Source organism: Lepidochelys olivacea (assembly GCF_965140295.1).
Source record: "Lepidochelys olivacea isolate rLepOli2 genome assembly, chromosome: 7".
NCBI lineage: Eukaryota > Metazoa > Chordata > Testudines > Cheloniidae > Lepidochelys > Lepidochelys olivacea.
Window position 1 is genome coordinate 85729608 of NC_140417.1, and position 281516 is coordinate 86011123.

The 281516-nt window shown below is 41.1% G+C and overlaps 1 protein-coding gene across 2 annotated transcripts; it reads right to left on the bottom strand.

Annotated features, from left to right (window-relative positions):
- Window positions 1–25586: 25586 nt before the first annotated feature.
- MICU1 (mitochondrial calcium uptake 1) lies at window positions 25587–239622 on the bottom strand. 2 transcript variants are annotated; one of them, XM_084634526.1, is made up of 13 exons: window positions 239332–239622; window positions 202284–202445; window positions 180729–180909; window positions 173331–173493; window positions 164060–164103; window positions 143582–143599; window positions 142335–142449; window positions 120078–120160; window positions 110758–110955; window positions 68197–68334; window positions 61982–62090; window positions 34001–34090; window positions 25587–26868 (listed from the first exon to the last, which is right to left on the bottom strand). In XM_084634526.1, exons 1-13 carry the CDS (start codon window positions 239601–239603, stop codon window positions 26708–26710), a joined length of 1734 nt encoding a protein of 577 aa, XP_084490652.1. In that variant the 5' UTR covers window positions 239604–239622; the 3' UTR covers window positions 25587–26707. The 2 variants fall into 2 exon arrangements, with proteins under 2 accessions (XP_084490652.1, XP_084490653.1); XM_084634527.1 differs by lacking the exon at window positions 143582–143599 and having other exon boundaries at window positions 25588–26868.
- Between the last annotated feature and the right edge of the window lie 41894 nt (window positions 239623–281516).

Sequence of the window (281516 nt, forward strand, 5' to 3'; positions counted from 1 at the left end):
GAGAATTAAATGGGTAATTATAGATCATGGGTACTTGTAATTCAGAAGTTAAATCATTATTCATCTTGGAGAAGTTCCCCATTTTTCTCTTCTACATTCAGTGAAGTCCTTCAAAGGGAATCACTGCTTTAAAAGTCTCTTGCAGATACTGAAAGTCTCTCTCTGCGGGTGGAGGGAGGGAAGTGAGAGCCCACTGTATTGGACCTTGTCCAATCTGCTGGATTTTGGTTCAACAGTTATTGTTGCTGCTCTTCAGACAGGAGGGGATGAGAAGTTAGAAAAGAAAGAGAAACTTCTGTCACCCAGATGTTTGCTTCATTCCCATGCTGCAGACAGGATATTGAATTGTACAGACAGCTGCAGTTTAGAATCTAGATTCCAGCTCACGTCTCTGGTGTAGGATGACATCCCCTCCCATCAGTTCTCCTTGACTCATGGTCAAGGGTGCTTAGGCTGTCAGCCTGTTGTGCTAATTATGGTAATTATATCATAGAATTAAATTAATTTCAAAGCTGATCAAGCTTGGAATGTATTTGACAAAAGAAAAAAGGGGTAGGAAACAGGAAAAAAAAAGGTATGGTGAAGTGACAAGCAAGGACGGGGATGTAGCAGGAATCTTAAATCTTATTATCTACTCCTGGGGGAATTCTGCGCTATTTCATGCGCATAATTAGTGAGCTGCACATACTTTTAAATTTTTGCGCAGAAAAAAGCTTCTGTCGAAATAATGTTGCAGTTTCACCTTTTGCCTCCCAGAAGGTGCTGTGGCAATAGAACACAACAGCAGCTCTCGGCCAGCGGGGAAAGAGAAAGAGCCCGCGGAACCTTCTTCACAGTGGGCCAGGTCAGGAGACAGGGACTATGGGGAGACAGACAGCATGGGGTGCTGGGGGGGTCAGACAGGAACTCATAAGGTCTAGTGGGAGAGGACAGACTAGGGCAGGGACTGAATAGGAGTGGAGGTACAGGGCCTCACAGGGGAGGAAGGTGAAGGGACACATAGGGACAGGGAGTGTATGGGTGGGGGCACAGAGACACATGGGACAGGGGGAGGGGTACAGGGACACATAGGGATGGAGGAGTTGCTGGGGGGCACAGAGACACGGGGATGGGGAAGGGGGTACAGAGCCGGATGGGGAGGGGTGCAAGGCCACATGGGGATGGGGGGGAGTGGGTGTCTGAGTGGGGGGTGAATCTTTTTTGTTGCCTGTATTGTTACAGACATACTTGGTATTTTGAAATAAATTACCAAAATAATTGAAATGGATATGATTATAGTGTGTTGTTTTGACAAATAAAATATGCAGAATTTTAAAATACTGCGCAGAATGTTTAATTTTATGGTGCCGAATTTTTTAATTTTTTGGAGCAGAATTCCCCCAGGAATATATTATCCTAGGAATTGCTTAGAATCCAATAAATCTGATGGTTTGTGGCCTGGACGTATCAGAGAATTTCTCCCAGAATTGTCCCACAGGCAAAGGGGGTCTCTTCAGTAAGAGCCTGAATCTGAGGATCTTGAGGCCCCCTTCATTGTGCCTACATATTTATCTCAGAAAAATGTCCAGCATGGTCATCCTTCACTGTCTCATCAACATGTACAATCAAGACCACATCTAGTGCTCCCCAACAGTTCCCTATCTATCCTGGAATTTCTGGTCTATGGCAACTTGTGACCTGATAAGAGTTCCTGGAGGTCACTTTTTAGGCTAAACAGAAATTCAGTCATTTCTTTTGAATCCATTTTGTGCTTATTTTTGGCAACAATTTTACGACATGTTTGCAGATTGAGAGGGTCCTTTGGTGCCTTTTTTGGCCACTTTTGGCTCAGCAAAACTCCTTAAAATCCAGCAGATCTAAAATCCCCAAGATATAGGTTTCCACACAAGAGTTATTTCTGACTTACCTTGATATCACCTACCAGAACTCATCTCTATCACTGGATCAGTTATCAGTAGTCAACATCTCAGTGTTGGCTTAAGAGTAAGTTTTGATCCATTCAGAAATATCAGGAACTGGAATATTGTCTAGGAATAGACCCAGATAATTAGCAATTGTTGCAAGGCAAACACAGAATCCCTAATTCACATTCTGGCAGGTCACCAAAGGACGAACTGATTTTCAGATATTTTGTTGTGAAATATGGTTGGATTTGTAATGTTTAATTCTGTACATATATTTGGCTAATAACTTAGAATCAATTTTTTTTGTTATAACTAAGTTTTGCAATTCACTTTCAGTGATGCTGTGTGTTTTAATGTGTTATCCCCCCATCAATTATTGTTGCAGTTGTCAATTTTTTTTAATTTAAATTAATTTAAATTTAATTTAATTTAAATTATTACTATCTCATTCACTTCACATAAGCCACTGCAGGTGATGCTCACTGTGAATGAAATTCATCTTTGTGCCAAGGGCGTAAGTGGGAGTTGGGTGCTGCATAGGCCTTGGGCTGGCCTTCTGCACAGTGGGGCATTTCACCCTGTATGAATGAGACCTACTAATTCAGTCAGGTGCCTTCTTTGGTGCTTTGCGTTTAAATCTGTAAAAGATTTTGATCTGCAAGAGAAGTGTGGTTAACTAGCAGGAGAGTGGGATGAACTTGTGTGTGTATTTGTTCTAATGCTCTTGTATGAGATAGGACAGCTACTATAAGAGCCTTGCAAACATCTATTCATTCTGGGCAAGTAACTCAGTGAGTCAGTAAAATGTTATTTTCATTAACTTCATAATCATGGTAAAAGGCAAGTGTGCAGATTTGATTCCTGGGAGTTGCCAAATTTTCATGATGACTATGTAATGCTGATATAGAGTTTTCTCTCCTGGATGAACTAGTCAGGCTACTGCTTTAGTTCACGGCATAGAGTTGGTGCACATCTTGAGTTCAGATTGTATTGATAATTGTTCAAAATGCTTAAGAGGTCTGGAATTTGTGTGAGTAATGAGTAAGCGAGTAATGATTGGGTAATTCTAAGGTCAGATTAAATTACCTAGACACTGAAGATTGTTGACATTATGAACACCGACTATGTTGGGAGATTTCAAGGGCATGGGTAGGGTTGCCAGAGAAGAACAGTTTTGTGAAACAGAAAGTGGATGCAGCAATATCGCTGAAGACCAGGTGGGGAACAACTCAGCCTCCTACCTCCACCCCTCTGGGAGACAGTGTTGCAGAGATGGATAGTGCTCCTCCAGTCATACTGGGCAGGCAGTCGCCTGCAGCCTTCCAGTACCACTTCATAGTCAGCCGCAGCAGGTCACTTCCAAGAGCACAGCAAAGTAAGAGGAAATTGTTGACAGAGGCAGGAGCACTTAGCAGCAGATTTTAAGCACTGATGGATCCATAATGTCTATCATCTGTAATTAGAAAGTAATGACTGCACCTGGCACCTTGGCCAGTGCAAACCCAGCTCCTAATGCCCTTTACCAAGGGCTTTGTTAGAAAGGCATCTCTAGCACAAAGCCAATTTTTATTGCCTACTAGCGTTCCATATGTGGCAAGGGTTCTACTCATCTGCCCTCTTTAAAGCATTGACCTCTAGAGCGGGTGACTCGAAGATGCAGAGCTAGCGCATTATATAATGATAGTAATGTGCAAAACGTTAATGCCTTCCTACCCAATCCACACTCCAGCAGCGTTTCTTCACAGTACCACTGGTCTTTTGGAATGTCAGCAATCTGTCAGTGAAGAATTTGGGACACAAATAGGACTGAAGCTGCATTCTCCCAGATATGTGAGGCAACAAAGAACTGGTTAAATGGTCTTGGTGCCTCTTTACAACAAATAGAAAATCATGAGATGGTAGCAGCATAAATCAGGCCATCTTCTCCTGGGGTCTGTAGTGTTGGAATGTGCAGTGCCACAGAAATTTTATTTTCCTCTCAGATCAGTTATTCTTTTATTAGTGAGATTATTTGAACTCCTCATTAGTTTAACAGTTTTCTTCCTCGCAGGTCACTATATTTGTAGATGTACTCCACACAAATGTCTCCCTTTCCTACTCTGACCTGTGCAATTCATAGGGTGACCCTTTGTTGTAATGAGCAGTTATTCTGAAATACAAGTCATCCTTGCCCTCAGTCTGGTGACTCTGGAAAAGAGGTAACTGACAGAAGACAGGATCAAAGGAGAAGAGCTTTTACGATTCAGTTCTGGTTTTACTACAGTGCTAGTATACAGCAGTTAAAAGTAATGGGAGTAGGTGAAAGGAATCCAAAGCACAGAGAGAGAGGGGGTCCTCCCTCTTCCTTCTAAACTCAAAACCAGCGTTCTGTGTACACAAACAGACGCACACGCTCTCTTTCTCTCATTATAGGTAGGGCTGGTAGCACTGCCTGTTAATGGCACTCAACACTTCCCATAAAGACCCTGTGTTTAGTTGCTTACAAAACTTTGCTAGACATGAACTGTCTAGGCTGAAGTTTTCCATACTGGATGTCGGCTGTAGGCTAATTTTTTTCTGGAAAATTTCAGCCATTTCAAAAAACAAGGATGGGGGAAAAAAAGTGGTTTTGCCCAGAGTTAAGCGATCTTTCTTCTGAAAAGCCCTAGCACCCCTATACTTTGAAGCAGAGACTTGAAATTTGGCTGTGGGACGGAGTGGCCTTTGTATCAGGGATGCGCCTTTCTCCCTCCATGTAAAAATCCACCTAAATTAGGCCAAATTATAAGCCTTTGAAAAATTGCAGTTTGCATATATGCTCAGTGTGGACTACTTAGCTTTTTAACAACTAAATTCCCCAAAGACTTTGTCCCCACTGAGCATGCTCCATGCCCTCACAGTTTCTAGAGCTGACCAAATTGTGGATGCTCCCCACAGTGCATCTGAGCATGCTCCCTGTTCTGACAGTTCCGACCTGTAACTGGGCTGTGCGTTCTCCAGCCCAGGGCTATGGGGCAAAGCTGGACTTTCCTTGTAGTTGCTGTTCCCAGCTGCTGCAGGCCAGGGTAGGGCCAGGCACTATAACAGAGCAGGAAGTCTGTCTTTCCTAGGTTATGTCTATATTGCAATTAAAAACCCGTAGCTGGCCTGTTCCAGCTGACTGGGGCTCAGGCTAAGGGGCTGTTTAATTGTTTTGTAGATGTTTGAGCTTGCGTTGGAGTCTGGGCTCTAGGACCCTGCAAGGTGGGAGGGTCCCAGCCTTGGGTTTTTAATTGCAGTGTAGACATACCCTCAGTGACAACCTCTCCTCCCACCTCACAGGGCCCAGGCAGTATGGAGGAGGAAGCTGTCTGATTTGAATGCAGAAGGGACAAAAGCCAAACAAGGGAAAGGGAAAGGAGTAGATTAGGAGAAGTTGGAAACTGGGACTGGAGTTGCAGGGGTTGGGGTGAGAGAAACAGACTGGGAGATTGAGTGGGAGAGGGAAGGCTGCAACTGGGAAACGGGGAGAGGGAGGCTGAGACTCGGAGCTGGTGAGAGAAATGGGAGTCGGGGGGAGAATAGAGCCTGTTGGTTGAGCAGGTTAGAAATGAAATCAGATGAGGAGCTGTGGGGCGAGACGGGGACTAGGAATCAGTGTGGGAAGGAATGGGAGCAGGGGAGACAGATCTGATGAGCTAGGTTCAGGGTGAAAATGGGGACTGGCTGGGCAAAGAGACTGGGAGAAGGACCCAGGGAGTGGAGAGACTGGGACAAGGAGCTGGGGAGCAGATGGGGAGAGACAGACTGGATGAGGAGCCTAGGGAGGGAGACAGACTGGGAGCCAGTGAGGCAAGGAGGAGAGAGAGATTGGATTAGGATCCAGGAGTGGGGAACTGGATAGGCTAGACAAAGAGACAGGGGATGAGGAATTGGGATGGGAGAAGAGAGTCTGGCTGGGCAAGGAAATTGACTACCCCCACTGCAAATTAGATCAATAGTCATACAGGAAATTCTAACAACTCAATATACAATAATGGCTCCTCACTGACCAAATCACATACAGCATTGATAAAATTATGGCATCCCATTATACTTAAATAGCAGTCCTATGTCCAGCACAGTCTCATCCTCCTCTAGGGCTGGTCCATCTAGAAGGTGACATCCTATTATTGCTGTCTATTACTCTGTTAGCTCAAGTGGTAGGGGTCTGCACAGTGGATCTTGAGGTTCTACCCCTGCTGATGACACATGAGTGTCAATATGATAGAATTTCTGTTTTTTCAGTTTGCTTTTTTAAAAATGTAGGAAATTATATAGAAAATCTGTATTAAAAGAACATTATTAAGATTGCAAGTTAAACACTCAAAAGTTAGGAAATGCCAGAATTAAGGTTGCTTGTGCCACCTGAATTCAGCCCCCTTAATGCATATGGATTATGATATTGTCTTCAATTAAATGATCACATACTTTTATTTTCACTGGACCCCTGCCTCATTCAGGGTACAGGCTGGGCCTCCTCGGTTGATGAATCAGGGCTGTGTACTGAAAAGGCTGTCATTGGATCTGTTGTATGGAATTGCTCTCAAAGGCCCAAAGGGTTAAAAATGTTCATAGATTCTTTTACTGTCCAACATTAAACAGTGATAGGTAGGTTTGGGGTTATTTTAAGGACAGGCCTTTGTTTTACTTGGCAAACACTCAAAAGCATTTAGTCAAATTAAAAGTTTATTGATTAAACACAAGAAAGAACAAGAAATTAAATCAGGCATTTATAATGAAATTGGTTGAGTGATTATATAAAACAACCAGTCAAAACTTTTAAAGCCTCTCTCTTTTTGGAGGCAAAACATCAGACTCATTTTCAGAACTTTTCTTTGATGAAAGGGAAAGGATTAATTTTACTCCCAGTCCTGACATGTAGACAGCTGTTACTTATCCTTGTCTTAATTAGACACAAACAAGGTGGAAGAGAGCGAGGATAGAAAAGATGGGTGAAACATGGCTTTGGTTGAGGATTTTGGAACCATTGGTTAGTTACGAGTGGATGCTTTTGGCTGGCAAGTCAGCGATGACATCTGCTGCTTTGATCCCGGTTTACAATCTGGTCAGGGACATCATTCTTCTTAGACAAGGCAGGCATGGCTGAATACAGCATAGTTGACTTCAGGATTCAGGGAAAAGCCAAGGGAGTGAACGGATAGAAGGAAAGAAAAGGGAGGGGGCAGAAAATAACACAAGTGATGGGACAATGATGCAGGATCTTTGGTGGCTCTGCAGTGCTGACAATTACTTATTCCCACCGACGGACTGTGGATTGTTTGCCACTGTGATAACTTTTATACTGTGATAACTTTTATATAAAGTTATACTGTAATAACTTTCAGTGCTCACGGGTGAAAACAAAATTCCTTGAGCAAGGTTAAGGCCAGCTGGCCTTCCTCTCAGGAAGAAAGTCCTTTAGATGAATTGAGATGAGTTGTGGTGCTGGCTGTTCAGGGATTGAGCTGGGATGCAAGGTGGGACAGGAGATGAGAAGCACAGCTGAACTGAACTATCTGAACAGGTCTCTTTAAGAAACCTAAGAAGGGGAAAAATGAATGTTAGAGGTGGCGTGGGGGGGGCATGTGGGGTCATATGTCCCCCCAGATTGAGTGGCTGGGCCCCCTCCCTGCTGGGCAACTGAGCCAGTGAGCTGCTAGGTGGCGAGGAAGAGACAGGAGGAACAGATAGAAGCTGCAGGGAGAGGCTGCTGCTTTCCGGGATGGCAGCGCTGCTTTCCAGAGGGAGAGAGGGAATTAGTGGGGGTGGGAGGGGGGCTGACTCGAACTGTACTGGGGTTGTGCCCCCCCACTATCAGCAGGTGCGGATTGTCTATGATCTTAGTTCAGCTCCTGCATTATTTTGTCCGCCAATTAGGCCTAATAGCTATCACAGCAATTTTGGTCTATTAACTTCTGGTTCCAAATCATCTGTTTTTACCAAGCATAATTTCAACTGTCTGTGGATTATATCAATGTGGCCTTTTTCATTTAGACTGATTCTTTTGTATTTGTTGCAACATTCAGTGCTGTAAATGACGTGACCTATTTTTCATGTACATTTTATTGTAACATCTTATGAATATGGGCATATTTTTTACATTTGAGCTCACAATAGGGATATGCTTTGTAAGTCCAATCGTCACAGGAGACTCCTGCCTCATTTGTTGCAGAAGTTGGAAGGTGGGTGGTGAATAAGCCATGAGGTTGCAGAAAAAGAATGGATGATCTTATGGAAAAGGCAGTTGAATGCTGCCCTGAAGAATTTTATTCCAACCCTTCCTCTGTTACAGAGTTCCTGTGAGATACAAGTCAAGTCACTTAAATGAGACATTTCACAAGTGATCACTAATAGCATGTTCCCCATTTTCTAGCTGTCTGACTTGAGACTTTGGGGTCTGATTTGCAGAAGTGCTAAGCACTCCCAGCTGCAACTGAAGTCAGTGGCAGCTCAACTTCACTATATAAAGTGCTGTAGAACACTAAATTTGCTGAAAAATCCAGTCCCATGTATCAAGGCTGATTCCCTACTCTGGCACTTTGAGTGCAGAAGGTGGGGGCCCACAAGGATTCTAAAAATGAATACTGGCCACTCCTGGCTGGTATTAAACTCCCAAGGTCACAGCTTCTCTCTGACCTTGGATGGGTAGACGCTGCCACCACCCAAGTGCAAAGCCCCACGCCCCTTTTGAGAACCCAAGAAGGAGCACTTGGAAATTCCTTCTTGTGGGGTACCCACAAGCCCTATCAACACCCCGACCCCCACCCCCCCGGGGAAGAGCTGAGAAAGAAAACAAAGGAAATCAGCTGTTGCCACCAGCTAATTAAACAACATATGCACAAACCTCTTAGGACACCAAAACAACAACACCACCCACAACCCAATCCTGTTCTTAAAAAGGGTAAATTTTATGAAAAACAAAAAGAAAGAAAATACATCTGGAACTTAGGCTATTGCTAGAATTAAAAAGAGCAAATATAATAATAAAGCATCAAGAATGGTTTTCTTGAGGTCCAACTTGAAGGTTACAAGCAAAACAAAAGCATTTGGGGGTTAGCACAGCAGTGTCCACAAGCCAATAAGAAATAAAAGAAATAACCGTAATCGCATCTTCCTAGACATTTCCTGATTTACTTATATATCTGAGGTTCAAATAAGTAGTTCTAGGTATGATCTGATGATTTTCTATACCTGGCTTAAAACTTCTTATAGCATTTCTGCTATGTGTTTCCTCTCTCCGAAGAGCAACAAACAGACAGACAAAGGGAAAGTTTTTTTCCAATTTTAAAAAGTTCTAGCCCTCCCATTGGCTCTTTTGGTCAGGTGCCCACTCACTTCCTTTTACCTATGCATGCAGTCAAACTTTTTAACCGTTTACAGGTAAAGCAAGTGGAGAACAGCTACCAAGAGGAATGCTGTAGCTAACTGGCTGTTCACAAAAGGGAGCTAGTCCCCCTCTCATTTATCACACTATGTATCGCAATTTGGGTTCCCAAAATTAGTGGAAATTTTTACCTTAATCGCTCACTGCTTCAAGTTCCCTATCAGTAAAATGGGGATAGTGCCATTGCCTCACCTTATAAGGATGTTGTCAAGATAACTAATGTTTGTGAAGAACTGGGAATATATTGATGAGTGTGATAGAAAATCACATGAGGAAATTAATAATTCTGTATTCCGAGTGGGTTTTGAATAGTGGGCAATAAAGTAGGCCTAGGGGCACACACTGAACAATGAAGGTAAAACAAAATACTGAGTAGTTGGTCATTAACTGAGCACTGTCCATCCACCCTGTGCACTGAATGAAGCAGATGTCCTATGAAAAAATAATATGTAATCTGGTAATTAAAGACTATCATAATGCATATGTACAGTGGACCAAAATTAAGGTTGCACAGGCAGGCTTAATTTTGGCATTTCCTAACTTTTGTGTGCTTGACTTTGCAACTTTAATGATGTTCTTTTAATGTCATTTTTTTTGTGTAATACATATGTTCACACACAATTAAACTCAGTGAAATCTTTTCTGCAGGAGTTGGCAGGAATGGAATGAATTGCTTGACCATTATGCTGTCCATATCAACCCAGAGGGCTAGAATGGGCAATTGCTTATCCTCCCTTCACACACAGTTTCCTGTTCAGTATGTACAGATATATGCAACCATAAGGAAAGAGTGTGGGATGTTTTGAGCTGCAAATAATGAATTGAAGGAGGTGGAAGGAACTTTGCTCTACATCACTTTCTCATTGAGGCTGGATTCTGGACGATTGCCTTGCTTTCCCAGTTGCTGGCTGAGTTACAATCCTCCGTTAAATTATCTGATTAGTCTCAGTCCAAAAAAGACAGAAGCTCCTGGGTCAGGAGAATGATCTTGAGGAACTTTTGGGTGGATGATTGCTCCCTCTCTGGAAGGGGGTTAATCTCACCCTTGATTTAAATTAGCAAAGGGGACTTTTATGTGTGTGTGTATATATATATATGTGTGTCACATAAATTAAATGAATTGACACACTTGACTCAGTTCTGGAGTAAATCCAATGTGGTCAGTAGAGTTACACCATGGATGAATCTGCACTAACGCCAGCAAAAAAAGAAGTCTCTCCAACCACATCTCTGCTTTGAAAAGAAAACTCAGCCCTCTTCCTTCCCAAGAGCTCCTCCAGAGACAAATAAATCCTGAACTGAAGCAAAAACCTGTGCAAACTGATACTATGGGCTTGATTGTCCACATCATCTCAGCAGAGCTCAGACAACTGAGAAAGGGTAGAACTCCCTGATTCAGAGCATCTCAACTTCAGCCCAAGTTAGGGACCTCCACTCTGCCATGCCCTTCCGATTCTACTCATGCCCTGCTCCCAGAATGCCCCAATATGCTTCCTCCTTCTTATGCCAGTTGGCACAAGGGGCAGCAGAGCTGCCTCCACCAGATACCTTCTGGTGGAGAGTCCCCCTTTACAGTGGAGTGAATTCTCCACTCGCCATCTCCAGCTGTTTTAAGGCCACTTTTATTGCATAACAGACCAAAGACTCCATCTTTTTGTCACAGTGGTTTGTATTCTTTGAGTCTTATTGGATCCAGCTCTGCTCCTGGATTCCCAGAAAGCAGCAGGGGCCTGGAATACCTTTTGCCTCCTTCAGCTGGCCCAGATATTGTGCTCTTTCCTTTGCTATGCCAAACTCACCATGATTCTCCATACCTATGCACTGTCCTTTCTGGATTCCTGTAATGTGCTGTGCCTAGGCTCACTCAGACTTCAGCTAGTGCAGAATGTGGCTGCTCACCTTGTTATGCTGGCCAGCAGAGCAACACTTAGATGCAGAGATTCCAAGGCCAGATGGGATCACTGTGATCATCTAGTGTGACCTCCTGTATAACATGGGCCACAGAAGTTCCCCCCCAAACCCTTGAACGTATCTTTTAGAAAAACATCCCATCTTGATTTAAAAATTGTCAGTGATTGAGAATCCACCATGACCCTTGGTAAACTGTTCCAATGGCTAATTATCCTCGCACAATTCCCGTCTGAATTTGTCTAGCTTCAACTTAAAGCCTTGGTTCATGTTTTACCTTTCTTTGCTTGATTGAAGAGCCAGTATTAAATATTTGTTCCCAATGTAGATACTTACAGACTTTAATCATTCCACCGCTTAACCTTCTCTTTGTTAAGCTAACAGATAGAGCTCTTTGAATCTATCACTATAAGGCATGTTTTTTAATCCTTTCATCATTCTTGTGGCTCCTCTCTGAACCCTCTCCCATTTATCAACATCCTGAATTGTGGGCACCAGAAGTTCCAGCCACGGTCGCACCAGTGCCAAATACAGAGATAAAATAACTTCTCTGCTCCTACTCAGTATTCCCCGTTTTTGCATCCAAGGATCACATTAGTACCTTTGGCCACAGGGTTGCACTGGGAGCTCATGTGGAGCTGATTATCCACCACGAGCCCCAAATCTTTTTCAGAAAGTCACTACTTCCCAGGATAGACTGCCCCATCTTGTAAGTATGGCCTATGTTATTTGTTCCTACATGTATACATTTACATTGAGTTGTATTAAAACACATTGCTTGCACCCAGTTTACCATTAAGTATCAGTAATATGATCTCTTCATTATTTTACACTTCCCCAATTTGTGTGTCATCTGCAAACATTAGTGATTATTTTATGGGATTTTTTTTTCAGATAAAAATGTTAAATAGCATAGGACCAAGAACTGATCCCTGTGGGACCCCACTAGAAACACACCTGCTCAATGACTATTCCCAGTTCACATTTTGAGACCTATCAGTTAGCCAGTTTTTAATCCAGTTAATGTGTGCTATGTTAATTTTATATCATTCTAGTTTTTTAATCAAAATGTCATGCAGTACCAAGTCATATGTTCCATACCTTCTGTCCAGGGCCCCAGTCCTCTTTCATTTGTGCTGCAAAGCGTTTATTCTCATTGATAGCCCTGGATAACCTGGAACCAGACTTTTGCAGAGACCTCCTCTTTCTCTAGGGCTCATCTCAACAGGTGCATTCTGTCAGAACACTCCTGCAGTCTGCCCCAGTCCTTGGCTCTGGAATTCACTTCCTCTTGATTTGCCTAAGCCAGCATTTGGCGATTTGTAGGACAAGGGATAAGACATTTAGTCACTCTAGTTTTTCGTAAACGGGGCCTGTAATAGAGTAGTCATCTGACCTATGGGTGGAGATGGAAAAGAGTGAGGGGACGTTGATTTGTGTCAGCTGCTGGCAGCAGCTCATTTTAATTTCTGTAGTATACACAGATGATCTGGTGGCCACAATAAAATAAATGTGCTTTAATTAAGCACGCAATCAAACAATACACAACAAGGCAGGTAGTAAATGTTCTGCATTGCAGGAAAAAATAGATGCTATTTGTATTCATAACATAACATAAAATAGAAACTATATAAACAGACCTAGCCAGCAAGTTATATGGACTCAAGATCTGAAACTATTACTAACGCAAAAATAAAACAACCCACCACTTTAAAAGGAGTGCTCTTTTCCTCCCTTTTTGAAAGGATTGTTTGTGAAGATGATTCAATCAGTGTTTAAAATTCATCTGATCTCCGTGGGGCCAGCATGAGGCCCATAGGATTTCAGGAGACCACCAGGATATGTGAACTGCACTCCTTTTAAAAAAGTAGTGGTGTGCTGGACATTTTTCTTCTAGCTCTGATAACGCCATTTGAGTTTGAATGGGTTCAGAACAAGTGATATAGGCTATGCTAGAGGACAGCCAACCTACGTTCAAATGACTTTGCCCTTTTTTTTTTTTTTTTACAATTAAATCTGTATCAGCCTCAAATACGCATGCATCATTTTCACTGGCAAAGGCTCTTTATTTATATTCTGAAAAGATTAAACACTCCGTCAGTTGGAATGATGCATGCATTGCCATACATTATCTATCTAAAGCACTCATCATCATGGTAAGTGCTGATATTATTGGTACTAAATTGCTTTCTCTTTCCATATCAAGGAATACCTTCTGCTAGTTTATTTACTGATAATAAGCATCTGAATTGACACAACGAAGACATCGCTCAAAATCCAGGAAAATCACAGCACCCTATCTGTATCTTTTGTTAAAACTACCATCTATATCTCAGTAGCAGTGGCTTAGGGGTAGCTTTCAAAGTGAGTGTCCCATTGTTGGGCCTGAGGGGGTCATTTTCAGTTTTAGTTCCATTTATTATTTGTAGTGTTTGTGGCGACTAAAAGTGATAATACTAATCAAGTGGTGCACTTGTATAGCTCCTTTTGAGGATCTCAAAAGTGCTGCATAAACGGTTAATTGAATCTAATAACAGCTCTGAGAGGCAGTTTACAGACGGTGAAGTGACTTGCTGAAGGCTGCAGAGGGAATGGCTGAGTGAGGGAACAGGATTCTGGAATCATGACACACATTCGTTACCAGCAGCAACCCTGCCTCTCTGGAACAAGACCAGGGAGAGTGAGAACAGGGATGGAGAGAGAGTTTTGTTTAAATGTCAAAGCATTCAGATTAGATCTCAAAGGAAAGGCTTTGGCTGAGGAGAGGAACTAAAGAGAAGAGAAGATACAATTGAAGGAAATCAAAACAAGGTTATAACTTACATTTTAATTACAACTCCCAAAACCTAGAGAGACTAATAGGGACGCAGAGAATAATAATAGTGGGACATGGCTCAGACTGGGGGGACATGACACACTGACACTGCTCTCAAGCTGCTGTCTCATTTTCCAAAATCTCAGCTTTCATTTTAAAAGAACCCCCTACGCCTCTATAGTTATAATGATGATGAAAACCTCAGAAACGTGACCTGAGTGTAACTGATGCAGAAATTAGTCTTCAGAGAGTCTGGAACAATAGCTCTGAGAAGTGGGAGCAGCTCCATACGTCTCAGTGTGGGTGCTAGCTCAGATGCCCAGTGACGATAATTTAAACATCAATATTGTTAACTATTTCATTGCTCAGGTAAGACAGGAGAGGAAGGGTCACAAATTAGTACAATGTACTATAAATTGCATCTAATTTTGGTGTCACAACTGGGTGACAATAGGGGGATACCACTAATTTCTCTCCACCCCCATTCAAGGAGCGAACCAAACCAGCCTAGCAGTAACTATGGGCACATTCAAGTCCCACAAGGGGGAGCTGAGCCCAGTGGCATGTGTGATCAATATGTTGAAAATCTCCATGAGCCATATTTCATTATGCCAACTGACATGGCCAGAGCTTATTTTGTGGGTGGAATTTAGAAAACTACCACCACTTTCCCCTCTCCCAGTTCCACCTGTGGTGTGATTTGTGGGTGACTATAGCTTCATCTGACTGAGCAGATAACACAGCTCGCATGGGTTTTTCCTTGGGGGAGTGGGGCCATCTTCATGCAAATCAACCCTGGCTCTGACTAGCCTCTAAATCAGGGGGTGGCCAACCTGTGGCTCCGGAGCCGCATGCGGCTCTTCAGAGGTTAATATGCGGCTCCTTGTATAGGCACCGACTCCGGGGCTGGAGCTACAGACGCCAACTTTCCAATGTGCCGGGGGGTGCTCACTGCTCAACCCCTGGCTCTGCCACAGGCCCTGCCCCCCCTCTACTCCTTCCCGCCCCCTCCCTTGAGCCTGCTGTGCCCTTGCTCCTCTCCCCTCCCCCCACTGAGCCTCTTGCACTCCATGAAACAGCAGATCAGGAGGTGTGGGGAAGGGGGGGCACTAATTGGTGGGGCTGCCAGTGGGTGGGAGGAGCTGGGGGTGGAGCTGATGGGGGGCTGCTGGCTCTTTGGCAACGTACATTGGTACATTCTGGCTCCTCCTCAGGCTCAGGAAAGCCACCCCTGGCCTAAATGAACAATGGAGACATTTTAAGGTTTAAAAATGGAGATTGAATTTTACTATTTCTACTGGAAAGGACTGGCCTCAGCATTTTATACTAAAGTTGCCTTAATTTTGCAACAAAGAATATACAATTAAGGAATAGAGCGACTGCAGAGACATACTATGATCAGACAACATAAAAAGCAGCGCCTCTCAGGATAAATGCACTCAGTCTATTTCATTTAACTATTTTTAAAACTGCCTTGGCAGTCAGACACTTTTTTGCTTCTGAAAGAAAAACAGAGGAATGAAGAATGGACTACCCAAGTATATTCCTATCCCCTTGCTTCAAACAGAGCAGCGTAAATGACTGTTGTTTCTGATCCTTCTTTGGGAATAGCTCACAAGAAAATATGTAAACTGAGCTTTATTGGAGAGTAGGGATGAAAGACAAGTAACCTCCCTGACCTAACTAGCATCACTCAGCATTCCTCTCAGTCCTGCCAATATTGGACACAAGCAATTGAATTGTATGACAAATAACCAAAATGCAAAACACCTGTGTTTTGTTGTGTGTCATGGTATGACCTGATAATTTTAAATGATAAAAGCTGTTTTTAAAGATGCTTTCTCACTGTGTGAATTAAATAAATTTAATTAAATTTAAAAGATTAAAAGAGGAAAATTGGAAAAACAAATTGGCTTACATGCCACTGTAAGCCTCCTCCCAGTAATGGGTTGTCAGGAGGGTTTGAATCCTGGATCTTCAGAGCCTCAGCACAAACCTCATCTATTTACACAGAAAGAGTAACAGTTATTTTTTCTGTGTGGACACACCACAGAGGGAGACTTGCCACATGCTTTGTCAGTGTTTTACACAACCATTTGCTGAACACCAATAAGCTATTGGAGATAGTCTGTGGTCTGCTCCTGGCTCTGCAGGGAGCGTTAGCAGGTGTGTATAACAGTAGTAGCAGACAGGACAGTTGAGCCCATAGATTTGGCACATTCATTCTGAAATGCAGTGCAGCTAACAGGGTAAGATTTGGATTGGTCACAAGAAAGACTTGGGTTTTATTCCCAGCTCGCTTTAAAGTGACCTGGAGTTGCCTCTTAGTTTATTTGTAAAACAGGGGGATGATACTTAATTGCTTTCCAGAATATAGGATGTGACCTTGCTCACTAAGGTGTGCACAAAGATACAGGCAGTAGATATGAGACCAGAACTCACTCTCTTGTGGCTCCCAGTCCAGTGCACCATCCCTTAGCGTAAGGGCATTTGGATGGGGAAGTCTTACTTGGTCTTCTGAGCAGTCTGATTAGACTGTCTCAGCAAAATCCAGGCTATGCAAGAACTCTGTCATTAATACAAATTTTCTACTGTTTGATCACTTCAAAATAACCCTTTCAACATGTGTACAAGGCAGACTGTGTTTGCTGGCTCCTTCTGAGACATTGCTCCAGGTGTGTAACAGGTATACCTAAGAATAATGGAATGAAAATGAGCTAAAGAAAATTTGGACTGCATAACAGGAAGTTGTTCCCAACTGAGCTCTATGTGGTTGTCCCATCATCAGGTTAGTGGTTCAGTGTTGAAGTTATTTACAGTCTGCTGAGCACACAGCTCAACTGCACCTTATCATACATGGTCAATAGCTGTACAGAGGAAAACTCAGGCTCTGTTTTAAGATGCCTGCATTGTTTGAAGGGTGAACTAAACAAGGAGCTTCAACTGCCCAAAGGCCCTCAGGCTGTTTCTAGTTCTGTTAGTTCAATCTCAGATTTAAATCAATATTGATGGTATCAAACAGCTTTATACTTGGCTAAAAAGTGTCCTGGAGGCATGTGACAATATGATTGCGTTAGCCCATGCACCGTATTTACAAATAACACAAGCCACTTAAAAAAATAATAAAGGGAGATCTATTAAACTGAAAGAAAAGATGCTTCAGGTTTAGACTCTCAAATGAGCATGTAAATACTCTTAAATCAATAAGGCGGGTGGGGGAAGACAGACAGCATGGTCCAATGAGTAAATACTTGACTGGAAATAAGTAAACATGGTTTCTATTCTAGATCTGTCACTAACTTGTTTTCTAACCTGGGGCAAGTCAGTTTGCCCTCTGTGCCTCAGTTTCCCTGTATATAAAATAGGGATAATAGTGCTTACCTTTGTAAAGTGCCTTGTGATCAACAGCCAAAGAGTGCTAAGTGCAAAAAATACAAACACCTTCATGCGCTCTCCCTTGCTGCCCCTCACATAAACACCCACAAAGCTATCTCACCCACCTTCACATCCGACCTCAAAACTATCCTTTGCCCTGATGGCTACATAAACTTTGACAACTGTTAGGCTGCTAGCGTGCAGAGACCACTGCCTATTGTACTGACCGATACTGTCTCACTGTTTACTTGTTCTCCCCCAGCTGTCTGTATCCATCTGTTGTCTCATCTTACACTTAGATTGTAAGCTATTTGGGGCAGGGACTGTCTTTGTTTTATGTTTGTACAGTGCTTAGCACAATGGGGTCCTGGTTCAAGATGAGGGTTCCTAGGCACCATGGTAATACAAACAATAAATACTAATAATTATGATAGCTTTAGACCAAAGATTACCTTCATCCAGCCCAAGTCTCCCTGCATTTGTGCTAAACAGAAGAAATAATGAAGGCTGAATCTAATTTTAGAAAATGTTATTTATGCTAAAAAAAGGTGGCCTTCAGAATTTCAAGATGCCATTTTTTCTTTGGATCTTTATCTCACCCTTATATGTTGGGCAGTACAGAACCAGGTACTCCTGACACCTAGAGAATGATTAGTGTATTTCTAGACTAGTATTTCCTTTTCTGGTTCTGCTGAGTGAATGAGGGCTTCTCTACACTTTTTATGTTTGGACCAATTTAATTACATGGATATAGAAACAGATCATAGAATCATAGAAGATTAGTGTTGGAAGAGACCTCAGGAGGTCATCTAGTCCAACCCCTTGCTCAAAGCAGGACCAATCCCCAACTAAATCATCCCAGCCCTGGCTTTGTCAAGCTGGGCCTTTAAAATCTGTAAGGATGGAGATTCCACCACCTCCCTAGGTAACCCATTCCAGCGCTTCACCACCCTTCTAGTGAAATAGTTTTTCCTAATTTCCAACCTTGATCTCCCCCACTGCAGCTTGAGACCATTGCTTCTTGTTCTGTCATCTGCCACCGCTGAGAATAGCCTAGCTCCATCCTCTTTGGAACCCCCTTTCAGGTAGTTGAAGGCTGCTATCAAATCCCCCCTCACTCTTCTCTTCTGCAGACTAAATAACACCAGTTCCCTCAGCCTCTCCTCATAAGTCCTGTGCCCCAGCCCCCTAATAATTTTCATTGCTCTCTGCGGGACTCTCTCCAATTTGTCCACATCATTTCTCTGTGTGTGTGTGGGGGGGGAGAGGGGGGCACAAAACTCGACGCAATACTCCAGATGTGGTCTCACCAGTGCTGAATAGAGGGGAATAATCACTTCCCTCGATCTGCTGGCAAGTATCCTACTAATGCAGCCCAATATGCCACTAGCCTTCTTGGCAACAAGAACACACTGTTGACTCATATCCAGCTTCTCGTCCACTGTAATCCCCAGGTCCTTTTCTGCAGAACTGCTGCTTAGCCAGTCGGTCCCCAGCCTATAGCAGTGCATTGGATTCTTCCGTCCTAAGTGCAGGACTCTGCACTTGTCCTTATTGAACCTCCTCAGATTTCTTTTGCCCCAATCCTCCAATTTGTTTAGGTCACTCTGGACCGTATCTTTAAAGTGGTACAACCTCTTATTGTGGACACAGTTATGGTGGAATAAAGGTGCGCATCATAGATTTTAAGGCTTGGCAGGACCGTTAGGCTCATCCATTTTGACCTCCTGCATTACACAGGTCATAGAAGCTTCCCCCGTAATTTCTACATCACGTCCAAAGCTTCCATTTGAACTGCAGCTTATCTTGTAGAAAGGCATCCAGTCTTGATTTAAAAGTTGGGGAATTGACTATGTCCATAGGTAAATTGCTCCAGTGGTTAGTTACCCTCATTGTTAAAAAAATTGCATCTCGTTTCTAGTCTGAATTTGTCTAGCTTTCACTTTCAACCACGGGATTTTGTCATGCCTTTTTCTGATAAATTAAAGCACTGTCTACTGTCAGAAATAAACTTCCCCACATAAATACGTCAATCCTGTAATCAAGTCACCTCTTAACCTTCTCTCAGATCAATTAAATAGATTGAACTTAAGTCTCTCTCTACAAGTCAAGTTTTCTAGACTTCAAATAATTCAGTATCAATATGGCTGATTCCCCTGAAAAGTCATTCTCGCCCCTTTTGGGCCTCAGGGTGGTGCCCACAGTATTCCAGAGTTCCTGCTAATCTGGAGCCTGATCCAAACCCCATTGCAATCAATGGAAAGATTCCCTTTTATTTCAGTGAACTTTGGCTCAGGCCCAGAAGAAAGTGGTGCATGAATTAGCAGGTCTCCAATCCCTTAAAATACTGTCCCAGGTGCTCTCCGCATGGCTTAGAACTCATTGTTTTAACCAGGTTCTACTTCATCCACCAACCATCCATACCTCCCGGCAAGAGGCCAGTTGTAGGCAGCAATAACATCCTGTTAGGAAAAGGGATGAAGCAAACTGGAAGGGGGTGTGGTTAGAAGGGCCTTAGATCATCTAGTCTGACGTCTTGTACATCATAGGTCCTGAAATTTCACCATTACCTCTGCATTAAGTCCAATAACTAATGTTTGACTAAATATCTTCTCAAAAGGCAGCTGGTCTGGCAGTTTGTTCCAATGGTTAATCGCTCGCACTTTAAGAACGTGTGTCTTATTTCTAATTGGAATTGGTCTGGCTTTAACTCCCAGCCATTAATCACCTCTCAGTCATCTTTTTGATAGGCTAAACAGATTGAGCTCTAGTCTCTCCTTGCAAGGCATTTTCTCCAGCCCTTGAATAATTTTTGTGGTTCTTTCCTAAATCCTCTCCAATTTTTCAACATTTTAAAAATGCAGACACCAAAACTGTACATAGTAGTCCAGGATTGGTGTTGCCAGTGCCATACAAGGAGTTAAAATCCTGTACACTACTTCCCTGTTTATACGTATAAGGATCGCATTAGCCCTTTTGGCCACAGTATGGGACTGGAAGTGAGGATCTTCCATTTTGCCAGTTAGAGAGACCTTTAAAGAATGCTAAAGTGGGTCATTGCCCTTATCTGATCAAGAAAATAGTAACAAAAGCATTTTGTCACTAGACAACTTGTCATTTATTTTATTCACTGTGTTTAAACTAAAGAGCATGGATCTCTTCCTAAGTATCTGCATAATCACACTTCTGTACCAACTGATAGATTACCTTCCTTATAGAAATGAGTGGGCACGAAGGCAAATCAACACTGGCCACCCTTTACTCTATTTAATTTACTTAATTAATATTACCAAAAATATATTGTCATGTCGTGTACACTATCCCTCAATGCACCACAGAACTGTACATGTTTCTTTTGTTTGGTCATGTTCTATGTGGTCAACTAAATAATTAAAGTGGTTTAATTAGGACTGTATGTATTGATTGGTTGCATGCAACGTCAATGGCAACTACAAGCATATTTGAAAGAAATGACAGTCTTGTGTTACTCTGAAATCTTTATCTCCTTATATAATAAAGACATCAGCTCCACACTATCAGACAAAGCATCAAACATTAAGCCACATCTAGGATTTCGCCTGGGGTGCAATCTGATTGAAAAGACAAAAAACTACGTATTTATCCCAACTAAATGTCTAGTTAGTTTTTGTTAACAGAACAAGCTCTTTCAGGCTGAATTATAGTGAGTAACAAGCATTAATCAGCCCTCATTACCTTTCTATTACGTAAATGCTCTATGAGGCAATTTTGTTTTGAACGCACAATACTAAAAACATTTATTACTACTCATGTCTCTGAATATATATTTTTAGAAGTGAGCAAACTGATTGCATTTGCTTCATTTAACTTGTTTGTAATATAACAAAGCTTTCCTGTTCTTTTACACTGATGTTTTGTAGAGTAGAAAATGCTCTATCGCACTGCATACTATGATTTATATTGTATTTTAATTGTTACGTCCAAGTTTTAGTTATGTTTTGGGGTTTTCTTTGTGTTTAGTCACTCCAATGAATATACTCATAGGAGAAAACTTTTCCCCTCGTAATTCCCATAATGTTTGTGCAGTAAAATAGCCTCTTTGTTTGTTCATAATTCCTACTTATATGCTTGGAACTTGTAAGTATACTCAGCAACTGTTTGAGACCCAGGCAGTTCAAGGGGGGCCTTGATTTAGCATTACCCCAAAATATCATTCATCTTATTTAATGTGAACTGTTTAACAAGTATAGAAGGATGTGTAGGGTTGGGATTTTTTTTGGATTGTGAAAATAATGAAATTAGTATTTTAGAAGGTGGGGGAGGGGGCGCTCAAAATATTTTTGCTTAGGGCTTCCAGTGAGTAGCACTGCCCTCTGCTGGTTATATATTTGCCTCTGGACTGAACATCTCTTGGCCAAAGGGTTATGGAATTCAGCCCTTTTCAAAAGTGATTGAAACCCCATTTCCTAAGTTCTAGGACACACTTTAAATGTATAACTGTTTTTGGGACACAAACATTCTGGCCGAGAGGTGTTAAATCATTTATTACTTTTCACTCTTATCTGTAACTCTGGCACGGATTTATGACATAGACAAGGTAATATGGGGCAAAAGGCAAAGGCTCCATGACTCACATTCAAAAGAAAATTGAACTGCAAGGACTAAAACAAGGTCTCCCAGATTCACTGTTCCTTCAAGTTGGAAATCAGTTTGGGCTGCTTTAACTCTCTTTGCACAGCAGATGGCAGAATTGTTCTTTTAGCTACAGGACTAGTTTTACCTTTAATGTCCTGACTGAAGAAAACCTTTAGCTGCTGTGGAGATTTGTTTTCTTTTCATACTTTTATCTTATGCAATCTGCACCTGGCACTGTAGAAGCCACTTGTGGCAATGGCTTTTTTAAAGCCATTTGCTAGTGAGGTCTCAAGCACCGAAACTGCCAGGCCTCCCTTCTGGGTCAACACCAAGCACCCAAGGTAGATGAGTTTTCACCCAATCCTTCACCCTGGGGTTGCCACTGATCCCTACTTTTCTTATTACTCCACTTTTCTCCCACATTTAGTCTTAGAATGTGAGTATCCTGCACTGTATGGTTATACTGTAATGCCTGTTTGCTTAATTGTTTTATATTAAATAAAATCTTCAATTGTGTCACTCATGTTGCTCACAGTCCTCCATTAAATTAAATGATCTATAACTACCCTGGAGGCTTGACCCTTAAAGAAGTCAGTTTGGTTTTATGCCTTATTTTAAGCATTTAATTGGGAACACGTAAATCGAAGGTTAGAGGCAGCTGAGCTCCAGAACTTCAGACAATTATTCTTCACTGCTCTAGCAAGTCACTGCTTCTTTTAGGAACCCAGCTTGCTTTCTTCATCCAGGCAGGGACTGCGAAAAAATGCATCTATCAAATTAAAAAAAAAAGTCCTAAAAGTCTCTCCTGCTCCATGTGTCATTCATTTAGTGGGTTTACGTCCAATTCAGTTCAAAAGGGGCACATACGAAACAAACGGCCGTATGGAATTTAGGAGAAATATGTGTGCTCTAGCCTTTAGGAATGAGTGGATCCCATACATGTTAACCATTTGGAGGACACATTGAAACAGTTCCACGAGTGAGCAGCGGTGGCTAGTGTCTGCACATTCTTTCCTCCCATCCCTATGCTTACTCTGAGTAGGAAGCATAACCGGAGATTCTGCTGCAATTTTTAGAAAACAATGCCCACCTCTATGGATTTTAGTTTTAGTCTTCTTACCTCAGCTCTCTCTTTATGCCTTCTTCTGCAGAGGATCTCATCCTACAAAAACTAGCCCTGGAGTGCTGAAGCATGGACAAGCGCATGGTATGACATAGAAAGGTAGCCCAATTTTGGGACCCTGTACTTTGTTTCCAGCCTCAATAAGGTCCATCCTATTATCTCCTGTCCCTCTTGGCTATTAAAACCTATGGCTCACACACAGGACCTATTATTAGCAGAAAGTGTCATTTCCTTTCTTCAGGACAGTAGGGTCACAGCATCTCTTAAACAAGCAACTGTTTGTTTCTTGATCAAGAGTCTATCTTGACACTGGGATTCCTGCTTACTATCACTCAGTTCACCAATCTCCCTTGTGAGAAGATTATAGAGAAGGTGGCATCAAAGCAACTCAGTACCTGGAGTCCTCAGGTTTTCTCAACTTCATCAGTCCAGCTTTACAGCTGGGTGCGGCAGAGACTGCACTGGTCTCAGTCAACGACCTTCTGACAGTGGATAAAAATAGAGTGCTCATACTTGTGTTTAGAACTTTCAGCTGCCTTTGTGACCACTGTGCAGCTTAAACAGCTGCAGGTGGCTCTGCTCTTTTGTCTCCGAGAGGAGCCAAACTAGTATTGGATGATTGTTTGGCTGTCCTGAAGTATCTTGCATGTAGTTCTTTCTTTTGCTTTAAATTCATCTGCTTTCGATTGCTCTACGCACCCAGGAATGTGTTTGTTGGAGCAGAAAATCCAAAATGGAGGACAGGATAACTACTGCAAATGATTAGGCTAGCTAACTTTCAGTAGAATCGGAGCTTTGCAATTCATACTTGTCATGCATTGTTCTTCATATTCACAATAGATGCTTTTTGATTAATTCAGTTCTGTAGCGGGCTTTAATATGCACTTAGTTTTGTTTAAAAAGGAAAAACAAAGGGACTGGTGAAGTTCTCAGAGTAGGTTTCACAGCTGTCAAAGATCGCTGGTTGATAAGTTTATACACAGAGTGGGTAGACCAGAGGCAGCATCAGCATCTTAAGTTCCCCTCCCCTCTCTGCTGGAAAGACTAGGAGTAAGCAAGTAGTTGTCTTCATGCCCATTCAGTCCTTGGTTTCTTGGTGGAAACTAGCAACTACGAAGCCAGTTATGATGTGGATTCCTTTTGATATCAACACCTTTCACAAAGACAACTGAATACCCATGAGAAGGTGGTGACTTTCAATAACAAAATTAGTAAAAATAAATTTAAAAGACTTTGAAAACTACTACCATTTTCACAGTAGAAGGCAGTGTAGGGCTGAGACAATGGACATGAAAATAGATGTCTGTGTGTTGTTGCCATGTTAGTCCCAAGATGTGAGGGACAAGATGGGGGAGGTAAAATCTTTTATTGTACCAACTTCTGTTAGTGAAAGAGAGAAGCTTTCAAGCTCCACAGAGCTCTTCTTCAGATCACCTGAGCTCTGTGGAGCTCTCTCTCTCATGAAAATAGATTACATTAATGCTCTAGAATTAGGATTTGTTAAGTGAATTAGGAGCACCGTAATACTCAGTCATGCAATGTGGTTGGGATTTGATGGTTTACAATCTATTGTTTCACATACTTGATGTGAGTGTAGAGAGGAGCTATATCTTTTTATCTGACAACAACTTGGACTTGTACATGCTAAGTTGCTAAATTATTTGCACCCATGACTCATTCAAAAAAAAAAATAAAAAAATGAAAAAACACCTTTCATGTGAAACTGTTGAAACCTGGTGGGAGTGGAAAAGTTTTCTTGTCAATCCAGACAAGATGCTAAATCTTGGTCCTGAGGTTCTAGGGCCTTTGGAAAAGGATGAAACGGTTTCTTCTGAGACCTTAACAGAACAACAAGCCCAGGAACTAATAAGAAGTTTTCATGATGTGTTTTCGTCAGTCTCAGGAAAAACTGTATTTCCCATCATACTTGTACTAACCCAGAGGTAAAGCCAGTAAGGAAGACTGACTGGGTGCCAGAAAAAATGCAGGAAGCAATTGCATGGGAAGTTTGAGAGATGCTCAAATTAGGTATTACAAAGGTGTCTCAAAGTGATTGGTACAGCCCTGTTGTACTGGTGCCCAAACCTGACGGGACAATCCATTTCTGTCTTGATTTCCATTGGGTGAAATAATGCTATTTCCCATCCGGATGCATACTTCATGCCACACATAGGCAAGTTATTAGATTAGCTAGGGAAGGGTAAATATTTAACAATGTCAGACTTAGAGTTGAAATGTGGAGGTGAAAGGGGGAAGGTAAGCTTTCTAATCAATGCACTTTAGGGTACACTGTGTGTTATCCGATTTTTTGCTAAACACTGGCCATGTAAAACTTCAGTCGACAGATCCTTTCAAAACAACAAGCACATTTACCAGTGAGTGAGGACAATACACAGAATTCCACTCTCCAGACATCTCTAAAACGGATGCTTTGTGTTTTCTCCTTTTACATTTAGTAGGAGTTTATTTTAGAGAGAGTTCAGATTTTTGTTGACTTTCTGCCAATAAAGTCAAATGTGACAAAGCCATGAGGCTTCCCATAAACACAGATGAAAGATGAGCATTTGCTTTTGTTGTGAACCAATGTAATTAAAGTAATATTTTACAATGTTGAAGCATTCAGTAAATAGCAGCTTTAAAGCCAGTACCCCATACAGAAGGACAATCTCACAGGGGGAGGAGCCCCCTATTAAAAAGAGAATTACAAAGAGCATATATGTTAGTTTGCTTATGCAAGGCAGGGTTCTTCTGAGGGAGGAGAAAGGTGGGAAAAAATTAAGCCATTTTAAAACTCCTTATATCCAAGGCAGTAACTAAGCCTCAGACAGCCCCCTGCTTGACCAGGCATATCCCTATTTCACACCACACCTGCAAGATAAGAAATCCAACTGGGAAAAACAAACAGTCCTATAGAAGAAAGTTCTGTGGCATTCTTCTCACCCTTGCTGGACCCTTCTGTCCTTAATCTTACGGGCAGCTTCTGTAATAAACAAAGGTTGCTATTGTTTTCTGTAAACCCAGCTCTTTTCAAAAGCTCATTCTAAACACACTTTTTTGTAAATAGTGCTTAAAATCTAAACTAAAAATCATTCAGGAGCAAAAGACTAGGATTTGCTACTAGTAGATTTGCTAGGCATTTCTGTCCCACTGCTTGACACATATGGGACTGTTCCGACCAATATTGTTCTCTGAAGCTATCCATATTCAATTCTACATAAAATCCTGGTTTTGTTGGACACCGGAGCATACTATGGAGATGAAGCTGGTGGCTGCAATACACAGAACTAATTATTTTTGTAATTTTCCTGAGAGATTAATATTAAACAGGCATCAGCAGTGGAAAAATTAAAGGAGAAGATACAGTAGGCTCCAATTTCTGTTCTGGTGTTTGGAAAAACTCCAGTTGTTAGTAGTCTGTGTCCTCTGGGTGGTTTTTTTCTAGTTCAGCGTAACAATCATTCAGTAGATTTCTGTGTGAAGAGTATTCATCTGCAGAGCATCTGACAATGGTACATTCTGCAGGAGCAGTACAGATTTATGGCCCCCAATAACATATGTTAACCAGGTTCTTCCATTTGCTGCAGTTATTGTTTGGGCATGGCAAAGTCCCAAGCTGTCTCCTGTGCACATTTCCACATTGCCCTCATGAGTCGTGTAAATCCCATGTCTTTGGGCTTCTCCAAACCTCTCATAAGTCGCTGCTTCATAATGGCAACAAACTCCTTGTTACTCAACTCTCCATTCCCTAAGGGAAGAGGGGAAAAATGTTCATTAACCTGAAAATACAGAAATAAAAGGCCCAGAAATCTTTGGAGGGCAGTACCAAAAGCTTGCTTTCCTTTAGAGAAGAAAGAGAGACTGGTTCATGTTTTGCTTTAGTCTCCTGACAGGTGAGGCCATGAAAAGTGCTGGTACAACGTACAAATTTTACATTATATTTGAAGTTAAAGTTTTTGATTAAAACGGACACTTCAGAGTTTCCTGCTGACAGCCACTGTATGGCTGGCGTCACAGTAGCACTGCTTTTCAGCACGATGGCATCTCCCTGCAGGAAGCTTGGAAATAGCAAATTGTAAATTAACTTCAATTTCATATGCAATTCACATTTTACGAAATGTGAAAAATGCTTCTCCCCATCAGATCATTTCAGGACAATCAGCTGAGCAAAATGATTGCAGATTTAATTTTGACAGTATTATTATATCACCAATTACAATTCTGCATCTTTTCCGGACAAGGCCCAATTACTAATTGAAACAATGACTGCTTTTATCAAAATGTTTACTTTGTGATTCACTGCAATCAGGAGCTCTGTGACACAATGGTCTTAAATCAAAATGTGTGACAGGTTCAACGACTTAGTTTCCAAAGACCCAAGTATTGTCATAGCAACGAGGAAAATTTCATATTTTGGTCAGATGTTTAATGTTGACATTGGTGAGATTCAGAGGCAGCAAAAGTCTTTGACATTGCAATGCAGCCCCATCTGTGATAATCTACAATTTGGCAGATTTTTTTTTTTCACCTATGTCAAGCAGCTGACTGTTTCTTAGAGCAGCTAGTCCTCGAACCCACAAGGGGAGAGGCAATTCTTGATATAGTCCTAACTGGCACACAGGATCTGGTCCAAGAGGTGAACCACTCAGTAACAGTGATGAGGATGTAATTAAATTTATCATTCTTGTAGGGAGGAAAATTCTAAAGAAACCCGCCACAGCAGCATTTAATGTCACAAGGAGAACTACGCAAAAATGAGGAAGCTAGTTAAACAGAAATTAAAAGGAACAGTCACAAGAGAGAAATGCCTGCAAGCGGCATGGAAACATTTTAAAATCACCATAATAAGAGGCTCAAATTAAATGTGTATCCCAAATAAGAAAAAAATCAGTAAGAGGACTAAACAAAATGCCACTATGGCTAAATAACAGAGTACAAGAGGGAATTAGAGACAAAAAGACATTCTTTAAAAATTGGAAGTCAAATCTGACCAAGGAATATAGAAAGGAGCATAAACTCTGCCAAGTATAATTAGGCAGTCCAAAAAAGAATGTGAAGAGCAACTAGCAAAAGACACAAACTAACAGCAAAAAAAAAATTTTTTTTACGTATATCAGAACCAGGATGCCTGCCAATCAGTGGGACCACTGGACTACTGAGGTACTACAGGAGCACTCAAGGAAGACCAGGCTGTTGTGGAGAAGCTAAAATGAATCATTTGCATGAGTCTTCACTGCAGAGGATGTGAGGAAGGTTCCCACCCCGGAGCCATTCTTTTTAGGTGACAAATCTGAGGAACTGTCCCAGACTGAGGTGTCAATAGATGAGGTTTTGGAACTAATTGATAAATTAAACAGCAATGAGTCATCAGGACTAGGTGGTGATCCAAGAGTTCTGAAGGAACTCAAATATGAAATTGCAGAACTACTAACTCTGCTATATAACCTATTGCTTAAATCAGCCTCCGTACCAAATGACTGGCAGATAGCTAATGTGATGCTGATTTTTAAACAAGGTTCCACAGATGATCCTGGCAATTACAGGCCGGTAAGCCTAACTTCAGTACCAGGCAAACTGGTTGAAACTATAGTAAACAACAGAATTATCAGACACATACATGAACATGATATGTTGGGGGAAAAGTCAACATGTTTTTTGTAAAGGGAAATCATGCCTTACCAATCTATTAGAATTATCTGAGGGTGTCAACAAACATGTGGACAAAGGTGATCCAGGGGATATAGTCCATTTGGACTTTCAGAAAGCCTCTGACAATGACCCTCAACAAAGGCTCCTAAGCAAATTAAGAAGTCGTGGGATAAGAGAGAAGTTCCTCTCATGGTTAAAAGACAGGAAATGGTCAGTTTTCACAGTGAGAGGGAGGTAAATAGTGGGATCTGTACTGGGACCTGTGCTGTTCAACATATTCTTAAATGAACTGGAAAAAGGGGTAAAACAATGAAGTGGCAAAGTTTGCAGACAATACAAAATTACTCAAAATAGTTAAGTCCAAAACTCACTGCGAAGAGTTACAAAGGGCTCTCTCTAAACTACTATGATAAGAGTTTTACTTAAACTGACTAACACAATGAAACCTTGAGTCCAATCTGCAACTCCAAACTCATCCTGCACTACCGAACCTAGGTATTGCACCATAGACAGAACTGGCATTTGGGATCTCAGACGGAAAAATTAACATGGAGAAATCTACCAAGATGAGAGACTATCAAGGGAAATACAGAAAATACTAAAAAAAAAAAAATCACAACAAAGCTGAATGTTTATAAAGTTAGAGGTGGAGCTGGGGGTATTGTGAACATGGAAATTCTTGAGGGGACTTTTTTGCACTGAAGTAATTTAGAAAGCATGCCAGGTTTTGAAACAGATATATTATGTTTTAAAAAACTTCCTAGACTTGGAGTCATTTTGGCAAGTTTTATTCCACAGCTAATTTTTATGGGTAATTTATAATCCCTGGGATTTTTAATGAAAATACTGACAGACTCTGAAGGGACTATTCCCAATCAGATTCAGAGACACAACATGATGAATTGCCTTTGTCTTCCAATGAATTGGAACGTATCCAGATCTCTGAAATCCCTTTCTAGTTTACTATCAATTTTGTAGGCATATGTTTGTTTCCCCAAGACCACTTGACAAGGAAAGAAGAAAGGATTCCTGACAGTTCTATGCCCAGTGCTTCTTCCTGTTTCGTGTCTGTCATTTAGACTCTTGCTTAGAGACAACCTGTCTCTTCCTAATTGTATCATTGCTACAGAGTTTGTCCCCTGCCCACTCTTCATGTAAATCAAGAAATACTCCAAGGAAGCAAAGCTTTGAGACCATCCTGATTTTAAAAGCCCTAGCAAACACTGTCTTCGTTTTAAATAATCTGGCCAGAGATATTTCAACCAATTTCCTGTGGCTTTATTGGTGCACTGGGCAGAGGGGCCCAATAAAATCCACTGTGCAGGATATTATTCATTCAGACTGGTTTTAAGAGGCTTGAAAACTGAAGGCTTTTTGGAAATATAACTCTCTGAACAAAGCCCTCCCATGTTCTTTCTGCACTTTGTGTACATACATAAAAGGAACTAGAAAACCCCCATAATTATTATTAAAAACAGGGTCTCATTGCTAACTTTATTTTCTGCTCTTTGTGCTGATTTAGAACAATCCTTTTCTCTATCTGCAGTCCAGTTCTTAATCCAGTATTGCCATCTTTAGCTTCTATGTTATCTGATAGAAAAGCAACCACATAACTACTTCCAATATGAAACTGTGGAGTCTCATTTAAGACCACATTTAAGGTTAAGTATCCTTTTCTAACCACTCCCTCCCCTCCTCCCTCAGCCACCCTCAGGACTTGCTACCATGTTAAAAAAAATGTCAGCAGTTTCATTCCTTAACCCATATTTAGAAAAGTCTGTATTCATGGGCTAAATGAAACTGAAGAGATCTGTGTCTGCTTTTATGCTATGTTCCTATATTTGAAGAGATTTCTCTAACAGAACAGTCTTTTCTTCTAAAGATTTGGTATCAAAACAGTCAACAGAATCTCCTCTGAGAGTATGCAAATTGAGACCATTTCAATTCACTCTAATTACAGATCAAAATATCTGGCTTGCAGATCCAACCAGGAATCGCTATTGAACTACTTAGGAAAAAAGTGATTCAAACTTCTTTCACCAAAAAGGGACAAGGAAGAATATGAAGCTGGAAGCAAGAGGGGAAATAAATGTACATAATTGCAAAGATGCATTTATCATTTAATCAACAGTGAACACAAAACTATGTGCATACACACAGTATCAGAGGATAGACCGCATATCAAAATGGGTGAGATGACAGCCCTGCTGGATATCTTTACATAGTGTCACGGGGCAAGGCCAGATGGCTATAGAAAAGTAGCGGGAGACAAATATATTAGCGCCAGGCTAAACAAATCCCTGTTACCAGGATAAGTAAATGGCAGCTGCTCCAGGTCAATTAAGACACCTGGGGCCAATTAAGATCTTTCCAGAAGGCAGGGAAGATAGCTAGGTTGATTGGGACACCTGAAGCCAATTAGGGGCTGGCTGAAACTAGTTAAAAGCCTCCCAGTTAGTCAGCTGGCCACATGTGTCAGGAGCTGTAGGAAGCTGTGCTGTTGGAGGAACTAAGCAGTACAAACCATATCAGGCGCAAGAAAGGAGGCCCCTGAGGTAACAGTGAAGGAGATATTGAGTGGGGGGCTGCTATGGGGAAGTGGCCCAGGGAATTGTACACGTCCTACTTCCAAAAAGTCAGCTACCACAGCTGCTGCTATTAGGGTCCCTGGGCAGGAGCCCGTAGCAAAGGGCGGGCCCGGGCTCCCCCTCCCCTCCCTGATTAATCACTGAAAATGGGAGACAACCGAGACTGTGCAAGGGAGAGTTACTTCTCCTCACCTTCCTTGCTGGCTTATAATTAAAATGGCTCAGTAGGCTGTGACCTTGCCTCTAGAGAGAGAAGGGCTATGCGGAGGGTCACAGTGAACCTCTGAGGCTAGCGAAATCCGCCAGAAAGCACGGGACCACTGAGACAAGGACAGAGCTTTGTCACAGTAGTGAGTACATTTACCCCTTTGAGGGCACAATGGACCTACTGTATATTAAAAGAAAACATAAGCAAAAAATGACGAGCCATTAGTCTACCAATATTTAAAACAGAAGGACCTGATTTACCACTGAATACACTAGATAACTAGAGATACAGTAAATTCTCCTAGGTTATGTTCTTGGCTCTGCCAATGATTTGCCCTGTTGATTTAGGCAAATACTTAACTCAGTTTCCTTGGATGTAAAATAAGGATAACAACTCATTTATTATTACGTACCTCAGAGAAATACTATGACAATTGGTGTTTACAAAGTACTCTGAAGATATAAAATGCCATTTAAGTGATAATTACAAGAGAAAGATATGTTTTGTGACAGTGCTGTCAAGAAGCTGGAGTGATGTTATGAGTTGGCTAATCAGCTTCTCCAGTTCAGCAGTGGCATTTCATAAGAACATAAAAATGGCCATACTGTGTCAGACCAATGGTCCATCTATCCCAATATCCTGTCTTCTGATAGGGGCCAAAGCCAGATGCTTCAGAGGGAATGAACAGAACAGGTAATCATCAAGTGATCCATCCCGTCACCTATTCCCAGCTTCTGGCATGATTTCCTGCCATGATGTCACAGAAAAGTGTAATGTCACAGGATGATAGGCTGGTTAAACAAAGTACCCAATATACTCACTCAAGGGCAGCTACTGAACTTCCATATTCAGAGTTACAGTGCTTGAAGTAGCCAATCTCACTAGTATCATTACAAAGTGCATTAAGTTCTGGCTTGTCGTACATTATGCAGACACAATCACTGTGACTCTGTAGTTAAGTATATTCACTTTCACAATGTAAGTGTGATTAACACTCATTGCTTACTCCACAAAATGCCATTGCACAGAGGATGCTCTTGGTTTGCCTGGTCCAATTATTACCAGAGTGTAATGTTTCACTTGAATGTCTGAACGCATGGCATGTATACTGCAGTTTTGAATGTTTCTGCTACTGTTCACAGAGGACATCATCCAGCCCTGAGTTTCTGTCCACAACGGAAAAATTAAACTAGTTAGTGGGATACTGAAAAATCACCACAGCTGGAATAAAATCCTTATATACGAGATCTGCAAAACCTAGTTTAGCATTAGAGATTATGGTTCTTAGTTTCTTTAACTGAACTTTGGTTCTGCTGTGTAGGGGACACAGTGCATCTACTCGTTGAGCTGGCCATTGAGTTAACCAAAAATTGTTAATTCAGCATCCCTGCTGGAGGAGTTTGGATCTCTTCAACTTCCATTTTTCAGCTCCCACTTTTGAGACCTGCACTGCAGTCATCATCCTATATGGCTGGAGACACTTCTGAGCTCAGTAATTTTCCTCCTTAATCAACCTGAGATTGCTTTTGAATGACAAGAGCAGGCCAGAAAGAGCAAACTACTGGGAATAAATTCCAGGCTTCTTGCATGGCAATGCACATTGCTACCATTAATTAGCAAGTGTTTGTACAGAGCTGTAAATATAAAGTACCGTGTTAGTGCTAAATATTCTTATTACCAACAATAGGCAGTGCTAAATATTCTTATTACCAACAATAGGCCATAATTGCTAATTATGTTAAACGTATAATGTTTCTGGGAGCAGAAGATAGTCTGCTTTCTCTCTGCAGTGAGCTATTCAGCCAGAAATCTGACCTACAAAACCCTCAAACTCTTAAGTTAGATAGATATATGAAAACTTTCAGAGAGCACTGAATGCCATTAACGAAACCCTCTGGAAAAGTATAAGCTTTTAATACAGACCACAACACAAACAGTGAACTATAACACAGTGTGAAGGGAACAGTGAATATCACCATGAAATGGATAATAATGCTATGGAAGGCCAAAGTCTAGTAGTATTTTCATGCTACTGATAAGCTGGAGAGCAGAAATGAAAACAATAGATAATTAAGCCAGTTGGGGCGAGGGGGTGGTGGTGGGGTGGAAGAAAGCAAGCCTCCAAATCTCATTCATTTTGACTGCCTCTGGTTATTGATCTTACTTTTAGTATCTCTCTACATTATAAATGGCAAAATGGGGAACAATAGGAGAGTGCTCTGATGCTGATAAAGGTTTGTCAGATACAACCAACTCATCCCTTGAAAAGAAAATATTATTGAAATGCACAAATATAACATATTTGGCTTTTATAGCTTGATTCTTTCAGGGTTTTTTTTTTTTTTTGGGAAATACAGATAAACTACACAACACATTGGGAACATGCTGGGACTATGAAAAGGTCAGACCAATTACAGTAGATTAAAGCCACTCACCGTCACAATCAAAAAGAGCAAACACCACATCACACACATGGTCTGAGAGCTCCACTTTTGCCACTGTCCTGGCTACCTGCTGCATGGTAACTGAAATAAAATAAGGATACGTTATTAATAGAATGCAGTAATCTTAAATCAGTGTTATCTTTCATCTTCCACAGGAAAAAACTGGTAACCCACCTTTTGTAACTGTGTTGCTCATGTTCATTCCATTCTAGGTGTGTGCATGCCCACGTGCATAGTTGTTGGAGACTTTTGCCTTAGTGGTATCCATAGGGTAGGCTCTGGCGCCCCCTTGAGTGCCATGCTCATGCGTCGGTATATTAGGCGCTGCCGACCCTACGCACTCTCAGTTCCTTCTTGCCGGCAATAGGGACGGGTAGAGGGATGAGTAATGGAATGGACATGAGCAACACATCCTGAAGACCAACAGTTACAAAAGGTTGGTAACTGTTTTTCCTTCTTTGAGTGCTTGCTCATGTCGATTCCATTCTAGGTGACTCAAAAGCAGTATTCTCGGAGGTGGGCTCGGAGTTCACAGTTTAGCAGCTTGTAGAACTGCCATACCGGGGAGGTGAGATAGCTCAGTGGTTTGAGCACTGGCCTGCTAAATCTAGGATTGTGAGTTCAATCCTTGAGGGGGCATTTAGGGATCTGGGGCAAATATTGGGGATTTTGGTCCTGCTTTGAGCAGGGGGTTGGACTAGATGACCTCCTGAGGTCCCTTCCAACCCTGATATTCTATGATTCTATGAAGCCAGCATTGTCCTGGGCCTGCTGGGTAAGTGCATAGTGGGCCGTGAATGTATGGACGGCCAGCCAGGTGGCCACCCTACAGATGTCCTGGATAGGCACCTCGGCCAGAAAAGCTGCCAAAGAGGCCTGCACCCTGGTCAAGTGAGCAGTTACAATCACCGGGGATGGCACTTTTCCCTGATCGTGGCAGCAGCAAATATAGGTGGTGATTCAAGAAGAAATTCTTTGAGCAGACACTGGGCGACCTTTCATCCCGTCAGCCACAGTGATGGACAGTTGTGTCAACTTGCAGAATGGCTTGGTTCTTTCAATGTAGAAGCTTAACACCCTCTGACATCTAGGGAATGCAGCCTATGCTCCTCCTCCTCCGACTTATGTGGCTTTGGAAAAAAAGACAGGAAAGTAAATGTCCTGGTCTGTATGAAACAGAGACCACCTTGGGCAGGAAAGCTGGGTTGGGCCTCAGCTGGACCCTGTCTTTGTAAAAGACCCTATAGGGTTGTTCCAAGGTGAGTGCCTTAATCTCAGAGACCCTGCAGGCAGATGTTACTGCAACCAGGAACACAACCTTCCAGGAAAGGAGGAGGAGAGAGCAGGAAGCCAGAGGCTCGAAGGGGGGGTCCTATGAGCCGAGACAGCACCAGATTGAGGTTCCATGGAGGAATGTGTGGGTAGAGGTGTTCAAGGCCCTCGAGGAACCTGGCAGTTATGTCCTGGGCAAAAAACAACCTTCCCTCAAGCGGCAGATGGAAGGCCAAGATAGCTGTCAAGTTGACCTTGACAGATGAAAGGGATAGGCTTTGGAGCTTGAGATGCAGAAGGTAGTCCAGGATTAACTGCAGAGAGGCTCGCTCAGTCTTAACGCCTTTGTCCAAGGTCCAGCAGGCAAACCGCTTCCATTTGGCCAGGTAGGTTGCTCTGGTGGAGGGCTTTCTACTGCCCAACAGGACCTCTTGGACATCAGCCAAGCACTGCTGCTCCTGTGCATTTAACTATGCAGTAGCCAAGCTGTAGGATGCAGTGCCGCCAGATTTGGATGCAGGAGACTGCCATGGTTCTGGGATAGTAGGTCCAGCCTGAGCAGTAACTGGAATGGAGTGGCCAAGAGGTTCAGGAGCATGCCGAACCAATGCTGGTGCGGCCAACCTGGCACTATGAATTGCAGGATGTAACCTGAGGATATTACTTCTAGCACCCAATGGTCCGAGGTTAGCTGAGACCAGGCTGACCGGAAGCGGGGGAGACGGTCGAGGAGAGAGAGGGAGGGTGGATCCAGTGAAGTGACTGGGCGTCATCCTTGAGTGCACCCTCAAAATGGACTGCTTCTGGCCTCCTGGGCAGATCAGGCTGAGCAGATGAGCGGGAAGATGAAGGGTGTCGCCACTTAGACCCCTTGTCTCTGTCCTTCCTCATGTAGGAACCCGATTGGGGAGTTCCCCAGGACCTAGACTGCGGGGGCAGAGGAGGTGGAGGATGGAATGGCTTCCTGAACTGCTAAGGAGGGTGAAGGCCCAAGGAGCAGAGGGTGGCCTGGGAATCTTTAAGGCCATGGAGCCTTGAGTCCGTGAGCTCGAAGAGCCCCGCCCCCTCAAACGGGAGGTCCTGAATAGTGGCCTGCATTTCCTGGGGCAACCTGGAGGACTGCAATCAGGAGCTGTGCCTCATGACCACCATACAAGCAACTATCCTGGCTGCTGAGTTAGTAGTGTTCCAGGCTATTTGGAGGGCCCTCCTGGGCTCGATCCTGTGAGAGGGCTCTTTGAATCTGTTAAAGGAGTCCCACAGGTTAAAATTGTACCTGCCTAACACACCCTGAATTGTAGGCTGGCTATTGAATAAATCTTTCTGCCAAATAAATCGAGTCTCTTGGCATCTTTGTTCTTTGGTGTGCCACTAACGTCACCTTGCCTGTCCCTTTCATTCACAGAGGACATGACCAGTGAAGCCGCTGGAGGGTGTGTGTAGGGATGTAATACTTCTTTTCCACCTTCTTAGAAGTCAGCAGAATGGAAGAGGGCATTTGTCACAATGACTTGACAATTTTAAGGACCCTGGGGGGACGGGCAGTGCGACCCAGGCCGGGGCGGAGGAGGATATAACGTTAAAGAGGTCATTGGACTCCTCCGCAACCTCCTCAATTAGTAGGTTCAAATTAGCAGCAACCCTTTTAGCAGCCTGGTGCTCCTTGAAGTCGTTGGGGGGACTGCCCGTTTTGGAGGGACCTGCCACCGCTTCATCCGGGGAAGACGACGATGACTGCACCACCTGTGGAGGAGCAGGTTCCCGCTCCCAATACAGGGACAGCTCCTTAGGTGCTGGGGTTTGGTGTGCTCTCCCTGCATTGGATTCGGTGTTCCGTTCGGACTCCAGTGCCGGTGGTGCTGGGGCCGTTTGTCCGAGGCAGCCAGGGAGGACTGGTGGGAACACACGTCCGGCATTACTGGCACGCTCATGGGTTCCAGTACGGCCATTGAGCAGACTGCTGCCACGTTGTCACTGCAGGTGCCGCACCAGTATCATGAGTCGGCAGCGAATTACCTCTCCTTGGTGACGGGCTGAACTCCTGGTCCGACTCGGACCACAGAATCATAGAATTGGAAGGGACCTCGAGAGGTCATCTAGTCCAGTCCCCTGCACGCATGGCAGGACTAATTACCGAGACCATTCCTGACAGGTGTTTGTCTAACCTGCTCTAAAAAATCTCCAACGATGGAGATTCCACAACCTCTCTAGGCAATTTATTTCAGTGCTTAGCCACCCTGACAGTTAGGAAGTTTTTCCTGATGTCCAACCTAAACCTCCCTTGCTGCAATTTAAGCCCACTGCTTCTTGTCCTATCCTCAGAGGTTAAGAAAAACATTTTTTCTTCCTCCTTCTTTTAACCACCTTTTACATACTTGAAAGTGGTTATCATGTCCCCTCTCCGTCTTCTCTGTTCCAGACTAAACAAATGCAATTTTTTCAATCTTCCCTCATAGGTCATGTTTTCTAGACCTTTAATAATTTTTGTTGCTCTTCTCTGGACTCTCTCCAGTTTGTCCACATCCTTTCAGAAATGTGACACCCAGAACTGGACACAATACTCCAGATGAGGCTAATCAGCGCGGAGTAGAGCAGAAGAATTAAGTCTCATGTCTTGTTTACAACACTCCTGCGAATACATCCCAGAATGATGTTTGCTTTTTTGCAACAGTGTTACACTGTTGACTCATATTTAGTTTGTGATCCACTATGACCCCCAAATCCCTTTCTGCAGTACTACTTCGTAGGCAGTCATTTCCCATTTTGTATGTGTGCAACTGATTGTTCCTTCCTAAGTGGAGTACTTTGCATTTGTCCTTATTGAATTTCATCCTATTTACTTCAGATCATTTTTCCAGTCTATCCAAATCATTTTGAATTTTAATCCTATCCTCCAAAGCACTTGCAACCCCTCCCAGCTTGGTATCATCCACAAACTTTATAAGTATACTCTGTATGCCAGTATACCATTGCCCTTCCGACGACCAGGGCAAAGCCATCGAGGCCTGAGTCTGTCGACTGACTCTGGTTGGCGACTGGCAAGGCGAGGGCGAGGAACGGTGCCTGCGCAGTGAACAGTACCGCGGAGAATGGGACCAATGCCGTGACAAGGAGCGGCCCCACCCGGGCAGGGACTAACGTTTGGGAGACTGTCTGGAGAAGGTGACCTGGGCCGTGTTGATCTCTGATGGGAAGCTTGCTGGTACCAGTGCCTCGACTCTGGTGTCCCATGTCTTGTAGAGGTAGAGCGTGTTGAGGACCTGGGCCTTCTGGTCGGAGACCTAGGATACAGTGCCTGGGTCCAAGGCTGTGGAGATGGAGATCTGCGCCTGAGGTCCAGTGACTGAGGGTGCTCCACTGCCCGATGAGGCGTCCCATGATCGGCTTGCCCTTAGATGTCAAGGTCTTAGTTGAGCCTTCTGCGGCATCTGCGGTGCCAGATGGCCTACTTGTTCTTTAGCTGCCAGGGCTGCTTCGGGCAATGAGAGCCCTGGGAGAGGCCGGGGTCCCCTGCCGCTCCCCAGAGTCAGAGGTGGATCCTGGCTGGACTGGGGAGTCCAACCTCCACGGTAGCCCCGTGAAGCCCCAGGGCAGGCACATGGCCTTTGCCCAAAGCCCCTTTCCCTTCTGGTGCTGGGGGGGGGCTCTTCTTTTTCCACTTTTTAGGCACCGGCAAGGGGGAATAGTGCTGGGAGGAGCCTGGTGCCAGCACTGCACTCCGCACTGAAATCGAATTGCTTGGTGTGGGGTCCGAGTGGGAAGGCTCCAATGCAGGACGAAGCGCAGCCTCCATGAGGAGGGCCCTCAGGTGGATATCCTGCTCCTTTTGTGTTCTACGTCGAAAGTTTTTACAGATTCGACACTTGTCCTTTCTATGGGACTCCCCCAAACACTTCAAACAGCTGTCATGGGGGTCACTACTAGGCATCGGCCTGCTGCATAATGAGCATGGTTTGAAGCTGGGAGAGCGGGGCATGCCCTGCTCTGAGGCGAAGTTCCAGCCGGGACTCTAACTATCAAACTAACCTAACGCTTAACTTAATGGCTAAGTACCTACAAACTATATACAAAGATAATAAACAGAGGTTGTAAAGAACTGCTAATGCTCTTGTGATTTGCAAGACAAGGTGCTCCAACCAACTGTCATGGGTAAGAAGGAAGTGAGAGGGTGTAGGGTAGGCAGGACCTAACATACCAACACATGAACATGGCATTCAAAGGGGTGCTGCAGCTGACCCTACAGATACCGCTAAGGCAAAAGTCTCCAACAACTGTACACACGGGTGCACACACCCCTAGAATGGAATTGACATGAGCAAGCACTCGAAGAAGAATAGTGTTTTACAAAAAGCTACCGTCCAAAGTATTTTTCTCAGGAAGTTTTAAATTAAATTTCTTCCCCACTCTGTTGAACTCCCTCCTTGAAATCAGTCTCCTCAAAAGACCTGTGTTCCTACATTATACACGCACAATGTTGTTGTTATTGTAGGGATGCTGATGAACCTTGACATGTTGCTATTATTTTTATTGAAGTAAAAGCATTAAGCACCAATTCTGGAAACAAAACAAAAGAAAACCACCCACCAGCCAAAACTACTGTTTCTTCTTGTTTGCGAAGTCTATATAACTTGAATTGTGGGTCTTTTAACTTTTTGCTCCTTGAAATGAGAGAAAAGCATCAGAATGAGAGTAAACCCTCCACATATAATTTCCCACCTCCCCTGCTCACAGACTCTCTATTCCTTGCATGGTTAGTAAGAAGGCTTTTTTCCTCCCGTGTTGAAAAAACACATGACTTGTCATCTTTGCAACTCTGGGTTCCTGCAGGCTGAGTATTGTTTTCCTGCTAAGCAGTCCAGAGCCAGTATAAAGGCAAGTTCCAGCATCTGTGAAAATAATACATCTTGAATCATCACTGTCATAAATATAAAGGGAAGGGTAAACACCTTTAAAATCCCTCCTGGCCAGAGGAAAAACCCTTTCACCTGTAAAGGGTTAAGAAGCTAGGATAACCTTGCTGGCACCTGACCAAAATGACCAATGAGGAGATAAGATACTTTCAAAGCTGGAGGTGGGGAGGGAGAAACAAAGGCTCTCTCTGGCTGTGTGATGCTTTTGCTGGGGACAGAACAGGAATGGAGTCTTAGAATTTAGTAAATAATCTAGCTAGAAATGTGTTAGATTATGATTTCTTTAAATGGCTGATAAAATAAGCTGTGCTTAATGGAATGTATATTCCTGCTTTTGTGTCTTTTTGTAACTTAAGGTTTTGCCTAGAGGGATTCTCTATGTTTTGAATCTGATTACCCTGTAAGGTATTTACCATCCTGATTTTACAGAGGTGGTTCTTTTACCTTTTCTTTAATTAAAATTCTTCTTTTAAGAACCTGATTGCTTTTTCATTGTTCTTAAGATCCAAGGGTTTGGGTCTGTGTTCACCTATGCAAATTGATGAGGATTTTTATTAAGCCTTCCCCAGGAAAGGGAGTGTAGGGTTTGGGGAGGATTTTGGGGGGAAAGACGTTTCCAAGCGAGCTCTTTCCCTGTTATATATTTGTTAGATGCTTGGTGGTGGCAGCAATAAAGTCCAAGGGCAAAAGGTAAAATAGTTTGTACCTTGGGGAAGTTTTAACCTAAGCTGGTAAAAATAAGCTTAGGGGGTTTTCATGCAGGTCCCCACATCTGTATCCTAGAGTTCAGAGTGGGGAAGGAACCTTGACAATCACTGACCAGGCTTTGTGGAGAGGTTTGTGATATTAAACTTGCAATACGCAGTAACAGAGTTCATGGCAAGGTTAGCGGCATCTCAGTCTAGAGAATGAATTCAGGCCACAAGGGAAAAGGCATCTGGTAGTTTCAGCAGAGTCCCTAGTGGCCAGCGACCCATGTCACAACACTCACACACAATTCAGCATGGTTACTATAGTAGTTCCGGCTGTACAGAAATCAATGGCTTAGCATTATATATAACCATTATCCATTCCCATTGGGAGCATTCAGCGACCTCCCTCTACTTTTTCTTTTGGGGCTGATAATTGGATTATAGAGGACAAGGTGGGGAGGGTTAACTGGTAGTCTCTGTACTAACATATGTTGATATTTATTATGATTTGTTTTCCAATTCTAACTTTAAAAAGTAATGATAGAAAAGAAGTGCATAAGTGGGGTAGGAGTGATGCAGGTTAGGAGTGAAGAGCACTGACATAGTTTTCATCTCTCTGTATTTTAAAAGGGTGGGTTTCATTATAATGATAGTATATAATTTTAATTTGTCCTTATTATGTCGTACAGAACCTCAAGTACCTGTGGCAAAAGGGTGCTTTATAAATTCATTTATTATTGTTAAAAAGCTTCAGGGAAGTTAAGTTCCTGCAAACAAATATACTATGCCACAATTTATTCTTAATATTTGTGTTCAGATAATGCCTTTATCCAGGCTACAAGTCTCGTTTTCATACAATCAATTTAAATAAAAAAAAATTACACCTCTTTACAATAGAGAGAGCACTTGCGACCCTACACTTTCCAATAATTCAACAGCTGTGCTGTGAAATCTGTTGTCATCTGGGAGAATTTTTGATCCTACACTCTGGGATTTTGCAATCTTCAACAGAACTGAGAACCCGGAAGGCTTTGCACTAGAAGAGGAACCATTGCACATTGCAAACATGTGGTCCAGGTTTTGCAAACAAATAGTGACATTTCCCCTCAAAAGACATTCCCTCCCTCTTCAAAACACAAAACAACTAAAACTTCGCTCCCCTCTCCCCCCATTCCAAATGCATCAAAAATAATTGTTTAAGAATTCTAGTCTGGGTGTCTACATGTTACTACCAAAAAAGATAAGACAATGTTCCTAAATGCAGTGTAAAATAAATCAGCTTCCTAAGTGCTTGAGGTCCACGAATAGGGATGTAAGAGCTGAGTGTTAATGTAAGTCATCTGCTTCATATAAAACAATATGTGAGTTTGGTGAAGGGTAGAAGTGGTGAAATCAACAAGTAATTTCTAGTTTAAGTGCTTCATTGATACCAATTGCATCAGATACAGCCTGACATTCTATTACAATCAATTTGATATAGTAGCAGAGGAATCTGAGAAGAGAGGAGTGTGCCTATCGGTGAAGTAACAAAATACAAGCTTAAGGAGAGTACCAATCGTGGGCTATGTTCTCAGATGAGCACATGTAACCCATACCTGCTGAGTGTGGTGCTCTGTCCCCCTGTAGTGGTACCTAGACCACCTAGAGATTGATGAGTCTGCTACAGCCTTGGCTCAGAGCCATGTGGCTTTTAGCTCATGCAGTAGAAGCTCATACACTAAGCCTCAGAAGTCCCAGGTTCTATCATGCCTGCCAACGACCAGAGTCTGTCAGTGTTACACAAGCACACTTCATGTGCTCAACCCCGATGTGCAAACACCCCAACTGGTGTGCACCCAGGTATGTACAACTGACTATTTGTGAGCCTACATTGGCACATATGCATCTGAAAACCTGTCCCTATAATTCTAGAAATGGGCATGGTGCAGACATGTCTCCTGGACGTTGAGAAAGGGAAGAGAAATCAAAAATTCAGTTCCTTAGCATGAGGCATTACCAATGACTGATACAAGGCAGCTTCCATTAAAAACATTCACTCAGTTTTCCAAGACACTCAGTCTAAGGTAGGGTGACCACACAGCAAATGTGAAAAATCGGGACATGGGGTGGGGGGTAATAGGAGCCTACATAAGAAAGACCCCAAAATTGTGACTGTCCCTATAAAATCGGGATATCTAGTCACCCTTGTCTAAGGCAATCCATTTCTTTTTTTACACTGACATAGAATTCTAATACTTGGCACCAGTTGAGTGAATTCCACAAGCACATGAGTCCTTATTAGGAAAAAAGTAAACAGTCAATGAGCTTCTCCATTTTGTTGTAACTTACTGACAACCACCATGAAATCACACCAAAACAGAAGCTATCCCTGAAGAGTAGATGAGAGCAGCAAATTGCATTTACAGTAATGACTGTGAATTTATTAGTATGCCTCCCACAGTGTGGATTTCCTTTATACAGCTTTCTTCAATGGAGCCAAGAAACCTCACATTAAATTGCACGGCACAGAATGTGTATGCGGGGGGAGGGGGGAGAGGAGAAGGAGAAGATGCTAGCAAAATGATTTTTAAATGCCTTTTTTTAATGTAGAAGACTCAATGAAAAACCATCCACATTTGTATGGTTTGTTAGCTGTAAGTCAAGAGTTTAAAAAGGGCTAATTTTTAAAAGAGAACCCAAAGAATTTAAGGGCAAACAGGGAAAATGTGCAATTCTAAAGAGATGAATCTGACTGAGAATCTTGTAGACCCCACTTGAGAGAAAAGCAAAATGGCAGAAAGACAAAACCATCAAGTGTCAACACAAATTAATTCCTCTGCCTCCCATCCCATGCCTAATTTCCTCTTCTTTATTCCCAATAATTAGGTGTCTTTTAGAAATAAGAAATATAACTATCAGAAATATTAATTACAGGAAGTAAAAAGAAAAAAGCACTGAGACATCCCTCAAATACTCAATTATAAAAGCAGTTTCTAGTAAAAGTTAAAGGTGGGTTGTTTTTTTTTTTTTTTGTTTTTAAATGAGTGTTAGGATATATGCTAAAGGGATGATTCTGTATAATGGCTGCTAGGTTCTTTTTACACAGATTCTCTTTTATTCCCAAATTCCCTTCTCTTTGTTTTTGCATCTGTATCTCTCATTATACACTGCATCTCTCATTCCACTTATACCTCTAGATGCCTGCTATGCCAGGCAGGCAGAAATACTGCATCACTGCAGGTTTCACTACAGTGAAAGCCCTGCAGGGCAGGCCGTTATCTGTTGTCTTTGATTCTAGTTCAGTGATGCAAAGTTGATGAACGCTTTCCCTGGGATTAACGATATGGAGAATAGCTCCCTTCCTTGGCACTGAGAACAGCCAACCTGTCATTTAACATGATGGAAGTTCCTGATCCGACTACCAGTACTAAAGATCAAAAAGCTGCCCCTGAAAATAAGTATGCTGCCTACAGGCCCACCACAGTGGAGTCCACAGCTTTATAACATTTCTGGTTTCTAGATAAGGCTAAGATGAACCTTACAGAACACTTTATTTCAGTGGTGATGAAACAATGGCACAGCAGGCATCCTGTTTGTGGCGCACCCACAATTTGTGTCTTGCAACCACTTTGTCTATCTCTCAAGGCATATATTCCCCCTCCCGCCCTGCAGTTTGTTATATTTTAGGAGAAAACTAAGAAATTAGATCATGTGCATGAACACTCTAGAGATAGTCACGCCTTTTTTAAAGCTATAATTATACCTTTCAAGCCCACCAAAGCCCCCTAATACCTTAGCACTAATTCTCTTCTGTGACTGTGCTTTGTATATCAGAAGTAGCCTGCATACCATGTGATGTGGCTGCTGTCTGCATAAGTGCTCTTTAATTCAGTTCAAACTGAAAGGAAGGATAAATAAAAATAAATCTGTGACGAGGGTTTTTGATTTCAAAAGGGCTGACTTTCAAAAATTAAGGAAATTAGTTAGGGAAGTGGATTGGACTGAAGAATTTATGGATCTGGGATTACTTTAAGTCAAAGTAGGAGGCCTGGGATTACTTTAAGTCAAAACTGCAGAAGCTATCGGAAGCTTGCATCCCAAGAAAGGGGAAAAAATTCATAGGCAGGAGTTGTAGACCAAGCTGGATGAGCAAGCATCTCAGAGAGGTGATTAAGAAAAAGCAGAAAGCATACAGGGAGTGGAAGATGGGAGGGATCAGCAAGAAAAGCTACCTTATTGAGGTCAGAACATGTAGGGATAAAGTGAGAGGCTAAAAGTCACGTAGAGTTGGACCTTGCAAAGGGAATTAAAACCAATAGTAAAAGCTTCTGTAGCCATATAAATAAGAAGAAAACAAAGAAAGAAGAAGTGGGACTGCTAAACACTGAGGATGGAGTGAAGGTTAAGGATAATCTAGGCATGGCCCAATATCTAAAATACTTTGCCTCAGTCTTTAATAAGGCTAATGAGGATCTTAGGGATAATGGCAGCATGACAAATGGGAATGAGGATATGGAGGTAGATATTACCATATCTGAGGCAGAAGTGAAACTCGAACAGCTTAATGGGACTAAATCGGGGGCCCCAGATAATCTTCATCCAAGAATATTAAAGCAATTGGCACATGAAATTGCAAGCCCATTAGCAAGAGTTTTTAATGAGCCTGTAAACTCAGGGGTTGTACCATATTATTGGAGAATTGCTAACATAGTTCCTATTTTTAAGAAAGGGAAAAAGTGATCCCGGTAACTACAGGCCTGTTAGATTGACATCTGTAGTATGTAAGGTCTTGGAAAAAATTTAGAAGGAGAAAGTAGTTAAGGACATTGAGGTCAATGGTAAATGGGACAAAATACAACATGGTTTTACAAAAGGTAGATCGTGCCAAACCAACCTGATCTCCTTCTTTGAGAAAGTAACAGATTTTTTAGACAAAGGAAACGCAGTGGATCTAATTTACCTAGATTTCAGTAAGGCGTTGGATACGGTGCCACATGGGGATTAGTTAAATTGGAAAAGATGGGGATCAATATGAAAATTGAACGGTGGATAAGGAATTGGTTAACAGGGAGACTACAGCGGGTCATACTGAAAGGTGAACTGTCAGGCTGGAGGGAGGTTACCAGTGGAGTTCCTCAGGGATCGGTTTTGGGACCAATCTTTTTATTACTGACCTTGGCACAAAAAGTGGAAGTGTGCTAAAAAAGTATGCGGATGATACAAAGCTGGGAGGTATTGCCAATTTAGAGAGAAACCGGGATATCATACAGGAAGATCTGGATGACCTTATAAACTGGAGTAATAGTAATAGGATGAAATTTAATAGTGAGAAGTGTAAGGTCATGCATTTAGGGATTAACAACAAGAATTTTAGTTATAAGCTGGGGACGCATCAATTAGAAGTAACAGAGGAGGAGAAGGACCTTGGAGTACTGGTTGATCACAGGATGACTATGAGCCGCCAATGTGATCTGGCCATGAAAAAAGCTAACGCGGTCTTGGGATGCATCAGACGAGGTAAAGAGGTGTTAGTACCATTATACAAGGCACTGGTGAGACCTCACCTGGAATACTATGTTCAGTTCTGGTCTCTCATGTTTAAGAAGGATGAATTCAAACTGGAACAGGTACAGAGAAGGGCTACTAGGATGATCTGAGGAATGGAAAACCTGTCTTATGAAAGGAGACTCAAGGAGCTTGGCTTGTTTAGCCTAACCAAAAGAAGGTTGAAGGGAGATATGATTGCTCTCTATAAATATATCAGAGGGATAAATACCGGAGCGGGAGAGGAATTATTTAAGCTCAGTACCAATGTGGACACAAGAACAAATGGATATAAACTGATCATCGGGAAGTTTAGACTTGAAATTAGACAAAGGTTTCTAACCATCAGAGGAGTGAAGTTTTGGAATAGCTTTCCAGTGGGGGCAAAAGACCTATCTGGCTTTAAGATTAAACTCGGTAAGTTTATGGAGGAGATGGTATGATGGGATAACATGGTTTTGGCAATTAATTGATCTTTAACTATTCATGGTAAATAGGCCTAATGGCCTGTGATGGGATGTTAGATGGGGTGGGATCTGAGTTACTACAGAGAATTCTCTCCTGGGTATCTGGCTGGTGAATCTTGCCCACATGCTCAGGGTTCAGCTGATCGCCATATTTGGGGTCAGGAAGGAATTTTCCTCCAGGGCAGATTGGAAGAGGCCCTGGAGGTTTTTCGCCTTCCTCTGTAGCATGGGGCACGGGTCACCTGCTGGAGGATTCTCTGCTCCTTGAAGTCTTTAAACCATGATTTGAGGACTTCAATTGCTCAGACGTAGGTGAGAGGTTTATCACAGGAGTGGGTGGGTGAGATTCTGTGGCCTGCATTGTGCAGGTCAGACTAGATGATCATAATGGTCCCTTCTGACCTTAATATCTATGAATCTATAATGGGTGCATCTGATGAAGGCAGTCTGTAGTCCTACAAGAAGTACTCTATAACCATCTTTATGATTTAATCCATTCACACTTGCATCTAACATCCATGAATCATAATTAAATGACAACAGCTGAGTTCATTTCCACCTCTTCCCCCCACACTTTGAGGGATAATCACTGACAGTTAATCCTAAGGTCCCTGCAAATATTACAAGTGTTCAGTGCTGCGGGGATAAGCAGGTTTCACTTTCCTATCTAGTTCAACACGGACAAGTTCAACGCATGTTAGCTCAAAAGATCAACAAGACCAGATAAAATCTGAATACCCCATATATTCTGACAGTCCTTCAAAATGCCTCTGCAGAGCCTGAAATAACTTTGTCGATTATTGTTCTGCAGCCTAATGAATCCTGGACCAAGCTGACACAAAACAGATGTCCGAGCATGCCCCTGTATAATGTTGTTGATGATCCTCTATTCATAGTTAACAACCTGGCACACATTTGCTCCCTTCCTCTCTGGATGGCTTCTGCAGAGTCTGGGCCAAGTAATTCAGGTCACTGGCAAGCTGCTTAATTAATCCTAGACCAAGCAACTACAGCCCATATAGAAAGCTGTGCCTCAAAGATGCCACTTATTTTCTGTGTGCAGAACACCTCTGTCTATACTACGCCAACACGTGGACTACAGGGGTGTATATTGCAGAGTGCACCCCTATAGTCTCCACTTTGGCATAGTGTAGACAAGCACTAACATTTTGTGAAGTCCATCAAAGGTGCTGTATTTATGAAGACAGATAAAATAACCAGTAGAGAAAATATTTAAATTTAAATATATAAATCCCCTGACCCACTTTGCAATACACTCTATTACATATATGCTCACATCAGCCAGGTCAGCAGGAAATGGGAAGGTTGGAACTGTGCTTTAATAATGCTTAATTATTGCAAGTGGAGTGTGCAAAAATTTACAGGCAGCACCATGCAAAGATGGTAAATCCTGCTTTCTGCACAGGCTGTGTCTTAATTTTGAGGTGTATCTTAACAGAGCCAGTCACCTTATAAAGACAGGACCATTTCAGGCACTCTTCTGCATAGGCTATTTAGAAAAAGGGGGAAAAAAAGGCAGCAACGGAATGAAATTTTGAAGTGGAGATGAGAGAAAGTGGCCCCTAGAGTATTTCTATGTAATTGCTTTTTATGCAAAATCCTTTTCCAGGCAGCTATGCCAATGGTGACAGATTCGAATCACCTGTCTTACTGCTGGAGAAGTGGTCAAAAAACTGAAAAAATTGTGGTCATCGTACAGCTGTAGCTGTTCAGTATTATGATTTTGGACTGCTGAGAACAGAGATCAAATTAATCCCTTTTATCTGCCAAGCAATCTTCAAGGTCAAAGGGGAAATTTTGAAGGCAACACTTAACTAAAAGTCTATTGCTGTTTTTATTTGGTTGTAAGTACAAACCTTGAATATATTGCGACAGGGTTGGGCCAGATGGCTACAGGAGAGGGATAGAAGGCAGATATATTAGCCCCAGGTTAAGTAGGTAACTTTTCCCTGGGAAAGATAACAGGGAAGGTTCCAGAACAATCAGGAACCTTCTGGAAACAATTAAGACAGACAGGTTGATTACAACACCTGCAGCCAATCAAGAAGCTCCTAGAATCAATTAAGGCAGGCTAATCAGGGCATCTGGGTTTAAAAGGGAGCTCAGTTCTGTTTGTGGTGCATATGCGAGAAGCTGGGAGCAAGAGGTGCAAGAAGCTGAGAGTGAGAAGGTGTACTACTGAAAGACTGAGAAGTACAAGCATTATCAGACATCAGGAGAAAGATCCTATGGTGAGGATAAAGAAGGTGTTGGGAGGAGGCCATGGGGAAGTAGCCCAGGGAGTTGTAGCTGTCGCACAGCTGTTCCAGGAGGCACTCTCAACAGTTGCATTCCACAGGGCCCTGGGTTAGAACCCGGAGTAGAGGGCGGGCCGGTTTCCCCCAAACCTCCCATCTCCTGGTCAGACACAGGAGAAGTTGATCTGGACTGTGGGTTCATGAGAACGGCCAAACTGAGGGCTGCTGTGAATCTCCGAGGCAAGCAAATCTGCCAATAAGCGCAAGACCTACCAAGGCAGAGGAGGAACGTGGTCACAATATACACAAAATGACAATTACAGACTTTCTCTCAGTTTTCCTGCACGCTCTTCTCTCAAAACATCATGGCTTTTAAAATAACTTCACTGTCTCTCAACACACACGTTAATGTACTATGAAGGAGATATATTATAAATATTGTGTGTATATGAGTGTGCCCAGAATTCATGTCCCCCGCAGATTTCTTTGCTTTCCCGCAGAAAAATGACTTTCAGACAGGGAAGCAAAGGGAAGCTGCAAGAGCAGTCATACACCACTCCCTAGCAGTGCAGGTACATCATTTCATGCACCTGGAGCAGCTGGCAGAGAGGTAAATCACCGCTGGGCTGGGGACACTCCAGCCAGTGGCTTCTACCCTGAGCCAGGATCAGATACTAGTCCCAACTAGGCTGGAAGCAGAAGAGAACAGAACTTCCTCTTCCCCTGAAACAAGTGTCTGGGGCTGTGTCAGACCCACCCCCAGAAACCTCCCCCAGCTGCAGGAAGCATCCTCCCCTGCCTACATCACTCCTCAACTGTGCAGGGAGGGGTCACTGTGCAGGGAGCTTCTCTCCCATCCACCCAACCCCTGTGCATTTGGACCTCCCATACCCAGACACCCCTGCCAAGCCTCACCATGTACATCCAGAACCCCCCCCATGTCCTCCATACCCAAACCCCACCCCACTAAACCTCAACCCCTGTATCTGGAGCCCCCCTGCCTCCGGACCCCCATCCCTGCATCCAGACCACCACCCACAGAGCTCCCTCCACTCAAACCCCGACCCTGATGTCCCACACCCTGCACCACCCTGAGTCCCCACATCCAGAACCCCAACTAACTGCACCCAGACCCCCCCACTCCACCAAGCCCCACTCCCTCAGCACCCAGACCCCCTGCCACTGAAACCCCCACACCCAGACCCCTCCACTGAGCCCCAACCACCTTCACCTGGAAGCCACCGCAGAGTCCAATTGCCCCTGCACCTGGAACCCCCACAATGAGCCTGCGTGCATACAGATCTCCTCACACTTAGACCCCCCACTGAGCTGCCTGCAGCCAGATTGTTCCACACAGAATCCTCTCACCCCACACCTGGATGCCCCTCCACACTTGGATTCTGCCTAGTTGAGCCTGCCTGCCCCACACCTGGTGCGCCTGGCGCAGAGCCCCAAGGTGTTTCTGGGGCAGGCCCAGGCCGTGTCTGCTGAGTCCGTGTCCTGGGAGTGGTAAGGAGCTGCTGGGTGATCTCACACCTTCATGAACCCAGTGGCCTGTTCTCCCTGCTGCCATGCTGGATCCTCTGCATTTATTTATTGACAAATAAAACTTGCAGAATTTTAAAATATTGTGCCCAGATTTTTTAATTTTTTGGCACAGAAAGCCCTCAGGAGTAATATATACACAAAAAACAGAGGCATCTGTAAGCTTTTCAGATCATGGACTGGATCTTCATATGTTTGTACAGTGTCTAGGCACTGTAGGGCTCCGATCCTGCCTGCAGCCTCTGGGTGCCAGTAAGTTGGATTATTGTGTTCAGCATTTCTACGGCCAACAGGGTGACGACAGCAAAACCTCCTTAGATCAACAGACAGGGAAATCATGTCTTCTTTTAACACTGTAAACCAATGACACTGCCTCGTAACCATTCAGAACACATAACTTGGACGACATGATGATAATTGCTTTGGTTGAGCTGTCCTAAAGTCTTATGCAATCAATTTGGAAATAGCAGCAACTACAAATGCCAAGATATTGATTATGTATTTGGCAATAATTTGTCTACGCCTCTTCGCTTTTGCTGTTCCCTGAATATTTATACAATATTCCGAAAAATCAAGTGGTTAAGGTATGGGAATTCAGATCCAATGAACAAGTATTACTGTGGCTCTGAATCGTAATTCACTTTAACAGCATTATTCTGTAATGATTAAAACACAATACAGGGAGTCAGGAGATGAGAGTTATATGCCTGTCTCTAATATTTAAATGATGTGACCTTGGAACAGTCACTTATCTTTGTATCTCAGATTTTAGCCCTTTGCAATGCTTACTTGTCATATAAAGTTGTTATGAGATATAGTTCATTAATGTATGGAAGACTTAAAAAATAGTTTTTGTGAACTTACTTCCCAGATAATTTGCATTTCAGTTTTATGCAAGTCTTCTATAAAACTGTCAGTGTACACATTTTAAAAAGTTACTTTGGGAAGGATATATATTTTAATTGCTATAATTTAATCTTTATGCAAGATCTTTAATTTCTGAGATCAAATGAGACCTACGTTTGCTGTAATAGCAGTATATAATTTAAGTCAAGTTCTTCAGGAATATGTATTTCCAAGTATTTAAACTCTGTCTAGGTCTTTTAAATTTAAAGAGTTCTCTAAATATGTCTGACCAAAGTTAGCTATTCCTATTAGCAATATTTCTGATATACTGCAATAGTTTTTCATACTCTATTTGCACACTTATGCAGAGGGAATTCAGAAACTCTATGTTTAGGGTCCACAGTAGCACCTGGCGTGCACGCCTGACCCCAGATACTGCTTGGTGAAAGTCAAGGCTAATAAGAGGCTGCACATGTGGACTGAATGAAGTAGGTATAAGAGCTGTGCTCTAACAAGGAACTGCATAAATAAGGTAGGGGAGGTCAAATAGACTAGATTTAAGCTCTATTTTCTGACAAGACTGCATGGAGAGTGTAGATACTTTGGATTTAGGGGCTTTCAGATACAGCCAAGAGTGGCTTGCCTAGTGAAGATTTAAGGGTTTCACTGATAGAGGGCTACCTGCTGTTTAACATCTGTTTTTTTGATAGTGACAGTTTGACTCTAAGGTATGTTTAAGGGGGCAAATATGCAAAATTTGGATACTACACAAGCCTGAGTTTGCTGACCTTCAGCCCATACAAGGAAGGCCTGCCTCTTTCCTCAGTCTTCTTGCCTGCAAAGAGTGATTGTGCGGTCAGTATGTTTAAGGAGTATTATTTTGGTCTTTTAGTTTTATATTTTTCAATATTATGATGGCGCCATCAGTTTTTGCCTAATTTAAAGACGTTTCCTGTCCTTTGTGGTTATAAAGAAAATCTTCTGAATTTGACAGGATACAGTGCAGTCTCTGCAGACAGACAAAATTAATAGCTCGGAGAGAGGTGAACTAGCTCATTCTTCTAAAGGGTGCGTTATCTCTGAAGCTTCCTAGACAATAACTTAAATGTCAACACTACTACATTACTTTGGGACTGCTGATGGAGTTCAGCAGATTAATTCACTAGGGAGGTATGCTTTAGATACGCAATCTATCAGTATTTCTGTGATCACTGGAAGTCCATCTTTCTGAATATTTCATGATTCGAATAAATACTCAAGCCATACAAATTAGCTATGATCCATTAATACAGGCATTACTTTGTAGACCAGCCAGCCAATGGCAACAATCCTGATAGAACCTGAAAGTGTTGCCATCAGGGTAAATTAAGCTGGGACAAGACAACTGAGTATTCACTCAGTGATAGCCAAAGCCTTCAGGAATATAACAACACTGAAGAGGCAGTGGATACAGAATGGTTTTTGTTTTTTGTTGTATGAATTATAGTATTTTAAACAGCTTATTGAGGAAAAATCTAATATTCTTTTGGTCATGGACTGCTCTATAGCATTCCAAATTTCTAAGTAAGTGTGGCACGTGCATGCGATATGATCTGAGGGACTGTTTGCTAATTTACTGTACAATAAGGTACTGTCTCAAGTGAAATATTTTTGCTCTTGCAAAACTTTAAAAATCAGGTTATCAGGGATATAAGGACAAGAGTTTTCCTGGCCACTTAAGGGCCCGACATTATTATTTTAAAAAACATTTATACCTTTGAGACATTATGGCATGTCACAATGTTAACCACCACAAGTCCCAAGCAGCGTCGTAATTCAGGATAACTTTTACATGCAATAGTGGCAAAATGATGGTACAGTGAAGTAATACTGGTGCATAATATACGACGTCAGCATTCTGAAAAAAAGGTCCGTAAAGTTGGGCTCCAAATTCCATAGTCAGGCATATAAATAAGCAGCCTGCTTATCATAAATGTTGAGCTCCCACTGAGTTCCATGGAAATAACATTTCAGAAGAAAAGAATTGACCCAAATTAAACCTGGGCAGGAAGGCCAGGAGCTGTTATCATCAGACCTCCCATTACAGAAGGGAAGTCAGTACATTGTTACCCAAGTCCCTGTAGCCATTACCACATCACATTTTTTTCAAGTTAATGTTCATCTTACTGACAAAATTATTTTCTACAGTGTAAAAAACAGTTACCAGAATATAATTTCTGTAATTATTCGCCAGGTTTGTTCTGAAAAATTTTCATTCTCTCTCTCTCTCTCCTTAAATAATACTGTATGTTATTTGACTTATTTTCAATGATACTGTACATGGGTTTATTTGCTTCACATGGTCATGGTTTTTATAGCTTTAATTTGCCCTTACCACAGTCAATTATTGCATCCTATCATATTAATCCAACACCACAAGCATTACCTCCATTTGCTCCAAATATTGATTGATGCATTGCTGTGCAAATGTTTTTACCTCTAGTCAGCAAGAGATCTTTGTGCTCTTCTAGGCTTTCTTCAATAAGATATTTTTGCCTATTTTCTTTCCCTCTCTTCTATTTATAAGTTTTGGCAATTTTATTTTCCTGACTGGCAATAATGAATGCTAGAGCAGCTTTACTTTCCCTTTTGGTGCACACACTCTAAATCACCACATATTCTTGATGGTTTGTGAATAAAAGTTGAAATCAACCTTCAAGACTCAGACTTTAAGATGTAAGAAATGAAAGCAGGTTCTTTCTGGAGGAAGCTTCCTCATAAAACAAACATTTCCAAATTCCTGCATCAGTCTTTCCAGACAAAAATTCAGCTCGTCTTAAGCCATTTCAAATGTGTTCTAACTTAGTATTAGAACTAGATCCCAAAATATATTCTCAAAACTGGTTTTTCTCATAACAATAATTTATCAGCTTGTTTAAGATATTCACAAGGCATATTGAAATCAAATAGTGTGTGGCACAGGTGCTGAGGTTTTCACTCAAATTCTCAGACTTACTTAATGATTAATATTTAATCATTAGGTAAGTCTGAGCATTTGAGTGCATGCAAATGGATCTCTTCACAAGTCATGGGAGCTTGCTGGATTCTAATCTGATGCTAAGATATATAAGAAGAAACTACAATGCAAATACAGCAGTTTCTTTACTCTCTGGAGTTTAATTAAGCATTTCATCAAAATATAACATTTTATCCTGGGAAGTTATTTCTACAGATTTTTATATCACATAGCGCGCGCAAACACACACACACTTTCCCAAGCTGACCTTCCCTCTAAAGCTCCGTATCATGGCAACTTTCATTCTGAGGAGTGCTGCAAGAGTTCGCCCTTCTGAAGTCAACCAGTGTCCCAAGGTCATTAGCTAGGTCACTTCAAATCACTTCAAGGCACTCCTTCTCATCTAAAGGAACACTGGTACAATGCCATGGCAGCCCTACCCACCTCCATTGGCCTAGTGAGAATGAGAAAAAAAAGACTCCGAACTGAACCCAGGTTCTTACATTTTAAAAAAGTATGATCTATAAAAAGCTACCTTCAGTACGGTAGCTCAACTTCTCTTAGCCATAATGACAAAAGAAGATGTTTCATTAATACACACACATAGCAGCTCATCAATATGTCACATACTAACTGTTCAAGATCCTACCTAAATAAACAATACACAGTTTTTAATGGAGGCTAGTTAAAAGTATAAAAAAACCTCTCCCAAAAATTGCTCTACATACCTCTGGTCACAAATCATGATACTCTCCATTAATGTTTAAAAAGCAATATGGTTCCCAAAAATAGACATTCAAAATAGCACTGAACAAATCCTTAATGTGAATGTTTCGTTTTCAACAGTAAGGAGGAAGTCGCCTAAGCGTTAGAATGAACAGAGACCATTTATTTCAGTTCTTGAGAATTGTCAGTCTAATGTTTTATCCATAGCATCCATGAGAAAAGGAAAATGTATATATAGCCTCCACAGTGCACCTCTGTATGCCAGGATACTGCATTGAAAAACTCGAGTTTATCAACCATAGGCTTGCTTTAGCAGTAATAAATGCCTTTTAAGGCTGAAACTAGGCAGGGCTGTAGCTCTGATGCAGTTATTTTATTAAATCTTGAAAAACAGTTGCACTTATAGGCCAGCTTCAGAACTGCAATTCTCACACTAAGAGCAGCCTGTTCCACCAGTATCATGCAGAAGTTGCTTTCCATCTATAAGATATGCTACCACACATCTCAGAGGAAGTTAAAGTGCCTTTTCAATCATTAGGCAAATATTTCAGAACTTGATGTGAACACCCCTCAAGAACCCTCACTTAGCAACAGCATCATGTTTGGTGCTGATGCTTCATGAAATCATCAACTTTTTTTTTCTTTAATGTTCCCAAATCTATCGTTTCTGAACCTAATACTCAGCATCTGTTCATAAACACTACATCAAGCCCAATGGTTTCAAACTTTTGTACTGAAGTTAGACACCTACATCCATATTCAGGCACCTAAATGAAAGTGGCTTAATTCTCAGAGGTGCTGAGTACTCACACATCTTATTGAAGTCAACAGGAGCTGTATGTGCTCAGCAGCTCACAAAATCAGGTGTTTTTTCAGGTTCTTAAGTTTGTATTTAGGTGTCTAAATCTGGGCACCCAAGTTTGAAATTTATGGCCCAATTATTTATGAACATATAACAATACAATTCCAAATTAATATATATATATATTTTTTTTTTGTGTGAAAACCAAATACTGATAAGAAGCCCGCTGCATAACACATCTAAAGCTTATATACCAATGTGTTTTACAGACACACAATTAACTGAATATTTAAGGAAGTACAGAAATTATGACATATGTAGAATTGTTTCTAAACTGAATAATAGTTTAAACCTTCCATGAGTTGTTAATCCTTGTTAATTCTCAAGGTCATTGTTTAGAGTTTTAAAAACTTTACAGAGTAATATCTTCTATGACAATGGAGTCTTGCTCCCATCAATTCATATCTCAAGATCCCTAGTGTTGCTTGGTTTCCTGAAGCTTTAATCCAAAACCTTACACCTTCCTGTCTAGGGAAGCCATAGTATCCTGCATTATGTCCAATTTTGCAATAATACCTGCGGCAGACTACTTAAAATATTCTGTCAATGCTTGATAAATTGTGTCTATAATTCTACATTTAGAGAAGCCAGACTGACAAGCTCCAGGTATCTCCTGCCAGCATTCTGAAAATGTGGCACAAAACCCCTTCATGGTACCATCTTCCTCAAGACAAAGGTACCTATTAGTGGCAACTGTGAGACTAACACTGATCAACTGGGACTGAGGCCAGTAATCAGATGGTAACAACATTTTATCACTATTCATATGCCATATTCCATTACGAATCTGACACATCCTGTCTTCCTAATCCTATAGTTTTGCTTAGATGATTTATGCTTTCTTATATTAAAAGGCAAAAAACTTAGTTAATACAGAGTTAAAATTGCCCAGTGACCGCTCGTGCCATTCCAGAATGATGAGTTCAGCAGAAGTCAAAAAAACAGGAAATACAGAGTTAAGGTAAATGCCCACACAACTTTTAACTCTGCCTTTTTTGAGCAATGCCGCAGAACACTTATGACACACATACTCGTACTTTGTCTTTTCAGTGTAATAGACAGGTGCTACCTGCATGTGGCCTATGCTCAAACGTCAGCAGCACAGCAGACTCAGAGCGGTATGAAGTATCCCATTCCTTTCAATGAGAAGTTCTGAGCAGAAAGAAAATATACAATGGAGATGAATATAGCCTGAAACAATAGCACTGAGATGTGTGAATTGTTCCATTCATCCCAGTGGGTGTTTCCATCCTGCCTCCCCAGTGCTGAAGAGTTTCTGATATGCATCAAGTATAACTATTCTCAGCTCAGCCCAGTGTCAGCAGTGTGTTCTTGGTGCATGTTCTCAGGATGCCAGTTCTAAGCTCCCTGCCCACAGAGGCAGGGGTTTGTTCTCCATATCCTGGCTCACAAGGGTGGGGTGGTAGGAAGATGGGCTCAGACCTGATGAAAGGGACAAGGCACTCAGATTCCAATTTACATAAGGAGGGCAAGAAGGGGAGGTGGGGCTCAGAGCCTCTATAATAGTGGTTCTCAACTGATTACACATTGTGTTACCATACCTGGGCCGCAGGGGCTGGGTGGCAGAGAAGCGGCAGCCCTGACCCCTGCTGTGCAGGGAGGCTGGCAGACCATGCAGACCTGGACCCCGGACCCCGCGGGGCTGGCTGGCTGCCCCGGACCCCTGCCGCACGGCTGCCCCGGACCTCGCAGGGCCAAGCAGATGCCCCAGACCACAGAGCTTGCGGGGCTGGGTGGTTGCCCCGGACCCAGACCCTGGAGCTTGCAGGTCTGGGTGGCTGTCCTGGACCCCGCCATATGGGACCAGCCTGCAGCCCCAACCTCAGCCACACGTGCTGGACCCTGACAGCTGCTCCAGACCCTGACCCCCGCAAAGCGGGCCGGCAACCCACACCCTGCTCCACTCCTGAGCTCATTTGTTAGGTACAATTTCTGCATAAGATTTTTCTTTATTTGCGATTTAAGAATTTGTTGCCATTGAATTTCTGGTAGCATAACAGTTATTTCTAGAAAATACAAGCTTGAATGAATAAAGTCATGCATTATTCCATGGTTCATTAAAGTACGTATCCCACCATTCTTTTTAAAACCAGGGTCTATCTTAAATTAAGGGTGAAAAACGTCAGTGAAGCAGGAACCCACTGTGTCTATTTTATGCTACTAATTTTTTCCCCTTTCAGTTTATAAGACATTTAGAATCATAAAAATGGGTCAGTCTGCTGCAGTAGATTAGGAACAATTTATTTAGCATATAAGGATTATGGTCACCTTTAACATTTTAATTTTAATAGTAAAAATAATCCCATTCTTTTGGCAGTCATGTGAGTGACTTTTTTGTGGTATATTAATAGAGATATAAGGAACTTTATGAGAATTCATCTATAGAAAAGGTGGAACAAATGTATCATTTACTCTCTGTGGACTTGACGCTCTGACTAGGAGAACACATTTATATGCTAGGAACCATGTAATGTGCAGATCATTTGAACGTAAATATCTCATTAACACACTATCCACTACTAACTCTCTCAAATTTCAGGCCACCTGCAATCCTGAGTGCAAAGAAAGAAAGATGAATTCCCTTTTCATTGCCGAAGCCTCATCCAACTTCTGAGTGCCAACACCCTCCCCACTTCCCCCGCTCCAACCTCTCTACATATCTGTCTGGATCAAACTTCAACAATGCGCTATCCAGCTGCCAAAATGTCCAGCTTTCCTCGAAGGTCTACATTAACTATTAATATAAAAACCTCTGCTACTCAAAATATTTGGGGGCAGCGTAAACATTTGTAGGTTAATACCAACATAAACAACACTGCAATGATTGCAACGATTGCTTTATTCATGTTCATATTTAATCTACCACAGTCCTCCAGATTTTAATCTACCTGAACCTGTGGCAGAATTTCCAGTTTGCTGTATCACGGTGCAGCAGAAACAAACAGTTCTTTGGCCTGTATAGCTTATACCAGTTCTCAGAATGATATTAGCCATACTGGCAAAAGGAATTTTTTTGTCAATATAACTGTCTACACTGGAGCTTTTGCCAGCATAGCCGTGTCTGTTAAAGGTGTGATTCTTTCTCACTCCTAACCAACATAGATATGCCAGCAAAACTTTTAAGTGTAGACCAGGCCACTATGGGGCATGCTACTTTCCAACCAGGGGATTTCCAGGAGGAATGTTGCAGAATTAACTCTCTAATTGGTTTCTAACCTCTATCGAGCTATACCGACAGTATACAGCTATACTACAGTTTGTGACTCCATTGCAAGTCATGTTAATTGTCAGTTAACTTGAGTTGGCTGAAATATGTGCTAATCTAGACACTCCACAAATATTAATTCCAGGACATAAATGTTTGTGGTTTACCCTAAGCAGAGTCCTAGATGGGGCACTGTCAAAACATAGGATTTCTCTGGACCATTATCAGATCAGAGTAGGTTGGTGGGTAACTAAAAGTTTTACCTGAAGTTAGTCTGTATTTCAATAACTGTACACTGCTATTTTACACACAATGTTCCAGTTAAAAGATCTTTCACTATGCTCATTCTCTTTATTTTTTTAATTCAAAGAAGATGTTTCCACCTGTTGGGTCCCATTTGACTTAAAATACCTAAAGTACATGATCTCAGCTATAAACTAAGGCTGATCTCAGTTAACAAGAGCATCTAAGAGCAGAGATACAAGTTGAATTAGAGCATGTAATAGTCTTTTAAAATCTTCCAGTATAAAGCCCCCCTTCACACTTTAATGCTCCAAGGGCAGTAATGGCTCAAAGTTATAATTTACTGGTAAAGAAGTTTCACCTTTTAGCTAATTAAATAATATATTGCTTTTATATACAGAATGGGAGTTTTCATTAGGATTTGAAAACTTTAAATTTGTTTGTGATGTGTTATGTTCCCAGTTTTACCAATGAGTTTTACAAAAATTACTAATCTGAAAAAAAAAATCTGACTCAAAACAAGTATGCAACTGTAACAGATTAAAAAAATTATGTTATTTATGGGCAATACAGAAACAAAGAACTTCAGTTTTACAGTGTAAATGTTCAGATAATTTGGTGGATTAGTTAAGCATTGGAAGAAGGTGAAAAAAGAAGGGGATGGTTATGCATGTTTAATAAATTATATTGTTATAATGGTTCTCCGCTAAATACTGTATTATTCATCTACTATTGCTGGTTCCTTCTGGAAGGTGTTTTCCATGTGATGATAGTGGGATATAAGGTAGACATTATTTGATTAGGAACTATACCACTGTGTGCCCCCTCTTATAGATAGTTTACACAAGAAGGACTGGACCTTATACTTGGTCACAAGTAAAAGTATGTTCTAGCTGGACTTCAAATGCTTTTTTGCTTTTTTAAAGAGAATCTGCACTGAAGTTATTTTAAATCTCTGACTCAGCTTTGAGGGATTCAGAAGTAGAAGGCAAAAGTCAGCATTGGGTCAAAGACAGGAGAAGAAACTAGATTTTTACATATATTTATGAAAATTCAGAGATCTATCCCAAACTGAAATTGAACTGTCAAATTTATTTCCTTCAATATGATGAACCCTGTGGGCCCCTTTCTAATGCTCACCAATAGCTCCCTCCTTGTCTTGGATGCTGGAGAAGAAATTATAAGTATTGTAAGAGTACATGGCAGCTCACAGCCCAATGCATACAGAGTTCCTGCCCAGTAGAGCTTATGATCTTTGTGGTTCAGATATTAAGGTTTCCAAAAATTGCCAGGGTAGCGTTATTTCTTCTTTTCCTCTCTCCACTTGTGGCTCCTAAGAGGGGGCTGCTTCTCATGTTTCACTAAGCCTCAGACCAATAAGACCAAGACGATCTCTGACTAAATCTGTACTGAGGACTCCATAAGAGCAGGAAATGACTAATGCCAAAAGGTTGAGAATTACTGATACTACAGTAAAAAGAAAAGGAGTACTTGTGGCACCTTAGAGACTAACCAATTTATTTGAGCATAAGCTTTCGTGAGCTACAGCTCACTTCATCGTATGCATCCGATGAAGTGAGCTGTAGCTCACGAAAGCTTATGCTCAAATAAATTGGTTAGTCTCTAAGGTGCCACAAGTACTCCTTTTCTTTTTGCGAATACAGACTAACACGGCTGTTACTCTGAAACCCGATACTACAGTGATCTTGGTTCTTCTGTTCCCATTGGAATGAGACTGTCTGCACATCCCTACTTTCAGCAACAATTTTCCTATCTGCTGTAAAATATACAAAAATATACAGCATCCCAAGTCCCAGCATCATGGCTAAAAGTCCTATCAAAGTGACCCCCCAAAGGTTGCAAGTCCATCCCTGTTGCAGGTCTGGAGGATAAAAAGATACTCACCCCAAACTTTGATTTCTGATCACTAAAAGCAGCATTTAGCAAATTGATAAGATTTTTATAACAAAGCATAAAAAGTTGAAAGCAACCATTTGCTGAATGCACCCAATCACGACATAAATTATGTAGAATACAATGTAGGAAATAAGTAAAGTAGAAGGGAACACACACATTAGATCTGAATGTTATCTTAGTCAATTAGTGATGTTCAGAGCCTGTGGATCTGTTAAAATAGCCTGAAAAATGCAAACAGGAAGTAAATTTCAGCATATTTTTCCTTACACCTAACAGAGGACAAGCACAAAATCCCAAATCCCTCTTTTTCCACTAACAGCTGCAAGTCAAAAATCTTCTCATGACAGGAGGGGAAACATGATTTTAGTGCACTTTTTATCTGCCAGAAAAGCCTTGCTGAACAGCTTCAAGTCTGAACATTCTGCTTTAATGGTATTCTACCACCAGAAAAAAAAAAAAAAAATCCAGCAAGCTCACAAGTGTTTAATACCTTTATCAAGAGAAGCTCCAGCCATGTGGTAAAAGCTCAAAGCTGTGTCCACATCATTTATATTCTTCAGAAAAGTAAAAAAGCTTTCCACCTCCTCAAATGTCAGCCCCTGCAATAGAAGGAACACATTTTTTTTAATGGTTAAAGTAAGGAGACAAATAATGAAATAATTTTGATAGGAAAAGGCCCCAATGACAGCAAAGATGATAAGTATGTCCAAATAGGAATTCATGTATGACTCGCCATAGTGCATTATATTAAATCATTATTTGGGATTATATACAATTTAAAATCTACACTTGCGGTAACTGAAAAGTCAACTAGCTACCGACATTCTTATTTCCTCCCTTAATTGAAATTTTTCTTTCTGCAGTGCACCCCATTACAGTCCCATTGTCTCCTTACCATGAAGTTAATGCCATCTGAAGGGGATAGGCTTAATACAGATATTGTAGGTTTCAGAGTAGCAGCTGTGTTAGTCTGTATAAATTGGTTAGTCTCTAAGGTGCCACAAGTACTCCTTTTCTTTTTACAGATATTGTAGGTTTCCCTGTGCTAGCCATTATTTGTTCCTGATCACCATTATGGACCTGATTCTCATTTACAGCACTCAGATAGTATAAAAGGCCTTAGTGTATATAAGAATCAGGCTTGATGTGTGGAAGGGTCAGTGGTGATAGCGAAGTTGAAACAAAAACCACCACCATTCTCCCTGCTGTCAACCACTTGCCCAATAATGTGATCACATAGCCAGTGTACAATCAAGATCCAGGAACTTGCTGCAAGCATATCAGTTTATAACCCTTATGGCCTTCAAACTTGCAGTAAGGAGATCAGATGGTTGACACTCTAAAAATAGAGCCTTAAGGACAAATTCAGAGGTCTCAGCAGTGTAAGTAAAACTCCCCTAGCACTTCAAGTCACTTAAGGTATGTCTACACAGCAAAGAAAAAACCCTGGTGCCAAGTCTCAGAGCCCAGTTCAATTGGTTTGGGCTTGCGGACTCAGGCTGCAGGGCTAAAAATAGCAGTGTAGACATTCAGTCTTGGGCTGGAACCTGGGTTCTGAAACCTGGGAAGGGGGGAGGGTCTTGGAGCCCAAGCTCCAGCCTGAGCAGGATCACCTACGCTGCTATTTTTAGTTCCACAGCCCGAGCCCCATAAGCCCAAGTCTATTGACCTGGGCTCAGACTCAGCACCATGGGTTTTTCTTTGCAGTGGAAACATACGTTTAGACTCCCTTACATATAATCAGAGGGGGTGTACATTAGTGAAAATTACATGCTGAGACAGAGAGCAGGAAAGCGAAAGTAGTCTCATCATACTTTAACTTTCTTCTGGCTCTTTGGTATGTAAATTAAATCAGGTGATATTCTCTACATGTTGACAGAGTGAGTGTGTCAGGTCTAAGGCATGACTCACATTGAGAATTTTGGAAATTCTCCCACAATTGCTCTAGCCTTAAGGCAACTCCACTGGGGCTAGCACCCAGGTAAATACTAGTTCAGAGTAGTTACTTGTCTTTTTACCACTGTGTCTAGATTTGTTCAGAGTTGGAGGACATAGTGAGGTGATAAAAATGCCCAAGCCCTATCTATATTAGCCCTTATATTATTTATTGCTAGCACCAGTGAAACTGCATCAATGATAGAACAGCAGCAGGAGAGTCTCAAAAATTTAAGAGTGTAACAGCCTAAGTGAACCTAAATGAGCACAGGTCTGACAGTAACGGATTCTATACTTCAATACCTTACCCATCACCTCTGAATTTGGCTCTTCACATGATGAATCACCATGCCAGCCTAAATTCAAGTTTCCTCTCTATTCTACCTAGCAAGAGACAGAATGCTAAAAATGGGGTACCTATAAAAATAAATATATTTTCACTGTTATGATGAAGATGAAAATGTCGAAATGAGCACATTCAACTGGTGAATCCAAATTAAGCTGTAAAATCTGTATTAACACGGTCTAAAATGTCTTCAGTAACTTGAGCTATTAAGGCGTTTAAACAACAAGGGCAGACTACTGGACTAATCATTTAAAACAAGAAATGCATTGTAAGATACTCTGACTGAAAGGGAGTTTAGTGACAAAAATCACTGTAGAGAAGATAGCTCATTTTTAAGGTCTGGAATCCAAGAGAACATCAGTGATTAGCATAAAAACACCACCTTTTCAGCACAACTGCTAGCTTGTGACTCAAATATAAAAGAATTGGGAACCAGCCATTTCTACAGAGGTTGTAAATTACAAATGAAGAGCAGGATGCAACACTAGGGTTCAGCTTAAATTATTTCAAGTCCAAGAAAACGTTTATGCTAACACTGAACTCATTTACAAAAGAAAATGTTGCAGGTGCATTCCTGTATAAATTTAGCTAGCAAGCTCAAAAGGAATGCAAGTGATTCTCTCCATCACACTTCATTAAAAAAGTGTAAGGATTTAAACCACATGTTAAGTCAGAAGCAATAGAGAAATCCAATAAAAACAGATAAATATCTTTGGGTACTGAAGGTATTACATACATATTACCAAAGGACACGGTGTTCCAAAAACCTCTTCCCACTTGGGACAGATGGAAGATTAAAAAAAGCAACTAGTCTTGTATGAGGATGTTCTGAAGAAAGGTACTGGACTGGATTGACAGAAATGTACAGGAGCGACAACTGCTTGTAATAGATGATCCTTCTATCTAACTTAATTAGTCACTGTATAGCCAGCTGCCTGGAGTCAACAAAGCTGCCAAGAGTTTCACCTGTGCCAGAGGGGAAAAGAGAAACTGGCACCCCCACATCCTTTAGCTCTTCCCCAAAAAACTCTTTATTATTTGCCTTTATTTGCTATTGCTGTAATTAAAAACTTTCAGCTTTTCATCCTTCTCCAGACTTGGAAATCATCTATTGCTTTTCTCTTACAAGTTTAAAATTCTGAATTCCTCCTTCCTTCGAGATAAAAAGGGTGGTTATAAATCTGGCTAACAACTATAACCACAAAAACAGCCTGGCAGGAGTGTTACCCCTAGAATCTGGACATAAACATGTCCCTCTCTATCAGGTTAAGAGTTTTTTTCTTTATCCGGTGAAGAAACAATCGGATGCTGATAAAAAAATCAGGTCCCTCCAGTTAATCTCTCAGCATCCTTGGCTATTGTTAGCTACCATACATCAAAACTAGTTACAGAAAACGTTACAGCAAATTGGAAAATGAGACATTAGGAGTTGGTATTTTCTGCTAGTCACACACCCAAACTTTATGCATCTATAAATTGTTATTCCTGAACCAAAAGCTTTCAGATAAAATTACAAATATGCAGACCTTTAAAAACAGTGTTACGAGAACATCCAACTCCAAATGGAACTCTGTCCTCATGTCCCTACCCACGTTCACCTCGAGGCTAGAGATCCTCGCACACAACTTAAGTTCTCCCTAAATGGATGCCAGTAGTTTGCATTTAAGGCTACATCTACACTAACATATTTTAGGAAGTCTTCCCCCACTGCACTACCGCCAGTGCAGGTCTGCCACTACTACTGTAGACAGGGCTGAGGATGTCACCCAACTCTACATGGAGAATTTCCCAAGCTTCTAGTGTTTACTTTTAACTATACATTCTATTTGTGCTTTAAAGAGAAATGTATTCTCAAACATGGCTACATCTCAATGAAGATGTGTGTCTGGGAATTTTCTGAGTTTTCATTAATGTGGAGAAAAAAGGGTGGGTTTGTGCTTATACAATTCTAAAACCAGGGTCCAGATTTAGCTTGCAACTTTACTGAAGCCTGCATTTTATCAATGGTGCTTGAATATGCCAAGCTTTGCATGTTATGCTTGTAGAACTCAACTTCTGTGAAAACTCAAATAAAGTCCATGGAGAAAGAGTGAAGTCTTAAAGGAAGTTTTTACCTGGCATGAGCAGGACCCCTCTTGGGATATCAGGGAAGTATGACCTTTGCAAAACCTTTGGAGCATGTGGCTGACATGAAAGTATTTTAGGCCTCACTGGCCTCTACTAGCACAGTTCTAAAATACTTGTGTGATGGGGTGTCTGCCCCACCATGGCTAGTAAAAGGTTAATACACCTGGGGAGGCCGCATGAAAAGCGGCCAATAGGAGAGGGTCTGTGAGGAGTGGCCAGTCAGGACCTGGCAAGTCCATAAAAAGAGCCTCTGGGCAGAGCAGGGTCAGTAGCTGCCTAGAGATTGAGGAGGGAGGACTGTCTGGAGTAGGCTGTAACCCTTTAGCACCTTGGACAGAGCCATGCAGGAAGCAGCCTGGTGAGAATAGAAGGAGCTCCGGATGGGTTGCTGAGATTAGGAAGGTGTTGTGGCCACGGGTAAGTGGCCAAGAGAAATGCAGTGACAGTAGTGGACAGGCCTGGGAAACACCCTCCCCCATGCTGGGGAAGTGGCAGGATAATTAACTGCAGTCGCCCCGGGGAGGTGGCTGGACTAGGAGCTAAACTCCCTCGAAAGGGGGAGGGAACACAGATAGGGCCGTGCCACAAAGAGGACACTGCAGTTTCGGATGCTGTGAGAGGGGTTACTACTGGACTGCGGAGAAGGAGTGATGGTGTACAGATTACAGATGGGAGCGTCAGCCTTGAGCTAATCCCTAGAATGACTAGGAGGAGGTGCCAGTCTGGTGGCGAGTGACGTGCTCTGTGACAACTTGAATTATGATTTATTGACTCACGAAGGAGATTTCCATGTGTATTTTTTAACCTTTGATTAATGTACAATTTCAAGGAACGCAAACTGACAAATTAACCCTGATATGCATACGTAATAATCAGATTGCTTCTTTCATAATATCCAAAACATGACAGATGCAGAAGTTAGCACTAACAATATAAAACATAATGTTGTAAATTGTCAGCTGCCCCTGAAACAAGTTAGAGGAACCTAGTGGCTGCTTTAGTTTTCACTGGCTCTGAATGCTACCCAAGGGCCATTACACCAGAAAGAACTGCTTGAATACACTGTGCTTTGGCTCCTCAAAATACCCTAGTTCTTCCAACACACCCCCTATGCTAGGTGCAGGAGGCACTGAGATAGGGTTGGCCATGCTGGATTTATGCCAACTGAGGATTCCTTCATACCAGTGGAATCCATTTAAAGCAGCTTTAAGGAGCAGCGTAACGGGATCTTAAGGTTGGTCAGAATCTGGTCCAGTATTTCTTAATATATTTTGCATCACAAAATGGATTAACGAAATTAAGAAATAGATGACAGTTCTGCTGCTAAAAGGAAGTGGTTCTACAACAGTCAGGCCTACTAAACACAGAAGCAGAAGTCTTTCATTAGTTCCTGTTTTGGTTAATTGCAATGTTCACAAACTACTTAATAAAAAAGGAGCACTGTCAATCTCTATAGAAGCAGACATGAAATTCTAACACTACTGTAATTTAGCACCCCATACTTTCATTATCATATTAAAGATGTCCTTTAGGTTTAAGTGTTTTATTTCAAGGTCTCGTTCCCTGAATTAACTTCTGCAGGGACTGCAACCTTTTCCCCCTACAAATTTTGAGTCTAATTCCCGTAACACATTTTTCTCATAAATTCATAATAAAATGATAAACTACCCAATCATACTGCACAATTAACCCAAGGTCAAGTCAACTGTTAGATATAAGTCTTCAGTTTGTTCAGGTTAAACGTGTGGGGGCTTTCTCCAGAAAGCGTGTTTTTTTAAATTAATGTTAAGTATTTCTACACCCACAATTGCAATGCACTCATTTTAAAATGTGTAAAGCAGTCTGTCATTGTACACACAACCAGATATTGATCACTAGACATATGTATTTTTTGATGCCTTACTTCTGGTGATTTGTTGATTAACTGAAGTCAATGTGGCTCTTTGGGCCTGAATAGGTTTTAGAGGGTCAGGTGCTTTTTTTCAGGAGTCGGAGCATATTCATTTTATGATAAGCCCAGTCTGTGCCAGCCCACAGCTTAGATCTATAATTTCAGAGCAAAATATGAAATGGCCATTTTTTTGTTGACTCCAGCCCGTGATGTATTCAGTTCTCAAGCATTATTTAACTACTGATATATATTTTGGACAGGTAAAAGCCAATGGAAGTATCAGCACTGAAATGATTCATTCTACAAGTTTATTCACATTTTAGACTTCATTTCACAGTGCAAAGCACTGTGGATGCATGCATCAGAAAGTCTTAAAATTTCTCTTTTGCTGCCTGAAATCACTAACCTCTCCTTCTTGAAAATGTTTCCTGAGTTGCTTCAGCATGAGAGTGAGCTTCTTTGACTGCACTCCACTATAGGCCAGCAGCATGCCACCAAACTGACGCTCAGTGATCCGCCCATTCACAGGGTCATGCCGTTCAAACTGGAAGAGAAAGAAGATTAAAACAAAACACTAATATTAAAGCAATTCTGCTTTAATAGGAAGCTGATATTTTATTCAGAAGGTGCACAACATTTACTGTAATGCTGAGGTAAGTGTGGTTGACAGTATTTCCAGAAGCAGCTCTAACTGTGCTCAACATCCCCTCTTCATCAATGTCAGCGATTATTTATTTATTTATTTTACACACGCATCCCAGTACTTGGACAACCATTTAGGAATTTCCTTTATCACGATCAACTTGTTCCATTATACAGGGGAACAGTGTTTGTGGGATTGGTCCTCAACAAGCATTGATTACAACCCAGAATGGACATTTCTGAATGAAAATAAGCTAGATTTTCACTTAAAGGCGGTTCAGAAACGGTATAAAACTTGCAATCGGAGTGGGGACAGTGTCAGAAGACAGTTTGCCAGTACTAGAAAATACATGCCACACACTCCAGGCCACAGAAGTGTGACTGTGTCATGCAGAGAACAAGCTGCTGTCAGTAACCCCTTCTCAGGGTTCAGTCCTGCACAGATCCTTGGAAAACACAGTAAGCATGACTTAAAAAAAATAAGTGGGGAGAAACATGGCTGGCAAGAGGTGTGGTGGTCAGTAAATCAGGAAGGGAAAAATCCCCAAGCGCTATGTAGGGATGGTCAGTGAGAGAAGACTCCTTCCCTTGCTCTTGATTTCCCCTGACAACTGCTAAGTTTTGGTAAACATTCATTTGACAGGTTTGACAGCTGCCAATCTCTAGCCTCTGAGAGGCTTACAAAGATTGTTGGGGGACACTTCCACCCCAATCTCCCCTCACAAGCCTTTCAGAGGGAGAAAAAAGTTGTTTTTTCATTGAATAGCCTTCTAAGTGATCAGGTTAGATGCTAACATCAATCGCAGCGAGTAAAAAGGCTAGAGACTTACTACAGCAAAAATAAATACAAAAACAAATCACAAATAGTCAAGGATCTAACATGACATTTGCAAACCATCAATCAGTCTGTTTACTCTGCTTACAGGTTGTACCTCTTCACCCTCACCCATTGTTGGTGTTGTCCATTTAGATACTAAGCTCTTTGGACAGGGACTATTACTCCATTTGTGGATAGTGCCTAACACAAGGGGTCCTCGATCTCGGTTGCTCCCTAGGAATTATCATTTAAAAAAAAAAAAGTGAAAACTCACTATCAACACTTTAACATCTTATATCAAGTTTGCCAGAGCTGATATAAGAAAGCCAACAGTTAACATCCCTTAACTACCTAGCCCCATAAACAACCACCCCCATCAAGCTCCTGTCTCCCTACAAGTTAACATAAATGGATAGCCTTGCAGCATGACCTGAAGGTCAACAAGCTTGAACTATTTTGGACAAAAGGATGTGTATGAGAGTTCTTTAGTTAAACTACCTAACAAGTAGGCGGCTTGTAAACAAGCCATTACAATTTGCATGGTAATGAAAAGAGCTGAGTAAATAATTCATAGTAAATAATTTACTTGATCAATTTCACTGCTTTTCTTCTCCCTGTTCACAAACTGTATGGAGAGATTCAAATTTTATTTGAAATTCACAAAGTAGTTATTGGTCTGCAGCTTGACAGTAAGATATTGGTTGCTCAACATTCAAATCTGAACGGTTTGGATTGAACACATAGGCCATGCACTAGGATTCAGTTTCCTGATCAGATAAGAGAACTTTTGGGTTTCTGACGTGAATGACTCATGGATTATGAATTCCATAGGTTGTTCACTGTACTATTTAGTCAAAATTAACTATCATAGCAAATTTTTGACCTTTGAAGATTCAATTTTTGGAAGGAAATGAAATAACGATGTCCAGTCCCAAGATGCTATATATATATATATATATATATTAAAAAAAAAAACAACAAATTTGATCTTCAGTCTTTTTCTCTGAGCCTAAATGGCGTGTGCAGTATCTGGGAAGTCATGCAACCTCTTAGCTGTAGTTTGCTAAAGAATCCCACTTATTCTGTACCCAAAACACTGAACTCTTTCCGACTCATTTGGTATAGGAAAAACCCTATCAAAGTCAGAGGAAAAATACAGTCTTCATTAACATCAGAAATAAGGAATTTCACCCACTTCTTTGGTGTTTCTCAGGAATATGGAAAAATGTTACAATACTTTGAGGCATAAATTTTACATCCAATGTAGTTTTTAAACCAGCAGCAAGACTTTCTAGTAGAGATTCTCCATTTGCCTCTCAATTAACCCCCAAACATGCAAATCAGTATTTTTACACGTTCTTTAAAGACCTCAATTTCGAGGGAGTGAGAGACACTATCTTTTATTAGCACACCTGAAAGGGCTTTAAAATTTTCAAGCTCAGTTTATAATTAGTGACCTTTCTCAGACAAGTTTAGAATAAGTGTAATGTACATTTTTCATTTCCCCTACCCCACTTTAACAACTTGATGAGGAATTTATTCATTTATCTTCATGCCCTTAACAGGATTAAGAACTGTACCCATACAAGTTCCATCGGTACCAGCTACATCTGGGTTGTACTTTTTTGCAACTGACCAGGAAAGAGAGACTGTACTACAATATTAGTTGTGATAGTACTTGAGCTCAGAAGGGAAACAAACACATCCCCTCCTCCCAACCCAACCTCTCCTCCGCATTCCTCCCCTCTCAAACGGTCTCACCTCAAGCTTTTTGGTGCCATTTTTTGGTAAGGTTAACCAAAGACCCAAAGCCAGCCTTTCACCAGGAACCACTTAACCATGGGTCCCCAGTAAGAAGTATTCGTATCAGTCAGCAAGGCCATCTTGCTCTAACCCCCTTTTTAGGATATGATCCTCAAGTATTTCATTTGCTCAAGGCTAATTACCATATCGTGATTGCAGACATTCCCCCTTTTCCCCTGCCATGCTAGGATCTCCATCTCTCCTTAATGAGATGTCCCTTAGTAGCAGAGAGACTACTCAATACTCAAATATACTGGATAGATTAAAGACAACGCTATAATTTTCACTCAATTTCAATTGATTTGTCGGTTCTACGATAGTCCTATTGAGAGTGAATGACAGCAAGGGTACATGCAAGAAGTGGGATGATTTTAAAAATATTTGTCAAGTTACACTATCGGAGATCCAAATATAGACACAAACAGTGTCACTTTAAAATGTGTTAGCTGGTTGTGGTCAACTTAGCCTAGACACTTAGCCCAGATTTTTTGGCACTGCAGAGAGCAAAGATTTTGGAGATAGAAAAATCATAGGAGCTTTTACAACTTCATCAACTATCAATGAAATGGGATAAAACAGGATGGAAAAGCACTTACGGAATCAAAGTCTAACCTTCATTGCTGGCACCTAATAAAATTAACACAGTCTTTAAAGTACAAGGATCTCATTAGTTCGTAACTGGTGGATCCCAAAAATATATCAGCATAATTTGACTGCTAGTGCCCATAATCCTGCAAAAATTTGTTAAAAATGAAATAAATGCAGCATTATGAGTTGAATGACTCAAACAAGAGGCAGAGGAGTATTTAGTACAAAAACAATTCCCCTATCCTATTGCTATGCCCCAGCCTGTACCAAACTGTGAAGTTATAACCACAATGGTAGTGTATTGGAGAATAAGTCACAGGTGAGGTAAAAAATAGGGTTTTTTTTTTTTACATTTTATTTACAAAAAGAAAAGGAGTACTTGTGGCACCTTAGAGACTAACCAATTTAGTCTCGAAGGTGCCACAAGTACTCCTTTTCTTTTTGCGAATACAGACTAACACGGCTGCTTCTCTGAAACCTGTCATTTTATTTACAGTATACTTTTGGATTTTTTTTTAAGCTATCATCCTTTTTCTTTTTTTAATACAAAGACCACTTCAGAGAAATACCTCTTGCCTTTAAGAAGTAAAATAATATATTCAAGGGGGAGTGTTAGGAATACAGCTCATCATTATCCCTCATTATGGACCCAAACTTGGTTCCCATTTTTAATTTCTATAAATCATCAGCAATGATCAGTCATAAAACTTTAGATAAAGTTATTCATGTGAAAGTATTAATATTTTTGTTTTTCTTCCATATTGTACCTTTAAAATGAATGTCCCTTACCTATTCTTGACAAACTGATTTAATACCCCCACATCCACCAATTAATTACTGTACCTGTAGCAACTCTTACTGCGTAAGTTAACAGAAATATTCACCAACACATCTTCATGCTGCTTTTAAATACTGACTGAGTTTCCAAAACTAACAGAATCATTTAAAGCTTGGAATGAGAAAAGTAAGCACTTTCTCTTAGTTTTAATCCATGCAACAATGAAGTGATGTCAAGAAAGTAGTTATTTTTCCAAACTCTCACTCATCTGGTACAAGTTATATTTAAATTGCTTATGAAAGGGATATACAGTATACAATATCTAAAAAGATAAAGAATGAGAAAAATGAAACAAAAGGATAAGGAGAAAAAAAGGAAATAAGTATATACAAATGCCCGTGATCTGTTGCTAATCACAACAGATCATACATGGGACTTAAAAGAAAGCAGAGTTGCTACAGGTACTACCACAATGTGATGCAGAGAAAACTTTACTGAAGATCAGAATGTTCTCCATTGTCCTTTATGCTTCAGAGGAAGACAACAGAAAAAAAAATCAAACCCTAGAATACACCTGGCCAATTGTGCATTGGGGGAAAAAAATCCTTCCTGACCACTACAGATGATTAACGTATGCCATGAAGCTTTGACTGTAGTCATTATCTTAATGCAGAGCTGCAACAGTTATGAACAGGTTGAGGGCAATGCTGAGCTACTTCTTTCCTCCATGGCCCATGAAAGAAGGGAAGAAACAGGTGTATTCACTGATTCAGACACTCCAAAGCCAGAAGGGACCACCACAACCAACCAGCCTGACCCCACACATGAACAAGGCCATAGAATTTGTCCTAGAAGCACCATTAAAGCATACAGAATCATACAAACATATGGCTTGAAGGGACCTTGAGAAGCCATCAAGTCCAGCCCCCTGCACTGTGGCAGGACCAAGGACATCTAGACCATCCCTGACAGATGTTTGTCCAACCTGTTTCTAAAAAACTCCTATGATTCCACAATATCCCTTGGAAGCCTATTGCAAAGCTTAACTACCCTTATAGCTAGAAAGATTTTCCTAATATTTAACCTAAATCTCCCTTGCTGCGGACTAATCCTATTACTTCCTGTCCTACCTTCAGTGGACAAGAAGAACAATTGATCATAATCCTCTTTACAACAAATCTTAACATATTAGAAGATTTATCAGGTTCCCCCTCAGTCTTTTCTCAAGACTAAACAAGCCCAGTTTTTAACCTTTCTTCATAAGTCAGGTTTTCTAATCTTTTACCATTTTTGTGGCTCTCTAGACACTCTCCAGTTTGTCCACATCTTTCCTAATGTGTGGCACCCATAACTGGGCACAGTATTCCAGCTGAGGCCTCACCAGTACCAAGTAGAGCAGGACAATTACCTCCCATGTCTTACATTCAACACTCCTGTTAATACATTCGAGAATAACATTTGCCTTTTTTGCAGCTGCATTACATTATTGACCCATATTCAATTTTTGATCCTCTATAATCACCAGATCCTTTTCAGCAGTACTACCATCTAGCCAGTTATTTACCATTTTGTAGTTTTGCATTTGATTTTTGCTTCCTAAGTGAAGTACTTTGTACTTTTCTTCAATGAATTTCATCTTCTTGACTTCACACCAATTCACCAGCGTATCAAGGTTGTTTTGAATTTTAACCCTGATCTCTAATGTGCTTGTAACTCCTCCCAGCTTGGTGTCGGTGACCGTCTATACCCTCACATTCATCCTTTTTACAAGACTATGACATATTTCATACAAAGTATGCCTTCTGAGGTATCATTTGAAAACTCATAATTTGCTGATAATTATTGTCCTGGTAAAATGTGTGGCACCATTTTATGGAAAGTTATAAAATTATACTGTATAAGATACATTTCTAGTCTGGGGAAACAGCTTCAAACTATGTCGTGGAGACAAAATGCTAGCAACACCTCAGCCAAGTGTCAACAAAATCAAATGGACTGTCACCTGGTGAAGGCCATTCTTTGGCAGGAGGAAGGTTGTGACTGAGAAATTTACATCTTGGCAATGGAACAGGTGGAGGTTCCTGTGCAAACAGATTTTCTATCGCCTGAACCTCAGGTGGAGATGAATCTCAAAGAAGAGATTTGCTCTCAGAAAGGGGAGAAACTCCACATGTTATCTCTTCTCCCTTTCTCTCTGCCCACAGCATCCACAAGGCCTGAAGGACAAGGAAAGGAGCACTGGACTGGGGGAGGGGTCCTGGTTGAAAGGCATCCAACCAGTAAGACTGCAAGAGCATGTGGTGAGAGAAACAATTTGCTCTGAATTCACTTAGCTTGTTAAATTAGGTATTAAATTTACATTTTATCTTTATTTCTTTGTAACCAATTCTGAATTTTATGCTTCATTACTTGTAATCACTTAAAATCTTTCTGTAGTTAATAAACTTGTTTTATCTAAACCAGTGTGTTTGTTTTGAAGTATTTGGGAACTTCATTTGGGATAACAAGATTTGTGCACATCATTTCTATTAATGAAATGACAGACTTTCTATGAACTTGTTTTGTCCAGAAGGAAAGAGCTCGGCAGTACAAGACGCTCAATTCTGGAGATAAGTCTGGGACTGGGAATTTGCTGGTGTTGCTCTGTAATTAATTATAATTAATGGGTGGGTGGCTGGCTGGCTATAGTACTCATACAATATAACATGCGGTAATTTACATTCTGGAGGTTGTGTGTGAGCTGGCCAGGAGTGAGACTACTTTTACAGTGAAACAGTTTAAAAGGCACCCCATGTTGGAGACTTGAGGGGATACAGCTGTTCAACAGGCCAGATTGTACCCTGGGGAAAGCCACAGTGTCATCTGCAAATTCTATAAGTGGACTCTCCACTCCATGCTCCAAGTCATTAATGAAAATATTGGATATTACCAGACCCAGGACTGACACCTGTGGGACCTCACTAGATTCAGCCTCCCATTTGGACAAGCGAACCATTCATAACTATTCTTTAAGTACGGCCTTTCAACCAGTTGTGCATCCACCGTATAGTAATTTCATTTCTAGACCACCTTTCCCTAGTTTGCTTATAAGAATGTCATGTGGGACACACCTTTCAGCTATATTTCTAAGCTTGACTTAAAGACTCCAACCAAAGGGGAGTCCACTGTCTGCTCAGGTAAGTTGCCCCAATGTTCGTATTATCCTCACTGCTACAAAACTGCATCTTATTTCAAAGGTTGAATTTGTCTACTTTCATTTTCCAGCAACTGGATCTTGTTATGCTTTTAGCTAGATTGAAGGATCTCCCACGACCAGATATCTTTTCCATGTATAAATATCTATAGACATTAATCAAGTCACCTCTCAACCCTCTCTTTGATAAGATGATTAAGTTGAGTGACTTAAGGCTCATATTGGAAGGCTTGTTTTATAGCTCCTGAATCATTGTGGCCTTCCTTTGACCTCTTTCTAGTATTTCCACATCCCTCTTGAAATGTGGACACTAGAAATGAACACAGTACTCTACTAGCAGTCTTACCAATGCTATGTATGGCAGCAAGATCACTTTCCTACTTCTGCATGACATTCCTCTTTTTAAACATCCAAGGATTACATTAACCCTTTTTGCCATAACATTGCACTGAGAACTCATAGTGAGACAATTATCTACAATGACCCCTAAGTCTTTCTCCGCGTCACTGCTTTTCCAAGACAGTCCTCCCATTCTGTAGGTATAGTCTGCGTTCTTGGTTCCCAGGTGCATTACCTTGCATCTGGCTGTATTAAAATACAATTTGTTGAATTGTGACCATTTAGCCGGCAATTCAGATAGTTAACAGCAACCTTTCCTCCTCATTATTTACTATCCCACCAGTCTTTGTATCATCTGCAAACTTTACAAGCAGAGAGTTTACATTACCATCTAGATTGCTGATAAAATATTAAATAGCACTGGACCAAGAACGAGTCCCTGCGAGACCCTGCTAGAAACAACCCTGCTTATTGATGCCTTCCCCTTAACAACTACATTGTGAGATCTGCCAGTGTGCCTGCTTTTAATCCATGTAATGTGTGCCCGGTTAGTTATATAAAATGCAAGTTTTTAAATCAAAATCTCATGTAGTACTTCATCAAATTCCTTGGAAAAATTTTAACTGTAGCAAACATAGCCTTTATCAACTAGACCTATAATATTGTCAGAAAAAGAAAATAGGTTTGCTTGGCAAGACCTACATTCTGTGAAACCACTGATTATGTTTTTAGCTTCTAATTCTTTGTTGATAAGAATCCTGAACTAACTGTCCCATTATTTTGCTCAGGATAGATATTAAGTTAACTGGTCTATAGTTCCTTGGATCATCCCTTTTACGCTTTTCAAATGTTGGTTCTACCTTCGCCTTCTTCCCCGTTTCTTTGGCTTCTCCCCAGCCTTCCAAACTTGGTTAAAAATTAACATTAGTGGTTAAAAAGGTGTCAATTCTAGTATGAAAAATCCCAGAATAACTGCCTGCTGTGTTCATCAAAATAGAAAAGTGCTGTTTTTTTACCTTCATAACTGGTAAGCATTGTGCACTTAAATTTGAAATCTGTACTTTGTAATTGACATGGGGTAACAAGAAATCCTAGATTACACAGAATACGTCAGAATTCTATCGGTCTGTAAAACAAGAAAGATCTTCACCATGTATGTAAACCCTTCTGATTCCTGTGGTTGGCTAGTACTGATGCTTCATCATACAGACCCAAGGCTTAAAAGTGAACTGCAAAGGAAAAGTTATTGGCTTTGTGCCTTTTTTGCTTTTGTGAGTAAGGGTGGCTTGTATGTTGTTTTATCTTCCCTCCATCCTCAAAATCAGGTTTCAAGTCTTGTTCTCCCTGCATTTGCTTGATGTCTCTGGAGGAGAGGAAAGGGGATTGGTTGGGAGGTCTCAACCCTAGCTAAAGGAACGTGCTAAGATAATTATGGATTTTCTTCCAATATTCTTTTGGTGTTTGAGGTAAATACCTATTTTAAGAGCCCAGAGAGTTTTAAACAATCTGAATAAAAATAACTTCCCCTTCTCAATTAAGCAGGCTTCTCCTCCTTCATATCTGTGATGTTATAAATAATGCTAGTTCTCCAATCATTCACCAAATCTTTCAGGAAAAACAGTGTAGAGAACACCAGAAATTCTAATACAACCAAAAAGTTTTCTTTAAAAGATTTTTAAATACATTATAAAGAAAAAAAATACAAGTTTACTGATTTCCCCCTCCCCCAATCAGGAGTCAATCTTTAAGACTTAAAGTGTTATGGGGGCAGGCAGTGTAAAAAGGTGATAGCATCTGGTTAGTTGTGGAAAAGTGCAGTTGTAGTTTATTTCTCTAGTACGAAAGAACTGACATGGGCATGAGGAAATTGGGGAGGGAAAGCTCTATGCACTGGGATTGTTGCTTAGGGCCCTAAACTACAAATCCCATTTCCTTTAACTCAAGGGACAAAAACACACCCAACGCACCTTGAACTCAAAAGGACCAGCCCTTAAAAAACTCAATCTTTACAAAGATGCTGCCAAAGGAACTAAAAAACATGACTGATGGCCTGCTATCTTGGATCCATGTTGGTTAGTTTTCCACCTTTCAAAAAATGTCAAACGTTTAGATGCTGTGTGCCTTTGTTCTGAAATCGGTTCCTTCTGACAGTTCATGACGAACAACATATTTCAGGTTATAAATCAAGATTTGGGACCCATTTGTTTGTCTTGTCATACACTCAATATTTAAAATGCAAATTATTATTTTATAATGCAAGCTGCAATATGTAGCATGAAACAGATTAGAGAAGTGCCATACCAATCATTACCTCCAGAACAGTTTCCAGTACTAACCACTTGGTGAAAGCAGTGGCTAGTGTATATATCCATTAATAAGACTACAAGAAATTGTACGTAATGTTCTAAGTGCCTCTTCCCCAAACCAAGGTGTGTGGGGCACTGTAAAAATAAAGACAAACACTGAAAATATGATAGACACGTTATTATGACAATTAGTAAATATCAATTCTTTGTGTGATGGGAAATTCAAACTTCCACTGTCTAAAAGGTTAAGCAAATCCAGGCATAGCATCACATTTTTGAATCCTGGGCACCATCACTTCATAGTTCAAACATCAATATTGATTAACAAGGCCCACGCTATTATTAAGGAGAATTTAAATATACATATGATATAGTATTTGATCATGATTTTCGATCATATTAATGCAGACTCCACAAGGTGACTTGTTTTTTTAAAATACCACACACGGAAGGGGAAAGAGTTAATGGAGATCTAGATTTTCAGCAATTGTACTGGAATGGAAAGGACCAGAAATGTGGTGGGGGGAATTTTCTGCTCCATTCCCATCATCTCAGAAGCAGATTGTATTTATGCATTTTGAGCCTTCTGGTTTACAGTTTACATCTTCAGGGGTATGTGACAGTGAAAGCAAGCCAGACTTTGCAGAAGATTCTAAGACATCATTACTCTTTACTTAGTAGCATGAGACATGCACAGATCTATGCTAAATAATAAAGACACATGCATTTCCCTGCCTTGGAGCCCTCACGACTCTGGAGAGATTTTTGTGCTTGGGCAGAGCCCTCTGGGGCATCCAGGATCCTTCTCCTGCAACTTGTAAATTCTCTCAGTCACAGAACCTCTCCACTTCAGCTTGCATTTTCTGACATTGCAGGATGAGGCAGTATAGGGTGAGGGAAACCCATAGGTACGTGGAAAGTTTCTGTTTTCTCACATGCCTTCTTCTCTAAGCTCAATAAACTCTTGTAGCAAGACAATTGGACGAATTGACCAGAGAATTTTGGGTCCATCTCTCTTTACTTCCGGGGTTAATTGTTTTTGGCTTGCCCCAGCTTGTGTGTGAAAAAAATCAAACATCACTCTTTGAAATTATACAGACTAAATCAATTCAAAAAACAATAAAATGAGAAATCTCTCTTTCAGAGCACTGGAGATACCTAAATATGAACACCAAGATTATGAATACCGTTTCTTCTCTTCTTCTGCCACCAGCTGTAACACTTCCTCTTGCCAGGAAATTAGAAAGCTCTAATGGCCATACAACCATCTGCCACAGACAGCACGGTATGTTCCTTTGGGGTCTTACTCACTCTTAAATAGTGGGGGAGGTGAAGACTACAAATTATACCTTAGATTTAAGCTTTCTAGATAGTTTATATACTAAATACACAGGCCCAGACTACTGCATTTCAGGCATTAGAAAAACTGGGGAAATATGGAATAATCCTTTAATTCACATATAACCAAGAGTGGGAGTATGTTTCTCTACAATTATACCTTATACATTATACAATTATACATTATATTATATAAATATGGATTTGCATTGTTTTAAATAAAGAAAATTTACTGCCATTTAAAGTTCAAAGTTAATGGGGCAAAACGTGTTGCTTTGATTGTGATACATGCAAGCGCTGCATAAAAGCATTTTAATCTTAAGTAAAATTTGCTAGTTGTCTATTTCCCCCTCAGGATATCCTCCTTCAGGGAGGCTCAAATCCTATGAGTTTCTCAAGGGAAGGTTCTTCATTTCAGCAACCTCTCCTCCTTTTTAACTGTACCTTAAGAGTGTAAAAAACCAGCTGCCACAAAACTCACTCTTGAGATCCATTCTCCTCTGAGATTTTAAGTACAAAGAACTATTTAGAGCTCAAGAACAGTGCATCTTCACTGGTTCTTCTACATCACTGAAACCTAAACAGATTGAACTTCGAGGAGATAAAGCTCACAAAGAGCCAGCATTTGCTGGGGAAGGAGGCTGGTAAGCTAACAATCAGGAAGTGGTACAACTATATTCTGTTAAAACTTAATAATATTCTCTTAATCTCTAAGCTTGGAAAGATTTATTTCCACACTGATTTTGTCCTTCTCCGACTAACGGAATTTTAGACCTATATATGGAACAGCACTTTTGTTTTGTATTAAAAAAAAAAGTAAAGATTTACTTTAGTTTTCTTTTTTTTTTTTTTTTTTTTAAGTACTAGCATTGTAAATGTGGCAAAAAATGTTAGCAGACCTCTGGAAATAGGATTTGTTAATTTATGCTTTTCTTAAGTAAACAGAAAATAATAAGCACAGAACACTTAAGTATACATAAACAGTGATGACTGTTTTTAATGTTTCTCATTTCCAAGTTGTTGGATTTTTGAAATATAGACCTTTAGAATCCAGAACCATTTAAATGATTTAGGTCTAAGATTTATTCTGTGTCCCATTAAGTGACCTGGTAATTCCTCTTACCCATAGGAAATGAGAGATGTTAAAAAAACAAACAAACCAAAAACAATCAAACAAACCCAAGAAAATAAACCTCTGTTCCTCTGAAAGAGATACTGTAGAAAGATACACAGACATCTGAGTGGCTCACAGATCGTACTCCATTAACACCAACTAGATATGGCCATTCAGAGGATAAATATTTAAACCAAAACAAAAGGATCTTCACCAAAAGAATTAAGAACCTAAAAACTTGCATAAAGGAAGCAGCAAGCACACATACAATTGTAATGCAAAATAGCATGATGCAAACAGACATCTTGGATTTTTCTTAAGACAGCACACACACACACAAGATGCCGCTTCCAAGGTGTTTGCTGATTACCTGCCAACTTCAATGCCATAAAAATAGCTAAATATAAAAATATGTTTTGCAGCAGAGGAACCCAAGCAGCTATTGCCCTCAGCCAGCATGTTCCAAGAACCCCATATTGGCTGAAGCAGTGACTCAGGATAATATATGTTCATACAAGACAGATTTACACACACCCCTTTATTCTGACTTAATGCTACCAGATTCCTCTATCCACCATTAAATGCTGCACTTTGATTACAGACCACTTCCTACAAGACAAACACCAATTTTCTCCCATCAGAGGCAAATTACATAATCATGTTCAGCTGTTCCAATTAAAAATATCAAAAATACTTAGTTACTCATGGCCCCAAAGTGGTTCTATCCTGCCACTTTTTTTGCCTTTTTAAATAAAGCACTTTGAGATCAGAAGCATTATTTAGATTGATGATTTTTATTCAGAAGTATGAATAATGTCTTATCCCTAGTGATATACAATAAGAAGATCAGAATCTGATTTGAAGAAACACTTGCCCAACTCATATCAGAACCCAACAGCAAAAAAAAACAGAGCTTTAGATGCTCTGTTTGTCCAAACAGAGCTTTAGATGCTCTGTTTAAAGAGAGAAATAGAGGGGACTTCCCAAAAGTTCTAAGCTCAACACAGCAGGTCTGGGTTTGACAGACAGCTGATTTAGTTTATCTTCATTGCTGTCAATACAAAAGGGAGGGGGAAAAGAACGAACTCAAGCAATGTTATTATGAGACAGACTTGGAGTGCTATCAAAATGGCAGTTGACGTCAGTGCTACACTGATCAATAGCAGCTAAGGAAACAAGTGCAATGCAAGGTGAACAAACAAAATTCCTTCAGACATCTATGGGATTGTCACTAGGCAACGGGCTTCCCACGCTGTCACTTTTCATACTGTATCAGAGTGCATAAATGAAGTAATTTTCAGTGTTTTCCAATGACATAATGATGTCGCAACAGGACATTACAGATCACTAAAAATCTGAATGTAAATTTAAAAATAATTTTTCATTAAACATTTAGGAGGCACCATTACCAACCACAGCATCTGAGTGCTCCTTAACAGAATGTAAAGACAGCCAGACTCTCCAGTTTGCTCAGGCCACTGTGTGCTTAATGCACAAAACTGGTTGGAAACAACCAGTGGAGAAGTTCCTCTGTCCATGAGAGCTTTGTCAGTACATGCTGCTAACTACACTAGCCTCCCTTGGCAGGAGGCATGTTGGAGTGGAACTACGCCCTGTCCTCCAGTGATGCAAAGAACGTCTGTCCTTATGCAGCCCTAATTTGTACCAGAACCAGGCAGCCCTGCATTAGGGAGCTGCAACTAGCTCCCCTAAGTTCCCCACTTTTTCACTGTGTCAAGGGCAGCTTAGATGGAGTGGAGAATCAAGACCATAGTATTTATCCAAAATAGAGAGCACATTTTCTGCACACTCCACCTTTATTCTCAATAGAATTAGGCTGCACTAACGAGGGAAAAATTTCCAGGGGGATACCAGCATCTGGATAAGTATAAGACAACCAGTGGAGAGATGCACTCTGTGTGAGTGCCTTCACTAGGAAAAAAGGCTGTTTTAATATGAGGTGACTAGTATGAGGTAAACTCCTATTGAAGACAAGTCAATTTGTACTTTTAACACAAGTAGACAGGTTAAGGTAAAGATTATGGGGAAGCTGGGGGTTTACCTCAGCCAGCGAACATGTTCGAACTGCAAACTACCTTGTCTTTATTAGGCATTTACCTCCGGTGACCAGGTGTTGGCTAACACAAGGCACACCTTTTTTCCCCTAGTGAAAACAAGGCCTGAGCAATTGCCTGAGGAAGCAAATTCCTAACATGATGAGGAGCTACTGAGAAGGCCCTTGCCCTAGCTCTAGTGAGCTTAGCTCTGGGAACCAATAGCTGAAACTTCCCCACAAATAGCAAATGCTGCAATGGGACAGTCATAACTAGGCTCAGTTTTATTTTAAAACTGGAGTCTGTTATTCCACTGTCCTACCAGATCCCTACTGAACAGCAGCAGCGTTCTTCCCTCTTCACCACAAAATTAAAAATGAGGTGCATAGCTGCTACAACAGGCTTTCTGTAGAAAATTGTTTGCGTCCATTTTCTAAGCCAACAAACAACTGTGTGAGAAATAGGCCTTCCTAGAATCCCTGGTTTAAATATATATTTTCCTATGTAAGTCAAAAAAGCAAGTCCTACAATATCAGTAGTATTAACAAAAAAGTAGGGTAAATATGTTACTATTATGACATAAATGAAGGTTTCTTTATCCCATATTGGTTAGGACAGTATATTTTTCTATGTAGGGAACATTCTCACATATATTATCGTAATGTAGCCAATGCTGAGAACAAGCAATTTCTCCTCCGACATTAAGTTAAAAATAGACTTCTGTCAAACAAACAGCAAGATGCCAAAGGAACCATGCCTTACAGATTCTGAACATCATTTCCATAAAGATGGCTAACTAACTATAGCTATATCTGGAACAGGGAGTCCCAGTCAGATCCTGTCTTAAGAATGCAAGTTCTGTGAACAAAGTTACCATATGCAGTTGATAGAGTCAGGGCTCTCTACATTCAAGGAAGTCTCAAGGCCAAGCTTGAATCTAAACTGGTCGTTAGACCATATAGTCATTCAAGAGTGGGAAATTCAGTTTAAAGCGGTTATATTAAATATAATTGGTGTGGATGTTTATGTAACTTGAAGCTAGTCTATAAAACATCACAAAAGCAACACAGCAGTGCTGGTTAGAGGATGCTGCTAATGGAACTAGGAATTGGTTCTGCCCAGAACCCCTCTTTCCACCAATATCTCTAAGAACTTCTGAGTTATTTGCTGAGTTCCAGACTTACTTCTCCTCAGCTAGTTCATTCAAAATAATTTCTGTTCCCCAAACAAATGTATCTACTGTGAGCTCAAGGGACTCCTTTGCAATAATTCCGCTAGCAGTTATGGTAGTGAAAATTAATAGATAAATTATTTAAGTATATTGGAAGCAGGAAACTTGCCAGAGAACTGATGCTCACTGGACAACCAAGGAGCAATTAATGATAAGGGAAACCGAAAAATTTCTTTGCATCTGCCTTCACTTCAAAAGATGCTAGGGAGATACCTACCCCAGAATTAGGGAGAAATTCTGAGTCCACTGCAGTCAGTGAGTTTAACTATTAATTTCAATGGGGGAGCGGTGAAGGGGTGTTTAAGATTTTGCTCTTACTCTTTTCAGTTGATAAAGATGAAGTATTGTCTGAGATGGAGGTGTCCGAAAAGAGTGCTGGAACAAACTGATACTTTAAACAGCAACACACCACCATGATCAGACGGCTATATCCAAGAGTTCTGAAGGAATTTAAGAACGAAGTGCTGAGCTACTAACAAAAATACACAATCTATATAAAAATGCAATGAAATCAAGAATAAGGGGCCATTCAATTAAACTGAAAGGTAAATTAAAACAAAGAAAAGGAAACACTTCTGCAATACAAGTGTGGAACTCATTGCCATGAGGAAGTAATGGAAAGTATAGTTTTCAAAAGTTCATATAGAAAATGAGAACTTCACATTTACATTACAGCTCTAAATCCTCATACTTCAGGACATAAACCAAGATTTAACCAATAGGGTTACGAAAAATTTTCCTCTGTGGGCAGATTATGCCATAATTTCCCCCTATAGGGTTTCTTATAACTTCTGCAGCATCTGTTACTGGCTACCGTTAGGGACAGGATACTAGACTACATGGATCATCGGTTTCAAACCGTTCTGCTACTCAACTCAAAGCAAGATAAAATTAATGTAGTCTTGTTCATGAGAGGCCTAGCAATCAGCGACACCAGGGGTGGCCAACCTGTGGCTCCGGAGCCACATGTGGCTCTTCAGAGGTTAATATGCGGCTCCTTGTATAGACACCGACTCCGGGGCAGGAGCTACAGACGCCAACTTTACAATGTGCCAGGAGGTGTTCACTGCTCAACCCCTGGCTCTGTCACAGGCCCTGCCCCCACTCCACCCTTTCCTGCCCCCTCCCCTGACCCCCTACCATGCCCTTGTTCCTCCTCACCCCTCCAGCCTCCTGCATGCCATGAAACAGCTGATCGGGAGGTGCAGGGAGGGATGGGGAGGCACTGATTGGCGGGGCTGCCGGTGGGAGCTGATGTGGGGCTGCTGACGTATTACTGTGGCTCTTTGGCAATGTACGTTGGTAAATTCTGGCTCTTCTCAGGCTCAGGTTGGCCACTCCTGAGCTATTCTCTTGATTTCTTATCACCACCACGGTACACATGACTGACACAATAAAAGCTTGTGTGCCATATCTGTAACAACAAACAAACAAAAATAAAAACACAAGTGCAAAGAGAATACAACAATCTTTCTGCTCCCTCTCTGAAATATTCTAGTTTTATGCACTTCATATACAGAGTCTTTATAAAGTCAATGCTATGGTGTGAAAGAGTCAAAATAATTTTGTTTCATATTGTGGCTTTCATATTGAAGGTATTCAGACACTTTACAAAACGACGAGTTAAGAGATTGGTGGTAGAGCGATTCCTAGGAAAACAGAAAAGCTTGTAAGTCACCAGAAACAGTTCATGTTCTTGGAAATCAGAACTGGTTTTATTGAAAGGGAATTTGGTGGTCAGGACAGCAGTGTTACTGCTTATTTTTATGAATAATGTCACAGGGCTTTTAACTTCCCCGTGTAGTCAGAACAGCTTGGCAGAAGTGACCTCTGTTCAATCTCTCTTCCACATGCTGGCCCAGGGGCTATGAACTGAAGAAATCAGCTCAGTTTCTGGTGCTGAACTCAAATATGTGACTTTCTTAGCCAAGGCCAACAGTACAACCAACTAAACCATACTGACAAAGTAATGGAGTTACTAAACAGGATAGGATACTGTATCATAGAGCCTAATTCTGCAAGCTGCTAAACTCCCTTGACTCCCACTGAAATCAGTGAATTCCACACAGTTACATCCATACTTACTACTGTGTCATTTCTCATATGCAAATGCTGCTCTAATGCGAAAGCTACTGAATCAGCATATTTTATAAAAGCAAGAAAATGCACATATATTCATCAGTCAATTTAGAAAGAATATTACAGATACAGATATCAGGAAACCTAGTGCTCACATATATCCAGGTTTTTATTTGCATGTTCTTTAAACTCCAGATGCATTACCAAACCCTATATTCGTTACCTACAAATTGAATGTATTCCTTTACTTTTGAACGTCAAAAGTAATGCCAAACACACACTTTTTTTGTAATTGGCACCCCCTTCATATTAGATTAATCCTTTCTTTGAACATTTCAACTTTTGTGTTTCAAAAGGGCTTTTGGTTTTGTAGGAAGACTTCCCCTGACATCACAAACAAAATATGGATTTAAAGATTCATGTGTTGCTTATTTGCGGATGAAAAAGAAAAACGAAGCTACATTAGGCCTTTTAGTTTGTAGAGAAAAGCTCAGAGAATTGTCCCTCGACCCTGATCTCAGTTAATCAACAAGCAACCATAAAGCCGAAAAATTACTAATGCTGTGAAATTTTTGGGGTGTGTGGGGAAAAGAGCTACAAACACAAAACACATGTAACAAGCAATCAAAGATCTCACAGATCATTTTTGTGGTGTTACCTGAATTTGCAGAGTAATAGTCTGACTTGCAACATAGGACCCTATAAAGAAGCATTTACTCAAAGCCTTCTTTGACCGGCTGCAATACATTATTTATCTGCAAATTGCTGCAGAACTGGCTCTATTTACTGTTCTGGAGAAAGAAAAGGAGTACTTGTGGCACCTTAGAGAAGAACAAATTTATTTGAGCATAAGCTTTCGTGAGCTACAGCTCACTTAATCGGATGCATTCAGTGGCTGTAGCTCACGAAAGCTTATGCTCAAATAAACTAGTTCGTCTCCAAGGTGCCACAAGTCCTCCTTTTCTTTTTGCGAATACAGACTACCACGGCTGCTACTCTGAAACCTGTTCTGGAGAAGAAATCCATCTGGATTTTTGTAAAGGTGCATAGTTAGTATGCATGATAGAAGTGAAAAGACTTTCCCTCTTTTCCTATCATCCTCAGCCACCTCTCCACCAAAAAAGGAAAGAAAAAGATTTTAAATGTAAAATAAGAGGTTTTAATGTTTATAAGGGCACCAAATTATTAGCAAACATCATCTACAGCAGGAAACATGAGTTCCTAAAGGCTATTCCATCTTTCAGGTATGTAAGTCTCTCTCTCAAATAAACGTATGTACTGACCAAGTTTTCTTTGTAGCTGTATATATATATATAGCAGTATATACAGAACAAGCACGCATGAGTACAAAGCATTTGATTTAGCAAGAAAAGTCCCAGAGTATTTTAGATTTAGTCTACTGGATTTACTGTTCTGAAATCCATGATGAACTGCTCTGTAGTATTAAGGAAGCCATTGGGTTATTTAGTAAATGGTTTAATAGCTTTGGTAAAAATTAGTTGTGGCAGTTGCTGGAACGCTAAGGGAAGGTGGCAGAGGTCTCCAATAGCAGAGGAAAGAAAAAAATGAAGCGGAGAAGAGGGCAGATATTAAGGGAGGGGGAAGGACAGAAACCCAGATTGGAAGGGAGGAGTTAGGAGAAGCAATAAGGAAGTCCATAATGGGTAGAAGTGCATGGTAGGAGGAGGGAGTGAAGAGGCTCCGAACAGCTGTATGACAGGTAGAACAGAAGCCTGGAGCAGCCAGAAAACATTGGGAGAATAGACAACTGCAATATCTAAGCAGATAAAATATGGAGCGTCTTGAACGCTTTGGGAGAACGGCTGGAGAAAATGACTGTTGCCTCAGCTTATCAGAAAGTGCTTGAGATTTCCTCTTTAGAGACACAGTCCTGCTCTTGCTATTTGGTGCTGTGCCATTGCATCTCTTTAGTTAAACAGACTATCATGAATTTGCGCACAAAGCCTATTCACTGATCTTAGTAAATTTATCGTGATTCATGTCCATATAGCAGAAAGCACAATGGAGCCCTCATGTCCTGAACTCATATTCAGACACAGAAACCCAAATTATCATTTCTTTTAACCTATTGAGCATGAACAGTATGCAAACAATTTAAACCCCCTAAAAGCGAAAACTCCAGCACCTAACTCTACGATGAACACTAAAGAGAAAGACTAGGATGGAAATACCCTCAAAATTTCACTATAAGTGGCTGAAACATGTCAGTCAAAACAACTTGGTTCTCTTTTTTGTTTTAAGAAAATCTATGCAAGAAAAGAATCTATTTCTAAGGAAGAAAAGACTAGTAATACTTTGAATGCCTTCACAGTTCACATATTCTCCTTCTACTTCCTGGGACAAGTTTAAGTAAATCTTTAGTAACAGGGTTAAAATTTAAGATTTGTCAGTGCAAGTGAAATCCTGGTGGATTCTAGGCGTTTGAGAAATATTTCTGCCATATTACTGACCTTGACATTGCACTGCAGTCTAGGGGGGGAAAAGTTAATTCCAGCCTCTCTAGCAGTTTTACACACTTTAATGAGCAATTTAAAAAGTTATGTAAAGGAGTGCTACACCTTTAGCTTTGAATTAAACTAACTTTGCTTGCAAGAAATGATCCCCGGCTAGCCTCTTCTCCTACATCTCCAAAAAGCAGCATTTTGGGACTTCATAAGATGAGGGAGGGGAAAGAAGAGAAATTAGCGTTAACACTGTAATTGAATACTTCAGAGTATTTTTAAACGGACTGATGGGATGGGGACAAGGTGATAACAAGGATTTTCCAATGGCAGTTAGGTTGACATTCAATAGGAGCAATGTGCCTAACTGCCATTGACAATCTCGCCATGGCATGTTTGGTTAAATTAAAAGACAAAAATTTATTTCAAACTTTATTTAAGTGGTTCAGACAAACTACAGGTCCCAGAACTCATTTGCAACACTACATGGAAACCCACCATACCATTAGAGACAAAATGGACCCCGGCTCCATATACATTAAACATGGACTAGTGTCCTGTTTGGAACTGTCTCTAGTGCTTTGTTAAGGGAAAAGATGGAGGGCTTTTACCTTAATTATCTTCTATTACAACAAGGCCTCAGGAAAAGGGGAAGAAAGAAAAGAAAGCTTCTTCCTTCTACCCAGAAATGAAACACAACACCACACAACACACATATAGCTACGGTAAGTAAAAGTCATCTTACAGTCAGAAGTTGAATACACATCACATGGCACTCACTATAATAAAACCCACACTCCTAACTACAAAAAGAAAAAGAGTACTTGTGGCACCTTAGAGACTAACCAATTTATTTGAGCATAAGCTTTCGTGAGCTACAGCTCACTTCATTGGATACATACTGTGGAAAATGTAGAAGATCTTTTTATACACTCTTTTCCTCCCTCTATCTTCATTTACTTATTTGAAACTTTTAAACCATAACAAGATGGAACACTGTATAGTTTCTAGGCAAGAAGACGACACCACACATCTACTACTATATTAATTTATAAAATATTACAATCCAATAGCTCTGCAGTCACATTTAGTTCTTAGAATAGAATGGGCATTTTGAGCTCTCCATTCTACTAGCTTTCAATCTGGAAGCACAAATAATATTTCTCCATGCAACAGATACATAAAATAATTGTATAAATATACAGAACCTCTGCTGCCTGTTACCTAATTTATGTTTAGTCTCCATTTGACTTTGTTGCTCAATTTACCAAGCAAACTAAGTTTGTTTTTTAAACTTCTTTCAGTACTTCCAAATTCAATCTAACAATGAGAATCAAGTTGACATTCTGCTTCCTACATCATTACTGCAGCAATATCAAAATCAGCAGCTAAAACAGTGACTTTTAGTGAAGATGTAGGAAGCTGACCTAGGATAGCTGTGTCTTCAGAATTTAAAGTGAATCTATAAGATGGAAGACATTGAAATATTTTGTTTAAATAAAATAAGGATGACAATGAATGTCAAACAAATTTCATACATGAGAGTTTATTCCTTTTCAAAGCTGAATGCTTCAAACTTTGGAAACCAAAACTGCTGGTTATTTAAAGAGATGACAATCTCTGATGAGGTTTAAAAAAAGGAATCCAGTCATTTTGTTCACTATTTGCTCATCGGTTTTCCGCAATTACTGAAATACTGTGGCAGATTTGTGGATCCTGCACAGTATCCACGTAGGAACCATATTGGATTTTCTCAGAAGACGAAAATCCTGCAGCCTCACTGGAGCTTTCATAAGCTTTGTTTGCATTTAAACATCATAATTTGGACATTATGAATGAGTAAACGTGTATTTCAAAATAAAAATGAAATCTCTGAAGCTTCCAAAATTGCTGTGGTGATTCCTTCCCTGCACAGAGTCTGGGACAGCAGCTGGGCAAAGGCTGGTTATCAGTACACTCCAGTCTCCTGTAGTTTGACCATTGGGATTACAGAGGTCTTCAGTAAGTAAACTAAAGGGGTGTGTGTGTGTGGGTGTGAGAGAGAATGAACAAAGGTGCTCTATTCTAATTAGCCTGGTCTTCAGTCAATGATGTTAAAATCCACTGTTTGACAATGCAATTAATATATATATATATATATATATATATATATAAAATTGAGTTATATTTTCAGAGGTTCCAAGAAACTGCTACTACCATTTATGTTAGCTGGAGTTGTCAATGCTCAGTATCTCTAGAAATCTAGCACCAGATGTCCTAAAAACTGAAATTGCAGCATCCTTTCATAAATCAACATAAATGAGGTTGGTTTTATAACACCAAAAGCTTTGATTTACACAAATAATTTAATAAAGAAAAAGGAAGCAAGTAGTTATTAGTATAACTGTATTTAGATGTCAATTTCAGCTGGACACAGAACTCTTCACTTCCTGTTCTACCTTTTTCCTGTAATTTTGCTAAATATCTACAATATCTAGTCTAACATATAAAGATAAACAGATTGCATGATGGTTGGCCTGCTATAAAGATGATCACATTAGTAATACAACCAACACAAACTCATGAGCAGCAAAGCTACAAATGAACTGTGGAGTTCATCACAAATGAGCTCCAAGAGAACTTTTAAACCACTCTATGTATTTTGTATAAAACATGTTTAAAAGCATCTCGGGAAGTTCCAATTACATGTTTTTAAATTATTTTTGTACCTCGCAAACTGTGAAGTCATATTTTGTATATCTTAGTTACCGTGAGCCCAATCGTACAGGACTTCTACAATTTTCTGTATGTACAGGTGTAACGATTTTAAGATCCAATATACAGGGCTAGAAGATGTCACTGTCTTTCCTGACCTCAACATAAAATGTTACTGAAATTATTATCAGCAAAATTCAGAATCCACAGCCTGCCCCAAACATCTTAATTTGACATTTAGTAAAGTAGCAAATTAATACTTATGATTTGAAGTATAACTTTCAAATGATTAAACTAAAAACGTGCAAAAAAATGTGTGTTGCCCATAACTTTCTGTTATCCCTGCTGTGTGTTTGAGTAAGGCCATGTCTACATTAGAAAGCTTACAGCAGTGCAGCTGTAATGACACAGCTGTGCTGCTGTAAGATCTCTTGTGTAGCAGCTCTATGCCGACGGGAGAGAGCTCTCCCGTCGACATAACTAAACCACCCGCAACGAGAGGCGGTAGCTATGTTGCTGGGAGAAGCTTTCCCACCACTATAGCCCTGTGCATACTACCACTTATGCCAGTGAAGCTGATTTTGCTCAGGCACACCCCCTGAGCACCATAAGTTTTGCCAACATAAGTGGTTGTGTAGGCAAGGCCCAAGAGTTTGTCTTTCAAGCAAACTCCAGTCTTCTCCTTAAGGATTAATTTGGGTGGGAAAAGGCCTCCGGTTGGTCTTTTAGTCTACCATACTGTGACTGGATTAATGTAACTGTGTCCTCTGATAAATTGGTGTAAAGTATCTCCAGTGAAGATAAATTAACCACTCAAATGTCACCTTCCTTTCCTAATGGTTCTGATCAGTTAGAGAAGTATTCTAATATTTTACTTAAATTTTCCCTGTTGCAATTTAGGCTCATTACTACTTGTTCTACCCTTACTGATTGATTATAATTAGTGGTCCCAGTCTTCTTTTTAGCAAATCTTTATGTTTACTGAGAGAATTATGTCTCCCTTCTGTCTTTCCTTTAAGATGCACATGCCCAGGTCTCATAACTTTTCCTCAGTCTTATGTTTAAAGCCTTTAATCAGTTTTGCTATTCGACCCTGAATTCTTTCCAGTTTTTGGCTATGTGGTACAAAAACTCAACACCAGGCTCCAACTAATCCCTAACCAATGCACAGAAATTACTCTGATTGTTTCACATGATCCTGTCCATTGATATAACTGAATATTTCATACAGCTAATGCAGGGGTGGGCAAACTACAGCCCGCGGGACTGTCCTGCCCAGCCCCTGAGCTCCCGGCTGGGGAGGCTCACCCCTGGCCCCTCCCCCGCTGTCCCCCTTTCCCTGAGGCAACACCGCCATGCGGGCAGTGCGGCTTGCGACTGCCCACCTCCCAGGCTTTCAGATAAGCCTGTGCTGCCGCTCTGAGTGGCATGGTTAGGGTAAGGGGATGGGGGGGGGGGGGTTGGATAAGGGGCAGGAGGCCCAGGTTGGATAGGTGTGGGAGTCCCAGGGGGCCTGTCAGGGGGAAGGGGTGAGGATTGGGGTTGGAGCAGTCAGGGGACAGAGAGCGGGGGGGTTGGATAGGGTGTGGGGTCCTGGGGAGGTGGTTAGGGGCAGGGGGTCCCAGGAGGGGGCGGTCAGGGGACAAGGAGTGGGGGAGGGGTTGGATGGGTTGGGAGTTCTGAGGGGGGCAGTCAGGGGCTGTTTGGGGAGGCACAGCCTTCCCTACTCAGCCCTCCATACCGTTTCGCAACCCGATGTGGCCCTCGGGCCAAAAAGTTTGCCCACCCCTGAGCTAATGCAATAATAACTGCCTAGACCAGACCCCTTTTTACAACTGCTGCCTGGTTAGCATTCCCCATTTTCCATATTTGTAGGATTGGTTGCACTTCCTTACAAAAAGCATTTTATAGTTGTCTGAAATAAATCTAGTTGTGTTTAGTACAGCTCATTTTTAACTGGTAGAGACTACTAAATTCTAACTATCATTTATGATATCTCCAAATCTGATTATCATGCTCTCCATTAAGACCATAACATGTTGTAATGGCATTGAAACTACTATGGACCTATGTGGGACCCCACTCAGCAACTCCTCCCAGCTTGACACTGACTCATTAATAATTGATGGCCTGAGCCATCCCCACATGCAGGAGCTGGTTCTGGGAAGGAAATCTCACAGACTCCTCTCCCTCCCCTACTGATCCTTGTGGAACCCAAGGTCAGGGGGCTCCACATAAAAGATAAACTAACCTTTTACTGGGAATTCCTGAGATCAGAAGGGGAGCGTTCTCCAAGATCTACCATCAGTCTACCCACTTCTACTCTCAGCCTCCCCAATCTTAGCTTCCTCCAGCATAGATCCTGAACATGGGGAGTGACATCAGGAGGTCCAGGGTGGGACTGGACAATCCGTGATAGGGCCAGAGGACTTCCCCATTTCATGTGGCAGAGAACAATCTGCATGAACAGTCCTCTCCACGCACAGACCTGTCCTCCCCATAAGCATATGTTCAGTTTTCTTCAGTATTGTGTCATCCATGTTGTAGCTCCAGCTAATTCACAACTGCACACTAGGTTTTTCTTATCCAAGCTAAGAGAAGAAGCTCACAGGCAATATAATAGTAATTAAACATCCATACCAAACTGTTACGTTTCTTCCCTTAGGTGCTTAAAAATCAACTATTTTATTAATTGTCCTATCAACATACCAAGTATTAAAATTCAGCTTACTGCTTTAATTCTCTGGCTCTCACTCTTGGAATAGGCACTGTTTGTCCTTTTCCACCCCTTGGGACCTCTGCTGTCTTAGCAATAACCATCAGCACAGGCACGAGCCCTGCATCTTCCTTTAGCACTCCAGAGTAGAATTCATCAAATCCAGCAGACTGGAATACATTCAAATAGCTACACATAATTTAGTCTATTTCTTCCTGATTCTTTGCCAGAACCTCATCCATTCCACTTTTTAATCTGCTGCTGTCTCCTCCCTGTTAAAAATGAAAGTTAATTTCAAGATTTCTATGCTTAATATCCCTCCCACTAACTAGACCATGGTTGGAATGCTGTGCACTTTAAGAAAACATTTTTAATATTTGTTTTTCCCTCCCCTACATAGTCCAATGGCATATCTCAACAGACTGAAAATATATCAGAATATTTTTCTGTGTCATCGCAGATGCCCGCAGCTGACATCACAGGATGATGGCTTAGCATGATTTGGGTCTTGTCTTCACTATCAAATGAAAGCTCTGTAACCAGGTTAGGGGACAAATATGTTATCACTGAGCACTTTGATAATTTACTCATAGCACAGGAGGCCCAAACTCACTTCCTCATTAACTATCCAGTTCAACTTTAATAGAAAGTAAAGCAAAGACAAATACTTTATAGATAATTTTGCATTTCACATTTGAAGAGCAGATCTACACTAGCTTTACTATTCTTTCTTCTTAACAGAGGCAATCTAAAACTTCAGAAATCTGCAGAAGAGCAATTCTCCTGCACACTTGGGCAAGCTCTAGAAGGGAGTGCTTGGTTATAGCTCAGTCACTAAACTGATGAATCTCTTAATTGGCTGAGCTGTAAGGCATTCTCTGGTAATTTATCCTGAAAAAATACATTGTACGACCCATTCTCCACTGAAAGTAATTTATGCAAAATCATTTATACACAGGATATTCATCATAAATTACATGTTCTGATAAATTAATGTGACCTAAAATATTGCAGGAAAGACATCACAATTTAAATACATACTGTTAAGACTAACGGTGTTCATAAATCCAAAATTTGCACACTAATAAAATATAACCCTTGCTTTAGATTTTGGAATAATCTACAAGGGGATACCAACACTTTCATCATTTGAAGTTTCAGTCATCAAAACTTGAGGTGACAAATGATTTAATCACTCAACCAGCAGGTCATCAAGTGCAAGTGTCGAACAGATTTGACAACGAAGAGCCCATCAAATTCATTTGTCATCAAAACTATTTGTCATGTTAGCTGATGTTTCTACTAAAAGGAACAATGTTGACATTTAAATCATTATACACTAGCTTTCAGAGTTTTAAACACTATTGACAGACGAGGCAGTCCACAAATCTCGGAATCATTTTTCAGGCCACCTCAGATTCAGGAGGACAACAATGTGAACTTTTCCTACGGTTTACTTCATAGCTACCACATTAGTGATTTAAAGATTATTAATAGCAATCCTCGGGGCTAGAAGTGATTTTTTTTTTTTAAATGAAAGCTTAAATTCTAGAATATTTGACAACAAATATATGGAACTACAAAAATATTGAAGGCAATCATTGCAACAGAGACAGAAAGAGTTATTACTCATTATGTGAACAAATGAAAAAAAATGACCCATAAATAAACTAACATTCTCTGAACTGGCTGAACTTTAACATTCTCTGAATGTAGAAATGCGGGAGTTTTTCAGTCAAAAAACAAAAGAACTTCAAGAATTTATTTTCTGGAGGAATCTAAAAAAGCTAGAAGCACCACAAAACTTTTGTAGGTGGCCATTTTAAACTGTTTATAACTCGGGCTAACATGTAACTGAGTATAAAACAAATTTTCAGAGAATCTTAAACAGTAAGTGCCATCAATTGGGGAAGAATACATGGTATTCATCAGACATAACAAAAAAGTTTAACTTCTGTGTGCAAATCTCAACCCAATCTAAGGCTTTGTCTACACTAGCACTTTTGTTGGCAAAACTTTTGACAGTAAAGGGCGTGAAAAAAGCCACCCTCCCAACCTACGCAAGTTTCACCAACAAAAGTGCCAGTGTGGACAGCGATACGTCAGTGGAAGACGCTCTCCTGCCAACATAGCTACTGCTGCTCGTTGAGGGTGGTTAATTATGTTGACAGGAGAGCTCTCTCCCATCAGCATACAGCAGCTACACAGGAGACCTTACTGTGGTACAGCTGCAACAGTACAGTATGCTGCTGTAAGGTCCGTAGTGTAGACATAGCCTAACTATGCTAGCTATAAAGTGGCTCCAAACAATAATTAGCACTTATACAGCATCTTTATGTCAAATCATTTTAAGGATTAATTCAATCTTTATAAACACTCTGGTGAATTAAGTATTATATTTAGGGCTGTCAACTAATTGCAGTTAACTCACGTGATTAACTCAAAAAAATTAATTGTGATTAAAAAATTAATCGCGTTTGACAGCAGTTTTAATCACACTTATAACAATAGAATACCAATTGAAATGTATTAAATATTTTTGGATGTTTTTCTACATTTTCAATATTGATTTCAATTACAACACAGAATACAAAGTGCACAGTGCTCACTTTATATTATTTTTTATTACAAATATTTGCACTGTAAAAATGATAAACAAAAGAAATAGTATTTTTCAATTCACCTCATACAAGTATTGAAGTGCAATCTCTATCATGAAAGTGTAACTTACAAATGCAGATTTTTTTTTGGTTACATAACTGCACTCAAAAACGAAACAATGTAAAACTTTAGAGCTTACAAGTCCATTCAGTCCAACTTCTTATTCTGCCAGTCGCTAAGACAAACAAGTTTGTTTACATTGACAGGAGATACTGCTGCCTGCTTCTTATTTAGAATGTCACCTGAAAGTGAGAACAGGCATTTGCATAGCACTTTTGTAGCTGGCATTGCAAGGTATTTACATGCCAGATACGCTAAACATTCGTATGCCCCTTCATGCTTTGGCCACCATTCCAGAAGACATGCTCCCAGGCTGATCACACTTGTTAAAAAAAATGCGTTAATTAAATTTTGACTGAACTCCTTGGGGGAGAATAGTACGTCTCCTGCTCTGTTTTCCCTGCATTCTGCCATTTATTTCATATTACAGCAGTCTCGGATGATGACCCAGCACATGTTGTTCATTTTAAGAACACTTTCACTGCAGATTTTGACAAAATGCAAAAAAGGTACCAATGTGAGATTTCTAAAGATAGCTAGAGCACTCAACCCAAGGTTTAAGAATCTGAAGTGCCTTCCAAAATCTGAGAGGGACAAGGTGTGGAGCATGCTTTCAGAAGTTTTAAAAGAGCAGCACTCCGATGCGGAAACTACAGAACCCAAACCATCAAAAAAGAAAATCAACCGTCTGCTGGTGGCATCTGACTCAGACGATGAAAGTGAACATGAGTCAGTCTGCACTGCTTTGGATCGTTATCAAGCAGAACCCATCTTCAGCATGAACATGTCCTCTGGAATGGTGGTTGAAGATGGAGACATATGAATCTTTAGCGCATCTGGCATATACATATCTTGCAACACTGGCTAGGACAGTGCCACGCGAATGCCTGTTCTCAGTTTCAGGTGACACTGTAAACAAGAAGCAGGCAGCATTATCTCCTGTAAATGTAAACAAACTTGTTTGTCTGAGTGACTGGCTGAACAAGAAGTAGGACTGAGTGGACTTGCAGGCTCTAAAGTTTTACATTTTGTTTTGTTTTGAATGCAGGGTTTTTTGTACATAATTCTACATTTGTAAGTTCAACTTTCATGACGAAGAGACTGCACTACTGTACTTGTATGAGGTGAATTAAAAATACTTTTTCTTTTGTTTTCTATAGCACAAATATTTGTAATAAAAAATATAAAGTGAGAACTGTACACACTTGGTATTCTGTGTTGTAATTGAAATCAATATATTTGAAAATTTAGAAAATATCCAAAAACATTTAAATAAATGGTATTCTGTTATCGTTTAACAGTGTGATTAATTGCGATTACTTTTTTTAATTGCTTGACAGCCCTAATTATATTCATGTTATTAATGGGGAAATGGAGGCAATTTATGTAGCTTGCTCAAGGCCACGAGGGGTGTATACCAGTGCTACAGTTAGAACACCATTTATTACTAACACACTTTATTGCTCATTCACATTCTTCGATAGTACCTCATTTTTCTTTTGACTGTGTTCTCCTTTCTCCCTCTCCTCTATTTTTTAAATATTTCACTTCATCAGGAGGTAAAGTTAAATCTATGTTGATGACTTCATTTCCACATAACAACCATCTGTGCACCAGAATTAACACTCTTATTATTTGTATTACTGTAGTGCCTAGGAGCCTGAGTCATGGTCCAAGACCCCATTGTGCTGGTACTGTATAAAGCAATATTGTACAAATCGGACTTCAACATAGGAACACAAAAAGCAGATGTACTGCGAGATTAATCCTTGCAACTAATTATTTAATAATCAGCACATGGAGAAGAAAATGAAAATATGGAAATTAAGTGGATCTAGTGTTAAGATAGATAGATTTACACATTTCCTGCCCCTGTACCTTCAGTGTTCAGGTTTCACTTTAAGGTGTCTGAAAGTAACCGAGTCACTTCCTTATAACTCTGCAGCAATGATTATCATAGAGGGGAGAGGACAGGCAGCCTATTAACACCATCACCACCACCACTACATGCAGTCAGCTACTGCTGTTACCTGGGCCAGCATACATGAGTTTCCATCCATTTGCCAGTCATAGGTGAGCACCTGATTACTTCAAGGAGGGAAGGGGAGACAAAGGAAGGAAGGAATGGGTGAAACTGGGTAAACATATGCCAGAGTGAGTGTTTATAAATGAGAGGGAAGTGATGTAGCAAAGAAAGAGAGAGAGGAGAGATGGGCAACAGCAAGGGAAGGACATGAAAAAGGAAGCAGATTAAACTGGAGATGGAGGGAAAAGACGACAAAGCTACATAAGTATATGGACAGAAAACTAAGCAGCAGGAGAAGTGGTATACATACAGAGGGACTGGGTGGCTCATACAACTGTTGACAGGATAAAGAAACCTTTTTCTTCTTGATCACTGGTTCAGATACTGTCCTGGTCAGTAATGACCAATAGCTGTTACCATCTGATAGTTCAATGACTCACTCCATGTATATAAGAACATAAAAACGGCCATACTGGGTCAGACCAAAGTTCCATCTAGCCCAGTAGCCTGTCTTCCAACAGTGGCCAATGCCAGGTGCCCCAGAGGGAATGAACAGCACCTGTAATCATCAAGTGATTCATTCCCTGTCACCCATTCCCAGCTTCTGGCAAACAGAGGATAGGGACACGATCCCTGCTCATCCTGGCTAATAGCCATTGATGGACCTGTATTCCATAAAGTTATCTAGTTCTTTTTTGAACCCTGTTACAGTATTAGCCTTCACAACATTCTCTGGCACAGAGCTTCACAGGTTGACTGTGCACTGTGTGAAGAAATACTTCCTTTTATTCGTTTTAAACCTGCTGCCTATTAATTTCATTTGGTGACCCCTAGTTCTTGTGTTATGAAGAGTAAATAACAGGCAAATATGAGGTAGGCTCCATTCAATTCCTAGTCTGAAGATTACCATATCACAGCTAATTTACGAAAACAGTTTATACACAATTTCTTTGAAGCTACAGTCTAAGATGCAAGCTACTCGAGTAGTAAGTTACACCGCAAAACTTTTTGTCTGTGTGATGGGGTGTTCACCGCACACAAGGCTTGAAAGGGTTAAGGTGGCCTAGGAGGCCAATTAAGTCCCTGGGCTGCACCTGGAGGAGAAGTCAGGGAGCAGAGGTTGATTAAATAAGGCTCAGCTAGCCAGGAACAGGAGGGTCCTGTATAAATCACAGAATCAGAGAACAGAGGAGGTTGCAGAAAGGTAGGCTGTAGTCACTCCCTGAGAGGAAGGAGTTGAGAGGCTGGAAGCCAGGAAGATAGGAGAAGGCTCAGGGGAAAAGCAGCAAGGAACAGGAGCACAGACCTTAGCTGCTGATTAGATGGCCCTTGAGCTGGAACCTAGAGTTGAGGGTGGGCCCGAGTTCCCCTACCAGCCAGTGGGGACATGGCACAGACCAGGTAGGGGACACTGGACTGCCTGGGATGATTCAACCTGGAAAGACTCTGGTACTCCTGGAAGGGGAAACCACATAGTGACCTGGCCAGAGGGCTGAGTCATGAAGAGGAGGCTGCGGTTCCTGGAGCAAGAGAGGTCCGCAGGTAAGAGGACGATCAGAAAGATACCTTTGGAGAGGGGGTGGGTGCAAAACCTGGCAGAACTAATCCCCAGCCTGGCCAGGGGGCGGCACCACTAGCGGTGAGTGCACCCCGTGACAGTTTGGTAAATTCAATTGGAAAAGTTACAACTGGCTTTCAAAAAACCTTTTCTCTAACTGTTTGATTTATAGATTCTTGCAGTGTTTAATAGCTTATGGAGCTCAACCAATCTGACATTGCTACACTCTTATTTCCATCACAACGGCTGGTCAATAGTCAAGAATCCAACTGAGATCAATCATCTTTTCACCCACATAAATTATAGCAGTCGGAAAACACGCTTTCATACAGTCACTAATTGTGCAGCAATCTTATTTCACTATGGTAACCATGACAGAAGATTTGTAGTAGTCTGTAGGTAGGGTTTTACAAAAAACGGACCAAATATCAGTTGCAGAATTTAAAAGGTCAGAAGGGACCACCAAATTATCCAGTTTGACCCCCTATATATCACAGGCCACCAATACCACCCAGCATCTGCACTAAATCCAAGATGCAACCTTAGACCAAAATATTATAGCCTACAGGAGACTAAATTGTTATGTGCCACAGACAGTAGGAGGGACCAAGGTGCAGCAATGCCTGAGGCCTCTGCAATGGCAGGGAATTCTTAAAGTGAGATGTATCCTGAAACTCCCAGCAAGGGTGGAAATGAATCAGCGTTCTTGTGGTGCCAGCTGTCAGTACCCAGCACAGTCCAAGGAAGTGAATGATCCTCCTAGAAAACCAACTTCTGTAAGTTCATACTTGAAGAATCCCAGTATCGCCGCTTCCAGTAATCCTAAGAATGTGCAATCTCTTGGGTTCCATGCCATTAGGCCCACATGTGGAGTCTTACAACTCATCACTGAGGGTTTATCGACAGCCAAGTGACACTTAATCAGTGTTCTTGTTCATCAACATGCTATTGATATGATCTGCATACAAGAAATCCCAGCAAGTGACCTCCAATCCATGCTGAAAAGGAAGGAAAAATCAACCCCAAGGTAACTGCCAATCTGACCTGGGGGAAAATTCATTCCTAATTCCATGTGATTAATTAGACCCTGAACATGTGAGCAAGAACCAGCCAGCTAAGCATGTGATAGAGAGAATGCTCAGTGACACCTCAGAAAACTGGCCCTCTGTTCCGTGTCCCATGTCCAGTCATGGCCATCTCTGATACTTCTGAGGAAAGAGACAGACAAAACAAACAAAAAAACCACACACAGAGGATGTATTGGGGGGCGAACGACCCCTGACCCCTATAGGTGACCATCTGAAGCATGAACTTTAGGAACATAAGACACCGGATGAAATTCAATAAGGGCAAATGCAAAGTACGGCACTTAGGAAGGAACAATCAGCTACACACATGCAAAACGGGAAATGACTGCCTAGGAAGGAGTACTGTGGAAAGGGATCTGGGGGGTCATACTGGATCACAAGTTAAATATGAATCAGTGTAACCATGTTGCAAAAAAACCCACAAACAACATTCTGGGATGCATTAGCGGGAGTATTGTAAGCAAGACACAAGAAGTAATTCTTCCACTGTACTCCACCCTGATTAGGCCTCAACTGGAGTACTGTGTCCAGTTCTGGGCGCCACATTCCAGGAAACATGTGGACAAATAGAGAAAGTCCAGGGGAGAGCAAAAAAAAAGATAAAAGGTCTAGAGAACATGACCTATGAGAGAAAGATTAAAAAAAACTGGGTTTGTTTAGTCTGGAGAAGAGAAGGGATATGAAAACAGTTTTCAAGTACATAAAAGGTTGTTACAAGGAGGAGGGAGAAAAATTGTTCTCCTTAACTTCTGAGGATAGGACAAGGAGCAATGGGCTTAAATTTCAGTTTATTCCCATTTTTTCTTGAGCCAACATTGTCCTTTAACTTAAATAGTTCTTCATCCTCTATGGTGTTTACTCTCTGGATGTATTTATACAGAGCAACCATATCCCCTCTCAGTCTTCTTTTTGAGAGACTACACAAGTAGAGTTCTTCCAGCTTCTTCTCAAAAGATAGGCCCTTCATTTCCCCTAGTCATCCTAGTAGCTCTTCTCTGCACCTGTTTCAGTTTGAATTAATCTTTCTTGATCATAGGTGATAAGAATTGTAAACAATATTTCAGATGACATTTTACAGGGTGTAATGGTGGTTATTTGTAAGACCTGGCAAAAGAATGAAGAATTCATCTGAGTCACCCTAACTTCAGGAACTGGAACCCAGCATAAGGATGTAAAGTATTTACTTCTGATTCAAGCTGGCTTCTTGTTAGCTCCAGCCAGGATATAAGGTTTGGAGTATCTTTCTGGGACAGAGGCGATACAGCAGGAGAGCCCCAAGAACAGCTGAACTTGTGGAGAAGCCGGAGGCTGAAGTTTGTTGCTGTTGCTAATAGAGTTATCAATAAAGCCAAATCCTAAAAAGGGATAATTTTAGGACTCCATGCAGTGTGTGCATGTGCTCTGTTTAGAGCAAGGTGCCAAATGCGCTTCTTACAATTTGTTTTTATTAAAAATAAGCAAAGAAAAAAAGAAAATCTACTTGAGTGCCAAGACAGGCCCTGAAAACAAGGACTGTCTTCAGGGATGCAGAGTCATCCTGCAGGCTGTTGACTTCCCCCCACAGCAACCTCTTCCCTTCAAGAGAAACAGGATTTTAGGACAATGGAAATGAGGCCTGGGGTTGTAACACCATTTTCAGAAAATCCCATTGCTTTTCACTTTGTATCTCTGTTCTCCACTACTAGACAAGGAGCCTTTGACAGGGAGCAATCCTGGCACTTGCACCAGGAGCGTCTGCTGGTCCCACATTAAGTGCAAGGCCTGGCTACCATTTCCATGTACATTTGGCAGACTAATTCTGAGCCACCAAACCTATGGAACAGACTGAGTGAGTCAAAATTGGATTCCATCCCAAATGTTAGGCCATCAGGAAATAGTGGCCAGTAAATTTTCCTAAAAATACCACACTAAAGCAAATTGGTGTTGGTATTCTCAAGCTATACTTCACCAATGTTTTGATGCTAGTAGCCACATCCCATTGCTAGTAATAAGGAGCCAGTTGGAAGAGAAATTAGACTAACTTTTAAGTCATTACTGGTACCAAGCATTTTAAGAGGGAGGGAGGAGACCTTCTGAAATATTAATAATAAAATGTTTAGTTCCTCTTTTAGAAACACCCAATAATAACAACAACAACACTGGCTGCCAGTGTCTTACCGATCTCTCTCTCCCTCTATCGCCTTACCCGTCCTCAGTGGCACCTATAAGAAAAAGCTAAGAAGCAGAAATAGTATAATGTATAATGTGAAATTGCCCTTATTTCAAATGAGTGGATCACCATCATCCAGACGGTATTATACAGGCAAAACACTGCGTATACCAACAGGACAGAGTACTTGGTTACACCACTGCTCAAGAGTGAACAGAGATGGCTCAGCTTGCTTTTTCAAAGGAGAAACATTTCAGCATTTGTCTCTTGCAGAGTGACAACAAGGGAGGAAATATCTGCATTAACTCACCATTATAATACATCATCTATCCAGTAAGAAAAAGCAACATATGGAGGGCAATCAATCAACTGCATAGTTCATACATGTTTTAATTTATGTAGTGGGAACCATAAACTACATTGCATGCCAAATTCCAATTTAAAAGACGGTAACTAAGCAGTAAGGTATAAGTGGAGAGGAAAATAAATCATGGAAGTACCCAAACCACAGGAGAGTTCTATTATGTTGTTAAAAGCTTCTGTTTTTTCCCCAGTTTAGGTTACTTTTACTCTTCACATCCATGATGGAGCAAATTGCTGAGATTTTAACAAAATTATGGGAAATATAATTAAGTTTAAAAAAGTAAGCAAAAGGAGGAAGTAGAGGACTTCACTGTTCCAGTGTTTCTTAAGTGTTGTCTTGGCATTTCTCCTGTAGAGAATGAGAAACATATTCAGGCTTTACCTGATACAATTCTATTCAGAGGGGGTTTCAGCTGAAATTTTCTCGAAACGTGTGAACATTTTGATAATATAAAAAAAACCACAACAACAGGGAAGGCTGTTAACTTAGCTAGAAAGAGTTCTTTCACCTTAGCAATCAGCAAAAGAAACTAACCATACAGTATGTTAAATACAATAGATGGTTTTCTGTAGGCTGAGCCCAAAGTAAGATAATGTCCCTTTTTGCATTTTCCTGGAAGAAAAATCTGAGCTTCCCACTGTGAGAACAGCTGCTTTACAATTTCAAATCAGTGGTTGAAACATACATAAATCTATCCCTTTAGAGAAGTAAACAGTTTTTCTTCAAACTCTATTCTGCAGTTATAGCACTCAAAACAACCTTGAGTATTACTGATAGTGATTTTTTAAACTCACTCAAAAAAAAAGGCACCAGCTGATCATATATTGGAAGCGTTCCTCAGAATTGCTTGATTTCTCCTCCTCCCCCCATCTCTTTTTAAAGCAGGCAGCAGCCATGGATAATTAGGACCATATAAGAGAGTGACCCTTAGGGATTGGTTTCTGATATTGCCATAATGTGCTAGACATTTTCTAAACAGAATAAGAAGGAACATGCCTTGCCCAAAGGAGATTACTACCTAAAGACAAAAAGTCAATGCAAGGAGAAGGGGTTCAAAAATTACTCGAGAGATCAAGGTGGTGCTTTGCAGGGCTTTGGTAATACAAGGTTAAGTTATATTACTACTTTTTGAAATAAAGACAAGTTATTCATAATTACTCTTCAAACTTATAAGTACAAGTCAGCTAGAAACTCCATCCGCTTCATTGCAGAAATGGGTCTTTAGGAAATACATGAATATGAATAAAGTGATGAATGAACTCAGAAGAATGTTCCTCACATAGGAAATCACATGAACGAAACCACAGAGATGTGTGCGTGAGAAGCTGATGAATGAATGAACAAAGTTAACATCATTGGTGGAGTAGAGGAGGCGGTGGTGGTGGTGGTGGGGATCATAGAAGATTAGGGTTGGAAGAGACCTCAGGAGGTCGTCTAGACCAACCCCCTGCTCAAAGCAGGACCAACACTAACTAAATCATCCCAGCCAGGGCTTTGTCAAGCCAGGCCTTAAAAACCTCTAACGATGGAAATTCCACCACCTCCCTAAGTAACCCATTCCAGTGCTTCACCACCCTCCAAGTGAAATAGTGTTTCCTAATATCCAACCTAGACCTCTGTAGGAGCAGGATTTTATAATTGTAATATAATAGAGGTACTAATGTATGTCTTGATTTCATTTTACCAGCTACCCTTTTTGAATAGCAGAAAGGAATGACCCTCTGGGACATTGGTAGGAATGCATCTAACAGACTGCCAGTGTCTATACTGATGTTAAGGTAGGGACAGACCAGAAGAATCCTTATGACTATGGTCACCCTTTTGTTTTAGGATAAGTTATAATGTCTACTATGGTTTCCCATATGTATTACAAATTAGGCACTCTAGTTAAATATACATTTCATTGTTTTTAAGGTCTAGTAAGTAAAAGACAGGATCTTGTATTGTATCTATGTTAAGGAGATTCAAAATAAACTGACACTGTTTGTATTCTCAAAGATCTCTGTAAAAAGACTGTTTGTGTGAATGAGGAATGTATGAATCAGGAAAAGATAAGATGTGAAGGCCATTGTTATAGCCAGATGGTCAAGGAAAAAGGAGCAAAGAGACTTAACGACACCAGAAAATCATCAGCACACATCAATAATGAAGGAAGGGCAAGTTGACGACCGTGAGGTGAAGGCTGGCACCCCTAAAGACAGGACAATTGATTAAACTGGAACCAGGACAGGATAACCGTCTCGGAGGTGTTTTGGAATGTTTTTACATTAAAAGATATGAATTAAGGAGTAACCGGTCATAAACTGACACAGCAAAATCCATAGATTTCAACAGAGAAAAAGAACAATAAGAACAGGGTGCTTTGCCATGGGATTTTGGGTTCATCTTGCCACTACTCTAGGAGCATAGGATCGTGACTGACAAAGCCTGACTCCCCTATAAGACCAATCTGGCTGGCCACAAGATTGATCCAGACTGGTATCTATAAGAACAGCAACTGGCAGGAGAGTGAGAGTGTGTGTGCGCGCGACTGAAAAGCATATGCTAACTGTTGTATTTTCAATAAATATGGCATATTTGCCTTCTCTCTTATAAAAGAGCCCGTGTGCTTTGTATAGCATAATACGTCCCCCACTGCAACTTGAGACCATTGCTCCTTGTTCTGTCATCTGCCACCACTGAGAACAGCCAAGCTCCATCCTCTTTGGAACCCCTCTTCAGGCAGTTGAAGGCTACAACCAAATCCCCCCTCACTTTTCTCTTCTGCAGACTAAACAAGCCCAGTTCCCTCAGCCTTTCCTTGTAAGTCACGTGTCCCAGCCCGAATCATTTTTGTTGCCCTCTGCTGGATTCTCTCCAATTTGTCCACATCCTTTCCACATCCATCAGGAAATAATGGCCAGTAAATTTTCCTAAAAATACCACACTAAAGCAAATTGGTGTTGGTATTCTCAAGCTATACTTCACCAATGTTTTGATGCTAGTAGCCACATCCCATTGCTAGTAATAAGGAGCCAGTTGGGGGGGCCAAAACAGGACACAGTACTCCAGATGTGGCCTCACCAGTGCTGAATAGAGGGGAATAATCACTTCCCTCGATCTGCAGGCAATGCTTCTACTAATGCAGCGCAATATGCCTCCTGGGCAACAAGGGCACACTGCTGACTCATATCCAGCTTCTCATTCACTGTAATCCCCAGGTCCTTTTCTGCAGAACTGCTGCTTAGCCAGTCAGTCCCCAGCCTGTAGCAGTGCATGGGATTCTTCAAGCTTAGTGCAGGACTCTGCACTTGTCCTTGTTGAACCTCATCAGATTTCTTTTGGCCCAATCCTCCAATTTGTCTACATCACTCTGGACCCTATATCTACCCTCTAGTGTATCTACCTCTCCGCCCAGCTTAGTGTCATCTGCAAATTTGCTGAGGTGCAATCCATCCCATCATCCAGATCATGAATAAAGATGTTGAACAAAACTGGCCCCAGGACCAACCCCTGGGGCACTCCGCCTGATACCAGCTACCAACTAGACATCGAGCCATTGATCACTACCTGTTGAGCCCGATAATCTAGCCAGCTTTCTATCCATCTTATAGTCCATTCATCCAATCCATACTTTTTTAACTTGCTGGCAAGAATATTGTGGGAGACCATATCAAAAGCTTTGCTGAAGTCAAGATATATCCCATCCACTGCTTTCCCCATATCCACAGAGCCAGTTATCTAATCATAGAAGGCAATCAGGCTGGTCAAGCATGATTTGCCCTTGGTGAATCCATTCTGACTGTTCCTGATCACCTTCCTCTCCTCCAAGTGCTTCAAAATGGTTTCCTTGAGGACCTGCTCCATGATTTTTCCAGGGACTGAGGTGAGGCTGACCAGCCTGTAGTTCCCTGGGTTCTCCGTCTTTCCTTTTTAAAAGATGGGCACTATATTTGCTTTTTTCCAATTGTCCAGGACCTTCCCCAATCACCATGAATTTTCAAAGATAATGCTCTTTCAAAGATGGCCCTGCAATCACATCAGCCAATTCCCTCAGCACCCTCGGATGTATGGAAGGCATCCAGCTTTTCTAAATAGTCCTTAACCTGTTCTTTCACCACTGAGGGCTGTTCACCTCCTCCCCATAATGTGTTGCCCAGGACAGCAGTGTGGGAGCTGACCTTGTTTGTGAAGACCAAAGCAAAAAAAACCATTGAGTACTTCAGCTTTTTCCACATCCTCTGTCACTAGATTGCCTCCCCCATTCATTAAGGGTCCCACACTTTCCCTGACCTTTTTCTTGTTGCTAACATACCTGTAGAAACCCTTCTTGTTACCCTTCACATCCTTTGCTAGCTGCAACTCCAGTTGTGTTTTGGCCTTCCTGATTACACCCCTGCATGCTCAAGCAATATTTTTATACTCCTCCCTAGTCATCTGTCCAAGTTTCCACTTCTTGTAAGCTTCCTTTTTGTGTTTAAGCTCACTGAAGATTTCACTGTTAAGCCAAGCTGGTCGCCTGCCATATTTGCTATTCTTTTTGCCCATCGGGATTGTTTGTTTCTGTGCTCTCAATAAGGCTTCTTTAAAATACAGCCAGCTTTCCTGGACTACTTTTCCTCTCATATTAGCCTCCCAAGGGATCCTGCCCATCAGTTCCCTAAGGGAGTCAAAGTCTGCTTTTCTGAAGTCCAGGGTCCGTATTTTGCTACTCTCCTTTCTTCCTTTTGTGAAGATCCTGAACTCAACCATCTCATGGTCACTGCTGCCCAGGTTGCCACCCATTTCTACTTCTCCTACCAATTCTTCCCGGTTTGTAAGCAGCAGGTCAAGAGGAGAATGGCCCGTGGTTGATTCCTCCAGTAGTTGCACCAGGAAGTTGTCCCCAACAATCTCCAGAAACTTCCTGGATTGTCTGTGCACTGCTGTATTGCTCTCCCAGCTGATTGTCAGGGTGATTGAAGTCCCCCATTAGAACCTGGGCATGTGTTCTGGAAACTTAAGTTAATTGTCTGAAGAAAGCCTCGCCTACACCTCATCCTCCTGGTCCAGTGGTCTATAGCACATGCCCACCAGGACATCATCTTCGTTGCTCTCGCTTCTAAACTTAACCCAAAGACACTCAACAGGCTTTGTCCAGTTTCGTACTGGAGCTCTGAGCAATCATACTGATCTCTTACATACAGTGCAACTCCTCCACCTTTCCTCCCCTGCCTGAACAGTTTATACCCATCCATGACAGTGCTCCATGACATGAAACAACCAAAAGCAGGTACTGGAGAGGGGCTAAGTTATGTAAGGCGTTGAGAACAGTGACAAGGGGAAGAGGGAGTTAGTGGAGGGACTATGTGGGTTAGAGTAATGGGCAAGGAAGGAATTTCAGGGACAATTTTTGCATGACGTAGAGGGGGCAATGTTGGTGTTTGGAAAACTCAGGGAATATGGTGCTGTTGCAGTCACTGAGCATGAAATAACCTTATTCGTTTATAATCCTCATTATTGTGAAACTAGTTTCACTTTTTCCACAACTCTTAATGTTTATTTTTCTTATTTCCAACTTATACACCACAGAGGAACTAAAAAATGTAGTTCGTTCTAGTCTGAAAAATGGCAGTATAAAAAATGGCATATTCCTAACTCAATCTGCTCCCTGTGTGTATTCAGAGTCACATTTGCTGACTTTAAGGATTAATTATTTGTAATGATTAATTTAATGAGAAATTGATTACTTTTTACTTCAGTTAGCAGCGAAGAAAGAACAACTCGATTTTGTTCCTTTTTGCACATTAAACAGAATTGTTTGAGTTCATTACTGGTTTAGCTAGTTACACCTGTGCCACCTTACTGGAAGTAACTGGGCTGCACAAGTTTAAGTGAGGAGATTATTTAGCCTGCAAAATAGTTCTTTCTGGCTGAAATGTAAGACACTGCACTTGGTCACTCAGAGCCCAGGTTGAGTTTGCAGGATTACTAGTCAGAAAAATAAAGATTTTACCTTTAAAGTGAGTAGATTTTATTTGGAAATTGAGAGAAAGTGACCATGGAATTCCATAATGCTATTTTTATACTTGCTTTTCTGAGTATAGCTACATTTAAAAACCAACAGGTGCTTAAACTCATATAAATGAATATGAGCATGTGTAGACTGGGAGCTTCTTAATGCTCTCATATCATACAAGAATAGGACATTCAATTAAATTAAGTGGCGGAAAAATCCAAAATTAATGCAAAGATAGCCATTCACACAATGCAAGTTAACCTGAGAAAGTTATTGGCACAAAATGTCACTGAAACCAAGAGTTTAGCAGGATTCCGAAAAGGACCAAACACTAAGGGTATGGCTACACTCGAAACTTCAAAGCGTGGCCGCGGGATCACTCCCGCAGCAGCGCTTTGAAGTGCGAGTGTGGTCGCGCGCCAGCGCTGGGAGAGAGCTGGTGGGGGGGCGGGGGGGTGTTCACACCCCTGAGAGAGAAAGTTGCAGCGCTGTAATGTGCCAGTGTAGCCATAACCTTATATAAACAAGGCTATCCAGAGTTATAATAGCAATTTTTTAAAAATCCAAGAGTTCTGGAAAGGACATGAGCCCTCGTGATTCAGGGCACAAATCACTCTCTAACTATTGAGGATCAGATAACCTGCCCGAGTAGAGTTTATCTCATAACTGCCTATTGCGGGATCACTTGTACCTTCTTCTGAAGCATCTGGTGTTGTCGACAAGATATTGAACCACTAATCTGATTCATTATGATAACTCCTATGTCTCAGCAGCTGCTAGAATACATTTATAGCACCAGCTCTCCCTCCTCGCCCACACCCACGCTCACCCTCATGAAGATAGCCCTCAGGTGATCACCTCAGTACACCACAATAGGGCACTCCATGACTGACGTCAGTCAGCCCCCGCCCAAAGTCAACGAATTCTCACCTCGAGCTTCAGAACATCATGCTGAAGTTTTCGCTGGAACTCTAAGAAGTTTGAGATTGTCAGCTTTCCTTTCAGATCAGATCCAAAAAAGTATGTTGTCAAGGCAGAGCTGAAGCCAGTCTTTAGAGTATTTCCTGTAGTAGAACGGTCTCTGTGACGCATTCCCATACTGGTTTGGGAGCGAATAATGCTCTGGACCTAAGCAGGAAAAAAAAAAGTAGTTAGCAAGGAAAATAGCATCATAAGGAAGTACTTGTGTTGGCCAATGTATCATTGTTAACTGTGCCAACTGGTTGAAGTGTTACTCTTGACCATTTTGTCACTGTCAAGTCTGTGAAGTGGTTAGCTGTACAAAGAGGAGCTACTTTGTTACTTCAGTGCATAGGGTGGCTGGATCTTGATTTTTATTTTTTTCCCGATTCTCAGTTAAAAAAAAAAATAAAAATCAGTTACATACATTGAAAATGTGGTTGTTACCTTCATATTTTAACCAGTCTGGTGCCCTAGCTGACACTGTCCCGCAAAAGCTACCAGCAAAAGCATTAGGGAAGCAGAGTCACTTGTAGACAATGGGGAGCTTATCTTTTCAAAAGCAGTAGGCAAGAGCCCAAGATGTATTGCATGGGATGAGGGGAAGGAACAGCTGTAAGCTTGCCTGCACCAACCAAAGAACTTGGTTTCTTGGCTGAGAGAAGTATGTCCCAACCATCAAGAAAGATGACCAGAAGGAACACTCCTGAGAAATTTGGTAGACTAGTTACAATTAAGCCAATTGAGTACTGCACTCAAAGACCGTCAAAGTTGTAAATAATGAGAACAGGGCAGTCATACAGAGCAACCTGGATTGCTAGGGTATCTGGACCCATAGAAACAAAATGTTTTAATATAGCCAAATATGAGGTCATACATCTTGGAACAAAGAATGCATGCCATGCCTACAGAAGAGGGAAGTATTCTGGAGAGCAGCAACTCTAGAAAAGATTAAGGGTGGTAGCAGAAAAACTTTTCAGTATGGGTTCCCAATGCTGCACTGTGGCAAAAAGGCCTGCAGGAATCTTGTATGATAAACGGGGGAGTAGGAGTAGGAAAGCGATTTTATCTTCGTATACAGCATCTGATGAGACCCAATACTGGTGTCCACATTTTCAAAGGACGTTGAAAATTGGAAAGGGTAAAGAAAAGAGCCACAAAGAATTAGAGGGCTGGAAAAAATGTCTTACAGTGTGAGACTTAAAGAACTCCATCTGCTTAGCTTATAAAAAAAGTCACTTGATTATGATGTATGAGTACCACGCCTGGGAGAAAATACTGGGTACTTAAAGGGCACTTTAATCCAGAGGAGAAAGGCATAACAAGAACCAATGGTTGGAAGTTAAAGCCAGATAAATGGAAATCAGAAAAAAGGCGCAGTTTTTTTTAAGTTATTAACTATTGGAACAAACTACCAACGAAGTGGTGGATTCTCCATCTCTTGATGTCTTTGACTATAGATTGACTAAATTCTAACACAAATTCCTGGACTCAATTCAGGGTAACTGGGTGCAATTCTTTGGCCTATGTTATACAGGTCAGATTTGATGGTCTAATGGTCCCTTCCAGCCTTAAAAACACTATGAATTTATAACAATTACAATTACTCCAGGGTCCTCATACCAATTTAAGGGGAGGTCCAGTCTATTTAGACAAAACTCACTATGTATGTATAATATTAATCAGCATAATAATAATACCCAGCTCTGATATAGCACTTTTCATCCACAGACCTCAAAGTGACGTACAAATGTCAGTATCATTCTGCCCATTTTACAGATTGGGAAGTGGAGGCACAAGGAGGAATGTGACTTGCCCAAGGTCACCAAGCAACACTGTAGCAGAACTGGGAATTGAACCCTAGTCTTCTTCGTCACAAGTCCAGTGCCCTGTTCACATTTTCTCCCCATAGATACATAAACATGTTATTAAAAGAAGATTAAAGCTGCAGTCAAGCACTCAAATTTAACCATAGTTCTGGCATTTCCTACCCATGCAACCTTAATCCTGCCCCCCTGTGCAGAAGCATTGAGATGGTCTTTAATTACATGATCATATGTTATTTTTCCCCAACAGGATAGGCAGCAGGGTTTGAACTCAGGAGCTTCAAATACAGAACACAGATCTCTTGCACTTGAACAAGCAACTAGTATCAGAAGTAGGTTGTTATCTCTGTGTGGAATAGTCCCTAGAGGTGGACAACACACACTTTCCCATGGATTAAAAAGGTGTTTCGGAGGCAGCAGGGGCTGTTGGATATACGGATCCCTAGGTCCTGATCCTAGTTCTGGAAGGAGAGTGCCATCTAATGGTTAGGGCAGTGGTTACAGAGAGGTCAGCCACATCCACAGAGTTAGCACGTTCAGCCTAAAAGGCTGGGTGGCTCAGTGGTGAGACTGGGTTCTATCATATTACAGATGGGGATTCTATTCCCTGCCCTGCCTGCTATGACCTTGTTATTTGTAAAATGGGAAGGGTGAATGATAGTTGCTGACTCTTGGGATAAGAATCTGAGGCTTTGGTGAGTGCTAAGAGTTGTGAACTGTACAGAAAATGTTAACAGCGCTCAACTGAAAAGGAAACCAAGAAACACAAGGTCTTCTAGCTCCCAACCCAAATCCCCTTCCTCACCTGGGCAAAGGCTGTTCAGTGAAGGAGTCTCAATCTCTGTGAAATGCATGACACTTTACCTGAGATACACAAACAGGATTGCCAAATGCATGTGTCATACAAGATGTATAACCCCTGACACACCTACTTCCTAGCCCTTTCACCAGCCTGCCCTATGACAGCCTTCTGCTGCTGGCCCCAGCCTCTGAGTCATGAAATAACCTCAGTAGGAAGAGGGCTTCTTTGGGTTTCCCAAGAAAAAAAAGGGTAAGGGTGAGAGAGAGGCCCCAGCCATTCTCAAATTAAAACAATTTACCAGGTTTGACCATTTACTGCCTCTGAAACTCCCTTTTTTAGAAAGCAATGTCCAAGGAGTGCAAACTGCTATGATATTCAGAGTATGCCTGCATCCTCTGTCAGCCCACACCAAGGGACTCTAGTGGAGCAAACCTTAGCTTCAATAGGAAAGGGATACTTTGAAAGGAGGAAGTGAAGAGCTGTTCACCTCTCTCTCCTTGGAAGACTTCTGGAGGTTAAACACTGGCTGCACTGCTGGCAATCCCCTCTCCCTCCTCCTCATGCTGGATGGGGGATAAAAGCAGTGTGGCAGCTGCAAAAGGTTTTAAATATCGAAAGCACGTAGGACCCTTGTTATAAGTGGAGAGCACCAACTGGGAGGGAGGGGGGGAAATCAGAGATACAGGCTTAGCTGCACCTTAAAAATGAAAAGCAGTGAGGTTTCTCTCTTAAAACTTCAGTTGCCCCAACTGATTTGCTATGCTCCCCACAGCCTAAATGCGTCCTCCAAATTACAGACATTTTGATGTACTTACAATACAAGAAAAGTCATTTAAAACAATTTGAAAAGAAAAATGTATAACAAAAAAAGAATGAAATCGGAATGAGGATTCACATTTTTAATACACTAAAATGTAAACCGAAGCATTTTGCCTTTAATATCATTGAACATAGTCACCTCATTTTCCATTTGTCAAAACTGCCAACATTAATAGGCGTTTTGCATACAGATATAGGTGATGGTCTGTAAGTAATTATGTATGAAGCTATGTAATTTATGATTGGTTTGGAACACACTGCCTCTGAATCTCTAAGGACTTTTTCCTGCAGAGGCTAGTGTTCAGCTCATGGCAGACTGTTACACAGGAAGTAGTGCATTCATGGAGATAATCATTTATATCCGGGTTGATCAAACTTACTGGCCCTCGGAGCCACATGACAATCTTCAAAAGTTCGAGAGCTGGGGCACATCTGCTGGGAGCCAGGGGTTGGGGCTTCAGCCCTGCTCCTGCTGCAGCCCTGAGCCCTGGCAGGTGTTCCCCGCAAGACTGAAGCTCCAAGGCCCCTCATCCCCGCTGGGCAGAAGCCCCGAGACCTCCCCTCCTCGCTGGGCAGAAGCCCCTATTGCACCACCCTGCTGCAAGGCAGAGGTTCTGAAGTCCCTCTTCTCCCCCCAAAGACTGATAGGTGGAAAATGGGAGGACATGGGGGGCTCTGCGAGCCACAATTTAATGGTAAAAGACTCGCATGTGGCTCGTGAGCCACAGTTTGGCCATCCCAATTTATACGATAGCAGTGTCTGCAGGCCCCAGTAAGGATCATGGTACTTTTGTTTGTCTCCATCTAAAATAAATCATACAGTCCAAAAGTACATGCATGGTTTATGTGTATGGAAGTATAAATATTTCCACCTTGAACCAAGTCTAGTTTGTTAAATTTTAGTACTAGGAAGTATTTTATCTTAATTTCTCTTGTAACCATTTTTGCCTTTAATGGGTTATGTTTGTATTCCTTGAATCCTATCTCCTTGTAGTTAAATAAACTTGTTTTATTCTTTAATGAAAACTAAACCAGTGTTGTGAACTGTATGAGTAACTCTATTTAGGGTGGCAAACTGTTAAATACTGATCCTTTGAGAAGAGGCCAGGAGAGGCTGGACAGTGCAGAACACTCATTTTGGGAGAAAATCCAGTATTGGGTATGTGCTAGGATCACCCTGCAAGTGGTAACCAAGGGTGCTTTAAGATAGAGTGTGGCTGGTGTTTGCTGACAGACTACTGGAATCAGAGTTGCTGAACCAGGATTATGGCTATACACAAACACTCAGGGAGTGACCTACATGCTGGTGGGCTGTTTGTGAGCAGCCCAGTTGGGGGCTACAGCAGTAAAGCATCATGAGGCACCCAAAGATGCAGAGCAAGGGTGACAACACCTCATTGGTCTGAAATACCCAAAAGGGCATATGATATTCCAGGGTGTATTTGCATAAATTCTTGAAAAATACACATATCCCTACCAAAGGAACCACAGTTTGTTTAGTTTGTTTTTGGGGGGTTATTTGCAAAGTATATCCAATCATTTATACTGATATCTGAAACGAGCTGAATCTAGGAATGTTCTTTGGATATTCACTAGAGTCAGCGTTCTTGTTCTTAAATAGCTGTAGCCATTTAGATATTCTTGACCTCTTCCCACTTTCCACATACAGCTCCTTTCAACTGCTGTCTGGAAAGCTGTGGATTTAAGTTTTGGGGAGATTATAGTCTTCATCAAACTATACTGGTGATGTATACAACCTTTATTCCTTTGTATATACATGGAAGCATGTAAAAAGCTTAGCATAAATAGATATTCATATCCTTAACAGCTTGTATATGTCCTCTTAATGCACTTGAAACCTCCCTTTGCATATCATGTGGACTGGGATTACTTAAAAGAATTCAGCACTTTCATCTTCAAAGTATTTTATAAATTTTGATCCTCAGAACACTTATTTTACATAAAACCCCCAAAATAAAAAAAAGCCTTGATTTCTGTTAAATACGGTCTTAGCTTCAGCCTTTTTTTGGCAATCCATTATCTATTTTCTTTTTTTCCTTAAGGTACTGTAAATTCATTTATCAACATTCAACAATGACTGATTTTAGCTGGATGTAAAAATTCTTAAACTTACTTTGATTACTAAATGTAGTGTAAGAAGCTTTTTGGAATGGTTAAATATGGTCAAATGACTATGAAGTGGTATATTCAGGAACTATATGAATGGTAGGAAATAGAATGTATCTGATACGTATGGGCTGATGGAAAATGAGGGAGCTCAACACTTCTGAAAACCAGGCCAGTGGTATTTAGGGATACAATAGCGTAATAGCAAAAATAACGAGGACTCCTCCTTATTTTTGCCGATACAGACTAACATGGCTACCACTATGAAACCTGTCACCATTCAAGTAGCGTAATAGTATGTTCTCACAATGTTGGTACCCCCTTGTCTCTAGTCACAGCACTGCACAAGAACTAGTCTCTGGAGCCTTCTACTGGCTTCTAGCCTTCCCTGCCCTGCAAAGGCCTTTCCCAGCATTTGTCTTCTCCCAGCTCACCTCCAGCCAAGTCACATGAAAGTCTAAAGCCCTTCCGAGGTAGCACAAACAAATCCAAATCAAAGTCCAAACAAATCGTTAAATTAATCCCCCTTCTGCCCTTCTCTTGTTGGCCCTACCTTAGGGATTCCCCTGAAGGAACCTAACCAGCTCCAGTAGCGTTCTTCCTCCTGTGTTTCCTGTCTGTCAAACCTTATCTCAGGGTTCTCTACACCAGAGACACCTGTCTCCCTAACTGAGCTCCCTCAGTCTACTTATGAGAACTAGTTCCACCTTCTTTGGCCAGGAGGTAATTAATCATCCCCCAGGTGCAGAGCATGACTAATTGGAATTATTAACCTTGCTTGATAGGGCTCAGCCCCCCTATCACCTATTGCAAGTGATGAATGGGGCCATAACTTGGGTAATAATTCTGAATTCAGATTTCCACTCCGGAAGAGATGGATTGATGCAATAGTCTTGTAGTTTCATTTTACAAGCAATTACCTCAATCCATACTATTTGGGAATTATACACACTATTATGTGCATAACTGTAACAAATGAACAAGATGGAGGAAGTAAAGCATGTTACACAGCTCTTCCTTTGAAGTAAACAATAGCAGTGATACTATATCCATAAGTGATATGGGGCAGAATGGATCCCAAATATTTCCTTACTCTGAGAAAACAAAGTAAATTAAAACAAAAACTCGCCTGTTCTGGCCCTAGTTTTCAATGAATAATATATATCATCATCATCATATCTTGTAACAGTCTCTCTAAAATTAATCAATATATGGTAAAAATTTGTGACTAGATTATTCAGAGATACCTTTGTGTTCTCAGATATCCATGGACATTCTCAATTGGAGTACCATTTCACGAGCATACATATTTTCCAATTGTTCTCCATTAAAGAGACTCAAAGGTACAGTCACTTAGTCTGACACTAAATCCTGTGTTTCCACACACAACTGGTAGTTTCTGCTTTTTATTGTTATGAAATACTGACCGATGGTGTGTAGAGCTATAATGTGTAGAGTTATAAAAGTATGGTAAAAATTACAGACTGCTCATACAATGCTTTTCTATATCTCCTTTAGAGGTGTTTGCTAAACTAATTTTTATTATGCCCCTCCATAGTTCAGGGTTGGCTAAATATTGTACAGGAAAAAATGACATGACTCCTAATTGTCACAGTGAAGGACTATTTGTTATATGCAGTATTTTACAGAACAACAGATTAATGTGTTTTGGAACCAAATACTAAAAAGAAGAAACAAGTTAATCTTAGAAAGTGAAACTGAAAGATAACCTTCAATTGTTACTTTGCTTTATATAACATTGCTTTGGAAGTTAAACTATTAGGAAGTGTAAGATGAACAGGAGTACTTGTGGCACCTTAGAGACTAAAATTTATTTTGAGCATAAGCTTTCGTGGGCTACAGCCCACTGCATCGGATGCATAGAATGGAACATATAGTAAGAAGATATATATACACATACATATAGAGAACATGAAAAGGTGGAGAAAGAGGCTAATTAATTAAGATGAGCTATTATCAACAGGAGAAAAAAACTTTTGCAGTGATAATCAAGATGGCCCATTTAGACAGTTGACAAGGGGGTGTGAGGATACTTCACATGGGGAAACAGATTCAATATGTGTAATGACCCAGGCACTCCCAGTCTCTATTCAAACCCAAGTTAATGGTATCTAGTTTGCATATTAATTCAAGTTCAGCAGTTTCTCCTTGCAGTCTGTTTTTGAAGCTTTTCTGTTGCAAAATTGCCACCCTTAAATCTTTTAAAGTGGCCAGAGAGGTTGAAGTGTTCTCCTACCGGTTTTTGAATGTTATGATTCCTGATGTCAGATTTGTGTCCATTTATTCTTTTGCATAGAGAGTGTAAGATATTACTCTTACTGATTTTGTTTGCTTTTCTTAATATACCTAGGCAGGAAAAGGATCAAAGGCACTGTACTTCCCGTGGAGAAGACATATTATTCATCCAGGAATTCAGCAGAAAATGCCAGAATGTCTGCAACGTCCATAAGAGCTTAAAATGTTATGCCTCTTGTTTAAAACGTGTGGAGTTCGAGGGGAGAGGACTTGGATGAACATTAGATCTTAACCTAGTTTTTCGATAAGAGATGCAGACAGGCACTGAGACGCTATGAGGAGAACATAAACATACTGCTGAAATAGGATATGGTTGATATTTGTTTAAGAGAGTCAATGTTCAGAACACTGGCCACATCACTAGTTTGCACTCTGTGTATCTAATTATACTTTTGAATATTTGGTTGTGTCCTCTTGTTCTGGAGGAAAATGAAACATTTGAAATACAACCCAATATATAATAAATAATAACCGATGCATCATGTTGGTACAAATGGATAATGGAGACAAATGTAGAGTAACCTTTTTTTCTTCTTCCTCTGAATCTATTCCCTTGTTTTGTACTGTGCCTCATCATTCAACTAGCTAATTACCTCCTTCTCTTTGTGAATGCATTCACCTTTCTTTTTCATCAGTCTTACAACTCTGGAGGTTTTCTATCATTTGGCAATTAAGGATGTTTTTTGAGTTTCAGAGCTCTTAAGCCTGTTTTCCACATAAATTGTGGTCCAAGAAAAAAACAACACATCCCTAATCTGAAAGAGAGCGAACATGTGTACCTACACATAGCAGAAATCAGATCTGTTTTGACTCACCCTACCTCCAATGGATGATATCATCACCTGAAAAGTCAAACTGTGTAAATCAAATATGATTGGGGATGGGATGTTACTTTGATTGGGGAAAATTAACATAGGAAAGTAAATTCAAAGTAGTCAAGCAAAATTACTAAAGTAGCTCTAAGCAAATGCATAAAGTCTTATGTTTCAGACACATTAAGCACAGTTATTCAATATTATGACAAAACAATAGCTTTGTAATAAAAATATGAGCAGGCAAGGTCAGAATCCCTAACAGCAGTTACACTAGCACAGCAATTCATTTCTTTTGTTTGTGGAGCTAGGGTTGTCCATGAGACCTTCTCAAGACTCAAGTCAGAGAATAATGATGGTGGCTTTGCAGATTATTATGCACGTAATTCTCCTGGTTTAATTAAAGGTTCCCTACTGGAAGCTGGAGTGAAAAGGGTGTGCTGTTGTGCATAGAAAGAGCATCTATGAACTATCACCTATGTGCCAATACCTACTAGTAGCAAACCATCATAATTATGTTGTATAGTAAGCATTACAATTAAGTCTTAGGTTGTATATCTTTAAGAAGTCAACCTCCCAGAAATTTACCTGTTCAAACTCCTCCATGTCCACTTCACCATCACCATTCAAATCAAACATCTTGAAGGCAATTTCAAAATTCCTCTGGGGAGCTACATAAGAAGAAACATAATTAAAATGAAAAATATTGACCAGTAAACAATATTTATTTGAATTAAGAAAGCAGCAGAAATTAGATTAGAAAGGAAGATTTGCTGCCAGCTGATCAAAAATGTATTGTTGTATCCAAAAGCAGTTTTGTTTAATTCTTATAACGTACATCTATCATAAATGTATGTAATTTTCTACTTCACTCCCAGAAGCTTTTTGTAGTTCATTCATTCAATGTTTTCCTATCCTTAGAAAGGCTCCTAATCTTAGCCTCCACTCCTCTTGCTAAGAGCTCTGTAGGACTCCCTACGGATATGTCTACACTGGAGGAAAAGATGCTTTTAAAAATTTGAGTTAATTAAACCCTTTTCCTTTCAAGTGAGGACTGAGAAAGCTTACTCCAGTTCTCTAAACAGTACTCCAGCAACATTACAGAGACATCAATATCTGATATTCCTAATATATAAAATCCAATAGAAATAAATTTGGAATAGGTGTTCAGGCCATCTCAATACATCATAGAGAAGCAAATGGGTACAATTATTTTTGTTTTTGCAGATCTACTTTAACATTTTGTGGAGTGGCAAACGTGTCTGAGACATACGGCATGGAACTGGAAGTCTGGCAACCAATTCTATTACAGACTCTGCCTTTGGCTCACTGTGTGACTTTAAGCAAGTCACTTAACCATCTCTGCCTCAGATAGCCCAGCTGTAAAATGGAGATGCTACATCTGTAAAAGTATAATGTACTGACAGTTTTGGGGATAGAAGTCTTCAAATGTAAAATATAGCAACATCAGCCTTAGTGCAAAGTATCCCATAAAATCCCACTAATGAGCCTCAGCCCTAATGTGGGCAGACCACCAAATAATGTGCATACTTCAGTTTCCAGACATAATTAAATCCTGCAAGCTCTGTGGCTGAGACTTGGTGCAATTTTTGTACTTATTTGGATTACACTATTTTCTTTATTGTAAGTGTTCCTAAATCCAATACGACTGAAAATTTTGCTAATTAGGGCTGTTGATTAATCACAGTTAACTCAAAAAAATTAATCACACTTTTAAACAATAATAGAATACTAACTGAAATTTATTAAAATATTTTTGGATGTTTTTCCTACATTTTCAAATATATTGATTTCAATTACAACACAGAATATAAAGTGTACAGTATTCACTTGATATTATTTTTTATTACAAGTAGTTGCACTATAAAAATGATAAACAAAAGAAATAGTATTTTTCAATTCACCTAATACAAGAACTGTAGTGCAATCTCTTTATCATGAAAGTTGAACTTAAATATAGAATTATGTACAAAAAAACCTGCATTCAAAAATAATGTAAAACTTTAGAGCCGACAAGTCCATGCAGTCCTACTTCTTGTTCAGCCAGTCACTCAGACAAACAAGTTTGTTTACATTTGCAGGAAATAATGCTTCCCTCTTCTTGTTTACAGTGTCACCTGAAAGTGAGAATAGGCATTCACATGGCATTGTTGTAGCCAGCATCATAAGATATTTACTTGTCAGATGCGCTAAAGATTCATATCTCCTTTCATGTTTCAACCACCATTCCAGAGGAAATGCATCCATGCTGATGACGGGTTCTGCTCTATAATGATCCAAAGCAATATGGACCAATGCATGTTCATTTTCATTATCTGAGTCAGATGCCACCAGCAAAAGGTTGATTTTCTTTTTTTGGTGGTTCGGGTACTGTAGTTTCCACACTGGAATGTTGCTCTTTTAAGACTTCTGAAAGCATGCTCCACACCTCGTCCCTCTCAGATTTTGGAAGACACTTCAGATTCTTAAACCTTGGGTCAAAGCTATCTTTAGAAATCTCACATTGGTACCTTCTTTGCGTTTTGTCAAATCTTCAGTGAAAGTGTTCATAAAATGAATATATGCTTGGTCATCATCCGAGACTGCTATAACATGACACAGATGGCTGAATGTGGGTAAAACAAAGCTGGGGACATACAATTCTCTCCAAGGAGTTCAGTCACAAATTTAATTAACACATTTTTTTAACTAGCATCATCAGCATGGAAGCATATCCTCTGGAATGGTGGCCGAAGCATGAAAGGGCATAAGAATGTTTAGCATATCTGGCACATAAATACCTTGCAAGGTTGGCTACCAAAGTGCCATACAAATGCCTGTTCTCAGTTTCTGGTGACATGGCAAATAAGAAGAGGGCAGCATTATTGCCTGTAAATGTAAACAAACTTGTTTGTCTTAGCGATTGGCTGAACAAGAAGTAGAACTGAGTGGACTTGTAGGCTCTGAAGTTTTACTTTCTTTTGTTTGAGTGCAGTTATGTAACAAAAAAAAATCCACATTTGCAAATTGCACTTTCACAACAAAGAGATTGCACTACAGTACTTGTATGAGATGAATTGAAAAATACTATTTTTTGTTTATCATTTTTACAGTGCAAATATCTGCAATAAAAATAATATACACTGGTTTCAGTTACAACACAGAAAACAATGTATGTGAAAATATAGAAAAACATCAAAATATTTAATACATTTCAATTGGTAGTCTATTGTTTAACAGTGCGATTCAAACTGCAATTAATTTTTGAGTTAATTGTGAGTTAACTGCGATTAATCGACAGACCTAATATACTCAATTTAAATGATCAACAACTATACAAGAGGTGGAATTAAAATAATACAGTAGTAGACAGTTAAAAAAGTAACTGAGTACCCTCCATTACCAGACACCACTACATAAAAAGCTAAATCAGAAATGAGTGAAAACCAATGGAAAGAGGGGGATTTTAAAAAGGTTCTTTGGCTTTTTTATTTTAATTTAAACGCAAACTGGTAGAAGCTATATTTAAGCAGGGCATTCATTTAACACTTTTCCTGTGTTGTACCTGGTGTCTTTTCTATAGTTGTGAAGCAAGCATTATTTACTGAAGCTTGCAAACTTGTCTCAAGTGCTTTTGAATGGGGAATTCTTGTCAATTCCAATATGTTGGCTATTCACACGCATGGAACAAATAAACACTACATAGCAAAAGTGTTATATGCCTGTAATGCAATAAATGCCTGATATGCCAAATTGTTGACTGAGCAGTCTGAATCATGTCCCTTTCAGACCTGTAGGGAAGAGTACGATCTTCAAGTAGTTTTCTTTTCTGTGATGTTTCACATTTATGTAACTTCACCAGTTAAGAGGGGAAAAGCTTTACTACTTGCTACTCCTTTGACAGCCCTGAAGCATCCCATTTTTCTGTATGACTTTCAGTGTGGTATACAAGCCGCTCAAGGCTTCAATATCAGTTTTGCAGTTTAATAACTCTACAAGTGACTCTAGTAAGGAACTAGAGAGTGTTTTATTAGAAATTATTTCCAGAAAAAAAGACTAAATTTGTAGCTTAATATTTGAATAGCTACTCCCCACCTCCATCCCTCTGCCCCAAAGTGAAAAAATGCAAGTTAAAAGGGCACAATAAGTAAAGTTTATAAAATATTTGAGGTTTATAATCAGTCTCCAAAATACAAGATCCTTCAACACAAAGAATGTCACAACCAAAAAAGAGCTGTTTTAAATCTAAACCCTATAGCACACTTTTTCTTTTTGCTATCTTTGGGTTCAAAAACATTAAAAAACATCTTACCTTTCTCCCCACCTACCCCCAACAATGATTAATAAAGTTGTATATTTTTTAAAAAGCCTGAGAATCAGCATGCTAATTTTTCCCTATGACTCAGCATGCTGGCTTCTTGGCCAAACTTCCAATCTTTTTTGCGTGAGGGTGTTTGAGCGAGGACATTATCTCCAGGAACAAATCAGGGCCACATAAAAGTTCACCCTCATAACACAGCCCTTGGAGGATGAGCAATGGCATCTAGATGATTAAACAGTTTCAATGATATCAGGGAAGAAACAGATTATAGACCTTTATATAATTGGGAGCCAAGGGACAGAATGTTATGTCTGAAAACGGAATAACAAAAAACCTGACAATTATCTCTGGAAGGATTAGATTTTTATTTCAGTGTACTCACATAAACTGACGAAAAATATTTCCATCATCAAAATTTACAAATAGGCAACGTAAAAACAAAAAAAAGAAAGCTGCTGGAGAACTGAGTAGAGTTTGATTTAAGGGCATATACTTCATATATTTTGACATGTGGTGTTGACAATGTGTTTTCATGGTTATAAAGCTTTAACTTTTTGAATCTCAATGTCTGCTGTCACTAAATTATTGTCTACCCTGTCCAACAATTTCCTGCAACTGTGAACATTTAAATGAAAATAGAAAAAAGCTTAAAAATAAATCAATATTATCTGTCAAAACTATAACAAAATAAAAATCAAATTCTGTCAAGCCTACTTCTAATAAGGCCGAAATGTATTCTTGATGCATTTACTGTCTGGGGGGGGAAAGCAAGGGAAATAGGTGCTATATAGTACTGGAGTGAAGAATGTAATTTAATAAACAATTACAAAAGAAATGACTGCAAAGCTAAACTCTGATCAAAACACTAATGAGGAATCAGACTTCTCAAGAGTGCATGAAATAGATTATCATAACATTAGAACATTTAGTAGAAAGTTGTCTTCAGGAAGGATTAATTCAAGAAGAGAAGCACAGAACAGTTAAGATTCTTCTCTAGTAATAAAAATATGAGCCAGGCCTTAATAGCAGGATTCTACAGCTTAAAGCAAGGAAATTCACTGGTTTGAATAGGATAAGCTGCATATGTTCAAGACAGAGCTGTGTTAACACTGCACAATATGTATTCATTTTCAATATGTATTCATATGTATTCAATATGTATTCATTTTCAATGAGCACTCCTGCCAGTGAGGTGATATGCTGGTAAACCAGGTGCCAACTGTTGCCAAAGCTGTAGGTGTCAGCTAAGCACCGATATATTCAGAGCTGGAAACCAGACCAACTCACCTATATGTTAATATTATTTAAGATAGGTGTTAGTCTTGTAAAGATGCATTTAGTGTTTAGACTCTATAAAATGCATGTAAGTTGGTGCGTGCATCAATTGTATTTGTAATGTTGAGTCCCATGCTATAAGGTAATATGTAAGTTTCTTTACAATTGTAAAAATGCCTGCTCTGAACTTCTGAATCTAGGCAAGAAATTTGGTTCCTCATCCATCATGAAGGACTATCAAGGCTAAAAACTTTGTTGATTGCCCCATCCACCCATGAAGAAGTTACGTGCAGGAGCCGTTGTCACATCGATTTGAACTCTAGGGGAAGAGCATATAAAGATGATCACAAGAAAAAATAATTCTCTCTTTGCTGTTTGGATTCTCTCAAGAGCTTGAGCTAAGAAACAAAAACAGAGATTCCCCAGGGTCAACTTGGGTTAACCCTAAAAGACATTCAGTGGACTGATTATTATATCTCTGTCACCTTTTAGAAACAAAGGCTAACTCATTTGTGCATATATGTTGCCTGCTTTAACCTGTAAATAACTCTCATTTCTTTTTCCTAGTTAATTATTCCTTAGTTAGTTTACTATAGGATTGGCTACCAGCAGTGTCTTTGGTGTGAGATCTAAGATACAAACTGATCTGGGGTAAGTGACTGATCTCTCGGGACTGGAAGCAACCTGAATATTTTGTGATTTTTGGTGTAAGTGACCATTTATCATTGCCTGAGTAGCCAGACAGACTGAAGTGCTCAAGCGGACTGTCTGTGACTCCATGGTAACACTTGTTTAGTGCTTCAGGAGGTCACATTTGTTACTGGGTTGGTGAAATCTAATTATAGAATGTATTGACTCTAAAAAAGCAGGGCACACACTCCAAACTGTCTTCCCTGAAGCCGGAACTCATGGTTGTGAACCACTCCACACAGCGTGACATGGGGTTTTGTTCACATGAATGTTTGTGGAAACTAAGTCTTGAATAAATCTGGGTGAAGGTTCCTGCCAGGATCATTCACAAGGCATCTTGAAATCTCCGAGAGACTGGAAGAAAAGGAAGACATCACACAGTCCCAAACAGGAGAACTGGCAGCAGTGCCTGCAGCTTGTGGCAGTCTATGGTCAGGAAAATACATGGTAACTGATCTGTGTTCCAGAAGCATGACCAGGGAGGCTGTAGGAGAAAGTATACCCAAGGATGGATTCTATTGGGCATCCTCTGGAAAGGCATCATGCACAGATCACTGCTGGCCTATCTCAGAGAGCAGCAACTACTTCTGCTTGGATATACAAAAATGGCATCATAAGGCAGTGCACATACACATAAAAGTGCAATTACTTTGTGTGAATGGGAGGGGAAAAACCTGGAAAAAACAAAAACCCTCTTCAGAAAAAGAATCCTATTGAATTCAATAAAAATTGTATCTTTTCTCAGCATTTTCAACTATTCTCTTGAATTTAATCGAGAGGATTATAACTAAAGTTAAGATTCTGTCATGGGTATTTTTACTAAAAGTTAGAGATAGGTTGTCATAAATATAAAGGGAAGGGTAAACCCCTTTGAAATCCCTCCTGGCCAGGGGAAAGCTCCTCTCACCTGTAAAGGGTTAAGAAGCTAAAGGTAACCTCGCTGGCACCTGACCAAAATGACCAATGAGGAGACAAGATACTTTCAAAAGCTGGGAGGAGGGAGAGAAACAAAGGTTTTGTGTGTCTGTCTGTATGCTGCGCTTGCCAGGGACAGAACAGGAATGGAGTCTTAGAACTTTTAGTAAGTAATCTAGCTAGGTATGTGTTAGATTATGATTTCTTTAAATGGCTGAGAAAAGAATTGTGCTGAATAGAATAACTATTTCTGTCTGTGTATCTTTTTTGTAACTTAAGGTTTTGCCTAGAGGGGTTCTCTATGTTTTTGAATCTAATTACCCTGTAAGATATATACCATCCTGATTTTACAGGGGGGATTTCTTTATTTCTATTTACTTCTATTTTTTATTAAAAGTCTTCTTGTAAAACACTGAATGCTTTTTCATTGTTCTCAGAGCCAAGGGTTTGGGTTTGTGCTCACCTATGCAAATTGGTGAGGCTTTTTATCCAACATTTCCCAGGAAAGGGGGGGTGCAAGTGTTGGGAGGATTGTTCATTGTTCTTAAGGCATTTCAGCTGCCACCTCAGCTAAGGGTCCACTGAGCTGCGGCCTCAGCTCTACCATGTATTGGTCAGTAGAGATGTTGTACCCAAGGCAGGCCCTTTCGAAGTTTTCTAAGAAGGCCTCAGTATCATCACCTGCCTTGTAGGTGGGGAACTTTCTGGGATGGGAAGTGGTACCTGGAGAAGGATTGCTAGGGTTTGTTGGTATATTCTGCTGGGCCTTTATCCTCTCCATCTCCTCCACATGCTTCCTCTCTTTTTCCTTCTCCTCCTCCTTCAGCCGCATGAGTTCTATCTGTCTTTCATGTTCCCTTTGTTTTTCCTCAGCCTGCAATTTGGCTAATTCCAGCTGTAGTCGAGCTGAGGATTTGGCCATTCTAACCTCTCTGTTTTTAACTAACTTTACACCCGAGGTTTAGAAATAAACAAACAAAACTTGGCTGTAAAATTTTGCTGTGCTGGAATAGAATACCTATTCTCTGATAGTGATTGTCAGCCTACAGAAAAAGACAATTCCCTTGTCTCTGCTCTGGGCCCAAATTAAAGCAAAAAACCTCCAAGGGAGGAGACGACGCTGAGTGGCCTGAAGGTGTCTACTACGAAGGGAAATGTGCTGGTGGTGTGGAAGAGGTGAACCTCTCCATGACCCTTGGGCGTATGCAGCGACAGCAGATCCAGGAGCTGTGCACTAGCTACGCGCCAACGTTCTCAGCCACCCCAGGACTGACTGAACGGGCATACCACTCCATTGACACAGGTAATGCTCACCCAATTAGGGTCCAACCTTACCGGGTGTCTCCTCAAGCTAAAACTGCTATAGAACGGGAGATCCAGGATATGTTACAGATGGGTGTAATCCGCCCCTCTGAAAGTGCATGGGCATCTCCAGTGGTTCTAGTTCCCAAACCAGATGGGGAAATACGTTTTTGCGTGGACTACCGTAAGCTAAATGCTGTAACTCGCCCAGACAACTATCCCATGCCACGCACAGATGAACTATTAGAGAAACTGGGAAGGGCCCAGTTCATCTCTACCTTGGACTTAACCAAGGGGTACTGGCAGGTACCGCTAGATGAATCTGCCAAGGAAAGGTCAGCCTTCATCACACATCTCGGGCTGTATGAATTTAATGTACTCCCTTTCGGGCTGCGAAATGCACCCGCCACTTTCCAAAGACTTGTAGATGGTCTCCTAGCGGGATTAGGAGAATATGCAGTCGCCTACCTTGACGATGTGGCCATATTTTCGGATTCCTGGGCAGACCACCTGGAACATCTACAAAAAGTCCTTGAGCGCATAAGGGAGGCAGGACTAACTGTTAAGGCTAAGAAGTGTCAAATAGGCCTAAACAGAGTGACTTACCTTGGACACCAGGTGGGTCAAGGAACTATCAGCCCCCTACAGGCCAAAGTGGATGCTATCCAAAAGTGGCCTGTCCCAAAGTCAAAGAAACAGGTTCAATCCTTCTTAGGCTTGGCCGGTTATTACAGACGATTTGTACCGCACTACAGCCAAATCGCTGCCCCACTGACAGACCTAACCAAAAAGAAACAGCCAAATGCTGTTCAGTGGACCGGAAAGTGTCAGAAGGCCTTTAACAAGCTTAAAGCGACACTCATGTCTGACCCTGTACTAAGGGCCCCAGACTTTGACAAACTGTTCCTAGTAACCACAGATACATCCGAGCGTGGTGTGGGAGCAGTTTTAATGCAGAAAGGACCTGATCAAGAATTCCACCCTGTAGTGTTTCTCAGCAAAAAACTGTCTGAGAGGGAAAGCAACTGGTCAGTCACTGAAAAAGAATGTTACGCCATTGTCTACGCTCTGGAAAAGCTACGCCCATATGTTTGGGGACGGCGTTTCCACCTGCAAACCGACCATGCTGCCCTAAAGTGGCTTCACACCGTCAAAGAAACTAACAAAAAACTTCTTCGGTGGAGTTTAGCTCTCCAAGATTTTGATTTCGACATCCAACACATCTCAGGAGCTTCTAACAAAGTGGCTGATGCACTCTCCCGTGAAAGTTTCCCAGAATCAACTGGTTAAAATCGTCCTTGAGATGTGGAAAATATTGTTAGTCTTTATGTACTTGGTAGTATATTTAGAGATGCATGTGTCTTATTAACTCTGTTTTCCTAGAGCTCCAGGAAGAAATCCCAGCCAGTGTTTCACCCTAGCTGAGATTTGGGGGGCGTGTCATAAATATAAAGGGAAGGGTAAACCCCTTTGAAATCCCTCCTGGCCAGGGGAAAGCTCCTCTCACCTGTAAAGGGTTAAGAAGCTAAAGGTAACCTCGCTGGCACCTGACCAAAATGACCAATGAGGAGACAAGATACTTTCAAAAGCTGGGAGGAGGGAGAGAAACAAAGGTTTTGTGTGTCTGTCTGTATGCTGCGCTTGCCAGGGACAGAACAGGAATGGAGTCTTAGAACTTTTAGTAAGTAATCTAGCTAGGTATGTGTTAGATTATGATTTCTTTAAATGGCTGAGAAAAGAATTGTGCTGAATAGAATAACTATTTCTGTCTGTGTATCTTTTTTGTAACTTAAGGTTTTGCCTAGAGGGGTTCTCTATGTTTTTGAATCTAATTACCCTGTAAGATATATACCATCCTGATTTTACAGGGGGGATTTCTTTATTTCTATTTACTTCTATTTTTTATTAAAAGTCTTCTTGTAAAACACTGAATGCTTTTTCATTGTTCTCAGAGCCAAGGGTTTGGGTTTGTGGTCACCTATGCAAATTGGTGAGGCTTTTTATCCAACATTTCCCAGGAAAGGGGGGGTGCAAGTGTTGGGAGGATTGTTCATTGTTCTTAAGATCCAAGGGTCTGGGTCTGTAGTCACCTAGGCAAATTGGTGAGGCTTTTTACCAAACCTTGTCCAGGAAGTGGGGTGCAAGGTTTTGGGAAGTATTTTGGGGGGAAGGACGCGTCCAAACAGCTCTTCCCCAGTAACCAGTATTAGTTTGGTGGTGGTAGCGGCCATTCCAAGGATAACGGGGGTAATATTTTGTACCTTGGGGAAGTTTTAACCTAAGCTGGTAAGGATAAGCTTAGGAGGTTTTTCATGCAGGTCCCCACATCTGTACCCTAGAGTTCAGAGTGGGGGAGGAACCTTGACATAGGTCATGGCCAATAAACAAAAATTCACGGAAGCCTGTGACCTGTCCCTGACTTTTAGTAAAAATACGCTGGGGGGGTGGGAAGGATTAAGCAACAGAGCACTGCCAGTGGCTGACCTCTGGCAGCTGTTACAGTCCCATTGCTACTCCGGCAGCCCTGGGGCTGACTGCCAGCCAGCTGCTCCCGCAGCCCGTGGGTCACTGCTCCCGCAGTCTCAAGGCTGACTGCCGGCCGTGACTCCAGCCCCGCCGCTGCTCAAGCCCCAGAGGTGCTGACCAACCTCCATCAACTGCTTCAGCCCTGGGACCATTGCTCTGGCAGTCTTGGAGTTGCCAGCAGCTCCAGCCCTGCCCCGGAAGAAGTCAAGAGGTCCCAGAATGTCAGAGAATCCAGGACCGCTGTGACAGAATCAGATCCTTAATTATAACCCTTCTAAAGGATCATTTTAAAAACCTACAAAAGGGATATCACTATTTGATTTTATGAAATCCTATTTTTCAAGTCTACAAGAATTTTTTGTAGGGGACTGCTGCAAAAAATTTTCCACAGTTCTTGCTTCCAGTGTTTTGTGTCCCCTCTCAGTCAGAAATAAACACTGGCATTCTTAGATTGGGAATCCATATATGTAGCCAAATATAATGCTTTTCCTTGTGGGACAGACGTAGGGAAGAAATGTATGAAAAATTTCCCAACATTCCCGAGGCCTGCTTATCTTCTGCTACCTCTTCCCTGAAGTGTCCCCAGAACCACAGGGCAATCCAAATCACAATGAGTTAGTCCTTACTCTTGTTTTTAAGTGTTAGGTCATCCAACCAGGAAAAAAACAATTCTATGTGACTTAAGTGACAATTACATTGCTTGGATATTTATCTGGAATATTATCAGCTGCCTAACAAGTGAAACATATTCAAATAGCCATGGGAGATTTTTTATCACCAAGAACTGATTAAACCCACTGATCCCTGTCTTTAGTGAGAAGCAAAGAAGCTGTTGAGTTCCCACTGCCCAGAACTGCCTCTCTGTGGCCAGCATATTACTGATTACAAAATGATAGACCCTGAATAAAAGAACATTAAAGATTATCCATGTCAGCTAATTCAAATAGAAAGGCATTGTAATATTTTAGGTCCATGGCAGAATTGTCAACTTTTACATAACTTTAGAAAAAACCCAACATATTCTAATTTAAAACTGATTTTAGCCTTCAATAATCAGAAATTGCAATTGCAATATTCTACTTTATTTTTAAAATAAAAATTTTAAAAAACTGAACAGTACCAGCCCTCTTTCTAGGTGCGGAAAAGAGTACTTCTATAAATCATAGAAATGTCTCCTACTCATGCGTAGAGTGAGAGAACCGGAAAACAAAACAGAGCCGCTCCTTTTCAATACCCTGCCATTTAAGGCAAATGTACAATTTTAATACATAGCACTTCAAATAATTCAGAAATTTTCTTTTCCTGCATTCAAACAATAAATTGCAACATTCCAACTGCTGAACACGCCCTCTCCGTTGTCATTCGTACACACATGCCCTCTATGCAAAATTAGAGGGCAAGGAATGTTCAGTTAATCATCTGATCTAACCAATACAATAAATATCCCCAGAGTGCTTAACAGGTATCAATTTATCATTAGAACAGCTTTTCTGGGAGCAAAAATACTACACATAATAAAGCAACAACATTATTAGTATTATAACAAATAACATGAACTGCACCATGCAAACTGAAGTACAATCATGCCTGGTTCATGGGTATGTCTCTGTGCAGACATGGCAGGAAGTTGTGGCAAATGGTTGGTGTAAGCTGCCATTCAAAATCAGAGGATCAACATAGGTGTGATAAATGAAGGGGTGGAGGTAGCTCCCTTTTATGGGCACCCAGCCAGTCAGCAGCTATAAAATCCTTCTTAGTAGCTGTTCTCTAATAGTTCTACCTGTAAAAGGTTAGAAAGTCTCACTGCTATGCACAAGTAAAAGGAAGTGAGTGGGCACCTGGCCGAAAGAGCCAATAGGAAAGCTAGAACTTTTTCAAATTGAAACAAAGACTCCCCTTTTGTCTGTCTGTTGTTGTTCTCTTGGGGAGAGGCGGACAGTTATGCTGTAAGAAGCTTGGGCCAGGTACGAAACAAATCATTGGTATCATACCTAGAAACTACTCGTTTAAAACCCCAGATATTTAAGTAGATCAGGAAATGTCTAGGAAGACGTGACTAGGTTTATCCCTTTTATTTCGTTATGGCTTGTGGATTCCTCTGTGCTAACCCCACATGCTATTGTTTTGCTTGTATTCTTGGAAGAAAGGTATTCTTGGGGCTTAATCCTTGTGGCTGCTCTTTTAAAATCTAACAATAGCCTGAGTTCCCAGATGTATTCTCTTTCTTTTTTATTATTAATAAAATTTACCATTTTTAAGAACAGCATTAGATTTGTGTGTCTTAAGAGGTTTGTGCACATGTTGTTTAATTAGCTGGTGGCAACAGCTGAGTTCCTTTCCCCCCCCTTTCTCAGCTCTTCCCTGGAGGCGTGTGTGTGAAAGGGCTTGAGGGTACCCCACTGGAAGGAATTCCCAAGTCCACCTTCCTGGGCTCTCAAAGGGGTTCTGCACTCGGGTGGTGGCAGCATCTACCAATCCAAGGTCAGAGAAAAGCTGTAACCTTGGGCGTCTAATACAAGCCTGGAGTGGTCAGTATTAATTTTTAGAATCCTTGCAGACCCCCATCTTCTGTGCCAGAGTGGGGAATTCGCCTTGACAGTAGGTATTTTACCTTTCTTTCTTTTTTAAATAAAAAAAATTGGATTCAGCTAGTTTCCCCGCATAAGGTTCCTTTATTGTTGGTGCCAGTGGTCCTGATCTTCTTAATCCAGTGGGCACCAGTATCTGACTTAAGAATTTATAGACCTGCAGGAGGGTCTAAAAATGCATTTTTTAACTATAAAATGCAGAGTGACTGATGAGACTTGCTAGAGGAAAAAAGATATCTGGAGGTCACAAGATAAAAAAGTACTATCTAAGACAGTGGCTCTCAACCTTTCTAGACCACTGTACCCCCTTCAAGAGTCTGATTTGTCTTATGTACTCACAAATTTCACCTCACTTAAAAACTTACAAAATCAGACATAAAAATACAAAACTATCACAGCATGCTATTACTGAAAAATTGCATACTTTCTCATTTTTACCATATAATTATAAAATAAATCAATTGGAATATAAATACTGTATTTACATGTCAGGGTATAATATACAGAGCAGTATAAACAAATACTTGTCTATGAAATTTTAGTTTGTATTGGCTTCGTTAGTGCTTTTTAGGTAGCCTGTTGTAAAACTATGCAAATATCTAGATTAGTTGATGTACCCCCTGGAAGACCTGTCAGTACCCACGGCGGTACACATACCCCTGGCTGAGAACCACTAATCTAAGAAAAAGGACAGAACTTGCCACCCTTCATATGGTATGTTTAACAAACCAACTAAGCACTAACATTGACATGCTTTATAAAAGTAGCTGCCTGCCCTCCAACTAAAGAGGAAAAAAGCACAGGTAAAAAATAAATAAAGATCTTATCCAATGTATACACACTTAAATCACTTCATAGAGAAAACATGAACAGTTTAGCTGAAATTCAGTGTCGGGTTTGCTAAGACTAAAACAGTAATTTCTTATTGCAGGTCTCTCTAGAATTTTTAAAAAATTATCCTTTCCAATATCAAGAAAATGGACGGTCTCAACACACATGCACATATTTATGATGGGATACACTTGAAATCTAGTATATCGGTAGAGATACTTTAATTGGAAGAGTCAAATTGACATCATTTGTACATTTCACAAGAAGCCTGAAATAAAATCACAGCCCCAATATGCACAGCATGGGTGTATTTAAAAAAAACAACGAAACACTGTACTTTGAAAAACATATAATATACACTTAGACTTCTATCAAGCCCAAGGTACCCAGAGACTTCTGAGACACAATGTCTGTGGAAGGCTGTGAATACTAACCCTCCAGCAAGCTGACCTAGAGGGGAAAGACTGTAGTTGTAGAGCACCCAATGGGAAGGAAAGTTGGTGCACATGAATTCTCCCATGTTCCATAGCTCCTCATCCCAGACCATTTCTCCCATGATCTGGCTGAACATCCTATGAAAGTTATTACAGCCCCCAGAGCTGTACAAACTTCCAAAAGGCCTCAGAAAGGACATACAAATCCAAGTTGTCCTGTAAGCTGACAAAAAATAGAGAGAAAATCAGCTGCTGTTTTTGGAGTGGAGGGGAAGGAACTTGGATAGGCAGGAAGAAGATGGAAAGGGAATGTGGTCCCAAGCTGCCAGGTTGGGGGGGAAGGGGAGATTCCTATACCTTCTCAAATAGCTTTTCTGGAGTATAAGAGAAACTGTGACAGAGATCCTCTTTGGCCCAATGCCCATCCCCTCTTCTAATCTGCAGATCTCCAGAATAGTTACTCTGGGAGAAGGGATCCTCTGGGCTCCACTACCTGTCCTGGTGGCTAAACACCAATTAGCAGAGAATTGATTGAACCCTGTTAGGATGTTAAGGGCAAAACACTGGCCATGAGTGAAGTTATCCTGACCCAGCTGTGTATGACAGGGTCACTATTGCAAGGTGCATGCACACATGCACCTAGACACAGTAAATACTTGGCAGTTTTACAGTTTAAAGATGAGTATGGAAATTAGTAGTGGAAGAGTAAAAATAAGCACTCTCATTCCCTAGCATCCCATCACTATGTGTTAATCAACACAGTATGACTGGCAGGGTATTCCTGGGTAATTATTGTATAGTTTGGGTAGGACCTCTACATGCTTCAGAAGTCTAATAATTCCTTGTATAGATTGTGTTACTACCATTATGAAATGGGATAAATAACTTAAAATTTATAGTATTTGCACAGGTTAGATCTTAATGCATTTCAGAGAAGATTTAATTTAAAATGAAATTTCTAAAGCCATTTAATATTATTCTACCTTGCTAGTATACACTTATGCCTCATTTGTATATAACAATTTTGTGAATACAAGGTTCCTAGGTGCAAAGAGGCAAATGTCAAACAGGAAGCCTATTACACGCAAGTTTATGGATTACACACACAGGGTATGAAAGATTCTGTTTGTTCCCTGCCCCAATGTGATCTATTCATTAGGAAGATGTACCAAATCTGTGAGAGACCTTATATGTTAAGCATGAGACATATGCCATGTGCTTTCCCCTACACTGGTGTCAAGTGGTAGTATGGAGAAGGATGATGGTGGGTTTTTAAATTATTTCTATTTAATCTATCAAGGAAAAATTCAAAAAAGTTTCAGCGAACAAAAGAGATTAATTTGCCGATTCACGTTGCCATTTTGCTTGCAAGTTCGTGAACCAGAGAAATAGTGTGATTTTAATGGTAATTACTTATGTATTTTGGCTCTAATGACAATTAATGTCAAACTTACCTCCTCAAACCTGAAAATGGACAACCTAATAATGTCTAGGATTAAAATGCAACCCTTATCTTTCAGCAACATCACATCAGTTACAGGATAACCTTCTAGGACTGTGGGAAACAAAAACTTCTACTTTAAATGCTCTGTCCAACTGCCCAAACAAGAGTCTGGAAATAATGCCGTGTAAATTACAACTCTAAAAGCCTGGAATCCCCCGGGGTACCTGATAAAGGATGACTTCCTAACAACTTCACAGTTCTGGACTATTACTGCCACTGACCCACATTCATTCTCTTTCCTTATGTGCAACTTGCCTGTCCTTGGCATATATGAGAATCAGCACTGTGCCTCCTGTCAGTAACAGCAATAAGTGCTCCTTCTGAAACAGAAGATGGACACATTCCAGCGACCACTGTGCTACAAACATGAGTGCTTATTTCAGGGGACGTATGGCTCATAAGCCCCACAACCTCTCTCAACAATGTGTATTCTTCATTATATGAATACCAGCATATTCAGTTCAGTCCAAAAAGAAGGGACAGTCTCAGCCCCATGGAGCTTACAAAGGCAGGTAATATAGTTCCGATATGTGACGCACCTTTATATTTTATATATATATATATATATATATATATATACACACACACACACACACATATATACACACACACACACACACAACTTATAGGATAGGTAAATTGAAAGTCAAGCTTCCAAACACTGCAACAACAAAAAAATATATTGTGTACACTATTTACCTACAGGTGGGTTATTTTGTCCAAGAGCCTTGTAAAAAAAAAGAATGTTCATGGTTACGATTTTGTCACAGCTATTTTTAGTAAAAGTCAGGGACAGGTCATGGGCAATAAACAAAAATTAATAAAAGCCAGTGACCTGGCCCTGACTTAACAACAACAACTGACAAAATGGGGCTGAGAGAGGGATGAGAGCCTGAAGCTGGGGGGGGGGGGGGGTTAGAGCACCTGCTGCTGCTGACAGCTCTGGAGTCCCCCTGCCCTGGCTTGGCGTTCCAGGTCCTCCCGCTACCCGCAATGGCTGGGAGCTGCAGGGAGCCCTGCCACCTGTGGTGACTGGGAGCTGTGGGTCCCCCCACCACCTGATGTGGCTGAGAACTGTGGGGGATATCTGCCGCCCGCAGCAACTGAGAGCCGCAGGGGTTTCCTACTATCCACGGCAGTTGAGAGCTACGGGGCCCCCTGCTGCCTGCGGTAGCTGAGAGCTGCAGGGTCCCCTGTCGCCTACGGCGGCTTGCAACTCCAGGTCCCCTGCTGCCTGATAGCTCCAGCCCCACCACCCAGGGGTGGAAGTGGAAAATGTCATGGAGGTCTCTGGAAGTCATGGAATCCGTGACTTTCGTGACCGCTGTGACATAATCTTATCCTTATTCATGGTTAATATGAGAGGGTGCTCAGTATTTTTTATTGCATTTTTACAAATGGTGTTGCTTTAAAGGTCCCAAAGCAGCAGTGCCAGAACAACAGATTTGTTGTTAAGTTAATGGCAGGGAAGGACATTTCAGGTTTTAGTGTCAGAGAGCGTTCATCAGCACGCTCATTGTTATCACCAGCACGCTCATTGCTATCAGTGATCAGAATAAGTGACTGGTGTAATCAAGTCTACTCACAGAACAACTCTTTCTGAATTTGAGTTCTAAATAAGTGTACAGTGCTAAAATTGCACTTAAAATCGAATTCCAGAACTGAATAGTTAATGACGTATTTTCTAAACTGGAAAACGCAATGAACACTAGGCTAGGCGAGTCCAAGAGGCACCATGGCCATTGCAAGACTTTTATCAAAGTGACTGAAATTCTAGTGATGATCATAAAAGAAGATAAATGAGGTTCTCTCACTTTATTAGTCTCGATTTACTCACATCTGAGAAACACAACACAGCTTGGCATTCTTTGCTCTAGAAAGGAGAGATCTAGAACTGGAACAAGGTGATGCAAGTCAGACGAAGTACACTGGCAATGGTAAGGAGGGTGGAAGCTTGTCCAGCACCTGCTGCTAACCAATGCTATTAATCCTTCCTTTCATGAGCAGTAAACTCATTAAAAAATTGCTTAGGGAAACACTATCTTTTTCTTTCAAGTGTCCAAACCTGTTTAATGGCTTTTATTAGCATGTGCTGTCAACTTGCCACATTTTATTTTGCTCTCAAATGACAATTAGTTTCCTGTTGGTTGGTTGGTTTCAATATTGCTTCCCCCCCACACAAACTGTTCCAAAATATCAGCTGTCAAAAAGCAAAATTTCTCTCAGTGGTGGAAGTGAACTTTTAGCTTCCCCACTTTTACCTGACATTTTAAAGGAGTGAAGTTAAAGCACGTCTAATTCTACTTGTCCTTGTACCTCTGCACTGAAATTCAAGTTTTGCTGATAAGATTCAAATTCCTCTGCTTCGGGGAGCAGCTGAAACAACAAAAATGGTGCAGTGTCCTCAAAGCCATTTTGCTGTTATTGCCTTTGAATACGAGACTGAATTTCTGATACATTTAAATGTTACTTTATTACCTTTGAAAAATATATTTTCACAGAAGCACAGAGCAAATTATGAGAAAAGACAGTGCTAGAGCAAGAAATGACTTGTAAATAAAATATGGTGACAGACTTCATCTTCTATGCAATATGCAAACAGCTATCTCCGCTGGTAACATGCAAATTAATTGCACTTTTACTGAAGCCAACTGACGTGCACTGCAGCAATACAGAAAGAATACTTGAATCCACTTACTGTGGCCTATTAGCCATACTCTTCATAAATGGAATTCAGGAATTGTGAAAGATACCCATTAGGTCAAAATAAAAAAAATATCATAGCAAGTAGAGTTTGAGTGGTTAGGATGGGGACAGGGTGATGTTTGGATGCCAGAGGGGTCAAGCTGCCAGTCTGAAGAGGCAGATAATAGTACAAAGTACCTTAATTTTCTTCCACTTCAATTAGTTTTTGAAGATTCTCACTAATGGTCAGGGATGAGTTGAACGAAGTGATAGAACCTAGATGATCTAACCCCAATAACAGCTTTAAGTACAGCAGTGACGGGCTCCCCTGATACTATTTAGACTGGATTTCATGGTTTTATTCCGCTGGTTATATTAGTAAAAATCCATTGCAGAAAGCAGCAATGGCAAAGTTTTAGTATTTAGTAGTCTTTCTACTTTACTTAATTGTAACTTCAAAAGAATTTCCAGCATAAGACAAATTGAACTCTAAATCATGTTGTGACTTACTATAAATGAGACTTTTATGAGACTAAGAATTTAAAATTATATTCCATATTTTTGTTCTATTTTGTTTGCTTGATTAGAGAGCATGTCAAGACCTAGTTAGGTTACTGAGGTACAATGCAAATTATCAAGACACAAATAGGGCCATGCCAAATTCACAGTCCATTTTGGTCAATTTTATGGTCATAGGATGTTAAAAATTGTAAATTTCATGATTTCAGCTATTTAAATCTGAAACTTTAGGGTGTTGTAATTGTTGGGGTCCTGACCCAACAAGGAGTTGGGGGATTGCAAGATTATTATAGGGAGGGTTGCTTTACTGCTACCCTTACTTCTGTACTGTGCTGCCTTCAGAGCAGGGCAGCTGGAGAGCAGCAGCTGCTGGCTGGGAGCCCAGCTCTGAAGGCAGAGCCAACGCCAGCAGCGGCACCAAAGTAAGGGTGGCATGATATGGTATTGCCACCCTTACTTCTGCACTGCTGCTGGAGGGGCGTTGTCTTCAGAGCTCGGCACCCTGTGAATAGCTGCCACTCTCTGGTCACCCAGCTCTGAAGGCAGCATTGAAGTAAGGATGGCAATACTGTGAGCCCCCCTAAAACAACACTGTGACCCCCCGCAACTCCCTTTTGGGTCAGGACCCCAGTTTGAGAAATGCTGGTCTTCCCTGTGAAATCTGTATAGTGTAGGGTAAAAGCACATAAAAAACCAGATTTCACAGTCCATGACACATTTTTCATGGCTGCAAATTTGAGAGGAGCCTAAACATAAAGGATACAGAAACTGACATAACACTAAGTTTTCTAACTTGCCACAGGGTTCCTGGTTTGTTTAAAAAAAAAAAATTCTACGATCTCTTTCAAAGAAACTAAGTGCTAAAAATCTTGGCAGCTTGTGGTTCCTCAGGATATTTTTTTTTTTTTAAGCTTACCTCAATGTAGGCAAAAACCATACCTTGTGTTACCATAAGCCTCCCAGAACACATTTTTGCAAAGCTTCCGTTTTCTTCTTTTCTACAAACTCTGCTGCCCATTACAAAGTGACTCATAAAAGAGCCTGTGAATATACCTAAAAGACCAATAATAAGAGAGAGAGGAAATCCTTTCCCTTCCCTCAAAATATTCAACATCAGACCCACTGGTTGTCATTGTACCTCCTTCTACCATCCCAAAGATTGGTGGGCATGTTCATTTGCAGGATTTATCACAAAGAGAAAAACTTAAAACTAGAAGAGTTTGCTATGCCACTGCCTTTTTCTCCTAAGCTACTTTCATTGAAGCAGTCACAGGGAACTCTCATGAGACCTCCCAAATGTCTGATCGTCCACAAATCACATAGTTTAGAAAGGACGCATGGAGCATACATGATCCAAGGAACTTCCACCTGTTTGTACATACTCTATTTGGGAGCATCATGTGCTATGAAGCAAGGGGGGCAGCTCTCCCCCAACCTTGGTTTGCCCTGCCGCTGTGCCTCAACTAGTCCATAGATCATAGAATTGCTCCACTATGTCTTCAACTTTTTGCTCCCCCAGATTTTGCAGGATACAATATAATCCCATATAACATTCTATATGTTGGACACAAATTTGCCCCTCCCAGAATTTTTTTGAATGACACCAGACTGTATTCCAAGATGTAATGTGTTAATTGTATCAGCTTTTCACCTGTGAAGACTAGAGTTGAAATCCTTGCTGAAGTATGAAGTCAACAGAATTTTGGTGACCTCATCCTAGTCTTCTGTTCATCCACAACAGGAATGGCAAGAATAATAAAGTCAGGACTAAACTTCAGTCAAAGACAAGTACATGAAAACTGCACAGACCAGTCCTTGGCTCAAGCTAATGTTATTTACTGATGGTCATCTTTATGGGCACTATGGTCAAACAGTTTCTTAAGTCAGTTTGGCAACAAAATAGATCTTGAATTACCTGTAGAATTTATACTCTGGAAAGAGAATATTTAATTTACTAATTTAATAGCCACCATTTTCACTCTGTAAGAGCAATGTTTCAGAATGTAATGTAAAAGTTATGCTGTACTGTTCCAAAGGCTCTACGCATTACACACATTTGTATAGTCTTCCCCCCACCTCCATGACAATGTTCATTGACTGATTGGAACAAAACAGTTTTTAAAAGTGTGTTTAGAATAAAGTTTGAACTAAACAACTATTTTTTGTTCTCAGCTCATCACATATTAGGCAAATACAAGAATTAAAGAGGCACAGTTTTATTCTGTAGTGTTTATAAATCACCTCTCTTGGAAGTCTGAAAATAAATTCTGTCTCATTTCATTAGGCAAATAATAATTTTCTTCCTTGGGTTTTTCTAACAGAACTGAAAATTAACACAGAATTTCTCTTTACTTCCCCCTTTTATGCACCAACATCACCAAAACAGATCAGTACAGCTCTGGAAAGAAGGTCCATTATTTTTTGCTCCACAGCTCTAAGAGGACAGAAATATTATCCTGTATTAACAGTGGCTATTATTTGTATATTTCTTGCCAACAGAAATAACAGACAGGCTTTTATTTTAGCTTTTGTTATTTAGAACCCAGAGGACATTCTTTAAGCAGATTACAAGATGTCATAGACTGAGTTTGGAGCAGGGTGAATAATATAAAAAAAATGGTTACTGCAATATTTGTTTAAATCTGTGGACAATTCATTTCAGCTGCGTTTACACGCCTTCTGGGTTCTCTATCCACTAGCATTCACATGACTGCGTTTACTAGAACAAATGCACCAGGAAAGTGAATTTTAAGCTTGCACATTCTAATAATTACAAAAAATGAACTGCAAAGTTGTGTTGTGCACCCATTTGCACATAAACCTGAAAATACAAGAGTTATGTTGATCTAGACTAATATGGTCAATCACAAATAAGGAACTCTGCTAGAATTTTTAATTTTGAACAGCAAGCCAAAAATAATCAATATTCATAAAGTTATGCCCCAAAATTTAAAATAATGAATAAATATGAAGAAGTCACAATTTGCTAGTGGACATTCTGCAAAATCTTGGGCTAACTCTGAAAAAGTTTCAGAGTAACAGCCGTGTTAGTCTGTATTCGCAAAAAGAAAAGGAGTACTTGTGGCACCTTAGAGACTAACCAATTTATTTATTCATTCAAGTAGTCAACAGAATCCCTTTTAGGAAAAACTATCCAATGTACATGCCATAACAGAAGAATTGCATCAGTGGTAAGCATTTAAAAAAAAAAAAAATTCTGTGATAACAGATTACAGAAAAATAGACTGTACTTACTGGAGAGAACTGTAGTGAGGAAGATGTAGTCAGAAAAAGAGATGAGTCCACATTCTCCAAGTGTATAAAATATACTGTCTTCATCAGCAAACTTCTCTCGTTCTTGGGATAACTTCTATTTTATAGATCCAACCCACACCCCCCAAAGAAAGAAAATAAAAGAATCAATTAAACACTTAAAGAGGATCATTTATATCATTGCCAACAACAAGCTTTTTTTATGAACATATCCCTCCTATTACCATTCAATGGACCTTTTCCAGACTTCAAATCTATCAGATGTAGTGGTTTTTGTTTCAAATAAAGCACAAAATGGAACTGGCCAATATACGTAGCATCTTTAGCCTAGCAGAGAGATAGAAACAACATATGATGTGCTTTTTGTTTAGTAAAAAGAAAAGGAGTACTTGTGGCACCTTAGAGACTAACAAATTGATTTGAGCATAAGCTTTCGTGAGCTACAGCTCACTTCATCGGATGCATACTGTGGAAAAAAACAAAACAAACAAACAAATTGGTTAGTATCTAAGGTGCCACAAGTACTCCTTTTCTTTTTGCAAATACAGACTAACACGGCTGTTACTCTGAAACCTGTCTTTTTGTTTAGTGTTGTTTAAATCCTCTAGCAAATAATGGTGCTGTATAATCTAGGCTCTTTACAGCAGAAATAAAATGGAAGCCATAATGAGTTTTACCCCAAAGTGTTTTATTTCTATTATAGTTGTCTAGTTTAACAATAGCTTAGAGCAGTTTGGTTTTAATATCTGAAGTGATCACAGTTTCCCCAAAATTTAGTTACCTGCTAAAATGTTAGTATAACCCAAGCATTTGTTTGTAAAAGACAACTACTAGAGTCAAAATTCCTCCATGAATGCATGCAACTTTTAAGATAACTGGAAACTTTTTGATTAGAAAAGCACACTACATGTATTTTATCAAGTGATCTCACTTCTGAGCTGAAAGCCATTGGGTGTCTGATCCAATGAAGCTTTAAAGACTGAAAAGGATCCATAGAATTGTGTTAGAGGCTGGATATTGAATTTCATAGTGGTGAACCATTTAGAAAATACACACACACATACAGAGGGAAAGAAAATTAATATAAAAACTTTAAGTGCAGTTGAGGTTAATCCATATCTGATCATGCAAGCACAGAAGCAGAAACAATGCAAGCTTAATTTAGCAACAGTATTGTGAAACAAAAAACAACAAACACCGCCACACAAAAGTCCAGCTACACAACTGACCCCATCTGTTACCTCTGTCTAGCGAAGATCCCATCATATTCAAGATAAAGGAAAGAAAATTGGTTAATCAACAAGATAAGTTCACAAAACAGCAAAACTAACTGATCTGTTAGACTTGCAAAAATCAAGAACGATTTTCAGCAACTAGCTATTTGCTGAAACTGTACACTGCTAAGAAGCCTAGGTATAAATTCCAGCAAGAGTTGATATTGAGTTGAAGGTTCAGACCCACCACCTACAGCTGTCTCTTGTTCAGTTATGTTAGAAAGAAGTCACCATTCTACTTGACAGCAGATTGGAGATTAGTTCGCCTAATAATTTAAATGAAACTTTGACAAATATCTGACTTGGAAACCATAAGAGGAAAAAAGTCATCATATTGATCAGCAAATATACAATTTCCAATTAAGCTCAGCTCTACTGATCAAATATAACCTGTAACAGTAGCTCATATTTTGAAGACTTGGAGTTGTTAAGAATGTGAAGTGAGGTAAACCTCCACAAATCAGCAGAAGCATTTATCAATGCCTCCACTTTGCACAGATATTAGCAATACATTATCACAGTACATCAGGCTGTGTTTTCTTTTCATTAAAGAAATATTTTTATATACACACACACATACACAAACTTATGTCAAACTCTACCCAAAACCACCCACACAGCGCTGATTATGTTGAAGACAAATAAACAGCCTCTAGTTCTCTCTGAACGCAAAGGAAGCTTGAGTTAAAAGCCAGTAAATTTTTTTGCAAGCATTTTCTTGGATTATTGTCATGGTTGTATCCCACAATGGTATATCCCACTCATGTTATTCATTGACTCTGTCTTTGCATTTATCTTTAGCAGAGCTCATTATAAACCAGCTACCGACATCCAGATAAATGTGAAGTATTTACAGAGAAAGGATTAACAAACACTACATACTGTGTGGGGTATATTTGGAGATAGATTTTAATTGTTATGAGTATTATGAATTGACGCTTTTAAAATTGGCTTTTATTTAATATTAAAGGCTGGGAAAGATCCTTATAAATTAAAAGTTATGTGAATGGGCTAAAAGCATCCCCATAAAATCTAGTTTTAAGTTAAATCTCCTCAGAAATACAAATCTTATAGATAGAATATTTTTGTATCCTTTTCTCACTTGAGTTTTGCTTTGAGTAAAGAACATAACTATTTTTAAAAACCTACTTAATCTACTATTATTTGTCAGAGGTTAGATATAAACATGGGAAACTAATGCATGCTACCACCATGAGGCCTATTCTGATCCCATTCAAGTTATTGGGAGCTTTAACACCAATTTCAGTAGAAGCAAGAACAAAGTCCATTTGCCAAAAAGAGATGTAATTTTGTACGATGGGATGTTCAGACTCTTCCATTGTTGCTGTTTTTTGAGAAGGAGTGAGCATATTAAAAAAACTGCTGGTATTTCTAATTTGTATTTTTGTTCATCATGTATATTTTGTTGTCTTCCACAAAACATTTGGAAGATATTCTCCACAGAGGTGCTAAAAGTTTCGAGTTATTTTAAATGAAAGATTATAACCTGCAGAAGTCGATTACCCGTGCCTAGGGAAAACTTCCTTCTAGGTTTGAGCAAGTGGATTTTTCAAGAGACTAATGCCAAACATAGGTGCCCACCAATAGTTGAGCTCTGTTGTTCTGCAGACATCGACAGGGTAAGAATTCAATACCCATTTTAATGAAATGCAGTCAACTGGTGCTAGAACAAAGGGTAGACCACACTTTATTAACATAAGAACATAAGAATGGCCATACTGGGTCAGACCCAAGGTCCATCCAGCCCAGTATCCTGTCTACTGACAGTGGCCAATGCCAGGTGCCCCAGAGGCAGTGAACCTAACAGGTAATGATCCAGTGATCTCTCTTCTGCCATCCATCTCCACCCTCTGACAGAGGCTAGCGACACCGTTCCTTACCCATCCTGGCTAATAGCCATTAATGGACTTAACCTCCATGAATTTATCCAGTTCTCTTTTAAATTCTGTTATAGTCCTAAACTGGGTTTTAAAATGGCGATCCCATCCAAACCAGCAGGACAGAGTTTAATAGTATCTGAGGGTAGAAGGAGAACTATACTGACTATCTGTTGTGAAAGATACAGCCTATCAGATGTGCCAGAAATGAAAATCTCCAAGGACTGGCTTTCTTGTATGGTTAGGGTTTAGCCAAGTATGCACATTGAAGATAAAAGGTTGAAAGTTTAACTGAGAATTACCGGTGAAGTTGAGAGGAACGTTTAAGAGACAAATAAATGGAACTATATCCATATATTTTACAGTGTGACTTAACAGAGGATTTTACTGGGCCTTTTTTGCATTTGTTTGCTCACCCACCTGAAAAGAAAAATGTATCAGTATCTAAAACTAATGACAATTCTAGATTCAAAGTTGCCTCAAGGATTCTGAACACCACAAGCTATGAGAAACCATCACATGGATTGTTTAAAACTTTTTGAAATGCTATAAAGCCTATTGACATTAAAGGCACAAAATCGATACCCAATTCTCTCTTTATTAAAATATATTTCCTCTTGTCTATAAAGCTCTGACTTCTAGTCAATGCCATCAACACCTTTTGTGCAGTCTATTTTTTCTGCTGTTTCATTACAACATAGCATGAGTTATATTACAGCTGAAAGGTTAACATGAGGAATTAAAACAGAGAAAACTGACAAAAGCAAAATTAAAACTCTTTAGGCAATGAGTCGTCTTTATAATTGGCACGATTAGTTACTGGTACAACTTCAGTACAACCTTCAAATTTCATGTGCTCAAGTTAAAATGATTAACCAAGAATTTTCGAACAAATTAAAAAAAAGTCAACCCTATGTAAAATACATTAAAAAAAACTGAGCAACCAGTTAAGATCATACAACATTGCCTAAAGAACATTCATAGGTGGGAATTCGCAAGTGAGCAACGCACTGTAAAAATATTTATAATAATTTTTATCAAGCAGTGAATCACATTAGACACAAGCACACAAACAAGCATACATAAACAGATACATTTACAAATCAAATACATAATTTATTTAATTACAAACAAGTCTGTGTATATTCCGTGAACATGGGCTGGAGGGATAGTTCAGTGGTTTGAGCATTGGCCTTCTAAACCCAGAGTTGTGAGCTCAATCCCTGAGGGGGCCCATTTAGGGATCTGGGGCAAAAATTGGGGATTGGTCCTGCTTTGAGCAGGGGGTTAGACTAGATGACCTCCTGTTCCCTTCCAACCCTGATATTCTATGTAACAAACTCAGTAAAATTTTTATCAAACAGATTCATACCGTCAATTGATCTTACAAACTTTGCTAAACATTGACCATGCAGCTGAAAGGTTGATCTACATTTAAAGAAGGAAGCTCAGTCTATTCCATAAAATTTAGGCTTTCTAGCAACAAGCAGATCCAAGAATGACAATTTAATCTAATGGAAGAAAAAAAAAAGTTATCTTAAGGCAACTAACAACACTGATGTATGTTCTTGCTTTCCAGAGTGTTGTGTGTGTTGCAATAAATACCAGAAAAGCAATTCCATCATTTAGCCAGGAGTTTTGAGCAGTCATTTTGGTACTCTTTTCCCCTAAGGCAAACACAGAAAAATATGGAAATTGTTTCCCCACCTTTATAAACTCTGTCAAAAGCCTGACAAATACAAGGTCAAGAAAAATGTTTGATTTTTCTTACTCTGATCTCAGCTAATGAAAGTGGAAGGGGGCAGGGATATTGATTTTTTTCCTTTTTCCCCCTTAAAGGAATTTTTGATTTTTAGTTCTCAAGTGACATATACAGAGGCTGTAACCAAGTAAAGCATTGAGAAATATTATGCAAGCTTCCTCTCATTCTGCCAGTGCATCTTGATGTTGACTTGCCACACAGCTAGGCCCTGGAGAGGTCTGGCCCTTTCTCGAGCAAAGACTGCCAAATAATGGGACAGCTTGCAGTTGCAGACAAATTCATGTCAGCTAAACCAAATCTAAATTTAGGTTTCCTGTAAAACCCAACTTGGTACCTTTCCCCCACCTCACTTTCTATACCCTCTGGAGGTTTTTGTTTTTTTAAGTTGGGAGCAAAAAATCATATCCTTCAGGGCTCACTCAGGAGAGAAGTCCAGAGTGTTAAATAAAAAGGGACGTGGTGGTGAAGTCACAGGACTGGAATCTTCTGGCTGACTGCCCAGTATAAGCATCTGCACTGCCACCCTGTTAGAATGCCAGTGGAGGAGCAATAAGAGAATCTAGTGCTCTGGCTGTTGCCAGGCATGATTTACAGTTAAACTATCAAAGTATACACGTCATCTAATATTCAGATAAATGAATATATAAAGCTGTATCTTTTGACAGATTTACTTCTGTCTTCTCCGCAAGGTCAGAGAGTTCTGTGAATTTCACTATTCACCTCTGTTGCATTTAAAAAGCTAATCTAAATAAACCCCTGTAGCACCATTTCATTTTGCATTTCAAAAACTACTTAACGAACAACATTTAATGTGCTGCTTTTGGAAAAAAAGTACTTTGGCAAGTCATTTAAAATGACAGTATGTATTTCATCCTGGGGGATGTAAACATACATTCAGCAAGTTTATCCATGCAATTAATGCTTATGTTTCAATACCCACTTCGGGCTCATGTGCATCAAAGCATCAAAAAGTTGTGCATCTCAAGCAATCGCTTCACAGTTTCCCCCTTCCAAAACAACAAAGCATAGTGCATGTAATGAAATTAGTAATTTCACCCAGAAATTAGATTTTTTTGTTTGTGAATTAATGACAGACTATAGCTCAACCTTATCCATTTTTGATTTACAATCTTGTTGAGATTAAGTTTTTGTTCCCTTTTTAATTCTTTAACATTACAGAAATTGTGTATCCATCTATGAAAAATGAATGCTTAAGATACTGTAAATTTCAGCTTGCTGTAAAGCAAATTCCCTTTCATTCCCAACTGACCACCTTTAGTTCTATGGACTATTTAATACATACACTAAAACGTTATAAACTTTTCTTTCATAGACAGCCATGAATATTCACACTGGAAAAAAAAAAGACTTAGAAATGTTTTGGTTTGAAGCTTTACAACAATCAGCGTATTCAGGATCAAGACTGAAACAGTATCTCTCATCTGTCTCAGAGGACTAAATATTGTAGAGATATTCTAAATCTGTATCAATTTTGATGTCCATTAGGATAAGTTACAGCATACCAGCCTTTGCTCTGAATTTCCTGGATTTTGTAGTTAGACCTTCAGCATTTTTGCATTTTCATTTATGATTTTCTGTGTTCTAGTTTTAAACTAGTACTACAAAAAAGAAAGCAATTTTTCACAGATATTTATGGGAATCAAAGGGACATTTGTCAAACAAACTTCTTTCTAATGGAAAGCCACGTCCCTTGCAGAAGTCCCATGGGGATGATTTTCTCTTTCATTTCCTTTTTAGACAAATTGCTTGTGTTTTTAAAGTCACTGTTTAAGGTTCTCTGAAATCACATCCAATCAATACCAAGAACATACACAAAGTTACATAGCAATATACCTGTATACCGTACACAATTAGTTCTGGCGTGCTGCATGGTATTTTACTTTCCTGGGCCCCTCCTGACTGGCAGCGTCCATTTAAATAAAACAAACAGATAGAGATCCTGCTATGAGCACAGCTAGACCAGGAAAATAGGCAATGTTTTAGAATCATGTTAGTCAACACATTTTAATTAGCACATTTTTCATTTCCACATAGCATCTAGCTTAGACCAGGATAGACTCCTTTAAAAATATTAACTGATCTTGGTCAACTCAATAGTGCTCAGCAGCATTCAGAATGTGCAAATGTGTCTCCTATTTTCATAGTCTAGACAGAGCCTGGGTAAATGCACATTGCTTACTTCAACCAGAAAAACTCCTTCACAACCAGTGCAACCTAGATCTGTGTAAACTTTTAAGACAGTTCTTCTGAAAGTGAATTTGAGCAGATATTCTGTAACAGTACCTCTCTTGGAGCATGTACAAAGATATACATGTATATAAAGGACAGTTATGAAATTCCCAGGAAGGTTACGGGTTAAATACCCAGTGGCCATGTTTTCAAATATTAATACCAAGGACATTTTATTTCTGTTTTCAAAATACCAAAAGACTGATACTACATAGTCAGATAAAATGCTATTCAAATTCTAAAGCATCAAAGCCATTTAAAGATTTATAAGTGGCACCCATCACCTTGGCACCTGACTATCCAGTTAAAACAGCCATTAAATTAAATTAAAAAAAAAAAAAAAAAAAAAAGTCCTTCAGCTTGAAGAGTCCAGAGGCAAAACTATGCAGATCGGTCCTGCAGTGTACCCTGAAGCAAGGACAGACAAAATTATATTATATATATATCTCCCATTAATTGTTTTTTCCTTTTTATTGACTTTTTTAAAAGCAATATATTTCACAACCAATGTTACATAAGGGTGGTCTAGTTTTTTTAAGTCTGAAAATAAAAAAAATTGCTCAAGCTTAGTCTTTTGAAGCATTTCATTGAATAGTGAATTTTATAGTTGAGTTTTAAGCCTCTGCATATAGTAACACTATCCGCAGGTTCTAGAATGCTCCTGTTGTATCTTCATATAAACAAAAACGGGTTCTGAATGTCAAATTCAGAGGTATCAGAATATTAAAAAGTAGCTTAGAAAAGTTAGGAAAATACCCACTCGCGTGTTCTTTATTTTAGTCAGGAAAGCACTTTGGCTTATCATCTCTGAGTAGCACATACTAATGGAAAGAATTTTGATGTAAATCTTTTATCTTTAGGATATATCTGAAGATGAGACATAAAACCTTTCCCTGGGCTTTCTTCCTCTAAATGGGAATTTAGACATTTTCAGGAGAATCAAGAATTAAGCAGCTACCATTACTGTTGGTGGTCTCCTGAGACTGGAAAAAGAAATTTACAGATACTCCTCTCAGCAACACAGTAAATATCCGTCACTGTTAAACAAACCGCACCTGAAATGCAAGGCCAGCATTCTATGCAGTCAAGAGAAAAAGCACAAACTTTCCAAGACGTTCACAGGCAGCAGGAACTGGACATGCAAGGGAGAAACCCCTGCTAGAAAAGCAAGAAGGAAATGCCTCTGAAAAGGGACAGTCTATACTTTGATTTCCCACTGGTGGAGCTCCCCAGGACTCAAAATTGATGCAAACTTATGCCATTTTAACAAGGCTTATATTAGTATATCAAATACACACTTCCTTTTCAAACAAAATTATTTACTCTTTGGTTTAGAGCAACATTGCGCCATCATTGCAATTTAGCAATAGTTGCTTAAGAATAAAGTTTAATTTTCCACCATTAAGCTATTTTTAGGCTATAGGTGCCGACATTTTCAATGTACCACAGGGTACTGCAAAAACATCACACAAAGAACGTAACAAATACAATCTTTCATCTGTGAAGGGATATTACTTTTCACCCATCTAAAAGGACCAACAACTCAGTGCTGCAGGTACTGTTGGGCTTTCAAGATTTCTCAGGACTGATCAAAAAAAATTGGTCGGTGGTGAGAGGTTCTAGTTTATCAATTATAGACCAGTCTTCACATGCCCTTATTAATAATTTTTTAATTATAAAAAATGATAGACTTTATCAGAATGTGTGCCTAGAACTTTGAGGTGAAGAGCTTTTCTACTGCCAAGAACAAAAGTTCCAATTCCTGAACTCCCTGCTTGGTGATTTAAGAGAATAAACCCACTGGCCTTTCTGGTCTCCTCCTCATGCTAATTTGGAAAGATGTAAAGAAAGGTGTAAAGATGCTGCCTAATGTAAAATGTGCTAAGCAGTATCTCAGAACTGGTCTATAGATAAATCACATCCAAAAAGTATGTTAAGGTTGCAAAATCAAAAATTAGGAAATGAAAGTACTAAGGTTGACTATGCAACCTTAGTTTGATCCCCTGGTGCATTGCAGCGTAGTTGTAGTAATGTCAGTCCCAGGATATGAGAGAGACTAGGCGAGTGAGGGAGTATCTTTCGTTGGACTGACTTCTGTTGGTGACAGAGACAAGTTGGTCCAACAAAAGCTATTATCTCACCCATCTTGTCCCCCTTGCGCAGTTGCATTTGATGAAGTCTTTAATTATGAGATCACATACTATTTTTTCCAGCCTCATTAAATGCACTGCTCAGGGAATGAATCCTGGTTAAGGCTAAGATTTTGTTGTGGTTATTTTTAGTAAAAGTCACGGACAATAAACAAAAATTCACGGAAGCTGTGACCTGTCTGTGACTTTTGCTGCAGCGACTAAATGGTTTCCCCCGCCACAATGGTGGCTGGGAGCTATTGGGATCCCCCTCCACCCACGGCATCAGGGAGCTGCAGGGTGACCATATTTTCCAAAGAGAAAATGGGACACCCCCAGCCACTCGCCCGATGTGTCCCCCTCCCTGAGGCTGTCGCCCATCGCTGGAACTCTGAGGAGGGCCCCCTTAGGAGTCTGTCACCTGTCGCTGGAACCTTGCAGGGGGCCCCGTCGCCTGTCACTGCTGTCACCTATCACTGGAACCCTGCCAGGGCCTTGCTGCCTGCCAGCTCCTGAGTCCAGCAGCCACTGGGGCTAAGCAGAGAATGTCATGGAGGATCTCTGGAAGTCACGGATTCCCTGACTTCCATGACCTCAGTGACATAAATGTAGCTTTAATCAGAGTTGAGTAGTGACTGAAACTGTTGTCTTTAAGTTCCCTGCTTATTTTTAGTTGGGAGATGAGTATTGAATGAGAGGGAACTGCCGGAAGAGAAAGGATAGTTTCATGGTTAAGGAAGTTTAATGCTGCCCTGGAGAATTGGATTCTATCCACGCCTTTGCCTCAGAGCTCCTTTGTGATGCTAGACAAGTCACTTCAACCACACTTTTCAGAGGTGGTGGTCACTTGCATGCTCCTTATATTCTGGATTCCCACAGTGAGGCCACATCTGCAGACATGCTGAGCACACACAGCTGCAACTGACATCAATTGGAGCTGTGCTCTGAATATACATGCTATAAAACGCAAAGTGCTCTGAAAAATCAGGGTGTAGATATCTCAAGTTAGCATCTAAAAGTGACACATTTGACAATATTGATCTTTAATGTGTCCGTGCCTTAGATTCACCAGATGTAAAATGTAAAAAATCACCACCACTTTACCTCAGAGGGGTTTTGTGAAGATAAATTCATTAACATTTGCAGTGTAATGCGTAGTGATGCATTTACTTGCTACAGCGATGACCACTATAGGAAAGCCAAAGAGGAAAATAATAGTTCTGTATTGAGAGCAGGAACTGAAACGTAAATAAGGCCTGGAGCCACACAATGAATGAAGAAATATGCGAAAACTACCAATTCACAGAATGTGACAGGGAAAAAAACCAGTGTGTGATCCTATCGTTAAAGGATATCATAATGCATACACACAAGGGGGCTGAATTGCATATGAAACCTTAATTCTGGTACTTGCTAGCTTTTGCATGTTTGACTTTGCCACCTTAACATTCTTCTAACAGTTTTTTAAATGTAATTTCCTTTACCAGTGGATTTCATGGCTATTTGCTGTCAGCAGAGAAATGTAGCAATTCAAGACTCCTGGATTCAACTGCAGACTCTGGAGGAAAGAGTGCACTCTAAAACCTCAAAACAGGGGTTGGTGATTTGAGGGGAAGGTCTCCATGGGGCCCAGCATGTAATTGGAGGCAGACCATGAGAATGTCTCCCTGGGATTGTCAGATGTTCCTGAAATTCTCATTCAGAGAGATTTTGTGGCCAGTGTTTCTGGGGCAGTGGCCAGGACCCCTCTGCACCTGGTATGGAAGCGCTCAGTGGTACATAGTGGGCACCTCCACCTCCAGGGGCACAGATGAAGCTCCACCCATTGTACAGAGGTACAGGAGCTTCACCTTTTAGGAGCCATCATCTCCTTGAGCTACCATCAGTTCCAGGCTCATTCCACTTATCCCAGAGGTCCCTACGCTAGAAGAGAGGATTGACTGCATTGCTCCAGCAACTATGCATTGCAGAATCTGCCATCCTCACAACTGCAGAGGAAGCTCAGCAGCCTAACCTCGTTCAGTGGCTCCACGTGCTAGGCCAGGGCAGCCATGAGTAGGGCCCAGAGCACATAATCATGTGCCCAACGCCTACTCCATGGAGCTGCCCACCTGTTGGAGGACCAAGGTATGTCTCTTCAGTCCCCTGCAGGATACAATTCGGAGGGGGGAGGTGAGGGGGGGGGGCAATGCGCTTGAGCCCCAGATAGAGACAGGCAGGGCTAGGCAGATTTGTTGCAGCCTCTCCCCCAAACTCTGGTTGTGTTGGCGATTCCCCAGTGACCAATTTGGTTCCAGGGAGCAGGCAGCCTGGATCTGGTTTGTGCATTATTACATGCTCAGAACTCTGCCCCCTTCCATTCCCACCTGAAAGACCAGGATCCTGAATTTGTAGTGGTGTTTATGTCTGGAGGGTGGGGGTCTGTGCCCCTCCTCCTATCTATTGCACCCTTACTTCGATCCAAATCCAAAATCATCACCTGGCTCCCAGCACGCAACTCTCCTCCCCCGCTTTCCAGCAAAACCACACCCTCCCACATCCAGATCGCTTCCCTTCTGCACTTAATAAAACCAAACATCTGTGCACACACACTAGCTCCTGCTGTGCTCAGTCCTCTCCCCCTCTGCCTCCTGCCGCCCACTCCACCATCCTGCTCCAGTTCTCCCTCTTCTCCTCTGTCCTCTATATTCAAACCAAGCTGCTTCCTCCTCCTCAATGCAGCTTTGGGCCAGGCAAGGAGAACACAGGTGAGTCTCTCCCTGTTCTCAGTTCCTGTGCCTGCAGCACAGCAGCTCTCAGCAAGCAGGAGGAGCAACCTAGAGTCCTGCTCAACCTAAGCAGCTCTGGGATGGAGCATGCTCAGTGCAGATGGCATCTTTGGAGAGTTTAGTAGCCAAACGCTAACAAATCTCTACTGAGCATGAGCAAACTGAGAATTTTCAAAGCTTCTTACTTGGCCAAGTTTTAGCAAATTTTCAAAGAGATGACAAAAGACCTATCCAGGGTAACTGCCAGATTTCAGGCCCTTGCTCCAAAGCAAGGAGGTGCGAGAGCTTGTTAAAGAAACAGCTGGAAGAAGTTTTTTTTCACATTAAACATATTTTCCCCAATCTTGTTCTCAGAAACAGCTCAATGGTTTTAGCAGAAACACTAAAAAAAAGAAAGAAAAAAAAAGGAGGAGAAACCTGAGGCAGCCCACCGGAATGGATAGGTCAGCAAAGTTATAAGCCCCTGAAAATAATGGAAAATGTCAAGCAACCTTAACTACAGGGGGCACTATCAGCTCCACCTATAAATGAAGAGCTAAACTCATTTGAGGGTAAGAAGTCTCCAGCTTAACATGTTATAACTGAAATCCAAGCTATACCAGTACAAAGCTCAATAGCATTGTTAAGGGGTTGACCAAATTTCCCTTCTTAACACCTGATACAGGGGCTTGATAACTCAGCTGGTTTAGATGGCATGAGTAACAGAACAAAATAACTTAAATCTAGAAATTAAAGTCACCTGGACTTTCATCCTTCTGATAAATAATCGTATATATAATCAGTTGTGCCTATTTCATAAAGCATAGTCTTAATTTATTCAAGCGAGTCACCACATTGTCCCTACACACAGCAATTTATGTAGCCCACTATCAGACTAGTGTAAGTTAGCGTACTCAGAGACTACTTTGTTTGCTGGGGACCCTATGAACAGAACTCTCCACTCAAACACTAGGAAAAGCAAGTGTTAGAACCTTAACACAGATAATTGCATTTAAATCAGAGACATTTTCTGTTGTTAGGCTGCTCTAACTCCTTCTGCAGAGCTGGCTCCAGGCACCAGCATTCCAAGCAGTGCTTGGGGTGGGAGTTGGAAAGAGGTGGCAATGTTTCCGCAGCAGCGGCAATTCAGCAGCAGCTCCTCTGTCCCGCTGGCCGCGGCGGCAATTCAGTGGCAGCTTCTCCCTTTTGCCGTCTGTGACGGCAGTTTTTTTTCACTGATTGGGGCGGCAAAAACTGTACAGCCGGCCCTGTCCTTCTGTACCACAGCACTGAGATCAGAATGATATAGGGCACAAGGAATGCTTTTTAATAAGGCACAAATAGTAACTCAGCAACAGAACCCTCTTCAAAAGAGTGTTCTTCCCTATTCACCTCAGAAGGGCTCTCCTTGAACTCTGTAGCTGGCTGCCACCTGAATACCACGCATGGCATTACTCTCTTGTACTACCTGCTCATTCCTATTCTGGGTATGGGTCTCTCTTCAAGAATGCAAAGTAGAACCTCTCTGTTGTCCGTCATTTCCTTTTCCCATAAGTCATTTTATAAAGTGTGGTCTTATTTATGAGTTATTTCTTGCTAATGTTGTAGCTACATAAAGTTAAAAATGCATGCAAGTGTATAAAACAGTCTTTTCAAGATCCATGCACATTCAAATGCCTGCAATTTCCCTTAAAAACATTTTGCCATTTACTTTTGGTTTGAGAAATGCCTGTCCATTATCACAGAATGAAAATTATTCCATGGCTTGGAAAGGAAATTTCATTTTCCATCAATGTACTATTGCACTGAATTCTAACAAACAATGTAAGTAAATCCTAGCCTGCAAGAGGAGGTACCAAAAAAGTAAGAAAACAGGCACTAATATCTTCTGGTTCTTCCAGATGATCGGTTTCCATGAATAACGACACTTATTAAAAAGTTACTCGAGGGACTGTATTCTCATTGGCATGATTTAAATTTTAATATTTTGAGATAAAAATATCTATTATTTATGTGCTAAATAAAAAGGACACAAATTAAAAAATACTTTAAGGGAGTGGGGGAAGGCAGACGTATACACTGTCCCTTTTTAAAAAAAGGTGCATATTATGGGTTTTGAAGCGCAAACTGTTTAAAGCACATGCTGACAAGTCAGTACCTGCCAGAAATCCTGATGAGAGGGGAGAGGGTTAGAAAGAGGGAAGAAAATCAGGGAATGTTCGTTACAACAAAAACCAAAACCAAAATTAAAATAAAAATCCCACAAATATTACATATTATGCAACATTGCAACACAGCAAAATCAATTAATGACATCAAGAACAAAGAATCGCTCAACACCTAGGAACAGGAAGTAAGGAGCACATACAGCAATCAGTAACATTCAGGAATATTTGCCAAACAAACCCAGTGAAAATGAATAAAAAAGTTTGTAATACAAAAAAGTAATAGCAAATATTTCTAGTTTTGGCAGAAAGTAATTATGTCACAGACTGTTGGTGGATAGGGTGAGAGAGGAAAGAGGGAGCACACACTTGACCCATACATGGATGCAAAATAATCCTCATAATAAGGGTTTCCACAGGGTTGTTTCTGTGCCATGCATATACAATTTAATATAAGCAACGAAGCATTTTCTTAGCCTTAAAGATTTTTTTTAAACAAAACCAAACTGAAATAATACCTGAATCTAAAGATTCATACATTTCAATGAAAGGATACATCTTCCAAGTACATTGTACAAGCATGAGAATTCACAGGTCAAGATACACAAAGGCCACATCAGCTGGAGACCTTATAACTACATGACTAACTGATTCAGCTCAGAGGGCATCAAAGTTTGGCTTATTTCAGGGCTCTGTATTGATAATGATCGCTAAGATTATTGAGCAAAACATAACCAGCTCCTCGGGCTAGAAGCATGTTATGGTCATTTGTGTATATAAAAGCATCGGTCTTTGATACTTGGCCCATAAGCATTTCAGAGGAAGGGCCTTGTCTTCTTACATGTCCATACGCAATGTGAGCATCAAACATAATAGTAATCTTAATTGTAGAATAAAAGGGTTTAGGGGTTTGGTTTTGGAGGATAGAAGGGGAGAAAGGAAGTAAGGAGGCAAGTGAAGAAAACTTGGGAACATACAACAGTATGAGGTTAATTACAGTATGGATAGAAAAGCACAGTGCAGGATAGAAATATCTGCCAGTGCCACTATTAGAAACTTTCTGATGTTTTAAGTCAATTTTCTAACCTTATCTGACCCATTCCCATAGGATTCCACTGATCCTGTTGTGTTGATGGGCCTCCTTGCCCACAGATGGCTAAGCAAGATTTGCTACTTTCACAAGGCAGACGGACACACAGCCGGCCATCGGTGGAGCCAGGAACACAACTCAGGTCTCCTGATCCCAGAGCAATGCACTATCCACTACACCATGTTGCCTACCTACTCATTCGTTTATATAGATCACTGTAATCAGAAGTGCTTAGACAATTTAGGAATCTCATTTTAAAATCTTTAAATGAGACTTAGGCTCCTAAGTGCTTAAGTTACTTTTGAAAATGGGACTTAGACTCCTAAGTCATTAGGGGCTTTTGAAAACATTACTTGTTGTATTTAAAGTTATTCAATCTACTGCTTCATTATATTAATCCTATTTAATCTGGGTCCTGGGACATGTGATCTTAAAGAGACAGTTGCTTTGTGGTGCTGACATCTTTCAGATGCTGCGTAATTCCTTATTTTATTCCCCCACTTTCCACCCTCTGAAGCCCCCAGTCAAGCACTATACAACATTATAAAATCCAATACAAAAATAAAAATGCTTCAAAAATGCAAACAACTATATTACAAGGATAGGACAGAACTGAGAAGGGCAAAATATGGGGTAGGAAGGAACATATGTAGTCAACAGTAGTCATACACCCAAACCCTTTTCAAAATAAAGTTTGATTTAAAAAAAAGTGGTGAGATTATCTGAGATTGATGCCCCCCACCACAGCAAAGGCATGACTGCTTGCCAATATAAAATGAGAGGCTACATAGAGACCTCTCCATGTGAGGCTTAGGGGGGTATTTCAGATATAACTGGGTGCGGCACGCTAAGAGGTTGAATTTTCTCCTACATAGCAGTAAGTACTGTTGCTTCAAGATTTGGTCAAGAAATTTGCTCAATATTTCTAAAGCAAAATGTTAGACTTCAGGTATTTCACCATCCAATTTATTTTATTATTATTTCCCTGTAAAGCATCCCAATACAGTACTTGAAAAGGATGCTTAGAATAACAAGTAACTATAATGTTTAATACCAAAAGCAACTTTCCTATCACATGAGAGTAACTAATTAGAGGGTGTCTTACATCTATAGCATTGATCAATATAGAACTGTATCTGGAGAATAGAGAACATGGAAATATGAATCTGGATAGGAGTTACTTAATTCCAAAGTAAAATAAGAGTCTATAAAAGCCTTTGTAATTACTTATTGCCTCCTTAGGTCGATGATAATTTAAGGGTATACCATCATTGACAGCTTGCAAGCTTTTGTTTATATTCAACTACACAGGGTAATTTTCCCGACAGGAGGTAGAAACCGCTACTCAAGTCTATTCCATACTACAGCAATATTCTGTTTAATTCTTTCCCCTAAAAAGACTAACAGTTTCTCAGAAGTGTCGCAATTTAGCCTTGTCTCCATGCATCTGAGAAGTGGGCTTTTTAACCCATGAAAGCTTATGCTCAAATAAATCGGTTAGTCTTTAAAGGTGCCACCAGACTCCTCACAATTTAGCCTTATCAGTGAAAACACTTGATTGCAGCACAAAATCTACAAGTAATTGAAATTCAAATGCTTCTGCAAAAATTCAATAATATTTTAAGATAAAAACAATTAATCTGAAATATCACAATCCCTACATCTTTGGAAAGAATGTCCGCTGATGCTGTCCCTCTTTTGCTGACTCCTCAAATCTGTCCCATCACACTAGGATTCCACTGATCCTGCTGTGTTAATGGTTCTCCTTGCCCACAGGTGGCAGAGCAAGATTTGCCCTTGTCATAGGGTAGACAGATATCTTCTACCATATGGGCACACTATCAGAGTTAAATAGTATCATACACTTTTCTCTTTGAGAGCTGGCAATTTGGCATGAAGATTAATTTGAGTTTAATTAAAAAAAAATCTCTCAAACAGAACATATTAGAAAAAACAAAAATTGTTTTTCAAAGAAATACCATGTTTCTATGAATGATCTGCTAACAAAGTGCATGTCTTGGTGCCTTTCAGGTTCTGTCTCCGTACAACCACAGACACGCTCTTTTTACAGGCAGGAAAAATTTCCTCCCCCAATAAGCATTTGCTTTACACAGACAATACAAGAGAGAGGGAAAAGTGATACAACATAAAAAGCCAGGTGACTGAGCAGTTATGGTTAGATAATTCTGAGTGCTTTTATTAAATTACAGATTAGGCTATATTCATATTATAATTTGAGCTAAATTATGAGGTGAGACTTGAGAGCAAAAGTGAATGGTTAGCAGCAGATTAGCCAAAAGAGATAAAGCTTAAGAGGGGTGGTGGGAGGGAGGGAACACAAACAGACACACATCACCAAGCCAGCTTCTTCCCTCCCTGTACAAACACTCGGTAGGCTAGCGCCCTGAACACTTAAGCCCTGCTCTAGGTGAAAGAAAATTATGCAGCTGTGATTTGGTCCATCCTCCTTGCCAAAGATTTTGCTGAATGAATGCCTCTAGGGCTGCTGGTCTCTGGTCTTCAGGGAGCAATGTGCAGATTCAAATTAAATGCATTTTGCTCCTATTAATGAAGAGTTGTGCTTGTCTCTCTCCCCCACCCTTCAATTCTCTGAAAAATTATCCCTAGTTGGGTAGAAGTACACTGCACCCACTACAGCATTCAGCCCTATGCACAGGAAGACACTTAAAACTCACAGAGCTGCAATAAAATACATGGTCACTATCAAAGACTTTTGGACTTGACCAGTTCCAGTGGCCTATCAGGGTACGGCTACACTGCTGTCAAGAGGTGCGATTCCCAGCAGGAGTAGATCGATTCATGCTAGCTCACTGCACTGCAGAACTTGCAAAGACTCCAGCTAGTCATCCAAGTTCAAGCCTGCCCAACTCCTCGGATCTGAACTTGGATGACTACCACCCATGCTGCAGTGTCCACACTGCTATTTTTAGCATGCTACCTTGAGCTGAGCTAACACTAGTCTATCTGCACTGGGAATCGCACCTGACAGCTGCAGCGTAGACAAACCTTACAGAATTGACTTCTAATTTTACAAGAATATTTGTGAAAAAACTGCTGATACAGATGATTTCCCAGTGCAATGACATTTATCTGGAACATACATGCAGAAAATTTACACTGAATCCTTAACCTTTGTTTTACAGTGTGTAATTAAAATGCATCTGACTACACAGCTGGGTCTATTCTTATTGGCACTTGCTCTAAATTAGTATTTACATAGAGCAAAGGCATAAATCTTTGTTTATAACTAACAATAGTTCTATTTTCTACTTTTGTTTAGCCAACCTCTAGTTTACAGAGTATCAGTACTTTGGTACCACTGCTGACTTAAACCTGACTGCTCATTTTCTCCTTTCATGTCAAAGGAAAGAATACATTTCAGATGGAAAAAGTCTATTTTCTCTTCATCGTGTCTATATACCGTAATTCTCATTAACGTTAATGGACACCATGCAAGATGCTCAAGGGGACAACCCACCTCTCAGCCTTCTACTCAAATTCTCCATCTCCACCAATGCACAAAATAATACCTGCATACGAAGTCATGGCTTCACCAAGTTAGAACTGTATCTAAGGAGAAGATTGTATCCAGTTATAAAAAGTGCTTTGATATTTCTTGGGAAGCCAATCAGGGAGATAAATGAATGGAAACAACAGATGAGAAAAGATGCGAGGACTAATTTTATTCCTTAACTGATACCAACATAACTAAAACGTGAATGAGTGTAGTTTGTTTTATGATGCCTGAATCAACATTTGAATGAATTTGAGGTGACGGTGCTTTCTTAACTGAAACCAGATGCAGATAATATGAGAAAACAAGATCTAGGAGTGACTTCACTCCTTACCCAGGCTCCTCTGCATGACTGAGGGAGCTCCAAAATCTCCTTGCTTTAACCTCACGCCAAACTTGATCCCCCTGCCATTACCACTATCCTCATAACCAAAGTCTGTTACTAGTGCTCCTTAATCAGAGAAGTCTGACAAACATGAGCCATTATTTCCTCCTTTAAAAAAAATGATCCAGAAGCATCATGCTATATCAGCCCCTGCAATACACCATCATAAAATTAATGTGGTCTGTTGTTCTGCACAGTACTACTAATAGTAGTCCACTACACTCTCCACTTTAAAACTCTAATGACTGATGTTAAGACTTATTCTACCATCCAAAGTATTTTGCATATATATCTAGGTATAGCATCTACACAAACGTGTTTATATACATAATTTCAGTCTGCAACAGAAAGTCAGAATGGAGGATGGTCAGTGCAGGGAACAGATGCTAAGGGCCAGCATAACTCAGAACATTTCAACCTGCACTAAGACCACCAGTTGTCACACATTCACCATGCTGTATGGCAAGATTGGGTGTGTATATTGTGTAAGAGCAGAAGTCTCAAGTAGAGCTGGTCTGAAATTTCCTGACTTAAGTTTGTTGGGAAATGCAGATTTCTTGTGTTTCTATGGAACATCTCAGGTTCAACAAACTTTTGGCAAATCGAAGTCTGGAAATGCTAGTGTCCCCATCCCCTGGGCATTCAGCTGGAGAGACCTGTCTTCCAGGTCCATGGCTCCAAGGCAGCCTCACCATGCAGACTACCCCAAGATTGGGGAACCTGGTCTTCATGGGGTCTGCAGCTCCAAGGGAGCTGCACATGCCAGTGCTTCCAAGCTCTTTCCCATGAAGCAGGGAGCCTGAAGTCCTGGGACAAGCTGGCCCAGGAGTCTGGATGGTCTGGTGTCCCCAGCCATCTGGTGTCCTATGGCTGTTTACAGAGTGTGGCTGCCCTGGAGTCATAGTCCATGAGAGCCCTAGCAGCTGCTAAGTGAAATTCAGATGCTTGTCAGTTTCATCACATCTACTAGTATGACTAATAATGTCAATTTCACTCACAGCTGTTAGTGTTCCAGGGAGCAGATTTTGTTTTAGAAATATCATAGGTCGGTGTTTTCAAAATGAACTTTTTTTTTTCCCCAAAAAAATTTCTGGCTCGTGGAAAATTTTCCATATAGTTTGTATTTGTTCAAATCTAAACAAACCCAAATTTCAAAATCACAAAATTTCCTGCAAAGTGGAAATCCCAGCAATAGGCTCAGCAGAACAAAAAGTTGAGTTCAGCAAACAAATTGCTTCTGCTTTGAGACTTTTACCCTGTATGAGGGGAATAGAATGTACAGTACTCAGGAACAGAGGAACTATCACCCAAAATTGTGTGAAACTCAGCATTTCTTTCTAAGAAATTTTGGTTAGAACGAAGACTGACAAGAGCAAACTACGTATTGTCTATTTTAAAGCAGAATAATGTTCTACTGCTTGGGTAAACAAACACATGTATGCAATAAGGAACAAAGACCAATTATTTGTTTACTTGCGTTGCTTTTTGTCCATCCACCTTCTCATGAAAAATTAAAATAAAAAGGAATTCAATTGAATGGAAAACATGAAAGTAATTTAGATTCATTTAATCCCAAATTGTGCAGGGTTTGTTTGTTTTGTTTAATTATAGATTCATATGGCAGGACTTTCTGGATATGTTTGGTCACATTTAAACATTACATGCCAGGTATATCATTCAGCAATGAAAGGGTCAAAAGTTACCTTCTTTGACTCAAAAATGGTTAGATTTTAAAGGAATTTTGTTGCAGATGAAGTGACAATTTTGCTAAATTAGTGATTGCTGTACAGTAAGTTGAGTTAACAGGAAGCTTGTATACTGTTCCATTTTTATGCAGCCACCTTCTAAGATAGTATAGAGTGCTCAGAATTATATAAAGGAATATTAAACCAAATTACTTTAGATGAACAACTATCCACCTAAGTAAATCTATGTTATATGTTTGTCTTAGATAACACAGCTTGGCCCTCTCAGTGTTAAAAAGTTCAAGCAGTCTTTTAACCATGTTACCCACTTGTGTTACAGCTCTGGGCCAAATTCGTTCCTGGAATAATTTCATTGATTTCAGAGGATTTACATCAGGGAAGAATATGGCTTCAGAGCTATAAAATGGCTAGGTTACTGTGTGGGTCCATCCATACAGGCAGACCAAACAATGTTATAATATGATCAGCATATAACAGGTTTCCCTCTGAAATATGGTGCTCCTCACATATGGATAATGCTATCAAGTTTGATTTTTACACATTACAATTCCCTCTCCCACCAGCAGGGAGGAGTTATTTTGGTTCTATAAGCGTTAAAACAAGTCTTTATTCATTCCTTCCTATTCAGACAAATAATAAAAAAATACTGCTATGTTCTAGCTCAAACAAAAGACAATATTTATTTCATTTGTACTTACAACAATTTTAAACAGAAACTCAAAGAAGTTATAGGTAAAAAGACACCATAGATTTAAAGTCTACTCACCTTTCCATCATACCGCTTCACTACAAACTGATCCAGACCTAGATCTGAAAGAGGAAAAAAGATTTTAAAAAATACTTTTAGAGCAGCGCTTGAATATAAAATCACATAGTTCCATGCTTCTCTTTTGATAAGGCATTTAAAAGAAAAAATAGATTATGTGAAGGATAACATGATTAGAAAGCACAGGGAGAGGGAAGGAAATCAACTGTTATCTACATGTTTTTTCTTAGGGCTCAAGAAAGGTGTCTGTTTCACAGCATTGACAAGGAAAACCTGTTTAGCCACAGAAAACATACAAAAGGGACAGTGACGCCACCACATCTACCACTATGCTCTACTAGTCCTTTTGTACTACTGACCTAGAAAAAAAAATGATTTCTACGCCATTACCAATCCTTAGCTAGATATCAACTTGTTTCCATGAGACTGGCACTTAGTGTAATTAAAAAGAATTATTTTTAGGTTATGCAATCCTTTTCGAACAGATTAAAAGGAAAGGCCATTGACCTGAAATCAGAAGTGTTCCTCCCAGAATTAACAAAGGTAGACCTCAACCAAAAGTCAATTTTGCCAGCTTTTGTGTGGTAAAGTGACACGTGAATGGTCTTGGACATAAAAAGGAAAAACAAGGCCGCTACTGTACATTCAGGAATAAGCAAGTGCATTAACTAGAAGATTTTCATATTAACGTATTCCTCACATTGTGTTACCACAAAACAGAAGGATCTTATTCTTAGAAGGAAAATAATATTTACAGGGTTGAGAAAGAAGCTATCTTTCAATCTACTTCTACAGTGTAACCAAGTCTATGCATAACAATGAAAGTTTAATAGTCAACATGGAAAGACTTACAAATGATTTGTACAACAATAAAAAAATACATTCTGTAAAGAGATTTAGAGAAGTGGAACTCCTGAATGACTGGGTTATTGAGAATTGGCAGTAATTCACACAAGAGTGCATAGACTGATTTTCAACTGTTGGTTTGACAAACATATGCTAGAAACCACACATTTTCAGCCAGTGGTTTAAATAGCTATCAGATCTTCTTGTTAACCAGACTGGGAAAAGGAAAGGATTGGAAAAGAAAGAAAAATATAACTTGTCCAGGAAGGTGAACAATAGATTACTGTCACCTATTTATAAGTGAAAAAAATGCTTCCCATCTACTCAAAGATTCGTAATAGTCACAGAGCAGAAAATGGAGCTGTTCATCACTTCATGATGATCTCTTTGACCTTTCTGAGACAATACAGTAAAAATTCCTGTAATTAATATCATAGGTTGAGTGAAAAATTAGAGAATTGTCAGATGGATTGCTGGATTTGTGGATATTAAACTGAGGAATCACTCTTGATATTTGTGTGCACTCCAAGAAACAAACGTACACACTTATATACAATGTGCACTTTCAGAAGTTATACTTCCTTAAAGAATATTGCTCCTACTCAAGGTTAGAGGCATACATACAGCATGATTAATGCTTATGAATTTCTACAAACCCCCTCCTTCAGTAAAAACGTTACTTAACTGGATATGATAACATCAGGCTCCCATTGCTCTTTTAGTTGTTGCCAAACTCAGAATTGAGCCAGCTGAGTTCTGTGTTGGAGACCTATTCAGACACTGATGACTAAAACTGCGTAAGGAATTAACTGTATCCTGTAAGTTGCAACAATGGTAGCAGAAGTTGACCACTAGCTCCACTTTTAGTGTTGTGCGTTTTCAGTTTTTGCCAATTTCCATTGATAAATGACTAGTTTTTTATTAAAGGAGTTCGATTTTTACCAATTTGCAACCATTTATCAATCCACTCAGTATTTTTTTTTGAGCACTTATTTTTGTTAAACACAAATGCTTTACATGATTATGTCCTGCAACGCGGAGATTGAAGCAGTTCCACAGTGTAAAACTCAGAATGGAAAATATCAACATTAATATCGCACTATGATTGGCTTGCAAGGAGACATTACCTGCCTATTGCTTTGCATCTGGTTAGTGTGGCACTGAATTTAAACAATCAATCCTCCACAGATAAAGATATGTAACGCCCCTGTCCATCCGGATACCTCCTTTAGTGCCAATCTCTTTACAGGGTTGGATGGATGGGCCTGAGTTCTTCTGGATTCCCACACAGCCAGTCCTGCTCTTTCTGTGGCTGGCTCCAGACTACTCCCAAAATGGCTTCTCCCTTCTCCAGGACTCCCTGGGGAGGCCATCTCACCACGTATTGGTCAGGCTAGCTCTTCTTCCTGGGCTTTCCCTTGTTAATCACTCTGCCCCTTCCACTGAGCTAGCACGCCTGCAATCCTTCCCCAAACTAACAGTGGCCCTTGTAGTTCTACATAGCGTCTCTCCTTTCTCCCTCTTGGTTGCCCAGCAGACTCTGAGTCTGCCCTTGGCTCCCCATTCCTACCAGGAACTACCAGCACACAAAGCCCCAGGGACTAGGTAAATTCCTTGGGGATTACAGATAGATAAGGTAAAAAGGTAAACATGGGGCAAAAATGCAAATCTATGCCTGAATACCAGCAAGCAAATCAGTGCTCAGAAATTTTCAAGAAAAGTAAAGATGGGAATGAAGAGGATGCATTGCACTGCAAGTACTGCAGCACTGAGGTCAGTCCTCATGCTGACAGAATAAAGGAACGTGTTAAAGCAAGTGACACAAGGAGCTTAAAGAAGAAAGTGAGCTTCGGGATAAACAGTATCAGGAGCTTTCACCAGGACTTTAATGAAAGAGGACACAGCACGATTGTGTCAATGAATTTGTGCATGCTCTTTGTTTCGCCAGACAACCGCTGTTAATTGCGGAGGGGCCTATTGCTGACTTTGTTCAACAATACGGTCCAGCAGCAAAAACCCTTCCTAATGCAGACAACCTCACTGGTAAGTATCTGAAAGAAAATGACAATACTTCAGTATCCAAACTGATAAAACGAATTGATGGAAATCTGGTGTCTAGGCTGATTTTTGACAAGTCTCCTGATGCTTTGGACTGTCTGATTCTTGGCCTTTAGTTTTTGTTATTTTATTTCAAAGCAAATAAACCCGCATTGTTTTGTACTGATGTGACACTCATTCCCTCTGCTGACACCTGTTTTGTCAACGCAGCAATAACTGACATGTTTGAGATGTACCAACTAACTTGGGAAAATGTGTTCACAGCTAACACAGATTCTGCTTACTACATGGCTAAGTTTGCATGGGAGATTAAACTCAATCAGAAACTGGAGCTTCTACGTATGAGCTGTCCTGCTCATCTGATTAACATTGTCCTGTCAACAGCTACTGCTACAGAAAAAATTAAAGACATGAATCTTGCATCGTTGGATTTGGGACCATTTTCAAGCATGCAAACAAGTAGAAGGCTTTGTTTTACACAGTGTGAGATGAGCGCAGAGCCGGATGCCGATTACCTACCCTTGTTGTGCCACATCAGTGGATGAGCTTGTAATTAGCTGCCTGTTGTGTAAATAACATGTGGACTGTGCTAATATGTCTCCAAGATCATCATGAGTTTTTTTGGTTTGTTTGATGTTCTAAAAAAACAAAAGCAATGCAAAAACTCTGACGAGACTGTCAAATAACCAAAATGACCACCAGATTCTGTGCACCAAGGTAAAATACTGGAGTTTTCTTCGACTACTACCAACACATTTGTCAATACAGACATTTACTGGATCCTGACAACCAAAATCTCAGCTGAACTGAGCACAAAAGCTGCAAGAGAAACATACTGCAAGAAAACGCAGCTGTTTCTGGAAATCCTTCCAACCCCACAACACGAGAACCAAAAAAAGGATTCAAAATACTCAGTGAGAAATCGGAGACTATTGTGACCCATAACCTGAACCCCCATGTGTTTGGTGCTGAAGATACTTTTTGGAATGTCATCCAGGTTTTGGACCTCTTCCTCAAAGTGAATTTTGCAGCAGACTATGACAGTTATGCCAAGTGTTTCAACCATATGCCACTAAAGGTGACATTTCAAATCTGAAAGGAGAATTTACTACTGACATGAATTTATCTAACCTTGACAATGTGAAACTGGATGTGCTGGCTTTTTGGATCAGTCATCAAGACATACTTCCCAATTACAACAATGTGGCACGGCGAGCTTTGAGTGTACCCCCTGGATCTACTGATGCAGAACACTTATCTTCAAAGTTGGACTACCTCCAAGACAGCATGAGGCTCAACATGAGTGAGGATACTTCCATAATTTTCTTTGAAGTGTACACAAAAACCAGGATTTCTGGAAAAACTACTAGCTCTGAGAGAAAAAAATATATACCTTTGTACATTAAAAAAAAGTTTCAGTTATACTGTAGTAAAACGTGAATATTAGAATAGTTTTTTTTGTTTTGTTTCTCCGCACTCCCAATTTTTCTTTTCTTTCTTTTTTTTTAAACCTGATTTTGTCCCAGTTTTAATAATTTGGAAAATAAACAATGAAAAATCCCCTGGTTTTTTCTTTTTCTACTACAGAAAATGCAGAACACTATCATTTTGCCAGAACCACGTCATAACAAAATCATGTAGCTAGCTTATGGCAATCCATACACACACTGAGTGCTAAATCACATTAACTAATGTGTTATATAACAGTCGTTTTTCTGATGTAGACAAGTTAGATATACTAGTAGAACAGTGATATTTCTTATGCCACTGCTAGTGCTACAGTACACCACAGACAGACCTAGCTGACAGACTACACATATGAAAACAGCAGCTGAAAACGTGGTACAGCAAACAGAACCCCTGTCTATTGACCAGGAGGTCAATGAAACTCCAGTGCCACAAGTGTTAAGGTTATAGCTAACCTGCTCTGGTGCTCTTGAGCCCAGTATCACAGAAAAAAAGGTTAACTTACAGGGAAGGAATTAGCCAAAAAGGAGACTCAAGTTGAAGAGAGCACCACATAGGCAAGAACAGAGACAGAACAAAACTTACACTTTCTTTTTTGACACAGGGTCTCCTGTCTCAATGATAACGCAGCCCAGACTCATTGGCCATAGCAAGCTAACGAAGTGCTGCATAGGGCTGGTAACATCTTAACAACTCGACCCCTCCACTCCCAAACCATCCATTCTCACTAAATACAGTACAAGTTACAATTTTCTACTAAAGATGAATTTCAGTGGCTGGCAGCTTAGTTTCACCAATCAATCGCAGTCAGTACAGATTCTTCTATACAATGTGCACTGGCTCAGTTTTGCTTTTATCTAAGTAACGTCCATTTCCTTGGGTCTGTCAGAGCACACAAACATAATCTGAACTAATACTTATTGCCACATAAATGGTAAGAAACATGGAAATAATTTTACTTATCTGGGTGTTGCCCACTCCATACCTTCAGGGACAGATGAGATAAAGGAAAATGCCATCGTCGAAAAAGCAAACCCGATCTAGTGAAGCTGCCATAAGCACTGGCCCATTTATTAAATTTGTACAGCAACAGTAGAACTTTTGATCAACTACACCAAACTATGCCAATGCTTCCCAACTGATTTCTATTTGCAACAGTTCCTCAGTACTACTATCCCCTGGAGTATTCCAAGGCATCTTATGGGAGAGAACATGAAGCAAATTCAAGATGTGTTCCACCTAGGCACAGAGTTGCAGCTCCTGTCTTGTACAAGGCTCTTTATAATGGGGAAAAGAATGCTAAAATACATACTGATTACAGGGAGCTTACGCGATTTGTCAAAGATGCTTATCCACATCGACTAAACCGATGAAATTCAGAACCGTCTGGCAAATGTCTTTTTCCTGGAACGTGGTTTATGACTGTAGCATACCACAGAATGCTTTTGGGGATAAACTGCGAAAATTATCAACATTGTAATAGACTGCCTGAATTACATAGGAGTTCTCTCTTAGTATTGTCAAGAAATATTGCTAAACAACAAGACCACTTCCGAGCTTTGTTGGACAGGTTATAAATAGCATTACACTGAGGGGCACAATGTGGAACTAACTATCTGGGGCTAACATTTTCTCCAGTACCGGGATGTAACCAGACATCAGAAAACTGACCAAAGCCGATCAACCTACATAATGACACACAGCAACCAAGTCAGTTAATTTAAACTGCATCATAGATTCATACACTTTAAGGTCAGAATGGACCATCATGATAATCTAGTCTGACCTCCTGTACTCCTCCCACTCCTGAAATAGACCCCTAACCTCGGGCATCATATGATTGTCATTATATACCACAACTCAGTAAAATGGAAAGACTACTGTTTCTTGAAGAGGAAGTTACTCACCTTGTGCAGTAATAATGATTCTTTGAAATGTGCCCCCTATGGGTGCTCCACTATAGGTGTATGAGTACCCCTGCGCATTTAAATGGGAGATTTTTGGTAGCAGTGTCCGTTGAGCCCACACATGTGCTCTCCTTCCCTTGTGGTCTGCCTTGAGGCTATCTAGCACTGTGCGGGCAGCCCCATCCCCCACCCTCACTTCCCTCTCCACTGCAGAGCCCCATAGATAACTCTGAAGTAGAGGGAAGGAGGGCAGGTTGTGGAGCACCCAGAGGGGGACACGTCTCGAAGAACCATCGTTATTGCACAAGGTGAGCAACTTCCTCTTCTTCGAGTTGTCTCCCTGTGAGTGCACCACTGTAGGCTGGCACTTCAGAGTCAAGTCTGTGACTACAGAGCGTACTGTGGAGTCAAAGATGGGGTCGGGGGCTGAATCTTCAGTGATCACATAATGTTCTGCGAAAGTGTGGGCAGAGGCCCAAGTCGCTGCTCTACAGATTACTGAGCTAGGGATATCTTTAAGGAATGTGACTGAGGTAGAAACTGACCTTGTGTAGTGTGTATGGATTCTGGATGGAAGCAGATTGGGCCCTTGATAACAGTGATTAATGCAACCAGAGACCCATCTGGATAGTCTTTGAGCCGATATCACAGAGCTTTTGGATCTTTCTGTGGACAAAGAGTTCAAGGGATTTCCTAAAGTGCTTAGTCCTGTCCAAGTATAATGCTGGTGTCCTTCTAACATCTAGCACATGCAGAATCATTTCTCTGTTGTGTCAACGTGGTTTTGGGGGGGGGGGGGGACTGTGAGATGGATCTGTTGATTCATTATGGAAAGAGCAGAGAAAGCGGCGAGAAACTTGGGATAAGGCCTTAGAGTTACTTTGTCTTTAAAAAGTCTGAATTCTGGGTGTGCCATCAGAGTCACTATTTCTCCTCTGTGCCTAGCTAAGGTCACAGCAATTAGAAATGCTGTCTTCATGGACAGGTGTAAACGAGAGCAAGTTGCCTTGGTCTCAAAGGGAGGTCTAGTCAAAGCCCTGAGAACTAGATTAAGATCCCAGGCTGAAGCAGGTGACGTCACATGCAGGAAGAGATTCCCAACGCCCTTAAGGAATCCATGCATCAGTGGGTGAGCAAACACCGAGTGACTGTCTACCTGGCGGTGGAAAACTTATCACCGTGAGATGTACCTTAAAAGAGCTGAGTGAGAGTTTTGACTGCTTGAGGTCTAAAATGTCGTGTAAAATCGGGGGGGGGGGGGCAGATGAGGTTGGGTCTATGTGTTTAGAATCACAACAAACTTGAACTCATTTCCAGTTTGTAGTTAAGTGTGTCGAGTGATCAACTTTTGGCTGTGTAGCAACATGTCTTTTAGCTCATCAGAGCATTCTGCCTCTAAGACTTAGAACTAAGAAGGAGCCAATCCTGAAAGCAGAAGATCCACAGGCTGGGGTGAAGGATCACCCATTGTTTTGAGAGAGCAGGTGAGGAATGGACCAAAGAGGAATAAGAGGGCTTATTGCCATCTGTGTCAGATAAGGGAGGCAGAGTTGTCATGGCCAGGAGGGGCAATCAAAATAACTCTCACTTTGTCTCATTGAATTTTCAACAGGACCTTGGACAGAAGAAGAAACTCGTAAAAGGCATACAAGAAGGCCCTGCCCATAGGAAGATAAGGGCATCTCCCTGTGAATGTCTACCCAGGCCAGCCCTGGAGCAGTAATGAGGATATTTCTTGTTTCAGTAAGTAGCAAAGAGATCCATAGTCAGGGTTCCCCAAAGAGTGAATATAACTCGAAGCACCTCTGAGTTCAGTACCCACTCATGGTAGTGACAAAAATTCCCAACACAGACTGTCAGCTGTCACGTTCTGTATCCCTGGTAGACAGCTGAGATGAGCCTATTGTGATAGATGCACTAGTTCCGAAGTTTGCTTCCTTGATGATTTAAGTAAAACATACAGGTTATATTAAGTCCATCATGATCTTCGAGTGGGTGCTCTTGATGAAAGGCAGAAAGCATGCACAGGCGTTCCTGACAGCCCTTAGCTCCAAAAGAGTGATATGGAAGGTCACTTCTGTGGAAGGCCATTTGCCCTAAGCCTTGTGGTTGTATAGGTGAACTCCCCAGCCTATTAGGGGAGGCATTTGTCCCAGGATAGTGAGTCTGTGTGGTGGGAGAAATGCTCTTGTTTGTACTGCATCAAAGTTGGTGCTGATAAACTCCAGTCGCTGTACTGGGGTTAGTGAACCGCTATAACGAAGAGAAACGTGGAGAATACCCTGGGTATTTCACACGGATGAAAAATATTTCCGTCGGTAACAGAAATTTATATAGAGGCAATAAAGAAAAATGCTGCTTGAAAACTAGAGTTGCTTTAAGTATATTTACTTTGTATAATTTGTGCTTTAACAGTTATAAAGATTTAGATTTTGAATCCCAAACTTTATGGTCATTAAATTGTCTGATATAAGCCCCCAATTTCCTGCAAATGTGAAAATTTAAATAGTTGAAAATAGGAAAAAAATGCCTAAAAGCAAACATTGGTATCTGTTGAAATTAAAAAAAAAAATTAAAATTAAATTAAATTCCGCCATGCCTAATTATCCTGCAGTACTCCACTGCAGTGAGAGTACTGGATATGAACCCAAGTGCTGATATGGAATTTAAACTTGGTAGTCTTCTGATGAAAAGCTGAACATATTACCTGCTGAACTAAATTATTACTTTTTTTACTCTATTACTACTTTGTATAATATTATGCATCCACAAGTACATGTGTTTAGAGGAAAATATTTATTTGTATTGCAGCAGCATGTACAGGGCCCATTGTGCTAAGCAATGTAAACATATACAAATACAAGGTGGTCCCCTGCCAACCTATTTGTACAATGAGAAGTAAAAGTTGATTACAAAGAGACAGTAAAGAGTTTATTCTGAACTCTTCATTACATATATCACCCCTAAACATAATTACTGAATATTTTACTTACGTTCTGGTTGTTTTTCATTAGGAGTAATGGATCTCACAAAATCTTGTGGTGTCATAAACACCTCTGGTTCTCCATGCTCATGTATTACTTTCAAGGTGGCAAAGTATCTGAAGATTTTGTCTGGAGTGGAGTAGGCTCGTATCCTGTTCTCATACTCCATCACCTAGAAATTAAGTTAAACACATATCACTGCATACAAGAGTTTTCCAACTTTCACTCCATATTTAGTCCTGGTGAAACTTTGCCACATTATGACAGGTTCTAAATACAATGGCTGCACAATGCCAACAGGGGTTAGGCTACAATGACACTACACCAGCAGCACTATACTGCCTGTAGTATAGATGTTTCCTACAACAATGCAATGGATTTTTCAGTCACTGTAATCAATCCATATCTCAGAGGCAACAGCTATGTTGACAGAATAACTCTTCCATTGATCTAGATGCATGTACACCAAGAATTAGGTCAGTTTAACTACGTCACAAAGGGATATGAATTTTTTACACACCTGAGTGACATAACTACATAGATCTAAATTTTAAGTGTAGACCAGGCCTTAGTGTTGCCAACTCACAGGATTTTATCACAAATCTTGTATTTTATTTCAAGTCTCATGTTTTCCTAAACCCCAGCCCCTGGAGTCATGTGATCACTTGAGAATCTCAGCATTCATTTTTTAAAAACTAAGTTTCTAGGCCTCATGGTTGTGGAGAAAAATTTAACAACATGAACCTTCAATATTCAAAAATCAGAATGCAAATAAAGAGCACAAAAATTACTGTTTTTAAAAAAAATCTATTATTATGCCAACCTCAATTTTGGAGGCCTGAATCATGATTTTAGAACAATTGGGCTTGTGTCATGACCAGGACATTGGCAGACTGACTTAGTGGTCAAAGCAGGAGTCAGGAATCAGGCCAGGTCAGATACTGGGAGGTCAGAGTCCAAGACAGGGCAGAGGGTAAACTGAGAATTGAGTGTCAGGAGGCAGGCAGGGTCAGGTTACCAGGAAATCAGAGGCAGAACACAAACTTGAGAGCAGAACCACAGATCAATAACCAGAGTCAGGCAGGGTCAGGACATCAGGAATTCAATCCAAGGAAACAGGAAGCACTAGGCACACAATCCAGAGCAGGGGGGATCCCAGTTGGATGGACAACTTCCTGTTCCTGTGCTCGGTTTAAATAGGGGCTCTGGACCAATCAGGGTTCCCAGCATTCTGCCAATCAGCTCCCAGGACTGGGGCCCTCTGTCTGAGTTCAGCTCCTATTCTGAAAGTAGTTGGCAGGTCCCTGGGTGGTAGGTTGGAATCTCCTAGCACCAAAGAGCCCCAAGGACCAGGGTTGAAAAGCCATGGTCCCCGACATCTGGGCAATACAGAGTAAAAGCTCCGTTTATTCCCTACTTTAGTTCTGGTGTAGGAGAGGGAAAGCGATATGAAGAGAGGAAGGGGAAGTGGGGGAAGATGAGTAATCCTTCATTTACGGATTGGAGTTGGGCAAGATTACTGTTAGCCACTGTCCAACCCTCATATGCAAAGGCATAATTTTGCCTCACTTATTCCTCTAATCCTTTTGCACTACATTTTTATAAGATTCTGCAGGGGCCCTATTCTCAAATCTCTGCCCAGAGCCAGGTTATCATTTGTGAATCTTGCAAGGAATTGTTATTCTAGGCACACACATTTTTCTCAACCATGCAGTCAGAGTTGATCTAAGATCACAAACTCATTAAGGCAATGGTAGTAGTAAGCAAAAATATAGATTTGTATCTCATTATGTCTAACAACAGCAAGTCTTTGTTCAGTAGCTTTTATTTCTACATTACCAACAGTCACATGTTCACGTGCTTTTGCAAACTGTTACCTCCATCCTGGAATAAACACTGATGTCAAAGCATGGCCTGGAGTACACAGACAGTGTCTCATGTCCTAGCGCTTAATGAAACAGACCATCAGAAAGCTTCCTTAGATCAATACTAGATTTCACAGGAATTCAATTCAGAACACATAGCTCCAGAGTAAGGGGACTTGAAAGTTCAGCCTGTGTCAGCTTCCGGATTACTGTATTCTGATTAGGTTGCAGTTTAAGATACAACATCAACAAAAAAGAAGAGGTGATGAGGAACTAAGCAAGTATTTCAGTGTATCAGTTTAACTGGACCCAAAGTCAGTAATATTTTGAAAAATAAAGCAAAAGCTGACCTAGCAGTTTCTTGAAAATCAAGAAGGATTTCTGAATCCATCTATTTCCTGTGTATGGATTCTAGCTGCAGATAAGAGTCCACTGAATTCAGAATCGGGATAGAACACAAGTATGCAATAATGGATCAATTCACAATCTTGCTGGAATCTTGTTTTGTTTTTGTGATTTACATCGGGATTAAGAAGTAATATACATAGGACTAGAAAAGGACAAAAATATTAAAAGCAAGGAGGAAATACGTCTTAAACAGTGAATTTAGTAAATGTCATTAAGAAACTAAAGGATAATGTTAGATGTCATTATTACAAATTGGAGACGTGTAAACTTTCTTTCAAATTCTAATTATTAGCAGTAACAAACATCAAGGGGAAAACAAATGTCTGAAAGTAACAACTGATGATAGGTTAACAAAACAGGGAATTTAAGCCAAATGTGGAATTTAAAAAAAAAAATTCAATTAGTTCAATATCTAGTAGGCTGGTCTCAAATCCAATCTTCTAAAAAAAACACATTCAACACTGAAATTTTCTAATACACCAATGAACAAGATTGGTTTTCTTCTCAATTGTACACAGCCCTGTTTACCACTGCATCAGATCAGCTGAAGCTATTTCATCACCTGACAGAGGATGAATAGGACAGAGACAATAGGATACACAAATAATAGCAGTAGTTATATTTTACACACACACTGCATGTGTGTGGATTTTTCTCGGTCGTTTCAACAGGGAAAACATGAATACCTATTCAGAAGTATCCTTAAGATCCAGGACTAAAGTCAGTCCTAGTAGAGTTACTTCTGGAGAGAAAATTATTATTATTTTTTGCTTTTGGAATACAGCAGGTTGCAAGGATTTTCACAATATTTCCTGAGATGGTATCCTTCTGACAACAGGTTCTTCCTATTTCTGAAAGGTTTTCAATAATCTGTATAACTCAGGCTAGTCAAAAGATATTGTGCAGTCTAAAAAGCTAAACTCTAGCCAAAACCTGGACCCTCAGAGCAGTATCACCTGGCTCAACAGGGAGAGTTTGCATTCTGCCAATTAAATACAAATATTAATAGGTTAGTGAGACGGTTTGGAAAAAACAGCAGCAAGGGATCCCCCACGCCCAACAAAACAGAACCACTGTTCTGGAAGCTTAAAGTCAGCTCTCTATGACAGGCTGAAGGAAAAGAATCTCTTCCATTGCCATGAGAAGAAAACTAAATAAACCAAGGTCCACTGTAATCAACATTTCAGTGCACCTCCACAGTGTCATCAGGCCCCTCAGATCATCATCTGATAGAGCAGGAACTCTAGCAGTCTGGTTTCACACACAGCCTGCATAGCAATAGTGCAGATAAATGAACGTTCATTTACTTAGGCTGCTTACTGCAATGCATATTGAAATGAAGTCTCAGCATAATTAACCCTCATAATGCAGAATACCTGCCAAGAGCGAATGACAGTTCCCAAACAGATCTTAGTGAAGCAGTCCTAATGCAGTACACACTCTTTTTCAAATTAATTAGCGAACAAGTTACACCATTCATATGGTTTTATTGGTCATTAACCTTCAGCTACAATAGCACGTGATTATTGTTTCCTTCTCTCTCGTTTATAAACAAATCTAAATATTACTCAAGTTACACATGTACACAAGAAATTTGCCCTAGAATCATCAGTTTATAACAGCTGCTCCAAGCTCTAATTGAAACTGAGCGATTACATCCCAACTTCCTCCTACATTTCTTCACCATCCAAAATAACTTGTGACATGCTTAATTTATTATTTCATTACTAATTATTGCATTCATTAACAGTGCTGGGATAACAGCCATGTTTCAAAACTCAAAGACTTCAACTGAAGTTTTTCCCCCCTATGCTAAGACATGACACATACAACCTTTTGGTTTATTATGTGACGATATGAGAAGAATTTATATGAAGTGCCAGAAACTCCTGAACTGCTACAATTGACCAGTTTTCAGAGCACAGCATCCTCCTATAAGTTCATCTGACTACAGTATTGAATGTGAATGGATTAAGTCTTTACTCCAACATCAGAACACAGAACCTGAGTGTGTCCAAACTCACCCACTTCATGTGGCCGACTTTACAGTAATTAAAAAAACAATACAACATACATCAGTTAGGCAGGTCACCCCCTACTGTAACTGCTGACTACATACCAGAGATGGGACCAAGCCCACAAATAAAGGGTTTTGTAAACAACAGAAACATGGGCTCCAGTGCTCGGTGAACTGCTGGAAGACTACCAGTTAGGCTTGCTGCCTCATGTAGGACTAGACTTCAGCATCAGACTCTGAGGAGACATGCTTAACCCTGTGCTGCGGAAGAACAGGATTTATTGTTAGTGAAGATGCTGGTAAACCTTTTGTCAAGATGTCCTGCAGTGGCTTTAGGTTGTGAGTACCAACCTCTGGGCAGACTGCTAAGAATCAGGCACAAACTCCAAACGGGTTGTGAGACCTACATTTAGATTTCACCAACCAATTATCAAGTGTAAACTCCTCAAGCACTATAACAGCCCAACCATGGAATCACAGACAGTTCCCTTAGATACTCTGATCTGTCCTGACACCCAGGTAAACCTATTTTTGTGACAGTTCATCCCTTACACCAAGGACCATAACAAGATTCAGGTTACTGCCAGTCCCGTCACTTATCACAGGTAAAATGCACTTTAGATCTCACACCAAAGATGCTTGTAGATAATTCTATAATAAACTATCTAAAGATTTATTATATAGGAAAAGGAATCAAGAGTTATTTACAAGGTTAAAGCAGGTAAACATATATACACACAAATGAGTTCCAATCTAAAGTTCCAAAAAGTTATAGAAACTTCTATAATAAGCAAGCTCTATATGTCCTTTAGCAGTAACTCAGGCTAAACACTGGGGATCATTTGCTTATGCCTAGTAATCCTTTCCTCCCAGTGTCCAAGCAGCATAAAGAATCAGTTCCTTCTTGTTAGTGTTTTTTATTCCCTTTCTTCCTTCTGCTCTGAGTTGCAGACTCAGCTGATGGGATGAATTCACTTGCATGACTCATCTTCACTGAAGGGACAAAGCAAAGACGACTTCCGCTTTCTTGAATGTTCCATACTTGTCTTTCTGGTGGTGATGAGCCTCCCATGATAGGCAGGACACATCACCTCTGGTTGGAGACCTGCATTTCACACTAGTTAATGTCTCTCTTGTCTGGTGATTTACACAGTTAGAGGTTTACAAATCAAATGTTCTAATATTACCTTATAATATGGGATATAGATGTTAAAAATGAGATTAATGCAGGCAGCAATTTATAAGCGTCCCAACTATGTATTTGTCAGTGTTCAATGGAGAAATGGGGACCTTGGTATGAGCTGGCACCTGATCTGCTAGTATCACACCTTCATCACAACAAATCGTTCACACTGATTCTACATGAGAAATAACTCAGTTAGTCAATGGACCATGCTGAAACAATCACTAATTGTTGCTCCCATAAAGTCATGAAGCTGCAAACTATTCATTTGATTCACCACCGTAGGTTCAGTGTTTATCAGCGAGTCAAAAAGAGAGAAATCCAGTTCTAGTGTAGACCTGATAACTTGCAACTATCATCTATTATAATCTTATAAACTAATTTCCTCTACAATTCTCACTGCTGAAACATCTTACTTGTGAAACCTGACCATAGTCCCACCTTTCCTAATTTAGAAGGGAGAGAGGTTGGTAATTTTAGGCATGGTTCCTCATTACTTAAAATAAATATCCATACTAGCCAACAAATGTTTCCTGTCTTCAGCAGCTGGAAGCAACAGCTGAGGGAGCCAGCAAGCAACCCCGCTCCCTATCACCAGACATATAACTTTGCTCCTTGCTAGTAGTGAAAAATAAACCCATTTGTCTCAACTAGTATAGATAAGGGCTGAGATTTTCAAAACTGCCTAAGGGATTTAAACACCTAATTCCCATTAAAATTAATGGGTACTGGGTATCCACATCCCTTATACAGTTGTGAAAATCTCAGCCTAGTACCTTAGAATGGAACTTCACTTAAAATCCTCACCAGCATACCAGCAGAAAGGACAGTCTGTAACCCCAGCAAACACCCTGAGATATATGGAATTTAACTGAGTTATGTAGCCTAACTACTGAGAGCAAAAATTAGTTCAGCATCTCCAAACAAAACCTTTACAACATATGAACAGTTATTAAGCCACTACATACTAATCACTTACAATTTAGCAACTAATGAGATTCAGCCTCCAACATATGGACTTAAAAATAATTATCAGGAGAAAATTATAGAAAAGGAAATGTGAAGAAAATACACTCTTTTGTTCTTCTGTTTGGTACTGCATAGACCCTAAATAAAACATAACCCAATGAAATAAGCATCCAGAGAGGTTAAAATACATCCATCTGCTAAAACTGAGTTATTGGACTTTTCCTCAGACCAAACTGTAATCTTGTAATATTGATAGTAACAGCTATTGACAATTAACGTTGCAGATCATTCTAAAGGAGTCCAAAGCACACAAGACTTCCCAATAATGAAGGTAGGTCAGAAGTATCACTTCACTACTAGAGTGCTTTTTTCCTACTTAAAAATGTGGGGGGAAAGGAATCAAACAGCAAATAAGCATAGGTGCCCACTTTTTATGATCGACATGGCCTAAATAAATGCAGAAAAGAGAGAAAAGTTGTGTTCCAGTAGCCACAGTGAGAGAGTGACCACATGGAATAAAAAGGAGCTGCCCCTTCTTGCCAGCTGTGGAGGGGTTGGGTAAGACACTTAAGACACAATTTTAATTATGTCATGCTTCTCAGATTTTAATCACTGCGATTTAATATAGAGCAAGGTAGAAGGCCACTAGCCTAAATTTTAAAAAGGAACTAGTGATTGAGTAACTCACTTTTTGGGTACCCAACTTGAGATACCTCAAAATGGCCACACTTCCCAAAAATCAAGCCCCCTTAAGGCATATCAAGTTGAGCACTCAGAAAAGGGGTGACTCAAAGTCACTATTCCCCTTTAAAATGAAGGCCAGTAAATGTAAATACCAAAAGTCAACCCATGAGTACTCACAGTATTTAAAATTTTAATTCTGTGGCCTGTATTTTCTCTCCCTGTTTCATTACTGTGCAACTGCAGCATTATAGAAGAACATTATGCGTGGCAAGCTTTTGTACCTTACGATCTCTAAATCCAGAACGTTGTTTCTTCTTCTTCTCTACTGGCTGAACCCCTCCACCACTTGAGTCAACAGTCTTTCTATCATCCTCATTCTCCTCTTCTTCTTGGTCCTTCACTTTTTCGTTAGTTTCTGTCCTTGCATTGTGTTTTACAGATGACGGTGCTTCAGCATGGGCTCTGTGATAGGCAAGAAGACAACAATGATCAATTCAGGAACTTTAGAGAGTCCATAAGTAACAAGTTAACCAATTTTTAACACTGCATTCAACCAAACAGATTGGAATAACAGCAGATTTGACTGTAAACATCTAAGGTCATAAAATGCTTGAGGCAGGGACTGTCACTGACTGTGTCTGGTAAAACAATTAGTACAATAGGGCCCTGATCCTGATTAGGGTCTGTGGGTACTACTGTTACAATATTAAATAAATAAATAAATAAATAAATAAGAGAAATAACTTCAATTAATGTAGTAGTATGGTCCAACAGTCCAATGGTAGCACCCTGCCATGATACATTTCCACTTCTCCATCTCCAGACACAATTAACACCTGGTATTTGGCAGGTGGAAAGAGAAAGCACATCAAGTGATTTAACACTGACAGTCAATGGATGTCATCACTGAGTTCTAAAAGGGAATCCTGCACAGACTTCCTTGATTGGAACACTGGCTGCAATTCAGAGCTTTGAGGATTATAGAACAAAAAGCAAATGAAAGAGTTAGGATCTTTAAGAATTTACAACACATACTGATATTTCCCCCGCCCCTAGGGTGGAATTCACCCACCCTTGCAAAACAAACTAATATTAATTATTCATTTGTTTGTTCCCAAGAACCTAATTAAATATATGAATCACAGACTGAATTATGCAAGTTCACGTCTGCTTATCTTCGAGCCAACAAAAAACACTCCCCCCCGCCCCCAAGATGCAGCGAGTGCTATTTTCCAGAATATGAGAAAGAAAATATTCTGACTTTAAAAGTGTTTCTCTCATGCCTTTAAAACCTCTACCAAAAATAAAATAAAGTGATGAAGGAAGCAGAATGTCTGTTGTATCTTCAGTACTGCCAGGCTCAGAATAAGCAGCCTTTTGGTCTCAGCTCAGTTGATTTATTTTTGACTTCAAGCAGGTGACAGATTGTCGTATTTCGTTCATAGACGAATCTAGAGAATTTGAAGGGTGAAGGTATAATGACAATGAAGACCGAAGTTGGTTATCCATACATTAGAAATACTGTGCACAAGCAGAACACTGGAGCTCTTTGCTTGCTGTGCAAGAGCACCTCCCAGTAACCCTCTCTGCAGATGAAAATCATCCTACTTCCACAGTCAGTCTTACTGCCAACCCACTGTGAACAATGAGCAATGAAAGCTACTTGAGGCATCAAAGTACTAGGCTACACTTCGTACACAGAGCAACTCAAACTTCACAATAGAATGCAATAACAGAGCTTTAATACATTGCACTTTTAATCAAAAGTATCACATAAAAGCTCAGTTGCAAATGCCACAAATGAAAAGCATAACATCTCGTATACAAAGACTACCCTAAAAAACACAGGATCTTTGTATCTCCTAAACTTCAAGCAAAGAATTATTTATATTTGGCCTCCATTTTTACCAACAAAATGTAGAAGCGGTGTATCAAAAGTTCCTTATCTTTTAAAAATAAAAATACTAGCTTTACTGAAATTTCACAAGGGTAAACACAGTCACAGTTGTGGATAGTCTCCATGCACTACATAAAGAAAAAGTAAAATAAAGAGGACAGATTACTTCAAAATTAAACACCACAAAAAAGTACAGCTCCATTCTTGCGGACTCCTCATAAGTCACTGACCGCTATTACATGTGATAGATTTGGAAGTAGTAAGTCTTCTACATTGCTTACAGATGAAGAAGCATTACATTAGGAATTCACATACATTTATATCTACCTACTGTGCTCTACAAACTACTGGTATGCAATCTAAGGCTGGTGGTGCACAAGGTGAGTTTTATCTAGTCAGCAAATTTCAATTGAAAAATATAGAAAACGATGGTCACTTGTGAGATACTTTAACAATTAGGAATTTGTTGTGGTATTTTATAGTACCACAAATGTGCTAGGTATGCAAAGAGACTATATTTCAGCGTTCATTATGGGTCTGCTAAGATTTCAATGTTTTCTGGAGAATTTAAGAATATATTTAATAGCCCTTCTGGTCTGAAAGATATTTTCATGAATGAGAACCAAACCAGTGCTGCAACAAACTAAAAGAACGACTATGAAAAGCCATGAACGTCTCAGATTAATCTCAGTGGCATGCTGACTTAAATCATCATTGGACTTTAAGGGGTAATATTTCATAGCTGACCGTTTTAATAAAAATCTTCAGCTAACATGCTTATTTTTAGATCTCTAAACACTTATTAAAACGTAAAATTCAAGTAATTACAAATTCTATCAAATATTTGTTTTTCCACTCTCAAGACACGTGTGTAGGAAGAAAGGAAAGAAGATCATTTGAGGGATTGGGAAGATTTTCACAGAAGGGGAGAAGATGATGTAGAAAGAGAAAGATCTCGGAGGTTGAAGGATGATATAAGGAGGGAGGGAAGATTGTACACATTTTTTTTTTTTTAAACCACACACAGGATGGACTAAATTAATTTTATTTACAACTTCAAAATAAAAACTAACAAGTTAGGGACAGAATCTACCACCCTTATTCAGCAAATATTTCCCTGATGTCAGTGGGACTTCTTGTGAAAGAAGCTACAACGTAAGAATAAGGGCCTTCGCTAAGCAGTGAAAGAATTGGACCTTGGTAAGCACTGTGTTGTTTCTCTGTGCATTTTGAATTGATTTGTTTTAAAATCCTGTGATTGCCCAAAAGTACCTATAAAATTAAGGGATAACATTTCATAGACTTGGGCAATTATTTCCCCACGCATTTCCGGTGTCCATTTAACTTTGAAGAAATCAAAATTTACAAATAACTAGAGTATATCAAATACCAGGACTTGACCAGATTAATTTCAGATTTCTTAAATGGAATGTACACAACTCAAGAAGTAGATTGGAAAATTTTATCTTGTTACAAACTACTTTGTCCTTCATACAGCTGAAATGAATTTTATCAAACTTTCAGAAAAATGGTCACTCGTGGGCAGAGAGGAAGCTTGTCCAAGTGGTAATATTTTTCCTAAAAAATTGGGAGTTGAGCAAAGATGCTTATAATCTAAATACCTTCTCAACTTGTGTTAGCATAGAGTCATAATGCAGTTTCATAAAAAGGAGTTAGTGTTTTTCTGCATTGGTATTTTGAAATTAATTCATGAAGTTAATAAATTGATATCCATCCCAGTACATTCCTATGATCTGATACTCATAACGGAGATACAAAAAGACATGTTTTCAAGTTCTGCAGATTCTGTACTAATGAAGAGGATTCTGCTGTAGAGAACAGCACTCATAAAAACTGCTGAAAGCCAATACAAAAAAATTAAAACAGGACATCACATTTCCTCCATTTTGTAAAAACTCAAACTAAGATTCACTTTTTCACATTACTTTCTCTGAAATAAAGAAATGCCTTAATCCACAGAGCTTTAAAATTGAATCAAATGAAGGACTATGCAGACAATACAAAAAACTGAACCTGTGAACAGCTTCATTACATTCTCAGACCAACAATTCAGAATAGCTCTATATTTATTTATTTTAAAGGGACACAGATGCTATTTAAAATTGTTTTGTTCAAAACCCATTATGATGTAATATGATGCATAGATTTCAAGGCCAGAAGGGACCATTGTGATCATCTAGTCTGACCTCCTGTTTACCACAGGTATTAGAACTTCCCCAAAATAATTACTAGAATATATCTTTTGGAAAAACATCCAGTCTTGATTTAAAAATTGTCAGTGATAAATAATCCACCATGACGCTTGCTAAATGGTTTCAATGGTTAATTACTCTCACTGTCAAGTGTATACCTTATTTCTAGTCTGAATTTGTCTAGCTTCAACTTCCAGGTGCTGTATCATGTGATCTCTCTCTCTCTGCTAGACTGAAGATATTATTAAGAATCTGTTTCCCCAGGTATATAGACTGTAATCAAGTCACCCCTTAATCTTCTTTCGAAGAGCTTGATCTATTTTGCTTAAGAGTCTGTCACTATAAGGCAGGTTTTCTAATCTTTTAATCATTCTCGGGGCTCCACTCCAAACCCTCCTCAATTTATCAACATTCTTCCTAAATTGTAGGCACCAGAACTGGACACAGTATTCCAGCAGCATTCGCACGAGTGCCAAATACACAGGTAAAATAACCTCTCTGCTCCTACTTGAGATTCCCCTGGTTATGCATCCCAGGATCACATTAGCTCTTTTGGCCACAGCATCACATCAGGAGCTCATGTTGAGCTGATTATTCACCATGACCCCCAAATCTTTTTCAGGATCACTGCTTCCCGGGATACAATGCCCTATCTTGTAAGCATTCTTTGTAATACAAGAATTACATGAATGTAATACATTCTTTGCTCCTAGATGTATAATTTACATAAAAATTCATGTTGTTTGTGCCCAGTTTATCAAGTGATTCAGAAACCTCTGAATCAGTGATCTGTCCTCTTCATTATTTACAACTCCCCCAATTTGTGTTATCCTCAAATTTTATCAGTGATGATTTTGTTTTCTTCCAGGTCATTGATAAAAAATGTTACATAGCATAGGGCCAAGAACCAATCCCTGTGAGATGCCACTAAAAACACAGCTCACTAACTCTTCCCCTTCTTTCCTTTTGTTATTCCTTTTCTCTCTGCCTCTTAGCCGCACTTTAAAAAAAAAAGTGCATTTAACTGTGAAGACTTGGTAATACATTGGTACAGTTTATATACTGTGTGAGACTATGAACCCTATGTGTCTCTGTCAATTTGAAAACTCCATTTTGAATGCAGCCTTTTGCTTTCTCTATGCTCTGTTTGCTTTTATGCTGGGTTGAGATTCTAAAGGCTGGTGGCAAAAGAACAATAGTAGAGGGTAGGTGACTCAAGTACCCAATCAGTGGAAATCTATTCACTCTCCACAAAGGACTCTCCCTGTGCAGAGAAACTGGTTTAGCAGGGATAGGTCTCATTGACAACAAAGTCAAATGACAGTACTCACTAAAAAAGGAAGCTAGCAAGCATGTCACTGGATGCAGCAGGGTTTTAAAAAGGGTGGAACCTAGTCTGGTCAGGGGTTCTTTTTCTCATGATGGAGAAACAACCAAACATGCTGAGGCAGAGGATACCCTGTGTCAAGGTTCCTCCCCCACTCTGAACTCTAGGGTACAGATGTGGGACCTGCATGAAAACCTCCTAAGCTTACTTTTACCAGCTTAGGTTAAAACTTCCCCAAGGTACAAGTTAATTTTATCCTTTGTCCTTGGATTATCCACTACCACCACCAAACTAACTGGGTTTACTGGGAAACGTAGTTTGGACACGTCTTTCCCCCCAAAATCCCCCCAACCCTTGCACCCCACTTCCTGGGAAAGGTTTGGTAAAAATCCTCACCAATTTGCATAGGTGACCACAGACCCAAACCCTTGGATCTGAGAACAAATGAAAAAGCATTCAGTTTTCTTACAAGAAGACTTTTAATAGAAATAGAAGTAAATAGAAGTAAAAGAATCACCCCTGTAAAATCAGGATGGTAGATACCTTACAGGGTAATTAGATTCAAAACATAGAGAATCCCTCTAGGCAAAACCTTAAGTTACAAAAAAGACATACAGACAGAAATAGTCATTCTATTCAGCACAATTCTTTTCTCAGCCATTTAAAGAAATCATAATCTAACACATACCTAGCTAGATTACTTACTAAAAGTTCGAAGACTCTATTCCTGGTCTATCCCCGGCAAAAGCAGCATATAGACAGACGCAGACCCTTTGTTTCTCTCCCTCCTCCCAGCTTTTGAAAGTATCTTGTCTCCTCATTGGTCATTTTGGTCAAGTGCCAGCGAGGTTACCTTTAGCTTCTTAACCCTTTACAGGTGAGAGGATTTTTCCTCTGGCCGGGAGGGATTTCAAAGGGGTTTACCCTTCCCTTTATATTTATGGCACCCTGCTTTCCTAGATTCTGATAGTTCCCCAAGGACTCAGAAGGGAAGGGTGAGCTAGAAAGTAAATGACATGAGTTGAGTTTTTTTTTTTTGCGTGTATGATCTGTACTTTCCTGTGCTTGACATGATTAAGCATAAAAGTGCAAAAAGGTGTTAGACCCTGTGCAAAATATATGAGTGCATGTGCTGAGTGCTTCATAGCTACTGCAAACCCCTGGGAGATACTAGACATTCTGGGAAAGGGACATATTTAAATTACTGGGTTATATCAGGGGTCACCACTTGTCGTTGACCTGGTGGCCTAGGGAAGTGGACTGCACAACTCCATTTCTAAGAAGTGGTAGCAGACAATCAGTGCCCAGGAAAATGTGCCAGAGAGGCCATCAGAGAAACTAGTGCCGCAATCTGTTGAGGTTCCGGAAGCTTAACACACCCCAGAGAAACCAAAGCACAGAGGCATGGATTCCCCTCACAGTAGTCCTAATGGGTGGCCAGCAGGGAGTTAGGATCTGTGACAATATCTAAAAAAGTTGGACCAATTCTTTATCAGATTCATTTGCATTCCCTACCTCTATAGCTAAACCCATCATATTGTAACTCCGGCCCCTACTCTTTGCTGGTTTGTATTTTTTGACAATTCAGAGTCGGAATTGTTTTTTATAGTCTTTGTTCAGCATCCAGCACCATGTGGTCCCAAATCCAAATTGGGTCCTTTGGGCACTACCATATTACGTAAGTATTTAACTATAATACTATATACAAAATACTTACACACACAAAGACTGGTTTTCCATCTCATGCCAACAAAAATAAATGACCACATTAAAACCATCACAGGAAGATTACAGTTATGAAACTGTATTATGTGCCATTTTTTCTTGTTTAATAAATAAACCTGCAGCCATAAGCACTATGCAAGTTGGATCCATGCACAGACCCTACTGAAGACCAGTATGTAACCATTAAGTTCTGTATGAGAACATGCATAACTTCAAATCAACCAGCAAAATAATTTAATGTGTTTAACAGACTTTGTGGAGAAAGGAATAATGAGAAAATAAAATTCTTTGAAATACTCAATATTTTATCCATTTTTTTCTACTCTTCTGTGTTCCAAAATGTACATTATATTAAACTTTACACTTCCTAAATTTTCATTTTACTCAGGTTTTTAGCTTCAGGCTACTCAGCTGCATTTCCTCCTCCAAAATAATAAATCAACATCTTGTATGCAGTATTACTGTAACTGTGTTGGTCCCAGGGTATTAGAGAGACAAGGTAGATGACGTAATATCTTTTATTGAGAGAACGACTGAGTGAGCGAGACAAGCTTTCAAGCTTACACAGAGCTCTTCAGGTCCAATAAAAAAAAATTTACTTCACCCACCTTGTCTATCTAAATCAGTATCTTGACAGAATGTGCACTGTAAAGCATGATAGCCTACTCAACAGTGAATCCACAGCGGAAAGATTTTAAGTTACTGAACCTCACCTGAGATTTCCAGCAGCTGTAAAATTGGACTAAAGTACTATCAGGCCACTACCCTCTGCTCAAGACCCATTTCTACAACGACATCTATACAAAGTTATCCAACCAATATCTAGCTACTAGGCAAGTTGCAGATAGTTTATATGAACAAAAACCAAAAAAGCTTGATAATATTTTATCCTTACCCCACCCTTTCATCTTTTGCTCATTTTCTTCTATTATAAGCTTATTATAAAAGGAAAGGATTTTGCCTTTTGCCCAGGGGTGGCCAGTAACTAAGTGTGATCATTTACCACAATGCAAATAATAAACAATGTAAGACTGTGTGTGCAAGTTACTGAATTGAAAGTGATACTTTTCACTAAGGCCAGCTCTATACTGGGAAGGCTTTACCAGTATAGCTACGCTGGTGTACTATACCAGCAAATCACTCCTAGCATCAAAAGCAAAAACTGTGCTTTTGCTGATATAGCTTATTCCAGACACCCAAATGAAAAGCCACAGTATTCTCAGTATAACTGTCCCGCACAGAGCTTTTGCTAGAAAAGCTATATCTATCACAAATCACACCCCTGACTGACTTAGCCATCCCGGCAAAAGTTTGTAGTGTAGCCTCAGATTTTATTGTCTTGACAAGCTACACATACATTAACTTATTTTTAAAAAGAGAGACTTGAAGTATCTATCAGAGGTGGGACATTAACTCTGAACAGCTATTCATCATGCATCGTAGATCTTTCCTAGATTATTCAATAATGACACTAATTCCACAATGTCAAGAAATAGGTACGTTGCATGATTATAATATTACACAAAGTCATTGTAGCATCAGCTACTTGTTATTGTGCAGACTATAGACTCAATCCTGCAATGTAGCAAGAAGCCAATAGGACTACTTACACGTCTGGCAGGGCTCTTAAATTACCTCCCACATCAGGCCTATCGCCAGAAACAGGAAGAGGGTTGAGAGTAGGTTAGCAAGGTGGTGACAGATGAGACCTACAAATCACTCAAGGAACCCAGATGACCATGGATATCTTAAGTAGAACCCAACCTAGCAGAGACTGTCTATCAAATAACACTAAAAAAACCCAAATCCAGTTAAGTCATACAAAGTTGTGATACTAGTACAAAAATTAAAAACACACAACAGAAAGTTAGTTAACATTTCAAAGATTCAAGTTAAAATTAGCACAGTTAGCTTGATTTTAGCAAAGCTTGACTTCTGATACTGTCTTGCATGACCTTCTCATAAACAAACAAGGGAAATGTAACCTAGATGAAGCTACTATAAGGCGGGTGCAAAACTGGTTGGAAAACCGTTCCCAGAGAGTAGTTATCAGTGGTTCACAGTCATTCTGGAAGGGCATATCAAGTGGGGTCCCACAGGGATCAGTTCTGGATCTGGTTCTGTTCAATATCTTCATCGATGATTTAGATAATGGCATAGAGAAAACACACTTAAAGTCTGTGGATGATACCAAGCTGGGAGGGGTTGCAAGTGCTGTGGAGGATAGGATTAAAATTCAAAATGATCTGGACAAACTGGAGAAATGGTCTGAAGTAAAAAGGATGAAATTCAATAAGGACAAATGCAAAGTACTCCACTTAGAAAGAAAAAATCAGTTGTACACGTACAACATGGGAAATGACTGCCAAGGAAGGAGTACTGCAGAAAGAGATCTGGGGGTCATAGTGGATCACAAGCTAAATAGGAGTCAAGAGCGTAATACTGTTTTTAAAAAAGTAAACAATTCTGGGATGTATTAGCAGGAGTGTTGTAAGCAAGACACGAGAAGTAATTCTTGCACTCTACTCCACGCTGATAAGGCCACAACTGGAGTACTGTGTCCAGTTCTGGGCACCACATTTCAGGAAAGATGTGGACAAAGTCCAGAGAAGAGCAACAAAAAATGATTAAAGGTCTAGCAAACGTGACCTATGAGGGAAGATTGAAAAAATTGGGTTTGTTTAGTCCGGAAAATAGAAGACAGAGAGGGGACATGATAACAGTTTTTAAGTACATAAAAGGTTGTTACAAGGAGGAGGGAGAAGAATTGTTCTTCTTAACCTCTGAGGATAGGACAAGCAGCAATGGGCTTATATTGCATCAACGGAGGTTTTAGGTTGGACCTTAGGAAATACTTCCTAACTTTGAGGGTGGTTAAGCACTTGACTAAATTGCCTAACGAGATTGTGGGAGCTCCATCATTGGAGATTTTTAAGAGCAGGCTCAACACACACCTGGCAGGAATGGCCTAGATGACACTCAGTCCTGCCATGAGTGTGGGGGACTGTACTAGATGACCCCTCAAGGACCCTTCCAGTCCTATGACTATTTCTTGACTATTAAATCAGGAAATTAAGAGGAAAGGTACTTAACGACCACTATGCATAAAATGATGTTATATTTTCCTTCCAGAAGAGGTTATTTAAATATTATTGAGAAAGTAGTATTTTGGGGTGATACATTTTCAAATTCAATGCTGAAAATGTTTGTCAATGGGGAGTTAGGTGGAGGAACAAAAAATTCCAGTAGTATTTCAGCTCAATACCACATAAATACCAGAAAATCTCATCACTGACTAGCCTACACACTAGTTAACATCAGAGGAAGCTACAGGTGTTAGATTAGCCACCAGAGGGCACCCATATTGTTTCAAAAACATAATAGCCAAAAAAAAAAGTAAAATGTAAAGTGATATTTAAGAACCAGAGTTTAAACAGTGAATTCCCTAGCTCATACCAAGATGTGTGCATGCAAAAATTTATTCAAGTACCGCTACACTGGGAGGGTTTACGAGGATAGCTATACCAGCAAAACTTCTCTAGCATAGACAAGGCCAGAGATTATGAATCTGTATGATTGGGAAGATGATTGGGGGCGGGGAGAGAAGAGGAAAGTGTTTGTGAGTACAGATAATGTTCTCCAGTGTAGAATCTTTCAGGAAGGTATCAGGAAGGCAATGTCAGATTGCCCAGAGAGTGGAGATTGGAGAGGCAGAAGAGAAGAAGTAGATTGGCAGGACATCTGAACAGAGATGATAGCTGAAGCTTTGTGAACAGATAAGCTTACCTAAGGAAGCAGAGAGAAAGCACAGGTGGGGAAGAGGAGTGGATCAAGCTTGGTAAAAGATACCAAGACAGTGAGAGAGGGACCAAACAATTAAACTGAAACACCCTGTACACATGAAGACATAAGAACCAAGACAGCACAAAATAATGCCAGGGTGGAAAGTAAGAACAAGATGGAGTGACTGGGTCATAAGCAGCAGCAGACAGGCTGCACAGGATCTGCTTGTAAACCCACCTTAAAAGATATTTATGATAGGACTGTCAATTAATCGCAGTTAACTCACATGATTAACTCGAAAAAATTAACCGTGAGTAAAAAAATTAATCGTGATTAATCGCACTGTTAAACAATAGTATACCAATTGAAATTCATTAAATATTTTTGGATGTTGTTCTACATTTTCAAATATATTGATTTCTATTATAACACAGAACACAAAGTGTACATTGCTCACTTTATATTATTTTTTATTACAAATATTTGCACTGTAAAAATGATAAACAAAAGAAATAGTATTTTTCAATTTACCTCATACAAGTAATGAAGTACAATCTCTTTATCGTGAAAGTGTAACTTACAAATGTAGATTGTTACATAACTGCACTCAAAAACAAAACAAAGCAAAACTTTAGAGTCCACAAGACCACTCAGTCCTACTTCTTGTTCAGCCAATCGCCAATATAAACAAGTTTGTTTACATTTCTGGGAAATAATGCTGCGCGCTTCTTATTTACAATGTCACCTGAAAGCGAGAACAAGCATTCACATGGCACTTTTGTAGCCAGTGTTGCAAGATATTTACATGCCAGATATGCTGAACATTCATATGCCCCTTAATGCTTCAGCCACCATTCCAGAGGACATGCTTCCGTGCTGATGACGCTCGTTTAAAAAAATAATGCGTTAATTAAGTTTGTGATTGAACTCCTTGGGGAATAATTCTGTGTCTCCTGCTCTGTTTTACCCACATTCTGCCATATATTTCATGTTATAGCAGTCTCAGATGATGACCCAGCATGTGTTCATTTTAAGAACACTTTCACAGAATGCAAAGAAAGTACCAATGTGAGATGTCTAAGGATAGCTACAGAACTTGACCCAAGGTTTAAGAATCTGAAATACCTTCCAAAATCTGAAAGGGACGAGGTGTGGAGAATGCTTTCAGATGTCTTAAAAGAGCAACACTCCCATGCAGAAACTACAGAACCCAAACCACCATAAAAGAAAATCAACCCTCCGCTGGTGGCATCTGACTCGGATGATGAAAATGAACATAAGTCAGTCCGCTCTGCTTTGGATTGTTACCAAGCAGAACCAATCATCAGCATGGATGCATGTCTTCTGGAATGGTGGTTGAAGCATGACGGGAAATATGAATATTTAGTGCATCTGGCACGTAAATATCTTATGATGCCAGCTACAACAGTGCCATGAGAATGCCTGTTCTCACTTTCAGGTGACACTGTAAACAAAACATGGGCAGCAATATCCTCTGCAAATTGTAATCAAACTTGTTTGTCTGAGCGATTGGCTGAATTAGGACTGTGGACTTGTAGGTTCTAAAAGTTTTACATTGTTTTATTGTTGAGTGCAGGTTTTTTTTTGTTGTGTTTTTTTTTTTTACATAATTCTACATTTGTAAGTTCAGCTTTCATTATAAAGAGATTGCACTACAGTACTTGTATTATGTGACTTGAAATCATAGAATAGAATATCAGGGTTGGAAGGAACCTCAGGAGGTCATCTAGTCCAAACCCCTGCTCAAAGCAGGACCAATCCACAACTAAATCATCTCAGCCAGGGCTTTGTCAAGCCTGATCTTAAAAACCTCCAGTATACTATTTCTTTTGTTTTTTACAGTGCAAATATTTAAATAAAAAATAAAGTGAGCATTGTATACTTTGTATTCTGTGTTGTAATTTAAATCAGCATATTTGAAAATGTAGAAAATATCCAAAATATTTAAATAAATGGTATTCTATTATTGTTGAATCGCGCAATTAGTTTTTTTAATCGCTTGATAGCCCTAATTTGTTATATTATTGCTGTCAGTGTAGTGGATATGAGAGATTTAGAACTAAATACTTCAGGTATATCATGTACACTGCTTATAAAAAGATTGTCACCAACACTCCTCATAGCCATCTATGCTTATTTATGAAAAAGATAATTCCACCCCTCCCTCCATTCACCAATCTAGTCCAGAATATCAGTCTATAGCTCCCTCCTTGTGGGCTTCCAGTTTTGTAATATCCTCTAAGTGCAACAACCGTCACAAAAGAAATTTGTGATCCAATCAGATTTTCATGACTTCTAAAAATCATTAGACTGGGGGTGGTGTTTCTGAGAATCTCTCATACTAAAACCATACATAAATATTTCATTACTTTATTCCAGAACTGATTTACCCAGGTGCATGGAGCCAAACAATATGTAGCAATTATTATTCTTCCCTTCTCAGCTCCAACAAATATCACTCTTTTCTATTTTTACAGGTATCTAGTAAGTCCTAAAAAATGTTATCTGCTGAGCAATTATCATCCTAAAAGTGTGCACTGATTTAATGGTACAACATATCTTGTTTAATCCTTTATCACATCAGTATGGACGGGCTTCCTAAGCCATCAGAAAGAAAATATACCAAATTTTATGTAAAGCCTCTTATCAATGCACAATACACACATTTCTTATTTCTAGTTTGAGAGCTGTATTATCCCCAAATAACCATATTACATGGAAAATTAGACTGAAAGGTAGTCATTTAAAAAGTGATAGCCATGTGTTCCTAGCAAGCTGTGTGTTCAGAAATTTGGGGTACTTCCTATTGTAACACTGGCTGCCTAGTACAGCAAGAAGGGGGAAACCACCTAGTACAGCAGGAAACAGCTAAAACCTACCAGACATTTATATTTCATTCAATATCAGGTCTATTTAGTTACATAAAAAGTAATGAAAAAAATCAAAATTAAGTAACTTCAATTCTCCATTGTCTTAAGGAGAGAAATTAGCAAGGAGACTGTCTGGGGCAAGGTTAAGAAACCTACGGTCAGAGATCCTGGCCACTCACTAGGACTGCTGTGAGCAGAATCCAAGCCTCTGTTGCTCTGGAACCATGGGTGTTTCATGTCCTGGGAGCCTGACCAGAGTTCAGCCACTGTCTCATTCCTGGGGTTGCTAGGCTTATTCCTACAGCACAGACCTTCTATCTGGCACCACCTTTCTGAGAGTTGGAATCCACTGTCCAGCAACATTGCCCCTCTGGGCGCAGCGCTGTCCCTTCAGACTCCCCAGTACTTAAGCATGCCCTCTCTCGGAACTCCACCCCAAAGGTGTGGAGCCGCTAAGCGCCTGGTTACAGTTTAACTCTCTCAAGGCCACACGGTAGTTGTGAAGCCGTTAACAAACACTCTCTGCGTAGAGAGTAACACCTTTATGCTCTTCAGTACTTAATCATAATCATACCAAACACACCTGAAACCACAATGTCTCTCTCACTTCCTTCCTGAGTCCTTGGGGAACCATGTGGGTCCAGAGAGGCAGGCAGGGTGTCCCTTCTATTGTAGGCTGTTGCACGCTGGCTGGTCTCTGCACCTCATGAAGCCACTTATCCAGATTGTGTGACCTTCTCCTCTCCTGGCCCTTGCTTCCTCTTCCTTTCCTCACTGTCTTCCTGTGGACCCCTCTTGGTCACCGGGCTGCCTTTGTTCTGCTCCTTGTAAGTTTTTACTGCTCCTCCTTTCCCCGCTTCTTTCAGAGGAGTTATGCTAAAATTGGTTTTCTAAAGATGCAATTCACCCATTATCCCAGAGACTTATTGAGTCCTAAGCACCCTTCACTGTATCTTTCTGGTGTGTATCTGCTACAGGCCCTGTCAGCAGTGATGAAACCACATATGTATAGGCCTGTGTGTTAGTATGGTTAAGATGAGTATTAGACTTATAACAATATAGTTAGGGTTTAGACTTAAGGATATGCTTCCAAGTTGCTGCATGCGTTAATCTCAATTATAATTGGTCACGTTATATAATATTTAAATTTTTGCTTCGTAACTGTAAAACATGTTTGCTCTGAAACCGTGAACCCAGTGAGGAGGGGTCATCTCCTGCCCATCATTAAGGCCATCCTCACAACAGATTTAATTTTGGAAGAAGGAAATTAAAATTGCTGACAAGAAATTCTCTCATCTCTTTTGCTGTCTAGACTTTTACAGAGCTGGAGCTACAAAATGGAAGCAAAGGTCACCAGAGTTAACCCAGATTAGCCCTAAAAGGCATTCAGAGTTGACAGATTTCTACAATTCTGTCACCTTTTGGAATATGGACTAACATCTGTGTATATATGCTTGCCTGATTTAACCTTGTAATAACTCATTTTCTGAATAAATCCTTAGACAGTTTACTATAGGATTGGCTACAAGTATTATCCTTGGAGTGAGAACTAAGGTTCAAACTGACTGGGGTAAGTGGCTGGTCCTTTGGGACTGGGAGTAATCTGAATACTGTTGTGATTTTTGGTGTATAGTGACCATTTATCACTAAGTCCAGCTTGCCTGGGTGGCAAGATAGACTTGGACTGCCTATGACTCTCTGGTAAGACTGATACAGTGCTTTAGGAGTTCACACTTGTTACTGGATTGGTGAAATCTAATGACAGAACATACAACCATTTGGAGGGCTCTGCCCTGTTTCTTGACAGTCTACCCTGAAGTTGGCGTTCATGGTTGTGAGCCACTCCAGATACCATGACAGGCTGAAAGGGCTCCATTGAAGAGAAAGAAAGGGGCTGCCTGGCCCTGGAGCAGCGGGGTGTGATGCAAGAGGAAAGGCCTTTGGGTCCCTGCAGCCTGCTTTGGTCAGGGGAATAGCTTTGTTTTGGCCTTCCTTAGGGAATCTTATTTTTATTCTTCAAACTGTGCCTTGAAAGAAGGGCCTACACAGATTTTGGATAAGGCCCTAGTTCTTCCTGGGCTGGCAGAGACAGCCAGCAGCCTACATTAAAGTTTTTAATCATAAGGACTAGACAGTTTTTTGTGTTTTTAAAGTCAAGTTTAAATTGGGGGGGGGGGGGGAAGAGATAAGAGTCCCACCCTATTCACCAAGATAGTTTTCCATTCATCAGTACTATAGTGAATGATTTTTTCAAGCCCTGAATTCCAGGGCTTCCTCTGTACTAAGATGCCTAATGAAACATCAATATTAATGAAGTAATCACCACTTTATGCCATATACAGAAAAATATTACATCTGCCAAACCTTCACTGTAAAAATTAGTAGGCAGCATAGATACTAGTCCAGCTTTTGACAACTCTCTCATTCTATTTTTATGATGTAGCCTTATTAAGTATTTCTTTCTCCCCATTGCCATCTGTGATTCATCTGACAAGTTAGCCAATAGACTAGGAAAGTGACATTTGAAAAATATTGTGGCTACAGCTTAGCTACAGAGATAAACACATTAGATTAATAATTAGTAGTTGAAGGCAATTATTTTTAACAAATATGAGGCTACTCTGCCTTTATGATACATTTAAGAACTGTGTTTTTCCTAAAGAGCCAGTAGGATTACTATTGGAAAAACCCACACAGAATTCAGAGATACAATCAACAGCTATTTGTCTTCGATTAACTCTGTCTAGTTTGTGTTAATTTTATCAGTTCCTCGGGGGGGAAAAAATGTAATCCTTAGCATACTTGGCAATGCATTAAAATACCTGACCTTGAATTATCTCTTTGTATAGCTTTTATTTTGTCCTTTATATTTTTGGTGGGGGGAAGGGGTTGTCCAGGCATCCAAGTATGAGCAATCCCTTACCTACTGAGCAAAAAACATTTCAAAAGGATTTGCTTGCGATTCCTACATATTCAGAAATTCAACGCAAGAAGGCAGTTGGGTGCGGGTGGGGGATCCTGAAATGATTGCATTCACTTCCTTATCCCAATTATAGCACAACTCTATTTCCTATACCTGGGATTTCCTATAATCCACACATGCCTCATGTAAAAATGGAATAATTCCCATAGTCAGCAAAGGCTATGTCACAAAGCTACTTTCAAATTCTAGAAAGCGTTGCAGGTCAGATGCCCTCCTTTTCTCCACTGTTGTCCTTCCTCAATAACTGAAAACACCACCTCCGAAGTCCCCAGCTTTCCAAAGGGCTGATAAGCATAAGATCTTCTTTCAGTCACTACCAGACCTGAACACTCCTACATGGCAGTACCACCAAGCACTGATACGCCTTTAAATAGCTTTTCATTTTCCTAAGAGACTAAATAAATCTTTATGATTATGGAGGAAGCAGACTGAACTCTAAAAAGCCTTTCAGGATATTACGATTTACATGTTCTACATTGCGTGCCGTAATTTTTTTTTTTTTTAAAGTCACCTTTTTTAAGGAAAGCATTACAGCTGACATTTTGCTGACAAGGATCAGAATAGGGCATCTCATTTAGTTCATGATGAAGTGTCACGGCCTCAAGCATAGATCATTCAAGGTTAATCAGAATATTAGAAACCACACACCCTTAAATAAATTGGTTAGTCTCTAAGGTGCCACAAGTACTCCTTTTCTTTTTGCAGACACCCTTTATTAGGGTCACATACCATCGAAGGCAGCAGGCTTCTTTGTTATGATAAAAGAAAGAGATCCAGAACCCCCCAGAAGTCTTCAGCTTCGCAGCACAGCAAGGTTTCATATAACAATGAAAGTATATTTGCTTAACTAATTGAAGGAAAACAAGCATTGTATTAGATCATCTCTACAGAAGGTTAACTGTCTTAACAGAACAGTTTATGCAAAGAAGCACTTTAAAAACAACTACTGTTCCCAGCTTGGAGAGTGTTCCCTTAAATCTTACATAATCTTGATTTGCTTCATTAATTGCTTATGTATTTATATGTATACCATTTGTGAAAAAGTAATTTTGGATATAACAGAACGCAAGTCCTAAATTGTTTCAATGCACTGGAACATACAAACTGCAACTGCTACCGTGAAATGTTGCTTTGAGTGAAATTCTTCTATGGGAAAAATTTCCACTGTAAAATAGTCCCACTGCATGCATTATATATAGAATTATAGAAATTTAAGGCTGGAAGGGCCCTCAAAAGGCAATCTCATCGATCGTCCTGCCTCTGGACAGGACCATCTCTGACAAGTGTTTGTCTAACCCAGTGGTGGCAACCTGTGGCCCGCAGGCTGCACATGGCCCATCAGGGTAATCCACTGGCAGGCCGCGAGACAGTTTGTTTACATTGACTGTCCGCAGGCACAGCCGCCTGAAGCTCCCAGTGGCTGCAGTTTGCCTTTCCAGGCCAACGGGAGCTGCGGGAAGTGGCAGCCAGCACATCCCTGCAACCAGTGCCGCTTCCCGCAGCTCCCATTGGCTGGGAACAGTGAACTTCGGTACTGGGAGCTGCGGGAAGCTGTGCCTGCGGATCGTCAATGTAAACAAACTGTCTCACGGCCTGCCAGTGCATTACCCTGATGGGTCACGTGCAGACCACAGGTTGCCCATCACTGTTCTAACCTGTTCTTAAAAACCTCCAAAGATGGGGATTCCACAACCTCCCTTGGTTACCTATTCCAGTACTTAACTACCCATATAGACAGAAAGTTTTTCCTAATAACTAATCTAAATCTCCCTTGCTGTACATTAAGCCAATTACTTCTTGTCCCACCATCAGTGGATGTGAGGAACAATTTATCATCATTCTCTTTAAAAAACCTTCACATATTTAAAGATCAGTTTCTTCCCCACTCCCCTTTCCCCTCCCCCAGGTCTTCTTGTCTCAAGATTAAACATGCCTAGTTCGGTTTTTTTGTTTTTTGTTTTTTTTGTTTGTTTTGTAAAGTTTCCTGATAGGTCATGTTATCTAAACTTGTTATCCTTTGAGTTGTTCTCTGGACACTGTGTGTCCACATCTTTCTCAAGACGTCGACCACATTGCTGCTACACCACCTCCATCTGTAATGTCATTGGTTCCTTCAGCTAAACATCTTATTTATAAGTAGTTCAATTATACTTATTGTATGATATGCAGTGGTATGCACAACACAGCATCTATTCATGTTCAAATATATTCAGCTGAACTCATTTCTTGAACCACTTCACAGTTAAGGTTCTTGCTGGTGGCTTGGCAAGTTCAAGTGAAAATGACCAATAAGATTAGCACTATAGAACTGAAAAAGAACTTTACTACATTGTAGGGTTTCTTTTCTTTCATTTATTTTTAAACACAAAGTTAAAATGTTTTTATTTGAAACAGTCTATTTAATATTTTGTAGCATCAGTATAAACTTGTCATTGTAATGGTAATATGATTTCTTGGGTTAAACAGCCAAGTAAATAATAACATACAATCGTCAGACTGGAAGGGACCTCAAGAGGTCTCCTAGTCCAGTACCCTACACTCAAGGCGGGAATAACTATTATCTAGACCAGGGATTGGCAACCTTTGGCACGCGGCCCGCCAGGGTAAGTCCCCTGGCGGGCCGAGCCGGTTTGTTTACCTGCTGCGTCCGCAGGTTCGGCCGATCATGGCTCCCACTGGCTGCGGTTCGCTGCTCCAGACCAATGGGGGCTGCAGGAAACGGAGCGGGCCGAGGGATGTGCTGGCCACTGCTTCCTGCGGTCCCCATTGGCGTGGAGTGGCGAACTGCAGCCAGTGGGAGGCGCAATCGGCCGAACCTGCGGATGCGGCAGGTAAACAAATCGGCCCGGCCCACCAGGGGGCTTACCCTGGCAGGCTGCGTGCCAAAGGTTGCCGATCCCTGATCTAGACAGGTGATTATCCTTGACAGGTGATTATCTAACCTGCTCTTAAAAACCTCCAATGACTGAGATTCCACAACTTCCCCAGGCAATTTATTCCAGTGCTTAACCACCCTGACAGTTAGGAAGTTTTTCCTAATGTCCAACCTAAATCTCCCTTGCTGCAAGTTAAGCCCCTTGGTTCCTAACCTATCCTTCACAAAGGTTAACTAGTACAAATTTTCTCCCCTCATTGAGTTACAAGTCTACCCTATATGAATGCCATGAGCACATCTCTAATTATACAGTGCATCAAAGAACACCTGTACAAAATATTTGATTCTTACCTAACACTTTACAGTGAAAGGGCTTTACAAACATTAACCTATCTGTGCTAGTTAAGAAATAGACAGAGGAAGAAAAATTTTGAAAAATTAGCAGCATATCTGGGATTATTAGAACTCGGGGAATCCTGGGCCCCAGGCTGCACTGTTGCCTGTATTCTGCCACACCACTTATGTTTGCGATTTTGTCAGCTCTCTGTGTGCTGCTGGAAGCGCCATCCTTCAGATGAGATACAAAATTTAATACCTGACAGCTTGGTTATTTTTATGACATTTTCCACAAAAGAGCTATGAACTTACAGTGTCCTAGCCAAAAACCTAATTTAGGTAATTATGTTATGTGCACTTAAAATATTCTCACTGTAGTTTTAAATGGAGAGATTATTCACTTCCTCACCCAAAAAGGAGATATATAACAGTACAGTCATCTTTGTTATCGGCACAGAATGGCTGCAGCATTCCACCTCACTGCTGGCTGCATGATTTTATAACGTCTGTAAAGTGCTCTGGGGTCCTTCAAATTGAAAGGCACTATATAAACCAGATTAATTTTAACAGGTAACATCAGAAGAGACTGTGCTGGATCATGGTGCTTTCCCCCTGGTTTTTGATGACACCTTTTAGCAAGGAGCTTAAGTCTTGCCAATTATAGGAATGGCAAAAACAGTGAACAACTTTTTCTGTTTATGTTAAGTAGGCTCCCTTGCCCAAAACAGAAAACAGTACACAACAATTATGAGACATTACATTACTGCTTCTCACAGCTTGCCATAATTCCGAATAAGAGGCAAGTGTACCTACTGTGTTGGAAAATAAGATCATAAAGTAATACCTAAATATTAGAATTGAAAATAAGATACGCTCTCAATGATACTATCACCTTTGGACTAATCATGGTATCTGCACAGTAGTGAGCCTGAGCATACAGTGATAACAGTGGCTCCTGACAGCTTTCGCATTTAATTCAACTAGAAGCTAAAGAACATTTACTGCTTGCTTTGTTTAGAGCATGGAACATAACCAGAGTCAATTGAGGCTCATTTAGTGCCACCCTGAGTATTTCTATACACTGTTCACTATTGTGAAAATGTAATTTCATGGTGTCTTACACTGGTCACAAAGTAACCTTAGTGCCTCATCTGAAGCATGAATAAAGAAGAGTATTTGATGCTACAGCTACAGTTTGCACTATACATTTTCAGCTAATACTCCTCAAATAAAATCTAACATGGTGCAAGAGGGTACAGAAATCTCTCAGCATTAAGCAACAAGTGGACTTTTTATTTATGCTTAAAGTTCATATTTTATGAATCATCAGTCTTATTTTATGACACTTATATCCTACCAGGCTTCCTAAGAGGTGAAAGCACGATATATTAGTTAGACTTTGTGCCAGAATACATGATCTGCTTCCCAGTCAGTGGGCAAGGCATGACAGCTCCAGAGCCCTTTTGTAGCTAGAATAAGGGTGACAACTCTTAGAAACCTTGAAGGGTTGTGTCCAGTAGATCCATGTAACCACAGAATCTAGTCAAACTCCTGCTCATCTCCCCAACACCCTTGGAGCCTAATTCTATTGCATGTAGGATATGGGATACAGATGCATGTCCATTCAATAGCTGCTGCTCTTCACACAATGGAGCTCAAGGCAGTGATGCTGCCTTGCATAGTCTTCTGTTGCTTCTACGATCAAGGTGAAATTCACTCCACATTAATTTCTTCAGGAGACCAAAGCAGGACCAAAGCAGCAGAAGGCTGAAGTTCTGTTCAAGAATGACTCCTAAGAGCACTTACCTCTTCCACAGGAGTCCAGCACTTGCTGTTGCTGCAGTTGTTCCTATGAAAGCTGCCATCATAAGTCTTTGCCTGCTTCTGGTGGGATGTGCCATTCCATGGTAACATCGGGAAACAGCCTCTAAGCCTGCCACGGCAGCAAGAACTCGAAGGCGAAACATCCTATCAAGTAAGGGAAACAAATTACTATTGAAAATAAGCAGCAAGTGCTGCAATACAAAAGCAATTCACTTTTTCATTACTTTCCTCCTTCTTCCAACTAGCCATCCTCCAAGCCAAAGAATTTCACATCCTTATTTCAGTCCACCAATTTGCAAGACTATCACTCCAGCAAAGGAAAGATGGACAGAGCTCCCTTCAGAACTTGTCAATGACACACCTGAGCCAACAAAAAGGGGCACTGCAGTGCAACGTGAGACACTTCCCTCCTCCAAAGATGCACCTACACTAGGCAGCTGACCTGCGTCTGACAAGGGATGTCAGCAACAGTCCCCCTGAATCAGTGTTGAAAGTTGCTATACTATTACTCTTTAATATGCATGTTGAGGTAGCACCCAGAGTCCTCAATCAGGATGAGGTCTCCATTGTGATAGCCATTATACAAACCCCAATGGAAAGAGTTTCCAACAATATAATGGAAATGCTGATGGAGAAACTTTTGTCCTTTCTACTCTAGCAGTTTTACCAGTTCATGGGGACCTCTGTTGGGAACCTTTTTCACCCACCAGTCAATTTCGTACAATAGAGTAGACAGGCCTCTAGAAGCAGGCTCCAACTAGATACACCCTTAGTTTTTAGACAGCAACAAATCATACAGAACCAGCATATTACCGCAAATCTTATGAAAATTTGTTTTGAAACAAACTATCCCTTTCAGAGAACTATGGTTACATTACTTGGTGAGTTTCAGAGTAACAGCCGTGTTAGTCTGTATTCGCAAAAAGAAAAGGAGTACTTGTGGCACCTTAGAGACTAACCAATTTATTAGAGCATAAGCTTTCGTGAGCTACAGCTCACTTCCTCAGATGCATAACGTGGAAACTGCAGCAGGCTTTATATATACACAGAGAATATGAAACAATACCTACTCCCACCCCACTGTCCTGCTGGTAATAGCTTATCTAAAGTGATCATCAGGTGGGCCATTTCCAGCACAAATCCAGGTTTTCTCACCCTCCACCCCCCCACACAAATTCACTCTCCTGCTGGTGATAGCCCATCCAAAGTGACAACTCTTACTTGGTGAGTGGTTTTCTAAATTGCAGATATTACGAATTTGCACAAGCCCAGCTGACACACTTTGCAATCATGACTCAGCTGTCTAAACACTCTTCTTACAGCAGTGCTTACTCCTAAGTTCTCCAAAACATTTCATATATTAAGTGAAAACATTTGTTTATTTCTCTTCAAGTATCATTGTGTTACAGATAGAAATAGGGCATAGAAATAAGTACTGCAAATTAATACAATCCATTCTGCCTAACACAATCTTAGAAGGCAAGCTAAAAACTAATATAAATTTTACTTTATTGAAAAACCCAGAAGGCTCTTGGTTATATTTTTGAAATGACTGGAGAAGAGGGGGTTATCTAGCTTGGAGCTCAACACCCAGACTCCGCTCTAACTAAAACATTACACAACCTGAAGTATGTCTTTTAAAATACAATGTGTACTTCACTGCCCTGCACAGAAATAGTTGTGCAGAGAAAAAGGGAAAACCAAGCTGCCGATCTAAATGTTATTAAAATAGTAAAAATCGATAAACTGCAAAGATTGCATCTGAGAACAAGAAACCCTCTACAGGAGATAGAATCACAAAAATAGAAACATTTAGAATAAAAAATGACTTCTGCACTGTGCAAGCTCACAAAATGCAAGTCTGAATTACAAAGGAGAAATGCTCAGGATAAAAGCATTGTGTATTCTAGTGAAAAAAAATCCTTACTGCTCTAATTCACACTCCTATGAAATTTCTCCAGATAGATTAATGCATTATAAAATTCAGAATATGGAAAGCCCTTTATCATATTTTCAAGGAGAAAACCTCCTGTTGAAGAAACGCATACTTATTTTAAGCAACTTCATTCCTTCTCCTTAGCTTTTAACATACTCTTACTACCACCTTTCACAAATGTTTACTGACCTGCTCAAGATCAAGACCAAGTGAGAGGAGCCAATAGCAATCAATACAAAGTAGTGCCTACAGATACAATTAGCATTTTATAGTTCAAGCAGCAATACAGTCCTACAGACCCACACTGCAGCTTTATCATTACTAGAAGCTCACAATTTAGTAATGTTGGGACTAGTTTGCATAAACAAATCTTTATGCTTGAGAAAACACACATACACACACCCTTATCCCAAACGCCAGAGTTAATTTAAATGTATTTACGTTTCCCCTCAAATTACAGTAGTATATAGTTAGAGCCCTACCAATTTCATGGCCGTGAAAAACACGTCACAGACTGTGAAATAAGCCCTTCTCTATGAAATCTTATCTCTCCAAAGTCAAGTGGGCTGGGGAGGGACAGGACTTGTCCTTCCCCTGCATGGCTGTTATGGCAGGAGATCTGACCCACCTCCACAGGCAGTGCAGAAATGAGTGGTACACCCTCACTTCTGCCGAGCTCCGGGCTGCTGCCCCGGGCAACTCTTGCCGGGCCTCGGGGTGCCCTACTCCCACTGAGGCTCCTGCCCAGGCTAGGGCACCCTAGCGCTGGAGCTTCTGCCCATTGCCACCGCCACCCCCACCTCGGCTCTTGGAGCTCAGGCTCCAGGCTGCTGCTCCCGCTAGCTCCCTCAGCTCCTGCCGGGGGTGTAGTAGTTGCAGCTCCTGCCAGGGCTCAGGGACTTGGACTGGGTGCTGCCCCAACCCCACTGCTCCTGCTGGGGCTGGGAGCATGCCACTTAAGTTCCCTCTAAGCTGCATAGCCATGCAGCAGCCTATTAAGTGCCACGCAGGTGCTCAGGACTGCAGCGGGGGAGCATTGGAAAAATTAGAGGGAACACTGGCTGCCACCTCCCAGGCTTCCAGCCCCCACAGCTCCTGCCCAGCCTGGAGCTGCCCCTCACCCCATGGCTCCTACCTGGGGTCCAGCCAGGACTTGAGGATTTCACCCCCTGCAGCTCCTGCCAGCGGCTCAGGGAACCTGGGCTGGGGGCTGCCACTCCCCACGGCTCCTGCCAGGACTTGGGTCTTTCACCCCCCGCAGCTCCTGCCCAAGCTCCAAGCTTCACCCCGCCCATGGCTCCAGCTGTGGCTCAGGGCTGCTGTCCCCCCATGGCTCCTACCCAGACTCTGGGCCACCCAGGCTCGGGGCTTCTGTCCCCCTCTTCAGCTTCTGCCCAGGCTCAGGGTGCCCAAGCTTGGCACTTCAGCCCCTACAGCTCCTGCCAGGGCTGGGTCACCCATTTTTCAAATTATCCAGGGGCCCTGGGCATGGGGCCATATACTAATCCACCACTGGCCCTGACTAGCAGGTAGGATCCCCGGGCTGGGATGCTCCCAGCAGCACTGGGGAGATCAGACCTACCTCCACCTCTGGGAGCCTTCTCCAGCTGCAGGAAACTCAGCAGCTGCTGCCTTCAGAGCTGTGCTGCTTTCAGAGCCAGGAGTGAGTATGGCAATCCAGCAACCAGCCTAACAGCAGCTTTGGGACACACACACGCACACCATCCCCTCTTGGATCAGGACCCCCACAATTACAACACTGTGAAATTTCAGATGTAAATATCTGAAATTGTAAAATTAACCAATGTTAAGACCCAGTGGCCATGAAATTGACCAAAGTGAACTGTAAATTTGGTAGGGTCCTATATGTAGCTGTGGATATTGATATGTCAACTGCTGGTATGAATTTAGGAGAGAAAGCAACAGATTGTTGTTAAACATTTATAACACATCATCATATATTTGCATGACATTTTTGAGAGTAAAAATATTTTAATTCTTGCCTGAAGAGTTTAGTCTGAAATAAGACAAACACGGGACAAAAGGAGGGATGAGGGTTAATACAAATAATGAACAAATCATGTCCCTTCTGATTCTTTTAAAGAGACTGAGGTAAAGCAAGAGGAGGAGTAGGAGGCAGCACTGGAGTAGAAACCAGGGAAAGAGTAGGTTTTCAAGAAGGAAGGATTTGACGGAGCAGCACAGGATAAAGGATGCCATTCTAGTCACGTGGAGCAATGTGAAGAGAGACCTAGGAAGAGTACAGTAGAAGCATAGGGAACAAGAACGGAAGGCAAAGCACTAGCAAGGCGATATGAAATGTAGTCGGGGCAAGGCTGCCCAAACCTTTGAAAGGGAGAGTGAGGCATTTCAACTTTATATGGAAAGAGTCAGCCTTCAACAGATATCTGTGATAAAGACAGCTTCAGAGCAATGAATTCTTTGTAGACTGACATGCAAGACAACTGGCAATCCTTCAATCAGATTATCGCTTTCATAAATACCCTGGAACAGCTCTTTCAAGCTCAACCACTAGCACGCTATTTAAAACAACATTTAGTTAGGAATGCTTCTTCACATGTAGTATTTGTTTCTCTTTAGGGCTCTATCTTTACCCAATCTGTTTATTCTTTATCAGAGGTCTATGGACAACATATTTTAAAGTCATTCCCCTCTTAAGCAGGACATTCTGTATTATAAGACTACTTCCAAAGGCTTCTTGTTTTGTTCAATATAGTATTTCAGACAATATTTTAGTAAACACCAACAATTTATATAACAGCTTAAAAAGGTACCTAGAAGACAAATGCCAGGCAGAAGTGCAGACAAAGGTTTTCAAATCTGTTGACATCAAACATCAGATTTGAAGGCAACTTCACTGGGAAATCAAGCAGTGACATTCAGCTGTTATTTCCTAACCTTAGGTTAGAGTTCTGTAAAAGGTGGCTCAAGACATAGAAAGTTATTCTAATATCCCCTAAAAATCAGAGTTATGGGCAATTGCCGTAACATTTAGTACTTCCATTAGCAGTTGAATTTGAATAGTTCTAATTTTATGCTCATTTATAAACACAAACCAGAAAGTAAATTACTTTGTGATTAATGTTTTATTTATTCCTTTTAAAAAAAGCTTTTACGTGATCATAATGAAAACTCTCAGTGAAATACTGTATGCAACAATGGCCATCACATATCATCCCACAAACACAAGCACAGCATAAAATGGCCCTGTATTATGAAGGATGGCCTTCATTTCAGATTCACAATTACTTCCATCCCACTCTAATCTAAATTCCCACTTTCTCTCTTGGGAATTATTGCCATTATGTATGCAAACTCAGAGAAGTTATGCAACTGTTATTTTTTCTAAAACAATTAGAGACACAAGTTGAAAAGCCATCCACTATTTTTCTGTCCTCTTATTTGGGTCTCTCTACTTCATTCCAGCTGTACAAGACAAAATTGTAAAAAAAACACAAACAGAAGACCAGAACATTTTGTAATGATAGTGAAAAATGTGGCTAAGACTTGCATCAAGAAAGTTGTGGGGGGTGAAAGGGGGGGGGGAGGGGGAGCCTTACATTAATGCAGCATTATGCCTGCCAATCTGAAATGCCTAAATTTTGCAGAACTATTGTACTCTCAAAAATGCTACCTCACCCCCCTTGCATACAGTAATCAGTTACTGATAAATTACATTTACACAAAAAAGCATAGTATAAAGTTTGTCTGATAGCATCAGCTAGACAGAGCTAAAGCAAAACACTTCCCACGTTAACTCACTGTTTTAAATAAATTTATCTTTTTTTAAAAATGCACCTTTGAGACTGAAGCTTTCCATGCTATCCATCTGAAGGGGTTGCCAACTAACTCTCACAATTTTATCACAAGTAGCACGGTATTTTCTCTCTAAACCCCAGCTGCTGGAATCAAGATTGCATGAGAATCTCAGGGTTCATGCTGTACTCATTTAAAAATATTTTAAAAATAAGTTTCTGGCCTTCATGGTTGCAGTGAAAAGCCAGAAAATCTGATCTAACCATAACCTAAAGCAGGGGTCGGCAACCTTTTAGAAGTGGTGTGCCAAGTCTTCATTTATTCACTTTAATTTAAGGTTTTGCATGCCAATAATACATTTTAATGTTTTTTAGACGGTCTCGCTCTATAACTCTATATAATTATATAAATAAACTATTGTTGTATGTAAACAAGGTTTTCAAAATGTTTAAGCAGCTTCATTTAAAATTAAATTAAAATACTGATCTTACAACGCCGGCCCGCTCAGCCCGTTGCTGGCCTGGGGTTCCATTCACCTAGGCCGGCAGAAGCCTGAGCGTGGCCTGCGGCTGGGACACCTGTTGGCAAGGGGCCGGCAGCCAGAACCCCAGACTGGCAGTGGGCTGCGCGGCTCAGCCCACTGCCGCTCAGTCCGTTGCCGATCTAGGGTTCCGTCCGCCGGTTCCTGCCAGTCACAGTCCCAGCTACTGGCCCCACTCAGCCTGCTGCCAGTCTGGGGTCCTGTCCCTGTCCACATAGAGTAGGTACCTACCTTCTCCCTGGTTCTAGCCATTCTCTTCCTCTCTCTCTACACTGAAATGAGTGTGGGAGTGCGCTGAGACCAGGGCTGAGGATGAAGGAGCAGGTTGGGGTGCAGGGTCTGGCCAGGAGCTAGAATGAGGGAGGGGGCTCAGGGATGGGGCAGAAGGTTTGGGTGTGGAGCACTTACCTGGGCAGCTCCCATTTGGTGTGTGGGGTGCAGGTGGGAATGTGTGTGCGTGTGTGTGTGTGCAGGAGCTCCCGTTTGGTGCTCAGGGCAGGGGGCTGGGTATGTGTGGGGGATGCCAGAGTCAGGGCTGGGGTTGTGGGGGGGTGAAGGGGTCAGGGCTGGTTTAACTGACAGCGCTCTACATCTGCAAGTGTAGCCACGCCCTAGGTGGCAATACTGTTGAAAAGGATTTGGGGGTGTGGCAGGGTGATGACTCACCAGCGCAGCGCCTCCTGCTGGTCGTCTAGGGAATCAGCTCTTTCAGAGTGGCACGCCCCCTTCAGGCCAGTGTTTCGCCCGCCGCTGGCCCCCATCTCCCTCACAGACCCTGGTGCCCGTTCTACATCTGGGTTCTGCCACCCAGAAACAACCCACAATTGGGGTGTCCCCACCCAGGGGAACCCCTAACCCTCTATCCCCACCTTACCTCAGTGGCTACTGCCAGTCACCATCTAGCCCCCACTCTCTGGGGCAGACTGCAGTCTATAAACCACTCATCATCGGCAAGGTGGGGTGGGACCAGCTGCCTCTGCCATCTCTGGGCTGCCTCTCTGCAGCCCCAGTACCTTTTGTAGGCCTTTAATTAGGCATGCAGCCTGGGGTTTTGCTAGGCTGGAGCTCCCCAGCTCCCTCTGCCCTTCCCCAGCCCTGCTCCACCTTAGGTACCCTTCTCAGCTCAGAGGCAGCCAGGTCCTTCTCTCTCAAGGAAGCTAGAGAGAGTATGTCCCTCCTTCTGGCCCACTGCCCTCTTATAAGGGCCAGCTGGGCCCGGATTGCACTAGCAACAGCTGTGGCTGTTTTCCCCATCAGCCCAGCTTTTCCCCTGCCACAGGGCTGTTTTAAGCCCTTCAGGGCAGGAGCGGGGTAACCACCCCGCTACAGGGGGTTATAGTGGACCACAAACTGCATATGAGTTGCCGATGTGATGCAGCTGCAAAAAAGACTAATATGATTCTGGGGTGTATTAACAGGAATGTTTTATGTAAGACACAGAAAGTAATTGCCCCACTCTACTCAGCAATGGGGAGTCCCCAGCTGGAGTACTGTGTCTAGTTCTGGGCACCACAATTTAGGAAGGATGTGGACAAATTGGGAAGAGTCCAGCGAAGAGCAACAAAAATGATAAAAGGATTTAGAAAAGCTGACCGCTGATGAAATGGTAAAAATACTGTGCATGTTTAGTCTTGAGAAAAGACAACCGAGGGGCGATCTGATAACAGTCTTCCAATATGTTAAGGGCTGTTATAAAGAACAGTGATTAATTCTTCTCTATATCCACTGAAAGTAGGACAAGTAGTAATGGGCTTAATCTGCAGCAAAATAGATTTAGATTACATATTAGGAAAAACTTTCTGACTATAATTCTTACAAAAAGGATAATTAAGCCATGGAATAGGCTTTCAAGGGAAGTCTTGGGATCTGTATCATTGGAAGCTTTTAAAAACAAGTTGGACAAACACCAGTCAGAGATGGTCTAGATTTATTTCGTCCTGCCACAGCTCAGAGGGCTGGACTTGACTTCTCGAGGTCCCTTCCAGCCCTACATTTCTATGATTTTATGAAAAAACAAATATGTGTCTATAGATGCACAAGTAGAAAATCAAAGACTCCTCTTTGTGCCGCTGTGCTGAACATCTAAACCATTGAACACATCAAAATGCAGTGCCCCAACTATGGATTCAAAAGTGAATTGGATGATATTCACAGTGTCACAGAAGAGGCCTTGAAACGGCTTATGGACCTACATATGCATCTGTAGAAAGTTGCTCTGCAGGTTCCATACACAGGAGAGAAAATAGTTGATGCCTGTGGTGGTACTATGCAAAGTACACACTCAGCAGCACTGGCAGGAGCAGAGAAGAAATAATTAAAGTCTCATCGGCACCATAAGGTTGACTCTCCTCCTTTCGCCTGCTCCAATGGAGAATCACTATGTGCTGAGTGCAGACTTAATCCTTCAGTGCTTCAGGGGGCACAAAAAAGAACAGAGAAAAACTGCTTCTCCCAAAATTGCTAACCCCAAAAATTCAAAAATCAGGGAGTCAGATCCCCCAAATCATGAGATTTTTTTTTAAAAGATTTTTAAATTCCCCCTGCCCACCACCAGTGCATGTAGGACAATTTCAGTGCTCTCTCTTTATTCACTACAAATTCACAAGAGTGGATTTAAACCCCTGCTGAAGGAGCTCTCACTAGTGGATCCAAGAAGATCCATTCTGCTCAGCACTGTACAAACACATAGGAACAAATAGTTCCCACCATTCAAAGTTCACAAAGTGCAAAGTGTGATGGTGCCTTTGTGACATGGGAGCTCGAACTGAGACTCTACCAACTCATCTCACCTTGGGGCTACCACTCATCTGTTAGATGGCAACACTTTTTAATCCCTGTTAAACTGGGAAAGAATCAAACTGATCATTTACAGGTAAAAGGCCCTGTAGCTCACCAGCAATACCCAGAGGCATCCGGTCCCCCAACAACGCTAACATTACACCTTCAAGAATGAGTCTTGCTTTCTGAAAAGACATTTATTAAACTGAGTTTTGACATTTTTAGAGCATACAGAGGCAGTCTTCCACAGGCAAAGTCTCTCATATGTTGCTCTCAGTCTCACGCACTCAGACAGCCGCACCTTGTTCTTAAAGTGACAGCTTCCATTAAGTAAAACAAATAATAATAATAATGAAACATGCAAATTGACTTCTAAATATGTTTTACTGCAAACTTTTATACATTTATTTTCACCCCCATGTGTCACCAGCAGTGTCTGCACCCACAACATGCAGATCCACAGCACAAATTTTTACTTCATCCATGAATAACTGGAGGGGGAAAGCATGTCATTATCCTCTACGTGGACCAGACCATGCAGCAGGCACAACACACATTGCCAGTAGGTTACACAATTATTTCTGAAAAAGCAGCAACTCAAGACTCTTTGCTGCTTTTACAGATCCAGACTAACATGGCTACCCCTCTGATACTCAATTATTTCTGAGACAGCAGTGGAAAACATGGTTTCTATTTTTGGCTCTAAGAATAGATTATGGACTTGTGGTTGCAGACAACATAGCCTAATGGAACAACTCTCCATTTGGGTCATCTGCAGGGACTGAACTTGGAACTTCTGGATAGAAAAGCATGAGCTTCTACCACTCGAGGGAAAGAACCAGATCTCTTAGGATGGAGTCAGTAGCAAAGAGGCATGAACACAGGTAGTCTAGCTGGGTGGAACAGATCCATACCAGGTTAGTGTGGATTATACATAAATCTAATTTGATATGTTCCTTCTGAAAGACTGCGTAAACTGGAAGAGGCGTGACTCAGTTATATTAGACCTGGTAATTCCTAGTTTCAAGCTCTGTCTGAAGTGTCCTCATGCAAGCTCTCTGTTTTCAGTAAAATTGGTGAACATTTACACACAATCCATAAGGCTGGAAACCTGAACTCAGAAGCACTGGGAAGTGCATAGAAATATGAACATCTGTCACTAAAAGAGCTAGAACTCAAGGCCTCTGGACTTGCAGTTTAGTGCATTTACAATTAGGATATAGCCCATAGCATGAGTCGGTCTCTTTCTACCTGCTTCCCAAAAACAACACATGAAGGCTTTTTGCATCATTGTGAGAGTGCCTACAGCAAGGACCAAAATTGGGGCCTCTCCCCACGCCACAATGCCCTGATCCCCCTCCCACCCTCCGAGCCCCTCAGTCCCTGCCCAGAGCACCATCCTACACCCAAACTCCTCATCCCCAGCTCCACCCCAGAGTCCAAACCCCAACCCCAATTTTGTGAGCATTCATGGTCCTCCATCCAATTTCTATTCCCCAATGTGGCCCACGGGGCAAAAAGTTTGCCCACCCCTGGATCAGGACCTCGTTGTGCTAGGTACTGAACAAACAGTCCCGGCCCAAAGAGCTTGACCTCCAACCCTTGAAAAGGGTACATTACTATGATTGCTGTGTTTAGTAGTCATTTTCAGGGAAGGCAATCTTAAAAGATGGAGATGCAAGTTATTTTCTTTCCCCATCTAGTGCTGATGCATTTATTGTAGATTTAAAGTTTGCCCCCACCAAAATATACAAAACCAGACCTGTGTGGTTTTCAAAATAAATGCCATTTCCTATTGAAATAGCTAAATTAAACATTTACAGGAACACATTCTTCATTTCGGTCAACATTTTTCTTTAAGTCATCTATCCAGAAGATTTGTATTGACCTTTGCTGAAAAATAATAGGTTTCACAATTTCAACTGAAGGGTCTGTGAAGTGATCTCCTTAACAATAACCTTGACAGCTTTCATTAGGTGTGTATGGCTTGTGCATTTCAGTATTTGCAGATTAAAGAAAGAATCACTGCAAAAGACCACAGATTAACGCCAAGTGATTTTTTTTAAACAAATCATTTGTCCTTCTCAATACTTTTCATGTACTAATCTCTCTTTCACTGGTAGTGGTTTGTGTCAACGTACCAATGTAACATGCTCTGTTCCAGAGATGAATTCTAGCTGTTAAGATGTATAGATCTGTGTTTTCCAAGAGTGACTTTCAGGAAGTGCAGCTACACACTTTCCCACAAGTCAGGATTTTCAGCATGACTGGTGCTGTCATATTTTCAGAGAAAGGATTACCCACATTAATAAAGTAAGTAATGTACAGAGATACCTGAATTAGATTTCAGAATGAAGATGAAATTTTCTAGCAGAAGTAATTGATTTTGTGATGGGAGTTTTGGTTTATTATTTCATCATTCATTTCAAAAAGGGAATTCCATTTATTTGAGAGCAAAATTCAAATTGACTGATAGTATATGTTGTGGATTGATGGGTTGTAGACTATCTGATCTATATCAGGAACCCAAGCCACAGGTTGGCAAGTTACTTTTAACCATCACTAAGGAGTGGATTTGTCTGTCTTTCCCAACCTCAGCGCTAGAAATGGGAGTCACTGAGAACATCAGTGGTTTGAGTGGAAGCTTGAAGGATTTCCTTTACCCCTTCACCAGAGATATTTTACCCTCTACACTCTCTTCCCCCTCATTCAACCTTATTTCTGGCCTTTAATAATTAAAAGGTCATGTTCATACAGTAGCTTAGAACAAACAACCTTATTTTCAATGCTTTTTCCTCCATGATTTACTAAGTATATAAGAAAGATTGCACACCCCCAATCTTTGAGAGATTTAGAGCACCGCGTCCACAATACCGCTAAGCTTTAGATGATCCATAGTGCGGGAGTCACAATCTTGTTTCTGATTCACACAAAGTAGCGTTGGGCATTTGACCAAATACGAAAACAACTGGTCGATTGACCAATCATCAAACACTGATCAAATATCAACAATGCTCAAATATTTTAAGGCGTTTAAATGTGAACATTATCCAAATCTGAAATGTTACAAAATAAAATAGAAAACTAAATGAAATCTCTGTATGGAGAGGAGGTTTAATGACTATGAACCTTACCCTCTCTTAAACCTACAGAAATTAGTTCAGAAGGTAGTACGTGTCTAGTCAGTTTACATCACCCTCCTAAGCGGTTACAGACCCGTCTTTTAACTTGTTTATTGAGCTTTATTGAGCATACAAGGTACATTCCAAGATTCCAGACTATCAAGATACTCACCTTTCAATTAGTTCACCTTTTTCCAAACAGGTGGTACTGGCATGTTATAAGTGAGTGATCAAGATATTTAAATAGGCTTGGTAACAGATGGCACCTGGTGGTTTATTTAATATAATGATGTGCCAGAGAGTTACCCATTGAATACCAGTTTTTATGCCATCAACATTTAGACTCAGAATTTAAGGCCAGAAGGGACCATTGTGATCAGCTAGTCTGACCCGCACATCGCAGGCCACAGAACCTCACACACCCATTCCTGTAAAAGACCCATAAACTCTGGCTGAGCTACTGAAGTCCCCAAATGTTCATTTAAAGACTTAAAGTTACTGTCTACCATTTACTCTAGTTCAAACCTTCAAGTGACATGGGCTCCATGCTGAAGAGGAATATGAAATACAACCAGAGTCTCTACTGATCTGAGCTGGGGGGAAATTCCTAACCAGTTCCTTAACCATCTGTCATAACCATACAATTAAGGGTAGCCTAGAATTCCTCCTTACCTGTAAGGGGTTAAGAAGCTCAGATAACCTGGATGGCCCCTGATCAAAAGGACCAATGGGGAAAGAAGATACTTTCAAATCTTGGGCAGGGGGAAGGCTTTGTTTTTGTGTGTTCTCTTGGGAAGCAGAGAAGCATCAGGTGAGAAAACTCCTTCTCTTATAAACCATCCTAAAAGTCTCTCATATTACAAAAATTGATAAGTAAAAGCCAGGTAAGGCATGTTAGATTATCTTTTGTTTTGCTTGTGAATTTTTCCCTTGCTGGAGGAAAGTTTATTCCTGCTTTCTGTAACTTTGAAACTAAGCCTAGAGGAAGTTTTGCTGTGTTTTTGAATCTTTTGTTACCCTGTAAAGTTATTTTCCATCCTGATTTTAAAGAGGTGATTTTTACCTTTTTTTAAAAAAAATAAAATGCTTCTTTTAAGAAGCAGACTGATTTCTCTATTGTCCTAAGACCCAGGGGTTTGGGTCTGTGATCACTTTGTAACCAATTGGTTAGGATATTATTCTCAAGCCTCCCCAGGAAAGGGGGTGTAAGGGCTTGGGGGGAATAGGAACTCCAAGTGGTCCTTTCCCTGATTCTTGTTAAATCACTTGGTGGTGGCAGCGTACCATCCAAGGGCAAAGAATTTGTGCTTTGGGGAAGTTTTAATCTAAGCTGGTAGAAATAAGCTTGGGGGTCTTTCATGCGGGTCCCCACATCTGTACCCTAGAGTTCAGAGTGGGGAGGAAACCCTGACACCACCTAATACCCATCTTCTCCAATCTAACTAATAATTTCCAAAGTGGAACAGTAGCAGAAAGCTTTACTGAAATCCAGGTAGATTAGATCTACTGCATTTCTTGTGTCTTAAAAATAAACAAATCAATCAATAATCTTCTCAAAGAAAGATCAGTTGGTCTGGCATGATCTACCTTTGGTAAATCCATGTTGCATTTTATCCTAATTACTGCTTACTTATATGCCCTTATTTACTTTCGCTTTCAAAATTTGTTCCAAGACCTAGCATATAATTGAAGTCAAACAAACAGACCTGCAACTTCCCAGATCATATTTTCCTTTCTTAGATATAGGTACTATACTAGCAATTCTCCAGTCATAGAGGACAACCCCTGAGTTTACAGATTCATTAAAAATCCTTGCTCTTGGGCTTGCAATTTCATGTGCCAGTTCCTTTAATATTTTTGGATGGAGAACATCCAGACCTCCTGATTCAGTCCTATTAAGCTTTTTGAGTTTGACTTGCACAGCCTCATTTCCATTAGATACCCTGCCACTAACCCAAAGCTCATTGTTACCCTTATTAAAAACATAAAAACAGGCAAACATTTTGTTGAGGTGTTGGGCCATGCCTAGATTATCTTTAATCTTCATCCCATCAGTTTTTAGCAGTCCCGCTTCCTCTTTCCTTGTTTTCTTTTTGTTTATATGGCCGACGAACCTTTTACTATTGGTTTTAATTTCCTTTGCAAGGCCCAAATCTGCTTGGCTTTTGGCAGTTGTTGCTTTTTTCCTACACTTTCTGACATGCAAGAGATAGCTTTCCTTGCTGATCCATCCTGCCTTCCACTCCTTGTAGGCTTTCTGCTTTCTCTTAATAACCTGTTTGAGATGCTTGTTCATCCATTTCCCTACAAATATTTTCTCCTTGTTTGGGATGCAGACTTATGATACTTTAAGTCAAAGTCGCAGAAACTAATTCCAAGCCTCCTCCACATTCAGATCCTCAAGTTCTTCAGTCCACTCCACTTCCCTAACTAATTCCCTTAATTTTTTAACATTGGTCCTTTTCAAATCAAGGACCCTAGTTGCAGACCTATTTTTGTTTATCCTTCCATTTAGTTTAAACTGAATTGGCTCATAACTTGAACCAAGGTTGTCCTCTACAACCAGTTCTTCTATGACGTCCTTGCTGCTTACCAATACTAAATCTAAAATGGTACCATCTCTTGTTGGTTTGGTGACAATTTGTTGAAGAAATCTGTTGGCTATCACATCCAGGAATATCTGGGCCCTACCATTAGTAGCACTTGTCCTTCAATCTATAGATGGGAGACTTTCATCTCCCAGAATCACACAATTCCAAATAGTATTTATTTCATTAAAAGTATTTAAAGGAAACACTTGGTTATTAAATGGATCAATTTATCATAAGATGACATCTAATGTGGGAATAAAATAGTGAAGATGTAGCTAACTTCGAAACCTGTTTTGTCCAATTGTTGGTCTGGTATAAATAAGATTCATAGGTATTTATTTTCCTCTCTATTTAGCATGTGCATCATATTTATTTTTCACATTTAAACTGGTTTTAACTTTCTGATCAAATAAGTAAAGCATTTTAAGCAACTTCCCGAAGATTTATCTGACTATGTTACATAATAGCTGTGATTGGTTCTCACCTCCATACCCACTGATCAGCCACTTATTTCTTGAAAGCAGTCCAAATAGGTGTCCAGAATATCTAGCTACTGATCATGCAGAAAGAAAGAAAGAATCCATGTATTAATTTCCTCACTAATTTGAGCAAAAATCATTGATGCCACTTCTTTTTCTAAATCGAGGCTATTCTCATAGTGCTTAATCCTTGCACCACTTAACACTAAAAGAAAAAGACTGAGAAACTCAAACACTGCTGCACAGAGAACCAGAAAGTAAATCCAGCTACAAACAAAACTGAAAGTGACTTGATTTTCAGTGTCCAAGCTGAGAGGAATGCAGAGTAGTAAAAAATACATCAGATTTGTACTAATTTTAGTTTTAATAATTTAAGATGGTGTTAGTAAATGCAACATGATTACTGTATTTACAATATGCAATTCTGCAGATGACCTTTTCCATTTTAATACAGAGGGAAGTAGTGCTTAGCCATCAAGGAGAGCTCCTTGCCCACTTCTCAAATATTTTCTGGCTTCTATTTATGCTAAAACAAAAACTTGTGCGCTAGTTATAGTGGTGAGAAAAGCAGGACCTGCAAAGCCCAGCAACAAAAGAAATCAAATAAAAAATACTTTAACACACATAGCTCAGTTGCTAGATGGAAACAAATGTATATAAAATAAAATCATAACACGCATTCTTGAGTGTAGACTTAGTTAACAAGATACTCTCACGTCTTGTAGAGTATTGCTCATCCAAAATACCTGCAGCACTTTACAGCCAGGCTGACCGTGACCCTCTTTTCATGAGACAAACACACTGTCAGTTCGTTTTATTCATAAACTGGATACCCCGCCCCTCATTTGTTTATTCCTGTAGATTTCCGGTTTTGTAGATTTCACGGTCTCTCAGTCCACACTTGGCTCAGTATGCAAACAGGCATACCAATACACAAATGGCCAGAAGGTGTTTTCCCTCCTGCCTGAAAGGAACATTTCTGAAGTATGTCACCTCCTAGTGACCTGCTTTAACCCCAAGACCTTAACAACACAATGATTAGTATAGATACAGAGCTCCTTAAATATTAGCTGTACATATATTTCATAATGATTATGTCAACCAGTAGGCTACTGGCTTTCGGTATAGACGTCACCTGCCACGCTTTGGTTAACTATTGTGTAGATATCTAAACCAAGAGAGCCCTGTGAAACCCTATGCACACAATACATCCTCTGCTAGGTGCCATCAAGAGGTCCCAGGAATCTGCCGTGATCTAACCAGGACCCTTTTCCCTTTTAGGAGCATGGGAAGCACATCACCACAGGAATCATCATCACAACTCCCAGGTTTAGAACCCATGCTTTGAAGTAGTGTGTATGTGTATGCATATGATATTTTCTACATTACAGACAGTCTCATCAAAACCTGAAAACAAAAGTTAAATTTGTAAAATCTGCAAGTGTCTTCTGTTTTATAAGTTAGTGATTCGCTGTGTATACAAGGGAAGAAAATAGGTCCTTTATGAAATTAAAAGTACACTCTGAACTCTCACCATTTTGACATTCCAGCTACATATTATTTTAGTTATCAAACTCTTTTAGACAAGAACTATACTAAACATTAACAAAAAGCTCCCTATAGAATCAAGAAAACTGATAGGCCTAATTGCTTAGTGCATTGTGTTTTGCACTAAACATGAGAAATATTGGCCAAAGAGCTTACTTGGACTCGGAGTATTCTGAAGCCAAACACCAAAGGCAGCAGAATATACTGTACTGTGCTTAACACTCTCTAAACTGGGTCAGTCAAAGCCTAGACCTGCCTCCCAGGAGAGATTCAGATTCTGTAGCATGCAAACCTTAATTTTCAAAAAATAGTCTCAGCAACCTTAAAAGCATACAACCGGGGCCTGCTTTAGACAGTCAAACAACTGAGGTATGAAATGCCTTCATTCATCATATTAGTGTGTTAATTCTAAAGCCTGACAGCACAGAGACAGATATTTAAATAACTTGAATGTGCAGTTGTATGCCTGATTGGAGTGCCCCTCAAGGCTCCAAAAACAGAACGGAAATAAAATAAACACCTATATTTTTTTTAAAAATCTCATTTTTAAGACACTCTTACAAAGAGGGAGCTGATATGCAACCTCTGAACTTTTAAGATTGACAACACTGCTACAGATTAATGCTGGTGGTCAGCCACTGACGGCTGAAATCCCCAGTCTAGATAAGATGTTAAGGAAAAAAGTCCCATGTGTCTACAGCTTCCCAAGAACTTGGAAAGTGTTAAAATGTTACAGGAAAAACAGAAGCCAAGACCTTGCATGCAAGGCAATTAAGGCAATCCTGAATGGATCTGGGACACGTACAATGGCCATTTCATATGAGATTCCTCCTCCTTAGAGGGTACATTTGGGTAAATACCATCGCAGGTGAGATCGTGGAGGGAAGATCAAACTATCCTGGCAGTTAGAACTGAAAGACCTTACACAAAGAAGCAACTGTAGCTAGAAGCAGACGAAGCAGCTGCTTAGAGCCTCAGATTTCTGTAGACTCACCCTGGTTCCCATGGGCAGCAGCAGCGGATGTGGGCTGTTAGAGCTGCCCAGGGAATGGGGGAAGGGGTCAATTGCCAGCTTGAGCTCCAAGGAGCAGAAGCCACCCCTGCCCCATTCCCAACACCAGTAGCACGACCACATGGCATGCTCCTGGGGGGACCACAAGCACTGCTGAGGCTTTGGCCTCAAGTGCAACAACCCATTCTGACACACTGTACCTCGGGGAAACACCCTCCACCCCCATGTTCAACCTTATAAAATGATTGTGTGGTATCCAATGCAAAGTTTTTCATGTCAGGTGTCTTCAGAAGGCTCATGATGCCCTGAGTATTGTTGTTATAGTAACGTTATAGGTTGTAATTTCATGTGTATAGTTATGAGGCTGAAAATGTGTCCTCGTGGCTTAAAACAAGCTCAGGCAAAAACTCTCCAAGAGCAGAGGGGCAGTTCACACCTCATCAGGGCATGTATTGGACAAACCCAGCCCAGCCTCACAGAGACAAAGGACACTGGCCTAGGCAGCACCAAAGGATCTGTTGGACTCTCAAGTGAGTCAGCCCCCCCGCCACCCTTTCCCTTGGTCAGTTAGGGACTACAATAAGATAATGCTCACCTGACCCTGAAGACGGATGTGCGGGGGGGAGGGGGTGTCTTTCTGAGTGTAGCCTTCATTGATTTGAGATCTACCATACCATTCTCTCACTATAAGGGAAAACCTATAATGGCAGCAGGTCATAAGAAAGACCCAGTTTGGGAATAAGAATCGTTCAAGAAATATATGTTTGCTGATGATGTTTTAAAGAAAGTCACACCAGTGAACGGGTGGAAGTCACTTAAGCATTTGGATTCAGAGACCGTTGAAGTGATAATCTCACTTTTAACAGCAGTAACTTCTTCTGCCGGTGTAGAAAGAATATTTTCTTCCTTTGGACTAATTCGTTCCAAATTGAGAAATCGTTTGGGACCTTAAAAAGCAGAAAAACTTGAACGTGAAGACGACCGAGTTAGCTGCAGAAGCCAATATTTTAAGTTTCTCATGTTGACCTGGCTTACATAGACTATTTACATTTTTATGTTTAAAAAATATTTCATTTAAGTATTTTAGTTAAACAATTTTAACAAAAACAAACCTAATTTTAAAAAAAACTTGAACGTTTAACTAAATTCAAAAATTCATATACTTGTTTTGCTAAAATATTCTATGTTTGCTGTTGAAGAAAAAAATCCAGAATACATAACATTGTTTTAGTTAAATAAAACAATTTAAATGTCTGTCTGGTGATGTTCTCCTCCTAATACAGCATGGCAAGAATATCCTCCAAATATTAATGATTAACCTGTTGAATTGGCGATAGCTCACCTCCCAATTACTTCATAAATATCTGCTTCAATTACCTTTGGTAAATGAAATAACACATCATTCATTTTCTGATATAGCTGTAAAACTAATTTGTAAAGTTTTCAAAATAAATAACTGTTTAAAAATGTATAGTGTGTACCCTCTAAAAATGAAACCTACATCTCTCTCTTAGTTCTGAAGCATATGTATTAAGGTTATAACAACCAACAAGAATGCACTTTTACATAGAAATCCATGATTAAATTGAGTCTTCCTGACTAGTGATTTAAAATCAAATCCACCCTGCTTTTTTTAAAACACCATGAAGGCACACCTATCTAGATGATTTTCTGCAGAGCATATCACAGTCTACAGTTTGGTTTAATCCAATTTTCTCTACGTATTTTTAATAGATCTGGTTTTGCTACAATCCCTTAGGCTTTAGGATGAGAATTTCAAACCAACCATCACAAAGAGGTTACACAGTCTTCAACATCTAAGAGGAGACAGTGAGTGAAGACATCTGAAAACTACTCTGCTAAGATTCTCCAGCTAAAAGAGACAAACTAATGTCTTCTCTTTCATGAGGCATGTCACTCTAAAAGCACAGTCCTAATGATGCATCGAAAATACCTAACCTCTAAGGACAAGAAGAGAGCAAAGGGATATATAGGACAGACCCAATTTCCAAATGAGTGATGCTGAACAGTAACTAAGTGAAATCTTGTCTACACTAAAATACGTTCGCATTACCATCACGATTGCAACCTTCTAGCATGCTACCTGTAACACACCACCTATCCATAAACACAGAACGCTTGTGCACCATTGCAATCATACTTATTCTGGGTAGCAGTGTTAAAACACTGGTGATGGTGGTAATGGAAACGTAAGTATAAACTACGAGCAGCACCACTGGTAGCAACAGTGGAAAACTTTAAAGAAAAAAAAATTATGTTCTGACAACAGAGCCCAGTCCAGCGGGAGAAGTATTTGACTTGACTACAATTACATTGCAATGAACAAAGCAAATTCATCCAAATACATTTAACGCAACTTCTACATATAAATTTAAGATTAAATTCTTAAACCAGCTATAATGATGCGTCTCTCTCACTTAAGGAATTATAGACCAAGATATGAACACTGTCTGAAACACGAACATCCTTATATTTTCTTTGAAAGTAGGTTTTATTCTCTTTCCTTTCAGCAGAAAGAAGTCAGTTGAAATAAGCAGTACTGATAAATCTGAAATGTAACCACACTTCTCCTCCGCCTACTCAATCAAACAGAAAAAAAGACTGATTTGGAACTAAGTTCATATTAAAAGGGACACTGCCAAGCAGATACAGACCTAAATTTAAGGTCTAGGCTAGGGGGGTTATTTTCAAAAATCTAAGATCACCTGAAATATTTCCATGAAGTTTTCTTTCCTATTAAAAAATATTTTGTTGGATTTAAAAAAAGATTCCCCTTCAGTACATGCAAGCCAGCCGCTGCAGGACTGTGCTAGTGCATGACAGCAAGTAAGGGAAACTCACTTCGTGAGTGAAATTCAGAGGGAACAAGTCAGCATTAATGGTATAAGAAGTCACATTTTTTTCTTGGATGTTTCCAATTTCCTAATCTGCTACGATATTTGTTATAAGAGGTAAAGAAAATTTAGTCTTTAAAAAGTTAGTTTTAAACCTGATAGTGTCCCAAAACTACCATAATTTGAGGAATCCTAATTAGGTGCCCTACTGTGAAAAAGTTTGCTGACATGTCTTTCTAAACCAGTGGATCCTATGAACCTGGATATCAGAAAGGCAAAATGGGAATCCTCCAGGAAGAAATTCTACTAAGAGTTTAACATGATGTACAGGGAAGTCCAGAGACTCAATCAGTCAGTAAAGAAATGATTAATGAGATAAGTGAATCACATCATTCATTTTCCTTCAGAGCATGAAATTAAAATTTCTTGTTGAGAGTAAGGGGGGGGAGAGTAATGAATAGCACACAGACTTTTGCAGCCAAACTGATGATTCAGAAAGCAAGCAGTTTTAAGCCATAAATAAAGTGGGGGAGGAGGGGGTTGCATCAAAATACTTTTTAATGTGTACTAACAAATGATACCAGAATATTCGACAATTTAAGGGAATGTTTTGAATCATGAGACTGATATACGATGAAAATACAGCAAAGTTATTTGGACAGAAAGAAACTGAACAAATACATAAAAAGTATATAATGGGAAAACTAAGACTAAAGGAGAACGAGGGGGCAATAAACAGGGTCTTACACATAAACTCATAGATATTAAGGTCAGAAGGGACCATTATGATCATCTAGTCTGACCTCCTCCACAATGTAGGCCAATGAATCTCACCCACCCACTCCTGTGATAAACCTCTCACCTGGTTTATCTGAGCTATTGAAGTCCTCAAATCATGGTTTAAAGACTTCAAGGAGCAGAGAATCCTCCAGCAAGTGACCCATGCCCCATGCTACAGAGGAAGGCGAAAAAACCCCAAGGCCTCTTCCAATCCGCCCTGGAGGAAAATTCGTTCCCGACCCCAAATATGGCAATCAGCTGAATCCTGAGCATGTGGGCAAGATTCACCAGCCAGATACCCAGGAAAGAAGTAGTAACTCTGTAGTAACTCAGATCCCACCCCATCTAACATCCCATCACAGGCTATTGGGCCTCTTTACCATGAATAGTTAAAGATCAATTAATTGCCAAAATCATGTTATCCCATCATACCATCTCCTCCATAAACTTACCGAGTTTAATCTTAAAGCCAGATAGGTCTTTTGCCCCCACTGATTCCCTTGGAAGGCTTTTCCAGAACTTCACTCCTCTGATGGTTAGAAACCTTCGTCTAATTTCAAGTCTAAACTTCCCGATGGCCAGTTTATATCCATTTGTTCTTGTGTCCACATTGGTACTGAGCTTAAATAATTCCTCCCCCTCTCCGGTATTTATCCCTCTGATATATTTATAGAGAGCAATCATATCTCCCCTCAGCCTTCTTTTGGTTAAGCTAAACAAGCCAAGCTCCTTGAGTCTCCTTTCATAAGACAGGTTTTCCATTCCTCGGATCATCCTAGTAGCCCTTCTCTGTACCTTTTCCAGTTTGAATTCATCCTTCTTAAACATAAGAGACCAGAACTGCACACAGTATTCCAGATGAGGTCTCACCAGTGCCTTGTATAACGGTACAAACACCTCCTTATCTCAACTGGAAATACCTCGCTTGATGCATCCCAAGACCGCATCAGCTTTTTTCATGGCCACATCACAGTCATCATGTGGTCAACCAATACTCCAAGGTCCTTTTCCTCCTCCATTACTTCTAACTGATGCGTCCCCAGCTTATAACTAAAATTCTTGTTGTTAATCCCTAAATGCATGACCTTACACTTCTCACTATTAAATTTCATCCTATTACTATTACTCCAGTTTACAAGGTCATCCAGATCCTCCTGTATGATATCCCGGTCCTTCTCTAAATTGGCAATACCTCCCAGCTTTGTATCATCCGCAAACTTTACTAGCACACTCCCACTTTTTGTGCCAAGGTCACTAATAAAAAGATTAAATAAGATTGGTCCCAAAACCGATCCCTGAGGAACTCCACTGGTAACCTCCCTCCAGCCTGACAGTTCACCTTTCAGTATGACCCGCTGTAGTCTCCCTGTTAACCATTCCTTATCCACCTTTCAATTTTCATATTGATCCCCATCTTTTCCAATTTAACTAATAAATTCCCATGTGGCACCATATCCAATGCCTTACTGAAATCTAGGTAAATCAGATCCACTGCGTTTCCTCTGTCTAAAAAATCTGTTACTTTCTCAAAGAAGATGATCATAGAATCATAGAATATCAGGGTTGGAAGGGACCCCAGAAGGTCATCTAGTCCAACCCCCTGCTCAAAGCAGGACCCATTCCCAGTTAAATCATCCCAGCCAGGGCTTTGTCAAGCCTGACCTTAAAAACCTCTAAGGAAGGAGATTCTACCACCTCCCTAGGTAACGCATTCCAGTGTTTCACCACCCTCTTAGTGAAAAAGTTTTTCCTAATATCCAATCTAAACCTCCCCCACTGCAACTTGAGACCATTACTCCTCGTTCTGTCATCTGCTACCATTGAGAACAGTCTAGAGCCATCCTCTTTGGAACCCCCTTTCAGGTAGTTGAAAGCAGCTATCAAATCCCCCCTCATTCTTCTCTTCTGCAGGCTAAACAATCCCAGCTCCCTCAGCCTCTCCTCATAACTCATGTGTTCCAGTCCCCTAATCATTTTTGTTGCCCTTCGCTGGACTCTCTCCAATTTATCCACATCCTTCTTGAAGTGTGGGGCCCAAAACTGGACACAGTACTCCAGATGAGGCCTCACCAATGTCGAATAGAAGGGAACGATCACGTCCCTCGATCTGCTCGCTATGCCCCTACTTATACATCCCAAAATGCCATTGGCCTTCTTGGCAACAAGGGCACACTGCTGACTCATATCCAGCTTCTCGTCCACTGTCACCCCTAGGTCCTTTTCCGCAGAACTGCTGCCTAGCCATTCGGTCCCTAGTCTGTAGCTGTGCATTGGGTTCTTCCGTCCTAAGTGCAGGACCCTGCACTTATCCTTATTGAACCTCATCAGATTCCTTTTGGCCCAATCTTCCAATTGGTCTAGGTCCTTCTGTATCCTATCCCTCCCCTCCAGCGTATCTACCACTCCTCCCAGTTTAGTATCATCCGCAAATTTGCTGATCAGGTTGGTTTGGCATGATCTACCTTTTGTAAAACCATGTTGTATTTTGTCCCAATTAACATTCACCTCAATGTCCTTAACTACTTTCTCCTTCTAAATTTTTTCCAAGACCTTGCATGCTACAGATGTCAATCTAACAGGCCTGTAGTTACCCGGATCACTTTTTTTTCCCCTTTCTTAAAAATAGGAACTATGTTAGCAATTCTCCAGTCATACGGTACAACCCCTGAGTTTACAGGTTCATTAAAAACTCTTGCTAATGGGCTTGCAATTTCATGTGCCAATTGCTTTAATATTCTTGGATGAAGATTATCTGCGGCCCCCGATTTAGTCCCATTAAGCTGTTTGAGTTTCGCTTCTACCTCAGATATGGTAATATCTACCTTCATAGCCTCATTCCCATTTGTCATTCTACTATTATCCCTAAGATCCTCATTAAAGACTGAAGCAAAGTATTTGTTTAGATATTGGGCCATGCCTACATTATCCTTAACCTCCACTCCATCCTCAGTGTTTAGCGGTCCCACTTCTTCTTTCTTTGTTTTCTTCTTATTTATATGGCTATAGAATCTTTTACTATTGGTTTCAATTCCCCTTGCAAGGTCCAACTCTACGTGACTTTTAGCCTCTCACTTTATCCCTACATATTCTGACCTCAATAAGGTAGCTTTCCTTGCTGATCCCTCCCATCTTCCACTCCCTGTATGCTTTCTGCTTTTTCTTAATCACCTCTCTGAGATGCTTGCTCATCCAGCTTGATCTACAACTCCTGCCTATGAATTTTTTCCCCTTTCTTGGGATGCAGGTTTCCGATAGCTTCTGCAGTTTTGACATAAAGTAATCCCAGGCCTCCTCTGCCTTTAGATCCATAAGTTCTTCAGTCCAATCCACTTCCCTAACTAATTTCCTTAATTTTTGAAAGTCAGCCCTTTTGAAAATCAAAAACCCTAGTCGCAGATTTATTTTTGTTTATCCTTCCATTCAGTTTGAACTGAATTAGCTCATGATGACTTGAACCAAGGTTGCCCCCTACAACCATTTCTTCTATGAGGTCCTCACTACTCACCAAAACCAAAACTAAAATGGCATCCCCTCTTGTTGGTTCAGCAACTACTTGATGAAGGAATTCATCAGTTATCGCATCTAGGAAAATCTGAGCCCTATTATTATTGCTAGCACTTGTCCTCCAGTCTATATCTGGGAAGGTAAAGTCTCCCATGATCATGCAGTTTCCATTAGTATTTACTTCATTAAAAACATTTAAAAAGGCTCTATCCATATTGTGGCAAATTGCCGGCACTACTACGATGGATCTCCCACTATCTGTTCTTGGGCAGGGGTTCAGGGCACCGTTTCTTGCCCCTGAACTGGGGTATTAACTGCCCCACTAGTGTCTTAGAGGAGGGGAGTAGAGTGGAGAGGGAGGGACCTGGGCCCGCCCTCTACTCCGGGTCCCAGCCCAGGGGCCCTAGGGATAGCGGTAAACCACTAGAACTAGTGGTTCCTTCCCCTGGGCTACTTCCCTCTCCTGCCCTTCAACTTATGGGGCTTCCTGCCCTCCCTCTGCACAAACCAGGTGTCCCTTTACTGAGAGTCTTGGTCTTCTTAGCCCACTGCAGAACTTCTCCAAACTCTCCTCTGCTTCCCTCCAAACTGCTCTCTGCTCCAACACCAATCCACTCTGCTTCAACTCCTCCTCTTGTCTGATTGAAGCAGGGGTTTTTTATCATGACACAATATCCAAATTAGATCCCGGCGGTCTATAGCACACCCCAAGCACTATCACAGGGGAGGCTCTAGCAGTTTTCTTCCCCAATGTGACTTTTGCCCAGACAGACTTTGTCTTATCCATTCCATCCCTTCTTATTTCTTTACATTCTGCCTCATCATTGATATACAATGCTACTCCACCACTTTTGCCTTTATTTCTGTCTTTCCTAAACAGCACATACCCTTCAATACCTGTAGTCCAGTCATGACTACTATTCCACCATGTTTCTGTTATCCCTATAATATCTGGTTTCACTTCCTGCACCAGTAGCTCTAGTTCCTTCATTTTGTTACCTAGGCTACTCGCACTGGTGTACAAACATATTAATTTTTTCTGTTTGGCCTCACTCACATTCTTTACCCGATTAGGCATGGACATTCTACAGCCAGTATGACCTATTAGACTGGTATCCACACTGCCCTTCCACCTACCCACGGCTGTATCCTTTCTTACTTTGTTTTCTTCCCTCTCAATGTTAAAATCCGGCGTGGAGATTACCTGGACATCTCCCAACCATCTCCCCCAAATTCCTAGTTTAAAGCTCTCTTAATCAGTTGTGCCAGCCTCCATCCTAGAAAGCTATTTCTTTCCCTACTCAGATGAAGTCCATCCCGAGAGAACTGTCCTCTGTCCATGAATGCCTCCCAGTGGCCATACATCCCAAAGCCCTCCTTATAGCACCACTGCCTGAACCATCTGTTGATGCTCATAATCTTGTCACACCTTTGTTGCCCTTCTCTAGGAAGAGGCAGAATCCCACTGAAGGTCACCTGAGCCTTGATTTCCTTAAGCGTCTTCCCCAGCCTGGCATAGATTCTTGCTGGAACATATCAAGGGAGACTATCGGTATCATCTGTTCCCACATGAAGGATGATCAGTGGATTCTTTCCCTCTCCCTTTAGGATCCTCTTCAACCTCAGGTCCACATCCCGTATCTTAGCACCTGGAAGACAGCACACCCTTCTATTCTCTAGATCAGCTCTGATTCCAGGCCTGTCCATTCTTCTCAGTAAGGAGTCCCCGATCAAGTAGACCTGCCTTTTCCTGGTGACGGTGCGATTCTCCGGTCTATCCCCTATTCCCTCTGGCTACAAGTTCTTTCCATTCCTATTCTCCCTTGTAATCCTCTTCAACCCATCCTGTATCCTCCTGGGACTCATATTTGGTGTAGTCTCCATTGACTCTTCCCTTTTTCCTATAGGAATAGCCGCTCTTTTCTTCTTCCTTGCCCTTCCACCTTCAGTGACCACCTGCTGAGCCCCTTCTTCATTTTCCAACTCTGCAAACCCGTTCTTGAGCTCTATTTCTCCTTCACTAGCCCGTCTTTTCCTCTGCCTGGTTCTCTTAGTCACATGCTTCCACTGTCCATTTTATTCACCCAGCAGTCTCCCTTCAAAGTTCTTCGGTCCTGCTTCCATCTGCGAGTCTGAGCTTTTCCCTTCAGCCGCCTCATGTCTTTGCTCCATAATCTGCTCGAACCCCCTTCTTTACTCAACCAGACTTTCAACCTGCATCTCCAATCCTCGGATCTTTTCTTCCATCAGCTCTATCAGACAGTACTTCATGCAGACAAAACTCTTTCCAGGTACACCCTCCAGGATCATGTACATACTGCAGCTTCCACATCCAGTCATCTTCATTGTGTCTTCCACTACTTGGGTCACTCCCATTGCTGCCTCTGTATCCGTCATAGCCTTCCCACCGAAATCTTGTTAATCTTCTCCTCCAACAGAATTCCCACTCAAACTCCCCTGATTACAGCTCTGTTTGCTGGCTCCTGTGCCGCTGCAGATGTAATGCTGTGGTTTGGAATTCCTAGTAAACATGTTCCTGACCCCATATTTGCAATACAAGATATTGGTTGATGATTTCTCAGGTACAACATATTATAGGCTTTGCAATACTGATCAAGATCCATTGCCACAGTGATCTACCTGCTAAATCCTGTTGAATTAGGATTGGAGCATATGGGATGACTGAAGAAAAGAACCTTTCCTCGGTTAGGTTTTACCAGTCCTGGTTATGAGCCCAAATAACTGAATTGGTACAGCATCTGACTTTTAATCTAAGGTTTCATGGTTCAAGATCCTTTTTTATGCAGTATTATTTAAGGAAAGATGGTCTAGTGGCACCAGCATGGGACTCAGGAGATGTGGGTTTGATTTCCTGCTGTGCCAGACTCCCTTGTGTGACCTTGAGCAAGTCACTTAATTGCTCACCAGGGAGTTGTGAAGATGCAGTTTAAAGATTGTGAGGAGCTCAAATACTATGGTGATGAAGGCAATATAAACACAAAAGATAGGTTAGTCTAATCATATGCATATTGTCAGTCTCTCCTGTGTAATATGGTCATGCAGCCAAGTCTCTTGCTGCATAATTGCAGAATATTTTAATTGTTCTATTGTAGGGCTCAAGAATCGAAACTTTAATTTGAAAAAAATTAAGTCCCTATTCCTTATCCCTGCTTATTAAACAGAATCAAGATAAAAGTACAAATCATCAGGTATTCCCAAGCTCTGCTTGGTGCATCTGAGAAGTATAATTGACTTTACAATCTCTAGTCCCCCACCCTCATCTTGAAGAAGACAGTATCTGGTTTGGTTCTTTCTCAGCGCAAGTTAGAATAACTCTGGGACATTCCACCTATCCCAGATAACCAGAGCAGAAGTGTGCTCCACCAACAACCCCAACACACTCATTACACAGTGGGGTGAGGAGAAGCAGTAACAAGTGCCCTAGAGAACGGATGCTCTTCCAACACAAGGGGAATCCTCAGCAACCCCATTAGGGCAATTCCACCCTGTGACACAAAAGGGAATGAGCACAAGACAAATGTGCTTACATGTGTTGGAGTTTTTTTTAGTTGGAGTAGCAGAAGCAGGGGCAGCTAGCTGCAGTGGTCGACAGGGGAATGAAGAATTGTAGTTACTGTGCAGCAGCACAGAAGTTAGAAAATAGAGCTGAAAGCCAGGGGGGAGGAGTGAGAGTTTCCTTTTTGACAGCAGCTTAGGAGGGAAGACTATGACAGCAGCAGGAGGTAGCAATGGTAGAGACCCAAGGAATGAAAGAGACAATGAAGATAACTGGATATAAAAGCTGTGGCACGTACATTGTTCTGGAGAGGGTACCTAAAAAGTGATTCATTTGTATTAAGTGCAATCTGATAGATCTGACACAAGAGAAGATTTGAGGTTTGGAGATGCAGTTAGAAACTATAGCTGAGTTTTAAAGGGGATTTGAGTGGATAGAGGGAAGGAAAGGAGGAGCCTGGAGGGAAGCCTCAAGACTTGTAGACGCATGCTAGACCAGAGAACTGTGAGGGTAGACTGCTGGATTAAGAAAGTGAACAGTGGAAGCATGTGACTATGAGAACAAAGGCAGAGGAACAGACCAACTAGTGAAGAAGAAAGAGCTGAGGAACATGTTTGCTAATTTGGAAAAAGAAGGGGAGAGGTAGGCAGCAACAGAAGATGGGAGAGAAGGAAGGAGAAAAGAGCGCTAGTCCTACAAGAAGAGGGCAAGAGACAATGGAGATAGCCAGAGGATGACTCACTGAAGATTGCAAGAGAGAACAGAAGACAATATGACTTGTAGCCAGAAAGAACAGAAGGGGGAAGGCCAGAGAATTGCACCAACACTGGAAGAAGCAGATCTACATGACTGGGACGTCCCGACTAAGAACAGACAGGCCTGTCACCAGAACTTATCTGGAGAACAGAAGGATGTGCTGTTTGCCAGCAGCGAAGATATAATATGCGGACCTGAAGCTGAAGAGGATCCAAATGGAAGCTGGAAAGAATCCACAGATTGCTTCCCACATGAAGGACAATGATATTGCTAGATTCTTACGGTATGCATCATCAAGGAAGACTATGCCAGGCTGAGGAAGATGCTTAAAGAAATGGAGGTTCAGGTGATCTTCACTGGGATTCTACCACTCCCTGAGGAGAAAAGTGAAGACAAGAAAATATGTTGATCAACAGATAGCTCAAGCAATGGTGCTATAGGGAGCAGTTTTTTGGTATTCGACCACTGGCAGGCATTCACGGGCAGAGGACTGTTCTTATGTGATGGATGTCACCTGAATAGGGAGGGAAACAGTCTTCTGGGCCGGAGGTTGGCACATCTAATTAAAATCTTTAAACTAGGAATTTGGGGGAGACAGCTGGGAGATACTTACATAATCACCATGCCTGATTCTACTATGGAGCAAGAAGAAAATCAACTGGGAGGATACAGCAATGGAGAAAGGAACAACAGAGGGTAGGAGAATGGTCAAGAGGAAAGATAGTGCCAATACCACTGACAGTAACAGTCAGGTAGGCGATACAAGCAATAAAATGACTGCACCTAATTGGACAAAGAATCTGGCTGAGATCAAAACAGAAACAGCTAAGATGTTTGTACACAAATGCAGGGGGCCCAGGTAACAAAATGTAAGAGAAAACCAGATATTTTAGGGATAACAGAAACAGGTGGGGGGATAGTAATCATGACTGGAATACAGGTGTTGAAAGATAAATGCTGTTCAGGAAAGACAGAAATAAAAAGGTAAGGGTGATGGAGTAGCATTGTATATTAATGATGAAGCAGACTGTCAAGAAATTAGAAAAGGAGTACTTGTGGCACCTTAGAGACTAATCAATTTATTTGAGCATAAGCTGTAGCTCACGAAAGCTTATGCTCAAACAAATTGGTTAGTCTCTAAGGTGCCGCAAGTATTCCTTTTCTTTTTGCGAATACAGACTAACACGGCTGTTACTCTGAAACAAGAAATTAGAAGTGATGGAATGGCTAAAACAATCTGTTTGAGTCAAAAATTGCTTTGGGAAAGAAAACTAACAAACACTCCACCGGGATAGTGGTTGGGGTCTCCTACAGACTCACATGATCCAAGTTGGATATGGACAGAGACCAATAATATTTTTAATGAAATAAATACTATTGGGAATTTTGTGATTATGGTATTTAATCTTCTTTAATCTTTAGTCTTTAATCTTTAATCTTCTAGATATAGACTGAAGGATAAGTGCTACTAATAATGGTAGGGCCCAGATATTGCTGGATGTGATAGCCAACAGATTTCTTCACCAAACAGTCACCGAACCAACAAGAAGTGACACGATTTTAGATTTAGTATTGGTAAGCAGCAAAGGCATCAAAAAAGAACTGGCTGTAGAAGAAAGCTTAGTTTGAGTGATCATGAGTTAATTCAATTTAAACTATATGGAAAGAAAAATAGGTCTGCAACTAGGGTCCCTAATTTTAAGAGAGACAACTTTAAAAACATTAAGGGAATTAGTTTCTGCAACTTTGACTTAAAATAATTCCAAGCCTCCTTCGTGTTCAGATGCTCAAGTTCTTCAGTCCAGTCCATTTCCATAACTATCTTAAGGCTGCATCCCAAATAAGGGGAAAATATTTGTAGGGAGGGGTTGCTTCTTCATTGGGTTGGTTTGCATCTCAAAACAGAAAGCCTAGAAGGAATGAAAGAAGGGATGGATCAGCAAAGCTACCTCTTGGAGGTCAGAAAATGTACAGGAAAAGTGAAAACTGCCAAAAGCCAATCAGAGTTGGACATCGCAAAGGAAATTAAAACCAACAGTAAAATGTTCGTTATCTACACAGATACAAAGAAAACAAGGAAAGAAGAAGTGGGACCACTAAGCACTGAGGACGGGATGGAGATAAGAGAACACAGGTATGACCCGACGCCTAAACAAATACTTTGCCTCAGTTTTTAATAAGGGCACTGAGATGCTTGAGATAGTGGCAGGGTAGCTAACAGGAACAAGGATATGAAAGTAGAAATTACCACATTTGAGGTGGAAATCAAACTCAAACAGCGTAATGGGATGAATTGGGGGACCCGGATGTTCTCCATTCAAGAACATTAAAGGAACTGGCACATGAAATTGCAAGCCCAATAATAATGAATCTGTAAGCTTGGGGGTTATATTCTATGACTGGAGAACGCAAATAATATCTATATTTAAGAAAGGGAAAAAATGATGCAGGAAACTACAGACCTGTTAGTTTGACCTCAATTTTATGCAAGGTCTTAGAACAAATTTTGAAAGAGAAAGTAGTTAACAACATAGAGGTAAATAGGGTAAGATAGAACATGGTTTTACAAAAGGTAGATCATGCCAGACCAACCTGATCTCTTTCTCTGAGAAGATAACTTCTTGAAGAAGGACATGCAGTAGACCTAATCTACCTGGGTTTCAGCAAAGCATTTGATACAGTTCCACACGGGCAATTAGTTAAATTGGAAAAGATGGGGCTTAATAAGAATCAAAAGGTGGGTCAGGAACTGGTTAAAGGGGTGACTGCAATGGGTCATGCTGAAAGGTAAATAAAAAAGTGGAGGGAGGTTACTAGTGGAGTTCCTCAAGGATCCATCTTGGGACTAATCATATTTAACATTTTCATTAATGACTGTGGCACAAGGAGTATATGTGAGCTAATAAAATTTGCACATGACACAAAGTTGGGAGATATTGCCAATATGGAGGAGGAGCAGAATATCATACAAAAAGATTTGAGCAAACCTTGAGAACTGAAGTAAAAGAAATGGGATGAAAATCAATACTGCAAAGTCATGCACTTAGGCTAACAAAGATTTTTTGCTAAACGTGGGGGACATATCAGTTGGAAGAAGCAGAGGAGGCAAAAGACCTGGGTGTATTGGTCAATCACTGGATGACCACTTATCACCAATGTGATGCAGCTGTAAAAAAGGCTAATGCAATCCTAGGAAGCATCAGGTAAGGTATTTCCAGTAGAAATAGGGAAGTGTTATTGACATTATACAGGGCACCGGTGAGACCTCATCTGGAATACGGTGTGCAATTCTGGTTAAAACTGGCACAAGTGCAGAGAAGGGCTATTAGGATGATCAGAGGAATAGAAAACCTACCTTATAAGAGGAGACTTAAGGAGCTTGGCTTGTCTAGTCTAACAAAACTAAGGATAAGAGGTGATATGATGGCTTTCTATAAATACATCAGAGGAACAAACACCAGGGAGAGAGAGGAGTTATTTAAGGTAAGGGCTGATGTTGGTGCAAGAACAAATGGATATAAACTGGCTATAAATAAGTTTAGGCTCAAAATTATGTGAAGGTTTCTTGCCATCAGAGGAGTGAAATTCTGCAACAGCCTTCCAAGGGGAGCAGTGGGGGCAAAAAACCTAACTTGTTTCAAAACTTATCTTGATAAGTTTATGGAGGGGATGGTATGATGAGGCTGCCTAGAATGGCATATGGCCCATCCACAATTGCTATTAGCAAATTACCTCCAGTTGCCAGAGATGGGACACTAAAGAGAGAGGGCTCTGAGTTACTACAGAGAATTCTTTCCCGGGTATTTGGCTGGCAGGTCCTTCCCACGTGCTCAGGGCCAGGAAGAAATTTTCCCCTGCGTCAGATTGGCAGAGACACTGAGGTTTTTTTCACCTTCCTCTGAAGCCTGGGACATGGAACACTTTCAGGCTTGAACTAGAGTAAATGGTAGATTCTCTGTAACTTGAACTTCTTTAAATGAAGCTATGAGGACTTCAGGAACTTGGCCAGAGGTTATGAGCCTGCTACAGGAGTGGGTGGGTGAGGTTCTGTAGCCTGCAACAGGTAAGAGCTCAGATGGATCATGATGGTCCCTTCTGGCCTTAAAGGCTATGAGTCTAAGTAAATACAGAAATCAGTAGCACATTTAAAATTGTGCAATTGAAAGATTAAATTTAATTTTATACCAAAATGCATAGAAAACATTAGGACTGGAATGGACTGAGCGATGAGTATGGCTCCTGCAACATAGCTTAAAGCTAAAATCCCCATATAGGGCATAAGTCCTCATACGACGTATATGCTTGAGTAAGCAATTTGCTTTTTAGATTATTTCGAAACTTGAAAACAATGAGTGTGGTGGCACCTTAAAGACTAACAGATTTATTTGAGCATAAACTTTCGTGGGTAAAAACCCCCACTTGTGAAGAAAGCTTATGCCCATGAAAGCTTATGCTCAAATAAATCTGTTAGTCTTTGAGGTGCCACCGGACTCCTCGTTTTTTATTTGTGGATACAGACTAACACGGCTACCCCTCTGATACTTGGAACTTGTACATGGTTTCTCTTTTGCTGTGTAGGTATATTTTTTAATATCTTAGTTTCTTAGTACTAGGAAGTAACCATTCCAAAGGCTGCCACATATAATTTGGAGAAGAAAACTCAAGTTTGTTAAAGTAACATCTATACACAGAATTATAAAAACAAATGAAGATAGCTGAAGCTCACATATCTGCTGAAGATTAGAAGGAAGGCTCACCCAGACCATAAGTGAAAAATATCACCCACACAGCTGTTCGGTTTGCAAAACCAATTTCCTTTTGAAGTGGATTATTTCAAAATATGTATTAATTTTCCATAAAATATAGCCATAATAAGTATGAATTGTTAACACAATACCCAATACAACAAACACTAAAATCTTGTATTGCATGTTTACATCGAATTAGGTCTTGAATTAGGACTTGAATTTTTGGTTTAGAATCTGGTTTAGACTGAGTTTGAAAAGGGAAGAATTAATTTTCAGTCACTGAGTTTCATTACAGTTTTTTTCCCTTTAAAGCATGGCACAGTTGTACACAATGAAACAGGACTGTGTATTCCTATGTGTATATAGCACCTGGAACAATCCAATCCAATTCTGATTAAAATAGGGCCGAGCCCCCATTATATTAATGTTGACAAGCTACCCCAATAATAAAAGGCAAAATGTACATATCCCTAAATAATTTGAAAGGAAAAGGAATGAAACAAAAAAGTTACTGAATATAAGGTTTAGCCAACTTTCTTAAAAGGGAATTACTATTACCTTGGCAGTATTGGGGACTAAAGTCCTATCCATTAAAATTAGTGCAGCATTGACAAGAGACAAGCTAATTTCTTTTTCCAACCTATGTGCCCTTGTTACAGAATGAGCATCTCCAGGTTCTGTCACTCATCCTTCCTGATAAACAATGTCAGTTAGGATGCTGAACTTCCATCACCAGTTCATTTTACAACTGAGTAATCAAATGATGATAACTTCTGATCACTTGCAATCTTGACTGGATGTGAACTGATGAACCTGCTTCCCCTTACAGGAATTTTTGCAGATGATATTCTTATTGTAATGCTAGGTTTGGCTAGCCACCAGTCATAACTCTGTCCAATGGTGAAGACTTTCAGGAAGTAGGGTTGGGGTTTTTGCCTTCTCCTCTAGAGCTGTGGCATGAACCCTCCATGAAATCCCACTATGTCTCCAAAACTTCGACATCAGTGTCCTTTTTCAGACTTTTTTCCTTCTTTATCAATACTTAATTCTCTGCTCCTTGGAAACCCAGCTTATTGAACTGGATAATGCCATTGATCTATTTACACAAGGGCTCTCAATCTTTCCAGACTACTGTACCCCTTTCAGGAGTCTGATTTGTCACCCCCAAGTTACACCGCACTTAAAAACTACTTGCTTACAAAAGCAGACATAAAAATACAAAAGTATCACAGCACACTATTAATGAAAAAAAATGCTTACTTTCTCATTTTTACCATATAGTTATAAAGCAACCGGAATATAAATATTGTAACTTACATTTCAGGGTACGTACGGTATATAGAGCTGTATAAATAAGTCATGGTCTGTGTGAAATTTTAGTTTGTACCGACTTTGCTGGTGCTTTTTATGAAGCCTGTTGTAAATCTAGGCAAGTATCAAGGTGAGTTGATGCACTCCCTGAAAACCTTTGCATACCCCCAGGGGTTCACGTACCCAAGTTGAGATCCACTGATTTACAATATAAGGTTGATATGGAGTTGTAACTAACATTAAGGCTGAAGGCCACTGAAATACTCTTCCCAGAATACAAACAAAATATACTCATTATTTAAAACTGTAAAATTAGTGGCCTCGAGGGCCAAATAGGATTGTTATTCTATTGGCCAGTGGTCCCCAAACTGTGGGGCACAGAGGAACATTTGAGGAAGGAGGATAGGGTGCACCACCCAGCCCCACTCTGCTCCCAGTGTCACTCCAGCTCAGGCTTCTGCCCCTGGCTGCTGATTGCCACTCCAGGGAGGGTTTGAGGGTGGATGGATGGATTCCATTAAGAGTAAGGGGGGAGAGGTGCAACAAAAAAAGTTTGAGGACCACTGCTATAGGCAGTGTTGCTTGAAAGAGCCGTATACTATATTTGAAGATGGCGAATAAAGGGACGTTTGTTTTAGAACAGAACAGTTTATTTTTAAGATTGCCCCCATGGAATAATCTTGGACTTCACTCATACTAGGTCTGCAACTTGGGTCACTTTTCTGAATGCTGTTGAGTTACCTATTCAAGAAGCACAACATGAGGAAAAGATTTCTTACAATATCATTAAAGTCACATATCCTGAAAATATTAGAACAATTTAGGGGATATATTCTACATAAAGAACTCAAAATATGCAATTTAATTAATCAGAGCTTGGAAAATCCACTCACCTACTTACCTTTTGCAAGCAGGAAGTGTTATCTGTCAAGTATGGGAATCATGCATTTCTATAGAGTTTAAGCTTTCATTTTTAAAAAAAGCTTCTAGAACTTATAATTTTTTACAAGTATCTTCCCCCTATATGGTCCTTATCCCCTTCTGAAAGTGAGTGTAAGCAGTGCTGTCTGACAACTCAGTGACTCAGCTGATGATCAGAGGTTTCCCAAGCAGCAGAGTGAAGCTGTCTTGTTAGTTTCTCTGGAAGCTCACAGGATTCTTTAAGAGGAGCAGTGAAACTGACCAGTCTGGTTACTTTTGCTTCTTGGAAGGGCCAAGCCCCAGAGAGAGGCACTGCAGCTGGGGGAAGAGACCCCACACTCCCGACACTGGGACAGGCAGCTGAGATGTGGGGTGGAGGGGGTATGGCCAAGTTTATCCCCAAGTAGGAGGAACCCCTCTATCCTCCCACATCCCAGCAGCTAGGCTGGACTGTTGTTCCCTGCCCCAGCGGCTGTACCCGGCCTCTGGCACTGAGCTGTGGACAATGGGGCCAGCCCCACTTTGCCCTCTATCATGACCCTACGAGTGAATGGCAGCACTCTGATAAGTCAGGACCCCCAGCGCTCCTCTGAGGGCGGCCCCCAGCCGCCTCCCCCGCAGACCCCTCAACCCATTGCTGACACGCACCGAGCTTCCTCCGCAAAGGCTGCGGCAAACCGGGCTCGCAGACTGGGATGGGGGGTGTGACGGAGCAGCAGAGGGTACCGAGCCACCCGGCCCGCCCCACCGCGGAGAGTCACGGTTCACCACAGAGACCTCTGTGCCCTCTCGGTGCATTCGGCTCTGCGAATACAGCCCCCGCCTCAGGAGGGTGCGGGGCCGGCCGCTCTTACCCGCTGTCCCGGGCTCCGCAGCGACGACGCCACACTCCCCTGCCCCAGCAACCAGCTCCGCCCTCCCGAGTACAGAGAAAACTGGAGCGGCGTACAGAAAGGCCCCGCCCCCGCCGCTCTTCCGTCGGCAGAGGCATGCTGGGATGGTGGCGGACCAGAGCCGGGGCGGGACGGTCCGTCGCTGGGGTGTAGGACTGAGGAGCTCTGCCGTTGCCTGCGCCTTGACCTCCGCCTCTCTGTGACGGCATTGTCAGGCAGGACCCACGCGTCATGACGTCTCCATGTGATGTCATAGCGTGTGCATTCTGGGGCGCCCAGCCTGCTGGACGTGGACCTCTTTACCAACGTGCATCTTGGGAGCTGGGGCGTCCTGAGCTCAGGGACGTTTCCTTTGGCTTCCCCGCCTGCCTGGCCCCTCTCCCTGGAGGTGGAAGCGTGTAACTGGCCTGGGGCTGTGTGTAGTGAGGATAATACCTTGCACCCGCCAAAGAGGGATCCCGAAGATATTGCTTAACTCAGGAGACAGTCACCTTGAAATCTAATCAACTTCAAAAAAATTAGTAAAACATAGTTTCACGTACTACCTCAGCCCCCAGTCTTCCCTGCTCGTTTCTGTGCCTTTGCAATCACATTCTTCTATGTTTTTTTTTTTTAAATCTATCCTCTGTTATTGTGTGAGAGATGCACAAATGGACCAGGAGAAACTAACACTCCACTCTGCACTACATCTGCATGTGTGGACCCCTGAGCCCATGCAGAGCTCATTGCAAGCAAGGCCATCCTTACCCATATGCAGAATACGCAGCTGTGTAGGGCACCAGGAAATTTAGGGCACCAAATTGCCCCAAATTTTCTGGTGCCCTACACAGCTGCGTGCTGCTCTAGCGGCCAGCCTGATCCCCTGGCTGGCTGAGCCCGCCAGGAAAGCTACCCCCACCCTGCCTTTTCTCCAAAGCCCCCGCCCTGCCTTTTCCCCAAAGCCCCCACCACTGCTCCGCCCCAGCCCTAACCCCACCCTCACCCCACCCCTTCCCCTGAGCTAGGTTCAGGTGAACTGCAGCAGGGGTCGGGCACGCCCTGCACACACCGGGCGGCAGGAAGTGGAACAACCCGGCCCCAGCCTGCTCCGCTCCGCTGGCGCCCAGCTGCGCCACCGGTGAGTGCTGGGGAGCAGTTCCCCCCTGCCCACCAAGTCCCAAGGCTGGGAGCCAGGGGAATGGAGCAGGTTGGGGCCGGGTCACTCCACTTCTTGTCGCCCCCTGACTGTGAGGTCGGGCCGCCCAGCAATCACCAGGTGGCAGGAAGTGGAGCAACTCAGCCCCAACCAGCTTCGCCAGCTCATGCTGGGGGGCGGTTTCCCCCTACCCCCCAAGCCTTCTCCTGCCCCCCACAGACCTTGGGCACAGACCCCACCCACAACACTGTTCCCTCTAAGCTGTGCACGTGTGCGCACACACACCAATCCTAAACCCTGTGCACACGGCGAAACACTGCACGCACAAAAATTTGAACAGAAGACATTTTTTGTGCACATGGCCTGTCAAAAGTTTGCACAGAAGAAATTTTTTGTGCACACAGTCTGTCAAAAATTAGAGGGAACATTGACCCCCATCCCCCGTGGAGGCCTGGGGCCAGGCTGCATAGGGCACCACAATGTCTAGGGACGGCCCTGATTACAATGTTGCCGGCACCCAGTGCCAAGAGGCTAAACAACAGCTGAAGTTGGTTCGTTACCCGGTGTGCTACACCCAATAATCACAACGGGGTGGAGAAGCAGAAAAGTTTATTTGAAGCTTCAAAAAGGTACAGGGAGATTTGAATCTCAAATCCTGTACACAGAGCAGGAAGTTACACAGGCTTTTATACATCCTTTTTCCCAGCATACTTATCCAATAGCAAGCTGCCCCAAGTATCCATATAGCTAGCCAATCCAGTTTCCAGCTAGTTCCCTGGTTCTCTGTATCATTTGTTAAACTATACATAAAGCTGCTTTATTCAGCATTGTTCTTCCATATCTCCCCTGTTTGGCCTTGCTTAGTTTCAGGCAGTCTGACTCCGCAGCATATTGTTGCAGATCCTTAGCATAACTGCTGTGTGTGCCTTCAGGTGGGGGGGCCAAGGACACTTGGGCCTAGTACACAGAGCTGCTGCGAGTGCCTCCAGGCAGGAGGGGGGGCCAAGGACACCTGGGCCTAGTGCAAGGGGGCTTTATCGACACTTGTGGTCTTCCATCCCCTCGAGTTACCTAGTGGCCATGCCCCAGTGTCCCCAACAACTCCCCCCTTTGAGAACACTCAACAACCTTGGCTCTGAGTTTTCTCACTTGGGCTACTTATTTCTTTACAATAGGACTTTGCATAAGCACTTTGTGACAGCCCTGAAGAGAATGACGTATTAACTTTTGCAAAAGGGCCCTAACACATGATACTGCACAGCATAATACCAGTAATACAAGCAATACAGGAAAGAGAAATTTCAATAGCAGGCTAAATAAACCACCAAGCCAAGACGACAAACTCCAGCCTGAAAACAAGGTTTGCAACCAATCGTTCTCTGGGGCAGTATAGGCAACCTGTGCTCCGGCTCGGGCATGGGCCTCAGCCTGTACCACCTTTTTATAGATTTCGTAACTGCTATTATTTACATATACACAACATCGGGGCCCGACGAGGCACAAACCCCCCCTTGGGATGCCAAGAGATAGTCCAAAGCCAGCCTGTTTTGGAGGGAAAACGTCCTGAGCTGCTGTACCTCTTTATTTAATGTTTTTACTGCTGACCCTAAATTACTAACCGAGTCCTCTAACTTTAAGGCCACCTTCTCAAGTACCATCTGCAGCCTTATAGTATAGCGGCCTATGCATGCCATGGCTGGCCCGGAAACCAGTGGCGCTATTCCCAGTACAGAGCACCCTACCAGCTTCTCGGTTGTGAGGGGATTCTTCATATTGCCCTCCAATGCTGTAGTCAGTCGCCGCAGGGTCTTTTCTCGTGACTCAACAGAGGTGTCTCGGGCATTTCTAATCTTTCCTTTGGGCAGTGTGGCAGTTATGGAAAGATGAGGAACTCCATGAGCTATATAACAGCTACCTGTCCAGTTGGCTGGCAGCACCTTGTAAGCCTTTCGGCCACATACAAAATAGTGACCCTGTAGGGCCCAGTAAGGACTGTTTCTTAAGGGGATTCCTGGGATATTTAAGGCTGCTTTGACTGCTTTTTTAAACAATTTTTATGCCCCTACGGGGGCATCTTATTTTTTTTGATTGGGTACAAGTGGGGGCGTTTCTAATTGTGCCGTTCAAATTACACTCACCATAGGGACCACTACAAACCCACCATTGGCTTGCTACATTGGAGATATTAACTGGACGGCAAGTTATATTTCCAAACCTTTCTTTTGTGGTAAGAGTATTTGTAAGAGTTTCCCTAAAATGGGAGGAACCATTACACCCACACTGTTGGCCTCCCCTCTTGGCTTTATCCAATACCCATCAGCCCACTGTGTAATAACACAGGAGCTTTTTCCCACAGGACGCCCATAGTGAGCAGATTGGTTTCAGGTAAAACATAACACTCCCTCAGTGAGTACTGCAACTGAATACTCCTGGTCCTGATAGGTGGCTTGCTGTAAAGAGGTCTTGTTCCAGAATGGCGAATCCGTTTTTTCCTGCTCTTTGGTGGCAGCTAATTCTGCTAGGGTCAAGGGCAGCATGTCAAGAGGCATTCCCGTTTTGGGGGGACAGTGGAATTGGAGCACATACCCAGCAATCAGTCTGGTTTGTTAAATTAGCAACATGGTGCGCAAGCGAAACAAAGGAGTTATGCTCCCAATATGCACAATTTAGAAATACCAATACAGAGAATAACAATGTTACCCAATTAATTATCACCAGAGTCTTTCCAACCCAGGGTCTCCAGTACCTGGGTGGGCCCATTTTAGCGTTAAGGTGCCCACTATTTGTATCTTTAAACATTAGCTTTAGCCCGAGATCGTCACGAGATGAGGAGTCAGCAGGTTGGATGGTCCACTGTTCTGCTGACGAGGGGGCGGGTACTGCCTTCAGAAAAGAGTGATGGATCCAGTTCTTGTGTCCCTCGATCTTTGCCGCTGTATGGGAGACCAGCAGGACGGTATAGGGTCCTTTCCACTTTTCCTGGAGACGCTCATCTTTCCAGGTACAAACAAGCACGGAGTCACCGGGCTGTAAGGAGTGGACGGGAGAGTCCAAGGGGAGAGGCTGGGAATCCTTGGTATACCTGTGAAGAGACAAGAGAACAGCAGACAGGAAACACATATACTGTGACGAAAAACCATTACCCAACTCCCATTCCCCTGACAGAACCGGGGTGCCATTCATAGGCCATGCCCTTCCAAACATAATTTCAAAGGGACTAAGCCCTAATCTACCCTTTGGGAGAACGCGGATGCGGAGCAGGACGAGGGGCAAAGCATCAGGCCATCGCAGTGAGGCTTCTTGGCACACTTTTGAGAGATGCCGTTTAAGGGTCTGATTGGTACGCTCCACTACCCCACTGGCTTGCGGTCTCCAGGGCATATGGAGTTTCCAGGGGACCTGTAAGGCATGTGAGATGCTTTGAATGATTTTTGACGTGACGTGTGTCCCGTTGTCAGATTTCATCCACCGGGGGAGTCCAAAGCGAGGAATGATCTCCTTAACAAACTTGAGGGCCACTGTTCTGGCAGTGCAATTACGGCATGGGAAGGCTTCTGGCCATCCGCTGAACCGATCCACTAAGACAAGGAGATATTTGAACCCTTGGGTCCGGGGAAACTCAGTAAAGTCTATTTGCCACACTTGTCCAGGGCCCGGAGTGGGTTCTAGGGCAGCTGGTGGCACAGGATGTCCCGGTCGGGGGTTATTCTTTTGGCAGACTAAGCAGTCCGCTTGTACCTGGGCAGCCAGGGTTGGAGTCCGGAAGTGATAAAATATTTTCCCATTAGTTGGATAAGTGCTTCCCTGCCAGCATGAGTGATTTGATGTAGTTTCTGCAGCACTGGCTGGATTAGGCCCTTTGGTAAGAGGACCTTCCCGTCTGGGGAATGGAGCCATCCCTCCTTTTCCCGGAGACTGAGTTTGTCAGTTAGCTCTTTCTCCTCCCCAGAGTACTGAGGGGTTGGAAGCTCCCCTACTGATGGGATAAGGGCATGCATATGGGCGTTCTCAGTCTGAGGGGATGGCAGGGTGGCAGCATGCTAGCCTCTCTATCTGCCTGGGCGTTACCTCTGGCCACAACTTGATCCTCCCTTTGATGGGCTTTACAATGTACCACCGCCACTTCCGAGGGGAGTTGTACAGCTTCTAGGAGCTGGAGGATTTGGGGCCCATACTTAACTGGGGAGCCTTGGGCTGTCAGCATTCCCCTTTGCTTCCATAGGCCAGCATGAGCATGCAGCACACCAAAAGCATACTTTGAATCAGTAAAAATGTTGACCCGCTTTCCTTTTGACAGTTCAAGTGCACGGGTCAGGGCTATTAATTCGGCAAGCTGGGCAGAGGTCCCAGCAGGCAAACCTTCAGCTTCCACAGTGTCATGGAGGGTCACATCAGCATAACCCACCCTCCTTTGTCCATCTATTACAGTACTGCTACCATCAGTGTACCACTCATAATCTGCATTTGGGAGGGGTACATCCTTTAAATCTGGACGGCTGGAGTACTGGGCATCTGTGATCTCTAAACAGTCATGTTTCTGTTCCTCTGTTTCTGGCAAGAGAGTGGCTGGGTTAAGGGAGGGGCAAGGCTGTAGGCTGACTTCAGAGTTCCCTATCAGCTTAGCCTGGTACCGAGCAATCCGAGCCTGGGTGAGCCAAAGCCCTCCCTTTGCATCCAATAAGGCTCGGACCGTATGGGGAGCATAGATTTGCAAAGCCCCTCCCAATGTTAGCTTCTCCGCTTTCTTAAGCACTAGGGCAGTAGCTGCGACCGCCCGTAAACATGCCGGCCAACCCTTTGCAACCTGATCCAATTGCTTAGAAAAATAAGCCACCGGACGTCTCCATGCTTTTAACAGCTGTGTGAGCACTCCTAGGGCCACCCTCCTTCGTTCACGTACATACAACTGAAACGGCTTAGAGAGATCCGGCAGGTCCAGAGCTGGGGCTTCCATTAATTTTCTTTTCAGGATTTTAAATGCCCTATCAGCCTCTGGGGTCCAATAGAAGGGGTTATGATCCGCTCCTTTTACACAGTCGTACAGGGGTTTAGCCCACAGTCCAAACTCTGGGATCCATATTCTGCAAAAGCCTGCCATACCCAGAAATGCCCTGAGCTGCTTACGATTATTTGGAGAGGAACTTGACAGATTCCTTTTTTTTTTTTTTTTTTTTTGCTTGAACGCTGACGGTCCCCTTGCCTTAGCTGTAACCTGATCCCTCTCCACCTCAGACAACAGGGTTCTCAGGAGGATATTACAGTCGTCTCAATCGGCTTGTGACTACTGAGGCACCCCTCAAAGACTGAAATAAACCTGCTTGCGTTCGTTGAGAATTCTCCAGCCTGTGTTTTAAAAGCTGCTAAGTCTATTGGATTGAATGGCACATGGGTGTAAACTTGCATAGTGGTAGCCTGACGTCCGTCTGCCCCTGGGCAAGCCACAACAGTCTCGGTAAGCAAAGGATAGAGTCCCACCGAGGGGGCAATCTCTGTAACCCGAGGCATTCTACTCTTATACGGTGGGGGTGTGGGGGCCAAAGGGGACACCGGCTCTGCCATTACAGTGGGGGTGGGGGTCTGGGGACTAACATTAGCTACTACCGAACCAGTCGGAGTCAAAATACAACTTTGCAGAATTACAGCTCTGTTTTATTTTTTAAAGCCATAAACGCTTGTGCATACAAATATTTATTCCATTTACCCATTTACTGACAAAACAAAACTAATTGGAGGATCATGTTGTAATTAATTGACCCTCCTGGTGGCCACCATTCCTGGTCCTCTAGTTGATATTGAGGCCAGTCAACTGTACAAAATCATTTTAATTGGCTCTTAGTCATTGGATCTGCACCAAATACCTTCCAGTTTGCTAGAATGCACTCTAGGGGCGTACACCGTGCCCTAACCCCTGAGCTCTGTCCCTGTCCCATACCTACAGGGTAACTCTGGGCATCCCCAGGTTCCAACAGAGCATACAATCCGGATTTTAAAAGGTTCCTACCTTATCCAAGGGACCGGTTTTTCACCGTGGCCTGCAGCTGCTCCTCCCACATGTCTAAGGGACCGGTTCTTCACCGCCGTCCACAACTGCTTCTCCACTATATGAGTGCGTTGCACCGTTGTGCCCTCCGGGGTCGATCAAATCGCGTCTCCTCCGAGGCCCCCGATGAACTCATCGGTGCGCGCTGGGCGTCGGTTCTCGCCGCAATCCTCGACCTCCAGGAGGGGTCCGGGCAAGGCTAAATTGCAGCCTTGTCACCCACCCAGGGATGCCAAAAGCTGTTGCCGGCACCCAGTGCCAAGAGGCTAAACAACAGCTGAAGTTGGTTCGTTACCCGGTGTGCTACACCCAATAATCACAACGGGGTGGAGAAGCAGAAAAGTTTATCTGAAGCTTCAAAAAGGTACAGGGAGATTTGAATCTCAAATCCTGTACACAGAGCAGGAAGTTACACAGGCTTTTATACATCCTTTTTCCCAGCATACTTATCCAATAGCAAGCTGCCCCAAGTATCCATATAGCTAGCCAATCCAGTTTCCAGCTAGTTCCCTGGTTCTCTGTATCATTTGTTAAACTATACATAAAGCTGCTTTATTCAGCATTGTTCTTCCATATCTCCCCTGTTTGGCCTTGCAGATTGCAGATCTGTTGCAGATCCTTAGCATAACTGCTGTGTGTGCCTTCAGGTGGGGGGGCCAAGGACACTTGGGCCTAGTACGCAGAGCTGCTGCAAGTGCCTCCAGGCGGGAGGGGGGGCCAAGGACACCTGGGCCTAGTGCGAGGGGGCTTCATCGACACTCGTGGTCTTCCATCCCCTCGAGTTACCTAGTGGCCATGCCCCAGTGTCACCAACAGCAAGATCAGGCTCTAACTGACAATATACAAAGTGTGTCAGAGCTTTGCAAGGTTTGAATTTCTAAGAATTATTGTGTTTCTTCTTCCCATTTTGAAAGTCAAAGATTTCTTTTAAAAGCCATTCCAGGTCACAAGTAGTTCAGGTTAGCACAAATCAGTTGCAAATACTGAAAATGACTATACATAAAGTGCTGTCAAAAAGGACAGTGAAGAAACTGGAAGAAATAGGGGAAAATATGGGAGGGCAGGATGCCAGCTGTCTTTAAAGATGGAAGTACGAGGCTTCTGCTTGAGAAACAGTCTCTTGACAAGAACTACCTTGTTTCAAAACTCCCTTTCTCTATCTATTGCAAAGTTTTGTACTAGCTCCTATCACTATAGGTAGTATCTAAGCACCTTGTTATGGAAAACATTGTTCAGAAGGTTACAGGAAGCAAGACAATGCTAGCAAAATCTGGAGTCTGGACCTCAGTAATTATGGTTTCAGGCCTGGAAAAGATACAGGAATCATAACCTAGTTTCACTGGTTAACCATCTCCTTCTTACAATTGATGAAGATCAGGTGTCTGTGCCATTCTTTTAGCTCTATCATCAGTTTCATGTACCATTAACCATAAGATATCATTCACATACCTGTGGTCCCAAGCAGATTAAGTCACACTTGAGTGGCTCTGTTCCTTCTTTTTTGGAAGATTCACAAGGTATTTAAGAAAAAAGAAAAGGAGTACTTGTGGCACCTTAGAGACTAACCAATTTATTTGAGCATGAGCTTTCGTGAGCTACAGCTCACTTCATCGGATGCATGAAGTGAGCTGTAGCTCACAAAAGCTCATGCTCAAATAAATTGGTTAGTCTCTAAGGTGCCACAAGTACTCCTTTTCTTTTTGCGAATACAGACTAACACGGCTGTTACTCTGAAACAAGGTATTTAAGGGTGATCATTTATCTGCTTTGAGAGCTCTCGCATGCAGGATACCATAGTGTTATGTCTTGTCAGCCTTCTTGTTCCAGGTATATGAGACCATTAGGAGAATTAGGCTACAATCCTGAAACTGCAGCCACATGGCTGGACCCACTGCACCTGTATGGAGCCCCACTGGCGGACTTAACTCTCCTAACAGTCTAGCATACATGTTGAACAAGAGGGCTAACAAAACAAAACACAATGGTAATATCATTCGCTTAGACCAAGTTAAAGATAGCACTCCTTTCAGGGAAAGGAATAGAGTTGTAGCAAATGAAAGCAGGGTGGAGCCAGGGCCAGCATTTCAGGGTAGCAAGCATGGCAATTGCCCAGGGCCCCACACCACAGGGGGCCCCGTGTAGTGAGGCTCGGGCTTCAGCCCTACACTGTGGCATTCGGGATTCGGCTTCAGAAATGTTGCAGAAATCCAATGTGTGAGCAGGTAAGGGATGTGGGGTGGGGGCCCATTCCTTGTTTTCTGCCCTAGGCCTCAGCGAGTCTAACGCCATCCCTGGGTGGAGCCATACCGTTTAGAGATGAAGTGGAAAACCTGCCTTGGTCTGATTTCTAGCTCCTCAATCGCCAGCATTTATTCTTCTCTCCCACACTCGTTCTTTTATTTCAAGACTGCAGCCACTGGGAAGTTTGCTAGTGACATCCAGGATCACCACACTATCACTGTTTTTTATATATATATAATACATTTTTTCACAAAGTACAATGATGCCTTTATTGTTTTGGCAATTACATACCTTCCCTTTGCATATATTGTAAAGTGTACCAGCAGCAATTGCTACTACATTACCAGTACAGTTTTAAGGAAAGAAAATACTTTTACAACCAACATTCTGATGTGAATGGTGTTTTATAATTCCTGAAACACAGATTCTTCATTTTTAAAAAGTTCACAATGTTTTATTAACTCTCCCCTGTTTCATTGCTGCAACAGATTATTTCATATCTTGAGGTGTATTTTTATACAGTTTTTCAGTATAGACATCACCCAGTACAGGTTACATAAAAGCAACCATCTGAAGCCTTCTGAGCCATAATTATAGCCACAGTGAAGACATTTTTACACCAATTGTAAAGGTGCACTGTCTACCCTAGAAATAATAGTTACAAAAATCTCCAGCAGAATTTATTAAAGATATAAAAACTCTGAGTTGTTTTCTAAAATTAATTCAGCAAATCTAATTATCTCTTCTATGGGAGAATGTTAAGAACTTATAAAATGCTACAATACTCATCATATTTCTGACCTGAAAACAATTGAAGGAACATGACTTGGGCATATTCAAATTTCCCCTGACAGTAGTGTAAGATTTGAAAATACTACCTCAAGATAATTCACCCATTCATAACCACTTAACATCTATGCAAAATTTGGGATGATATCACAATTTTTAAATCAATAAGCAAACTGCTAAAAAAAGGCCTCCACATGAAATTATGACTCAAAGACTTCTAGCCAGAACACAAAACAAACTTCTGAAAAACCAGACAGATGTCAACTCTATATGTGACAGTATAGCAATGTCTGTTGTTTAGCCACCCTGCCACTCAGTGGAATTCAGAGCTCCAAGTTAGGCATTCCAATTCCATATACAATACATGGGAAGATTTAGACCTTGACCCTGGAGGAGAAACGCAAGAAGAAAGCCAAGCTGCATTACAACAAGAAGAAGAAGCTGATGAAACCGCAGAAGCAGGCAGAGAAGAACATGGAAGGCAAGATCGCCAGGTACACCTGCGTGTTGAAGCAGTATGGCACCTTGGTCTCAGCCTTTCACCTCAATAAAACCAGCCCCTCCACTTCCAAAAAAACCCAAAAAACCAGGATTCACAGAGGACAGCAAGGTGAGTAGGGAGACGCCTAAGCGAGCCCATAGGAAGTGCCAAAGAGAAGGCTGCAGTAGCCTAAGCCCTTCCTTTCCTCAGGGACTTAGGAAAACATGTCTGGAGTGGAGCAGAAATCCTCCAGGGACATCTCAATGAAGCTCTCCTGGAGGTACTCCCAAAGCCTTTGCAAAAGGTTTCTGGGGAGGGCAGCCTTATTCCGTCCTCCCTGGTAGGACACTTTACCACGGCAGGCCAGTACCACATAGTCTGGAATCATTGCATAACAAAGCATGGCAGCGTATGGTCCCAGTGTTTGCTGGCATTCAAGCAACATCCATTCTTTATCTCTCTGTGTTATCCTCAGGAGATTGATATCATTCATGGTCACCTGGTTGGAATAGGGGAATTTTATTAAGGGGACATTCAGAAGTGACTGTTCCTGCTGGGCTGTTTGCCTGTGGCTGAAAAGAAATCATCCCCGCTGTTAGCCATGCAGTGGGGGGAGGGGTGAAGCAATCATCCCAGAGAATTGGGTGTGGAGGGGGGGCAACCTGGTACTGAAAGCACATGTGCTATGTAATGTTAACAGCTTGGTTCACCGTGGAAGAGTCTACCCATTGTTCTCTAAAATGTGTCTTTTTAAATACTACTCTCCCTTTTTTTCCTCCCACAGCTGCAAATGTTTCAATGCTCCCCCTATCATCTCCATCCCAGAGGCTAGCACAGATAAGAAGGCAAAAAAACCGCACTTGCGATGAAATGTTCTCTGAGCTCATGCTGTCCTCCCGCACTGAAAGAGCTCAGCAGAATGCATGGAGGCAAGCAATGTCAGAGTCCACGAAAGTACAAAATGAACGAGAGGACAGGAGGGATGTGTGAGAGGAGAGGTGGCAGGATCAAGATGATAGGTGGCAGCAGCGTGATGAGAGGAGGCAGGATGCAATGCTGAGGCTACTGGAGGATCAAACTGATATGCTCCTGCGTATGGTTGAGCTGCAGGAAATGCAGCAGGAGCACAGACTGCTGCTGCAGCCCCTGTGTAACCAACCGCCCTCCTCCCTACGTTCCATAGCCTCCTCACCCAGATGCCCAAGAATGCAGGGGGGAGGGCTGCAGGCACCCAACCACTCCACCCCAGAGGACTGCCCAAGCAACAGAACGCTGGCATTCAATAAGTTTTGAAGTGCAGTGTGGCCTTGTCCTTCCCTGCTCCCCTCCTCCACCACCCCACCCGGTGCTTCCCTCCTCCCACACCCATCCTGGGCTACCTTGGCAGTTATCCCCCTATTTGTGTGACAAATTAATAAAGAATGCATGAATTTGAAAAAACAATGACTTTATTGGCTCTGCAAGAGGTGATCGAAGGGGGGAGGGCGGTTGGCTTACAGGGAAGTAGAGTGAATCTAGGGGGTGGGTTTTCATCAAGGAGAAACAAACAGAACTCTCACACCGTAGCCTGGTCAACCATGAAACTGGTTTTCAAAGCTTCTCTGATGCACAGCGCACAGTGCTGTGCTCTTCTAACCACCCTAGTGTCTGGCTGCATGTAATCAGCGGCCAGGTGATTTGCCTCAACCTCCCACCCAGCCATAAATGTTTCCCCCTTACCCTCACAGATATTGTGGAGCATACCGCAAGCAGTAATAACAATGGGAATATTGGTTTCGCTGAGGTCTAAGCGAGTCAGTAAACTGTGCCAGCGTGCTTTTAAATGTCCAAATGCACATTCTACCACCATTCTGCACTTGCTCAGCCTATAGTTGAACAGCTCCTGACTACTGTCCAGGCTGCCTGCGTATGGCTTCATGAGCCATGGCATTAAGGGCTAGGCTGGGTCTCCGAGGATAACTATAGGCATTTCAACATCCCCAATGGTTATTTTCTGGTCTGGAAAGTAAGTCCCTTGCTGCAGCTGTTCATACAGACCAGAGTTCCTGAAGATGCGAGCGTCATGTACCTTTCCTGGCCATCCCATGTTGATGCTAGTGAAACATCCCTTGTGATCCACCAGTGCTTGCAGCACCACTGAAAAGTACCCCTTGCGGTTTATGTACTGGCTGCCAAGGTGGTCCGGTCCCAAGATAGGGATATGCATTCTGTCTATCGCCCCACCACAGTTAGGGAATCCCATTGCAGCAAAGCCATCCACTATGACCTCCACATTTCCCAGAGTCACTACCCTTGATAGCAACAGCTCAGTGATTGCGCTGGCTACTTGGATCACACAAGCCCCCACAGTAGATTTGCCCACTCCAAATTGATTCCCGACTGACCGGTATGTGTCTGGCATTGCAAGCTTCCAGAGGGTGATCGCCACTCGCTTGTGAACTGCGCGGGCTGCTCTCATCTTGGTATTCTTGAGCTTCAGGGCAGGGGAAAGTAAGTCACAAAGTTCCATGAAAGTGCCCTTACACATGCGAAAGTTTCGCAGCCACTGGGAATCATCCCAGACCTGCAACACTATGTGGTCCCACCAGTCCAGAATCAGTGTTCCACGACATGAGCCTGCCCCACTGCCACCAGGATGTCCAAATTGCCGGGGCCCGTACTTTGAGAGAAGTCTGTGTGTGTCCATGTCCTCATCACTCTTGTCACCCCAGTGCCATCGGCTCCTCGCCTGCTTTTGCAGGTTCTGGTTCTGAACATACTGCAGGATAATGCGTGAGGTGTTTACAATGTTCATAACTACCGCAGTGATCTGAGCGGGCTCCATGCTTGCATTGGTATGGTATCTGCAGGAGTGCAGAATTGCAGCGAAAGCAGTGGCTGACGACGGATGCCACGAGAATAGATATTTATAGAGAACAAAGAGGTGAGCTGGATTCATGAGAGCAGGAGAGCAGAGTTGCAGTGGAAGCAGGAGCCCATGACAGCCAACATGGAGAAATTTGCTATCGAGTCAAGAGTAGGAGAGCAGAGTTGCAGCGGAAGCGTTGGTTCGATGACAATGGTTAGCAGTCCTACTGCACTGTCTGCTGAAAGCAGTATGGGGTCTGCACGGAAAAAAGGCACAAAACAATTGTCTGCCGTTGCTTTCACAGAGGGAGGGGCGACTGATGACATGTACCCAAAACCACACGCGACAATGTTTTTGCCCCATCAGGCATTGGGAGCTTAACCCAGAATTCCAATGGGTGGCAGAGACTGCGGGAACTGTGGGATAGCTACCCACAGTGCAACGCTCCAAAAGTTGACGCTAGTCACGCTACTGTGGATGCACTCCGGTGACTTAATGTGCTTAGTGGGGACACACACAATCAACTGTATAAAATCGCTTCCTAAAAAATCGACTTCTATAAATTTGACCTAATTTCGTAGTGTAGACATACCCTCAGTCTCTCCTGTTGAAGCTGTTATACTTACATGACTTACTTAAGTGGTCATTGGGCCAGAGAGACAGAGAATGACTATAGTCTAGTGGGTATGGCACTCACCTGGGAATCCAGCTTCCAGTCCCTTTGATTAGAATCTAGGGTCATGTCTACACTAATAAGCTGACAGTGGCACAGCTATACCAATGCAGTTGCACTGCTGTAAGATAACTCATGTAGCCGCTCGTGTGGACAGCTTTTCCATCAACATAATCAAGCCACCTCAATGAATGGTGGTAGCTATGTCGGCAAGAGAAGCTCTCCCACCAAAATAGCACTGTGCACACTACCACTGATGCCAGCGAAACTTCTGTCGGTCAGGGGTATGTTTTTTCACACCCCTGAGCGACATATGTTTTTCTGATATAAGTGGTAGTGTACACATGGCCGAGGAGCCCTAGATGACAGCCACCTGCCCTAATCACTAGTCAATGCTTAGAAACAGAATGCAAATAGAAGCTAGAATCTTAATAGGATGATCTCTTCTTAACCAAGATAGAATACAAATGTTATGTGCCAATGCTGCTATGCCAGCCCATCGCTCATATTTATTTCACTGCTTTTCCCTAATGTAATTTGTTTTCTTCCTCTTAAAAATGCACAAAAAATAAAAAATCTCTGTCTAAAATATAGCATATAATGAAAAGTGAGAAACTAGTTGATTTCAAGTGCACCTGCATACCTCTAAAGAGAATTCTTTTATCTTACAGTAGTATAAAATATAAAAGCCTCAATCCTGCATGCTGAGCCCAATGCTGCCTTCATTGACATCAGTGCCAAAACTCCCATTGCCTTCAGTGGAAGGATTGAGAGTTTAGGAAATTCAAGACGAGTCACAATGGAATGTGTGTCTATGTGTCACTCTGTCTCTCATTCTCCACACTCATCACCCCCCACACACTATTTCTAGCTAGCTAGCTATACTTTTATTGATTATAAATATATACCCCAAACTCTAAAATCATAATCAATACATTTTCAAACAATTTTTAAAGACATAAATATGCAAGGTTTGTGGGGAAAAAATACCATGACACAACCTTAATGAATCTGACATCTGCTATTGAATTAGAAAAAATATTGTCATTGTTAACGGGTGTGTAATGTAATGTTGCTGTTTAAAATTCGTCTTTGAAAAGACTTGAATTTGTAGAGTGTTTCAGATGTAGGCCTTGCCAAATTGCTTACCATGAAATCTGAGATCTCATTTATATGAAAATGAACAGTGAAATATATCTGTTTCCCTAGCTATCATTATACTACTGCACAGATTCACTTTTATTTCAAGAGGGAGAGAAAATGGACTGAAATTCCTCTTTGTTTAGTGAGTAAAGTTCTCTTGCTACTTTATTGACAAAAAAATTATCATAACAATCATTACATTTATTCAAGTTTATAAAATGAGAAACCAAGTTGCTATAATCCACAGTTTGTTTAACTTGCTTTTGATTGAGGATAGAATGATGATGATTATAATAATTCAGTAAGAAAACGAACGTAATCTCAGCTTTCTATCAGCACCATATGTTCCAGTACCTGTATCAATGTTGACACTATTTGTGTTTCCTCAGTTTCATTCCTGTTTTGTGTGGGTTGCACATGTGTCGGCTGCATCTGAGGAAAGGGCAGGCAATTTTAAAGAAGATAAGATGAGACAACATTAGGAGTGCTGTTGCAGGAAAGAATCCTTTAAGAAATTTATTTTAATAGGGTACATCAAAGCAAAAATCCAAATCTGTAACTATTTTTAAAATCACTAAGAGACAATTTATATTTAACTTATTTGCTCTTCAGTATAAATTTTTAATTAACATGGATTTTATTTCATGTTTCCATACACGTCCTCATTCATGTACTATAAGGTAAGTGATGGCGGTCTGTTTATTGTATTTAATTAACTTTAAAAATATTGAGTTGTTTTCCAAAAAATGATAACATATTTCAGCTTTTATATCAAAAGCATTTATTTTTTCTCATATGGGATTTGCAAATAGAGGTCATGGAAAAGGAAAGAACCCCATATAATAACGTCTAGACAAATTAGCCCTTCAGGCCCCCATGACTAGAATCAATACAACTGTTTTTGGCTTCCAGCTGAACTATAATGAGATCAATGACTTTTTCTTTTAAGCATGCAAAGTGCTTAACATCTATTTATTTTCACATAACACTTTGCAAGCAGGTGGCATTTCCATCCTGCTCCTAACACCCACAACGAGTTTGGTCCAAACTCACCGTCTTTACAGAGCTTCCATTTATTGTTAATTGAAGTAAACAACAACAACATAAAAATCTCGCCTTAAGCTTTTTCTGGGCTTGGATATAACTATGTTTTTTTCCTGCAGGCCCTTTCTGCTTTTAACCCTAATTCAACCTACCTCAGACAGAGCCCCATTTCCTTTTATTCTCTGAGTTGGAGTTAATAGAACAAACCCATTCTGATTGCCACCGCAGGTCAGTGCATCAGTTGTACATCTGTTTGTAGGATTCTAACACCGGACACCAAGGTGAGAATTCATATAAACGTCCTTGCAGCTTCATGGGTTCTGACACTCTATTTCACAATCATCTTCTTGTCATCACTCCTCAGGCAAAATACTTTAGGTCCAATTCTGCGCACAGATAAGGGGGGAGGGGCAACTCTCATTGATATCAGCTATAGCAGCATTCATGTATTTGAGGGCAAAATAGGGTCCATTGCAAAGATTATTTCTTATCTGTGGGCATCAAAGCCAGGCAACAGCTCAGAAATTGAGCTGTCAGTCAGGAACTGGGCCCATTGACCCCAAATCCTACAGGAGTAGGGGGCAGCAGAGTTTCCTGCAACCCTCTCAATTTCCTGTAACTCCCACCAAAATAATTGTTGTTTGAGGGTCTCTGACTAAATACTGCTTCAGGTGGCACCATGTACCCTATCTCTGCCTTTAGGCAAGGGTAGCTTCTGTAACCCCAGCAAAGGGAAGAGGGAGCAAAAGCAATGGAGGCCTAGTGGAGGGAACAGAGAGTTAATCTGTATGATCTTTCTGCCCCTTTCCGGGCTTGCAGGGGACCTGACTATCAAACAGCTACCTCACATGCCTCACTGGGCTGATCGACCATGCTCAGGATTCGTTAGGCTGTTTCAGAGCTCCTGTCTGGGAGAGTAGGAAACCTTCCTAGTCCTGAGGATTTGGCCTTATTGTAATGCCTTTGCTAGCAACAATTATTCCGAAGCAATTTCAAGCAAGAACATTTCACTACTGAATATTTTGCTGTTGGATTTTCCAGTTTATCTACATTTTCATGATGAAGTGGTTCATCTTTTGGTTTGATTTACCAATGTATCCGATAGCTAACTGTCTTGACCCATGGGTCTCAAACCCAAATCTAGAGGGGTCCTGTAAGGTCATCACACTCAAGTCCTCCAGCTGATGAGCAGCAACTAAGACCAGGAATCCTTGAAGTCCAGCTCAGATGGGTGGCTCCACCCCTGAATCCCAATTGGTGGAACACCAAAATTCCTGATTGGCTCCTTTCCCTTACTTAAGCTAGAACGAGCAACAGAAAGGCCATTTATACAATTGGCTTCTGTCCTGCTTTGAACTGCTCACCCCACTGCTACTAGCTCATCTCCTGGTCCTAAATTCCTGGTTTCCTGACTCAGCCTGATTCCTGTATCTGACATGTGTTTCCTGAGCTCTGGCTAATGTTCTGATCCTGACTTCCTGGTTTCCTGAGTTGGCCTGATTCCTGGTATCAGACTCTTTGTTCCTGACCTGGGCTCCTGTCCTTCTGGTTCTGGACCCTGGCTGGTGTGGGGACGAGTCCCCCTGCTCTACGCTAGCCACTAGGATCAGCTGCCTATGTCCTGACCCTGACACTAATGTTCCACATGTTTTTGATCTGTTCTTGCATCTGCTTCTAGTCTGTGGAGATCATCAAGCAGAAAGGATGAGAAATATATCATTAGCCAACAGAGTGTAAAGTGAAAACCTCATCAATCTATTCCTTTAATTCATAGGCAATGTTCCAGAGTTCCAAGTACCTCTTGCCCATCTGGAAACATAACATTTGCACTCCAGCCTCATAATTGCATATTGCATTAATTTCCTAAGCAAGGTGAGCATTTCATTAGTAGCATGAAGCAAAGTAAGTTCATGCAAAGGATTAGGCTAAATACTCTGGGCCAAATTCATCTGTGGCATAACTCTGCTGAAGTCTGGTCAGTTACACCAGCTGTGAATTTGGCAATCTATATTTTATTTAGCAATCAATGTCTTTTAAAGCTGCCTCTTGTCAAAATGAATAATTCAATGTTTAATTAGGGCAATTTAAAAAGTTCTCAGCATTGACAGCAGATGGATTTTATGGTGCCGACATCTTTATTTATACATTCAGAGCTTTATAAAAGTGGCTAGTTCAAATGCTGATTGGAGGGTTATGCTTCTCTGTGGGCTAACTTAGATTTTTTTTTCTTCCTATGAAATCCCTCAGATGGATACATTCTTCTGTGTGGTCTCTCCTTGCCTAGTCTTTGGAAATCATCCGAGAGGATGCTCATCATCATTATTCTTGGATCTTATTTGTACTCTGCTCTGCCATTCAAAGCTCACCTTTTCTGTGCAGTGCTTTTGACACAAGTCTTGCTGATGGAAAACAGGTTATCAATCCATTTTCTCAGCTCCATTTTAATACCTATATAAATGTTTAATTAAGGAAACATCTTATGTGATATCTCAACTATTTTTTGCCTTCAGAGATCATTTGCACACCAATATCAGTTATATTTTCTTTTCTATCACCTAAACTGCTGCAGCTGTTGGCAGGATCATATAAAATTTGTTTGCAATTTTTGTAACAAATAGAAAATCAGGGAGTAGCGGAGAATCTAAGTGCTTTCTAAGTGTTTTCTACTCAGAACATCAAATTTATAGAATAGAATTTGGTTTTATTTTAACTACCATTTATACTAGAGGGATTTCCAAGTTTGTACAAAGTACTGAGTTAGTTTCTTCTAGTGCAATTATGATGTAAAGTAGTCATGCTCAGAAATAGCTCACATTCAGCTCTGGATATTAGAATCTGATTCACAAAAAGACAGTTCGCCAGGACACTGGGATTCTTCCCTACTATATCAGAAAAGACTAAAGAGCCATGGGATTTTTAGCTTTCACCTACACAACCACCAATCTGGAAGAAGAGACTGTGATTTAAAACCAGATTGAAGAGTTAGCACCTCAAAAAGGGACACGAATGCTTCCACAGGAACTCAGTACTTTACTGTCAGCATTGAATATGAGTCCAAGGCATGATAAGTTGTGTAATGGTTAGCATAGCTGCCTTTTACATAGTTAACTGGGGTTCATGTCCTAGCCAGAATCAAAGATCAGATATGAAGAAGGGGATTAGATACCATGGTGATGGTTGTGATACAGGAATCTAAACACAGTAAGCCCATTGCTGCATAGCATTGTAGCCCAGAGAGGAAAGTACCTCCTAGAGAATTATCCTGATACTGCTGTGGGCCATAATGTAGATCACTCACAACATCAAAAAAATAAACAAATGATAATAAAATGTAAACAGCTGCTGGTGACAGGTGTGAATGAGCTGCTGTTCAGTTATTATCCCCTGAGTTCTGTTCCATCCCTTCAAGATTTTATACTCTTAAACCTCATGTTAAATCTCTTTTTTTCTTTTTTTCTTTTTTTTTGCTGCAATGGCCATGAAAAGACAGCTAAAGGTCTGCCGCTACCAGGAAGCCAAAAAACAAGGCTCCTTCTCTTGTAAGGATTCCCCTTTTTTAAATTCAGCTCTAAAGGACTGCAGCCTAATATGGGAAATTCCACTAGAGTTCCTTCCATAAAAGTGAACCCCTAATTTTGTGATGCTAGGCTCCTAGATGTTAAGCAGGGCTACAAGCAAGACATACATCCAGGGCCGGCTCTACCAATTTTGCCGCCCCAAGCAGTGGCTGCCAAATTGCCCCCCCCGCAACAGCGGCGGAGCTGCCGCCGAATTGAAGAGCGGCCCAAAAGCCACTGTGGCGGGAAGAGCGGCAGAGCGGCCGCTGACTTGCCGCCGCGGGACACGGACTGCCGCTCCATTATGAATGCCGCCCCAAGCATCTGCTTGGAAAGCTGGTGCCTGGAGCCGGCCCTGCATACATCTGATCCATAACATACATGATGTTCCACAGAAGTCTCTTAAGATTATAGATCAAAGAATGAAGTCCTTCTTCTCAAGGCAGCACCATATGGAGAAGAAAATATTGGGCACGGGTGCATATCAGTCCCTTCTATTTTCTGCCTGTGGAACACAATAGTTCAGTTTCCTGAGGGCTGTAATATTCTGATCTAATTCTGGGCTTGGTGTGGGGGTGACTGGGTGGTTTTAGTGGCCTGTGGTAGACAGAAGCTCCGGCTGGATGATCTGGCAGACCCTTCTGACCTTAAAGTCCATGACTATATCTGTCCTTGAAACCTCTTGTAATGAACTCTACCTTTTACAAGGATAACAACTTTCTTCAAAATAAAGTGGATGAATGTAGCAACAAGATGAGACTTCTTGCAAAGGCATTTTAGGGTCAGCAGAAAAAGGTGAATCGGGAAACTTGGAAATTTTGGGCGGGGTGAAGGGAAAGGATATGCCGCCAAAGAGGAAGGTTGGAATTCATTACACTAGCTTAAGTTACAAAATCCCTGGAGGTAAACTTCCTGTAGTAGTGCCATTCTGGGAATAATTTCAATAGTTTGTGAATCCTTGAGCCCCAGTATCCTTATTCTGAAACTGCTAGAAGTGTTAATCTGCAGTTTCCATCCATAAAACAGGATTATCAACTAAATCCTGGTCTCCTTGAAGTCCACGACAAAGGTCTGAAACACTTTCAAGAGCACCAGGATCTGGCCTTGTATTCTGCTTTGAATAGGTAATGGTGATTCTTAGTTATTAAAGAACTAAGAGCAAAACATGGGACCTAACTTAACTTAGCTAGGCTATATTCTGCTAAATCAAAGTGTGTCGTGGAGGTCACTTGTGGTTTTGAAGGAGCTCGTACATTCACTGGGGGGAATAAGAAAAAGAAACTGAATTAACTAACCTAGTCGGTAGACTCACAGAACTTGGAGGAAGATTGTATGGCTAACTCAGTATGTGCTACTTAGGAATACCACAATCATTATTTATTACAATGATGATTGTTTAGCACTTGGTGTCCTTCATGAAGTTATAGTCATCTCTCATAACATAGAAGTCAATATGCTGTTTAAAAATGATGCCATACTCATATTACAATGTGCTGCTGCAAAGTTATAAATATGTTGTGTGGGTGGGACTCTAACTAATTCTGTAATCCACATTGTGAGGCATTACAATCTTGAAATACCCATGCAATGTAATATGGATGTTATAAAAGGAGTAGCTAGACTGGAGATTTCTCTCTACAAAATGCACTGTGTGATAGGACTGGTAAACCCCATATGAACAAAGGAGGAAGCTGTTAATAATCTCTCCTGGAGAAAGGGGCTAAAGCTGGTCTAGCCTTACAATACTTGCCAACAATTACAAGCTTTGAAGGCGTGCCTACCAACTGGAGAGAATGAAAACCAAAGAGGCAGGCTTCACAATGTATCTGCACTGAATGAGTGATCTTAGGTCTGTCAGAGATGGCCAAAGGGGCAGGTTTTGTGAGGGATACATTCTTGGGGAGAAATCTTGGACTGGACTCTGTTGTCTTAATTCACTTGCTTGTTAATAAGGCCAAACCACAATATGGGAGTGAGTCTCCCAATGCATGTGTTTTGCCTGGTGGATTGAGTATGCCATGGAAAACCGCTGCTGCTGTATCCAATAAACTTCTGAAAGTGTTATAACAACTGGTGTTATCTTTGGTTGTCTCCTACTCTTTGCTGGAACTTACTATTTTGGAGTATTTATTTGCTTTTTAATTTTCTTTAATTATCATCGCACGTAACTTTACCTAATGTCCTGTGTTATTCTTTTCAATCTTTGCCCGTTAAACAAGTTTTTTTGTTACCACTGAAGGTTTGTTTGTGAGCATTAGTGGGATACTAGATAGATCTACAGTGCTTCAGTTTTCTATTGTTTTGATTATGCCTGTGAGAGGAGGATTTGCACGCTTATGATTGTCTTTATGTTGGAAATTGTAGGAGATTTTAAGTAATTTGGTCTATATTTCGAGAAATTGCTTAAATCTTTAAAAGTGTTTCAATTACTGAAAAACTTAATACAAAAAACCCAGCAAATACTAAGCATGCATGCTAACAGATTTTTCCTATGGAATTTTTATTTGTATAAGTATTGCACACAGATTACACAGTGGATGTTGTGCTGTGTCAACAAACTGTGCATTAAAGGTCTTTAGTGTGATCCACAGTTTAGCAGCTCTAAGAATGCTCTGACCTACTAGGCTCCAGAGGATCCAGGATAACATTTCATGTGAATGATCTGCAAAAATGTCATGCGGAGAGGACGGGGGTCCTCTTCAGTCTATTCTCCAGGGCCTTGAAGATGTGGTGTTGTGCAGCAGAGATCCAGCAAGATGCAGATGAGGTCTGGTGCAGTTCAATGAAATGTCAAGCAATTGTGGAATAACATACAGGCTTCTTACCTTTTCTAAATTTGTCATTCTTATCTCAATGAAAGAGCTTGAATAAATTTGTTAAAATGTTGCTATGACTGTCCATAGCAGGTGAAGGCCTTCTAGTAGGTGCTGAGCTAGCTCTGATGATTGGCTGCTCCTTAAACATTATAATCTCCGCATTTGTTGATTGGAAAGAATCCAAGTTAGCACAAATAAGAAATACCTACTAAAGGAACCTATTTTAGGAACTCTGAAGGTAGACTTGCATCATCATTTACTAGATTCTAGCCCCCTTTCCCACCTTAATCACACTTGGTGAATGATGGCAAGCCCTCACAACTGGTGCACATACTTTTCAGAAAAGAGAGCCCATTTTTAAATAGCCTGTTTTAGGGTTCTGCAACAAGTGCTAGTCCTATATTTCTGACTGATTTTTGATGAAAATGCTGCGTCTTTGGTGAATGATTATTTCAGTTAAGGACATCCTATTTTATGCAGTGTTCTATGTATGCATGTAAGGTACAGCAATAAGTAATACTGTATCTATAATATAATACTGTATTGTAACAGTAATAGTAGTAATTAGGTGTGGAAATCAGTGCCAGTATATAGTCAAGTGTCAGCCCCAGGACCATTTGTGAAATGACAAAATAAATAAAAACATTTTAAAAACCAAGTTCAGGTTTCACGAAAAATGGACCCTTCTGCTGTTAAAGGTCTGCCCTGCTCAATGCCAAAGACGTCTGCATGTCAGTGGAGGGTAAAGTGATATAGATCCTTCTGCACAGGCCCCCAGAAAGGATGTGTAAATAGGGCTCGACCCCAGGCTGCATCTGAGCTACAGCCAGGCTACTTTTATTTCAGTACTCCTTCCCTTCTCTCCCCCAGCCCCATCCCAAAATCCTGGACCTAGCCAACCACTAAGTTAGTCTCAAAGTTGAGCAGCCTCAGGATGGTTTTACTTTACGCCAGCTTCCACTAACACCCAAAGGCTGTTCCAGCAACTGGAAAGTGTTGGGGTGCAAGGACATCCCAGCCTTATCTTTTCATTCTGACTTTTGTATCAGGGGCCCAGGAGGAGGGGTGATGTTTGAGCTCCTCTGGTCACCTGATGCCATTGGAGGATTCTCCTGTGCAAGGGAAATCCTCCACTGGTCAGATATGCCATGTTTACAGCTTGTTTGTAGTGGAAGGGGAGTGCAAAGTGGCTGCAGCTCAGCTGAGAATCAGGGCCAAGGTTCCGTAAGAGCAGCATAATTATGCTTCTCTGTATGGCTGTGTCATGGGGTCTATGAACCCCATGATGGTTCAGCAGCCAAATGAATAACAGAGCAATTGCCTGCACGCTCAGCCAGAGCTGATTGGCAGCCCAATTGGCAGCTGTAAAAGGGCTGCAAGGCAGGAGGGTAGGACAGCTGCCAGAGAAACAAGAGAGGATCCCTCCACCAGGCTAATGAGAAGCTGCCAGACAAATCAATCCACCAAAGAGGGAGAAGCAGCGCAAGAATCTGAGGATGACGACAGAGGTAGGAAATAACTCAGAAAACAACACAGGACTGGTTCTGGCTTTTCCAAACAAGGGTCCTGAGCTGCAACTCAGTGGAGTGAGTGGGCCTGTGTTCCTTTATCTACCTGAACCCAGGACTCTTGAAGAAGAAGCTCTGAAACCCAGGGGAACTAGGCTGATTAGTCCCTACAGGAGCCATGGAACTTCTGCCTCCCCATTATCGTAAAGGGGACAGAAACTATTGAGGACCTAGCTGGGGAGGGGGTGATCTTTGACAAGGACGTGACAAATGTAGTCAGGTGTGATAGCATAGTGGAGGACAGAGCTAGGTCTTTGTAGCTCCTTATGCTGCTGCAAAGAGATGCTAGCAGCTAAAGACACATATGTTGCAAGCCAACAACAGTCACACATAGCTTCCTCTGCCCCACACAGGTAAGGTGTCTGAGGTAAGGTGTATGCATGTTTCTGTGTACACCCTCTGCTAGACCAGAGTGCATATAGATATAAACCACATATCAACTACTGGGCCACCCTCTGCAACACATCTCTGCATAGGGTTGCCAACTTTTTAATTTCTGAAAACTACACTACACCAGGAGTGCCGGAACCTACCCCGAGGCCCCGCCTCTCCCACTGAGCCCCTGCCGCTGTTCCGCCTCTCCCCCGAGGCCCCACTCCTGCTTCACCTCTTCCCTCAACATCCTGCCCCCTGCTCTGCTTCTTATACAGGCCCCACCCTCACTCGCTCCTCTCCCCCTCGCTCACTGCTCTCCCTCCATCTCCCTCCCCCACCCCACCTGGGCTTCTTCTACTCTGGGGCTGGGATGGGAGCTGCAGCCCCTGACAGGGAGCCAGCCTGCCTGCCCATGAGATGCTGGTAGGAGGCTGCCCTTGCTGAACAGGGGCTGGTGCAGGTTGATGATCTGGTATCTCCCCCCACTACCCACGGTAACCAGACTTTTGGTGTCTGGTCAGTACATCTAACCAGACACTGTACAGGTCCCCATTCGACATGACTTTCCAGTCAAAAACTGGACACCTGGCAACCCTATCTCTGCAGCTCCCTCTGTGCTGATTGTGGAGGATACCAACACTGGGTTGCCCAGCATCTGTCACATGGTCCCTCTGGTGGGCTTAGGTGTGACCTGCCAGAATTTCGCCCATAGTTGGTAATTGGCCTACATAAAGGCAGCGTTATTTTAACATTTAATTTCAAATACCTCCTACATAAAAACACCATTTTATTGAAGGGCTTATCCAACTCCCAGTGAGGGCAGTTGGAGTCCTGCCATGGAATTTTAAAGGAGGAAGCTTGACCCATCTGTGACTAATTCCGGCTGTTCAACTGCACAAAGTGGGATGGTAGAGCCTGCTCTCCAGACATTTCAGATCTATCTCTCACCATGGGGGGGATGGTTGCCTTAGAGCTTTGTTTTCTCCTGCTGTTTTCTTCCTTATGTTGTTTCCCTTTATTTCCCAGATTGAAGCTTCTGCTATTGCTTTGTGTTTTTACTGCCTGTCTCTTTGTTTAGGATGTAATCTTGTATCAGAGCTATGAGCCATGTCTTGTCTTCCAGTTCAAGACTGACCCCTGCACTAGTTGTTTTTGTACGTAGTCTTTATTTTTTCACACAGACTTTCAATAACAAGATAAAGATCTTGGAAGCAGCTGCGATTTCCACCCTCCTCTGAACAAAATCTGTGCACACAGTTTTAAATCTAAAACTACCCTCCTTTCTGGGGATTTGTTTTGTTAGTAACTCAAATAGCAACAAAAATGTAAACCTCAGTCTAAATCTCTCCCCCGCCTGCCCACGCCCATACTTAGTTCCAAGGGAAGGGCTTTGGTGATCAACTACCTGGATGGGATTAACAAACCATACCTGCCACAGTGAGTCAGAAGGAATCAAACAGCACCTCCCTTCACAGTTTCAACGCCTGCTAACAAGGTGAGTCATCAAAAGTCCACGACAACCTGTTGTAAGTCCGAATGCTCCTCTGATTTCAGTGACAACCCCAATAGCAATGTAAGTCATTAAAGTGAATGGCACTTTTTGGTGACTCATCTAGGGGAAGTATTTTGCAGCGTGCAGTGAAGCGCAAAGGAATACAGCCTCAACTCTGTGGGCCAGGCAGTCTTGGCCACATGGACTCCTTTCAAAATTATGAGAATTACACCTTCAAATCTCTGTGCATTGATATTAGACTAGACCATTGGAAGTGCCATGCCATATGATAAAATAACATTCAATGGGATACTGATAATAATCTTTGACTCACGATAGAAATGCAGGAATACATAAAATTGCTGTTAATACTTTGATGAACTGATGAAGAACCTTCCTTCATCCAGTCTCTAGGATAATTGTGTTCGCATATTAAAAAAAGAAATAATTTTTTTTAAATAAATCTGACCGAAAACCATAAAAGTCAAGAAATTAAAAGATGACAGCTTTAACTTTAAGATACTAAAGCTTTTCACCAGTCTTTAGTTCACTCCACAAGGCATCAACATCAACTTTTCTGATACTGCTCCATCTTGGCACCGTCCAAAACGGGAATTTTGTAGAAAAGCAGCTATTTATGGTCATTTCATTTTTCACCTTGTGTGCATTTCTGAATTTCAGTTTTCACCTACCTATGTTCTTTTATACATATCTGGAACATGAAATTTGAATACAGTCTCTAGGGAGCACAGAAGCAACCCCTCCCTTAGCCTTTGTCTACAGTTGATCACAGATATGAAGAGATGGACCCAATTGTACCATTCTTTTAAAACCTGCAGGGGGAAGCAATAAAACCTGAAAGGAAATGATAGCAACCGATTTGCCCTTGTCTGGGTTTCCTGCCTTTCTCTTTTCTAAACCTCACTTTCAAAAGTGAGACAGTTTTCCTGGGAATCAATAAGATGTACTGCAGGAGTCTCAAAACAATATGGTGCAAGTAACTTAAGCCAAACTAAAAATCAAAATCCACAGGGCCAAATCCATCCCCAGTGTCACTTCATTGACTCCAAGGCATTTGGATTTGACACAGTGTGTCAATCATGTCTTCAGTCTGTTTTAAGGAGATAACGTTCCCCTTTAAAGCTCCTAGCTCTCTTTTCTCTCCCTGTGACTTCACTGGACATTTCACATTTCAATATCCCTTTACAACCTTATTGCAACTAAAATCTCGCTACCTTTTAAAGATTTATTTGGTGCACCTTAGCAGGTGTGGCTGCATTTCTTCTGGTGAATCTTGTTTGACTTTTAAACGAAGCAGACTTATTACAGAAAGTAAATATGGGGCACCTATATCTATCATTTTCATGGTCACTTTTCTGATCAGAACTGCACAGTATGCTCATTTGGTGGTATTAATGAGGGCAATAAAAGCAGAGTTTCACTCAGTGCAGAATCTCTATGTGGTGCTTGACTCCAAGAGTTCATTTCTTAATTGTCTCTTGATAAATGGTTTAATGTATACGATAACGTTTTCCTTAGTAACATCTATGCTACAGCACAGAAGGATGTTGCTTATTTGTGTATGAACACCCGACCTCCATAGTTATACTGTCTCTGGACAAGAGGAGAGACAAGGTAACAAGGGTAACACAGAAACAGGAATGCAAGGTCTTGTTTGTCATGTGGCTAGACCTTTCCACACAGGTTAATAGATGTCTTAGAGAAACGGTGACAAACAGAAGTAGGAAGTACTCTGTTTGCAATGTAGCTGAGATAGCTATATTTATACCACTAGTTACTTGTCTGAATAAAATACAAAATACTGTGGCCAATATGAAATCTGTCTGTGTACAGGTTTTCTAATTACATGCAGTAACATATATTGAGCATCAATATACAGAATATTCTGTTATGACATAGCACTAATTGTTTGTGAGAATAGGAACTAAATGAAAAATAATGACAATATAAAGTAAGCAAAAGCCATTTTTGAATGCATTCTTCAGTGAAATAGAGACATATTTAAATATATGACTTCTCTCTTACTGAAGAAATTGCTTGGATTGTTTTATTCACCTCTCCATGAGGAATTATATGATCCCCATATCACCTGCCAGAGCTGCAGTAACAATGATACTTTGCCCTTATGTAGCAGCTTTTATCTGAGGACCTTTATCTCTTTCTCAGCATTACAGTAATTAAGCTTCACTACACACTTGTGAAGTAGCTCAGATTTAGCACTGTAACTTCATTTTGCAGATTTAAAAAAGTGAAGTAAAGAGACACAAAGGCCGACCTTTTCAAAAGTGGCCACTGATTTTGGATGCCTATTTGAAGTAGGTTGGGTCTGATGTTTAAGAAATGCTGAGCATCCACAACTCCAGTTCAAGTCAACGGTTAGCAGCTGGTGTGACTAGATTGCTGCTACTAAACACAACCGTTTCTCTGTTACCTCATCCTCCCTCTGTCTATCTGTTCTCTCTCCCTGTTGTCTCTCACCAGATGCTAAAGCTATGTTTTGGGGACATGGGTTGTCTTTTTATTAAAAGAGTATACGGCATCGAGCACAATGACGCCCCAGTCTCCAATTGGGGTCTCTAGGCACTAATGTTGTATTAAAAATATATCATATCAAGTTAGAGGCAGATCCACGAACAGACAATCGTCTCCTGCTCTAACCACTTAGAAACACTTCCTTGCACTTTCACAGCTTGAAAGCACATACAAAGATGTGAGCACTTCTCCACTTTACACCCCAAGGGGTCCTTTTCAGGAGATTATAGGTGAACTATAGGTACACAGGTCAGAAATGTGACATTGAAGAATCTCAGTTCTGTACATATTTCTCACTAGTTTACATCCCTCAGTTTAATATATTTGTTTTCATGGTTCCACACAAAGGGCAGGGTCACTGTCAGTGTCAGTAGGTCATTTTCCTACTTAAAAATGACAAATTCAGACTATCGTCGTTGGTGCCTGAAAATCCTTTTCACACACTCAAAATGAAGGATGCAACCTAGTTCAGATTACTGAAACCTGAGAATAATATAGTTCAGCATTTCTCAAACTGGGTTCTGCAAACCCCTGGGGGTCTGCAACGGTACTCCAGGGGGTCCATGGGCCCTGCTGATCAACTCCTCCCCCTCCCTCCCTCAACCCCTTCTCCTCCCTCCCAGCACTTCCTGCATGCTGGGGAACAGCCTGTTCAGGAGGTGCTGGGAGGGAGAGGAGCAGGGATGGGGCACACTCAGGGGAGGGGGAGGAAAAAGTCAGGGAAGAGGAGAGGCAGGGGTAAAGCAGGGACAGGAAGAAGTGGGGTAGGGGTGGGGCCTTGGGGGAAGTGGTGGAGTGGGTGTGGGGCCTGGAGCTGAGTGGACAGCTTGGGGGGTCTGTGAAAAAAATTAAATCAAAATGGGGGTCCTTAGGTTGCTAAAGTTTGAGAACCGCTGATGTAGTTCACTGCTGTGTAGGGGATCAGAAATTGAGACTCAGATCGGTCCTTTACACCACTAGTTAGCCCTTTGTAGACAGAACCCATCATGATGCAGCTACCTGTCTAGTTGATTCAGTAACCATATTAATGGGCTGCGGTAGGAGTTGTATCGAACTCTCTGCCAAAAGGATGCTCACCACAACATGATGCCTTGAAAGAAGAAAGTGCATAAAAGTGGGGCTGCAAGAATTCCTTAGATTCTAAAAGAGACATCTTCTAGAACAACAAAAAATTATCTCATTGGGAAGAATTATTTATTTGTGAAAGTCCTAGGTAGAGGTGGGAAGCTACATACAGATCTTGAAATTCCAGATTAATGTAAATAGCATGTTGTCTATTTGTTGTAGCAAATTATTATGCAAACCAAAAAGAAAATAGAGAGGGGAGAAATACTTTCACAGCTAGGGATATTATGGAATGGTTAGAGCCCAGAAACAAATATGGTGACATTTACAATCATCTTGCCCTTAGATGACCACATCCTTGTCCCAGCTGTGGCCTCTTTACACCATTCTGGTAGAACAAAGGGGCCAGAAAATTGACATAATCAGCCAGTTGCGGGGATTACCCCAGTTAAAGGAAATCTCTAAGTTTTCTAGAGCTGGAATAGTGAGTTCTTACACCATTCCCATTCCAGGTCATAGTGTAAGAAGCCAGGAAGAAAGGGGCAAAGCCAGAGTACTGCTGTGCACTGATAATCTCCAGCTAGCATACCAGCCTCCATAGGCCAAAGCTAGCTACCATAGGTTAAGGAAGCGCTGCTCTAAACTATGCCAGCACTAGGGACGAGGGCAGTACTGAACCAGGTCCCAGGATAGAGGAGCAGCAAAAGACTCCTTTATAGGCTTCTCCCTCTGCTGCTTCACCCAGCGCTTATTAGATGCTTCTGAAGATTGAGCCCTTAGTGACTTGCATGGTCACAGGAATGGTATGACACAGTGAAGGGAAAATATGACATGCATGCTGAATCATGTGCAAATTTGCAACTGTGATCCAAACAGATAATTCATTGTTGGGGTTGGAGGGCTAATTTTAGCCATACCAGCCTTGCTTTCAAATGCATTTTATGTTTATATTTTCCAACTTTAAAATAATTTCAATTTAAAAATGTCCTTATTAAGGGCATGAATATGGTTCAGTCAATTTAAATCAAACAAAAAATGGATAAGATTATTAACTTTGAAAAGCAACTGCTGTGACCCTAGTTTGGTAAAACTTTCTGTAGGGCTGTGTATGACAAGATATGCTGCACTCTCTTAAAAAGGTGTAAGTGGATGTTTATGCAATAGGAGGACTTAAATAACAGGTTTCATACAGTTCTTGTGTCATACAGATAAGTGCAAAGTCAATTTGCAACAGAAATCAAAGTTCAGAGATTAAGAATCCTGTGCAGATTCAAGATACTGCATATCCCTATGGGAAAATAAAGCAATCTATTGAGTATAAAAGCTTTTGAAAAATCACTGTACTGTAGCTGCACAATAGGCCAGAACTGCTCTGAAAGGAGCCATTGCTGTCAACTGTACTTATAATGTGTGTTTTTAAAAAAACTCCCTAAAGATACAATCAATGTAAGCCAGAAAACACAGGCCAGGATACTCATATGCCACTATTGCAATAAGCCTCGTACCATGGCCAACCAAATTAGAAGTGGAGGGATTCCTGAACAGCTGCACAATGTGTGACATTTGTTACTGCTTTTAGATCATTCTATTTTGAATGAACTGGGGGTCTAGAGTGGTCAGCAAGGTCAGCACTGCCTGGTTATAGCTGATAACAACATAGCTCAGTGCCCGCACTGACTAGTCAGACTTATCTATTATCTGTCATATTTGATCATTTCACAATACACCTTAAAGGTGCTTGGTCTGGTACTCTGCTGGTGTTAATTGGTATAGCTCCTTTGACGTCAGTGGAGTTGAGCCTCTGATCCTCCATCTCTTAACTGTGTAACTCAGTCAATAATTGCATTATTTCAAAAATTCCAAAATATGTATAGCATCCACTTTTTTTAAATAAAGCAAATTAAGACATAGTGGGATCTCAGTTACTTGAACACTGGTATACACACTTCAGCATACAACTTTCCTAACCAACGAACGCCCGGGTTCTTCCAGTAGATTGACTCCTGATTGTAGGAATTCCCAGTTATCCAAATTAATTTCATGTTTCTCAAACCATAATTGGGATGCATCTGTATTAAAAATCCACTATAAAGGCATGCTTTTCAGCAAAATTAATAATTGATGTTAAAGTTCATTTAAACAGCTCAAAAAGTTACTGTTAAAAAGAATGTAAACAAAGAGTAGGGGCTAAGGGGATTCATTTTCCAGACGTTTTTCTGGGTATGTCAAATGAAGTAAAACCAGCTGGGTGATTGACTTGCATGGTAACTTTTGAATCCAAACAGAGCAATAGTGTTTCAAACCAGTTTCCCTGAGAAACTTCTTGTGTTGTCCAGCCGTAGTAATACCCACTATGACCAACCCACTATTGGGAGGCAGAAACTGGACATAGAATCATAGAATATCAGGGTTGGAAGGGACCCCAGAAGGTCATCTAGTCCAACCCCCAAACATAAGCAAGGAGATGGTAAAAAATTAAGATCCAGATCTAAAACTGATGTAAAGCGATGTAACTCCATTTCATTCAATGCTGTTACATAGATTTTACACTAGCTAAGGATCGGGCCCTTCTGGTTATCTATATCTGTAGACAGTCCACACTTCCTCTTGGGTTTGTGCACTGGGGGTGGGAAGGGAGAGAAGTATTGTTGAGACTTAGTTTGCAACAAAGGTGTTACTCTCCAAGTCCAGTATTACCCCAGGACAGAAGAATTTCTAAGAACTATCTTTCCATTACAGACGAACCATATGCATCCAATGAAGTGAGCTGTAGCTCATGAAAGCTTATGCTCAAATAAATTGGTTAGTCTCTGAGGTGCCACAAGTATTCCTTTTCTTTTTGCGAATACAGACTAACACGGCTGTTACTCTGAAACCAGACAAGCCAATGTTTTCTTATCAGGATATCCTTGTTCTCAAGGGATTGTATTGCTCTGCTTCCAGTGGAAACTATAATCACAGGGGGATTGTTCTCCTGGGATCAAAAGGCTGCCTTCTGTGTGTGGATGATAAGCTATCTCTGTGGTGCCGCCTCTCTCAACTGTGGATCTGCAAAGGGTTGTCTAGGACCTCCAACATGGGGTGTCAATGTGCCAAGTGTAAGTCAAAGGCAGGGCCTAGGAGTGACCTTCTTTCCCAGAAACCAGCACCAAATTCACTAAAAAGTTACTGCAGTCAGAGGCTGTGTTAACTTTTTGTGTAGTGCCCCCTTCACACTGGTGAAAGAGAATTTCAGGAACATCTGACAGGGAAATTTATGTCGATCAATGCAGTCATACTGCCAGGGAGCCAAAGACAATGCTGGGATCCCTAGAGTTGGTGCAAAGCCACAGGGTCTCCATGTACAGTGGAACCTCAGAGTTACAAACAGCAGAGTTACAAACGGACCAGTCAACCACACACCTCATTTGGAACTGGAGGAATGCAATCAGGCCTCAGCAGAGACATCCCCCTCCTCCCCGCAAAGAAAAAAAAAAAAAAAGCAAATACAGCACAGTACTGTGTTAAACGAAAACCACTAAAAATATAAAGGGAAAGTTTTTAAAAAAAGATTTGAGAAGGTTACTGTTTCTGTGCTTGTTTCATTTAAATTGAGATGGTGAAAAGCAGCATTTTTCTTCTGCACAGTAAAGTTTCAAAGCTGTCTTAAGTCAATGTTCAGTTGTAAACTTTTGAAAGAACCGAAGTGAGCTGTAGCTCATGAAAGCTTATCCTCAAATAAATTTTCTTAGTCGCTAAGGTGCCACAAGTCCTCCAGTTCTTTTTGCGAATACAGACTAACACGGCTGCTACTCTGAAACCAACATTTCAGAGTTACAAACAATCTCCCTTCCCAAAACGTTCGTAACTCTGAGGTACTACTGTAAATAGAACTGTGCTGCTTGTGGATCCCCTAAGATCCATGTGAATCTCAGGGCATCTGCAGCAACTGGGGCTTCTGAACTATTCTTCATTGTTCAGATGGAGAAGGGAGGTGGACGACTAGCCACACCACACAGGGGCTCTCCACAAATTTTCTCTTCCTTGGGTTTTCAGCAGGAGAGACAATCCCCTCTTGTAGATAAGAAATCTTCCTTCAGGAGGTTTGTATGTGTAAATGCTGAGAAGCTTTGCAAAATACTCAGAATCCTCAAGCTCATACCTAAATGGTAGAGGAGTGTGGAGGAAAGGTTGACTGAGGGGAAGTGGGAATAGGCCTACAAAGCCTAAATTTTCAGACAATACTAATTGAAGCCAGGTACTGTTCTGTATTATAAGGGAAATTTTAATTCTCTGAAGAGATATAATATTTAACACAATTGGACTCCAAATATATTTAACATATAGCAGAAGCAGATTCATTTGGTCATAGTAGGCAAATATGCCCTTGTGTATTAGACTATGGAGAAAAATCTCTACAGAACCAAGTACAAAGTACAGAGCTGCTCTCTTCCTAGTAAAATAGAACTGTGCTTAGTGTGAAGAACAGTTACTGTAAAGTTTGGGAAAGTACATGTGACACAAGCTCCTGTTCTTTTGCAAACAACTCTTACCTCAGACCTCACAAACTCATTATACACGTCTTGCAAGATATTTATCCATAAAGAGTTACATGTAAGGTATTGACAGAAAGCTTGTAATTTGTCAAGATTCATAATCATTGTGAGATAAATATACAGATAATATTTAAGGAATAAGGTATTTATACTGAAAGTAGGCTTTGTGGATTTGGAGTAAAAGTTAGTCATGAGGGGATAACAGATCTCAGTGATGACTCATTCAGGCAGGTAGGAGTTTTCACCCTTCACTGGTTAGCCATTGATGTCAAGAAAAGCTCAGTTGTCTAGGCTTGCTCCATCCCCAAACTATCAATAGAAAACTATCAGAAACAATTGCAAACAATCAAAACCACTTGGAGAGAAAAAAGGAACATTACAACAGACAATCACCCTGCCTATGAATAAAGACAAAAGTCTGCTTCAGTATAACAGAGGAGGGGGAAAGATCCTCTGCTTCCTTTCACTGAGGAGACAACTTGGAGAGCAGATATGTTCTCATGAAAAATTGGATCCTGCTTCCCATGAAGCCCGCCAACTCTACAACAGACTGAACTTTGGGAGGGAAACCTACTTTATTAGATAGGAAAGGTAACAATTAATAAGTGCACACCTAGATTTGCATTTTATGATTATGTTTTGCATTGTAACCATTCATGTCCACCACTTTCACTTGTTTCTAGTTAATGCTCCATTCTTTCTTAAATAAACCTACTTCTGTTTTTTTGTCCCAGTGTTGTGTGATTTTACAGGAGCAATGATTTTAGGTAAAACTAATAAACCAGAGTACATGGCACCTTTGCTGGGGAGGATCTGGGATTTTTGTGACTAGCCAGTCTCAGGGGCTGGGTAACAAAGGGGAACACTTCAAAGGGACTCAAGTACTGGGGTGCACTTGTTGTTAATCTGTAAGGCTTTACCTTAAGTCAGGCCTGACAAAGTCCAGAGGAGAGTATTTGAGTGGCTAACAGGCTGGTGGTATTAGGGAGCTGACACCGAGTTATGATAAGCAAGAGTCCCCCATGATAATGCTCATGCAAGGTGACTCACAGTCCCTGGTACCTCAAGAACTATCACAGTACATATAAAAATGTATTACTTACTTTTGTTCTAAACAAAAAAGTATTTTAAATACATGGCATCAGCTATAATGGCCGAATCCATTCCTGCTGAGGTCAAAGGAAGGATTCTTGTTGACTTCAATAGCAGTTGAATCTGGCTTCTAATGTACTACAAAGAAATATCTGGACTGACCTGTTTACAGATTTTCCAGTCTTGAAGTGCATGGACAAACTCTGACAAACTCTGACAACATTTTTGGACAAGTTGGCACCTGTAATGGATAATTTAAGAGAGCCAGTCCACCTCACCTTTATTTTATATAGCGTCTTTCATACCAATTATATCCCCAAATGCTACACAGTATTAAGGTAGCCTTTGAGAAGGGGCCAAAGACTGAATAGACTTTTTAGACTGAAATATCCTTCTGCGTCCTAGAGGTGGTCCCTCATGAACAGCATCCCCGCAGATACCTTGGCAAGGGAATATGGGCACTGTTGCTATCCATATTTTGCTTCTTCTGTGGATCAATAATTGTCAATTTAAATATTGTCAAGAGTGCATTAGAACTATGGATAGCATGCTTTTACCATATGTCTGAATAAATCAAAATAAATAAATGAAGAAATAAGTATTCTCCAGGGTGTTCAGTCTAGTGTCTTTCACAACCACTAAATACACATGTATATACACAAAGAAAATAATTCAGTCATAAGGCTGATATGGAGAAATTAAGAAGCATAACAGGGAAGTCTGTGTTTATAGATTAGATGGCGAGCTAATGAGGACTTGAGAGAGGCTTCCTTCCTTCTTTATCTACAATGCTATCAGTGATAAGGATATTTAAGCTTGCTGCTGATTTACTCTTGTAATCATGCATTATCTGTTTGACTAAAATGTGAAAAAACCAAAAAGATATAGAGATTGTTAAATAGGCACATTTTAATAACTTCAGAAGAATCCTATCATGGTTTAGTCATGTTAAGGTTGTGATTTAAGCATACACAATCCAGTGTAGTATCAGTTTGATGTCAGGTAGGTCCTCTATGTGGGGGGTTATAATCTGCATTTGTGGCAGGGAAAGGGATATCTGATCTATTCTATTTTTTCTTGTCTTTTACTTCTGAATTCTGAGAACTGGTCATTTCTAGCTGCTGCAGGATTTTTAAATCTTTACAGCATGAGATAGACTTTTACCAGACGTGTGGCAAATATCTGTGCACATTAAAGACAAAATGAGAAATGTCATCTTGAAATGGGAGCATCCTCATTTTTTGTTGGTTTGTGTTTTCTAGATTACCATCACTTACAGCAGTGGATCTGTATTAATAAATGGTCTTCACTGAGAAGACCATTGATGTTGCTAACAAAATAAACAGATTTCTGTTTAACTGCTAATCACAAATTGTGTGGAAGCAGTTTGCTTTCTGTAAACCAAGTGAATTCTTAAGAACTACTTTCTTTAGTAACAATTGTGATTTTATATAACATTGAAAAGCTGAATTTTGAGTTTCAGTAATACATGAGAGAAGTATGTTGGGCCACAAGATGAAGAGTGAAGACATTCATCATGATGAGCTAGAAGGCTAAGAAAGACATGTACTGTGAGAATAATGCAGCTTTCAGTGTTTGCATGAGGATAGCTGACAGATATGGGCACTTATTGGATTGCTAAAGTCTGACCCTAGGTGATTAAAATCTTTAGTGCCATAAATATGTAATTTATCTATTAATTTTTCTATGGTTAATCAGCCAATTGTTCTTTTTCTAAATAGTCTTTTCTTTTTAATAGTATAAATATCACCTGTTTCTTGTGCAGATAGTGTCAGCTACAGAGATGTCCTTTATCTGGAAGCCAGTGAGCCAATTATCAGCCCAGTCTGTGGCTCTCCTAGACTACTTTAATTCTGCATACTTTATTTGTTAAAAAAATGCAATATAATCATGCCAGTTTCAATTATGTTGGCAATTTATTTCAGAATACCTGTCAACAAGTATGTCTGTAACAGTACAGATAACAAAAAAGATTCAGGAAATGTTTTTTGACAAATCAATTCCTTACTAGGCATATTAATATGGAACTTTGAGTAATAATTAATTTAAACTACAATACATAAATATATTTCCCGCACCCCACAGAAGCAGTGCAAAGGCTTGGGGGAGTCAGAGGTAATGGAGGAGCTGAGGGAAAGGAAAATTATTGCTGAGAAGGAGCCTAGGAGTGAATCTGGAGGGTTGTTGGATGTGGGTGGGAGAAGTATGGAACAGTCTTTTTGGGGGGAGAGGGATTGTTAGGAAGTTGGGGAGCCTCCCTATGTTGACTCTGTCTGACAGCTAGCCTCTCCCATTCAGTCAGGCACATCAGCCCCTGTCCCCGTGTGTCCCTGTACCCCCGTCCCAATTAAACCCATCCCAAGTGTCCCTGCACCCCCACTCAGCCACCTCTCCTCCCCATCCCCATGTGTCCCTGCACCCCCACTCAGCCACTCCTTGCCCTATGCACCCCCTGCCCCCATTCCCATGTGGGCTTGCACCCCCACTCAGCCACCCTCCACCCCCATGTGGCCCTGCACCCCCACTCCCATTCAGCCTCTGCCCCAGTCTGTCCCCCACACTAGCCCTTCTGAATACCAGTCTATATGACCGCCCAAGCAGCTCCATGTGACCCCCTCTATCTATCCCTCCCATATCCCATACCTCCTCATTTGGCCTTGTGGGCAGGGCACTGTGGGGAATATAGTCTCTTCTCCTCCCTATTGCCTGCTGATTGTTACAGCTGGTGAGCCAGATGCCTCTGTTCTGGAGCCACAACAGCCCCTGGTGGGTGAAAGATATAACTGCAGCACCCCTCTGGCAGAATGTATTTTCTGTGGAGAAAAAAATCTGTGGGGAATATGAATACTGTACATGTGCAGTGGTGCAGAATTCCCCAAATAGTAAGGAATAGCTGTGTCACTTCTCTCTCTACTTTTCCACTTTCCTCCTTTTTATTCTCCTGGCTTTCTGTCTCTCTTCATCTGCTCTTCCCCTTCTCTTTTACCCCCCTTTTCCTCCTCCTACTTGTACTTAATCTTTAGGTGCTTATTTGAGTACTAAATAGCAGCAACAGAGATTCACATAATCTATTATGTTAATATCAGTTATCTTTTGCTTACATATACGTATGTATATACTTTATCCTTCCTGTATGTTGAACATCAAGGCTGTGATACAAACACTAAAACCCCCAGGGGACAAAAATATTGTTTATTGCATTAAGTGCCAGCAATTAAATCTCAATATGTTGATATTTGACAATCAAGCTGTGTCTTTTCTGCTTTGTACATCACAGTTCCTCACAGTTTCTGGGAACACCTTAGTTTGGAGTTTTGTTTTTTGGTTATGGTATGTGAATCAGAGCAAAATACACTGCTGTTTTGCACCTAAATTGCTTTGCAGGGAGGACAGTAATAAAGATTTGGTCCTGAAATTCAATTAATTAGCAACGAAGATTCAGAAGACACTTTGTACAAGAGCTTTTAGACCTCTACTGATGATCATTGGTGTTGCCGGGTGAAATCCCTGTACAATGCATTGAAAATGTAACTCCTGGCAAGTATACAAGGAGTCATTTATTATAGGCCATGTAAGTTAAGGCCAGATGCAGAAACAACTCAGCAGTCTGGGTTCATAGACCTAATCAAAATAAACAAAAGGGTTTCATTCAACCAGCATCTTCTTTTGTCCAAGCTTGAATCAGGCTTTCAGTTCAGTCCAAATCCATAGGGAGAGGCATGCAACTGTTCTGCCTTTTTATAGCTCCTGTTGCTTCCTCTTGAGAGGAGCAATTAGCTTCAGCTGAACCTGCCACATTTCCCCCATGGCTGGGTTCCTTGACAATCTCTGCAATCATATCTTTCCATATGTGATAGTTCTAGGATGCCTATTATTGTAACATATTAAGTGCCAGTGAGGGCTCACACTTGTTGAAGATTCTGTGCTCATAGCTATAGAGTAAGTACGATGTGTCCACGCTCTTCAAGTGTCATTTTAATGAGTCCACTTGGTGACTATAACTTTATTTGAGGATATTACAATAACCAATCAGGCCAGATACAGAGAATAATCACTCTACATGCTATAAGAAGCTTGTTTGCTTGATCTTATTTATATTATACATGCTATGCTGTGGAATACAGTATGACAAAACTCATTAAATGTAATAAGTTTATTATGAAAGATGGAATCTGAGTGCTGAAGGTTCTGACTATCCATTAATCTATTATAAGAAGAGCTAGTTGAATCATTTATTGCAAATAATATTCACTGCAAATGTTGGCACTTTTCTGCTCAAATCATTATTTACATGTACATTTACATTATTTTCCCATATTCAGCCCTCTCTAGTTGTAACCAGGTGTGTTAAGATTAACTAAATGATTACAGAAATGTATCAAAATATTTAATACAATTAACAACATCCTTCAAGAGATGCAGTTATAACTGATGGTTAAAGGTGCTTGGTTTTGAGCCATGTGCCTCCCAGTGCACTCAAGGTATGTAAGTATCTGGTATAACCACACTTCTTGCTATGTCTGTCACAGATCCAAAAGATGTGGTCTATGCCCTAGCTTGTAACCAGTCCCCTGAGAGTGACCTCTTTAGTGGGCCAGGCCCCAAGGACTCACACAGTTCCACAGGGACAGGACCATGGCCTTCATGACTCAGAGACTGGGCCCTATCTCTCTCTGTGGCTCCTGCAGCAAACCCAGCTGAGCCAGACTCCTGTAGGAGGTTTGTACTATGCACCTTCAGGGCACAATGTTCTCATTGAGTATTTTCAGCAACAGCAAGCAACCGTTTCAAAACAGAGTAGGATGTATTAGTCACCTGGCATACAGAAGTTGAAAGCTTTTGGGTTAGCAAAGAGCGGTCAAGGTTAAGCCATAGTCTATCCTGCCCAAGGCCGTGCAATGAGCCAGCCAAGTTCTCATGGATCCCTTTCTGGCTTTGTCTTCTTCCCTTCGTCCTTACACCCAGATAAGAGTGGCCATGTCCCTCAAAAGGGCAGACCTTACTCCAGCCACTTGAGTTCCCCCTTTGCTCTCCAGCTAAGTTCACATGTTCCACTTGCTGGGATCTGTTAGGTGTTGATTGTTCAGTCAACGGAGGTTCTCATTGTCTCTCCGGATCCTCTGTTGATGTGGATCAGTTTCAATCAGTTCTTTAAGGACCTTGTCATTCCACTCAGACAGCTAGGTGACACATACCTCATGTCTCCTGCACTGTTCCAGAAGCAGTATTAACCCTTTTGCACCCACTGGGTAGCAATTCAAAGTACAGAGGGAAACTGAGGTAAGCATAGGCTTCATAAAAATATTACAGAAAATTCCCACTTTGTCACAGCATATGATGCTTAATTATCTTTCTCTGTAGGATGAATGTATTGCACTGCCATAACCAACAAACAAGACTATAAGTTGGCAAAAGAGTGTTGCAGAGGAACAAATACAGAATGCAATAATGCCATCTGTTCCTGTTGGGCTGTGTGAGTGCTTACACTTCGGAAAAGCCTGCCATGGAAAGCAAACAGCAGCATTATTATTTTCTGTTGATTTGAGTTATGCCATAAAAGAGAGCCAATAATACTATTAGAATGTATTAAACTCGGCACAACCCATGCCCCCCAAAATGTGATGTGGGTGAAAAGTCAGTAAACATTTTTTTATAAAGTGACTTCTCAAAAGAGTTGAACCAAATTAAAGTGAATTACTTTGTAATTTTTTTTCTGTTGTATAGTTCCACTGTGTCCACTAATGGTTTCAGAAGGGCTATATTTTGAGGTAAATCTATGAACTAGGAGAATACACGAGAGAGGGAGAGTCTGTTACATTTTATCTGATATCTTTATGTAGTTTTCTGTTCTTTTAGTAATTTTGGATAATCCCTATATTTAGAATTAATTACTTTTCATTGGACCCTGTCAAAGTGTCTGCTTCCTCTGCAAACTGCCAGATGACCCATTTGCAAATGGGGAAAAAATACAATTCCAAGATTTTAGATAAAGTAAAGCCCTGAAGGAAACAGAAGTGGATAGATCTGAAGCGGATAAATCTGTGCAGTTCTGTAGAAACTGAAGAATGGCATAAATAAGATCATTGGCAAAATAATGATATAAAACAAATGAACACAGAGGTTGTAATTAAATGGAAGTTTTCCTGCTTTCTTTCTTTCTGTAAAGTTCTAGAATGGCTTTTGACATTGAGCACTGTTGGAGTTTTCTGACTGGCTGTCACTTATGTCACATCTATGTCTGTAATGACTAGAAAACACACTGAGCTCTTTCCCTTATTCTTATGTTACATTCTGTCACACTGGCACTTCAAGCTGTGCATTCCTGAGTGAGAATTGAACTTCTCTGGTGATTGAAGTCATTCAGCCTCCAACTGAGGCATATAACACCAAATCCAATGGCTTTTACTTGCCCACAAATGAGTTACCGACCCTGTGTTCTTAGAGGTGGCCTGCAAATCCTTTTTTAATTTCCTTGTATATATTCTGGTTCTTATGTCAGGAATCTTATGGTTACTTGCAGCCTTGTCGGTAGGAGATGAATAGGTTACAATATGTTCTGCTCTATTACCTCACCTTATTATCACAGGATCCCACAAGACAAAGATGGAAAAGACCTTTTAGGAAGCAATATATGCTGAATGCACACAGAGGACAAGCCAGCCAGCATATTAGGCACAT

Excerpts from the sequence above, each read along its gene's own strand:
- MICU1 (XM_084634526.1), bottom strand. The coding sequence starts at position 239,603 with ATGACGCGTGGGTCCTGCCTGACAATGCCGTCACAGAGAGGCGGAGGT. Across the intron at positions 110,956-120,077 it reads ACATGGAGGAGTTTGAACAG|GTCCAGAGCATTATTCGCTC; the intron begins GTAAATTTCTGG and ends TTTCCTGCTTAG. Across the intron at positions 62,091-68,196 it reads AACATTTTCAAGAAGGAGAG|GGGCTGACATTTGAGGAGGT; the intron begins GTTAGTGATTTC and ends CTTCTATTGCAG.